We start from the raw sequence: 220,448 nt of genomic DNA, 5'->3' as shown, positions 1-220,448 counted from the left end.
AAAAATCAACCCCCCAGGTTCCCTTCAGCTCCTTTGCATTTTTTTTTTATCTTATACCTAAGGACATGTTTACTGATTTGGAAGGGAGAGAGAAACATTGATGTGATAAAGAAACATTGATCGGTTGCCTCCTATATGTGCCCCAACTGGGGATGGAAACTACAACCTAGGCACGTGTCCTAACTGGGAAGCAAACCTACAGCCTTTTGGTGCATGGGGCAACGCTCCAACCAGCTCAGCAACCTGGCCAGGGCTCCTCTGCATTTTTTTTTTTTTTAATCCTTTCTCAGGACTAAGGACAAATAGGTCCATGGAATCGTCCCAGTATTGGGGACTATAACCTCTGGCTAAAACACTCACAGAAGAAACATTCCTTTGCAGCTGGGGAAGAAGAGGATTCAGTTAAGAACAGTTCTTCTCAAATTCGATGACATAAACTTTCAAGTCAAGTCATGGGCTAAAAATGTAGATTTGGTAGCTCTACTCCAGACCTACTGAATCAGAGTCTTTGGGGTTAGGCCAAAGAAATTGTTTTAAGGACTCATTTCCAGATCTTCCTGATGCCAGTGATCTGTGACCCAAGCAGTATAACTGTAGTTGTCAGTAGTTATGGCCAATGGTGGCTGTTGGCAGACGTTTGGGGGAGGGAGGAGGACTGGTCAGATGAGCCCCTGAATTCATAACCCTTCAGCACAGTCAGCTTGCAAATTTTGCACACTGCTGGATTTTCAATTCAAGTTATTTCTAGGTTAACTTCTTAATTGAGCTGTTTGGCTCAGCGGAGGACTTAAGATACCACAGATAAGAGAGAGGTTTAGGAGTAAGCATTAAGTATCTCTGGCTGTGTCTCTGCTACCCTTTCCAGTTCCACTTATCTGAAGAGACAGGGTTTCTCAAAGGACAAGTAACCTTAGAGGGGAGTATCAGTGGGAAAGCAACACATTCCCTTTCCTTGCCATGCCCCTGTTACAGAACTTTGTTTATTAAGAAAAGAATCTCAGAAAACACATCAAGATATTAGATAAAGATACTTCTACCTTCTGTGTTCCCTAGGTCCCAAGGTTACAGGAGCACAAGTTCAGATGAACAAGTCCCATTTCTCTCTAAGGTGTCTCTTCACTTCTCGATGCACTGGAAATCCATGTGGCTAACTCATTAGTGATAACGAGTGTTAGATGTTCATAAATCTCCCACAATTCATTGGCTGAAGACATCTTAAATGTGGACTTCTTGGTTTTTATTGTCTTTGGTTGCTTCTTTAGCATACTTTAGTTTGAGTGTACAGATTTGGGGTTTTGAAACTTGTTTTTAATTAAGGCATGGTTTATTTTTATTGCTTGAGATAAAAATGCAGTCTGAGAGACTCAAACCTAAGTTACAAAATAAAGTGCATCTAGGCAAACCATAAGGAGAAAAAAAAAAGAACATAAAGGCTAAAGTGTCTGCCAGAATTCTTAAGTTTACTTAGTAACTTCTTAGAAAATAAAAATTCCAGCACCTGCATTATAAAAGATAAAAAGCACACCTTATAAATGTCCTTCTCTTTGAAATATCTAAATGAACTAGACTGAATTATGAACTAATGGCTTGTAAAAATTCACCTTAAGCCAGCTACTGAAGATAATAAATAAAACAAGTAGAGAGACTCTGAGGAAACCCATCCTACTGTTTGTTTGTTTGTTTTATCAGTAATGTAACTCAAAAGTAGCCAGGCCCAGGGCAGGAGGGGGATCTTTCCCCTTGTTTTGCTTCCCTGAACTGAGCCTGTGAATGCCAAGATTTAATCTAAAGAGGTTTGTGTTTTAAAACTAACAACCAGGTAATAAAACACCTATAAAAGGGGTTTATAATGGAACCGGTGACAGTTTTCAGTGTAAAATTACAACTCTTCTGCTCTCCCTCTCCCTTTTTCTATCCTTTCATCCAACTCTGTGCCCTTTGTCTTAGCTCCTTTCTCACCTTGCTGCCAAGAAGCATATAAGTAGTTGTAGCTCACACCCCAAAGGAGCAGACCATCTTTAAAGTGAAGTGTGTATTGTGCTCTGTATTTGAGGACAAGGCAGTGCTGCTTGTTTTGTTTGTCTGAGATAAATTGCTCCAACAAAGTACTTACCTAGTTTGTACAGTGGTTTCTAATGGGGAGCTGAAGACGCTGTGGCTGTAGTGTCAGTGGCATCAGGATGGCCAAAATGTTAACAAGGCAGGAAACCTGGGGGCTCCTCTCCCTGGCACCTTGCGTCATCTTGCCAAGGCCCAAGATCTCCCTGACTCCAGGGACAGACTTCGGTCAACAGGTGGTTTTCCACCCAGGCCACCATGCCTGAAACTTGGTTCATTTACAAAGCCATAGTTCTCTAAGAAATGGCGCCTGGTAAGGGAAACTTCGTACTCAAACTCTGTAGGAGCCATTCCTCGAGTCTACTTTTCTTATTTTCTTAAGTACCTCCTGCCATCATCCCACCCATCTCCGGGGAAGAACTCTTCAGAGTCTGGAGGGCGCTGGGAGGCATGTGGGCAGCGTCAGAGTGGCTTTGCCTGGGCGGCCAGAGGAGCCCCCTGCCTCCCCGATGTGGGCCTCAGGAACTCGGGGGGCCCAGGGGAAGCCTGGAAAACCGACCTTCACCATCAGCCTTCCTTCGAGCGCTGGCTACAGGAGAAGGGGGAAGGGCCCCCCAGCGATCTTTCCACGACTCCCCCCGCACCTCTGCCATCCGGCTGCATCCCCCTAGAAAGCACTTAGAACGCAGCTCAGAGCTCTCCGGCTCCTCGCAGACCGGTTGAGAGCATCTTGAGGGTCAGCTTCCCCCTCCAGCCCGCTTCTGACATCCCCACTCCCACCCAAGGATGCCGCTGCCGTGCCCTGTCCGCAGTCGCTGAATGTCACTGCTCCCTCTTCCTCCAGATCAGGGTAGACACAGCTCCCGAGGCATCCCCCACCCCAAAACTGCCGCGATCGCCCGAGGGTGCAAGGCCCAGGCGGAGGACGAAGTTTGGGGCCCACAGCAGCGGGAGGGGGGGCGCGTTGGCGAGGACCGCACCTCACAGTCCCAGCCCTGGCGAGCATACTCCCCGCCCCAAACGGCCCAGGCGTCCCCATCCTCTCGCGGACACCGGCATCCCCGCCCTCCCCCGAGGGCGGCGAGCGGAGCCCCCCAGGGCGGAGGCAGGTACCCCTGGGGCGGGGACTGGGGCGGGCGGGGTCCAGGCTGCGCCCCCGGCCGGGCCGGGCGGGCTAGCTGGCGGCGCGGGGGGAGCGGGGCTGGGCGGCGCTGCCTCGGGCTCTGTGCGCTGCAGCCCGGAGACGAGGAGGAGGAGGCGGAGGAGGAGAAGGAGGCGGCGGCGGTGGGTCCCGGGCGGGGGGAGCGCGGCGCTGCGGACCCGGGCGGCTGGCAAAGGACGAGGCGGAGGCTGAGGAAGGCAGCGGGGAGACCCAGGCTGCAGCAACAAAGGGCAGCAAACGATTGGCCGGGCTGCAGGCGAGGTTAGCCGGGGACCGGGGCGGCTGGAGGCAGCGGCGAACGGTGCACGTGCTTGCAGACACGGGCGAGTGTGGAGCCGGGGGGTGCACGCCCGGCGGGTAGGTGCTTGCTCCCCCTCGGCATGGGATGGTAAAGAGGCTGTCGCGACATCGCTCTGCTTGCACTCGGCCTGGGGCTTGCAGGTTAGGGGGTGTGTGGGGGGTAAGGATGCGAGCCAGGGGGCGGGCGAGTAGTCGCCCGGGACGGGACGGGGTAGGGTGGAGGAGGGGGCGGGATGGAACGCTCCGGGCGGCGCGCCCGTCCGCGCGCTCCACCGCAGGAGCTGACGACTGAGAACCTCGAATTTTAACTTCGCGTGCCCGCCCGCGCGCGCCCGCCCGCGCCCACCCCTAAATCCTGCGGCCGCCGCCAGCGATCAGCTCTCACACAAACTTTAGCTGCGGGCTAGGGGGTTTGAGGTTGAGTGGGGGAGGGGAGAGGGAAAAGGACCTGTGATTGGCGTTGTCTTGCAGCCAATAAGGCCAAGTGCCTTTCCTGCGAGTAGACCCAATCCATTTCTAGAGGTAGAGGGGGCGGGTAGGTGGAAGTAGAGGTGGCGCGGTGTCTGGGAGAGAGAAAAAGGGCTGGACCAATAGGTGCCCAGAAGAGGCGGGCCCAGAGGTCTGTCGATTGGTACTGGCAGTGAACCCTCCCCGGGGGTGGTGCCGGAGGGGGGCTGCTGGGTCGAGGGGTGTGTCTATGCGGAGGCGAGATGACCGGCAGGAACCTGCCCCAATGGGCTGCAGAGTGGTTAGTGCGTGGGTGACGGACAAACCCATAGGCCAACGAGTGGCCCTAAGTGTCTGTGGGCTTGTCCAATGGAGCAGCGCAGGGGCGGGGCCACAGCCCGGGTTTAATGAGACTCCATTGGGCTGTAATCAGTGTCATGTCGGATTCATGTCAACGACAACAACAGGGGGACACAAAATGGCGGCGGCTTAGCTCCTATCCCTGGCGGCGGCGGCAGCGGTGGCGGAGGCGACGGCACCTCCTCCAGGCGGCAGCCGCGGCTTCTTTCTCAGGCAGCGGCAGCGCCCTGAGCAGGCGCGGTGACGGTGGCGCGCGGCCAGGTCTGTCACCCACTCCGCGCGTTCCCAGGGGGTGGAGACTGAGCGGGAGGGGGCCGGAAGGAGGGGGAAAAGGGGACATCTTATGCCCCTCCCACAGGCCTCTGCGCGAGGGTCACCGCGGGGCCGCTTGGGGTCAGGCTGCCCCTGAGCGTGACGGTAGGGGGCGGGGGAAAGAGGAAGAAGGACAGTCCCCGCCCCTCAGCGGGGCCTCCAGGGCAAGGGGCGGGGCTCTAAGGTGGAGGGGGCGGGGCGATACCAGAGTTGGGGTGGGGCTCGGGTGGTCGGTAGGCGGGGGCTTGGAGGGATTTTCTGAGTGGGAGTGACTTGGTAGGAACAGCGGGGGTTCTACTGGTATCTGGGAAGGACTGGTGAGGGGAGTGGGTGGGAGGGGAAACTGGAGGTGTGCAAGCAGGTGCAGAAGGGAGAGGTGCAATATTGGAGATGAGGAAGGGAGACCGAGGGGTATTCTGTGAAGGCAGGTGAAATGATGCAGAAGGGTGAGATTGCAGTTATCTGAGGCCAGAGTAAAAGTGGGTTTGGGTGTGGTGGTTATGGAGTAGAGTTGAGAAAGCGACGCGGAGTAGATACTGGATTGGGAGAAGTATTGGGGGAATGTGAAGAGCTGGTACAGTCCTGTGGTGGGCAGGAGGTGTTGGAATGAATCGGCATGTTGGAATAGAGAGGTTTGCTAGCTTTGGGGTATATGAAGTATTAAAAAAACATGGCAGGATGATATAGATATGCTTGGGAGAATCTCAGAAAGGTGTTAAGACAGCGGAGCTGACATAAATGTGAAGGGAGGCTACTTAGAACTTGTAAAATATACCTATGGCAGAAAATCTCATGGGGATGGGGGATTCAGGGGGGTGAGAAGAGGCAGAGGTGTGAAGAAAGAGGAGTGGGGTTGGGCAGTAGGTCTGGGTGAATGTAATTTGGTGGACTGCATCAGGAGTGAGGATGGGGCAAGAAAGGTGTTAGTTTGGAAGACAGGGTTGTTTGATACCCTGGATTTCTTCGGTGAAACCTGAGCTGGAGTCTTGAAGGTGGGGCAGAAGAGGAGCAGTCTGACTGTATCAGGAAGACTTTGGTATAGCAGAGTGCAAGGAGTGCTGGGAGACTGCGGGCAAAGGCAGAGGAGGGGCTACAAATCCCCAGTGAAGGAGTTTAAACGCTGCAGTTGGGTTTTGGGATATGCTAAAGAAACCAATGAACCAAGTGTGTTTGGGGTGAGAGGTACCAGGAAATTCAAGGTAAAGAGTATATGAAGACTCATATGGATAGAATGAAAGTAGCATATGGGAATTAGTAATGGTGGGATAGAGTTAGCTCTGTGGTGCTCAAGAAAGGTGTGTGTGTGGTTTGATTGGTTGTTTTCCATATGACTATGAGTAAAGTACATTCTCTCTTACTTGTGTACCCTAAATTTTCTGGGATAGTCCTGAAATAAAACACTCCATTCTTTTGCTACTCATAAATTCTTCACACATGTATCAAAATGATTGGGACAGCCTTTTTATGTTTTTAAGAAGGAAAGGTTAACATTACCTGTTTCAGTAGAGGATATGATTCCTACCTGCAAACTTCTCCTTAGGGTTGAAAGTTGGGTGTGGTGAAGTAATGGTTAAAAAGAAAAGAAAAGATAGAGACAGAAGAAGGTTTTAACATTAAAAGAGGAACTTAGCGGAATGACTGGATGGTGGTGATGACATGGTTAGTAGAAGTTTTGCCTACCAGCCATACCCAGGCCTCAGATTAAAGTGGATATTGTGTCATTGCCGTTATACCAAGTGTTTCACTCGCTACTTGTGAAGATAAGGTGGAAACTGTCAGATGTGAGGCATAATGTGAAGGAAAGCAAAATAGGGTGAGTATTGGAAGATAGTTGAGAAAGTTTGATACTTCAGAAACTTTCATGGACTTTCTTATACCAGTTAGAAGAAGATTTAACTAACTGATCTGGTTTTGTTAAATGCCAGGATTCCTAACAGGTGACTTTTCAGTCTCTTGATAGTTCTCTCCAAAATACCTTCAGTTTTCCTGTATACTGATGCATATATTTGTATAAAGTGAGAGAAAAGGAAATTGTTTTACAAAAGTAGGGCTATGTGGGCTGTAGGGATAATGAATTTGTTTGCAGAATAGTAAATGATATATGATGGGAGAAGTATGATGAAGCAGTATTTCTTCCTTATAATGCTTTAATTTGCATTTCCAAAGCACCTTTAAGCACATTTTTATAGGACTCCCACAGTCCTGTACAATTTTTGTATTACCTATTCTACTGTTGCTAGATATTTGAGTTTTTTTTGGTTTGGGGGAAATTGTGAACAAAGCTGCTATGAGTGTTCCCATACCAGTCATCTGGTGCACATGTGTACATGTTTTTCTAAGTTGTACACCTAGGACTGGAATTGCTGGTTCATAGGTAGGGTGACCATTTATTGTGGCTCATGCCTGTTGTCCTCGTGTAATCATTAATATAACACCATTAATTCCCCAAAATACCTGGATTTGGATGATGAGTTGTATGGTCTCCCTAGTCACGAGGTTATGCTTGTCTCAACTTTACTAGGTATCAAAGTGTCGTACCAGGTTATATTCCCTCCAGTGACATATGAGAGTTCCCATTGCCTCTTGTCCTCTCCATCTCCGTCTTGTTAGCTTTTCAGATTGGCTTATCTGGTAAACTTTGCATTTATCTGAATAATGAGAAGCAGGTTGAACAGCTTCTCATGTATTTGTTGGCTATTTGAATTTTTTCATTTGTAAAGTTCCTGCTCAAGTCTGTCCCCTAATTTTTCTTTTTTAATCAGGCCTTGTGTCTTTTATTACTATTTAGAAATTATTTACTCTGGAATCAAATCCTTTGTCATGTGTGTATGTCGCAAAACACCTTCTTTCATTCTGTGGTTTGCCTTTTCACTCTCTTTATGGTGTCTTTAAATGAACCGAAGTTCTTAATTTTAATGGAGTCAAATTTATTGGTCTTTTCTTTATGGTTAGTGCTTTTTGTGTCTTATTTTAAGACTCTTCCTACCCTCAGGTCAAGTAGATATTCTTTGTAGTATTATCTTTTAAAACCTTTATTGACCTTAAAAGATGTGTGATTATGAGTAAAATACACTCTTCCTGACCCCATCCTTACCTTTATAAATCTATTTTTGTTTTTCCTCACTTTCTTTTGTTTTCTGTCTTGACTTTTTACTTCTCCATAACTATAACTAAGAGCCAGGTGCTGACACCTCTCTCTTGGGAGAAAATGGTCACATAGACAAGTTCAGCCAGATTAGATTTTACAGGTCTCCAGCTGACTGTATTGCCCTTTTTCCTTTTATGAGCTAGCATTTTATTGTGTTCCTGCTATGTGCCTGTCACCATCCTTGACTCTTTCATATTTGTTATCTCAAGTATTCCTCTTTACAGTTCTGCAAAAACAGATGAGAAAACAGACTTTGATTAAGTAACATGTCCAATATCCCGCAGTTTACGAAGATAGCAAAGTGAGGACTTAATCCCTGACCACTCTATCTAGATACATCCCATCAGAGCACACCCCCTTGTGGAATAAAATTTCAGAAGCCCATCTGATAATATCTAAAAAAGATGAAGCCCTGGCTGGGTAACTGAGTTGGTTAGACCATTGCCCCAGTATGTCAAGGTTGTGGGTTTCTTCCCCAGTCAGGGCACAGATAAGAAGCAACCAGTGAGTGCGTAAATATGTAGAATAACAAACTGATGTTTCTTTCTCTCTCTGTTCCTTCCTCTCTCTAAACAAACAAACAAACAAAACCAAAACTAAATGATGAGAATAGTTTTACTTTTAGTGTATCATGTCCTAATGAAAGCACATGGAGATAAATATGTATTGTAACACTGCGTAAAATTATTAACTTCTCTGTGTATAAAAAATTAAATTTAAAATGGGTAAAGTTAGTGTAGACAGTGGACCTCAAGGGATCCCTGGATGGGTAAGAGTTTCTGAAATCTTTTGAAACTGCATGCAATTGTCTGTATGTACATGTGTTCATTTAAAAAAAATAGATCTATAATTTTCTTGAGTGTCTCAAAGGGAAACCCTACTTTGTTTCCAGGCTATACTGGCTATCATGTTTGAAGACATCTGTGATAAAATTAAATGATCTGTGTTTTCAAGATAATCTTTCACAAATTTAGATGTTAGATTTTTCTCTTAATATGTTGTTTTCAGTCCTTGTCATTAAAACCTGGCTGAAGCTAATTTGTAATGAGGAAGAAATCTAGGATTGAATAGAAATTTTTTAAAAGCAAAAAAAAAAAAAAAAGACACTTTAAATGTAGTTGATTATTTCTTAAGTGAAAGTGCTTAGTTATAATATCATCATTACTAATCAGTGTATTCTGGCTCCAAAGACCTGATGACTTTAAATGACATTTTAAATGACTTTTCAAATGATTTTTCATCTTGCTTCTAAAATCCTGTTTTACCAGGGATCCAATTTCCTGTGAGGCTCCTAACAGTGTGATTAAACTTTAGAGACAAACTATTGAGCACTTAAATGCAGGGATGACTATGCAGACCTAATTCATGGGCTTCACCAGGAGATTTGGGACATGTCTGTACTAATTTATGATGATGATGTTGAAACTAATCTTTGCTAGGGATTATGGAAGCCATAATAGTTTATTGATGGTTCAGTTATTGTTTGTTGAAGCAGATTTACACAATTATAGGTTAATGACATAACAAGGATATTGTCAACTAGGAGAGCATGACATGAAAAATTAAACTTCCAATTAATATAATATGTATTAGTTGAAGTGATAATTTTCATGGTGATTTAGCCTTTTGGAAATCCTTGGAAAACATTATTAGCTTATGAATTGAAAACTCTCTATGTTAATGAGTAGTGAGAAAGAATTTAGTACTATTCTTAAAAGATGGAGAATTAAATATTCAATTCAACTAACATTTATTGAGTGCTTACTCTGGGCTTGCCGCAGAGTGAGACTTATGAGTTGAACCAAACTGATGTTTGAAAAAATGAAATACTGCTTACTTTTGTTTGTTCCTTCAGTCATCCTTCCCTCTAACCTATTCTGGATGGGTGCTGTACTCAGGGTGACTCAAACATTCAACAATGTGTGCGCGCGCATGCATGTGCACTCATGTACTCCATTATGTCTTATTGTGTCACTGCTCCTGCAGTGGCTTTTTATCACTTCATCTGTCATGTTCACATGCCTCAGCCTAGCTTTTGTCACAGCCAACTTTATTTCTTATTCACCTATAACACAGACCCTCTCTAAAGCATGCACATGGACTTAGTGTGTCCCTTTGTCTGACAGCTCATTGTCAGCTTCTGTGCTTTCTAGATTCCCTTCATTTATTCACTGATGCATTCATTTAACAAATAGGAAATGAGCCCCTCTTATGTTCAAGTTGTGGTTCTGGGAAATCTTGGGACATACAAAGATGAATCAAACAACCCTTTTTTAAAAGAATTTTATATAGTCTAGTGAGGGGGATGAGGTCAGTACACAAAGAAGCATAATACAAAGTAGAAAACAAATACCAAAATATTAAGAAAGCTAAAAGTTTCCTATTAGGCAAAGGACAGTAGGGCTTCTAAGAGGGTGTTGTCTGCAGTGGGCTATCAAGGATCTGAGTTTGGGTGAAGAGACCAGGCAGTGGTCAAAATTCTGACTTGTCTTTCAAGGTCCAGTTTAAGTCCCATCCATCCTAGGGGTGTTCTCCTCATCCACACTGAGCAGGGTATTATTGTCACAGTTTTTTTCCAAACTTTTTTCCTTCTGTAATCAGAGGAGACCTTTCTTTCAAATAAATTTTATGGAGAAGCCCACTATATACAGAACAGGTATGGTGAAGGTGCGTGGTTTGGTGCAAGGGGTGGTAACCCATGTGGGCACTTTCTCACAAGAGATCCAGGGAGCCCAGTTAGAAAACCAGTAGAGAGAGGGGAAAAGTTTAGGTTTCAGAATCTGAATTAAAATCCTTCATGACTTAGTGGTCTGAGGTCTTGACCAAGTCAGGTCTCAGTTTTTCTTTTGCAAAACAATGCTACCCTACAGGGTTGTTTGAAGGATTACTGATGATCTATGGAAAGTAACTGGCCCATGATACTTGTCAGAAAATGGTTGGTATTATTAAAATTTCAAAATTCATATAACAAAACTAACCATTTTAAAGTGAGTACTTCAGTGACATTGAGTATATTCACAGTATTATATGATCACCTCTATCTAGTTCCAGAACATTTGCATCAATCCAAAATAAACCCCTCCCTGATGGGCCCCACTAATCCATGTTCTGTTTATGAATTTATTTATTCTGGATGTGTCATGAATTATATGGTACATAAGCTTTTGTGTCTGGCTTCTTTCATTAACATGTTTTTGAGGTTTATTTGCATTATAGCATATATTAGTTAATCCTTCATTCCTTTTTATGGCTGAATAATATTCCAGTGCATGGATATATATCACATTTTGTTGATCCATTCTTCTGTTGGTGGACATTTGGGCTGTTTTGAAATTCTTTGGCTGTTGTGAATAGTGCTCTCATGAACATGTGTACATTTACTATTTGACTACCTGTTTTCATTTCTCTGGATTATATACCTGGAAGTGGAATTGTGGGGTCATATGTTAATTTTATGTTTAAGTTTTTTGGGGAGCCACCAGACAGTGCCTAAATGCTTCTTATCCCTGTAGCACCTACCATAGGACTGCACTCCCAGAACATCTCCATAAGTATTTTTTGGTTGTTCTTTGATTGGTATTTATAAACTTACCTTCCAATTCACATATTTTGGGCCTCAAGCAGTAATTTTAGGGAAAATAGATGCATCTAGGACTTGAAAGTTAACAAATATCACCATATGGAGGATGTTTGATGTTGTCAGACAGCAGATATTTGTTAACTGAGGACGCTATTTTGAGCAACTGCCAATAGTCTGTACTGGATGGTTATAGAAGAAAAGAAGTTAATGTCCCTTTCCTTAAGCAGTGCATGTTCTGTTTCAGAAGATACTGTGAGGATTTGTGAATCTTCACTCAGTTACATAATAGGCTCTGAAAAAATCCAGGAGCATATAAAAGCGAGCTAAAAATAACTTTTAGCAAGTAAAACTTAGGATGACAAAAAAATAAACTCTATTATTAATCTTTATTTTTCCTACCACTGTTTTTGGCTCATCCATAATCTCATGACTCGAGTGTTATGACATTGGTTTTGAAACAACACATAGCTTTAGTAAAAGCTTGGAGGAAGCTTCGCATAATATTTATGATCCAGGGTATTTTGACTTCTTATGCTGACATGAATATTTCTGAATAGTGTTGATATTTATATAATACTAATGAAGCCGAAAGCTCAGTGTTGGACTAAGCATTTCTCTAGATCTGTTTAGAATAGTTTGTAATGAGTGATGTAAATAGTGTTTTATTATAAGACTGTATGATACAACCATATAATTTACTGATATTATTTGGTAGTTAAAAATAAAATGATTCAAAACCTCAGAAAATAGAATAATTTAATTTGATGTAGCATGAGTCCCTAGAATTAATTTGGAATGATTCACTCCCTTTTTGATAGCCTTTTAGTACAACTTTGAAGTTTTTATAGAAAATGAAAAGAGAATAATGATTTTTAGGGTTGTTCTGATAGAATATCCTGCCTACATATGAAAGAAATCTTAGTGCTCTAAAAAGAGAAGTGGTGTGGGTGATTCCAAATCAGGAGGAAAAAAAGCATTTCTGTTTGTCTTTTGAGTGAATTATGCATTTTCTTTCCTGTAGATTTGTCTTTGTTAGATATTGGTGTTCAATCTCTTCTCTTAGGGTATTTACAGTGGGGCCAGTGGGGTCAGAAACAAACCAGCCTAAGATAAAAACATTTCCAGTGGATAATATACATGTGTTTAGTTGAGAACTGGCTACAGAAAAGAGACTTCTGAGTTTGCTCCTCTCCTAACTAGCTATGTGTGTATTAAAAAACAGTGATTCTGCTTGTAGCAAAGAGCTGCTGAGTTACATCTGCTTCTGCCTAATTAGCTCTGTTGGTTGGTGTCAGATGAGAGCTAATTTTGAGATTAAATTGAGGAATGGTGTGTGTGTATGTGGCGGGGGGGGGGGGGGGAAGGAAGATCTAAGGATGCTTGGTTTTGTATAAGATCAACATGAAATTATTCATAGTGTTGTTTTAAACTTAATTTTTTGCCTTTGAAGTAAAAGTGATCTCTGTCCTAAAATATGACATGTGTAAACACTTATGTGATGGAAACTTGTACATCCTTCTCTTAGGCGCAGTTGTAGGCCTGATCTTCATATCAGTCAGTATGTAGATGCTGGTGACCTTTGGGACAAATAGTGAAAATTGCTTGGGAAAGTTAATACTGACTTTTAAATAATCCCCACCTTCACCCCTCCCTACTCCAGATAAAATGTTATACCTGCCTGGCTATTTGAATAACAGCAATATTTTTCCCCCTTGGTGAGATTCTTTCTTAGACTCTATCACAAACTGATTTCTAATATTTGGAGAGCAGGTCTGGCCTCAAGAACAGAATTTATGTTTCTGGTCACTTGTTTTGGGGCTTCATTTCTTTCCCAGATTCCCTGTTCTTAGTTACTCTTTTTTAAAAAAATTTTATTTACTTATTTTTAGAGAGAGGGGAAGGGAGGGGGAAAGAGAGGGAGAGAAACATCAATGTGTGGTTGCCTTTCGCACCCCCACACCGGGGACTTGGCCTGCAACTCAGTCATGTGCCCAGACTGGGAATCGAACTGGCTTACCTTTGGCTCGCAGGCCAGCACTCAATCCACCGAGGCACTCCAGCCAGGGCTCTTAATTATCCTTTAGTAATTGAAAGAGTTAATATTGAAAGAGTTAATATATCACCAAAGGTAGTATATTGGGTGGGCCAAAAAGTCCATTTAGTTTTTTCCGTAAAATAAAAGACAGTTTTCATTTTCACCAATAACTTCATTGATTTGGATATTTTGAGTATGTGGGCTGTCTCCTGCTGTTGACTTCTAGGGGGTTGAGGCCAGGGCTGCTGCTAAACATCTTTCAATGCATAAGGCAGCCACACAGCAAAGAATTATTTAAAGGCCACAATGTCAGTAGTACCAAGAAATTTACAAACCACTTTGATACCACGTTTGATCAGTCACAGCACCTTCTCCATACACTGCACAAATCTTTATTTTGCGTTTCAGTTACCTTTTTACCTTTCTTGAAATAATAAAGCATAGTATGCTAAAATGCTGTGTGTTTTCTTCCATCTTCAATATTAAGATGGCTGCAGAAAAATTCACCAGTTTTGATGTTTTTAAAAAATACATGCTATTTTATGCATGCATTCTATGCTAAAAAATGCATAGAATGTATATGACAGCTGTCATGATACATTCTAACAAAATTGTTTTTGAATGACATTAAAGACAACTAAGCACCACTAGAGCCATCGTATGGAAAAAACTAAATGGACTTCTTGGTCAGCCCAATACTAATAAACTCATTGCAGCTATGTTGAATAGTTGTGGAGAACCATACATAGATGGTTGCTGAATTTGAGGGATGTCCTCATGCCCAAATTAACATTAACTTTTTTTTCTTTTGGCAGATTTGCCTGAAGATCTGGACAATCTTCTTTTTTTGTCATGGACTACTAAAACATTTGGAGTTCCAATTCTGGTATTTTCCCTTATTTTATTATATTTTTATATAAAATGTCAGTGTTACTGAAATGTGTTGGTAATGGATAAGAATGATACTTTTGATTGTGGATAAGGATTGTGGTAACAGCTTGTCATGAAAGTGTATTTTGGGTATTTATTAATTATAAAATATGTTTTGTTTTAATGTATGTTCATTTGCTTTTGTAACCAAGATGACTGAAAGCAAATTTTCAGTATTAGATACTTTTCTGTGACTTCTTTGCCTGCTTTTGTATTTTTTTGTATTTTTGTGGAAATTATCTTAGTTGATTTATCCTGAATAAATGATGAAAAATGATATAATTACTTGGACACAGTAAAATGTCTTCTAATGAAATTTTGAGCCAAACAATTTTACTTTGAAAAGATCAGCTTCCTGTTCTAAGCTTTCTAACACAGAATGATTCTTGTGTTCTTTTGTGAAAATGGTTGCACTATGATTTCATTCCTAGACACACCATGTTCCATGTCTAACATTTTTGTCAGTGACTAACATAATGGCACAGAGGGATGTGCTTATTAGATTTGCAGATGACAGAATCAAACAAAATAATTTTATTGGATTGGAAGATAGATTCAAACCAACAGAATGAACTTGGACTGTAATAAAAATTTAAATCCAAGCATTTAAATTTGCACAATGACAGGAATGGAAAGACTCAACCTGACAGCATTTTTGAAAGAAGATTTGGGATTTTTCGTTGGACTGCATGCTTAGCATAACCAGTTGGGGGACAGGCCTGTTAAGAAAGTTCATGTAACCTTTGACTGCATTTATAATTGGATTAGCCACTAGTGAGCAATAAAGAGGGAGGTGTTTGGAAACCATGTGATATGTCAGAGTGGTAAGGAACTGGGATGTGAATGATCTAAAGTGCGACTGGAGGTAGAATGGGTTTAGACTGTAGTGGTTTTCAAAAGATACTTGTTTTCAAATGTTCAAAAACTTGTCATCTTAAAGAATTAATATGAATTCTTGAGATTGTTCCATGGGAACTAGGACTAGTAGATAGAAATTATGGGAAGGCAGATTTTGGCTCCTTTGAACAAGAAATATATTACAATTAGAGCTGTCCAATAGTGGACTGAGCTGCCTGAAAAAGTAACAAATTCTCAATCACTGGAAATATTTTGAGACTTTATGACCCATCTGCTGGAGATTTTAAACAAGGGATCTTTTTAATGGATAACTAAAAGTGGGGCTGGATGACCTCTGCAGTCCCTTCTGCCACAAGTTTCTGAATCTAAGGGGGAAAAATGGAGTGAACCTATAGTTTACTGATTGCAAGGAGGACAGTCCTTTAAACATCGGCTTTCACGCTGACTGAGTAAGTATAGGGCAGTCACCCAGTTGTTTTTCAGCAATAGAATCTTTGCAAGCAAATGTTGTATTTTTTAGGGTATGAGGCTAAAGTTTTGAGGAAAACAGTAATTTTCTTTTTTTAGGTACATTAAATCTTAATAACCAGAGATGACTTTAATTTTGTATTTTATGAGACATTCAGTGTGTAGACATCACATTTGATGGAAGTGATGACTGTATGTTGAATATTAGGTACTGTGTTCACTTAATTCTCTCAGTTCTGTCAGGGATATGTTAGTATTTTCCTACAGATAAAGTGACTGAAACTTAACTCACTTACCCAGGGTTTCTTTGCTAGACGTCGGTAGAGCTGGCATTCATACCGTTGATCTGATTGTCGAGGAAGACCTAGCTAGAACAGGCAATTGTGGCTCAGGTAAAGACAGTGCTGGACTTAAGTCAACTATTGACTCTTACCTTGAGTGAGCTCCGTTTTCCCCTTAGCCTCAGTCTACCCATAGCATTGTCCTGGAGATAAATGATAAGCTATATGTGAGCATAGTCTTAAACTTTGACCTATAAAAAGAGTTAAGATATGGACATTATCAGTGCAGAGGCAAGATTAGAGCCTAGATTTGACCTAACTTCTAGGCCAGGTGCTCTTTGCGGGTATTTGTAATACTAGATTAGAGGTCCAGGATGTTTCTTGTGCACACCAGGAGGCTCTCACAGAGCAGTGCCGCCATCTACCTGGAATCAGATTTGTGTGAACCATCCGTGTATCGAGCAGTTTCATGAGTTAACTGGGTAGTAAGGGACCTCGAATGCTACATTATTTAAAAGGTAAAGGGTTATGTTACTATATTCATTTCAGTTTTCCAACCTGAGGGTTAGAGAGTGTCACAGACTCTTTTTAAAGGGATGGGAGGATATGATTCTATAGAAGTGGCTAGATGGGAAATTTTTTTATGTGCAAGGCTTGAGAGATATCTAGTCAAAATAGGAGAATCAGGATTATTGCTCTTTTTTAGATTCAAGACTTCTTAAAGTAAATTTTAGGTACTTCCATCATATTTTTTGTATCATAGACTTATTCTTTGATATTGATTTTATGTTTATGATAGGCATATATCTTGAACCACTTCCATGTAATTTTATTACTTTCAGTAAAGGTTATCCATTAAGTATATAACTTAGCTGTGATTTCTTAAATGCCCCGTAAGTGACCTCATATAAATAACAAGTGAAAAATCCTAAAAAAATTCTTTCTCAGACTGAGACCCAATTCCTAGTTGGAAAATATAGTCGGTGAGACTTTGTTACATGATACTTTCCTGTCATTACTTCTGGGGTCATTTTGCATTGGAAAAAGTGATACTGAAGAGTCTTTTAATTTATTTTTAGAAGTCCCTTCATTAAGAGCCTTCTCCCCTTTTTGTCCTTCAAGGTCTTGATTTCCTACTTAAAGATGTTCTTCACCCGAATGCAGTCTTTCCTGTTGGTCAAATAAGACAACTCTCAACATTGCCTGTTTGTCCTCTTTTTAATCTCTTAAGGATGGATGTTTGTTTTTAAGATGTTGCTTAATATGTTCTGGAATACTCTGCCCATTTGTTGAATTGTAAATGACTTTTAAATGTTCAAGTTCTGTTAAATACAAGGAGAACCTCTATGGGTAACTTTTGTATTGAAGAAGTCATTTGTCAACCATGGTAAAACTTGCAAACCCACTTTATACAGAGTGGATTCTTGAAGCTATACAGAAAATTAAAAAGCAAAAGCAAAGGCCCTCTGAGGAGAGAATCTGCCATGCAGTCAGTACTTCCCATGGGTTGGATAAGAAGACAGTCTCTGAACAGCTGGAACTCAGTGTTCAGGATGGCTCAGTTCTCAAAGTCACCAACAAAGGCCTTGCCTCCTATAAGGACCCAGACAACCCTGGGCGTTTTTCATCGGTTAAACCAGGCACTTTTCCTAAGTCAACCAAGGGGTCTAGAGGAACATGTAATGATCTCCGCAATGTAGATTGGAATAAACTTTTAAGGAGAGCAATTGAAGGACTTGAGGAGCCAAATGGCTCCTCCCTGAAGAACATAGAGAAGTATCTCAGAAGTCAGAATGATCTCACAAGCACGACCAACAACCCAGCCTTTCAGCAGCGGCTGCGACTGGGGGCCAAACGTGCCGTGAACAATGGGAGGTTACTGAAGGACGGACCGCAGTACAGGGTCAATTATGGAAGCTCAGATGGCAAAGGGGCTCCTAAATATCCCAGTGCTTTCCCATCCTCGCTTCCACCTGTCAGCCTTCTGCCCCATGAGAAAGACCAGGTAAGTGAAGAGAGAATGTTAATGCATTCTAAATATTGCCCTTTTGACTTGTATATTTGCAGTTAAATTTTATATGGACAGAAGTTCTGAGTAAAGTTTGATAAAATCAAATGTTTTTGCCTTAGAGCAGGCTTTTATATTTTAGAATGTATATATTGTCTTACAATATAAAATATTCTATATTATTTTACAGTGTTTTGAGGGCTTCCTCATTCATTGTTTGACTAAGAATTTAATGTGGTAATTATGTAATTTATTTTTTAAACTCCAATTGCTAACCTGCTAACTGGTGAGTGCTTGAAGTGACCAGGATAGATAGCTTTAATCCTCCTTCCTTGAGGCAGGATCATATATGTTTTTAAAAATCTAAGGAAGGACACTGTATATTTTTCTTTTTAATTATTATTTATCTTTATTTTCAGGTTTATTGAGGTATAATGTATATTTTCCTCTTTATTACTATTTTCAGTGAAGAATTTATAGACGAATTATTTTAATGCTGATAGTCTATGCATTCCTGTAATTGTTTTAATATGTGAAATAAGTCCTGCCTATTTCAATTTGAAGTCATTTATTATTGCCTGCTTCTCAGTGGATGAAAGTGAATGTTTATTTTGTCTCATAATGTTTCTTATTCTCTTTGGTTTTTCTGGACCTTATGTTACTTCTGGAGTATTTATACATATATGGCAGATTTCTCCTCCAGTTACTCTTTCAAAGGTATTGAAATTGTGGCCCAAACTAGAACCAAAGTAGAGCAACAACAAATTGTATATAACAATACAGATCCTTCAGTTTTGGGGCTTGTTTTCTGTCTTGTGGGCGAGTGGATACATTTATATTAATTAATGTTACATCCTGTAAACCATTAATAATTATTGCTAGAAAGGGTGGTTATACATGTTAACTACATTTTTAGAAGTGATAGAAACAGAAATGTTACAAAAAGTTGTATTGGTGGCTGTGCTTTTTCTCTTTGGACGCTGTCAGCCTTTAAGATAAACACTGCTTCCTTCAGTGCTTTACACGGTAGGGACCCAGCTCTAGAAACTGGGTAAGACCAGGTAGTTTGCCTTTTCATGGACTAATCTGAACCCTAGCATTTGTATCTTAACTTTATTTTTATTTTATTAGTTTTCCTCAACATTTATTTTGTCCTTTGATGGTATTTGTCTTTGCGTAAGCAACTCCCAATTCTTTGTGAGAGAATGTGGGCATAAAGAAAGAAGTTAACCTATGAAGATTTCTTTTTAATAACATTTGTTTAAAAAAAAAAAATACAGCAAGTGTCAAATCCTAATTCCTGTATGTGACACAGCCACACTGAGCACTTCCGTTTCTCATTAAATATTTTTATAAAAGCTTACAATATGAGGAAATTTCTTCAAGGGAGTATAGAGCCCTTTCTTGAGAATTTGAATATCTTTGTTTTTAAAATATGTACGTTACCCTAAGGTATATTAAGGTTTTATAATGATCAGGTATGTGGACTAATTCAGGCAGCTTTAGGCAATGTAATAGTATGTTTCAATAATTTTGTGACTCAGGGAATATTTTTACTTGTGATAGAGGAGTCAATACAGGTTTTCCATAGTTCCTTTCCTGTCCTTCTCTTTCACCTTGCCCACCATTTCTTGCTAACCTTATCATATTTTTTTTCTTATAGCATCTGTACCAAAGTATTTTTAGTCTGAAGGAAAATTCATGTCTGAAAGTGTCTAGGATTGAGAACAGCGTAATTTATTGCTTAGCACGCAGTTGTTACTGCTCTTTTTGTGATGCCGATCTTTAAATTGTCCAGTTAGCACCATCATATAACAAGGAAAGCTGAGAAAGTGTGTTCTAGAATTTTTGTTTGATGAAATTTGAAGATCAGTTGTATTGAATAATTATAATCTAGTTCTTAAGAATGACAATAAGTGAAAATGAGGTCAAGTCCTTTTGGCCACAATGTATTATACTGCTTGTATGTTACAATAGCATTTTTCCTTAAAAAATGTAATAAAAACTACGTCATCATATACTACCCTTTGAGATTGCAAGTGGTAAATAATTGACAACGATGATGTGAACTTGCTAAGTAAATGTAATAGAAATTCTTAACCTGGTGGTTCCATGAATGAGTGTGGGGAAGGTATACCACACATCCCCTGAAATCAAACAGTTATGTGTATCCACATGTTTTTCTAGGGTCAGGGTCTAAGGTTTTTATCAGATTCCAAAAGGGATCCAGTGTGTTAAATAGCCAGTGTGAACATTTTTTTGTACTGTTGAAAATATTTTGAATTTCTTCCTCTAAAACCATAATATGGTAATGATTATCTTGCTTTTGCGGCTGAACTTGGATCTGTATTGGTTGGTTGTATCGTAGTTTCTTGTATATGGGACTTTTTCTAATATATTTGAAAGACAGATTATCATTGTTTTTGTGCTAGAAGTCTATAGCATTTGCATTGTGGGAGGACATTGATGATATAAATAGCAACTGTTTGTACAGAGAGTGTGTAATCTCAATTACAATTTAGTCAACTGATGTCTTTCAAAGAAGCTATTATTCTAGTTACTTTGCCTGAGCAGTTTCATTTAACTGTAAAAAAAAAATAGTAAAAATAATAACTAACATTTCTTAAAGTTTAAATGCTGGTTTAATGCATTCTAAATATTGCCCATTTGACTTTGTGTAAAGCACTATTCCAAGTGCTTTATATTTATTATCTCCTTATCACAGCAACTATTAGAGCTATAGATTATTGTCCTTACTTTGCAGATGAAAAACTGAGGCTAAAAACCTAAGTAATTTGTCCGAGGTCACTTAAAGAGCTGGTGAGTAGTGAAGCCAAGATTCTAATGAGACAGTCTGCCTCCAGACCTCTTTTATACTGGTCCACATTAGTGACTTTTCATTAACAGTAAAAGTATCTCTTCCAGCTCCACAGATACTTAGAAGCAGTTTTCCCCCAACAAATAGATTTTTGGCATTTTAAATTTGGTAGCTGCAATGAGCCTATTACAGTTTTTAAAGCACATATTATTTATAATATTAGCAATATGGGAAAACAGTAGGGAAAAGAGTAAATCTGTGCCTAATTAGATTTAACATCATCATCATTCCTATGCATGACTGCTAGGAAGAATACAATGCAAGTTAAAAAAGAAGGCTGCTTTCCTTTCTGAAATGTAATTGCACATCTTCTGATAGATGTTACCACACTGGCTTCTTAGCAGGACTTCTTTGTATTTATTTAAGAAAGCTCTCTTTGGAGAGGTGATATAGAAATGAATTAAACAACTGAAGATAACGTTCTATCTTTGACTTGGTGAGGGAACTCCTAAAGGGTAGTATTAGTGTTTCTCATTAAAAGTGGTAAAGCTCAATTAAGTCAGATTATTAGGACTTTGGAAAGTCAAATATTTTAAGAGAGAGTTCAGTTATCACTACAGACTTTGTAGCATTAAGATTCCATTTGAACATTTAGGCTTCAGCATTTTTATAAAATTGGCTTAGTTCAATTTTAAACAGATTCCTTGGTATTTCACTTGATTGGGAATATCTTCCTAAAATTTATTTCATGTCAAGTCTTGGTATGTTTCTAGTACAGTACATAATAAATAGGACCTTTCATTCTAGACTATACAGTTAAAAAGGGAGATACTTCTAATATCAGGTAGGGTATTTGATTTTTTTTTTTTTTTAAGAAATGGAATGACTTAAATTTTATAAAAACATTCAAATATAATTACAAAAACAATGATGCTGTCATTAAGAAAAATGGATGAGTTTGAAAAGGAGCACAGTTGATCAGAGGTAAGGCTAAGAAACAAAATTGTTTCATTTCTTGTGGTCTTGGTTCATTCAGTTGTTTATTCTAGTTGTCTCCACCTTGTTTAGGGAGCTATTTTATTAGGATTTTTGGCAGTGTTACTAGTATGGAATATTTCCATAAGTAGAAGATTAATGTTGTCATACATCAGTTTCTTGTGTTGTAGAAATGTCATAAATCAAAGAACTTTAGATTTTCCTTCCTTCACTTTTCTCCATTCTGTCCTCCAGTCTACCATCCCATTATCCTTGCCCTAGAGAGAACCTCCTCATCTCTCTCTGGTACTTTTCCAATTGCCTGTGCTCTGTGCAGCACCATTCACTTGACCTTTGATGGGGCAGAGACTTCCAGAAGTCTCTCAGCCCTAAGGGGAATTGTTCGTAGTTTCAGACAACTCTGCATCTTTTTGGCAGAAATATGTGTATTTTTTACCTGCTAGTTAGTTATATAGAGTTCAGATGTCCTCCTCTCGTTGTCCTTCTTAGTTTTCCTTTGAATTGGTGTCCTTTATATTGCAGATGTCACATTTCTCAGAGAATGCTTAGCTAAGTGTATTCACCTGAGTAGGATAAAGCCCTAAATATTGCAAAATATACTCTTCCGTATAACCTGAATTTTGGAATTGATATGGATGAAAGTCAGTTTTAGAATGACTAAAGTCAGACAGAAGCCTATTATGATGTGAAAGAATAGGTGAATTGAATATTTGCTGTCCCAGGGTCAGGGGAGGAAAAAGACTGTAGTTCATGTTGTTAATTAATCTTCTGAAGTTTTTGAAAATTAGCAGAGTGTCTGAGGACAGGTTTTGTGAGCAGATAGTACTAGTTGTTGAGGCATTGTTGAGAGAGCCCTTGAATTGTCTCAATCTAGTTAGTTGAGTCAGCGAAAGATAAAATGAAGAGTGAATAAGTCTTTCTATTGCACTCTGGGGCATGACAGCTTGTTCCACTTCGGAGCTTTTTATCAAGATGGGACTTGTCTAGAGTTCTAATGAAATAGGCTTCAGGTAAACTAGAAACATAATGTTAGAAGATTTTGACTCTTAAAATGAGTGTTAAACATTGCTTTTTGCTCTTTGGATCTAGATGTATTTGATACTGTAATTACCTTTTCTACAACATGGATCGTGATGTGAATGATCATACTATTTTCTGATGTCCTAATGGTATTTTTCTTCCAAGCATTAAGGATGCAAAGGGTATGGTTTCTTGACTAATTTGGGATATTTTCAGCAGTTTTCTGGAATTTATCCTTGTATTCCATATACCTTTGGATTACTACAGCTACATTTGTTACACTTTCAGTCAGTGCTAAGAAAATTTGTACTGTGTAGCTTTGAAGTTATGTAACAGTTAAGTGCTATTTGCTAGTTTATTCTGATTGTATTGTGGGTGGCAAAGACATTTATTTATCCTTTCCTTTCTAACTTTATTTAATAAATAGTATATTTCAATGTTTCTTTGGGTGAAAGGGTGTTCTTTTCATGTATTTTATATTTGTACATAATAATGTATGAAGGATACAAGAGAAAATGTGATTGTTTTATCATTGTAATAGCAAAAGTAGATTGTAAAATTCATGACTTTTTGTTTTGTTTATAACTTCATTTTCTTGGTCTCTACATTAAACTACAGTACATTTGATGAAACTATTTAGTCTATTTACACCAATATTTAAAATGTGAATTTGCATCTTCGCACATACTTTGATCTCTTCAATCTATTAATGTCTCTAAGTACATAAACATCAGTTAGCTCACTAAATTAAAGTTAGCAAATGAGTCAGCCATGTAATTTGTGGCATGTTGAGTTAGCAGGGGCATGAGGAAAGTACGTTTTTATTTGTGTGTGGGTGCTCTTATTGTCTTTAGGTGATGGGGAGTTTGTACATGTAAGAAAATGAGGTATGGCAGTGAACAGTGTGAAATGCTAATCACTGTTCTGCTTCTGCTTGGGACTGGACTGCTTTCCCAGAGAAGTCTCCAGGAGTTGCAAAATGTATACTGTTGTTTTTCCTTTTATAAGTGAACCTTTAATTAACAGGATATTAATGTAGACTAGAACTTCTTGGGTTTGTTTTATGAAAGGTAATATTTTGAAAAATCTGCAAAAGGAACTATATAGACAAAGTCCTAGAATGAATGCAATTAGACTTAAACTGTGAGGCTGGGCTCTACAAAGCTATAAAATAAATACTAATCAATGGTCTAAGTAAAACCCAGGAAGGATTTGTGTTAATTTGACAAATGGGTTTAGAATTCTTTAGTCATTATTTTTTAGAAACCAGCTTTGTTCATACATCCTTTCTCTAATTTGCTTTACTTTTGATCTTTGATAAAACCAGCTGCAATTTTGTTTCATTAACAAACTTAACTGGTTAACAGATGTTTGTTTTGGCTTGATTGTGTCCTTTCTATTAGAAACAGCATAAGCATACACAGAAACCATGCTGGGCCTTTTCCTGTCTGTAGTTAGACAGGCATTTCAGAAGAGCAACTTCATTTTATTCACAAGTTCAATTTTTGTTCCTCTGTACTATTATTGTAGGTACATTGTTGCTATATGTACAAATATTTTAGCTCTTGCTCCTCCTGTCAGGGAGGTCTTTTGTTCTTAATCCTCCATCTGTGAGTCCAGTATATTCCTTCCCCCACCCTCTGTGCCCCCCTGCCCCCGCCTTTTCCAGCATTGCTAAAATCTTAGTGTGCAGGGAAAAGGTATTGAAAAAAAGGTAATTGAGATATCAATGACCCTTCCACAGTTCTAGGGAGGGAATGGGACCAGCCTGGTGAATTTAGATAATTTCTTCCATCTTCTTTGATGTCAGTAAGCTACCATATGGAAAGCAATGAGGCCTACAGGAAGGGGGTGAGCCATGGTCTGGGCTGCCTGTGATACTCGGAGTGATGTGGGCTGGGAGCCAGAGACAGCACTTAAATGTTTTTGTAATAGTTTCTGATGCCGCTGGTTGTGCTTTTTGCCCATGGTTTACTGCCGTGCTTGTGACCCTCTTAGATCATGAATGAGTGATGAAGTTCAAAAAAACAAAGATTATATGAGGCGAGAGAAACGGTAGTAAGAGAAGCAAAGAATGCCCAAATTAAACTTCAGCATTAAGAACATCAAATGATGATTCCTATTTGATATTTCATCAACTTGTTCCCCAAACTGGCATTTTAATAACATGTAGAAGCTTCTACCTTATAATCAAAACCCATCCCTAGCTATTGAGCTTTGAGATGGAGTAAAGCAGCCCAAACAGGATCTGCTAGTAGAAGAGTATGGATTGTTTGAAGAACATAAGCTATTTCATGTAGTTAGACTACTGGCAGGATGTGAGGAGAGTGGGAAAGGCAGGCAATGGCAGGAGCCAGGAAGATATTTCCCCTTTAACTTTGTGATTTACAAGATTGTAATATTTCTGAAAAGTTGAAAGAGTAGTATAATAACTGCTGTATTTCTTTTACCTATATTCACCAGTTGTTAACATTTTGCCACATTTATTTTCTTCCCTGTGTGTGTTTTCATATGTGTATGTATTTACATATACACACATACACATACTCATAATTTGTGACTGAACTATTCAAAAATACTAATGATATTAAGCATAATGGTATTAAGATATCATGGTATTAAGTTCTAATACTAACTGTATATGCGGTCTGTCCACAAAGTATACAGCCATGCACTATGAAAAATAGAGACATTTATTGAAGAAGATACAAGAAACACTGTACATGGGACAATGATGTCTCAGTCTCCTTCAAAGTAGGCACCTTGGGACCTCACACAGTTCTCCCAGTTGCCATCAGCTGCCCCATTGTATTTTCTGAGCCTCATCAATGGTCTGAAATCTCTTCCCTTTCAAAGGTGATTTTAGTTTGGGGGAAAGCCAGAAGTCGCAGGGCACCAGATGTGGGCTGTAGAGGGGCTGAGTCACCTGAGTGATTGGATGTTTTGCAAAAAAACTCGGCACAAGACAAGTTGCGTGAGTGGGCGTGTCATCGTGGTGAAGTTACCAATCACCAGTTGCCCATAGCTGTAGCCTTCTGAAGTGTCCGAATAGTTTTCTGTGGAGGAATGCTCAAGCTCAATGCTTGCTCAGACATTTTGAATGCAATGGTGACAGACTACACACGCTCACTCAGTGGGCGTCTACTGCCCCCACTGACTAGTACTGTGAAGTCATTATTATTCACCCATGCGCATTCCAGTCCACTTTCCTTGACTTCCAGGTTACAAAATGTTGCACAAACCATTCTCATTATATTAATAATGGCTGGACTTTTTCTGGACAGATTTCGGAACATTCTTCTGTATAACCACAATACTATTATCTCATGTAAGAGATTCAACAGTGGAATAAGAGTGTTATCTAATAGTCCATATTTCCTTAAATGGCCCCAAAATGTTGCTTCAAATTTTTGTTTTTGATGAAGGATCCAGTTAAGGATCACACATCGCATTTGGTTGTCAAATCTCCTTTAATAGAGAACAGTTTCCCTCTTTATTTTTTTGCTGCTTCTGTCAGTCACTTTTTTGAAGGATTTAGGCCAATTGTCATGTAGGATGTTTTACAACACAATTAGTGTTTGCCTGATTATGTCCTCGTGATTGGATTCCGGGTACACATTTTGGCAAGAATACTGCACAGGTGATATTGTGTATTTCCTCTTTTGTCATAAACGGGAAACATCGTTTTAGGTTATCTTGTTATTAGTGGTGCTTTTTCATCAGTTGGTTAAGGTGGTGGCTGCAAGATCTCTTACTAAAGGCACTTTTTTCCCCTTTTGTTGTTAATAAGTAGCCTGTGTAGTGACACTTTGAGACTGTGTGAATAGCCTTTTATCCAGTGTGTATTAGTTTCCTATTAGTGCTGTAACAAATTACCATAAACGAGTGGCTTAAAACAATGCAAATTTGCTGTCTTTTACAGTTCTGTAGGTCTCAAGTACAACATGAGTCTCATTTGGTTAAAAATCAGTGTCAGGAAGGCAGCATTCTTCTGGAGGCTCTAGGATAGAATCCGTTTCCTCACCTTTTCCAACTTCTACAGGCTGCTTGCATTCCTTAGCTCATGACCCCTTCCCTCTTCCCTCCATCTTCAAAGCCAGCAACATTGCATCTCTCTTTTTTTCAAGTCTTATTTTTCTCTGACCACAGCCTGGATAGCATTTAAAGAATTCATATGATTAGGTGGGGGCTACTGATATAATCCCAGATAATCTCCCCATCTAGAAGTTCTTAATCACAGCTGTAAGGTCATTTTGCCATGCAAGGTGACAGATTTGCAGGTTCTCGGCATTAGGAAGTGGACATTTGTGTGTGTGTGTATGGTGTGGCGGGTGGTCAATATCCTGCCTGCCACACAGCGGTTTCAGTACCCTCACCTAAATCAATTTTTTTTGCATTGGAGGTTTCAAGTCTTTGAAGGTTTTGAGGCTGTAAGTCTGCTTAGAAAGGAATGAATCATGGTTTATGGGAGTAATGCTAATTGAAGCTGGGAATTCAGAGGCCTGAGTTCTAGTTCTGATGATGTATCCTGAATCATTTCCATGGGGGCAGAAGCAGGGACTGCCTTCTGCTTCTATTTTGTGTTTATTTACTCACCAGTCGAATGAAGAACCAAAAAATGGATTTGGCATGATTAGCTTGAGAATTTTTAACAACTGGAGTTTTGATATCCAAAATATTTTCTAAGAAGTGCACTTAAAGTTGTAGAGGAGGGTCTTTCACTTAAATGCACACAGATGCATGAAAATAAATAATTTAATAAGATAGGCTCTTCAGTGACATTTTAATGATTTAAGTAGCATTTGAAGAATTTTATGTCTATTATTTAAATGTGAATAATTTTCAATTAGAGAACCCTAGATAGGCTGAAAAATAGACAGACTTATTTTAAAAAGAACAATATCACACTTACAATGCTATATGTAAGTTATATCCCAACAAACTTGGGCAAAAATGAAAAATATCATGCAGGTGGATGTATATTACTTTGTTTCAGGTCTTAGTAAAAACTTAGAAAAAATAAATATCAAATCAAGATTCATAAAGGCAGTTAACATTAAGAATCTTCCATTTCCCTTTTTTCACAATATTTTAGTAAGGTCTTTTGCAGTAGCTGTAGTTGTTTGGAATGCTTTGGAGATACTGTTGCAGTTGTTTAAGAATAACTATTTAGTTATCAGCCTATAAATGCACTTTCAAGAGCTGATAAAAAAAGATGATCTTCTCATTTGATGAGCCCTGGCCCTCTCTAAACCTTCTATCTTATCTCATTTTCCACCAGCTATGAGATATAACAAGATGCCAACAATTACATCCTCACTAAGCATTTATACCCACGTATAAAATCACCTCTTTATTGGAAAATTGTGTAATATCTTGATTTCAATTTAACATGACATGTTGGTAGCAATAAATCTTGTTTGGGTATGAACACAAGCCTGCAGGCAGTTTGCAGAACATTGATCAGGTGCAAATTGTATGTATTTTTCTAGCATCTAAAGATTTCAGAGCAAAATAAAATAAATTGTTATCATCAAGACCACCTCTTTTTAGGTAGTTTTTAAATCTGACATAGTAGATCACCATGCATCTTGTGGAAAGTGCCTTGACTTTCCTAAATCCATGATTTGTGTTTGTGACCATTTTAGTTCACCATTTCCTCTTTTGTCACATCAGGAGATATGATATACAGCAAAAGCAAAAGAACATGGTTAAAATATATATTTGTGCTTTGTAAAAAGTGCGTAATAGTTCATGTTAGATTTGAAAGCTTTACCGAAACATGAAAAAAGAGATATTAGTATCATGTTAACTTAATGCTTTCTGTATACCAGGTAATGTTCTAAGTATTTAATACATACAGAATAATTTTTTTTAAAAGATTTTATTTATTTATACTTAGAGACATGGGAAGGGCAGGAGAAAGAGAGGGAGAGAAACATCAATGCGTTGTTGCCTCTTGCGTGTCCCCCACTGCGGACCTGGCCTGCAACCCAGGCATGTGAACCGACTGGGAATCGAACCAGTGATCCTTTGGTTTGCAGGCCGGCACTCAGTCCACTGAGCCACACCAACAAAATAAGTTTTTATAAAATTTACAAAATAAGTTTTTATAAACTTATTAAAAAATTAATGAAATAATTTTATATAAAACCTGAGACATAGTACTGTTACTAATGGAATTTTACAGGTGAAAAAGCAGGCCAGATAAGGCACCTTGCCCAAGAGTACACAGGAAGTGTTTGAGGTGATGTTTCAATCCTGGCACACAGGTTGGAGTACAGCCACTTCACCACCTTCTAGGTGTCTCATATATTTGGATGAAATCAACACATATCTATTGAATTCTTGTAACATATAAAACACTGTACTAAACACTCTAGAAGTCACAAAATGCAAACTATATTCAAATTGTAATTAAAATCACCATTTGAAACATACTAAGATATGCAGCTATGTAATTCCTCCTCAGAAAGACCAGGGCAATGATCTTCTTTTTTCAGAGTGATTGAAATGTTCTTTAGGAGTGAATAATAAGGGCCAGCATTTATATAATGCTTACTATGAGTCAGGCACTACTTAAAGTGCTTTGAATATGATAACTTAACTGTGGGATAGTATTTCTTTTCATTTTTAGTTGGCAAAAGAAGGAACTGAGGCACATGAGATAAAAGGACTTGCCCAAAGTCACATAGCTATTGTGTAGTAGAGCCAGAATTCAAACCCAGGCATCTTGGCTTTGTAGTCTGTATACTTAACCATTATACTATATGGCCTCTTATTTTTCTCCTGAAGAAAAAAAAATTTAAAGGAAAGGTATTGAAAAGAATTACACACAGATTCTTATAAACCTGGACCTCTAAGTGACTAAAATGTGTTTATAAGCCCTGGCTTGGTAGCTCAATTTGTTAGAGCACCATCCCATTATGCGAAGGTTGCAGTTTGATCCCTGGTCAGGGCACATACAGGAATCAGCCAATGAATGCAAAATAAGTGGAACAACAAATTGATCCCCCCCCTCTCAAATAATTTTTTAAAAAATGTTTTTAATGGGAGTCACTGAAAAAAACTTGTTAAAAATTCATTTAAGGTGGCTTTTCCTAAATGATGTTCTGAGTTAGAAAGAAGTAAAGTATTCCTTAAGATGTTAATGATGTTGTTCTGGCTGGTATGGTTTAGTGGATTGAGCTTGGGCCTGCAAACCAAAAGGTCAACAGTTCAGTTCCCAGTTGGGGCACAAGCCTGGGTTGTGGGCAAGGTCCCCAGTGGGGTACGCACAAGAGGCAACCACACATTGATGTTTCTTTCCCTTTCTCTCTCCTTCCCCTCTCTAAAAGTAAATAAATAAAATCTTTAAAAAAAAACACATCATCATAGGTCTAGTTGCCTGTCTTTAAAAAAAAAAAAAAAAAAAGATGTTAATAATGTTTTGAGATTTAAAGTCCCCAAGAAGTTCTGAAATTTAGCTTGCTTAGCCCACAGTTTCCCAAGATGATTCAGTAATGTGCCCTCTCCTCTCCCATTCCCACAACAGCCATTCAGGAAATTTTTGCATTTGGTAACATAGTTTGGATAGGGCTGTTATGTAAGATTATATTGCTAATCCCTTTCCTCATTTCTCCCAAATACACATCCCAAAGACAAGCAATACACATCCCAAAGAAAACCATTGGTTAATTGAACTTGGTGTTTGTCCTTCAGAATGGAGGACCAAAAGTCATCAAATTCATACCTTGTCTCTAATAAATTAATTTAGTAAAACTGTTGTATGATGACTTTTCAACTGGAGAATAACATTTTAAAGTTGCAGGTGATTGTTAAGATCACAAGTTCAAAAAGTTTTAAGCTGAGGTCCAAGGACACCTCTCAGGGGGTTTGTGAACCCCTGAAATTGTATGTAGAATGCTGGACTTATATATTTGTGAGTATTTTTCCAGAGCCTCTTGACTCTCCCCTCCTTTAGCAGGTCATTTGACTCAGGGCAATGGTTCCCAGACTTTGCTGCACATTTCAATCATCTGTTAAAAATTTTGATTCCCTGATTAACCCTCACACCCATTAAATCAGAATGTATTAGAAGTTTTTGAAGATCTCAGGCACGGCAAAAGTTTGGGAATCAGTGCCTGAGGCTAACTTTCTTCTTTTATAGATGAACAAACTGGGTCTGCTTATGTGGTCCAGGAAACAGTCTAGATGTGTTAATTGGGCAGGACCCTATTTCTTGCTAGAAGAGATATTAGAGATCATTGTAAAAGAGTCTTATGAGGAACCAGAGAATTCTGGAGTCAGAATTCTTAGGTTCAAATCCTGACTTTTCCACTGGTCAAGTATAGCCTGTGTCTTGGTTTGCTCAGCTGACAGACACATGGAGATAATAATAGCACAGACCTCATAGGGACAGTTTGCTACAACCACATGGCCCTGAGATAGCAAGGTAGTGAACTTTTCCTGAGCCCTGATAGAAAAGAGCAGCTGAGCAGAGTCCAGGGCTCTGGGAAGGGCAGCAGCCCCTGGCGCCTCTTCCTTGGCCATCCTGTTCTTGAAAGAAAAGTGTGAATTGATGTCCTTATCACCTTCTAATGAAGACATCCTCTCCTGTTGGAGACTTGCTCTGATTACAGAGTCCATGAGTGGCTAAAATCCATGTTTCTGTGTTGTTTTTTTCTCCATATATTGTTATTTAAATAGAAAAAGAATCTGTTTTCAGAGTAAAATATACTTTGAAAAATACAGAAGGGTTTTGGGTGATACACTATGACTGATAAGTTCACTCCAAAGATGTCTGCTGTTAAAAGTTTCTGTATTTGTTATATTTAAATAAAAAGAGGAATGTGTTAGCTCTATAATTTTGTATTTTGCTTTCTTAATTTAAAATCTGTTGTGAGCCTTTCCCCATATTCTTGATTATTTCCCCATACTCTTGAAGTGTGATGTTAAATGGCTGGTGGCATTCCTCATGTCTTTGTTTAACATTTAGGATGTTCCTACTTTTTTTTAAAAATTTATTTATTTTTAGAGAGAGAGAAAGAGAGAGAAGGAGAAGGAGAGAAACATCAATGTGTGGTTGCTTCTCACGCACCCCCTACTGGTGACCCGGCCTGCAACCCAGGCATGTGCCCTGACTGGGAATCAAACTGGGGACCCTTTGCTTTGCAGTCCGGCAATCAGTGCACTGAGCCACGCCAGCCAGGCCTGGATATTCCTACTTTTTAGCTATTACAAATAATATTGGTACTAAAAATTTGTGTTTGTATGGGTAATTATTTCTTCCTGGGTAGATTATTAGAGGAGGTGTTCTGGGGCATAAATATGAATCTTTTTCTAAGACTTTTGGAGCATATTGTCAAAAAGTGGTCCAAAAGGTAGCACCATTATATTCTTGGGCAGAATATGAGATCCTTCGGCATCTACTTGCTTCTTAGCCCTTACTTTTTCTTGCTAATGTGGTAGAGAGGAGAGTGGATTCCTGTTACTTTACTTTGCATTTCTTTGATTATGAATAGCTTGAACATTTTTAATGTTTAATTGTTGTCACTCAGTAACTATAGTGTTGTAGTTATCTCCCCATCCTTCATTCCTATGCCTCAGAGGCAACCATATTCAGCTTTTCAAGTATTTTTTTCCCTGGAATTAGAGTTCTGTATTATTATTATTATTATTATTATTATTATTATTATTATTTCACCCTCACTTGAGGACAGTCTTAGAGGGGAAGGGAGGGAGAGAGAAAGGGAGAAAAAAAGTCAATGTGAGAGAGAAACATTGATCAGTTATCTCTCGCATGTGCCCAGACTAGGGACCAAACCCACAACCCAGGCATGTGCCCTGACCATGCATCAAACTCACGTCCTTTCGGTTTGCGGGACCATGCTCCAATCAACTGAGCCATACCAGCCAGGGCAGAGTTCTGTATTTTTAAACAACAGTCTTATAATGCTGTTTCCTGAATTTCATTTTTAGATATTTTCTATTGACTTCTTGCCAGGAAAAATAAGGATAAAGTTTTCTTATACACGTATACCCTTTTCATTTCTCTTCTCATCTCAGTGTAACTAAGTCTTCATTTTGCTTATTATATTCAATGTTGATATTTTGAGGAATATGAAATAGTATTCAATTGAGCCATGAAGTATACTATTATCAATTTTTGTGACTTTTCTTGGTTATTTTTAGAGAGTTCTTCTCCATCTTTAGTTTAGAGAGGCATTTACTACTATTTCCTTTTACTTTTTTGTTTGTCTTTAGCAATATGTTTAAATCCTTAAAATTATCTGTAACTTTTTTAATTTTGGTAAATGATGCAAACATCTTTTTAAAAAATAGCTGACTGTTCCAGGATCATATATTAAAATTCTTACTTTCCTCACCAATTTATGATGCTTTAAAAAAAAAATCATGTAACTCCATATCAAAAATCTGGATCTCTCAATACTTAGCTTTACTTTTGCCTTTGAAATTTTAATTAATTTAACTTTCCAACTTTTATTTTGCTTAACCTCATTTAACCTGTGGAGTTGTCTCCAGTTCTGCTTTGTAATGTAGGGAAAGAGGAAGAAAGGAGGCAAGAGGCAAGTGGCCTCCATGGTACAGTATTCTCATTCTCCAGAATTTCTGGATTGTATGCAGGCCATTTGAAATTATTTGCTCCTAAATTCTGTGGATCTCTAGACAGTTTCATCTAACTCCATATGTCAGCCTATGTTTCCTTAAGTTCTTATGATCATTTTATAAACCTGAGGATTCAGAAAAGGGTTAATTTTAGCTGATTAGCTTTTGGTTTTAATGACATAAAAGTTCATTTGTCACAGATCCTTGCTTTATTAAGTCTGACACAGTTGGAAGAAAGTGGGTTATCTATTGGGCATGGCTTAAGCTGTTACCCATCAGACTGTGGCCAGTATTCTGCTATCTGACCTTTCCAGCCACCTCATTCTCATTCAGTACTGCCCAGAGATTTACACTGGGCTGTGAATTTCCTGAATTTACTTCTGTTACTGATTTCCAGTTTCATTCCATTGTGGTTAGAGAAGAAAGTTCATACGATTTTAATCTTTTTACATTATAGAGGCTTGCTTTATGGCCTAACATATATATGGTCTAGCCTGAAAAATGTTCTGTGTACACTTGGGAAGAATGTGTATTCTGCTGTTGTTGGGTGGAGACATAGAGATGCTTATTAGCTCTAGTTGGTTTCTAGTGCTATTCAAAACTTCTATTTTCTTGCTGATCTGCTTGGTTATTTTATTATTGAAAATGTAATATTAAAGACTACAGCTGTTATTGTTGAATTGTCTGTTTCTTCTTTCAATATAGTGTCCCTTTTTCTTACTGTATTTTGAGGCTCTGTTTTTAGGTGCATATATATTTATAATTATGTTTTCTTGATGTATTGACCCTTCTCTTATTATACAATGTCCTTTTTTGTTTCTAGTAACAATTTCTATGTTAAAGTCCTTTTTCTGATATTAATATATCCACTTTACCTTACTTAGGTTACTGTTGCATGGCGTATCTTTTTTCGTTCTTTTTACTTCCAACCTATTTATGTCTTTGAATTTGAAGTGTCTTGTAGGCAGCATAAACAGTGCTGCTATGAATATGCATGTAAAAGTGTTTGAATATGTGTTTCTAATTCCTTTTTTTAAGATTTTATTTATTTAGGCAGAGGGGAAGGAAGGGGGAAAAAGAGGGAGAGAAACATCAATGTGTGGTTGCCTCTTGTGCACCCCCTACTGGGGACCTGGCCCTCAAGCCCGGCATGTGCCCTGACTGGGAATCAAACCAGAAACCCTTTGGTTTGCAGGCCGGTGCTCAATCCACTGAGCCACACCAGCCACGACTGTGTTTTTAATCCTTTTGGATATAAACCAAGAGTGGAGTTGTTGGGTCACATGAGGATTTTAACTTTAAGGAACTCCCTTTTAACAGCAGCTGAACCATTTTCTATTCCTACCATCAATGTATGAGGGTTTCTGTTCCTCTATATGCTCCCACCCACATTCGTTGTCCCCTCTCCCTTTTTTGGTAGGCTCATGGTCCCTTGTTTTCTTTTCAGGATCTTCTTGACTAATTTTGTTTGCTTGTTTTTCCACTTAGATGTTAGAGTCACTTCATTAGTATTCAAAAGATTTTATAATTTTATTGGAGTTTTCAGTTCATAAAATGGTATTCTTATAATAGCGAGTCTTAAATATTGGAGAACAGGTATATCTTTCCATTTTCTAATCTATTCTTTCACTTAAATTTTTTTTATTGTGGAATATTTTAAGCATATGTAAAAAAATCAAGAGCAATGCTTGCTTTTACCGACTATGACAATAATTACCTCATGACCACTCTTGTTTCAGTTACACACCTACCCGTTCCCCCATCCCCTACCACTACTGAATTATTCTGAAGGAAATCCCAGACATTATCTCATTTTATATATAAATATTTCTGTAATATAACAATTATCATCCATTGAAATCTTTCGTATGTGAGTGTAGGTGTGTACAGAGTGTGGGTAGTGTGTACTGAAGGATTTTAACTTCCTGTTAAATTAATTCCTAGGTATGGTTTTTTGGATTGCTATTATAAATGGAATCTTCCATTATACTTTCTAATTGCCTTTTTTTTAATACAGGGAAGTTATTGATTTATATATTTTGATGTTGTGCCTAGCTACCTTACCAAACTCTTGTTTGGTATATAATACTTTTTAGTTTATTATCTTGGGTTTTCCAGGTATTTATGTAATGTTATGATTTGCAAATAATAATCATTTACATTTTATATCTCCTTTCTTAATTATATACCTTAAATCTTTGTCTTTTCTGAGTTTTATCTGCTCTAGTACCTCCTTAATGATGTTCTAGAATACTGGTGATAATGGATATGTTTTTGGGGGATTCCTCAATATCTTCCCCACTAAATATGATGCTGGCCTATGTATTTATCTTGTTACAGAAGTTTCATCACGTATAGATTTTTAATTTTAACAAATGTCTTTTCAACACTTATGGAGATATGATTTTTCTCCTTTGATCTTTAATATGATTAATTATAATAACTGATTTCTTTAAAAATTTTTATTTATTGATTTTTAGAGAGGGAAAAGAAGGGGGAGAAACATCAATTTGTTGCTCCACTCATTGATGAATTCATTGGTTGATTCTTGTATGTGCCCTGAACAGGGTTCGAACCAACAACCTTGGTAGATTGGGACAACACTCTAAGCAACTCAGTCAACTGGTCAGGGCAATAACTGATTTCTAAATATTTAACTCTCTTTGTCTTCTGACTTTGAATTCCACATGGTCGCGGTGTATTATTTGTTTAATGAGTGACATTCCTTTGAATAGCAAGTTTTCTCAGCATATTTAAAAACTTTAGTCTTAATAAATTCACCTACAGAATTTTAGAAGCATGTCTGTTCAGTAAAGAAGTGTTCATAAGCTCTTTCTTGTTGTCCTTCCTTTTGTTACGCTCACATTAGGGGACCAGAGTGTATGTGTGTGTGGGGTGGGGGCGGGTGGGGGTGGGAGAGAGAGAGAAGGAAAGAAAGGAGAGAGGAAGAAGGAGGGAGAGAGAACACAACCTTGCACAGATGACATAAAACACATTATTGGGTTTTAGGGGCTTTAATATAATACATATAATGCATGATATAGCCAAATTTTTATTGTAACAAGTTAGTATAGAATTATTTTTTTAAAACTAAAACAATAAACAATATTTTTTAACCTTAGACATGTCTAAGTTAAAACCAGACATGTCTAATGGGTGATAGTATGTGAAACATACTGACGGCGGCAGAGTATGATTGAAATAATATGGGCATTTTAAATTTAAAATTTGCATTTTTGATTTATAAGAAGTAATAAGTCATACATGCCTAAGGTCAAAAATTTAAACATATGAAGTGAAAAATAAATTGGCCTTTTCATTGGCCCTGCATGTTCTTCTCCTAAAATGGCTTTTGGAAGACAGTTATAATTAATAATTTGTATGTATTCTTCCAAGCCCCTTTAAAGCACTTGTAAATAAATATCATACAGATATTTGTATGCATATTTTAAGAAAGAGTGGATTTATACTTTTGTTACTTTTGGTCTGTTGAAATTTATTTTTTTAGATATATAACAAAAGTACGAACCCTGGATGGTGTGGCTCAGTTGGGCGGCATCCCACACCCTGGAAGGTTGCTGATTCGATCCTGGTGAGGGCACGTTCCTGGGTGGCATGTTCAGTCCCCAGTTGGGGTGCATATGGAAAGCAACCAATTGATGTTTCTCTGTCATGTTGATATTTCTTTCTCCCTTTCCCTCTCTCTAAAACCAAAAATAAAATTAAAAAAAGAAACATGTGTTTTTCCTGAAGAAGTTCTAATAGAAAGAAAACAAAGGCCTATTAAACTCCGTGAGCCTCAGTCATCTCATCTCTAAAATAGGAATAATAAAATATGCTTCATAGGCCTGTCAATAAGGAATTAATGAGATAATGCACTTAAGCACCTAACACAGTCACCAGTCGCAGTGCTTATTCAGTAAAAGAGATGAGCTAGTTATTTTGAACTCTGAACCACATTTTGGCATATCTCTGTATGGTCTGACAATGATCTTTAGACTTCATCCCTTTTAAGGCCCTGTACAAAAAGAGAAGGTCTTAAATGTTTTCCTTCATAGCTTTGTGTGCTATAAATGAGTTCCATAGCAGAGGGGTTTTTTTTGTTTTTGTTTTTGCTTTTCTTTGTTTAGGTTATTTTCCCCCTACCTCTCTCAGACCTTTAGTTAGTTTGGTGTTTTTTAAACCAAAGTGTGCCTTCCTCACAGTTTTTGTCAGTTTCATATAATAACTGTATTAATTTTCTTTTTCAGATTGGTCTACTAAAACCACGTGTCGTGCATGAACCTTAGTTGGATTCTGTACCAGAAACTGGGGGATAATTAGGCAAATTTGAATTTGGGCCAGATATTAGGGGACATTAATGCATTAATGTTTATTCTTCATATAATGATGGCATTTTGGTTACTTATAATTATGTCTTTGTGAGTTAGGAAGTGCCTTTGGAAGTATTAAATGGTGAAGTGTCATGCTGCTGCAGCTTACTTTTAAATGGTTCAGCAGAAAGCAAAATCAGAAGTGTGTGAGTATAAATATATTTGTATGAATACAGATAGGTACAGGTGTAAAGATGTGAGGCAAAAGTGTTAACAATGGTTGAATCTACTGAAAGGGAACTATATCATTACCATAAGTGGGAAACAGGTATTCCTTGTCATAAACAGAAGGTAACTGTAAATGTTATTTTAAATGTTTTATTAAAATGTGGCTGGATACTCTTATATACGAAGGTTTGGAGCCTGAAGCCTGCTCTCTCAAAAGGAAGATTAACAAACATTAGAGAGGTGTTAAAAACTTATCAGCACCAAACTGAGACTTTCTCCTTGACTTAATGAGAGGGTATAAGAGAAAATTGAAAAGGGAACAGCTTTCTTACTCTTTTATTCAGATCACCTCAGATATCTCCAGTCTCACCTCAAAGCGTCTTGAATCCCACACTTTGGGAATACCACATGTGCTGATTTAAGTGTAATGTGTTAGAAGGAAAATAAATTTCTGTAGTGAATTTTGTTTATAGTGCCCATTGTGTCTTTCTTTAAACTTTCGATGTTGAATTATGATCATTATTATTATTTAGTAGTTTTGATCACTACAGCATGTTTAGCTGAATGGTATCCTGGCCTAAGGCAGATGACAGATTTTGCAATTTAAATCTGTTACTGGTTTCTTGCTCTGAACTTGCTCTTGTATTGGGTTTTTGTTGTTGTTTTTTTCCCCTTTCTCTTTTTTCTTTTCTACTACATTGTTCCTGCTGTTATTTAGAAGCCACTAGGTCGCTTTGCCTTTTGAACACTGAAAGGATCCAGATCGTGTGTGTCTCACATTTTGTTATCCCCGAACGAGACTCAATTGAATAAAACATATAACCCATCTGGCCTGGAAATCTCAGTAGCACTAAAAATAACTTACTAACAAGTTGTTGGATCATGATATCTTGAAATTTTTGAAAGTTCAGCTTCTTTTTAGCCGTTGCTAAGAGAGAAATTTCATTGTCATGAGGGACATTATATTGACGTGAGGGACACAAGGACATGTCTGTATGCTGCCAGTTGTTTTATAGGCATTTGGCTCTGCCGCCTTGCAGATGGTTAGACTCTGGGTGGTGGGTAAATGTGTACTGATTATCTTATTGAATTAAGGTAACCTTTTGTCATTCAGTGAATTCTGCAGACCAGTTGGTCATTGAGCAGCTGCTCCAAGTGGCTTCGTTTGGGTTTTGAAGTACACAAAGACTGTCTTAAAGGGTGGTCAGTCTAATCCAGGTATTCAGCAAAGCAATAGTGAAAGTCTTCTTCCTCTTTTGACACTTTTCTGTTCCTATGGAAGTGAATTAACAAAAACATTTTTACTTTTTGCTCATTTAACTAAATGATATGAAGCAATGGTTTGAGTGTGGATGAATGCGTGAAAAAATTTTTTTTTACCTAATGTTTAAGTTGAAGAAAATAGCATAATATTTCATGTTAGAAGCATTCACATTTTATGACAGTCTGTGTTTAAAGATGTATGATAGACTGATGGAGTTGTTTCTTAGTTTATTTTTTACAAATATTCTCTAAAAGCACGCGTTAGTGATATGATCTTTTGGCAAATTCTAGCTGTATAATTTTTGTTTGTAGGGGTATTTTGTTTTGAATCTGACATTTTTATATGGATTCTGTCTTCATTTCTGAAAATTGTTTCAGGAGGCTTTATTTTAATAAAAGGGTGCTTAATTGCTTTCAATAAATTGCCAAAATTGTGTGGATCATTTCTCCTTTAGCAGAATTTTTCTTGGACTGTTTTTTTTGGTTTTACTCTGGGTATAGTGTAGGTGGCCTCAGAGAAAATGACTGTAGCCCCTAGTTGATTTACTTATTGTCAGAAAGAAAGAATTTAACAGTGATTGATGAGGAGCCCTCTAATTTCTCTGGTTTGGTCATCTGTTTGTCCCAGGAGACTTTTGATTCAAAGACCACTTTTTCATCTGAATTTACATGCTAGTAATGATCATAATGTTTACCTAAATTAATTATGCACGTAGTCTGTGCTGGCTGCTGGATTTGGCCCTTCATATATGCTCTTTCATTTTATCCTCACAACGGCTTCATGAGGCAACAAGTCTTATTAGCTCCATCTCAGAGATGGTAAAACAGCCTTCCAAGTCGGGTAAGTAGCCTGTCCAGTATCACACAGCTAATTAGTGCCTGGGCCATAATGGAGCCTGGGGCTGTCAGCCTCTAAAGCTCATGCTCCATTCTGCCATGCTGTTACTTTAATGAAGCTTAGCCTTGTTACTAAGCCACAGTTCTTCAGTCAAGTTTAAGAGTAAACTGAAAGTTTTGGGCTTCAGGTTCTATGTCTATGCTTGTCTTAATTATTGTAAAAATAATATAATAGGCAGCTGGGTTTCTTATATACCTGAAGTACCTCATTTATTTTAGACCTTACTAATAATCAGTCTGTATTCCACAGGGCTATGTACAATACACAGTCTCTTAACCAAATTCTAGCCTAAGACAGCAGATTCTATGTCTATGCTTGTCTTAATATGGTAAAAATAATTTAACAACATTAAAGGACAATTTTGAAGTGTGAACACTGCCCATAATCTTAACCACTCTAACAGCTGTTTTGTTTTTTTTTTCCTTCCAGATTTGTCTGTGTGCCTGTCCTTTACATTAACTGTAGTCTATAAAGCATATAGGTTAAAGCATAAGATATATAACTACAAAGCATATCTGCAGCTGTGCATTCTGCTTTTTTAAAAGCATACTGTTATTTCATCAATATTTTCCATTTTTAAATGTCATTCTTTTGAAAAGGTTTTTCCTAATCTCCTTGAACCTCTCAATCTAAATGACGTCCCTTTAGCAATTCCAACAAAGTACCCTATACTTCCTATTAGCAGCTATTATAGTCTATAAGTATATATTTGTCTGGTTATTTTTTAATTTTAGTTGTCCCTTCTAGATGGAAAAGCTCCACAAAGACAGAAATCTTATCTCTTTGCTTACCTCTGTTGAATTAGTGCAAGTAGTTATGTTACTAGCTAAAATTAAGTTTCCATTTGTTTCTCCATCGCAGAAATACACAATCTGTCCAGAAACAGTTGGACAGATTTTCACTGAACATGGAGAGTTTTTGGATGATCATATGTTTTCTCATCCTTTGTTGGGGGTAAGTAATGTACAGAGATTTTAAACATGAGACTGAAATTCAAAGTCCTAAAGGCAGGTTATTGAAATTGCAGACCTTGGTTTGCATTTTAGAGTTGAGTAGGTTGGGTTACTCCATATTTTGCTCTAGGATGAGTGGAAACAAGAATCTGTTTACTGATCACTGTTGACTCTTCCATCCAGTTATTAGCTAACTTCAAATAGATCCATTTGATCTTCTTATTTTTGTTTTGCTTGTTTAACTATAAATTATCTATTGAAACATAATTTTAATTACTCTTTTCTATGAAACACTGTTGTGAGTTAATGAAACGAATTAAACAATGTAAATGTTTGTAGTATAAGAGACATGATCTATCCATGTCTTAGGCCAGAATTAGGTTAAGAGACTGTGTTATATATAACCCTGGGACAGATACTATAGGTATATAAGAAAGCCAGTCACCTAGTTTTATAAAAATATTACTAAGATAATCTGTAGACATCTGTTGATGGAAAAATGTAGAAAGAATCAAAAACTAAATTTGTTTTCAATCTCTGACACTTGAAAAACTAGTTTTGCACTTAGGGTTACATAATTTACCTTTGAGACCTTGGAGAGCAAATGGAAACTGGAGTTAATTTTACCAGTCATTTCCCTCTTTAATTCTGCAGTCTTTGCTACATGTACACTCTACTCCTGGAGCCTTATTGTCTCTCCTGTAGACTCAGTCCTCTCTTGCAGCTCTCATAAGGGGTTCTGCCACAGTCCTTCCTGTCTCCTTTGCACTATCTCATGTTATCTTGCTCTTTGTAGCCAAATTTTTGCCAAGTAACCACATGCTTTTGGAGCCTGTGGTGAACAATAAAGCAATAATCAGATGTCCTGCCTGTCCTGGAGATGTCAGTTCATGGTGGTACGTGTCAAGTCAAGGCCATAATCAGCAGCATAAGAAGAAAACCACCACTAATGAAAATTAGCAGAGAATACATTCTTCAAGTATCCTTATGTTACGTAGCCTTCACATCCTAGTGGACTTTTCACCTCTCTTTGACAGTCTCCTAGCCTCTCGTTAATATGTCCTTCTCTGAACCACTATAGCATTGTGATCTTTATTCCCACTTGCCCAATGGTATTATGTGTAACTCTTCAGTTCTTTGGGCCTTGACATTCTAAGGCTGGTTGTAAGTTCCTTGGAGATAGAGGCTGTATCTTAAACTTATTTATATTGTTTACACTGCCTACCACAGGGACATACATAATTCAGTTAAAAGAGTTATAGAATCTCAGCCCTGGCTGGTGTAGCTCAGTGGATTGAGTGCTGACCTGTGAACCAAAAGGTCATTGGTTTGATTCCCAGTCAGGGCATGTGTTGGTTGCAGCCCAGGCCCCCAGTAGGGGGCGTGCAAGAGGCAACTGATTGATGTTTCTCTTTCTCCCTCCTTTCCTCTCTCTCTAAAAATAAATAAATCTAAGAAAAAGAAAGAATTATAGGATCTCAGTTGAAGGAGACCTTAGTGGCTCATGAAGCTGAGCCTGTGCTTGAATTGCTTCTGCAGAATTCTCACAGTGGTTGTGCAGCCTCCCCAACCCCTGCAAGGGTGGGGGCCTGTTGGCCCAGAAGCAGCTTTTGTCTGTAGATTTTGTTAGCATTTACTTGCATATTTTGATCTGCCTTCTCTTCTGGGTCCAAACAGGACTGAACAGCAGTGAGAAGGGAACTATAGAGTACCCATATTTTGCCATGTATAATGTGTACCCATGTATTTGGCTGAAACTTTCAGGGAAAAAAATCTTTTATTTTAATTTTTTAATTCAATTTTTTTATTTGTTTATATTTAGATACTTGCTTTTGGTATTATAACAGTATTATTTTAGATACAGATAGCATTATTATTTTCTGGAGTTACACTTTTAACACATAAGCAGAAATAAAAGAACTAAAAATATTTATATAGATAAGGAATTAGTACTACCCATGTATAATGCACACCCTTACTTTTCCCTCAAAAATTTGGGCAAAAAGTGTGCATTATACACAGCAAAATGCAGTACCTGGTCTGTGTCAGACATGATGCTGGGCATTTCATTTAGGTTATTGTTATAAAAAATAATTTACTGTTGCTTAGTTGTGTGCCATAATTTACTTCCTCCTCAGTTCTGTTAAGAAGCCTGTTTTCCTTTCAGCTTTAAAGGGCCTGCCACGCACTCTTTCTTGCGCAGTCTTTCCTCTTTGATTGGTTAAGAGTAGGCATTATCCTTAAGAAACATGAGAAAATTGGGGCCCAGAGAGAGTTAAAGCCCTACAGTGGGGGGTCAAATATCATCTTCTGACTCCAGAGTGAGTTCTTTACAACACTGTGGACAAGTCCCCTTTTGAGCTGAGGGTGTGTGTCTTTCTAGTACTCTAAATAACCTTGTTTTGGCATGCTAAACTATCTTGTTCTTACTCGTTATTGTAGCCTTCACAGTGCTCACCTAAGGGTGAGTGTGAATGTTGAATGCACCCAGCTGTGGTTACATACTCTACTGTCCCGTGGAAGAAGAGGAGTCTTACCGACTTGTACCTCTTAACTGTGCAGCCTTACACAGGGATGTCATTAACATGGCCACTTTTTGTTTTGTTTTTATCAGTTTGATTACTTATTAATTCTTTCATTTGTTCATTCAAAAATATTTATTGAGTGCCTACTCTGAGGGGGTAACTTCACTTATTACTCGTAGGTCCAGGACTCAAAAATAGAGTCAACTCTACATGAAACTTGTTTTAGTTAAATATGTATATATGTACATTCTAGGCCATGACGTAAAATACATTATTTATTTTGAGTTACCATCAAAAGTTGGAAATACATACATGCACAGGATCATTGTAACCAGTGGCCCTGCAGTCCTCATGAGAATGAGAAAGCAAAAGATAAACTCACTTGGGTGGCTACTGATGGCTGTCCTGTGTTCTTTATTTCTTTAATGATTGATGGGCTACAAGTCAGTGTTTTCTTAATTGACTTCGGTCACCCTCTACGTCCAGTCTTGAAGTCAACAAATATTGAGTCTACTCTGAGGGGGTGAGAGAAGAAGCACTGTTCTCAGAGACACTCCTGCTTTCATGGAATTTATATTCCACTGGGAGAGGTGATGATAAGCAAATAAGCCAACAAGATAATTACAGACTGTGTTAAGTGATGTAAAGGAAATTAAGAGTGAAACAAGAGAGAGAAAAACCAGTGTATGAATTATATGCATTGTGCTCTGGACAGTTCCTGAGGAGAGATGAAAGGATGAGGAGGGGTCAGCTGTGGGGAGCGCTGAAGGGCTCAGTGAGGAAGGGTCCAGTACTTGTGTTTGCGGAAGAGAAGGGAGGTTCATGTGACTAGAGCAGAGAGAACCAGGGGAGAGCAGCAGAGAGTTTAATGCTGGGGAACAACACAATCTGATTTGTGTCTTTAAAATCACTGAGAGACATGGCAGCTAAAGGAAGTGTCTGATCCTATTATTGGGGGAAAAACTGCTATGAAGGACAGTATTGGGATAGATGGTAGAATTTGAATATGGACTGAATGTTCCATAATACTATGGTATCAGTGTTAAATTTGCTGAGTTTGATAACCCATTGTGGTTATGAAAAGAATGTCCTTTCTCTTAAGGGGATAAGGTTCTTGACCTCTGCAGCATCTCAAATGGTTCAGAAAAAAAGAGGAATAGAAGACAGCAAATTGTCAAGGTCATATGGATGTTAATTGCACTATTTCTACAACTTTTTAGTAGGTTTGAAATTTTTTCAAAATAAAACTTTTAAGGTCTCTGAGGCTCCTGTGTGTGGGCGGGGTTATAGGGGGTGAGAGAAGAGGCAGGCAAGCCTTTGAGAGGAGACTTCTGCTTGGTCTGCTGCTTTGGCTTGGGACATTCTTCCCTGAAGCAAAGCTGCATATTCAGTTTCACTCAGGTCTGAATTCTGATGTCACAGTTTTAGACAGGCCTTTCCAGACTAGACCTGTGAAATCTTTAGAGTGCCTATCACTTAATAAACTGAAGGAATCATGGTTTCACTTGGTAACATGTTTAAATATAAACTCTTTGAGGGTTATGTCTGTTCTATTCACCACTAGTGCCTAGAAAAATGCCTGACATACAGCAAGGACTCAATATTTGTTGACTTCAAGACTGGATGTAGAGGGTGACCGAAGTCAATTAAGAAAACACTGACTTGTAGCCCATCAATCATTAAAGAAATAAAGAACACAGGACAGCCATCAGTAGCCACCCAAGTGAGTTTATCTTTTGCTTTCTCATTCTCATGAGGACTGCAGGGCCACTGGTTACAATGATCCTGTGCATGTATGTATTTCCAACTTTTGATGGTAACTCAAAATAAATAATGTATTTTACGTCATGGCCTAGAATGTACATATATACATATTTAACTAAAACAAGTTTCATGTAGAGTTGACTCTATTTTTGAGTCCTGGACCTACGAGTAATAAGTGAAGTTACTTACCTTGAGAATTTACTTCTCTGTATAAGATATATATACTTTTAATTTAAACATTTTTTATTTGATAAATTGGGGATAATAGTACTCATTTCACAGAGGTGTTTCATACATTAAATTAGTTTAATACACATGGGATGCTTTAAACAGTTCCTGACACATAACAACTCAGTAACTGTTAGTTGTTTGTGATGGTGGTGTTTATTATAAGAAATCAATTCAGGCTTATGGTCTAGATTCCATATTAGTGTAGAAGCAAACAGTAGCAGTGGCTGTTCCTCTATTTTGTTCATCTAGTTGTCTGAGTAGCATATTGAAATGAGGAGGGGACCTTGTTACTACATTACTATTGTGATATCAATTGACCCTAAAATCAAAGTGATGAAAAATTGTTTTCCTTTTCCTTAAACATTTAATTTGCTGTTTCTTCATCATACATCATCCTTTTTTACTTTCATGGTCAGGGGGAGATATTAATTTTTACTATACTGCTACATACTCTTGCAAGTTATCATCCGAAGGAGCTTCTTAGATTTGACAAATGAAATCTAATTTTCTTTCCAGGAGGATCTTGTTAAACCAATAAAATTCAAAATTCTAATTCCCATTTCTTTGGAGTATGCACCATTTTATTCATCTCAAATAAATATACAACCTCAAGCATCCTACAAGGCAAATAGAGTCCTTTTTAGTTAATGGCTCTATATACAGAATTTTATCATCACGAAACTTATAAACCAAGAAGGGGACAAATATTTGCATTTACAACATCATGTCAGCATTGCCCGCCATTTTAAGAGCTCTGAAAATGTGTATCACTTTTTTTTTTTTTTTTTAATGACAGCATTGGAAAAATAGGGTTCAACTTCTTAGGAAGATGTCTGCTCTGTTATGTATAGAATGTAAAAGATATATAAATATGTGTTCTTTCTTTGTGACTGACAGGACATTTTTCCATACAAAGACTTGTTTTAGTAAAAGCTAGTCTTCACTTTTTTGTGCTGTTTGAAGTACTAAGGCACCTTTAAGTACTAAGGCAAAGTTTTATTTTGAGGAGTTATTGCATTAGTAGTTATCATACAGAATTATTTCCAATTTAAGTAGATCTTTTATTCCAAGGCAAAATTCGGCCAACCACAAGGGTATCTGGGAGCAGAATACAGTAGAGCTAAGTTTTGTGTGTCTGTGTGGGCAGTTGGTGCTTTACAAAAGAATATTTTTAATGATGCTTAAATATGTGATGGTTTAAAAATCCCAATTGAAATTTAAAGCTTATTAAAATGCATTGAAATAATTAAGAAAAGGAGGATGATTTGGCCAAGATTGGGAGATACATACTCTTTTCCAAGGCTTTACTGCAGTTTTGGTGCATCAAAAAGTGGCTCTGCCTAATTTAAGCTACTATAGGCTCTGCCTAATTTAAGCTACTATAGGTAGTTCTGCTATGTCTGCATCCAAAAATGATTTTGGGTCACTCAGGTTATTAGAATATATTTAATATACTAATCTTTTTTCTTTTTAAGTCATTTTTAAATTTTCAATTCCAGTTGACATACATTGTTATATTAGTTCTAGGTATATACCCAAGTGATTAGACATTATGTAACTTACTAAGTGATCGTCCTGATAGATCTCACACCCATCTGACACCATTTGTACTTACTAGATATTATTGACTATATTCCCTATGCCCTACTTTATATCCCCATGACTATTCTGTAACAACCAATTTGTTACTTCTTAATCTCTTCACCTTTTTCACTCATCCTCGCTAAACCCCCTCTAATGTGGTAAACATCAACAGGTTCTCTGTATCTATGAGTCTGTTTCTGTTCTGCTTGTTCATTTTGTTTTTTAAATTCAGTCTTTGATATGTATTTATTGCCATTTTGTTCATATTTTTGAACTTTTTTCTTAAAGAAGACCATTTAGTATATCATCTAATAATGGTTTGGTGATGATGAACTCCTTTAGCTTTTTCTTGTCTGGGAAGTTCTTCAATTGCCCTTAGATTCTAAACAATGGCTTTGTTGGGCAGAGCAATCTCAGTTGTAGGTCCTTTGCTTTTCAACACTTTGAATATTACTTGCCAGTCCCTACTAGCCTGTGAAGTTTCTTTTGAGAAATCAATTGACAGTCTTATGGGAGCTCACTTCTAGGTAACTGCTTTTTTTTTTTTTTTGTTTTTGTTTTTGTTGTTGTTGTTGCCGATTCTAAGATTCTCTATCTTTAACCTTTGGCATTTTTATTATGATGTGTCTTGTTGTGGGCCTCTTTGGAGTCTTCTTGTTTGGGATTCTCTGTGCTTCCTGGAGTTGTATGTCTATTTTCTTCACCAAGTTAGGGAAGTTTTCTGTCATTTTTTCAAATAGGTTTCCAATTTCTTGCTCTTTCTCTCCTCCTTCCAGCACCCCTACGATGCGAATGTTGGCATGCTTGAAGTTGTCCCAGAGGCTCTTTACACTGTCCTCATTTTTTTTTTTTTTGGATTCCTTTTTCTTTTTGCTGTTCTGATTGGGTGTTTTTTGCTTCCTTATATTAGAGATTCCTGATTTCACATAATGTGTTCCCCATTTAGGTTATAGTATCCTTCATTTCTGACGGGTCCTTTTTTATGCCATTGAAATACTCACTAAGATCCTTGAGCATCCTTATAACCAGTGTTTCGAGCTCTGCTTCTGATAGATTGCTTATCTCTATTTTTTTTAGTTCTTTTTCTGGAGTTTTGATCTGTTTTTTCATTTGGGCCATGTTTCTTTGTCTCCTCATTTTGGCAGCCTCCTGTTTTTGTTTTTATGTTTTAGGTAGAGCTTCTATGACTCCCTGTCTTGGTAGCGTAGCCTAATGTAGTAGGTTTCCTGTACAGTCCAGTGGCAGAACCTCCCCATCACTCAAGTTGGGCACTTGAGGTACGTTCCATGTGTGGCCTGAGTACACCCTCCTTTTGTAGTTGAGCCTTGATTGCTGTTGGCACATCAGTGGGAGTGATTTACCTGCAAGCCAATCAGCACGAGGACTGGCTGTAACACTGACCTCTGACCACTGTGAAGGATCAGCTATGCAGGGGCCAACCCCACAGAGCAGGACTGACTTCAGCAGTGATCTGGTGCCTGCTGAGTCCACCCCTTGAGCATGTTGCCTGTGATTGTGGTGCTTCAACATGTTCTGAAACTCTCCATGGGGTACATTGGCTCTGGTGCCTCTCAAGAGGTGCAGGCCAAGGTTGGCTACCACCTTTGTTCTGCCTGGGGCTACAAAGCAATCTGCAGATGGCTGCTACTTGTGCTGGGCTTGGAGATGCCCAGGGGAGGCCACACTGTGAACCAAGGCTGGCCGCCGCTAGTGCCAGGTTTGGGGTTACTAGTGAGGTACTGGGCATGCTGAGGCCACATGCTGCTTGTTTGAGGGATTTTAGGAAAATCTGAAGCATGAGCCAAGACAGGTGGCCATTTGTATGGAAAGGCCACTGGAAACAGCTTAGGTGGGCCCAAAAGTTGGGCGAGGCAGGGCCTCAGGGAATCACAGAGTAGGGCAAACCATGTGAGCCAGGTTGATGAAGTCTCAGATATGGTGCTTGCCTGCCTTCTCTGTGTGGGGAGGGCTCATGAAAGGAACAATGGTCTGTGCCAGCACCTCTGTCTGGCAGAAGGCTGCCTCCCACAACACCCCCAACCTCTCAGCTTGATGCTGGACAATTCAGTTCCTCCTGCTGTGTCTCTGGTGCCTTTTAAGCTACTACCCCCGTGCTGGAGCTCAGAAGGAGTGAGTCTGAGTACGTTCATGTGTGTGCCCTTTAAGAGGAACTGCCAGGGACTTTAGAAGCCTCCATCTCCCTTGGCATCGGTCTCAATCCCCGTTGGTTTTTACAACCAGAAGTTATGGATACTTATCTTCCTGGCTCCGAAACCCTGGCCTAGGGGGACTTATGTGGGGCTGGGACCGCCCACTCCTTGAGGGAGACCTCCATAGCCAAGATATCCCTCCCACTTTTTATCCAACACATGTGGGTTTTGGACCAGCTCGTTCTCTCTCCCTCTCTTGCCAGTCTCAGTGTGGCTTCTTTACATCCCTAGTTGTAGGACTTCCTTTCAGCTCTATTTCAGATGGTTCTGAATAATGGTTGTTCTGTAGTTTAGTTCTAATTTTGATCACTAATCTTTTTTTCAGAGCAACAAAAATAATTATGATGAAAGCACAGGTAAACCCTATATTTAGAATGAATAATTTATTTCTAAACATCATGTAAGCCAAGGAGAAAAGAGAAAGTTCAGTTTATAAGATTCTCATTGTCAGATATGGAAGCATAGAAATTTAAGGAGCGAGAATTTTTTAAAGAAAAAGCATTTATTGATTCAAAATGGAGTATCTCCAAAAAAGCTGCATGAGATTTTGAGGTCATTTTAATGTTGTAGACTTGACATTCGCACATATTTCCTATTTTGGAAAACAAACTATTAACCTTTCAGCTTTTAAAAGATTACCTAGTCATATACCCAGCAATTCCCTATCAGGTGTCTCACTCCATCCTTGAGCTTTTATTTATTTTTTTTGTAAAATACATATACCTGCTATATAAAAGTACTTTAAAAATGAGAACAATTTACTCTTTTTAAGTTGTTTCCCATGACTACCTTTAAGCCTGGAGTGGCCTTCTGGCTCTTTCTTAAGAAGCTTCACAGATAACATAAGTTAGGGATACGTTCAAGTCAAATAATAGAGAGCTTCAGTGGAGATTGAACAGTTAGTCCTTTGTCTCCGGCAGCAGTCCGGGATAGGCACTCCAGCCAGGGCTGTGGAGCTAGCTGCTCTTGATGCCACAGTGCCATCAGGACTCAGCATCTCTGCATGTTTTTGCTTCACCACCCTTAGCGTAGAGGCCCTCATCATGCTCTTCTCATTCTCACAAAATCACTTCTTCATTTCTAGGCATCACGTCTTTGTACCAGCAGGGAAAAGAGGGAAGCAGCCAAGTGTGGGCCAAAGCTTTCCTCAGGTGACGCCTTTTCTCTCTATTCAGGGAGAGGCAGCGATCTTCTCCCCAGAGACTTCTGCTTATATTTCATTGCCCTGAGCTGAGTCACATGGCCTCAATAGCTGCCTGTAATCTGAGAGGTCAAGAATTTAGCTTTTTAGTCTCTTTGGTTAGAAGGCAGAGGAGAAGGTGGTGGGAATGGGTTTGTATTAGTCAGTCTACATAGTGTCTGCCCTTGTTAGGACATCATCTTGGTATAGTTACCACCTTCGGGATCTTACGTAGGATGACCACCTGTCTTGGTGTGCCTGAACCTGAAAGATTTCCTGGGATGCGGGGTTTTCAGTGTTATAACCTGGACAGTCTACTTTTCTTCCTTCAAAACACAAAAATCTGGCCCTGGCCTGCGTGGCTCAGTTGGTTGGAGTGTCTTCCTGTAGACTGAAACGTTGCAGGTTTGCTTCCCTGTCGGGGCACATGCCCAGGCTACAGGTTTGTTCCCCAATCAGGGTGTGTGCAAAGAAGGCAGCTGGTTGGTGTTTCTTTCTCACATCGATGTTTCTCTCTGTCTCTCAATCTCAATGTCAATTTCTCAAGCTCCCTCTCTCAAAGTAAGTGAGGGTAAAAAAACCCCCACAAGAATCTGGTATCATTCACTGATACTTCTGATTAATTGACTGATTATGCTAAAAACAACTGTATGTTATTTCATACAGAACTTACATATTAAATGCTATGTTGTTAGCATGCACTAGCTAGCACACAGGTGAGGGTGGGGTTTTCCAGAAGCCCTCCTATCACACCAGGCTTCCTGCCGAGAAAGCAGCCTTGACCTTGAAAGCAACTTTGATCTAGACCCTTGATGGGTGACAGGGGATGGGAGAATAGGGTCAAAAGGAACCTTCTCACTCATTCCCCACTCCTTTTCCTGAAGCTGCGACCTGAACTGGATGTGTCTGCTGGGGCTGTGGGAATCGGGATCCTCTTTTTCACTTCACTTAGAGACTGAAGCTCTGCCCTTCCTTTAAGATTTCCTCTTCTGAGCCCCCTTCCTTTTTTGAACAGAGATTCCTCTTATTTCTCCTCTTACTGTTAAATTAACGTGGCTCACCACCTCTTTTCCTTAATCTCATCCTAAAGCTGTCTGATGTATATTTTATATTTTCTTGCATGTTTGACTTTTAGTTAATATTTAACAATAATTTCATTCTGCAGCTATCCTCTTATCTGATATCCTGGAACTCATCCCTGTGCCTTTCAATTCTAGTCTCTGATAATCAATTTTTGTTAAAAAGAAAAGTATGATATTTGAACATATTCTCTTATTAGTAGAGGTATTGCTGAATATGAAACTAATGCTGTGCATCTATAACAAGTTGTTCCACTTTGTGAATACTGATGTAATTTAGAAAGAAACCTTTCTTTGTTAAGGACTTTCTCTACCTGGGCCACATGTTTCCAAACCTATTTCATAGTAATTTGTGGTTTTTAGGTATGTCAATAGAGATGTTGTGGCTAGCATGCCTGGATTCTGTTACATAAACAGTTTGTAAGATTACTTACTTTTAAAAATTGTCTGTGTTTAAAAAGTTAATTTCTTTTCTAATGTCCTGATAAAGTTTTTAGTAAATCTGATAAATTCTATTTAAAACATTTTATTTTTAATGTTTTAAACCTTTTAAGCCTGTTTTCTGAAGGTTGATATGCTAATACTTTTTTGGCTCACATACTTTCTTCTGAGTTTTAAGAAATATGTACCAGCCCTGGCTGGTGTGGCTCAGTGGGTTGGTCACTGGTTTGATTCCTGGTCAGGGTACATGCTTGGGTTTCAGGTCAGGTCTCCTTTTGGGGGTGTGCCAGGGGCGACTGATTGATGTTTCTCTCCCTCTCTTTCTCCTTCCCTTCCCCTCTCTTTAAAAAAAATATGTCTTTAAAAACCCCTCCAAAAAAAATCTTTACTAGAATCTATAACATGCATATGATATACTTTTGATGATCATATGGGCTTGCTTTATTAAAAACAGCTAAATAAAAATTTCAGTGAATTATAGTGTGCATACAGTAATGTATTCCTCATCACTTAAATGCTTTTGAGAGAATGACTCATGCGCTCCTTTATTTTGAGGTCCCGAGAGTTTGTTAAAAAAATCACAAGCAATTGGCAACAGACTTGAAGTAATGGATGTGTAGAATGGAAGGGAAAAATTTTCTTATTTGTTCCTCTCTTTACCTTGATGACAGTTTTACCACTTAAAATTTTCTAATAAAGTCAGGGTCAGTATGTGAGCCCAGCATGGGTCTATCCACCATCGTCTAAGGACTCCTGTCTTATCACAAATCATGTATGTTCCTTAAGGAGAAAATACAGTTTGATTTCATGATGATAAATAGCCCTTCAAGTACAGTGGAGTCAGGCATTAAAGGATGTTCATTGTTTTAGCACTGCGAGACGGTATGGAGAGAAAAGGGTGACATCACCGAGTTCCCACTTGTTGGCTGCTCCTAATAACTCCAGCTGACCTCCTGGCAGTATTTAGAGATGTATTTTCCATTTAGAGATGGACCTTTCCATTAGTAGGAAGTCTTACGCTTTAGGATCCAGCAGAGAACTAAAAGTTGAGTTGTTTGTGACCCACTTGAATGTATACCTGCTGAAGGTAGAGCGTATCTCAGTAAGAACTGGTGAATGACTGTAGGTAGAGCTCAATTTATTAGACAGTTTGGTGCCCATCCCGATCAGAAAAGCACAGCAGAAACACCAAAAATGTGTAAAATTCAGACCTTAATGCACTATTCTATACCTTGACAATCCTGAATAAGCTATCTTTATATTTTACCTCCAGGCTTTCCTTCTGTCCATCATTATCCACCTGGGTTTTTGATTTATTTTTTATTGTGCACTTATCCCTCTCATTGTCTCCCTGTGGGGGGAAGCCTTTTCTGTTGCAGTGCTAGAACTTTGCTACCTGGGACTTTTATCTAGAAGTCTCAGTGTTCCTTGAAGTCTGTAATATAAATAGATCTCTTTTCTTTAACTCCTTATATGTGTGTTTATTATCTGTTAAGGTATGTAGTCATTTAGTGGGGAGCGGGAGGGGTGCCCCACATAGAGGTTTCCTTTGTTCTAATTTACAGTCTTAACATATTCATTGCTCCTCTTCTCCTAGCTTCAAATTCTGAACTCTCAGAAAACTTGGATACTTTTGGGTTTTGTGTGCATACATTTTGAAACACCTATGTTGAAAAGTTTCTAGGTGTTTGCACATTGTATTTAAGGGTTATAAAAAAATTAGTTCCCTAAATGACAATTAACCAGAAATTTTTATTGTCCAGGAAGAGGATTCATGCAGCTCCAAGTATGCATTGCCTCCTGCACAGCATATTAATTTTGGTGACCAGAGATAGATGAGAATTACTCTGCATTTAAATTTTTCAGCGAAATCTGTAAAAGCTGTACTCATCTGTGAGAGTGTTTCCTTATGTTGCTTTAAGTAAAGAATAATGTATTTTTAAATTTAATTATGGCACTTTGATTATCTGATATTTATTGGCTGCAAGCTAAGAACTTTTGGGTTTTCAAGATTTATAATGCATCTTGAGCAGTTCTGACCAACAGAATGATGGAAATGTCCAATTTACACTGTCCAATATGGTAGCTGCATGCAGCTGTTGAGCACTTAAATGTGGCTAGTGAAACCAAGGAATTAAATTTTGAATTTTCTTTAAAATTAAAATTTAAATAGTTGCATGTGGTTGGTGGTTACCATATTCGATAGCACGGATCTACAGAATGTGGAAAAGCTCTGCATAGTATAATAGAACCCTGGGCTCTCAAGGTTTGTTGTTTTTGGTTGGGAAGTTGAGGCTGGTTAAATTTAAAGTAGATAGAGGATAGTATTGCTGTTAGCCATAGGGAGAAACTTCTTTAACAAAGATGTAACTTTATCAGAAGTTCATTAGAAATGAATGTCTTTGAGAAGGCAGGTACTCATTCCAAAAATAATTCCAGTATAACTAATTGAGCAAATGTTTACAAAACGTTTCCTATGTGTAAAGAACTGTACTAAATGTGAAGGTCCGAGGTGAATGGAGCTTGTTAGGTCATCCCTCAAGCAAACTTCCTGTTTGAGTCTTTCTTGGGACATTTTGAGAGCCCAAGAGATGAGCTCTGGCCAAGGGGTACCTTTTAGAGCACAAAATGCCTAGTGGAGATAATAGCATCAGTCTGTTAACATCAGGATGTGACTTCAGTGCTTTGCAGGATGGCTGGGGCTGTTACAGCACAAGGAGGAACTGTTTAAATCTGGGAACATTGAGTTGTGTATTAACTCTGTCATTCAAGATAAACTGGGAGTGAGAGAGGGTTGAGGTGGGATTGGGGTTTCCCAAGCTGTGCACTTTAAGAAGCTTTGTTGAAAGTTCCAGATGTGTTTGAGCACACCCCTCAGGTCCTCACCACTTCTGAGAGATGGACTTACTTTCCTAAGACTCCAGAAAGCTGGGGGTAGAGACCTTGGATGAAGATATCTTCCCCCAAATACTGCCTCTCCCCCAAGTAAGGAGGAATTCTTGCTAATGCTGAGTTTGGCTCAACAATCAGGAATGTCTAATGTATATAAATATTCTGTTAAACAGATTGTTAGGTAAAAAGTCACAGCAAGAATTTAGCTTTTTTCAAGCTGACTCCACCTGAGTTCAGTTGGCTGTGTTCTTAGTTGGAAACCCTAGGACAACAGAAAAGCCACAGAAAATAGGCTACATTTTCTCCTACTCTGTACAGCCACCTTACTTACCTACTGAGTTTTGTGGCTTTTGCTAAGTAAATCATGAACTTGTAGCCCCATGTCTTCCAACCAAGCCACTAGTCAGAGGTCACTTAGCGCTGTTTGGAGTCAGAGAACTCAGAATCTAATTGCCCTGGGCCCTCTTTCTGGAAGCTGGGTGAGTTCACCTGGATGGTGAAGCTTAGGCAGGGAGGGAGCAGTAGTCTATGAAGTTAGAGAGGGGAGCTAGACACAGAGGCATCAATGACCTGATCTCATGGTGCACATGTGGAGGGAGAAGAGCTAGCGTTTTTTCCCTTTGATTCCCTGGGAACAGGGACTGCGTCTTGGCAGCTGGGCCTGTTAGGATCTAGTCACCAGAGTTACCCAATGCTTGAGGTTTGTTTTTGTGTTGCATTTGAGACTGAGGAAGGTGGGGGCATAGGTCGGCATTGCTCACACAACGTGTCCAGACTCTCATGGCTCAGAAGCTCAGCCATGGATGGTGGCGTGCCATGCTTGCTTCTCTCTGTGCCTGGCCGGTGGTCTCTGGCCTTGGGCCACAATGTCAGGCTGACCAGGTGGGTTTGGTACACAGCCTGGAACAGGTCAGGCTTCTGTCTAAGACATTACAGAGGGGAACTGGCTAGTCCTTCCTGAAATAGTGCTCATAGGCTGACAGAGCACTGACTGGCACCTGCCATTTTCAGAGGTGAATTGTGTGGAAACTCTGCAGTGTGTGGCTTGTGGGAGTATATAATCATGTCCCTCCAAGCACTGCCAGAACCCAGTGGAATTTTCAAAGAATGGGTCACCTATTAGAATAAAATATTACCTATATGTGAGAATTTGGGTACAGATGGGAAATAGTGAGTATATTTGACTTTCTAAAGATTTGAAATGTCTGTATTACTAAAGATAAAACCGCAAATTAAAAGACAAACAGGAGACCAGGAGAAAATAGGCCATGTGAATAAACAAAGGATAAATATAGAGAACATAAGGAACCTTCTGCAAAACAATCAGAATATTCTCCCATTAGGTTAGCAGAAATTAAAAAGATTAATAATATTCTGTTTTGTCAATAGTGAGGAAAAATGGGTATACTTTATATATAGTGCATGTATAAATTGTTCACACCTTTCGAGGGGCAGTTTGTCAGTATCTATGAAAAGAAATCTTGTTTATCTTTGATTAAGTAATTTTGTGTCTAGCAAAATACATATTACCTTTTTAGAGAGAAAAATAAATTAAAAAATTATGGCATTTGTGTAAAAAAACCCCTCAAAACTATATCTGTTTCTAAATGTATTGCATTTCATAGATTCTATATGATTGTGTATATGAAATCTATATATAAAATAAATTAATTTCAATTAGATATATTGTATTTCGTGGATTCTAAAATATGTTTTTTGCATTTTAATGTCTTTGAAATCAGTGTATTTAACAATTAGTGACATAGTTTAGTACACTTTCTTAGTGAAGCATAAACATAAATTATAAGATTTTAAACTTAATGAAAAATAATATATAAATATACTGATAAAGGACTCTAAGAAGCAATAGGATGGGATTGAGAAGGTGTCAGTAGAGACTTGATTTCATCTGAATTATCTGTATTAAAATTTTAACAACAAAATTGTTCACTTACTGTGTAATTCAATTATCTATCTATCTGCCTATCTATCTCAGAGGAGGTAGAGTTGCCTGGACATCTGTGTAATCTGAACCATATTTCTACCTCTGCTGTTAATTATACTTGATACTCAGCTTTGTCTGAGAACTTTAAAGGCTGGATGACTGAGAGATTGTTCAGCTCCATGAAGAAGTAAAGTAGCTGTGAAGATTCAGTGGGGAAAGAATTGAGTGCTGAAGTCTAAGAAAAGGGGGACCAGGACTCTAGCCCAGGGCCAATTGCTCCATTTGTTACTGTCAGTGTGAAGAGATTGAAGGTCTCAGTCAACAAGGTCAGCCAGGGGTAATTACTGCAAGATTACCCATCCACCAACTCGGGGTTCCCTGGGGCAAGCCTGGTTGGTGGTGTCCCTTCCACTGTTTGGATAAGGGAATTGTATAGTGAGGCAGAAAATAGGTCCAATCAAGTAACATTAGCCAATACCATTAAAGGGAAAACACATTGTCTGGATAGAGAACTTCCCCTAATGGGGAAGAGCTGAAGGAGTAAATGGGCTTTTAAATCTGAGAGTTGTAACAAGGCAGGTAGGAGATGACCTGCTGTAGGTTGGAGGCTAGGTCTGCCCTGCTCGGGAGGCCTGATCCTTGTATGTAGATAGGGCAATGTGTTGTGTGTAAGAATACCAGGAGTAAGAATACATTATGAAAATAAACAGGGAGAGTTTAATAGTGATGCTGTAAAATATAAACAAAGATAACTATTAAAAAGGTACAGAGTGTATCTTACTGTAAGAGGACTGCCAGGTCTGTGGGTGCTAGAGAAAGGAGAGAATGCTCCCTGGGAAATCCAGGAAGAATTCTTGGCTAAGATGTCATTTTGGGTGGTAGAATTTGGACCTGTGATTTTCAAGAAAGGATGTGGCAGGGAAGAAAGGGAGAATTCACCACTTGGACAAAGGCACAAAGGACTACGTGAGGAACTGTGAACAGTACAGCCGTACTAACAGGTTTATAGAACAGATATGGAAAAGAAAAACAATAGGAAGTATGGTTTAAAAAGGTGGGTTATGGCCAGACCATGAAGAGCTGAGAATGTCAGGTTTAGGAAAATGACTTTGATTCAGTAGGCTTATGCTTTATGTTTAATTGTTTGGTTACCCAGTATTTTTGTACCATCATTAGTATGATTTAAAAAAAAAAAGTCACTTCAAGTTTATTTTCTAAGTGTTTTATGATATATAGTCAAATCTTTTGTTAAGTATATAGAACAAAGGGTTGGGTTTCGTTTTTGGTGGGGGAGGGTGGCGTATAAATGTTTAAATTTCAAAATTACCTTTATGCTACAAACTTTGTTTTTACTATCTGCCTGCCAACATTTGCAAATAACTACTTCTCCTTCAAAGGAGGTCAGTAGGAGGTCCTAGTATTTATCCCCATGCAATGAATGTAAGGAACTGAGCCTCATATGAAGAGGTTAAATTGAACATGAAAGATTTACTGAGTAAGATTAGTGGGAGGTGAAAATGGTTGAATTGTTTAGGGAAAGCTGTGGTCCTTGTTATGTTTGCTACGGTAGACTTGGAACAGCTTTCTTGTCCTGGCAATCGCTGACAGCCTTGCTTTTAAACCTGGCCACCTTTTCCATTGCCAGCTCAACCTCAGTGTTAGCTGGTGCTGCTGCTCAGTGCTGCCTTTGGCTGGAAGCCTCCAGTTAACTTCTGGGCTCTGGTTTTGGCTCCCCAGGTGCCTTGCTGAGCTGAGCTGACCTTAGGAGTTTGTAATGTGGAGGGTCAGTTTGGGATAGAGAACTGTTGTGGCAATTCCTGTCTTTTCTGTCATGGTATAGCTTATCAGGTCCTTGTGTTTTTTTCCCAAATGGTAGAAAGGGTTACTGAAATGGTGATTCATCTGTGTCTGTGGTGCTTTAAGAAATGATAATTTCACTAATGTTACAATATGTATTATTTATTATTTTAGTAAATGGATTTTTAAACAAGTAACAATTTACAGATTTAAACAATTAACATGATTTGACATAAAAAAGTTAAATAATCTCCTGACGTTATTGTAGTCAGCATTGCATTAATGATTTTAGCCCTTCTGGGAGCTTTCATTTTTCTTTTGTTGACTCTGACTGATGATAGCAGATTGTAGTAGTGATAGGCTTTTATAAATTATTTTTTAGTCAGGATGATACCGACATGCAATGTGGACTAGCAGAAATAACACTGTTTATCATTGTCAGTGTTGTTTTGGCCTAAATTCTGAGTTATTTAAGGAAGATGATAGGGAACGTGTACAAATGGGCATTTGCTGTTCACTGTGGTTGTCCGCTGGTGGGCAGTGGTGGAGTCTACTTCCTTCCTGGAAGCTGGTGCAGGTCAAACGGGCATTTCCTGCTCTTTCCTCCTAGTGTTGAGCTCGCCACTTAGCTCAGCTTGCTGATTGCTTTTACCCTGGAATTTGAATCTGGAGAGGATTTTAAATGCAGAGACAGTTAGTAGTGGCAGCAGAGTTACTAAAACTACGAAGATTTCCTTCCTGGATAGTTCTAATTGCACACATCAATATTAATACGGGTGGGCTTAGCCTTTACTTTTGTGCATTTTGCACTGATACCCCTACCCACCTTTTGTGCACATAATCAGAACTTCAGGCATTGAGCAACATAAACTTCAAGCTATTGTATGGTGATGCTGCCTGCCAACCAACAGTTTGGGTTCAGACATCTTTTTCTGTGCAACAGGGCTTATTTGTGCAGTTATTGAAATAGTTAATGGAGTTGAATTTCAGATTGTCCTCTGAGGAATTTTAGACTTCATCGTGGTAGCTTGGGCACCTTTTAACAGAGCACCTCAGATAGATGTAGTTATTATTTTATCTATTACTTCTCTCTCTCTCTCTCTCTCTCTCTCGGTTAAATGAGAGTTCCCTGTTGTCTAAAATGTTGACCAACATCGAATAGCTGTAGCCAATAGGTGGTAAGTACCCACATACTCTAAAGAAATGTTCTAGAGGTACCCATTGTAGGCCTTGTCAAGAGATGGCCAAATGAGTCTAACAACTATCGCACCTTCCTCTCTGTAACCCATCTGTGTCTTGAAAGCTAGAAATGGATTCCATGCAAAGAACTCCTAGGAATAGAGTGCTCTTCCTGCCCTCTGTCCCCACACAGTCATTTAAGAAAGGCTCCCAGAGAATAACATAGAGATAAGACTGCAAGAGAGGAGAATGATACCTTTTTGAACTGCAGGTACCAGTCAGGTGCTGTGTGTGGCATCTGAGGTATGGAGATGTCTGTACACACAGAGACTGGTGTCTTTCTCTCACCTGAAAGCATGAAAGCAGCCATGAGACTGGAACTGAGAGTGGGGGTTGGGAGGAGGGGCATTGTGTGGCTTGACATTTCCCGCTGGCCAACAGGTCTGCCTGAGGACAGCAGGAGTGATCAACTTGAAAGACTTTCCCTGTCTCCCAAGACTGACAGCCAGGTGTAGGAAGGAGGCTGTGGGTGAACCACAGGGGCAGGAGCTGACAGGATGCTGTGAGAGATGAGCCAGAGGGCCCCGCATCAGGCGGCTTGGAGGTCCCAATGAAAGGGACTCAGTAGAGAGAACCAGCTATTGGATTCCTGCAATTAGCTGATATTTTACAGACCAGAGGACTGCAGACAAATGGACAAACTTTTCTGTTTCCTTTTCCTCACATTTGCCTCTTTTTATATGCCAGCCCCTCACCCTTTCCTCATTATTGGGCTCAGGGGACAAAGTTTTATATAGGATGAAATTAGTTTTGATTTCGACTTTTCTTTTTAATTTTTAAGTCATCTTTATTCTATTACAGTTGTCTTAACTTTTTCCCCCTTTGCCCCCGTCCACCCATCCCACCCCCAACTCCTGCTCCCACAGTCAGTTCCCACTGTGTTGTCCATGTCCGTGGGTCATTCATACATGTTCTTTGTCTAGTCCCTTCTCCTTCTTTCCTCTGTTGTCCTCTTTCCCCATCCCCTCTGATCACTTTGAATCTGCTCCATGTTTCCATGCTGGTGGTTTATTTTGTATGTTAGTTTATTTTGTTGAATAGATTCCGCTTAAAGGTGAGATCATATGGTATTTGTCTTTCACCAACTGGCTTATTTTATTTAGCATAATATTCTCCAGTTCCATCCACGTTGTTGCAAAGGTAGGAGTTTTCCTTCCTCCCTCCCTTCCTTCCTTCCTTCCTTCCTTCCTTCCTTCCTTCCTTCCTTCCTTCCTTCCTTCCTTTCCTTTCCTTTCCTTTCCTTTCCTTTCCTTTCCAAATGCAGATTGATTTTAGTCTTTTAATGTCAAAGTCAATTATAAAATATTAAAAAATTTAAAACCATTATAAAGTCTCAGCAATTTAAAGCAGCATGACACCAGCACAGAAATAATCAAGTAGAGCAATGAAATATAATGAGCATTATAGAAAAAAATGTATTTATCCAACAATGTAATATATAATTAACGAATCAGTAAAATAAGGCTTATTTAACTAATAAGGTACATGGACCACTATTACTTGAAATAAAACAAAAATAGAGCCCTAAATCATGCATTATACAAGAAATATTCAGGTGAGTTAAAAATCAATATGTAGAATCTAAGGAGTTTCAGAAGAAAATACAAACTAATATTTTTCTTACTCTGAAGTATAATATTCAAACCCAAAAGCAATAAATAAAATATTGACAATATGACTATACTAAATATTTAAGACTGTATAGTAGTATACATATTAAAAAAAGTTAAAGGACAAGTAGTAGAATAGGAAAGTATTTGTCAAACGTCTGAAAAAGGGTTAACAGTTGTGTGTTTTTTTTTTCAGGGAAAAAAATTCTACAAACTTTTAATCAAAAAATGGATAAAGAACACCAAATAGTCATTTAAAGCTTCTTTTTAAGAATAATAGAAATAGCCAAGAAATATACAAAAACAAGTTTAGTTTCAACAAGTAACAAAGGAACAATTAAAATAATACATCATTGTCACAATCAGATTAATACATATTAAAAATATTGGTAATAGCAAGTTTTGGCAACTGAAAGAAACTGGGTATTCACAGACACTGTTTCTTCATCTTAAAGCAGTCCCTTTAGCATATTTTGTAGTGCTGGTTTGGTAGAGGTGTATTCTTTTAGCCTTCTTTTGTCCGGGAAACTCCTTATTTCGCTTTCCATTTTAATTGAGAGACTTGCTGGGTAGAGCAGTCTCGGTTGCAGGCCTTTGCTTTTCATGACTTGGAATATTTCTTGCCATTCCCTTCTGGCTTGTAGTGTTTCTGTTGAGAAGTCAGCTGCTAGCCGTATCAGGACTCCCTTATATGTTACTACCTGTTTCTCCCTTGCTGGCTTTGGGATTCTCTGTTTGTCTTTGCTATTTGCCATTTTAATGATGATATGTCTTGGAGTGGGCCTCATTGGATTCCTCTTGAATGGGACCCTCTGTGCTTCCTGGACTTGTGTGACTTTTTCTCTCCTCCAATTAGGGAAGTTTTCCATCATGACTTTTTCCAACAGGTTCTCTATCCCTTCCTCATCCTCTTCTCCTTCTGGTATCCCTATTATATGGATATTATTACGTTTTAGGTTGTCCTGCATTTCCCTAAATGCCTCTTCATTCTTTTTGATTCTTTTTTCATTTTCTTGCTCTTCCTGGGAGACTTTTTCTACCTTGTTCTCCAGCTCGATGATTCTATCCTCTGCTTCATCGAGCCTGCTTTTGATTCCTTCTACTGTGTTCTTCAATTCAGAAATTGTATTCTTCATTTCCTCTTGTCTCTTATAGATAGTTTCTATGTCCTTTTTCATGCTGATACAGTTTGCAGTAGATTCGTTGTAGTTTCCTTGTAGTTTTTTGTAATTCTCTCTGAGCTCATTGAGCTTCCATAGAACCGTTGTTTGGAACTCAATATCTGATAGTTTACTTGCCTCTATTTCATTTAGTTCTCTTTCTGGGGATTCCTCCTCTCCCTCCGAGTGGGGCATATTTCTTCGTCTTCCCATTATTTGTGAGACTCTTTCTTTTTTTTTGCTTCTGCTTTTTAGTCTGTCTTGATTCCCTGACTTTGTAGTGTGAACTTCTATGGTAGGAGACCGCTATTTTTACTTTCTGTATCTGCCTCTGATGATGTCAGATGTTGGCCCTGTATGACCTTAGGCCGTCTGTTGGAGGCTTCCAGTAATCTACTGTCTGTGGCTGTCTCTTCAGCTGTTAATCCAGTCACTCTGCACTCAGCAGGTTGGCTTAGGCAGCTCAGGGTGGGGCAGTGTCCCTCCTAGGGGTGAGGTTATTGGGTCCTCTCATGCTGCTGCGCTCAGGGGAGTGGTCTGTCCAAGCAAGATGGCGGCTGCCGCATGAGGGAGGAGTCCACACTGGGATTCCGCTGGCTACTCTCTCTGTTCTCTCCCTAAAGCCTCTGTCTGCAGTCTCTCTTCAAGTGTCTCCAGACCACTCTGTGCTCCCTTTAGCCAGGGATCTACTATCTGTGGCTGCCACTTTGCACTCAGCATGCGGTTTAGACAGTACAGGGCAGGGCAGAATACCACCTGGTGGGAGGGCTGTTGGGTCCTCTCAGGCCGCTGCCGCTCAGGGGGAGTGGTCTTCCTGAGCAAGATGGCTCCTGCTGCATGGTGGATGAGTCAGCACTGGGATCCCACCGGTTACTCTACTAGTTCTCTCCCCAAAGCCTCCTTCCCCAGTCTCTCCTCAGGGTCTCTAGCCCACTATGCCCCACCTTTGCCAGAGCCCAGGGTAAGTGGCTGCAAATAAAAATTTATGCGTTGGCCCTTTAAAGGGCTCTTTGTGTCTCCCACCACTTGTCTCTGGCAGAGAGCAACCCTGCCACTTTTTGCGGCTGGTTGTTTCCTGTGTATTTTTTGGGCTCTGGTGCTGTGGACTAGAGATCCCCGCTTTTGGTTTAGACCCCGCTCTTCTCGGGGATCCAACTGGTCGATTCAATATCCTTCTGGTGCTGCCACCCGTGGATGCCCTGCCCACCTTCTTGAGTCTCTACCGCACTCCTTACCAGTTAGATTGTGCTAAAGCTGATTCCTCTGTCTCCGAGGTTATAAGACTTCCATCTTGCTATTGTTCAGTTGTTTTTTTCCAGGTAATTTCTCCACGATTTTGTTGTAATTCCAGGTTGGTCTTGGGAAAAGATCAGTGGGACTTCCACTCGCTTCTCCGCCATCTTGATTCTCCCTGGACTTTTTTTAATATCTGAAAGAAAGTTTGGCTTTATTTATTTAAGATAATGATTTCTTTTGTAAACTCTAGCTACTTATCAGGAGTTTTAAGGCACTGAGCCATGAAATATCCGAGATGGCACAGTCAACAATATTAGTACCAGTAGAGTATGCTGAGTTTCATAACTAAGGGCAGTTTCATTAATTTTGTACCCTGCAGCTTTCAAGTACAGCTTGCCAGCAATTACTGTGTCTTCTCAGAAGCTGAAATTTTACTATAAGCTGAACACTGTAAATTTGCTACCTCAGTATACAGCTCATACAGGACATTTCTCCATATTGGCATTAGGGACCCCCTATGACTTAGCCTGAAACTTTGCAACCTTTAATTGTAATTTTTTGGTTTTGTTGTTATTGGTTTGTTTGTTCATATTTATTTATTGTGGTTAAAAACAACAGAATTTACCATCTTAACCATTGTTGAAGTGTAAAGTACAGTGCATGTTAAAATGTATAGTATAATAGTGTTAACTGTACATTTTTGTTTCCCCATTCCCCGAACTCCCAGAGACCACCATTTTACTCTCGGTATCTAAGTGTTTTATTACTTTATAGATACCTCATATTAAGTGGAATCATGTAATATATGTGTTTTTGTGACTGGTTTATTTCACTTAGCATAATATCCTCAAAGTTTATCCATATGGTAGCATCTTCTACCTCTTGTAAAGAATGCTGCAGTGAACAAGGGTGTGCAAATATCTTCTTGAGATCCTGCTTTTAGTTATTTTAGATATATTCCCAGAAGTGGAATTGCTGGATCATATGGTAATTCTATTTTTAATTTTTTGAGGTTCCTCCATACTGTTTTCCAGAGTGGCTGCACCATTTTTCATTCCCACCAACAACGTACAAGGATTCTGAGTTCTCCACATCCTCTCCAACACTTGTTATTTTCTGTTCTTTTGATAGTAGCCATCCTGATGGATGTTTCTCATTGCTGTTTTGATTTGCCTTCTTCTTAGGATTAATGATGTTGACCTTCTTTTCATATGCTTTTTGGCCATTCGTTTATTTTCTTTGAGGAAATATCCAAGTTCTTTGCCCATTTTTCAATTGGATTTTTTTGTTGTTCAGTTGTAACAGTTCTTTATATATTCTGGTTGTAACCCCTTATCAGATGTATGGTTTGAAAATATTTTCTCCCATTCATAGGGTGCTTTTTGCACTTTGTTTTTAATCTTATCTTTTTGTAGTCAAAACATGAATTACAATGATCACATATTTGGAATACTGAAAAATCTAGGAAATAATATGGCAGATTTTGATTAGGTCTCCAGAAGCTTCCCAATAAGCTCTATTGTATAAGGCATAAAGCTTGAATTAATTCCCATAGTTTGACTGAAACATTCTATAGTCTTGTTCCCATCATCCTTTCCAGCTTTATGTACCCCATCATCATTCCTGCTTGACCTCCCCCTCACTCTTCCTCTGTATAAAGATTCCCTAAAAATATTTTGTTTCATCCTCTTGAACCCTTTCACAGGTGTATGTGTGTGTGTGTGTGTGTGTGTGTGTGTGTGTGTGTAACCTGGAATATGGAATGCCTTACTTTCCTGTGTTTTTCAGGCTCATTCTCCTTCTCCTTTAAGTCTTAGCTCAGATGTGAAGATTTTTCCAGTCAATTCAGCCAGCAGTTTCTTTCTCCCAGAGCTTCTTACTTCCAGGCCGGGTTAGACCTCTTCTCTGGAGGTATTGTGAGGATTTTCATAACCCTATTCTCCTCCACCCTGGCACTGTGAGCTTCTGGAGCACTCAGCATCGTTTTTTTCTTTTTATTTCTTCATTTCTGTGGATCTACCACAATATCTGGCCCATAGTGTTTTCTATTTTAAATGATTATGGGTACAAAGAGAGAACAAGTGCCTTTTTAGAAATAGCAACTTTTTAAAAACCAGTTGTGCTTGTAATATTCTTTCTATTCTAATTTTATCTGGTAAGATTTTGGCAGCTAATTGTAGATTTTATGAACTTACTTTGGGTTGCCTTTGTCTTCTGTTATAAAAGCAATAATTAGAGGAAATGATCCTTTTGAGAGGTTGCTTAATTAATTCTGCTTCTTTTAAATGTATTGCTTTAAATCTTATTTCAAATAAACTGTACTAATACCCAAATTATTTCACTGTAGATCAGTATTGAACCAAAGTATTATGATGATTAATTTCCTTTTGTTAAATTGCTTACAGTCTTTTTTTTGCTGGTGGTTGGCAGGGGTGGGCGGGGGACTCAACAATCAAAAAAGAATTTATTGACTTTATATTTAGTGTTTTCTTAATTATATTGTTCAAGCGTGAATTTGTATGTAGTATAAGATTGTGCAGTGTTGGAATTCTATTTTCTGTTAAACAAATTGCTTTGTGTTTTATTAACTACTGGTGTTCAAATTTAATGGTTTAGGATTTCAAAAACCTTTTTCACAGGTATTCAAATGCTTTTATTATAATCCTGAAGCCTAACCTTCTGGTTTTACTGCATCCTTCTCCAGTCTTGAAACAAGCCCAGGCACAGACACACTGTGGCACGTACCCCAACAAGTCATTCCTTCGTTTTTCCCTGCTCCACACCCCAACATGACATAAAATGTCTGTCCCCAAAATAATCTGTTGTGTACCTAATGTGGTGCACCTACACTAGCGGCCCAGTCTATTAGCCATGTGTTGCAGCTCCCCTCGGCACTGTGGTGTCCCACAGGCATACCTCTTATCCCTTAGTCTCGCTAGGTTGATTAGTTACATTTACTTGTGTTAATCCTTGTGGGCAGGGAAATCCAGTAAGTCATGACTATCTAGGGACTTTTTTTTCTCTTACCTCAAACAAGGCATATGCTTGCATCCTACAAAAGGTAGAAGATAGGGCTGGCTTCTATTTTGTGTCTTAGTGATCGTCATCCAAGGTGGATTTGATTTTTAAGTGATTTCAGCTTGTATCATGATTTCAGTCACATCAGGAAGTTTTGGCTTTTCTATTAAAAAAAATCCTATTAAAAATTTAAATATATTCATCACAGTTTACATGCAGTAAATGAACACTATGAACCTATAAGCAGGGATCTGTGTTGCTGTTTTGACACTGCAAATTGAAAACTTGGGGGCTATTTTGTTTTTTAGAACTTGAAAACACCATAAGAAAAGCACTATAATTCAGTTGCAAATATTTTTGCCATGTTAAATTAGGATACAATTAGGATTAATTGTATCAAGCATGGCAGACAGATACTTTAAAATTATTTTACTCAACAAAACACAATAACCCCTTATGTATATTTGCTGGATAACAGTATAAAATGCTTATTACAGAATTTTTATCAACAACTTGAAATGCATTTGTAAAAAAGGCAGTCACCTATAGTTTGTGTCCTTATGAATTAAGGTGTGTAGCTTGTCCTTCAATCACTGGAGTCAAGGTTATGATGGGAAGTCTGTGGGCTGTGGACTGACCTGCTTCTTGTACGTGCCCTGTGACTTTCTGTAAATTAGGTTTTACGCATTTCAACTTTGTTTTCTCATTTATAAAACTGGAAGATTAAGAACGTATTTGTACATAGCGCATGATATTCACTAATTTATATTCTCTAGGCAGCAACTTTTAGTTGTGTTTTGCTTTCAGATGATGCCATTTTTTTTTTAAACTTCATCTCATTGGGTCTTTACTATCCACTTACATGGTGGATCAGGAAGACATTACTCTGGTTGTGCAGCTAAGAAAACAGGTTCGAGGGAAGTTTTGTGCCTTGTCTGTTTTATCTTCAATGACCAGTCAGTGACAGAGCAAGAACTCCAGCTAGGGTCTTCTGGCCCCATGTCCCATGATTTTCATACTGAAATGCTATTTAATATTATACTATGGCAGAAAAAAGAAACATAAAACAGTTTTCTGCTTTTGGTCAACTTTATTTTCCAATGTAATTCTATCTTTGAGGAAACGAATCTTTGATTTGTCACATATCAAATCATTCCTTTATTTATAATCAGTTAGTTTCAAGAAAGAAAATATTTTCATATATTCAGGTAAGCAACTACTATTTCTGTGAAAAGTTAGACTATATTACCATTCTAAGTGGGTTTTAATAACTCTAATCCAACAAATAGTTCTTGAATACTTTATCCTTAGTCTAAATATATGTTTGATTGTGAAGGTTTTATCACTTAGGTCTCCACATGCAACCACACTTCTTTGGGTGTGAAATTGACCTGTACTCTTGAGTGAGTGATCTTCTCTTTTCTTGAATGTAGACCTGATTATATGAGTTATGGCAGTATCACAATGAGACTCCACAAGCATTTGTGATCAAATACTGCAATGCTAGAATTTATCATTGTTATCATCATTATTCTAGTGTATATTGAACTAAGTTAAAATATCTTAGATTTAAGCAGCCTTTATAATCTTTTTAATATATAGCAACAAGAGATTTAAAACTTTAACTCAGTTACACATATGAAACATTAAGAAACTGAAGGAAGATAAAATCTCTAAATAATATAGAAGCTGAAGTTCTGTAGAGCTTCAGAAACAGGACATCAATAGAATCCTTAGCGGAAGTAGTTTAGCTGCACCTTCTGTTATCTTATTGCTAATATCTAACCACAGATTAATGTTAATATTATCTAAAGATAGATAATGTTCAAGACAAAGTAGAGATGCATTAGGTGCAATTGGCTCCCCCTGCTCAGAGGATGTGGCCAGGACTGTTTCTCTGTATCTTGAGCTCTGCTCCCTCTGTATATGACATATGAGCTTGTTTGAGATATTGGCTTGCTCCTTGAGTATGAGGATATATGGCTGCCCGTATATCCTGCTAGGTGAGCAATTCCACCGCCCCCCCTGCAAAGAATTTTTTCTCCCAACAGACATAGAGACAGCCAACTTGAGGCATGTGCCTACCCCTTTGACCAGCCACTGTCACCAGAGGCCTGGGAACTATGATTTGGAGGATATGCCCATCATGTGGCTAGGGGACAAGGGCACTGTTATTGATCATTCTCCAGGACCAAAGGTAGAAGTGAGGTTCCCCAGAAGACAGGGGATGACATGCTAGAGGAAGAGATGAAATATGCACAACAGCCACCAATGGTAACTATTACAGCCCACAGAATAGAGAGTATTCAGTTGGCCATAAAGTCCTTTTAGTAAAATAAAAGACACATTTTTCATTTTAACAAATAACCTTATTGTATATTTTGAGTATGCCAGTTAATCTTCTGCATGGTATAATGTTGATTGTTCTCAATTAATGTGTCCATTTGATTGCTATCCACTTCAATTGGTCTACCCACTGTGGAGCATTGTCCAGCAAGAAATCTCCAGCACAAAATTTCGCAAACCACTTCTGACACGTTTGATCAGTCACAGCACCGTCTCCATACACTGCACAATCATTTTTTGTGTTTCAGTTGCATTTTTACCCTTCTTGAAATAATAAAGCTTATTTTCTTCCATCTTCAATATTAAAATGGCTAACCAAAAATTCACTAATTTTGATAAGTTTTTTTTTTTTAATGCATGCTGATACGACAGCTGTCACAATACAATCTAACAAAATTGTTTTGAATGAAGTTAAAAACAACTAGCTTTTACTGGAGTCATCTTAACAGAAAAAACCAAACGAACTTTTTGGCCCACCCAATACTACAAAACAGTTTTAAAATTGTTGTCTGGGTTCAGGTACAGGGGTGTTAAAAGTGGAGAAATACTCTTAAGTAATTCTAGATTGTCCAGGTATTGTTCCCTGTTATAGAAGTTTTTAAAGTACCAAATCTTTAACTACCCTTTTACCTAACATACTATGAAAGTATGTTACTCTGAGTATGCCAAGTGTTTGTGCCTTGAAATATTTATATATACCTTTATTTGTGCTTTTGTAAGTTTAAAAAAATGCAGTCTTTATGGCCATGTATTTGGATGTGACAACCCTCTATTTCATAAAATAATTACTGTTGAATCAAAATTTTTGCTCAACATGTGCTATCAAGTTACCTATCAAAGCCAGCTGAATGGATGATTAAAAGGTTCAGATCAAAAGCAACTGGCTGAACTTCATGGAGGTTTTCATGCTTTAAACTGTGTCTATGTCTAACTGATTATCTCTCACATTTTATAGAGAAATATTGATGACCTGTGAAGTATGCGGTGACCTCACTTCTGGCTGTGTGGGCAGGTTTCACCACATGCCTCTGAAGCATTGATATTCCTGTAACCTTTGTGGCACAATGTGTATATAGTGTATTAATGAGCTGGTTGAAGTGATGTACAGTAATTTCATCCTTGGGTAAAAACAGATGTGAAAGATTCTGTTTTAATATTTAATCAGCCTCTAAGCCTCTGTTGGCTTGTTTAAGTTGACCCTATAGCATTATACCTGGAAACACTTGGAATTAAACTCTGAGGGCTTGACCTTGTTCAGACTGTTGTAATTTAATAAGGCTACTATCTTGGTGGAGATAGCATGGCTAATAGGCAAATCATTCTCTGGCTAGGATTGTTCTGTTTGTGAATGCTGAGGGTGGGAGATTCTGAAATCCCCAGATTCCCACCAGCTTTGGGGAGAAACTAGATTTGAAGGAGTAGAAAAGAAAAAATTAAATTAAGAAATCATATTTGAGAAGATCTTTAAAAACTTGTGTTTTGTTTTAATTTTAAGCCTTATGAAAGTAATTTTTTTGAAAATATTATTTATTTATTTTTAGACAGAGGAGAAGAGAGGGAGAAAGAAAAGGAGAGAAACATCAATGTGTGGTTGCTTCTCACGTATCCGGCCTGCAGCCCAGGCATGTGCGCTGACTGGGAATCAAACTGGCCACCCTTTGGTTCACGGGCCAGTGCTCAGTCCACTGAGCCACACCAGCCAGGGCTGAAAGTAATGTTTTTAATATCATTTTACTTAGGCTTATTTTTTTTATTGAAAGGAATAAAAAAAATCATTGAAAAGGAGGAGCTGGAAAATTCTCAAAAATCAGAGGAGCACTAAGAGATGCTAGCTTTGGCTCTCTTGCCTATCTGTTCATTCCTTTGTCTATCCTTCTGCCCACCAACCAGTTCACCTACCCATCCTCCCATCTACTCATTCACTCTCCTATGAGCCCCTCTGGTCTCTCTGTCTTTGCTTGTTCTGCTCTCTGCACTCACCCGTGGCTTTCTCACTTGCCATTCCATATTTTCTCCTCTCCCCCATAGCTTCTGTATACTGATCATTTCTGTTCTCATGCCATCAGTTTGTTTGGCCGTTATTATTTAATCTTTTTTGTTACTGCTGTTAACAAGTTTGTTTCTTATTTGGATTCCAGACAGCAGGGTTTCCACTAATCTCTTTTTCTTTCTTTCTGTCTTTCTTTTTTTTTGTGCCATGTCAACTTGCCTGCGTTTTCTTGAGCAAGGGACTGTGCACAGAACTGGTTTTGGCTTGAAGGAAAGGTTGATTGAACCCAATACCTTGACTTACCAAATATACACACATGCGCGCACATACATACAGGGTCTGGCAGAAGTTATGTCTGCTTGAGTGTGGTTGGTAGGGTAATAATATGGGGGTAATAATTTATAGTTTTAATTTGAACATTTCACCTGAAATGTCATATGTTGTGCTTAAGTGTGATGTTGTTATGTTACAGAATTACATTCTTATGCTTTTGTAATAAAATAGGGGCATTATTTGTGCCACACCGTGCGTGCGTGCGTGCGTGCGTGTGTGTATGTGTGTGTTTATAAAATTATTTTTCTGTTTATAAAAGTGCTGCATGCTTATTGGAAAAAAGGAGAAATTTAAAAAATAAGGCCATTAAAATCTCCTGTTATACCACTATTCAAATAGCTAACTTGGGTATATTTCATCTTATATATTTTCTTGTTTACACATAAAAATTATATACACAATAAACACCTCTAAAATTTAAAATCATATTGGTAATATTTTAAAGGTCTTCATATCTATTTTTCACCAGTGACATTTATAGGAATACTCTGGCTTGTATTAAAAATTGTGCAGTTTGGTGTAAATATTTTATTAATTCTTGGCCTTCTGACTGATATTAAGTGTAGCATCATTACTCATATTATCTTCTCTTTGACTTGCATTATTTATCAATCCCTTTGAGAGGAGTTAACTTGTATATAGTTCTGTCTTTCACAGTGCTTAACACAGTGCATCATACTAAGTAGATGTCCAGTAAATATTTGGTCTGTGCTTTTTGCTTAATTTTTGTGAAACTTAATTTTTATGCCCTCAAAATGCATTGATGAGGTTCCAGCTCAGAAGAAATAAAAGGTAACAACATGTAGCTATAAGGATAGGGAAAGGAATAGCAATATCATAATTGCTTTAAAATTAATGGGAATTTTGACAGTCCACGTGGTCTATGAGGTTGTCTCCTTTAGGAAGCTGAAGTTGGCTGATTCTTCTCTCTTAAGAGCCCTCCCAAGGTAGCACTCATTATCTTGTTGTATATGTCAGTGTCCACTGTGGTAGGCAGACTTCTAAGAATGACACCTCATATATCTTTGCCCCTTGTGTGACCTCCCTCTCCTTTGAACATGGATGGAACCTGTGAATGTGTTGAGACAGTATTCTTTCCCATCATGGTGTTACCTTGTATAGGAAAGGGGAGAGTGTCCAGGTGGGCTAATCTAATCATATCAGCTTATTTTAAGTGGGGGTTTTTTCTGGCTGGTTGGAAGAAAGAGAGATTCAAAGTGTAAGCAGGATTCAGTTCAATGTATTGTTGCTGGCTTTGAAGATGGAGAGGGATCATGTGCCAAGAAATGTAGGTAGTTTCTAGAAGCTGAATGTAACTCCCAGCTGACAACCAGCAAAGAATTGGGGACCTCAGTTCTACAACCACTAAGTGCTGAATTCTGCCAACAATCCAAATGAGCTTGGAAGTAGGTTCTTTCCAAGAACCTTCAAATAAGAGCCGATCCTGGCCAACACTTTGATTTTGGCTCTGTGAGACTTTAAACAGAGGCCCTAGTTGAGTCTGCTTAGACTGCTGACCTACAGAACTGTGAGCCAATAGATGGGCGTATTTTTAGCCACTGTTTGTGGCAACAGAAAACTAATACAGTCAAGGACTTGGCTGATTCTAAGCTTCATCAAATTTTATCCTGATTTTTCTGGATATCAAGGGCAGAGCTATCTCAAACAGATAGACTCATATTAGCCTAGCTAAAGAAACTGATGTATGAAATCAAGGGACCAGTATATTAACTTGTTTATTTGCCTGAGAAGTACCATATTTTGCCATGTATATTGTACACTTTTTTACTCAAATTTTTGAGGGAAAAATAAGGATGTACATTATACATGGATAGTACCTAAAATACCTTGTATCTCTGCTTGTATTTTATAATTATCTGTTAACATAAAATTTCTTGTACCATAATATGTTCAAAATTAAGTGCTAAAATTTCTTTATAATACAAAAAAGTATCTAAATATAAATAAATGAAAAATTGAATTATGAAATTAAAAGACGATTTTTTTTCCCTCGAAAGTTTGGGCCAAACACATGGGTGCCCACTATACACAGGAGCACATTATACATGGCAAATATGGTCATTGTCCCAGAGACTGAGATGATTAGTTTGAATGGTCAGTGAATTTTCTCCCTAAAGGCAAACAAATCTAGAAAGCCAAGCTCATACTAGTGAACACTGCATCTTAACAAAGAGAATTAGATGTTTACAGTATCTCTGTCTCATAATAGGAATGGCCTTCTCTGTGTCCTGGACAGTGTTTAGATTGGGCATTGCCAGCTTGTCTGGAAACTCACTGTATTAGTTTTCAACAGCTTAAAACAACTCATTTATTATCTCACAGTTATTGTGGGTCAGCAGAGACTGGGACTGCTGGACTAGTGAGGTCCTGGGCTCATGATCTCACCAGGCTATAATCAACATCTCAACTGGGGCTGTGATCATCTGAGGCTTGCGGTCCTTTGCCAAGCTCACTGGCTGTGGACAGAGTTCAGTTCCTTGTGGTAGTAGGACTGAGGACCTCTGCTTCTAGAGACGGATCTTTGACATGGCCCTCTGAATAATATAGCGTTTTGCTTCTTCAAGGTCAGTTTGAGAACCTCTTACATATTTTCCATCTTTCCAATCTCTGATCCTTTCAAAAGTCTCAATCTGATTAAGTCAGGCTCACTCTGGATGATCTCTCTTTTGTTGATGGACTCAAAATCAATGGATTTGGGGACTTATTTGCATCAGTAATACCACCCTACCTTTTTTATGTAACATAACCTAATCATGGAAGTAAAATCCCATGCTCTAGGTCCTGCCCACATTCTAGGGGAGGAGCTAGGGGGCCATCTTAGAATTCTGCCTGCCGTGTTCACCCTAGTCCCCATGCCCATTACTGACCTTGCTCTCTGATACCCTTCTTTAGCTGTGTTAATACTTAGAGTGTGTGAAAGTCCAGGCTTGGAAGCTCTTTTGCATCTCTATAGTGACTAAATAGCCTGCTCACATTTAGTGTGTGTTAATTTTAAAGTTTCAATTTTGAAGACAGTTTTGTTTTTTTCATCTTTCCCCCTTTAGTAGTTGAGGGAATGCGGTCAGGGGGGAATATCTTCACTGCAGTTTCCAAGGTACTGACAGCAGTTGCCTCTGTAGTTTTATGGCCTAAAGATTTTAGATTATTAGAGAAGTTCCACCCTCACTGAACTTTTGAGGATTGTAACTTAACATTCTACTTAATTGATGGAGAAAGAGGAAATGAGTTATTCACACAGTTAAATTATTAACCATTGAAGAAATGCCAGTTGTTTCTTATTTATCTCCTCCATTCTCTCAATATGACTTTCAGTAAAAGGTATAGCCTAAAGTTAAAGCAATTAAGAAAAAAATCTTCTATTATGGGGATTTTGACTGTACATAAACTTGCATGTCCTTGCCTATTAAAATGAATGCTAAGGAGGCCAGAATGTTTTTATAGGGCAGATTTTTTACCATTGCCCATGTGTTGTGAGAGATTATTGCCTCAGGCCACAGTGGCCAGGGATGTGGCAGAGTTAACCTTCTTCACTCTCTAGGGAAACTGTCAAGAAATAGGCAATGAATTAATAGGTAAAAAGTGTTTTCTGAGCTATAGGCAGTCAGTTGTTGATTGACTGATGGAAAAGGTAGGAGGTAGGCTAATGGAAGATGACATTCAAACTCAGCTATTGACTCTCTCAGCTAAGCTGAACTGGGGGTTTCTGCTGCCTTTTGCTCATTTTCCCTGAGTAGCGGTAGCTTTTAGGTTAAACATGCATGCCTGGGAATCGGGCTGCCTGGGGTAAATCTTCATTCTCCCATTTACTTCAGTCTCCTAAGCATCTCTTTTCCTGTCTGTAAAATGAGGGTTGAAAGAGAGTGTCTGTAAAACACTTAATACGATGCTGAGCACTAGTACTAGTGGTGGACCAAGGAGAGGTGGCTGTGATGGGAGCCATCAGCCTCAGCAGGGAGGAGTTAGAATTGTTTAGAATTGCCAGTGCAAAGGGATAATAAAAAGCAGACTGACTTTTAGTTGGTTTATTACTGTTTTTAAGTTCTCTACAAACAAGGTACCCCCTTATTGCCTGTACCCTGGGTAGACCACTCCTTCCATCCACCCCTTGAAATGCCACTGCCTTGCACGTAAGTGCTCAAAAATGTATACTGTTATTGCTCTTCTCACATTTGAGGTGAGGTGTATGTTTTCATTGGAGAGGAAATAATAGGTGAACCTGGTCTAATAACATTTGTGATAAAGTGTGTAGAAAAATTGGTGCAATAAAAATAATGAGACATTTTTAGTATGGTTTATAAACCATTAAAAGTAACATGTAGCAAAATCTGACCTAAAAAATAGAAAAATGAAGCAAAATTAGGTTAAAAATGTTTTGCTTTTTTTGTCTGGATCCTAAACATTGTGATACTTCAAATGAATACATGAACATATGAAACATCCCCTTGACTTATTTTCCAGTCTTTCATTTTGTCTGTAACTACACTTAAAAAACTGTAGTGAACAAATTTACAGTATAAATCTGAGCTGGGTAATCAAGATGATTCCCAGCCTTGGCCTCAGCCCACTTTCCCTGACTCATCACCCAGACTGTGTTCCAGCTAAATTTATTGTCTCCTGCTCCTGCTGGGCTTCTTGAGCTTCAGCCCCTGGAGTGCTCTCCACTCTGCCTGTTCCAAACTAGCCATCCCAAACCTATCTGATCGCAGTTTTGCAGTTTAAATCCCTCTAGCTCAGTGAAGCCTTCCATTCCAGACCCATTTGCTGCTTTTTAGTGGTGTTAAATTTTTCCTTTACATTTATAGCACTTACATTTAGGGCCCATACTTCATCCTGCCTGCAGATGTTGGTTGGATGTCACTGTGATAAACGCAGGATGATATCAAGGTTCTGCAGAGGGTGGGCCGAAAGTGGCAGAAATGTCATTCTCTTGCCTTTGTGAATTTCTCTTGTCCCCTTCTCTTTTCAGGACATATTTCTTTCACATCTACCTGTATTATTTACTCTAATTACAGACAGAATCAAACCCACTAGAATTTGCTTAGATTAAGTGGGTATAGGGATAGAGGAGGAGGAGTCCCAACTTCCAATAGACTTTCTATTAGATAGTCATTCATATATGTAACTCCTATATTGTGAATCTGTCTATGCAAAAAGCTCAGCCATATGTCTTATATTTAGCTCTCTGCCTATATTGTAGAAAGCTTATTTATTATGTGAGCATTTTGCTTTCTCCTGTTTCTCTTAAACAGCAGTTATAACAACAGTCAATGCAGTTTATATTATGGGCAGTCATGTCCAATTTTTAGGCTTTCTAGATTCCAAGAACAAAGGAGGCTATGCTATATTCTCCTGTTTTTATACACATATTGGGGACCCCACTTTTCTTCATTTCTTATTCTCTGGTATTGCCTAATTACAGTTGAATTCATTAATGAACCATGTGATTTAGTGTTCTACCTCATATCTGTGTCTCTGTGATGGAGCAGAGTGATATTGTCACTTTGTGCCAGCCTGGCAGGGCTCTCTAACATGCTTCCCCAACATCAGCCCCAGGGGAGCTGGCAGCTGGAGCAGCTGTCTGCTTTTGACAGCAGAGTGTACTTGTTACTATTGATTGGGTTGTTCAGTCAAGTGGGGGGAAAAAGGGTATAACCATAAATGGTAGTTATATGATAATTGTGGAGATAAATAAGTGTCATGTGAAGTATTACTTGAATTTGGGTGTGAAGAGAGGGAAAGGGATAGGTGAGTAATTGGAGGGAGAAATTTGGTGTAACGAGCTATTCAATGGAGTTTTTATGTTAGGGAACTCTGCAGATTTCTTTTGTTAGGGAAATCTGAAGTTCAGCATGCCCTGGTAAACCTTGAAATAGATTTTTAAATGTTCTCATAAATGTTCAATGCTTCTAGAATTCACAAAGATTGAATTAGACTTGGATCTTGCTAAAGAAGCACATTAGCTGACATTAGTCAAGCACCAACTTGTATTTTAGAAATTTGCCCTTTGGAGAGAGAATGCACAAGGGTGAAAGAAAACTTCTATGGCCAAGGCCTGCTAATAGATCTGCTTCTGCAGACATGAAGCAGCGTGACCTGCAGGAATGACTTAGGATTTCCCCTGCAGAGAGCCGTACCCAGTACTTGCATCTCCTGCTTATCCACTTTTCTTGGGAGAGTAGAGTAGATCTGTTCTTAAGCCAACCAAAAGCTTTAAGTGTTCTTTATTTAGCAAGTCTATAGCATTTTCTTTATATAGTGTATCACTGTGCTTTCTTAAAGTATAATTAGTTAATCCAGAAATTAAAAGTCTTGTGACAGAAAACAGATGCTCTTCTCACAAAAAATGAGAAATAAAATACAATCATATTTATAATTTGAATAAATTCTTTTTAAATTGAGGAATTACTTTGTGGGTAGCTTTCAACATAATTTTCTCAGCGTTAGATGCTTAGAACTAATTTGGATTTAGTCAATTTCCTATTTATCATTTAATTCTTATTTACTGCAAAGGTTAAAGTAATTTATTTCTTCTGGAAATTTTTGGATCTTATGAGTAAGGGACTTGAGCCAGCTGCTTGAGAAATTTGCCAGTTTTGGCTGAAGAAATTAGAAATTTCTTTAATAATGAACCATCTTTTTAAATTCAACAATTTAAGAGGCCTGCATAGTTAGTTAGGTTATGATTCCACTTAGTACACTCAGTGCAAATTGAATTTTTCTGTTGACACATTCTACTTTGTTTTCAAAGTCTAGTTTATTACAGTTTCCCTAAAAGCAAGGGAAACATCTTTAAAAATACAGCTTTTCGTTTTAAGGGCAAAGTAGTAATAATCATAATGATAAACTATTATCATATGTGATCTAAGGGAATTGTTTAAAGCATGTAAGTCTACGTGTTTTTAAGGATCATACTACAGGCTGACAAAGCGTATTTTATCCATCCCAGTATACAGTCCAGCACTTTGAATTTTCCTCATTTCCTAGAATGTACCATGCTCCATGTACTTTCAGATCTTCCTTCACACATGGTGCCTCACCAGCCAGGGATCCCACTTCATACCTCTACTCCCTTTGTCTAACTTACTCTCTTCCTCATCCTTTAGATTTCAGTTTAATGGAAGTAGACTCTGAGAGGCCTTCCCTGACTATTACGTTCTGAGCTTCCTTCCGTTGCCTCCTGTTTTTCACTAACATAACATCATCACATTTATTAGTATTATCTCAATGGAAAACCCACTATGGCAGGAACTGTATCTTTCTGTATCCCCTGCATTACCTCAGTACCCAACACATATTAAGTTGCAATGAATATCTGTAAAGAATGAGTGTTACCTCTTATTAGTCTTTCAGGTAAAGAATTGTCTAGTTACCTTTGTCTTAAACTGAGACAATTTCAAAAGGTTACATGTGCTGATGGATCAGTTCAGATCCACAGCTCCAGTATGGCTGTGCATTACTATAATTATCAGTGTTCCAAAGATTATTTAAAATTGACTTATATTGCTTATAATGGTGGTGTTTAAAATCTGTCTTATTTTTTATTTTTTATTTTTTACATGTATTGCCATTGTTAGTGACTGTGAGACATCATAATGCCCTAGTGGTAATTTGTTTTGCAGATCACTTTTTTGCTTTTCACTTATGTCTGTAGTTCTAAATGTTTTATTGAATGGTGCTTTCTTTTAAAATTCATATTTTTTTAAGTTAAACTGACCTCTCACATTTGTATTTTTACAATCTCAACACTTTTATCATGGACATATTTTTTAATTCTATTCTGCAATATGTCACAGTGCTTTATGTAGAGCTTGATTTCAAGTGCAGCAATGTGTCAGAATGAAATACCTGCCCAGTAGTACTGGATTTCATGTATTATGATTTACATGTTCTTGTGTATATCACCAAATATTATATTATCCAGAGAGTGCTTATAGTGGTGGCTCAGAACCATGTATCTTTATTGAATAGACTGGTTATAGATATATTTGCAGATTAAATTTTCTTTGTACTCTTCACATAATTTATTTTCTTGGCTTCGTTTTTCTTTTAAATTTATTTATTGATTTTAGAACAAGAGAGGGAAGGGAAAAGAGAGAATACTTGTTGTTTCACTTATTTTATGCATTCATTGGTTGATTCTTATATGTACTCTGACCAGGGATCAAACCCACAACGTTGGCATATTGGGAAGACCTGCTAAGCAACTGAGCTTCCTAGCCAGGGCTTGGCTGGTTTTTTAATTGCACTTGATGCATGTTGTACATGAATTCATTCTTGGTAAAATTCAGATTTCTTTGACTGTCCCATTCTTTATTTCATTGTGTATCTAAGCACTTTATATAAAACAGAACATTTCTTTGTGATATTTTTACAATTTGATAAAATAATTCAAGTATTTTTTAAAAATTTATTTTGAAAATGATACAGAAAAGTTATAAAAATAGTAACATTTATATACAAGGTCTGTCTGGAAAAAGTCCAACCATTTTTAATGAGAATCGTTTGCACCACATCAGTGTAACCTGGCAGCCAAGGAGAGTGGACTGGAATGAGCATGCATGAACAATGATGACTTCACTGTACTAGTCAATGGGGGTAATAGATGCTGTTGAGTGAACACATGTACTGTGTGGATGTTCCATCCAAAATGAGCAAGTAGAGCAATGAATCTGCCTCAAATTTTGCATTAAGCTTGAACATTCCTCTGTGGGAACTATTTGGATGATTCAGGAGGCTGCAGCTATGGACAACTGGTGATTGACAGCTTCATCACAGTGCTCATGCATCACATCTTGTGCAGTTTATTGGCGAAACATCAAATCACCCAAATCACTCAGCCCCTCTGCAGCCCAGATTTGGTGCCCTGTGACTTCTCGTTTTTCCCCAAACTAAAATCACCTTTGAAAGGGAAGAGATTTCAGACCTTCAATGAGATTCAGGAAAATACGAGGGGGTAGCTGATGGCAATTGGGAGAACTGCGTATGGTCCCAGGGCACCTACTTTGAAGGGGACTGAGGGGTCATTGTCCTATGTACAATGTTTCTTGTCTCTTGTATCTTCTTCAATACATGTCTCTTTCATATTACAAGGCTGGATACCTTCTGGGTAGACCTCGTATACTTTTTACCCAGCTTCTACTAACATTAACCACTTACTATAACCATAGTACAGTAATTAGAAACCAGAAATTCATTGGTACAATACTATTTACTAAACTATTTACAGTCTTTATTTGAATTTTTTCAGTTTTTCACCTACTGTATTTTTTTCCCCCCCCAGGATACAATCCAAGACCTCACACTGCCTTAGTTGTTTCTTTTTCTTTGTGCAATCTGTTATACTTCCTCATTCTTTCTTTGTCTCGCACCACCTTAGCAAATGGGTTTGGATATTGGCTGTGTTCTAGTTACTAAGATTGGTGCTTAAGAGATAAAAGAGTGGAAGACATGGCTCTTACCTTCTAGCTCTAATGAGGTAGACAACATATATACAGGGTATATACATACAATGTGATACATTCTGTAAGTCTTTTGTAATAACTGAGCAGAGAGGAGAGAGTTACTAAGTCACTGGGTGACAGTGTTGAGGCACCCTTTACAGAAGAAATGCCATTTGATCTGGGTCTTAAAGAATGAGATATTTTTTTGGGTGGGGAGAAAACTGGGTTGGAAGAGGGGGACATTCGACAGAAGCAACAGTATCTGGCATGAACACATTAAAAAACTGGTGACGTTGTAGAGTGGCAAATCGCTTAGTAGGAATGGAGCATAGTGGTGGAGAGCATAGTGAGAGCTGAAACTAGAAATGCTATTAGAAACCACCTTTTTTCATTGCTTTTTTAATAAACTCCACCATCATATTTATAAGGTAAGTTTTGGCTTTTTCTTTTTTTTCAATTTCAAGTTAACCATACTTGTGAGTGTTTCTAATTTTAGAATGTACAACATTAAGATTTTACTGTCTTTTTGGAGAAACAAAGGGAACAGATAATTCTGCTCAACTGTTATATTGGGTTGGCCAAAAAGTTCATTTGGATTTTTTCGGTAAGATGACTCTAATGGTGCTTAGTTTTCTTTAGCTTCATTTGAAACAATTTTGTTAGATTGTATTATGATAGCTGTCATATGAGTGTGCATTAAAAAAAAAAAAACAACCTTACCAAAATTGGTGAATTTTTGTGTAGCCATCTTAATATTGAAGATGGAAGACAATAAGCAACATTTTTGGCATGTTATGCTTTATTATTTCAAGAAAGGTAAAAATGCAGCTGAAACACAAAAAAGAGTTGTGCAGTATATGGAGAAGGTGCTGTGACTGATCAAATGTGTTAAATGTGGTTTGTGAAGTTTCATGCTCGATACTTCTTGCTGGATGATGCTCCGCAGTGGGTAGACCAGTTAAAGAAGCTGATAGCTATCAAATCGAGACATTAATTGAGAAGAATTTACGTTATGCTATGCAGGAGACAGCCAACATACTCAAAATATCCAAATCAATAAAGTTATTGGTGAAAATGAAAGATGTCTTTTATGGAAAAAACCGTATGGATGTTTTCTTTTTTTTTTTGCCAGTCCAACAGTAGCATCTAATAGCTTTTTAATTCTGTTAAGAAGATTTGAATTTACCTTATAATATCTCTTGAGCACCTATTATGTGACAGATAGCTCTTCGGGTGGGGTGGAAAGCAGCAAAGAAAACAGAAAATTCCTGCTCTTGTTCCAATACATTGTAGTGGTTCTAGGGGTAATATATTTGCACTGATATGGCAATGCAGTTCAGCAAGCATTGTATCTAGGTGCTTACACCTAGAATACAAAAATAAATACATATAAGACTGGGTTGTGAAGGAGGAAAGGGTTTCATTGTGTACAAGTTTGTCAGCACTAATAAGTTTATCTTTATTTCATAGTTTATACTTGAGGATTATTTTTGCTAGGTATAGAATTCTGGATGGTTATTTTCTTTGAACACATTGAAGATATTTCGTTGTCTTCTGACTTTGTCAGTCTAACACAGCTGCTTCTGGTTGCCTTTTGAATTATTTTCTTTAGTTTTTATTTTTGAAATTTTGCTATGATGTGTCTAAATATGTATCTTTTTATTTATTCAGCCAGGGACCTGAGGATTGTTATCTGTAAGTAGTTCAGGAAAATCCTGAGCCTTTATTTCTTCACCTATTGTTTCTGCTTATCCCCTTTCGTCTGTCTTTTCGAGTTTCCAATTAAACATATGTTAGAATTTATCACTGTATTGCTTATTCCTCTTACTCCCTCTTCTGTATTTTTTATCTTTTTTTTCTTTCTGAGCTAGACTTAAAATAATTTCTTCTCAGTTGCAGTTAACTAATTCTCTCTTCAGCTATATGTAATCTCCCATTAAACTCATTCATTGAAATTCTAATTTCAGTTATTGAATTTTTATATAGGTATTTTTAAAATTTGTCACATTTTATAGTTGACAGTTTCCTGCCAGATTTATAAGCTTGTTTAAAAAACATCTCTGAATATAGTAAACATAATTTTTAAAAACCTTTGCCTATATTTTCAATATCTGAAATTTCTACGGGTCTGATTGTATTGCTTGTTGTTTCTGCTACTTCTGACTCCGTGTCTTGTCTCTTCATGTGACTGATTATATGTTGGATATTGTTTTTGAAAAAAAAATTAGAAATAATTTGAGGTCTAGAAATTTCATATGCTTCTTTCTTCTGCTTAGTTGAGCAGTTTAAAGCTTCTATAAGCTGATTCATGATTCAGGTGTTGTGAGCTGGTCTGCAAATCAATGGTACTGGGTTGACCAAAAAGTTCGTTCGGTATTAAAGTAAAAATAAAAGACACATTTTTCATTTTCACCAATAAATTTATTGAAAAAACATATTCACCATTTTGTTCCACTACCTTCTGCCATCCTTCAGGCAGCTTCATAATTCCATCTTCTCAAAAGTTTTTATATTTCTGAGCCAAGAACTATTCCAAGGTGCCTTTTGCAGCCTTCAAGGGAATTGAAAATTTTTCCATTATGAGAATTTTGTAAAGACCGAAATAAATGGAAATCCAAAGGTGCAATGTTTGATGAATCAGAACTTCCCAGCCAAGCTCTAACAATTTTTGCCTGGTCATCAAAGAAACATGCGGTCTTACTTTAATTATCCTGATTGAAGATTATGCATTTTCTGTTGACTAATGCAGGATTTTCATCAAGTGCTACTTTCATTTGATCTAATTGGGAGCAGTACTTGTTGGAATTAATCGTTTGGTTTTCCAGAAGGAGCTCATAATAGAGGACTCCCTTCCAATCCCACCATATACACAATATCACCATCTTTGGATGAAGACTGGCCTTTGGTGCGGTTGGTGATGGTTTATTTCGCTTGCCCCGCAATCTCTTCTGTTCCACGGTATTTTAAAGTATCCTCTTTTCATTGTCTGTCACAATTTGTTTTAAAAGTGGAACATTTTCATTACTTTTAAGTAGAGAATCCCATGCAGAAATACAGTCAAGAAGGGTTTTTGTTCTCACTTAACTTATTTGAACCCAGACATCAAAGTGATTAATATAACCAAGCTGGTGCAGATTATTTTCAACACTTGATTTGGATATTTTGAGTATGTCAGCTGTCTGCTACATGGTATAACGTTAATTGTTCTCAATTAATGTCTTGATTTGATCGTTATCAGCTTCAACTAGTCCACCCCACCACAGAGCAACATCCAGCAAGAAATCTCCATCATGAAGCTTCACAAACCACTTTTGACATGTTCAATCAGTTGCAGAACCTTTCCATACACTGTACAAATCTTTTTTTTTTTTTTTGCTTTTCAGTTGCATTTTTACTTCTCTTGAAATAATAAAGCATATAATATGCTGAAATGTTGCTTATGTTCTTCCATCTTCAATGCTAAGATGGCTACACAAAAATTCAACAATTTTGGTAAGATTTTTTAAATGCATGCCAGCAGCTGTCACAATACAGTCTAACAAAATTGTTTCTAATGAAGTTAAAGACAACTAAGCACTACTAGAGCCGGCTAATGGAAAAAACCTAATGAACTTTTTGGCCAACTTCATCTTACACCCAGCTTACACTAGGGGTTGGCTTATTAGAGACCTCAATTTATTAAGCTCCAGAGGCCACCAAAATTTCATCTCAGCTTCCTGGGTTGGTAAATAACCTTAGGACAAATGTGGCTATTGAGTGTTGGACTTACTTCTCTGGCCTCCTGTCCTCACCAGTCTAAGACAGATAATTCAGCCCTATCTCCTCAGCTCTTCGGTGCTTATATGAAGATATATTTATATTGTCTCCATTGCTGTTCCACCCCAAAGTGGAATAACCGGAATTGAACTAAACACTAAAACCCTAGCATAAAATGACACCCAGAGATCTTTCCTTAATTTTAATGTGTGTGACTATTCTAAAAGGAAAGACAATTGTTTTGGAAATCTTAGTTTTGGTAATGAAAATATTCATATTATGGTTTATTTTGAATTTGATTTACTTTGTATTTATTTTTCTTGCAGTATATCTTAAGATTATATGGTTTTCTAATGTAAATGGATTACTGCAGTCTAAGTATTTTTAGAGTATAGTTTTTAAAGCTTTTGAAATGCAGTTTTTAAAAAGAATTCCTAAGCACAAAGTGCCCCTTCCTCTTTATTGTGAATCTACCAAGTATGTTCTAGTCATTCATTGAGAAGAATATCACTTAGGAAGTTGTAAGTGTGCTTTTCTTCTTTTATCTTTTGTAGTGCACTGACTACCTGATATATTAATAGTGGACTTTCTTATTAGAATCTCACTCCCCTTCCAAATGCATGTTTGCTTTGCAGGGCATGGGGGAGTTCCTCTAAACAAGGACTTCAAGACCCTTAATAATTCCTCCTCGCTGTTGATTCTTCTGTATTTTTGGCAATTCTCTAGTGGCTGCTTGAACTATTGGTTGTCAGACTGACCTGATTTGTTTCACTTGTAAACAAAATGGCCTAAGCCACTGTTGATTTTTGTGGCAGCTCAGTTGCTTGGAGCAAGGTGCTAATGAGACATGGGTCATAGGTCCAGGCTCTGAGTGGGTTGGTAAGCTTTGCTCTGGCCCATGGCCACAGACCCTGACTCCCCCTTGCCAGCTGTCATGCACATTTATGCCATAGCTCATTATGGGGACAGAGCAGGGGGTGTAGATAAGACAAGACAAATCTATCATCTCTGCCAGAAAAGACAAGTCCTACTGATAGGTCAGTAACCTTTTCATTGGAAGAACAGCACATTAGTATTAGCTCTCAAAGATGTGTCCATCGAGTCTTTGAAAAAAAATTCTTACGATTGTGTGGGTTGTCTGCAGTTAGTTTAGAATAGTGCTCACATTTTAAAACATATTTGAATATAAGGATGGTCTTTTAGTTTGTAAAAGATCATTGTTCTCAGAGATTCTTAATATCATTCTCTAAAATAGAAAAGTAAGCTTTAGAAGTCAAATTTGATAAAACACTGGAAATAAACTTCAAAGTTGTTATTATGAAGAAATCTATCAAGTTTAGGAAATTCCCGCCTCCCTTTACCCCGACCAACCCCCTCTTAAAAGAAAAGAAGGAGGAAAGAAAGAAAGAAGATAGATGGATGGATAGACAGATAGATAGACGGAATGGTGCTCAAAAAAAGAGCTTTTCTTGAAAAGCATACAAAGTTCTTTACGATAGCATTTTAGCTGATATAATCTTGCAAAAGGACCTAAAGCAAATTGAACAGATTTTTCCCTTAAGAGCTTAGTTTTGGTGGTCTAACTTAATCTGACCAGGAATTTAGACATTTCTTATCATATAGCTTGAGTCCATAGAGGATCTGATTCTACTGTGACTTGAATTCTTAACTTACATGGTGTAAATCAAGGTCACATATGTGTGTATTACTTCCTGAAGGTATTGCAGGCCCCATGGTGAACTTTTTGGCTTCTATCAGTGAATCCTAGAGTATGGTATTTACCACTGGTAGTGGATTATGGACAAATGCTTCATTTCTATAATCATACTTTTGTTTTAATACTTAGTAGGGGAAAATAACTGCCTCAAACCTTTAATTTCATGGATGTTGTTTAAGATGAGTTTCTTTCTACACATTTTTAAAAAAGAACAAAAGTGAGCCAAATTAAAAATTATTTTAAAAATAATAGCACAGATTAGGTAAAACTGCTGAGGGTCTGGGAATGGTTGTGGATTGGGAGACACTGTCTTAAGTGTGCATTGCGGCAGGAAAAACTGCAGGCCTTCGGAAGCAGGCAGAAGATTATTGGAAAAATTCAAGTCCTTAATATTTAGCTAGACATTAATTTGGTTTCGTAAGTTCCTGTTTATATATGGGTGTGGGCTCAGGTAGGATAATGAGTTATGTTTAAAACACATTTTTGAGAAATACACTCAGGAAAACTTTACTGAGTCAAGAGCAAATAATTCTGTTGTTAGAAATTTTATGGAGAAGAGAAGGAAATGTGAAAGGGAGAAGTCAGGCATTCATTCACTTATTTACTAATTAATTCAACCAATATTTCCTAACCACCTGCTGTATGTCAGGCACTGTTGTAGGCATTGGAGATACAGCAAGGAACAAAACAGGTTCCTGCTCTCCTGAAGTTAATTTACATTTTAATAAGAAGAGACAATAATAAACAAGTGAGTATATAGCATGCTAGCTGGTGATAAATGCTACAGAAGTAAAACAGAATTAGGGAGTGACAGGCTTGGAGAAGCAAGATTGCTATTTTAAATATTGTGATTAGGAAATGCCTCCTTGAGAAAGTGACATTTGATTCTGACGGAAGTAAGGGAGCGTGATGTTGCACAGGAAGGAGTATTCTAGGTGGAGCAAAAAGCGCGAAGATCCTGATGTATGAGAGTGTGCTCTGATATTTTTGAGAAGCAGAAAAAGGAGGCCAGAGTGGCTGGAGTGCAGTGAGAGGAAAGTGATAAGAGGTGAGGGCAGAGAGGGGAAGGCCCTGGCTCATGCAGGGCCTCAGGAGCCAGTGTAAGGCCTCTGGCTTTGCTGGGAATAAGAGAAGCCTCTGCAAGATTTTGAGCAGATGAAGGATATAAGCTGACTAATTTATCAGGTAGTTTTGGCTGCCCTGTTGAATATAAACTGTAGGGCGGCACTAGGGAGGCCAGCAAGGAGGGTGTTGCTGTAAATCAAGCAAGAGATAATGATGACTTACACTAAAGTTGATGGTGGAAAAAGTTATAGCAAGTAGACAGATTCTGGATGTATTTTGAAGTATAACCAACAAAATTTATAGACTTTCATGTACAGTGTTATAAAAAGAGAAGACTTTCAAGGTTATTGGCCTCAGTAACTGGAAGGATGAAGTTATTCTTTACTGAGATGAACAGAGATAGTAATAGGAGAGTAAGGGACAAGACAGCACATGATAGAAGGTGGACTGTTCCTTTAAATTTTTAAAACTTACTATTATTTAAAATAGCCCAATTCCCTGCTCCAGTGCACACAAGACCGGTACTTGCTTTTATTCTGAATTTGTTACTGTAGATTTCCTGAAACACTTTTTAAAAAACTATAAATAAAGTAGTCATAATATAGCCCATTTTGCTCAAGTTTTGCTTTTTTAAAACTTCCTTCTTAAGCTGTTGGCTTCTAAATAGCAATGTATTCTGCCAGTTTGGTGACTAATTGGGTTATAGGTTAATAATAAGACATTCTTACAAACACCAATAGGAGTGATGAAAGCTTATATTAGGCAAAGATTCAAAGAATGGAATGACTAAAAAACATATTCTAAGCCAAGTAGATTTAAGTGTTTTAACTTTGAAAGGAAAGGACATTATCCTCGGAAATAACTATCTTAGTTGGATGTTTCCTACTTAATTCTCATTTTTTTTAATGAAAAGGTATTTATTACCATCAAAGTATCATTTCTTAACCATGAAATTGACTTTTCAAAATAAGAAATTCTATAACTTTCTTCCTACTATGCTGATTGGACATTCCTCTTTTTTCCCCCAAAAATAGAAAGTTGGATTCTTTGCCTTCCAGCCTAGAGAACCACTTTTGTCCTCTACATGGGCCAGTTCAGTGCTTCCTACTGCTCTGAGATGAAATCAGATGATGGGATCTGCCAGTGTGTTCTGTTGAATTATTTTTTTCAACTTTGTTTTAATCAAGCCTTTGGTGGGGCATAAACCATTTCTAAACATCTGAAAGTTAAAGGTCTAATTTTGGACTTTGTGGGATGCTAGAAGAGATCTTTCAGCCTCTGTATCCAACCCAAAATGTAAAATCTCTCTTTAAAAAAAAAAAAAATCCTTACTCGCAGATGTTTTTATTGATCAGAGACAGACAGAGACAGAGAGAGAGAGACAGACAGGCAGGCAGGCAGGCAGGCAGGCAGGCAGGCAGGCAGGCAGGCAGACAGACACACAGAGACATCGACATACGGGAATCATCCGTCAGTCACTTCCTATACATGCCCTGACCAAGGATCAAACCTGCAACCTAGGCCTGTGTTTTGATAGGGATTTGAACCCAAAACCCTTTGACCCACGGATGGTGTTCCAACCAACTGAGCTACCCAGCGAGGGCTAAAATCTCTTTTTTTATTGTGGAAGAATTGTTCCTCACTTCCCCTTTTTCTTAGCCTCCATCCTCTCCCTATCCACAAAAATTTCAATAAAGAGGATTTCGTAAGGAGGTCTCGGGTAGTCTTGTTCCAGTCTTTCTTTATAATAGCATTTCTTTGTTGTAATCCTCACAAAGGCACTGGTAATCACAGTGGTTGGCAAAGAATAGAGCATTTTGTGAAACCTATACCTGGAAATTGAGTCAGTTTAAATTTCTTTCACAGAATAACATAGGTTCGGTTGGATGAGTATTTGTTATAAAAGAAAATTAGTAAGGGGCAGTATATCTAAACTGGATTAGTTGCTCCTTCTTTGAAAGCTTTTTAACAATAACTGTTGTAACTCGTTATGTACTATTATTATTAATTTTTAGGTGTCATTTTATTCTGTAGAGTGGGAATATTTTTTGTAACACAGTGCCTGATAGAGTACATTTATTCATTCATTGAAAGAATATTTTGAGTGTTCATTATTTGCTGGACATGGACACAGCATGTGCTCAGGAGACAGAGCAGTAAGCAGAACAGATGCAGTTCTTACCCTACGGAGCTTGTAGCCCAAGGCAGCAGGGAGAGCAGGGAAGCTAGTAAACAAATAATGACATAGGTAATCATGCAGTTACAATGATGATAGGTGGAGGACATAGTGAGTAACTAGGTACCTAATAGGTATATTAATATGTATTTTGTGAACACTCAGGGAGCTGTGGATTCTCTGAGTAGCCCGTCTCCCTAGTTTCTCACCTCTCGCCCTTCTTTATCTTTCTTTCTCAAGACTTGGAATGGATGTTGTTTTCCCCACCCACTTGCCTTTGTCAAAGTCCTTTGCAATTTACAAGTATCCAGCACCACTGCAGTGCTGTCAGGGGACTGTCAGCTTCCACAGTGATCTTTGTCCTTCCTGTCCATCCCAGGAAGCATGCAGACAATGTGCTGCTTTTCATGCTGGTAGAGAAAGGAGTCCCTTTTAGTTGTCCTAACCTTGAGAGGACTCCACAAGCTTACACAAGCTAACCCAGATCATGAGTCAGACATCTGTACTTATCAACAAAGAGTGTTCTAGGAAAAAAGAATGGTCTACCTGGCATTTTATCATTTGGAAATTTCTTTTAATTCAATTCTCTTTCATCAAGGGTAAGGGTATACAATGCGATATTTAAGGCAAAGTAAGTTGTGCTTTTTATTACTGTAATATCAGTTTTTTTACTCTGCTCACAATTAGTGATATTGTTTATCCTGCTCTATGAACAAAGGTATTTGAATAGAGCAAGTATTGGTTGTTTGTGCCAAATGCAAGCGTTTACTTTCTTCCCTGGTTAAATAATCACTACTTGATAGATCAGTCATTTTTTTGAAAGTCTATCATACCCTGATGGTACATTAGGCCCTGAAGAGGATATAAAAAAGTTTAAGACCCTTTCTCAAGAAACTAGTGGTATGATTGGATGGTTAAGATATATGCACGTGAAACAGACTGCTAGATATTTTGAGTGGTAGGGAAGTGAAATAGTGTGAGTTGAGTTTAAGTGCTATGCATGCAGAAAGAGAGATGAAAAAGAAAAGTTATTTAGCAAAATCCGCTATTACAGAAGAATAGATATTTGTAATATTTTCTATTCTGTCAGAAAAATAACTTGAACCACTGATTTAATCGCCGGTGGAAAGCCTGGTAGCCTGGTTCTTATTCTGTATTTTAAAAATCTTAGCTTATTTATGTCATTTGACAAATGAACTTACCTTTTTGGAAAAAGAAAACATAGTTGTTAAAATTTTAAAGGTTTCATAGCCCTTTTCTTGAAAAATTAAGACATCAGCTCAGCAAATATTTATTGAGCACACTGACCTTGGGCCAATGTATGTACATTTTTTCGTTTTTAGACAATAATAAAGTAACCCTGGAATAATGCCTTCTAAGATGACTTTGATAAGTACAAGATGGTGAGCTAAGCTTTTAGCCAAGAACCTTTTTTTTCCCTTGCTGAATATTTTTCTCTCTTGTGTAGAGTTTAGAGTTAGAAATGTTCAGACTGTCCAAGCTGTGTTTTCATCACTGTCGGGATTTGTTTAGTGATTTATAATTAATTAGGTAAAAATTTGCAAAGCTTTTGGGGCTCTATAATGGGAAATGCTACATAGTGGTAGTGATTTGGGCCTCATCTCTTATGTCTGATTTGTCTTTCATGATTTTATGCCAATCCTCTACCATGTAGAGATTTTTTTCCCCCATAATGGAATTTGAAAGTAATCATTTATTTTGAATGAAATTGGTTTCTTCTACCTATTGCTGGGGAATTTAGTTTTCTAACCAGAATGTCTGATCTATTTTATGTGCCTGCCAAAAAAAAATCCCCAAATACTGGCCGCCTGAGTCTGGCTAATGTTTCCAGGCGCTCTGTTTTGAAAACATTCCGTTTCTACCCTGTGTTGCAGATGCTCTTGCATACAATGAAATCCTGTGATAAATATTTTTCACTGAACATAAACTATTTGAAAAATAAACGAATGGCAGTGTTATCATTAGTCATACATTGACTGAGTGCCACCAGCGTATTCATCATATACAGGACATAGTCCAAGACACAATCCCTATTTAGTGGTTTTATAGTCTAACTACTTGTGAAATGATCATGTCAAAAAAAACCAAGGAGCCATCAGTTGGGCAAGTTGTTTGCAATTATGATTAATAACCTGCTCTGGGTAATTAATGGGAAAACACACGTGACTTCTACTGGGCTGCTAGTTCCGGATATTTAAGCAGTAATTGTGTATTCAAAATAATTCACAGTAAATAAAATAATTCTTATTAATGCATTCTAGGTTTACTTCTAACCTGTGTTTTTTAAGCACTCAAGAAAAAAAATGAGCACATCTACATTCCTTATATTTAGGTCTTAAAATTGGTCAGTAGTAAATTATATTATGTAGGAAATGATTGCTTTTCACAGACTGATTATTCCTGCAGATTTATCCTTTCTTGATTATTTTAAGATACTTTGAAAATATTCGCTATCTACTTAGACTTTTGTGCGTGATAGAAAATATTTATTTTGCATTAGCTAAAGTGAAAATAGTTAAGTTTGGGTCTACACAATGCAAATGTCTGTTTATACTCAGGAGTCAGATTGGAGTATTGTGGACAAAATATTAGCAAAGTTTATATTCAATTTAATTATTTCAACTCATAGACTTAGCTGAAATGAAATATAGTATATATAGATATTAAATTTTATATATTTGAATAAAATTTTTTCTACCTGTATGCAGGTGCAGTTTTTTTGGTAACTTTGTTTCAAGGATGATTGTAAAGTTTACATAATTTCATTATAGTAGATGCTTTTTTTTATGTGACTGTTTAATAAAAAAAGTTGGTTAAAAGTAAGGGATAAAAACTATATAAACTTTTAAAAATATTTTAATCTATAAGGTATATGTCATATATATATTTGCCAGTTGTTTGTTGGAATCTCTAGGCTTCTTTTCTTTTTTTCTTTCTTTTTTTTATCATGGATTGTAGTTTTTCATCATTTTTCTCAACAGTTTTCAGTCTCAGTTTCTTTAAAGGCACCAGTAAAGCAGTTGGAATGCAGAATTCTTCTAGGTTATAATTTCCTCTAAATCCTGTACAGTTTTTTTGTTTTGTTTTGTTTTTTACTATTAGTCAAGTCTGCCTAAAACATCCAACTAAGTGTCCATAGAGACTACAACTCTTCTTGTACACATATTTTATTGGATGTTGGATAACAGTACAGTGTTTAATTAAGGTACTTAATTATGGTAACAGGCATAACTGACATAAACAGATTTGAAAATAAACATAATTAAGCACAGAACTCAACAGGTGGAAGCAGAAGTGCACGGGTGTCCTACACAATAGCTTATTGGCTGCTAGTGGTGAGCATTTTGTAGGGAAATAAAGAGCTCTGGACTAGTGAGGGTGTTACATGGTGGTCACTTTGGAGAGCTTTGTTTGCTTGTTTTTTTAGATTTGAGGCTCTTGCCAAGCTGGCTCCCCATCTAAAGGACTTCCTTTCTTTTTCTCTTGCATGAATTCTTGCTGGAGTCCATGTATTTTAATCCTCACAGTCATTACCCCTCCCCTTTTCACCCATGTGTACTGCCCTTAACCTCTGCTGTTTGTTTCTAATTGAAATCTCTCCCGTCTTTCATTTTGAAATTTGCATCAAAATTTACCTTTTTATGGAAGCCCTATGGATTGACTATCCAACTTTTATACTTCTCTTCTTTATGTTCTATCTATATATCTTTAAAAAATAAAACTTCAAGTATCTGGAATTTAGTATGAAGTATAGTATCCTGTATGTAAGTGTTCAAATATTTCTTTAGCCATATGAAGTCATAAAAGAAAAAAGGTCAATTCTTGTTTTTCCAGTTTTATTGAGATATAGTTGACATGTGACAGTTCTTGAGATGCTTAATTTTCAAAACTGTTCACCATACCCTTCTTTTAAAAAGGGTAGAGAAACTGGCTTTTTAGAATGTGAGGTGTGAACTTTTCACAGAATATACTATTAAAGAAAGCAAGAAACACAACTGATTATGGGATTATGTTGTCTGAAAGCATGTTCTTGAAATGTATATATGCACTCTCTCCCCATGAAATTTCTAAACTCTTCAAGGGATGGGTCTTATATTCTCATTCTTTGAATCTTTTGTGGCATAGTAGTAGTGAATCTGCTCTTTACAGTTAAAGGAAGTAGTAGGTGCTCAAAAGGTGTTGATTGGCCAAAATATCCACATCAAATATAACAATAACTCACAGCTGCTAACCTCTTTTGAGCAGTTATCACATGCTATATATATACATTGTCTTAAGTGCTTTATATATGTGATCTCATGTAATTTGCACAACTATTGTTATTCCCATTTTACAGATGTAGAAACTAAAGAAGGAGTCAAATATGTAACTAAGGTTACACAACTAGAAAATGGTAGAGCTAAGAATCAAACCCAGGAAGTTGGATTCCAGATTCTGCCCCTTAATTCCTTTATTACTACAATGTGGGTCAACAACCTTTTGGAAACTTTCTGTAGCAAGTTCTGAAAACTTATGTGAAATATGAATTTTCTCTTAACCAAACTAAGTGGAAAACTAAGAAATAATCCTTAGATGAAATGGATTTATGCTAAATAGGAAGCCTTGGGAAGGCTTCATTAGAAAATGAGAGTATAGGAGACCAAGCATGGTCTCTTCTGCTACCCAATGAGGAGTATCTACTTATGCTGTGAACCCTTTTATTTTATACATGTAACACCTGCATGAGAATGTATATTTATCAAGCTCTCACATCTCATTGCTGGGCGACATGAGGGAGCTCTTTCTTTTAGGATAGCTGTCCATCTGTTCTCCTCCAGGAACTCTTGGATCTGTGCCACTGCCACTTGGCTGCTAGCTTCAAGAGAGCCTAAATCAGTGAGTTACTTGCACCAGGGAGAACAAACAAGCTCTTCTCCTTAAAGTGTCTGTAATTATATGACCATAATTAGAAATAAAACATTCTTTATATAATTTGTAGCTCATGAGAAAAGACTTTCTGCTTACACACCATTTTCCCCTCTATTGTTTCACATGTTGATAGGGAAACTGCTTACTTGGAGTAACAATAGACCATTGAATCCAGTGGACAGATCCAGAGTCCCACACCCCCTAATTTTGCTGTGGGGCCTTGGGCTTATCCCCTCTCCATTGCCAGCTTTTGGGTCAGATATGCATTACTAATACAATAATGTAGAAAGTGTTGCATATGACAGTCTTAATTCCTGCCATTATTTCCTTTGAAAAAAGAGATAACCTAGAAAGAAAGAGCTTGTGAGCAGAGACACTGGTTTTGGTGCATGTGGTTAGTGTTTAAGTCTGTTGTCATTATTATCATAAATGATAATATTGTTTGGGTGGTGCTACAGTGTTCAAAGAGATGTAGATCACTGTTGATTTTTGTCTGATGATTTGAGTAGATGTTGACTATCATGAGCCTCAGCTCCAAGGTAGATGCTCAGTGTTGATTAGACACATTCCTCTGGTTGTTTGCTGTTAAAAAGGACTTGGTTTTGAAAGCTAAATCAATAAATAAGCTACTAAAGTTGTCCCCCCCCCCCCAATATAGGTTTGTATTTTATTTCTTTAACTAAATGAGGACTGTTAATATTTCTGTAACCTGTACTAAGAAAACTAGCTGTATCTTTGGAACAGTATGGTCATATATTAACCATTCCAGGTGAGTATAAATTATTCATATGTCCATTTTAGCTGAGGATAACCCTGGTTTAATGGAGGAGACAATTTTTCTTTGGAAAAGTATTATTTTTATTTTGGTGATATGGTTAGAGAAGTTTGCTTAGAGCATGCCCAAATACTAATAAAAATTGCAAAGGGTTTGAGATATAGTTCCTCACAGTATAAGAGTTTAAAAATGTCTACAGTATGTTATGATCATGGCAAGTAAATGCTAAGCAATTAGCTGTACACTAGGAAGTTGTCTGCCTTGGCAATTTTTTTCTGAAGACTTTATTGAATTTAAAGCTGTTCCTAGCCGACTTTTTTCCCCTTAACATACAGATTTGTCCACTATAACATTAGCCTTCATGGCTGACTTTTTTCCCCTCAACATACAGATTTGTCCACTATAACATTAGCCTTCATGAAATCCACTGAACTTAGTAGTTTCTGGGCCTGTTGTTTTCCTCTCCTTGCCTTTTCTTCCAAGGTCTTAGAATGGGCTGTTACCTCCTGCTGTGTGGACTTCCTGACCATACCAACCCCTTTCCTAAATCTCTACAGTGGTTTCTCATTTCCTTTTGCATCTACTCTAGCTGTTCGCCCCATACATCAAAGCCAGCCACCAGCAGGCTCTGGACTATCTCATTTCCCTCATCTGCTGCTTAGGTGCCCAACACACAAGTGCTGGCACTCTCTCTCCCCATTCATTTTAAGTTTCTCTAAGTAACACCTTCCTTGTGAACTCATTAGTCTTTTGAGCTGTCTCCCAAGCACTATCATTTTCCTTGATTGTCTTCTTAACAAACTGTCCTTTTTTCTTCTGTTCTAAACAATTTCTGTAATATCATCTTCTGTAAAAGCCATATTGAATTAAACAGAGAATTGCTGATGGTCTTCTCTTCATGTACTCTGACATAATAGACCTCCCATGACTTTTTCCTCTAATATCCACCCCTTTTATAAACAAACCACTTCCCACTTCCAAAATGACCCTTGCCCTTGACTTATGTGTAATACGAGTATATCCCATCCCTGTTCTGGTTACTGTTCCTAATTTAGAGACTCACACAGGGGTAAAGAAAGCAGGTACTGAGGTCAGCCTGCTGACTTGGAATCTGAGCTCTGCCACTCGCAGCTATGTTCCTCTGGGCCCATTATTTAACCTGTGTCACAGTTTCCTCACTAATAAGACTGAGATTGTTGGAATAATTCAAACACTTTATACATTACCTGGCACATGGTAAGCATGCAGTAAATATTAGCTGTTATGTGGAGAGGGAATGAAGAGCACGCTCACATATTTTATATGCACACATACATGCAGATACATATGTTCACATGTGTGCACATCTGCATACGTAGTTACATAGCTTGGAAAAACATTCAGAATTGTGATAGAATTTCTTTTTTAGAAAATGAAAAAAATGCATGTTTTTAAATGCAAAACAGAATATAGTTGAACAAAATCCTGGCTCGTGAGGCAACGATTTAAACAAAGGCGGGAAGCACTGTACCAGTTGTTTCTACACACCTACTAAAGATCCGGCTTTAGTGGTTTGTTTTGGTCTTTGTTTAAAAGCACCAGAGCCCCATATGTATGTATGGGTACCAGCATGCTTTGTGCAACCGATTTTCCTGAGGAACGTTTCAAAAGCAGGCAGTAGTCCACCCAATTTTAAGGGAAATTTTTTTTTTTAAAAAGGGTAGTGTGAAGAACACCCTTTAAAACAATGATGGCAGAAGGGAGACTACTCAGATAAATCTGTCATGAGTTTGTGCGTACTCCTTTCAAGTCCATTTTCTTCAGTAGAGCATGAGGGTAATTTTTAATTGCTTTTGTTTTCTTCATTTTGTTACTTGTAAATATTCTGGTATGGAATTTTATAAACATGCTGAAGGTAATTCTGGGCAAGTAGATTTATTTTCTAAATAGAATACTTACCAGGCTTATGTTGAAATCATTTATATTTGAAATGTTGACTGTAGATATCAGTGGATTGCTTCAAATTAATCACTTATTCCTGATTTCCCAAGGATGTATCAGTGAAACATTTACTTACAAAATAGAAGTAATTTTAGATAGGAAAATGGGATCTTTTATAAATAATAATAAATGATTTAATATAGCAATGGTTTTTGTATGTAATAGTGGAGGACCTAGAAGTGTGCAATTTGCATAAGACTTCATTACATATATTTTTGGTGCCATTAATCATATCTTAGAGGTTGTTACTCTTGTAAATGTGAAATTACTTGGATTTTTCCTCTTTTAATTTATTTATGTAATTTAACAGCTTATATCTTTTTAGGTTGTTTTACTAATGCCAGTTTTGTAAAATAAAATTATTAGAAAATAGAAGGGTGAGTGGCATGAAAGAGGTGACCAGAGTTTTATACTATTTTATGCTTGTAACTTTCATTTCTTTTCAAATGTAGATTTATTCCTAGTGATACAAATTGCTGTTTTCTTTGGCAGGCATTAGAAGCAAGTCTATGTGAAATTATGTAATGTCTGAAAAGTTATATTCATGATTAATTGGCCTATCCTAGAATGGTATTTGAATGTGTGGAATAAGGCGATCATGCTTTTTTATTTGGCAGTGAGTTAAAGTGCCCCTGCTCAGATCAGGTTACACTACAGGGCTTTTTGACTGAGAACTGTATATTTAGCTTGATCTCTAAAAAGCATAAAATGTTGCCTCGAAGCCAGAAATGCTGGAATTAATATTGTAAGCAAACTTAGTCTTCAGATAACTTCAAAAGCAAGCTATTTCACTCCAACACACCTTAGTTAACAAATAAAGCCAAGAGATTTATAACAACATTATCATCTCTATTGCTCTGAACACACAGCAGGTCCTGATTATCCAAGAGTAGATTGTAGTGTCAAATAATAGTTTTAAATTCTCCCTGACCTTGACCCAGACTGATCAGTTACAGTGGTCTGTCTAGTTATTTATCTAAGGTGGACTTTACAGGAGCTAGAATATATGGCCATTAAACAATTGCCCCTCCTATGTGTACTTGAAAAATGATGACATTAATTATAAACAATACAGTGGCAGTGAACTTGATAACCAGAGAAAGGGTACAGCAGTGATCCTGGAGCCTAATGTTTTGGGAAAGGTAACTTCAGTTTTCTCTTCTGTAATGTGGAGATAATAGTAACTACCTTCTGGCATTTTAATGATTAATTAAGTGCTTACCTGAATATCATAAGTGCTCTTCCAGTGTTTGCCTCCGCTGGTGCTACTATTACAACTGTTACCACACTAACTACTACTCTTACTATTAGAACAAGTCCTCCAGCAGGACGTTGATACCAGGGTTTTTCCTCTTTGGTCAATCATTGAAATTGTGAATGTGGATAATTTTGGAATTACTTTCTAAAAGTATTTGTATTCTTACTGCTCAAAGGTGTGGACCAGCCATCAACCAGCAGCATTAATATCACCTGGGAGCTTGTTTAAAAATGCAGAATCTCAGGATCCCATCCCAGAACTGTTGAATTAGAGTTGCATTTTAACATCTCCAGGTGTTTCGTTTGTATATTAAAGTTTGAGAAGCACCAGTTCATCTACATCATTTCTTAATCACTCCACCCCACATCCTCAAAATCATCTGAATAATTTGGAGGTGACTACCAGCTTTATTTGTATTATCACATACTAGGAGATAAGGAAAATTACTCCTGTTTGACTCAAAACATGACCTTTGAATCCATTTTTTAAAAGTTGATTGAAAAAATAAATTTAAGTTAAAATACGGTATAGTTTTCAACTATTAAATTGGCAAAGAAAAATTTTGATAGAATATGTTAGGACTATACAGTGGAACAACCCCGTGCAGATAAAAATGCCCATGTCCTGAAACCCAGCAATCTCATAGCTAGGAATTTATCCCAAAGGTATTGTCACCAAATAAAAGTAGGGTTTGGTTGCCCATTGCCGAATACCGGCCTAAGATAAAGGTTGGTGGGGAAAGAAAAAGGTTTGTATTAAAATGTACCATTTGGGGCGACAGGGGACTCCCTGACTCCAGGCCACTCTCACACAGACAAAACCCAGCTGCCCCCAGAACCAGAAACAGTGTGCAGAAATCCCCGTCCATCCTTATCTATAGTCTGAGGCTGCTAAGCGGACAGCTCCAGCTTCAGTCTCCAGCTCTGGAGTCCACGCAGGTGGGGCTGGCGCTGCCATTACTAGGCTGCAGCTTCCCTCTCCGGGAGCCCTGGGCCACTGTCAACCGTGCAGAGGCTCTGTCTGCGGCCGAGGCTGCCCTAACCCCCAGGGCGGTGAGCATTCTGGCCCACACATCCGTGTGCGGATCTCAGAGGAAGAGTAGGGACAAGTGAGGGTAGGAAGTAGGTGTGTGTTTCTCCCGTCCCTCTCTTTAAATCTCCTCGCCCGAAATTCCGTGTGCTGAGGACCGTCTAGCTCCGCAGCCAATCCCATCCTTTTTCAGGCTAGACTGGCATGTCTGCCCCTCCCTCTGCTACCAGGTTCCGGAAGGGAGTTGGGGGCGCTTTTCCCTACCTCCATCACGCTTGTGAGCTCACGAAGACTCTGTGCAGGGAGGGGCCCCTCTCGCCACTTCCCTGCTTGGGGCAGGGAAATCTGTCACACTAGCAGCTGGCTTCACCTCCATCGCCTTAAGCATTTTCTGTGACCCTCCTCAGAAAGTGAATCTTATGTGTCCAATGAAAATGTTTCAGTGAACCTTTGGGAAGGGGATTTTGAGTGTACAGGGATCAGACGTAGGAAGGAGACTTATTTTCCATTCTGTTTGTCTTTGTACTACTTGAGGTTTTATTCAAATGTATATATTATTACTTTAAAATCAACAAAATAGCCCTTGCATTGAAGAGATTTAAGCATATCTTTTACACTAATGCTGCTTCTCCCCTACCCCCAACACTTAGGGAGTATGTTTTTGTTTGTAAACTCATTTATGTCTCTGCAGCACTCTGACCCATGGTTACTAAAAGTAAACAAATTCTCTTTAGCTTCACTACTCCGTATTTACTCTCCCATTCCTTAGACTCTCCTGAGCATAAACTCCCTGACGTCCTAATTATTCGGAGCTGTGGTTTTCAACATGGGGTACCACCACCATCTCCTTGAAGCTTTTTAAAAATTAAGATGCCTAAGCCAATTCCAGACCATTGAATCAAAATCTGTGGGTGTGGCTTAGGCATATGCATTTTTGAATAGGTGATTCTGATGTTCGAACATGGTTAACAACTGTCTAGCAGTTCTTGGTAAGGGTCTTCTGCTAAAATACTGTTACCAGCTCCCTGCCCCAGGTTCCCAAGAGTGATGTAGGTGTGGCACCAGAGTAGAATGAGTGGATCCTCCGCTCCACATCAAAGGAACAGGGAGTGTCACTCTGAATAGCCACATGACTGTTGTATTAGAATAATAATGATAATGATAGTGATGATAACAAATCAGGTTTCTGCATTAGAATTACCATTTTATGCAAATAAAGAACACTGAAAGTAAATAGGGGCGATTAAGAGCTAGTTCTTTGAAAACAGTAATAAAATTTAGAAATCTCAAGATAGACTGATTTACAAAGAAGGGAAACCAAAGTTAAAAGTACCAGGAATTGGAGAAGAAATATAGAATGTGTAAAAAGAATATAAGACCCTGACTGGTGTGGTTCTGGTGGGCATTGGCCTGGAAAGTGAAAATTTGCTGGTTCGATTCTGATCACATACCTGGGTTGCAGGCTCAGTCCCGGTTGGGGCACTTACAAAAGGCAACTGATTCATGTTTCTTTATCACACTGACGTTTTTCTCCCTCCCTTCTCCTCTTTTAAGAATAAATAAACAATTGTTTAAAAAGTGGTTAAAATGGTTCATTTTATGTTATGTATATTTTACAGTTTAAAAAATATAAGTGGGTAAATGTGAAGGTTCTAAATGGGCAAACATTTAAAGTGTTTACTTCCCCCTAACCATGTGCTATTCAATTATTATTTCTTTATTTACCATTTGTATACTAAGGTAGAATGTAATTTAGAAAATGATGAGAAAGTACAAAGTATGAGAATTGATACTGCTTTTATTGGGTTGGCCAAAAAGTCCATTAAGTTTTTTCCATAAGATAATAGACTCGTTTTTCATTTTCACCAATAACGTTACTGGTTTGGATATTTTGAACATGTCGGCTATATCCCACTATTGGCTTCTAGGGGGTAGAGGCCAGAGGTGCTGCTAAACATCTTCCAATGCAAAAGACAGCCTCACAGCAAAGAATTATTTGGCCAAAATGTCAATAGTACCAAGAAAAATCACAAACCACTTTTGACACATTCGATCAGTCACAGCACCGTCTGTACATTGCACAAATCTTCTTTTGTGGTTCAGTTACATTTTTACCTTTCTTGAAATAATAAAGCATAATATGCCAAAAGTATCACATAGAATAGTCCATCTTCAATATTAAGATGACTGCACAAAAATTCACAAATTTTGATTTTTTTAAAATACATGCTGATATGACAGCTGTCATAATCTAACAAAATTGTTTCAAATAAATTTAAAGACAACTTGTCTCTACTAGAGCCATCTTATGGGAAAAACCAAACAAACTTTTTGGCCAATCCAATATATATTCAACAAAAATTAATCAAACATTTAAGGTTGTGTATAGTTCTTTATTATATCTGTGGTGAAGATGAACCAATCACATATCTCCTTCAAAGAGCTCACAGTGTACTAACCTTTGACTTAAAATATGCCAAAAATAAATGACTTAAGAAATAAAGAGCTTTCTTTTACTTTCTGTGTACCCTTTAGTACCCTTCTGTAACGCTCTTAAAGCTCTGGGAAATTGAGCTTCAAAATCCTTGCCCTGCGGGCAGAGCCTCTCACCGCTCGTGTTTCTCTTCCTGGCCTTGCTCTTGCATTGCTTTAGTAGAAGAGGGGCTTCTGCGTTACACAGCTCCCACACTGCCTGCACCGCAGAGGAGAGTGTCATCACCAGTAATGTTCACTTAAGGGCTGGGATGGTGCCTGTCCTAAAGCCTTCATAGATCTAGAATCTCCACCCACCACAAGGAGGTTTAGGGTAGAGTCCAAAATAAAGGTCAGAGCTCTTGGCATTCAGGTAGTAATTATCCAAGCAGTCCTGTTTTCCTCCTGCTTATGACCATTGTGGTTGAAAGGGTCAAAGGTAGTCTGAAAGTTAGGAAAACAAAAACAGAAAAGGTCAGGTGCTTGGAGATTCTGTATAGCAGAGGTCCATGTGGCCATAGGGCAATTGAGAATTAAGGGTGGTAATGGAATTTTACTACTTTCATTGGTTCTGTGAGGGCAAGCACTTGAAGTACCAATTATATTCTACTTGGCATATGTGGGTGCTGAGTAACTATTAGTAACTTACTGAATAGTGCGTAGAGTTTTCAAATGCTACATACATCTCTGTGAATGCAGGCTATTGTCGGGTGGTGTGGTATTATTGAGAAAGTTAGTAAGATAAGACTTGTCTAGCTTATTAATGTCCACCTATCTATCTCTTTATTCTATTGTACTTCTCTGTTTGGATCTAATTACAATTGAGTTGCCTGGGTGTCCTCTGAGCAGTTAATGGAGCTTCCTCTTGGTGGAATTCGTAATGAGAACATCTGCATTCACATCATGCCTAGGTGGGCTTATAGGCACCACATCTAGAGTAAAACAAATGCCTTGGGGCAACCATGGAACGCATATGTATAATTCTAACTATATGACATTCTGGAAAAGGCAAAACCTATGGATACTATAAAGAAATATCAGTGGTTGCCAGGGTTAGAGAGGGAGAGCACTGGGGTTTTTGAGGGCAGTGAAATACTCTGTATGATAAGGATACCATAATGGTAGATATAGCATCATAAATTTGTTCAAACCCATAGAATGTACAATGCCAAGAGAGAACCCTAATGTAAACTGTGGACTTTGGCTGATAATGGCGTGTCAGTGTAGGTTCATCAGCCCTTACAGATGTGACACTGGTGGGGGGTGTTGACAGTGAGGGAGGCTATGCATATGTGGGGGAAAGGGACAGATGGAAAATTTCTGTAGCTTTCTCTCTATTTTGCTGTGAACCTAAAACTGCTCTTTAAAAAAAAAAAAGGAAAAACAAGCCATTACAGATTTGTGACACTTGAATATGAATTGATTTTAAAATTTTATTTTTCAAAATCTAGAGTAAGGTTTATATTATTTCCTAATATTGTGACATGCTTGCCAAAGAGAATAGTTTGTAAATCCTAAACAGACTTAGTGTGACCATGTGTTGAATTTCCAGCTGTGTTGAATCAGGCTTTGATCCCTCTTAAGAAGATAAATGCAGTATCTGCAGTTTCTAATGGTAGGGGTGGAGGAGAGACTTACAGATGAAGTCTGCAAAAGCCAAGTCCCTGTCCAGATAAGAAATTAAAGACCCTGGGGAAGGCAGTTTTGTTTCATTATCTTCCCCCCACCCTAACCCCCCAAAAAGAACAAATGAGATGTTATTGTTAAATGCAGTATGCAGGCTTAGATTTGTTTCCTTCCAATAGAAGAATCACTTTCTTTAATCAGCACTCTTACAAATGGCACACCTGCCTAATTAGAACAAGTTCTAGACTATAGGATACAATGTGAGCATTTTAATTAGCTCCACACAATTGGTAACTGCTGTGGCTGATGTTCTCAGAAAGTCTTCCTTCTCTTCTTACTCCATTGTGGCTAAGCTTTTTCTATTTTATACTTCTGAACCAGCCTTAGATTGTGGGAATTTCCTAGTGTGCAGTCATTGACATTGTTTTTGTTTCTAAGTGATTTTTTAAGCGAAAAAAGAGCGATGTATTTATAGATATGGATAGGGATGCTTTTAAATATTTTTATTTTATTAGGTTTAATTTACTTGTTGTCACTCTTAAAATACAGAGATCCCTCTTCACTGTGACAGGAGGTAAAATACAGCAGTCACACTCAAGATCTCCATACATTAGCAATAGCAAATCCTTTTGCCCAGAGTAATACAGAAACTCAATTCAGAGCCAGTGGGAATGATGTAGTGCTCCCTCACAGAACCAATTACCCACAGAGAAGTATAATGAGTAGGGGAGGTGATACAATAAAAATCTATATGGCAAGAGTAAAATTATTGTAAAATTTTTGCCTGTGAAAAGCCTTATAATAAGTATATCTCCAATTATCTCCTGGAAAAAATTGTTCAGGCATCTATTTAGGTCAAAATTCATGACAGAATTGTAAAAATAGCCTTAGAATAAAACAAAAGCATACATGAGCATAGAGAAAATAGCGATGGACATGTTGTTAACAGAGTTCTGTTGTGCCCCGAAGGATCTGAAGTAGCCCTGGGTGCTGCTGTGAGGGCTGCTGTGGAGGAATGACCGCACTGACCACGCTCACAGCACGTGCGGATGGCAACGAGAGAGCACTCTTAAAAATACAAGATGATTTAGATCATCGCAGGAAGTCTCTACTTAGTGCATTTCCAAAGACCACATCCAAGCAGATTGCAATGAAGGAAAATCCTGTGTGTGTATGATCTCTATCCTAATTAGGAGTGTGCTTGATCTGTTCAGACAGACATCAGTTGAATAAGTGGGTTAAGTGGCAAGAAATGAAGTCTAGTTCTTTATTAGATAAGTGTCAAGTAGAGTGCTGAAGTGGCAGACACACACACGGAGTATGTTACCTTAAAAACAACGTGAACAGTTTCAACCTCTGTTGTGCTGGTACTATGAGTTGTGCAGTTTGTGGAAAGTAATTCATTACTAATAATAAAGCACCAAAGTTTGTAAGATAATTTTAAAAAATAGATTTAACAGATTCATGCTCTTGTTATAATTTTGTTACTCTCATAGTGTATTTATCTTCTTTGACTTCTTTTATTTTTTACTTTTTACTTGCATTCTTTCTTGAGAGGGAAAGAAGGGGGTCATAATTAGGTACTGGCAGCTGGCCTTGGCCCCAAATCTTATCTTACATGCAGCCTCAAGTGACTATTACTGAGCAAACCCTAATAGTTAATACTTGTGGTAGTAGTGGAGAGATAATTTTCCTCCCAGCTGATTTAAAATGTTTAATTCTATCTTGTTAGAGTATACCCAGGGAAGTGCAATTATGTCCAAACATAAGTGTTATTCATTATGGTCAGAGTATAGTAAAGTTCTTCAGATAAATAGTAGCGGAACCCACCAAGCCATCAGCGGTTGCTTCACGTGTCATCTTGTTGTCATTAAGGATACTTAAAGTAAAGAACGTAGTTACTATTTTGGGACCTGTTGAACCAGAGGAACCAGTTCCTAAGCCAAAAGCAGTTTGTTCATTTGTTCATTCATTTATTCAACAAATGTCCTTTGAGGCTGCAGTAATGAGCATAATCCCTGGCCTTCTGACGGAGCTTTTATAGTTTAGTTGAGTGAAATAAAATAGACAAATAAATGATAACGTAATATGTCAGATAGTAGTGACTGCTGTGCAGAAAAAATAAAGCAAGGCCTGGAGGATCCAGAGCAGTGCTGGTGGAATGCAATTACGGAGGGAATGGTGAGGGATAGCCCCGCTGACGAGGTGCTGTCTGAGTCAAGATCCAAATGAAATGAGGGACAACAATGGGGAAAGTGAAAGGGCAAAGGACTTGGAGACAGCAGGCTGGGGTCCCTCTGTCTTAATAGCTATGTGACCTTATGTAGGATTTTACTTACCTGTAAAATGGAGACAGAACCACCAGCCCTGTCTCACACAAGGTTTGTGTTCGGCACAGATGAGACACTTGAGAAAAGCATTTCAGTAAATGGAACAGCATCACTTCAAATTTCAGTACATAATGATAGAGGGATGCAAATTAAAGAGAGACATACAGAAGAGTCTTAAACAGCCCTTTTGAACAGCCTTTTTTAGAATCATTGAATTGAGTTGTCTGAGGTCAAGTGTAGAGAACACTCTACACTTGATACTTGGGTGAAAAGAATTTATATTCTTTGTTTATTTTGTTGTGTTATTATTCATTTACGATTTTATATTGTGCTTTTCTTTCTTGGACACCTTTTTCTTTTACATTGAGCTTTTCTTTTATTAAATCAGTTACAGGCCTCTTGATTCTCATTGAGGCATTTTCTACCCTGTTCCTGTACTCCCTGAATAATTTATTAAAAAGAAAAAAGTCTTGTAAGATTAATATTTATTATGGGAGCTAACAGAATCAAAGTCTTTTATGGAGTAACTCTAAACTCCAGAACAATTCATTTGTACTGATCTTTATTTATTAAGGGCTTGAAGTGGTTTATTTGCTCTTTTTGTTTTTATAGCTAAAGTGAATATTGCAATAATCGTAACAATATTTGAATAGAACTTTATAGTTTACAAAGTACTTCACACACACATTTGAACTTTAGCAGCCCTGGAGCTAAACAACATGGACATTATTGTGCCCTTTTACAAATGAGGAAATCTGCAGCTTTCCACGATACAAGTAGGAGCAGATGAATGAAAAACACTGAAAAATTTTTAACACTTGCAATTGCTAAAATGGCATTTTTTGGTAAGTAGATTCAAGAAACTTACGATGACTTGAGATGAATCCATAGGGCGTCATCCCTAATCGTTGTGAGTGGAGGCCATGGAGACAAAACCCCTTTTTTGTGTCATTGTCAGAAAGAAAATGTGAGCCTGGATTCCCCTGGCTCTGATTGAGTGCATGGGCTTTCGTGTATTTTTGTCCAGTTACTTAGACTAACAAGACTAACAAACATGTTGTTTCCTTTATGGCACAAACAAAGTAACCATAAGCACAAATACGTAACTTCTTAAAAATGCATTGTCTTGAATTTAAAGACTGCTTCTTCAGAAAAGGCTATTTTATTTTGAGGTTGAGGGTCCTGAAGACTCTTTAAAATGTCTTTTTAAGTATAATAGAATCAATAAAAAATTACAGCTGAGCTGGGAAAGGCCTTAGAGATTATCCAGCCATGAAGCCATTAAAATATTTAATCTGGAAAGGACCTTTGAAGGGTCCCATGTCCCCAATTTGTGTAAGGCTCCTTTGCTGTGGCATCCTCCCCCTCCTGGAGGGGCCATTCAGCCTCTCCATGGTCTTCTGATTACTGGAGACTCCAGCTGCCTCAGGAATAATTTATTCCAGAAAGCTATATGATTCCACTTATATGAGGTACCTACAGGAGTCAGACTCAGAGAAAGAAAGTAGAATGGTGGTTCCCTGGGACTTGGGGAAGGGGGAAGGGAGAGTTAGTGTTTAACGGGGACAGAATGTCAGTTTGGGAAGATTAAGAAGTACTGGAGATGGATGGTGGTGATAGTTGTACAATAATGTGAATATGTTTAATGCCACTCAAGTGTCTCCTTAAAACTGCTTAAGGTGGTAAGTTTTATGTTATCTATATTTGGCTGAAATTTTAAAAATGAAATAAATACATTAATAAAGGAAACAGGAAAACAAATCCATTCTGTTGCTGGACAGCTCCATTGAAAAGTTTAACTCTCTGCAATAACCCCAGTTGGTCTACGTTTTATGCTCTGGAACCACGGAGAACAAATTTGACCCTTTCGCCTGGATGAAGACGTCCAGCTTGTCCCCTCCCAGCAGTCTCTCCAAGGCTTCCTAACTAGCCCCAGTTCCCTCAGTAGGTCATGCAATTTTGTTTACTTTTACAATTTATTTGTAAATTATCATGATCAAGATAAGGGCCCAACATTGTGATTGGCTGATAAAGCTTGCTTACTCATTGTGTCTTGTCTCCCTTTTAATTTATTTGTTGATGAAACTGGGTTCTTCACCCTGGAGAGTTTTGGTACTTGCATTCACCTGCTATAAACAAGATTGACACCTTCCTCTGTCCTCTCTATTACCTGTGAATTGCTCATTGGCTTGATCATTTTGTAAATGCTTGTAACCAACTACAAAAAATGTTATATCTAGTTTATATATTGTTTACTGCTTAGTGCATATTTCCACAATTATCTAAATAATATTCTTTATAGCTGTGGGTGTTTTTAAAAATTCAGAATCCAAGCAAGGGCCATGAATTGTATTTGGTTTTCATGCCACTTTAATCACCTAAATTTATTCCGCGCTTTTTTGGGTCTTATCTGAGATTGACATTTTTTGAAGAGTCCTGGCCTGTTGTTTTACGGAATGTCCCTAAATTTGGAATTGCCTGGCTGTTTCCTTATGATTAGATTCAAGGTAGATGTTTCCAGGAAGAATACTGCATAGGCAGTGCTGAGTCATTCACTGTAATGCTCTGGACGCACACGATGTGTTTGTCCCATATTGGTGATAGGTTTGATCACTGGGTTAAGGCTACGTCTACCAGATTTCTTCACTATAAAGGTACCTTTTCCCGGTTGTAATTAATAATCAATTGCATATTAATGGATGCTTTTAAAATAGTTTTAAAAACATATGCCATTGGTAATGGGAGATATTAAATGGAAAAAATTATGAGCATATTAATTATGAGTTATTGCCACTGATGTAAAGATAATTTTTAAATATTTTCCTGAGAGGAGAGATGGGAGTGGTGGATAGTACAGGTGAGGAATGACCTTTAAAAATGACAGACTTGTGCTTAAATCCCAGCTCTGCAGGTGAACCTGTGCAGCTTTAGAAAAGTTACCTAATTTCTCAGATCCTAAAATTTCTGCCTAATAAGAGTGTAGTAACATACATTCATGGCAGGATTGTTAAGATAATTAAATGAGTTAGTGTATGGGTGGCCTCTAACCTTGCAGCTACCCCAGGACCATGTCATGGGAGATAAGGAGGACATGCTTCCTAAGCAGTCTCCAGAGTTTGAATCTATTCATGGGTGTTCATTCTCAAAATGAGTTTGAAATATTCAGGCATGTTGATAGGAAAATGTGATCAACAGGTTAGGTGGCTCTGTTACATTTCAAATTAAGGAATTAAGAAATGGGAGATATTTACAGGCTTCTTAAATATGATTTGTCTGTAGTGGACCTGCATAGAATCAAGTTGCCATGTGTTCAGACTTCTTTCTGACTGCAATCCATTTTAATCTATTGCCAAGATTATTTTTGAAAGAGTTTATATGTAGTCTGATTGAGAATAGTGAATCAATAATTCTGTGACCCATTTACATGCATTAGTGTAAAAGTTTCATTTGGTACAAGTGACAATTTTTTTAAAGTTAATTGACTTGGCTGTACTGAGGTTAGCAAAAAAGTGCTTTGAATTATCAATAATTCAGCAGGGCAGACATTTCTGTATAATGCAGTGGTTTTATAGAATATTGTGAGATAGTTATCCCTAAAATAAATGGTGGTGAGCATTCATCAGCATTGTGGGGTTTACTTGAATGTAGCGTGAAGTGATAGCATCTATGCTTTCTATTATTGGGCAGAGTATGGGGCATCAGTCTTTCTGGTCATGAACTACTAGCAACCTTTGTCCTTTATGTTACCTTTAGTTAAAAACGAAAAATGAGCATGAATGCTGGCTGATGGCCATGTCTTTCTTACAGCTAAAAATTCATCTGGGAAAGAAAAATGGGATTGCAGGTTTGGATTTGTTTCATTGCATGAATGATATGTGACATTTTGTAAATTATTTATCACTGCAAGGATGGCAGCAATGGCTTGAACATTGTTACATCAAATGAAAGCAGGAATCCCATTAGTACAACGACTGGGTTTTAGCTAGAATCTATCAGGGGAATGTTGTCATTTTAAAACCAGATTGTTCTTTTAATTGCTATTTAAAGGAACAAAAGTGTTCCCAAGGTACTGCAGTTGAGCAGTTGCAAGTAATAACTATAGATCCATAATTATGCAGTGCTGATTATCTGGCATTTAAAAAATTGTGGCTGGAGTCAGTAACCAATTTGTTGTAGCTTGTCTTTTTGGTTTTTTGGTACAAAGTGCTTTATACTCTGTTTTCTAACTGGGACCTCAAAAAAACACTTGCATAGATAGCTACCTCAGAAAGTAAAGCTTGCATAGCTACCTCAGAAGGTAAAGCCTATGCATATTAAAAGAGCACATTCCACTGAGAATAAGGGCAAGATAATGAACACATACTGTATGTTGAAATTAAAAGTCATATTCAACAATTTTGCAAATGCTTGGTCATAAGATGGATTCTGGTTTTTGATGATATGTTGTCGCAGTAAACCAAGACATTTGTTGGAATCATAACCATTTGAAATACTATCTTTGAGATGAGGGTTTTCTTTTTAAACTAGCATATGTTTCTTTCATTTATTCAGTTAGCAAATATATTTTCAGTGCCTACTGTGCATCAGACAACGTATTAGGCATTTGGGATAGAGTAGCTGAACAAATGATGTTTATTCTGTACTGATGTATATTTAGAAAGACCTAGCAAAATCTTGTTTTAAATTTACATTTTAAAAAATTGTGATTATACTAAGTTTTCTTGCCTTGAATTTTTGATTCATGAGATTCAAATATAAATACATTATAGTTGCATTCAGATGGCTGGCAGACAACATGTGTGAACGCTTGGAATATGCAAAAAATTTTAGTTTTCATACAGTTTTAGTTGTTCAAAATAAATGTGACCAGATCTGTAGGCACAGTCAGCTATTCATATGGATGGGAGTACTAGCATCTCCGGTATTCATAAATAACAATGGAGACACAAAATGTATGCAGATTTAGACATTGTTCAGAGCAATTTCCTTAGTGAGAGTTAAAAGATCCTAGGGGGTTAGGGAAATGTTTTGTTATTTCTTTTATTAAAGTGGGAATGTCAAAGACTGAGAGTTTATGTCCTTTGTGTGGCATGCTGTGATTTACTTTTGAAAATCTTGGTGCCAGGAAGGCCTCGTTAATGATCTTTTGATCTTCTCAAGTGATCCTACAGAATTTTAAAGTTCTTGCTTAATTCTAATTCTGTTATTACGTCACCTAAAGAATACCAATGTTTTATGTCAGATGTTCGATAGGTGAATAATTGTTTTTTGATAATTTTGATAAAGTTCAGCTAAACAATCTGACTTAAGTAGATGATATTCACAATCTAGAATACTGAATACATAGATGAATCAATTATTATAAGCAACATAGATTATGGGAACGGTATGAAATTTCAAGTGAATCCTTAATGTTCATTAATGGAAAGTTATATATAGATTTCATTGATTTAACAAAAATTACTTCTGAATCTCATTATTACACTTATAAACATTCAGGTAGTAAATACTTTAATATTAAATAATTTAAGATTTTTATTAGCAGCAAATGTTGGTTTGAATACCTTATTCAGCATTTTTTTCTTTGTTAAAGAAATATGTAAGGAGTTTTTTGACTTTAATGTTTTGTTTTTAATTTTGAAATGGAAAACTAACAATATTTTTTTCATTTTAATTGTCATAGCCCCGTGCTGATCCCATTCCAATATGTAGCTTCTGTTTGGGGACTAAAGAATCAAATCGTGAAAAGAAACCAGAAGAACTCCTTTCTTGTGCAGATTGTGGCAGTAGTGGTAAGCTGGTATTTTTTTGTATGTGTGTACAATGACTCCCCTTTATAGCTACACGCTATTTCTCTATCAAAACTGTATTTGTTATTTAAAGCAATTATTTGATAATAGCATACATTTTAAATTTTTAAAAGTTGGTGCAGAAAGAGAAAAAAGTATGAGGAGCTTAGCACTGACATAAAGGTATTATATACATTTACATAATACTTTATATTAATTTTATAATTAAGCTCTGATTTCATACCAGTGTTGGTAATTCAATGTGGAGTATTCTACTTCTCAGGCAGATTCAATGAGGAGAGGTCTAAGTTTTCAAGCTGGGTACAACTAGAATCACGTGTTTTCTATAATGTGAAGTCTCAATTAAGAGATATTTGAGTTGGAAAATATAGTGTTTCAGGTCATGACACCTACTGGTGAAACATAATATTACATCACAGCTCTGTGTGACTGAATGAAAGGGACAGTATTCTGGAAACTGCAATGATAGAATCAAGAAATCATCAGGCATGAAAGAAATCCACATTGCCTAGAATTAGATAGGAAGAGTGGTTTATGTAAGGGTTGATGTTGAAATCAAGGAATGCTGGGCATGGACACTGGAGCTGTGGCAAATTGTAGTGCCCCCAGATGCCTTCGAGGTAGTTGTCACTTCTGCCTGTTTCTCACCATGGCATTTTAAACCCCACTCCAGTTTTGTGCTGGAAATTGAAAGTCAAATTGCTTACATTAAAAGAATTTGTCTTACCAAGCCAGTCTTCCTTCTTCTTAAGCAGGTGATAGTTGCCTACCTGAGATGTGTATATGATTATATGTTATGTATGCATGTATACACATATACACATATTAAATACACATATATCAACAGACTGAGTATTTATTGGACTTTTAAAATTAATCTGTGTGTTAATCTTTAAATTTCCCTCCTCCCAGCTTACTGAAGCGTTTCCCCGCAAAGTATTATTTTAGAATTCATAACCAACTACTATTTCTATAGTGGTAGTTATCTTTAAAAACACCAGCAAACCTGCAAAACATCATTGCGTATTCTCTTTGAGGAAATCAGTGTTGTAAAGTAATTTAGGGCAAACTGGAAAGCCAGCAACAGTCCAGCTCCTCTACCTTGAGTTAATTCATTAACCATTCTGAGCCTCAGTTTCTTCGTTAGAAAATTAGATAATATTAGCACATATCTCTTGGATTTTGTGGGACTGAAATCTGAGGACACAGGGTCTACAACAACTTGGATAAGTGTACTATAAATGCCAGCCAATTATTTGGCATGTTTGATATTTTGTCCTTAATTGCTGCAGGTAGTTTAAAATCTTATCACCACTTTTGACAACTGCTTGCTGCTCAGGTGGAGGAAATGTCTCATTGCTGAGGCATGGCAGTGCTGTGTAATGATTCTTCTTCCTCTTAGGAAGGTTTGACTTGATGGTCTGTATGTGATTCTGGACCTGACTCAGAGGGGAGAGCCTTGGAAATAAGACATTTTTAACTCTGCTTGAGAAATGCATTCTGACAGTCTTTTTGATGGGCTTTACAGATTCATTAAAATTCTTTTACCTGCCCCTGTTATCATGGATAGTGACAAAAGGGCAGGGAAACATTATCTGTATGTTCAGTTTAATAAATTTCAACCCTACAATCTCCCTCTTTTATCCTGGTGAGGTAGTGTCTCACTCATCAGTTCTGACTCTGTAGTTATCTTTTGGGTTTTCTCACGAGGCTCATTCTGAATGAATTATTCTTTTGTTTAACTGCTTGATCAATTCAGTGGTGTTCACTTGTCTAAGGTCTACCCTTTCTGATTTTTAAGGTGGTACTTTAAAAACACCCTTCACTGTTTTATTTCATGAGTATGTATTTGTCTGGGTGCCTAGGCAGGTTAAAGACGCTCTTAAGTGCGGGAAGAAAAGTTCCCTTTATATATTTCCTTACCTCTGGTGATACACTTACTGAGTTGATAAGGAATTCAAGATCATATCTTCTAGATCATAACTTCAAGGCCTCCTTCACAGGGTATAAAGGTGTAATTCTAAACAGGTAGATCTTAGATTTTCTGATGTAATCAATCTCCCTTCGTCTTTCCCAGGTTGAAGACCTGCCAAAGGAGAGGCTTGATCTCCCTTATACTTGGAGGTCACTGAAATTTTTTTCCCTTAAAGCTACTTACTTTTCCAGGGCTATAGGTGTAGTGTTATATTTTCTCTTTTCAAAAATACTCTCTTGTTCTCTTTTTTAACAAATGGAGAAGAATGGACTGAGGATACTGTCTAGAAGGCTTACATAGCCAGAGTCATTTTGTAAGTCAGCCTTTCCCCTCCCATCAGGTAGAAAGAGCCAGAGGCTTAGGAGCTGAGGTATAGGTCACTGCAGAAATTCAAGCCCTGGGGTCATCATCTTCCTTTGTTTAGGATAAAGGATGGCTCAGAGTGCTTGTCTGGACTCTGCAATGGGATCCGGCCCTCCTGTTGAGGGTCACTTAATCTTCCCTGGAGTGCTGTGCCAGTCTGGATTTAGCTACGTTAATCAAAAAAACCATTGTTCCTAATTCAGGGAGATGCATTGTAGACACTTACTTCTCTGGTAGATCAGATGAGTGGACTTTGTTATTTGCTAGTTTTTAAATAGAAAGATCAAAATAAAATATGGTTCTTTTTAGAGAGCTTGGTGGGCAATCTTGTAGTTATGTTCTTTTGTGACCCCTTGATTATTACAAGAAAAGAGGAATCAAGCTGGCTTGCATGGCTCAACAGTACCCTTTAATAATGGTGGGAGCCCTGTTGTCACAGTGCAGTCCAGTTTCTCAAGTGGGAGTTACAGATTGGTTAGTGCCCCTAGTTGGTCTTACAGGAACGGCCGCTGTCTCACACTCAGAGGAGTCCATTGGTTCTAGGCTTGAACTGAGACCCTTTGTAATGATCAAAGAAATCCCTAGTATAAGATGTTTATATGAAAAAAAATACCCATAGCACTATAAAACCAGGAAGAGGAAATAAAGATGGCAGCCCATAAGGAGGATTGTTCTTAAATATGTTTCCCATATGTGCCTGTTGGATTTTAGCTGCCTCTATCGAAGTACCATTTGTATGATGTCACATTTAGACTCTGCTTAGATTTCATAGACATGAGTAATAAGTGGTTCCTTCTGCTTACATCATAAAGACAATTAGACATTTTTTTATTTTTAAGATGGCTCAGTGCCACACATGGGCAGTGTTTTCTTTAACTTTGTGTGTGTGTGTTTGCTAAAAGTCCTTTTGAAAAAATGATTCACGTTTACAGGTAGTAAAAATGTAAGGTGAGGTGCATAGTGCAAGGAGCCCCAAATGTGGTCCTGCAGTTATTTTCTGTGTGCCAGCTGTGTGACTGCGGTTTTCCATATCTGTAAAATGCAGAGGATGACATCTGTGCCCTGTATCCACAAGGCTGTTGTGAGGATCCAGCGAGATAATGATATGAAGATTACCAGTAACTATAAAACATTCCACAAATGTGAAGGATTATTCTAACCACTGATATGGATGTGGGAATCATCACATAGTCTTCAGGTCTATGGAAATGTTGGGACTAGAAAGTGATTTTACTTGACTTTCATGGATCAGCCTGCTTTGAAATTAACACTGTTATATTCTCTTTGCCTCATTAAGACCAAATTATCTTTAATTAGTTTCACATAAGTATTAGATATTATACCAAATGAAATTTTGTGTCTGCTGCTCAGATTGCTGGGTGGTTAAATCTTACTTACAGATGAGTTGTGTGCATGTGTGTTTTCAAATTAGCAAATCTAAGATAAGTGTACAGTTCAAAATTACAGCATCATTCTAAGTGGAAGCTCATTGAAACTAGAGACAAAGAAAGGCTGCTGTGATTTAGCTGGGAGAGTAAAAAAAAAAAAAAATCACCTTTATACATTAAAGGGGTCAAGTATCAGTTCACCCTCAGTAAACCTGAAATCTCTCCTGGCTTTGTTGCCTCCATGTAGCAAAATCTAAAGGTTACTTTTTAGTCTTTGTCAAAATCTAATGGGCATCTTTCAGTTCACACCAAATGCTCCTCTCAGCCATGTCTGAACTGTTGAGAGTCTTTCTTTGAAGTGTTTTCTTTCTTCGGCTTCTGTGATATCATATTCTCTGTGTTCTCTCTCTGCCAATTCCTTCCACATTTACGTTAGCTCCTTGGCCTTTCCCTGTCCCCTAAATGTTTCTTTAGACTTCTGACGTGGGCCCTGTGTTTTTGACTTTGCTTCACAGCTTCTCCTCATTTCTAGACCCTTAGGTGTAAATGCTTCCAGAACTTCTCCATTTGGACACCCCATAGGCTCCTCAAAGCTTATCAACCTTGCACTGCTCCCGAAAACAACAACTGCAATAAGGACAACAGAAATCTCAGCAAACATACAACATCTTGCTTCTCCTCAGGGATTTACCATTTTAGCCAATGGCATACCACCAGCTACTCCTTCAGTTCCACAGCCAGAAATTTGGGGCCATGCTTTCTTTTATTCTCTCACACCAAGGAATCACCAAAAACCCACTGATTTTTGTGTTCTGATATGTATGATACATCCTTACTGTATCTACACACTCCCACCAAAACAACTCAGATCTGCTATTATAAAAACCAAAATCTGCAGCCTAAGTTACTTTTTAAAATTGTAAATCTAACCACAGAATTTTCCAGTGACTACCAGTTATCCTTAGGGAAAAAAAAAATCCAAATTTTTAAATATAGCCAAAATAACCCGCTTCTGGATTGGGTTTTTTAATGTATTCCTCATCAGTGTCACCTGCAAATTATGTACTGTCACCTTCATATTATGTACACTGGTTATATTTAACCTCTTTCCTCTCTTTGAATGTAACATATTCTCCTCTCCTGCAAATGCTAGCTTCTCCCCACCCTGCCCCACCTCTGATCCCATCTAATCTCACTCAGCCTTTGGGTCTCTTCTTTCACAATGCCTTTGTCTTCCTGCTAGATTCTTCCATACATTTGAGCCATCCTGTTATCATATGTTAATCCTAGTTTTTGTTTAATTCTTGCCTGTCTTTTCTGCAAGATTATTTAATTTGAACCAGGTGTTATTTTTTTCCACTGTGTCTCAAACAGACAGGCGGTTCATTGGTCAGATAGCTAGTTCAAGAGACCCAGTGTTTGAGTTTTTGTTAGTTTTCTATTGCTGCTATAGCAAATTCCCACAGACTTGGTGACACAATTCAGTTCCTTGTGTTTGTAGGACTGAGGTTCACCCCCCCCCCTTTTTTTTTTTTGCCGGCTGGCAGGTAAACATCCCTCCCTGCTTCTAGAGGCCCCCCGTATTCCTTGCCCTCTCCCCCACACCTCTTCTTCCATCGTCAAAGCTACCGAAGCTGGTGGAGTCCCGCTCCCACTTTGAGTCCCCCTCTTCCTTCTTTCATCTCATTTTATTAATCCACCTGGAAAACATTCTCTTCTTTTAAGTACTCATGATTAGATTGTGCCTAACTAGATAATCCAGGATAATCTCCCTATCTCAAGGCCTGTACCCTTAGTCCCATCTGCAAAATCCCTTGTGCCACATCAAGTGATGTATTTACAAGTTACTGGGATTATGGCATAGACATCATTGGGGGCCATTATTCTATCTACTACAGAGCCCATGTTTTTTCCTCCTACAGTATTTCCTCCAAAAGTCATTTCTATGGGTTTGTGGTGTCATTATCAGGAAATTATTTAATTTTAGGCAGTATTCCTTTGGTTTTGCTAGATAGAACTATTAAAAGCTCTGAGTGCTTAATATGTGTGTGTAATAAGAAAGAATGACTGAATAAATATTTATATTATGACCTCATACCTGAAAAAATTGCAAATCACAACAGTAAACCAAACTCCAGAAAGATAAATCACGATGAATTGTGTCAACAGAAAATACCTAAATTTTAAAGGAAATTGTTAGGCGGAATGACTAAATAGGAAATAGGGAATTACACTATCAATTACATTGTTGTGCTGTATCTAATTACTACAGATTGTGTATTAGTATATCAAGACTCCGTTATTTTAAAGTTGGCCGTGAGAAAATAAAATGGAAATATTTCTTCATCCCTCAGCATCCCTTACAGAATCATACAAATTTAGAGCTGGCAGGGATCTATGGGCCATTCTCTTGAACTAAATAAAGGTAAGATTACTGCCTAAGGAGAGAGATAGGCTGAAGATTTTAGAATTTGATAGTATAGCTTAAAGAGTAGTGGTTGAGATATAATATTGCTTGAAATGATGAAATAAGAGGAAGAATATTCTATACTCTTGATTGAAAGTAGCTGAAATCCATTAATTTTTAACATATATAATTATCAAAAAGTATTTTTCATAGGATATATGTGAGAATAGTAAGCTATAAAATGATGTGAATTACTTTAGTTGCTGAATATTAAGCTACAAAGTACAAAAGCAGATTTTAATGCAGAGAAAAATTTAGTGCATAAAATTGAGGTCATATGTGCTAGTGATGTATGACTTACAGGAAGTAATAAAAGGGGGAAAAGAGAAGTAAATGGTATACTTTTAAACTGATGGGACCCATTTTAAGGGTGGAATTTAAATTGCTGTTCTTTAAAACTTGAGTTTTTACCCCCCCCCCCCATATAATGGGGGAGAAAACCTTGATCAAAGTAGACCTCTTCCGTCCTCCTTCAGAGTATACTTCTTAAAGTCGACAAGCAAGTTGTCTTTGTTTGCTGTTCCTGAGCAGAAAGAGGTGATTGATACCATTTTTATATATTTAAACTTTTCCCCCACATTTATTTGAATGAGAGAAGCCCTTGTAAAAGAATGGTGTCATAGGTTAAATGCATCTGCCTGGGTGTCTCTCCTGCCTGAAGTTGTACTCCTAGGACAACATTTTATTTGCTCAACATCTTAAATACAGATGTTTAGATTTAAAAAAAAAACACCTCAGGAATAGTGTGCTTTTATTAACGGTATTGATGATTGATTTTGAATGTCTTTACTTCAAAAAGCCAAATCTCCTGGTGGGTGGAATTTTATGAAGCACCTGTTAAGCTTTAGGGAGGAGGACCTTTTTGGCAGCAGCCCAAAATATATATTTAAACAATGAGCCTGCCAAAGTCAGGAAATTATAAAACAGTTTTGAAATTGCAGAATCTGCTTTTTTTTCCTTTTTTTTTTTTTTTATTACCCCTCAGGTTTCTTTTGCAGCTTGGTTATAAGCTCTTTCACATGGGATTTACTAATGTTCTTACTATTTTAAGACCAGATTTAGAAAAATAAAATCAAGTTTGGAGATGTCAGGTTTATATGATAAAAGACTATCAGATTTTAAACTGAATTGCCTTCTCAAGAATGTAGGCTCGCACTCCCCAAACCTTTTGGATGAATTTATTATTTATTACCCAGTGTGGCCTGGCTGGCTTCCTTGAATGGTGTGCTGCCCCTCGGGGTCTCGGGTTTTCCTCTGTGAAGGGGGGGCTGCTGGATGAAAAGTGTGCCCAGAACAGTGTGGAAAAGCTGAACACTCATAAAAATGGGGGGAACCTTCTGAGGGGATGCTTCTTGGCGTATTCAATTTGACCTGGATCTTTCAACATCTTAACTTTCAAATTCAAATTCAGTGTTTCTGCTCTTACTCCTAGAATTTAAATTAAGAGACTCAGGTCAAGATAGCAACAGTATCTTCTTTGTATATTCCAGCAATGAGATATTCTTTGTATACTGTCTTTTTGGGGGGCATTTGTAGTTGTATTATGTTAAGCAGCCCAATGTTTTATTTAGCTAACCCTTGTTTTTATGTTTCATGATTTCATCACACACACAGAGTAGGAGTTGTTTAGACTTCAGAACTCCCCTCACAGTCTGGCAAACCAGGCTCTGAGGGCAGGAGATTAAGCAGAAGATACAGGAGTGAGAACATAATCCAAGCGTATGTTATCTTCAAGTTCTCCAAGACTTGGGATTGGAATTGGTAAAAATTTTTCCCAATTTCTCTTAGGTAAAACATTTGTACAGCCACTCTTACATATGGAAATAGGCAGAAAGGAAAGTATAATGTGGATTCTCTTATCTTTTTTGTATTTTCAAGTTCTTAAGGTTCTTGGCCGGTATTACCACTATCTATTAAATATTAGGGATTGAAAGTTTAAAAATATGTAAGGCACAATACCCATAAAGCAATTTGCTTTTCATGCTTACAGGACACCCATCCTGTTTGAAATTTTGTCCTGAACTAACAACAAATGTAAAGGCCTTAAGGTGGCAGTGCATCGAATGCAAGACATGCAGTGCATGTAGAATCCAAGGCAAAAATGCAGTAAGTATGGCTCTCCATATTCCTCCACCTCCAGGTAAATTGGTAGTTTTCAGTGTTCAAGTTTTTTTATTTCCTGTAGATTGTTGCTATATTCTTTTGAACTTTTAAATATACAGATGTCAAATTTCAACATTGATCCTAGTGCTCCTTTGTTACATTTTGTTACTCTTTATTGGATAACATAAGAATTTGTAGCCCTTTACAGTTGATTTCCATCTCAATTAGTCTCTAATATGTTACATTACAGGATAACATGCTTTTTTGTGACTCCTGTGATAGAGGATTCCATATGGAGTGCTGTGACCCTCCACTTTCCAGAATGCCAAAAGGTGAATTTTTAAACCATACTTAAAATGTGCTTTATTGCATACTTATTAGTCTTGTCCTGATGTCTGACAGCTCAGAGGTATACTGGCTCCTTGAGCATTTTTGCATCTCACCCACCTTTTTTGTACTTACGGATTTGGCACAGCTTATGACCAGAGGAGTGTAAAACCATTCAGTTTGAGGGTAACATATATAATAAAGGTTCTAATTCAGATACAAGTACAAAAAGACTATTCCTCTCTTGAAACTATTTCTTTACTAGAATAAGTTTAGATTAGCAAGGTTAAAAGTTTCAAAAACTCTCCATGTTATTGGCACTGTGTTCAATGGGTAAGAAATTATCTATTTTTGGTGATGGAGCACCATTTTCTGTGCCATTAATAAATATTTTGAACATGAGCATCTGAATATCCATATAAGATGTATGGATATATCCATATGGGATAAATTGTTTTTGGTGGGGTTTTTTTGGGGGGGGGTCTCTATTTATTGTATAAGTGAGCCTAGCTCAGTCTCCTTTCCCTCATTTTTAAAAATATATAAAAATATATATTTTATATATATATTTTAAAGATTTTATTTATTTATTTTTCGAGAGAGGAGAAGGGAGGGGGAAAGAGAGGGAGAGAAACATGGATTAGTTGCCTCTCACCTGCGCCTCCACCAGAAACCAGGCCCACATCCCAGGCATGTTCACTGACTGGGAATTGAACCAGTGACCTTTCCACCCTGTGGAACAAGACCCAACTGACTGCCACATCAGTCAGGGCTCATTTTGTAGTATGTTAAACATTAAAAATAACTTTGCCTTCTTATTACAAAATTTGTACATTTTCTTTGTGAGAGATTTAGAAAACACAGATTGACAAAAAGGAATAAAAAGAACACTTGATTAGAAATTCCTTCTCTGCCCCCACATACCCTTTTAGAAAGAAATAGAACATTCTATATATGTTTTTGTAACCTTCTAGCATTTCCACATCATTAAATGTTCTCCTAAACATAGTTTTTTAATGAGTGTGTAGAACTCCATATATAAAGCAGGGATTACAAACCTGGTGACTGTGGGCCACAGATATGCTTTGTTGGCTGTATATAAATATAGGTGAACATTTAAGACTTCTCTAAATGCATTACAGAAGAGCTGGTATGATATTTTTTCAATTTCGAATTTGAGTTCTTTAGATAAGTATGCATGCTCCAATTTGCCCGATCTCACTATTCTTTGTTGTGTTACATTCCAGCTTGCTTTAGTCACATGTATTAATACCTGGGTGGTTCCTGAACATATTTGATTTTGCAACCCCATGTATAAAAAAACCCATAACTTATTTAACCAGTCCCCTGTGGTGGGCATTACAAATGTTTTCAATTTTTCCATCCCCAATTATTGCCTTAAGATAAACTCCTAGGGGAGGAATTGCTGGATCAAAGGCTATGTACATGAAAGGTTGTATCAGTTTTCAGACCGACCACCAATGTATGAGAATACCTGTTTGCCTGTGTTATGGCCAACACTCACCGTTACTTTATTATATCAAGTCTAAGGCACACTTTTTAAAAAAACATTTTAAAATCTTTGAAATCAGATACATCTTTTAGTCAGTAGTGTCTTACAGTCAGTGAAATAGCATTCTTATTGAATATTTTAAATTTTACCAATTTGATAGTAGAAAAAAGGTGTCTGATAATTTTTTTTTCTTTAAGTAGTGAGAGTGAACATTTTTTGTGTTTGATTATTGGCTGTTTGTATACCATCTTTGTAAAGTGCCTGTTTTATCCATTAATCATTTTTCTATTGGAGTTACCTCCTTTTTTTGATTTGCAGACGCTCTCATATTTTTATGCAGTTAAATCCATGATCTTTTTCTTTATGGCATCAGTCTTAAATGTCAGTAATGCTTAGATTATAGAACTATCCATGTATTTTTTTTTCTGTATTAGTAATATTTAATTTTATCAAGTTATAATATTTACTTGCCTAGAATTTTCTTTTTGTAAAAGATAGGAAATAATTCTTTTCCTACCAGATAGATAGCTGTTTGTTTCATCGCCACTCTTACTGAATCATTTTATCCATTCGCCACTGATTTGAAATAAAACCTTTTTGAAATGCTAACTTTTCCTATAGGCTTCAGTGTTCTGGTCTTTCAGGGATCTGTTGACTTATTTCCCTATGCCTGATGTATAGTTTTGATTATTATAACTCCATACCACTTAAAATTTTTAAGTTTTAATTTAAAGATTTTATTTTATACCGATAGTTTTTTTTTAGTGTGGAAAATTTCCACAAAGAGACGATAAGATAAATATTTTTTATCAGACATTCCAAAAACTGATTAACTTGAAAATGTCTTCTTCAAATCGAAAGATATATAGTATCTGACAGGATCAGGTTTTGGAGGGAGGCTTTGTGACATGTCGGGAAAGCCTGAAGGAAAGGTTCTGAGACAGGGGCTGCCCTCTGTTCTCACCACCTTGACGGGGAAATTGACCTTTAATGATGGCTTCCTGAAGAGACTGACAGAAGGGAAAGATCCACCTTTTGGAGTTACATTCTATATATAGGCATCCTTGGGCAGCTTTTACAACTACAGTTTATATTTAATATCTCTCCTAAAATGAAACATTAAAATATTTTTTCATATATGTATTAATTCAGGGATGTGGATTTGCCAAGTCTGCAGACCAAAGAAAAAGGGAAGAAAACTACTTCATGAGAAAGCTGCACAAATAAAACGACGATATGCAAAACCCATTGGACGACCGAAAAATAAATTAAAGCAACGATTGTTGTAGGTTGAGATCTTATCAAAAAGAATACTTTATGTTGTGCTTTAAAATATAGGTGATTGTAACCCCCTTAGATTCCATTAATTTTTTACCATGATTTTACAAACTCAAGGGATGGGGAATATTTCTCTTTTTATGCATATAAGCTGTTGAAATTTTTGAATATAACGTTTTGAATTACAATTGGCATTTTGGGGTCTTCTGCTGGCAGTATCTGTGATGTGAAGTGACATTTTCAAGCAGCAGGATGGAAGCAGAATGTAAGAACCTAAAACAGTCATTCAGCCTACTTCGTTACTGGCTGAGCATTAGAAGAGCTTAAATATATAATTATTTGTATGGGAATTTTAAAACGAGAGAGGGATTTGTCTATAGTGAATCTCTTTTGTTGCTCCAGATAACATTTTAGAAAAATACTTCTTTTTTTTGGTGCTAATTTAGTATTATAACTTTTAAAGATCCCTTTTATGAAGTATGACCTTCTGAGACACCTGCAAATGACTGTCTTCATGTTTGCCTCCAAAGAGTTAGAGAGGACCATTCGGTATGTGCATATACATGCAGACATACAGTACATACAAATAACAGTTTGCTGGGGCCTGCAGGTCTACTGTGATAACCGCATTTCTACTAGCCTTTACCGTATTGTTGTGCATGAAAGCCGAGTAGAATATTAGCAGGAGATACTTGAAAAGGTAGAAAAAAGATAAGAAGTGGATTCATGTTTTTTTAAAATCTGTGTAGAGTAGGGGTATATTTTCTTTTAATTTTTTTTTTATTTTTCCGTTACAGTTGAAATACATTATTATATTAGTTTCAGGTGTGCACCCCAATGATTAGGGATTACATAACAGTATAAGTGATCATCCTGCTAGATCTCACACCCATCTGACACCATATATAGTTATTTGAAATATTACTGACTATATTCCCTATGCTGTTCTTTACATCCCCCATAACTGTTCTGTAACAATCAGTTTTTACTTTTTTTTAATTCCTTGCCCAAGGATATATTTACTATTTTTTGTGGGGGAGAGGTGGGGGAGAGAGAAAGAAACATTGATGTGAAAGAAGCATTGATCAGTTGCCACCTGTACGTGCCCTTACCAGGGATCACACGCACAACCTAAGTATGTGCCCTCACTGGGGATCGAACTGAAACCTTTTGGTGTACAGGATGAAGCTCTAACCAACTGGGCCACCCAGCCAGGGCCCAATTTGCACTTCATAATCCATTTACCTTTTTCACCCAACCCCCTCCCTCCCAGGGTTTTGACTATCATCGTTAAGTAAGGTGTGCAGAAATGAAATCAGTAGACATGCGTATCTGAAGCAGGTCTATCAAGAAGACCATTGCCCAGCTCTTGAAAGGGTCACTGTGACATGAAAATGAATAGGTGTTCTACATGTGCCCTGCACAAACACCAGATACCTCACTTGCTCGCTCTCCCTTAATTTTATCTGAAGCAATTCACTATATAATCTGCTTTCAGGAAAACAGTATCTTCCTGCCTCTGTCTCCCTCAGAGGACAAATAGGAAATGTGTGATCTTTTGTAGAGTTTTCTGTGAATCTTTATGAAAACCCTTCAACTCGTAGACATTTTAAATGGAATTTTTGTTAAGTTCTGGAGGCAAACATGAAATGTATTTATGAATAAAATCTTTCATATTAGCATCATTTGAAGTAGAAGTTATATGTTTTTGCATTCATCCTGTGTAAGCATTGTTCTTGAAATGGGACTGTATCCTCAGGGCCCAATTAAAAAAACCAAATTAGGATATAAACTTTCTAAACAAAGGACACAGCTGAAAATTGCATCTGGCACCAATCCTAACTTTTTGTTTGTCCAAAATTGTCCTTTGAGCTTAGGAATTTTTAAGACAGTCTAGGGAGTTTTCCTTTGTACATGTTTTATAAGTATATTATCCTTTCTGGGCAATCGATTTTAGATACAGTCCAAATGCCATATTGTAATGTGAAACATTTTAGCCTGGATGAGTTGTTTATTGGTGGCCCTCACCTTGACACTGGAGATCTTCAGCATTAACGTGATTTGGCTGAGTAGGCGGAGTCAGGCAAAGGCTCCTGGTGGTTGAGCCGCCCTAGATAAGTCTGGTAGCTGGCCCAGTTGGTCTGCACCAGCCTCCCCTTCTGCTGCCTGCTGAAATCGTTCATTAAATCTTTATGTACAGGATGACCCCAAAAATGTACTCTTCTATTTGTAATTAATTAAGATATTTTTGTAATTCTATATCATATCATTTTGGGGCTTCCATTTCTTCAATATTAGCCTTCAGCTAAATTGATAATTTTTGAAGTACATTTTTGGGCCCCCGGCACAGCCATTATTCACATGCAAATGTTTCTATTGTGTAAAATTCTGCTGCAAAATGGGTAGCTTTCCATGCTCTAGTCTGAGGTGAAGGCAGGCAGCTGCGTTGACTATAAGCAGCTGTGTTAGTGGAGTGACCTCCAGTCTCTGTTGACCACACAGCTGTATAGGCAGAGACATCATCAAATGAACCGAAATAGCAGTCAGAACCAGTGTAAAAAGATTCTGACGCCAAGTGTCTGATAATGACCATGGTAAATGTGCTGCTTCTTCACCAGACTTTCCATGTCATGTCTGACCTGCTGTAGCTTTTCTTTAATCATTTCTTCAGTTATTTGCTATTGTTGTCCTTTTTTCGGCAATATTTTATACTGTAATTAATTGTCTTCTTTACTTAGAGAGTATTATTGGTTATCTTATTATCCTAAGCATAAACTGCTGAGAGGAAGATGGTATCTTCTCGTGTTTTCTTTAAAAAACAAACAAACAAAAAAAAAACCCTGCTAATTTATAGACATACCCAAATTCTATTTATATAAATTTTCCAGTTGAGTTAAAATTGCTTCTAACTAGAGATTCAATAAGCTTATTTTTTTGCTTCTAGATAATATGACTTATTTTCTTTAATATTTAAAAAAAACATATCAGGCTATCAGAATTACTTGCGACAACACCAGGGGTAACATTTTTATTTAATTATAATGAAAGCATTGGGTACTCTTTCAGTTTCTTCAGAAATTTTCTTACTTGTATTGATTGCCCGTGGGTACACATGGATTCTTCCAGTACCTGTTGGATGGGCCCTAGGAGAATCATGACATGCAAATGTAGATGCTAACTCTTTCGACAGAGAAACATCTAGGTGGAGGCACACACATAAAAACAGTTCTTAGGGTTGCAATTCAGCTTCTTAAGTTTAAGCACATTGAATGCATCTAGTTGCTATAAATTTGTTTTAGATACCTTTATAATTCTATTCTTAAATGCTGATACTATTCTCTAAATTTTTGCCTAGGTCTGTAACCAGTGATGAAGGATCCATGAATGCATTCACAGGAAGGGGGTCACCTGGTAGGGGTCAAAAGACTAAAGTCTGTACCACACCTTCATCTGGTCATGCTGCATCTGGGAAGGACTCAAGCAGCAGATTGGCTGTTACAGACCCCACTCGGCCTGGTGCCACCACCAAAATCACCACCACCTCCACCTACATTTCTGCCTCTACACTTAAAGTTAACAAGAAAACCAAAGGGCTCATTGATGGCCTTACTAAGTTTTTTACACCATCACCTGATGGTCGCAGATCACGAGGTGAAATAATAGACTTTTCAAAGCACTATCGTCCAAGGAAAAAGGTCTCTCAGAAACAGTCATGCACTTCTCATGTGTTGGCTACAGGTACCACACAAAAGCTAAAACCTCCACCTTCTTCACTTCCACCCCTAGCCCCCATCTCTGGTCAGAGTCCCAGTTCACAAAAGTCCAGCACTTCCACCTCTTCTACCTCCCCCCAGAGCTCTTCCAGCCAGTCCAGTGTGCCCTCTTTTAGCAGCCTTACCAGTAACAGCCAGTTGAAGGCACTCTTTGACGGACTTTCTCATATCTATACCACTCAGGGACAGTCTCGAAAAAAGGGACACCCAAGTTATGCACCGCCCAAACGTATGCGTCGTAAAACTGAATTATCTTCCACAGCAAAATCTAAAGCTCATTTCTTTGGAAAAAGAGATATTAGAAGTAGGTTTATTTCTCACTCCTCCTCCTCTAGCTGGGGGATGGCTAGAGGACGTATTTTTAAAGCAATTGCTCACTTCAAGCGAACAACTTTTCTTAAAAAGCACAGGATGCTAGGCAGATTAAAATATAAAGTGACCCCTCAGATGGGGACCCCCTCACCAGGGAAGGGGAGCTTGACAGACGGAAGGATTAAACCTGATCAGGATGATGGTAAGCAAAAGGTCAAAGCTCCAACCAAACCTGCGTCCCATCCCTTTCTCCCCAACCCCGGAAAAAATAAATAAATCAATACTATTTTTCACATAGGTCTTAGCTATTTCTCTTGTTCTCACTTCACTCTCATACAGAAACAGTGAAACTTTGACCTTTTTCTAATGCTGACTAAACCTCCAAAATGTTGTTTTTCCCAACTAATACTCTCCCACCTTTTATTATTTATCTCCATTTGTAGTGACACTAGGACCCCCAGATGCCTTCATAGCGTTGCTTATGGCTTTGTAGTCCCGCATGAGTAGCCACTGTCACGCTTCTGCCATGTCCTTTCCCGTGCCGCCTCTTCAGCCACAGTGCTGTTTGGTCGTGCGCTGTCAGTGCCTCCAGCAGGGGGGACTTCAGCTCCTGCGTCCCCTCTGCTCCATTGCTTTCTCATGGCAAAGTTCATCCTGCTTCCTTCTCAACAAAGCGTGATCTGTGATTCTGTGAGGTGTGCTTTTGGATGTGAGTGTGTCTGCGTGTGTATTCACTTTAGGGAGAAAACTGATTTCATAATTTCATTTAACAAATTGGCCCGTTACATTTGCTACCCTTTCTAAAACAAAAAACCAAAAATGTGTCATTTGGAAAAATGGTAGATTTTATTATCCCAAAAGTGGTAATGGGAATTCTTTAACTAGACTTCTGATCTTGGTTGAAAAATCTGATTTTGCTTTCATTGCTCTTACTTTCCCTCATTTATTTATTGAAGCTATAAGAAGATGACAGTGATTATTCAAATAAAAATTTGGGTACAGCAGGGAAAGGCTACTGCTGGATCTTTGAGCAGTACTTAGCTGTAAAAGCTTGTAAAGCTTTAAAAAAAAATCCCTATTTGTCCACTATGCTAATTTGGTGCCGTTTTGGTAATATATGGTGGTTATTCATGATTCAAGTCAGTGAATACACTTTCTGCTGGTTTTAAATGACAGATACCGAAATCAAAATAAGCATCAAACAAGAGAGTACAGATATAAATGTGATTGGAAACAAGGATACCGTTACTGAAGAGGATTTGGATGTTTTTAAACAAGCCCAGGAACTTTCTTGGGAGGTAAGGCCATGATACTGCACTGTCATACCAAGGATAATATGTGACTTTTCAAGTTACGATTATTATGAAATTACTGCTTTGATTTTATACAGACTCCCCCTCAAAGTCCTTTGTGGTTCTTTAACTGTGACCATGATCATTTTTGCTGACTGTACATTCAGAGTTGTCTCTATTCTTAAAAGTTGGTAATGCCCCACTGGTCTCACAGAATAGACCAGAGTAGCAGTAGTTGAGGCAGATTTTGAAAAACGCTTTCTAGTTGTGAAGGAATAGAATTCTGATTATTTTTGCTCATATTTAGAAAATAGCAATTTAAAATCATTAACAAAAAGAAGAACATCACTTATAAATTTACCAATGCTTCTGCCAACACAGATGGCCAGCCATATGAAAAATGTCTCATAATTTTAACTCTTTGGCAATTGATAAAGGCAATATTGTGTTGTATGATCAACTATAGTTACTTTTATTTTTATTGTCCAGTAATTTCTTTAAATTATTCCACTTAAAATATTAGCTCTACTTAGCTATTGTCACCAAAACATTGAAAGATAAGGCTATTGGATTTCTCAAAGACAAATTTATTATGGATCATGAATTTTTTATGTTGGTAGGCCACATTCAGTTGGCATAGTCCTCAGGGATAAACTCCATACCCTACCTCGCTTCCCTTTTTTGGAGGAGGGTTATCTATAGGCTCTTAAACTTTATCTTTAGTAGCAGCCCTTTGGGCTGAATATTTTGATGCTTTCTACTTTAGGGGCTATTGGATATTTCCATTCCTAGTTCTGTCCCAGCAGTATGCTTTGGATTGTTTTTTCTTTGGCTATGATAAATGTCAAAATTTCTCCCAATCTTTTAGATTTGAAGTCCTTAAATATAACCATTTTTTAGGCCTACTTCTGGTGTTCATAGATAAGCAGAATGAACAGCAGGCCATTATCTGAAAGATACTGTTAGGTCTAAAGCCCTCTCTTTCCAGCATGCTAACACTGGCTTTTTCATTTCAAGAATATTTCTTGCCTGTGTCAGGCACTGTGCTAGACTCAGGGAATACCACAGTGAATCAGACAAAGTTCTTAACCTTGTATAGCTCACTGCACAGGAGTAAGGGGAGGCGAAGGGGACAGGTATGAAACCGCAGACTTCAGAATTGATTATTTAATTAAAATTGGGATATATATTACTTCATGGAGGAGCTGGGGACTGTAAGAGTCTAGATAATAGACTCCTCATCTTTTAATTTCCTCAGTTTCAATATACTGCAACAGATCATTGAATTCAGCTCAACAGACATTTACATTTATATCATACTCATCCTATCTTGCTGATACTCTTTTTTCGGGTATTAGTTTATATATAAATCTTATATAAAGTTGATTATTATTTCACAAGGTCTATAATGTTTTTTAAAAAACATGAAAATTCACAATTGAGATTAGGGTTCTGGTTTTGATAGGTTTTTATATCTGCTGGTGAAAGAACAAAAATGGAAGTGAAGAAATCCATTTCTAATACTTATATTTTGCTTATTTTCTTTTCTTTCTCTCTGACAGAAAATAGAGTGTGAAAGTGGAGTGGAAGACTGTGGCCGGTACCCTTCTGTAATAGAATTTGGGAAATATGAAATCCAAACCTGGTACTCCTCGCCTTACCCACAGGAATATGCAAGGTAATAGAATAAGCCTGCAGGTATATAGCTTTAATGTCATATATGTGAGGAAGGAAAAAGCTTGGTTCTAAAGCAGTTATTTATTCTTTTCAGGACATAAATTTTGATAGTAGGTTTTGAGTGCTTCCAAAACTGTTACTTTTGCCAGCGTCTTTTTTATAATAGCCACTCTTTTATGTAAGCTCCTAACACTCCTTAGTCACACAGGCATTGTGCATGTTGCCTTTTAACTTCTAGACCATGCTTTCTCTCTTTGATTAATTGGGTGCTATTTGTATATGAAACAAAATCAGGAAAAAAATAGCCATTGTAAAGTATTTGGTAGTTTCTTCTCAGTTGCCGTTTTCCTAGTAAGTTTAGAAAAGTAATTAGTCTCATTTCTGATTTTTGGCATTTTATTTTGAAATTTTTTACTAAAATGTAGCAAAGGAAGGAAAAATGGGAGAATGTAGGTCAGAGTGGATAGCTTTAAGAGATCATTCTCCAAATCTTTAAAGCCATCTGTGACTAACTTGTTAAAAGCAAAGAGAAAATAATGGTACTAGAGTTTTCATTGGTCTTGAATTAAGATTCATTGTGATACTGTCCTGAAGTAATATATATAAAAATAAGATATCTTGAGAGCAGATTTCTTCTTCAGGTATATCAGGGTACACTTTATTAGTATCTTTTCAAATTTTTTAGCCTGCATAGTTTCTGGGAATCACACACTTGCTTTTTGTTGACACTAAATAATGTCTTTTTCTCTACTTTGTGAGCCCGTCATCTAACTGGAGGGAATGGGGAGGGTGTTCTGGAAGTGAAGGGGCAAACTGTCAGGAGTCTTGGTTTCTCTTTCCAGGTTATGTCACTTGACTCTGTGTTCTTGAACATTTTTTTTTAAAAAACACTAATGAACTTTAATTTGCATGGGCAATCATGTCATTGTGTTCTGTGAGCTTTGAATAAAATTTGAATACATGCCCAAGCTTTGAAATTACTATTATCTAAGTTTATATCTACCTCTCCTCAAAAAATATTTCTCCCTCCTTGTAAACCTCAAAGACCTTGAAAGTGCTTCTAAACATCCACTTAAGTGTGATAGGATACAAGTAAAATATGTTACTTTTTTAAGTTTTTTACTCATTTTTAGAAAGAGGGAAGGGAGGGAGAAAGAAAAGGAGAGAAACATCATTCTGTTGCCTTTCCCACGTGCCTTTATTGAGCACCCAACCCACAACCCAGCCCTGTGCCCTGACCCGGAATCAAACCAACCACCTTTGGCTTTGCAGGACCATGCTCAACCAACTGAGCCAGGCAGGTTAGGACAAAATATGTTACAATTTTTGAGGACGGGAAAAAGTCAGCAGGGGAGAGAAAGCTCTTTGTCTGATGTTACTCAAAAGAGTCAGTGGAATTGGTAGAAACAAACAAGACCTTTTGTCTTCCCTAGGGTGACTACTTTAGACCATATAAAACAATGATAATAACTTTAAAGTTATCACACCCTAAGTACAAGCGGAAACAGCTATATTCTAGGACTCTTCAGCCTTATAAGTATGCAGATTATTTTTTTAAATAATGACTTCACTTCTTTCTGTGTAAAAGATTATTAAAGTTACACCACTGACCACATATACTATTGAAATGAGACATTAAATCTGAAATCTGTTAAGTGTGCACGGTTACCTGGCAGGATGCTATCCGTATTGTTGACTTTTTAGAGTAGTGGTTTCAGTTGTGAAAACCTGTCTTTCTTTAGGACATTTCTAATGAAATAAATGATTTATTCACAAACTTAAGGCAACAAATATTATGTTAAAAATAATGTAAGGTTTGTACGTTCTCTTTACCTTTTTTTAAACTACATATTTCAAATGCTACTGTACAGCCTTTTTATGATTTAGAGAAAATTAAACAAATTTATTATTTCCCCCCTGAACAGAATAATTAAACTGAACAACTCTTTGATTTTAAAATTTTAACAGATTACCAAAGCTTTACCTGTGTGAATTCTGTCTTAAATATATGAAAAGTAAAAACATTTTGTTAAGACACTCAAAGAAATGTGGATGGTTTCATCCTCCAGCAAATGAAATTTACCGAAGGAAAGACCTTTCAGTATTTGAGGTAAGCATGTGTAAATAACAAACTCAGCTTTCGAAATTTAGTATTTCAAATTGTTGACTGTGTACTGAATTGTTTGTAGAAGGTGCAAAGTATATTCAATTGTGACATTGAAATTCAGACTGCTCTTTAAAATATCTCTATGTTTTGGAATGTTTAACCATATTAAGCAACCATTTAGATAGATAATAAATTCTTACTTCATCATATTAACTTTTTTTGTCTTCCCCCAAATCTCTGTATGTGCCAGATATATTCACCAGTGTGTTTATTTATGCTCTCCTCATCTCTTTGTAAATTCTTCCTTCTTTGGCAGGAGACATTAGCTATGTTGAGCAGCTCCAACCAATGTCTGGCAGGTGCTCATTGTTCTAGGGAATTGAGCGGCTGTGCGTATCTCGTCAATACACAACCACCTGTGTTTCCGTTCATTTCTTGGCAGAGTTGATAATCCTTTTGGTGAGACCCCAGCAGATGTTGGACACCTCTGCCCCTCTCGCCCCTCATCCGGGTGGATGGCCACCCCTGGAAGACTCTGCTGTTCACAGGAACCCCTTGTGGCTATGGTTCTATCATTGTGGGTTCTTGACAACATTTTGTGTTTTCAGAATTGATTTAGTAGTAAACAGGTTTTTGCCTCTGTCATTTTGTTGTTTAATCATCTTCTGCTGTCAGTTTAAGGGATCCAGTTTAACTGAGAGTTGTACATTGAGGAGACCATGCCTTTCTTTCACGTTATTGCCTATTCACAGGGCTTCTTTCTTTCCTTTATTCTCTTCACTCCAATCAAGCATTTCCATAACCTGGCTTTATTTACTCTTGTTACCCATCTTGGTGCATTATTTTTTTGTTTCTGGGTGCTCAGAACAAGCCTTCCTTGTGCAGTAAACATTATTTCTTAATCTGAAATACAATTTTACTTTAGGATTCTCTTTTTCTGAATTGTTCAGACTGAAATTTGTTATTCTTCCCCATGTTTCTCTTTAGTTCTGGTCTATAATGTCTTGCATTATATTTAATATAGGGAGGTTTTCTGTCATGGATTAGCCTTCCCCTCTCAAACAAGCTTGGGCCCACTTTTTCCCAAGATTGGCCAGAGAACACAGCTAACTCCAGCTGTGTTTTAGGGATTTTCAAAGCCTTTATTCCTGGTTAGATCGGGCTCTTTTGGCAAGGCTAAAGAAAGGATATTGTTGCTGAGAGGATTGGGTGTTAGTGCTTACTAAAGGATATGCACAGGGTTTCTCAACCTGGGCACTGTTCACATTTCAAGGTGGACATTCTTTGTTGCTAGGGACTATCCTGTGCATTGTAGGGTGTTTAACAGCATCCTTGGCCTCTGCAACTAAATGCCAGTAATACCAGCAGCCCCTCCAGTTGTTAACAACCAAATATGTCTCTATATATAGCCCATGTGCTTTGGGGAGCAAAATCACAGCCAGTGAGGATAGCTGGGCTAGAGGGAAAGCCTAATACAAGTTGCTTGTCCTTCCTGTTATTAGTCTTGAGGTGCTACCCAGCCAGCCCCAACCAGTTGAGACTGCAGAGCTGTTCTCAGTTGAGGTTTAATTCATGTTACACATTCAACTTTCCTCTTGGATCCTTTCTTTTAACCAAAATAAAATGAAATTACTGTCTCATTGTTTCCCTGAAAGACAGAACACATTGTTGGCTTTTAAGTCATTGTTAAATAAATTGCCATGAATCTGCTTGTGGGGCTGAAATTTTCCTAAATCCAGGAGAGGTTTCCTAAGGGTAAGAGAATCAGTCTTGTTAGGCTGGTAAGAATGGTCTGCTATTTCAGGGCAGGTGCTTTTGGACTATACGGGATGAGAGGCGGAAAATCAGAAACAGATCTGTAAAATTTATTTATAAAAATAATTGAAGAAAGACTTCCGGTCAAGATAGCAGTGTAGGCAGACATGGCTTGCCTCTTTGCATAACCACATCAAAATTACAACTAAAATGTAGAACTACCATCACTCAGAACTGTCAGAAATCAAGTTGACTGGAACTCTGACAACTACATAATAAAAGAAACCACATCCATGCAGACTGGTAGGAGGGGTGCAGTTGCTGAACAGGCTGGTCCCATACCTGTGTGTGGTGGATTGAAATTTGGGAGGAAAATCTCAGGAGTGAGGAGTCCCAGCCTCACACCAGGCCCCTTAGCCCAGGATTCTAGTCCCAGGAAGATGAATCCCCACAGCTCCTGGCTGCAAAAACCAGTGGGGATTGTGTTGGTTGGAGAAACTTCTAGAGCCCCAGGCAGTTCCTCTTAAAGAACCCACACACAGAGTCACCTACTCAGACTCACTTCTTCTGAGCTCCAGTGCCAGGGTAGCCCCTTAGAGAGCACTGGTGGCATACTGGGAGGGGCTGAAGTGTCTGGCACCAGGGCAAGCGGAGGCCATCGTCCTTTTTCTGAGCCCTCCCCCTGCAGTGCCACAGAGCTGGAGGGCTGGTGCCATACCTGAGACTCCCATCAACCTGGCTAACACTGTCTGACCTGCCAGAGACTCCACCTCACCCAACTTACAGGCCCACCCAAGCTGCTTTTCCAATGGCTGGTCAGTTAATTCATACTGCACAATTTCCTATAACCTGTCGAACAAGCAAGAGCTGGCCTCAGTGAGCCCCAGGCCTGGCACTAGCAGCAGCCAACCTAGATTCAAAGCTTGGTTTCTCCTGGGAATCTCCAATCCCAGCACAAGCAGCAGCTGTCTCAGATTGCTTTATTGCTCAGGAAAGGTGGCCCCAGGCAAAACATAGCTGGGGCCTGTAGTTGGCCTGTACCACCCAGGAAACCTCAGGGCCAGCACAGGCAGTGGACAGTTATAGACCACATTGGAGCACCACCACCCTGCCCCTACACAGCTGGTCCTCCACAGAGAGTGGTAGTTGGTGATAAGTAGTCACAGCCAATCCTTGCAGCTGACTGATCTGGGTTAAACCCTCCCATTGATCTGCCAACAGCAACCACGGCTCAACTACAAAAGAAGGGTATTTTCTGCCCATACAAAGGGCGCACCTTGAGTACCCACCTTGTGTGATAGGGGAGACAGTGCCACTGGACCCTACAGGACACCTACTACACTAGGCCACACTACCAAGACAGGGAGTCACAACAGCTCTACCTAATACATAGAGAGAAAAAAAAAAAAACACAGGGAGGCTACCAAAACGAGGAGGCAAAGAACCATGGCCCAAATGAAAGAACAGATTAAAACTCTAGAAGAAGAGCTAAAAGAAATGGAGATAAGCAATCTGTCAGATGCAAAGTTCAAAACATTGATTATAAGGATGCACAAGGAACTTAGTGAGGACCTCAACAGCATAGAAAAGATCCAGTCAGAAATGAAGGATTCAGTAATTGAAATAAAGAAAAATTACAGAGAAACAACCTTAAAGTGGATGAAACAGAGAATCAGGTCAATAATTTGGAACATAAAGAAGCAAAATCAACCAATCAAAACAACAAGAAGAAAAAAGAACCCCCCAAAATGAGGATAGGATAAGCAGCCTCTGGGACAACTTCTAGAGGTCCAACATTTGCATTATAGGGATGCCAGAAGGAGAAGAGAGAGAGCAAGACATTGGAAATCTATTTGAAAAAAAAATGAAAGAAAAACTTCCCTAACTTGGTAAAGGATATAGACATGCAAGTCCAGGAAGCACAGAGAGTCCCAAACAAGATGGATACAAAGAGACCCACTCCAAGATATATCATAAGTAAAATGCCAAAGGTTAAAGATAAAGAGAATCTTAAAAGCAGCAAGAGAAAAGCAGTTATTTACCTACAGGGGAGTTCCCATAAGACTGTCAGCTAATTTCTCAAAAGAAACTGCAGGCTAGGAGGGATTGGCAAGGAATAGTCAAAGTCATGAACCTACATCCAAGATTGCTCTACCCAGCAAAGAGAGCATTTAGAATCAAAGGACACACAAAGAGTTTACCAGACAAGAAAAAACTAAAGGAGTTCATCATCACCAAACCATTACTATATGAAATATTAAAGGGATTTATTTAAGAAAAAGAAGATCAAAACTATGAACAATAAAATGGCAAAAATAATACATTTGTCAACAATTGAATCTAAAAACTATTCAGCAAGCAAGAAGAATAGAGACAGAACCACAGATACAAAGAGCATTTTGATGGTTGTCAGATGCGAGGGGGGTGTAGGGGAATGGGTGAAGAGGTGAGGGGGTTGAGAAGTACAAATAGTTACAGAATAACCATACTGATGTTAAGGACAGTATAGGAAATGGAGCAGCCAAAGAACTTCTGTGCATGACCCACGGACATGAACAACGGTGTGGGGATTGCCTGAGGGAGTGGGTGGTGCTGGGTGGAGGGGGGCAAAGGGGAAAAAATCAGAACAACTATAATAACATAATCAATAAAACATTTTAGAAAAGTAACAAAAATATAATCCAATAAATTGGATAAGGGCCAAGGACCCTATTCTAGAATCTTAAGTTAATACTTATAATAAAGCACAGAGGAAACTTACCTTAGTAGTTTCCTAAGTATCTTATAAAATAAAGAAAGAATAAACACAGATTACTGCTTTCCTGTCTTTATCACTCTTGAAAGCATGCTATATTAGACCTTTCACAACTGGTAAGAATTTGCTTCGGCATTGTCATCTCTATTTTTCTGGTTCACAGATACATCTTTGTCCTTTTTGTAATGTACTACCATTTCCAGAAGGACCATACTCCCAAATACATAAAACCTTTCTTTAATTAAAGAGAGAATTGTATCCTCTGTGCCCGTTGCCCATATTTGATTATGTTGCTATGTGTGGGACCTAGGTTTTATCCAAGGGAAATAGTTATATGAAGTCTAAAAATAATTTGTGCAATATGAGAACCTTTATGGTCCACAGGAGACTCAAGAACAGTCAAGTTCATTGTTAAAGAGCTCTGGTTAGCAAATACCCGTTTCCCCTAAGAAAAGTGCTGGGGAAATTCTTCTTGAATCTGCTGTGATTTCTGTTTTCAACAAGTAACTACATTTGATCAAAGAAATTGGCATCTGTGCTTAGCCTCCTGTCTATAGCCATCAGTATCACAGCTTGATTCTTTTATTTTGAAGAGAAGTAGACTGTAATCATGGTACTTATTGTAGGTTGAAATTCATCTCACTTTCTCTGTAAGTATTCCCAACATAGAAATTTTATCTTTTCCAATTATATTTGAAATGATGCTTGGGATAAAACCAAAATGGAAGAAACCTCTTTTGCTAATCCTCACTTGTGAAGAATCAGAGGAATACAGTTCATTTATTTTATTTTTATGTGAGGCCCTTTTGAAAACAACATGAAGTTTAACTTACTTGAACAGTATTTTGATTTGTTTCCATTTCTTTAATTCAGGTTTACTTGGTTCAAGCAGAGAGGTCATGCCTGATCATTTTTTACTCGTAATAAATTGCAAATAAAAATTACTCCTTTGTTAGTGGCTTGGCCTTTCTTCAGGTAGCTTAAAGAGATGTAAAGCTATCTTAAATTTACCATAATTTAAGAGAAAAGGTGGAATTGTGATTTGCCAGGTAACACTAATTTTCTGTTTAACTTTATACTTGTTTAATGGAGTGTTTTAATCTCTCAGTTTGGGATGTGGAAATAAAACTGTACTTTCCAAACACCATATAAAAGAAACAATTTTATATTGAATGGTATTTCTATGTTAAATAATGTTGTCTGTTTCTTTTTGCTAGGTTGATGGAAATATGAGCAAAATTTATTGCCAAAACCTTTGCTTGTTAGCCAAGCTCTTCCTGGACCACAAAACGTTGTATTATGATGTCGAGCCATTCCTTTTTTATGTCCTAACAAAAAATGATGAAAAGGGCTGTCATCTGGTTGGATACTTCTCTAAGGTAAAACAAGAGCCAGTATGACCTTCGTTTTCTTTTTCTGAATGTTTTTAGTAGAGCCCAATTCTTTGAATAGGGCGGGCTTTTTTATCACTATAATTTGAATAAGTGACACATGTTCCTAAAGAGCTCAGGTTCTTCAGAACTCATTTCAAAACAAAACAAAAAACGATAAACACTGTGCCTAGGAAGTGTGCAAGAGACCTCAGCACTGTTTGCTTTCCTGACTGTCAGCATCTGTATAGCGTTATAATTGCTGCCTACAAACCATCTAGTGTCTTTGATTTTCTAAATGTTAAGCTTATTTCCTTTTTCTCACTAAGTGGTGTCAACATGAAGGTTTGGATGTAATGTAGCGTTTGAGAGGTAATTCTCATTTCTCCTCAGTGCATTCCCTCTGTGGTTATCAGTATCTAGTGAATTGAAACATTGGCATTTGGATAGTGAAGCTGATATAATGACTGGTTTTACTCTTTCATCTGTTATTCTCTGTGCTCTTGTTTTAAGATCTAAAGCAACCTCACCTTTAGAAGGCCTAAGTATCTCCAACTGTTAACGTAGGGAAGGCCTTGCTATATGGAGTGTATATAGTTTTTTTCCCACTGGTTCAGAGCAATTCTCTCACATTCTTCTGTCCAAAGGCTTTTGAGAAACAACTCATATGCAGTGAAGGAAAACTGAGTTTGGAGTATTTACTACCAGGTAATGACCTTAACTATTATTAGACACCTAGGAAATGGTTTAATGTGCCAGGGTGATAATTAAGACTTCAGGCAGAAGGTAAAATGATCTAAACCCTGTGTTTTCTTTCTTTTATGATATATTTTTTGTATAAGGTGATAAATGAATTTTAATGACTCTACTCTTGCATAATATAAATGGAATGCTTTTTAAAATTGTCATTTTCATGGAAGAGCTAAAGGTAGAATATATATGCAGGTCTATTACAGACTCAAAAGATGACAGAATCAACACAAAACTTTCAGAAATTTATTTATATAATTTATAAAACATCTTACATATTCTATAGGTATATGAAGATCTTTTTCTCTGAAAAGTTAAAAGACTAGTGGTAATGATTGTCCTTTCTATTATAACATGTTTCTCTTTAAAGATATATGAGTTTAAACACAGATGCTTAAAGGCGCCTGCTGTCCCTGTCCTGCTTGGACTGGCCTCTGCTTGTGTGGTTGACGGTGACTCTTGTGGTTTGAGTCTCCCGCATTTACTCAGAACAAGCTAAACTACTTTCATTTTGTCCAGTTTCTTTTAGAGTATAGCAGTAACTACTGTAATTTCTTACCATACTCAGAGTTCTAGTGTTCTTTTACAGTGTAGTGGAACAAAAATTCATCTAAAAAATAACCATGTTAAAAGACCAGATACAAATCAAACCATATTCTAAATGTCAATTGAAATGTGAAGGACTATGGCTCTTTGGAATTATACTTAAACCAAATTCTAAAGGTTATAGCCAGAGAATGGCCTAGATGACCTAGAAAAATTCATTGTAAATTATTACATGCATATGACTTTCCAAGCAAATAATAGATTTCTCTAAAGAGGAGAGAGAAACGGAGAGTTATTTTATACAAAGATTAGGATTTAGCTGTAATAACTTGTTAGAGAAGGGGGTCAGTGGGGAGAGGAACACTGTTGAGTTGCATTTCAAAAAATCTCGCAGGAATAGGTAGGGATACTTTGGCATAAAAGAATGGCATCAAGGATGAATCCTTTTAACCCAGTGTACATCTCTTTTTAGATAGAATGACCCGTTTGTCTAACTTTGCAAGATAGCCTAATTATTTCAAACCTTTGCCACTGATGTTCACAGTCAGTGATGGACAATCCTGTTTATTAGGAAAACTGACACATACTAGTTCTTCCTCCTCATTTCGTAGAGACTCTACAGACAGCCACAAATGTGCAAAAGTTGGAAACGCATCTTTTTCACAATGAAATCTTTAATTCTGCCCTGTAGGATTTTTTCCACAAATGTTTCCTGTGATCTTTCAAATAGGTTCATTAAAGATCTGGGTGTTCTGAAGTCATTATTTGATGTGGTTAGTACCATTTGTGGTCAGTCTTATTTGTGGTTTGTATTTGGCCAGAGCATTCACGGCCTCAGAAGCCTTTACCAGATCTTCTCTGTGTAGGTTTTGGCGGCTTCTGTGTACTCTGAATAAAATATTGCTGCTCTGATGCCACATCCCATGAAAACTGCAAATCTTCCTTAGCTGTAAGAACATATTCTTCCCAATCTTCCTTTTGGTTTCAGGCTGCTTTTGGCCTCACTTTTTTTGGAGGCTTTGGGGTTTCTTGTTGCTGTTGTCTCTTTTGTTTTGTTTTATATTCCTAGTTTGAAATGCAGATTAATTATTTCTCTAGCTTTTTACTTAGACTTTTTTCATACGAGAAGTGTATTTGTGCAAATCTACCCCCATACATACTATTTTATTTTCACTGGGGCATTTGCTCAATGGCAGAAGACATACTGCTATTGTAGAGTTGTAAGTTATTTAGCAAGGTAGCCAGCTAAGTCCTAACTTACCTCTCTGGGTAATTCTCTATTTTGTTTTGTTTTTAACCCATCCCCCAAGTTGTTTGAGCATTTCTCCCATACCGTTTGTGTTGTTTCATTTGGCTCATATTTCCTTGGATTCTTTGTTCATATTTTATGGTGCTGACTTCCAAGAATAAAGACATAATTGAGAGGCATGCCTGGAGTTGATGATTTGTCGTTAGCTGATGATTTGGTTGATTAACAGTAGGATTATTCTGCTTGATCCTCACCTAACACTTCGGCTCACCTAAGTGGACTATTTTACAAGGACGATGGCAGGTGCAGGGAATTGCCCACTTCAGCAGAGTTCTGACATACTTGATCTGTTTCTCCTTCCCGCAGGAAAAGCTTTGCCAGCAGAAGTATAATGTCTCCTGCATAATGATCATGCCCCAGCACCAAAGGCAAGGATTTGGACGGTTTCTCATTGATTTCAGTAAGTGAAGTGCTTTATTTACTTTCCTGATCCAGCGAGCTGATGGCTGTGAAAGGAAAGAGTAACATAAAACTTTATTTAACCTTTGTTGTTTTTATCAATAGATAATGGGTTTTCTATTTATATTTACATAGCTTAGAAAATCTTCCTCAAGTGAAAAATTTACTGCTGCTCACTTCTGTACTCCAGGAAATTGAGACTAGATCTCTCAGCAGAGTCACTAGCTTACAAAGCCATTACCCTGAATGAACCGGCAGAATTGCATTCCATTCCATGGTGTTCATGCTCATTAGCACCAAAAGAGGCAATTATTTGCGATTAAAGCTGAAAAAAGTGTTATTTAAAAGGATTTTCAGCTTTCTAAATTTTTGCCTATAATCTTGTACAGTACAGAGCAGGAAAGGAATATTTCTCTTTAGAAAAACAGTTCTTTAGGTAGCCTATACTTTGAGCCTCTCTAGAAGAAGTAACTGTCTTGTTTCATTCGTTTCCCTTTTCAATTATGGAAATTATTACGATGTTCATATCTAGAGATTGCCCAAGGAACATTTTTTAATACGTATTGGCATCTTTTGAGTCTCCTCAATTAAAACTGCAATAATATATAAAAGTATGCACAGGATAATATAAGAAGAATGGTAGTGTTTTTCTCCTTCTTTATGCTATATTGCATGTGTAAGTGTAGCGGTATGGCAACGCTTAGATAACACAAAGGCCAGGTATCCCATGATAATGCTTATTTCTGACAGTGTAAAAATCTGTCGCTAGGAACTGTGTGCTTCTTCTTCATCAGATTGTAGTTTGTCTTCTTTTAAACTGAAAGAAGAAAAATTCAGGAAATTGTAAAATTCATTCAGTACATCAGATGCAAAAACCACAATGTAAATATGCTCAAGGAACACTGTAAAGAAATATGTTGAATCCAATCTATATTATTAGGTTTTGAAATATTAAAGTCTGGGTATAAAATAACTGTATGGCAGTTTTAGACTGATTTGTAAGATTTGTTGACATTGAAGGATTTTTTCTGAAGTATTTTTTTATTGATTATCTTTTGTATTCTTGGGTAACATTTCTAGTTACTAATTCATTGTCCTAGTCTTGTCTATTCTTTCCTAATCCAGCTTTCCCTTGGCGGATGATCTTACCAGGAGTCCACCATTTTTATTTACAGAGTCCTAGCTATAATCGCTTCAAAGGGCAAATCTGATTTGTCCTAGAGTTTTTTGCAGCCAGCGTTCATAAGTTGTTCATAAATATTATAATCTCTGGTATGCAGAGCAGCCATTCAAGACTTCAACTATTGATACTCAGTGTACGTAGAGAGTAAGGCAAACTTTTCAGTTCAGTGTTCAAGGTCTTCCAACATCTGGTTCCAGCCTATCTTACAGGCTTTTTCAACTGCTAAACTCTGTTTCCTCAAATATTCTGAAAATGTTCTCATATTTCCATTCTTTGTCTGTGCAGTTCCTTCGCTGAAATGACCACTGCCTCTTTCCCAGCCTCTGGTTTTTCAAAATCTTAAACATTGTTGAGAGCCAGGTCAAGATCCTCTTCTTTTTGACCACGCTTCCTAGAGTTTCATCTCATTCCCTTCTTGGCTCCACATCTCTGTAGTATGGCACTTAGACATAATTCACTCTTTTGTAATTATTGATGTGTCATACTTCCAATTTACTGTAAACTTCTCAAATACCTTCTTCTTTGTATTCAGTGGGACAGTGTTTTTATGGATAATAAATAATTTTGCATTATTTTTGTTGATTTGAATTGAATCTTCAGAGTGATAGGGTCGCTGCCCACAAGAATTTTCTACCTAAAATTAAAAAGGGACTAGGACTTATCAGGAAAAAATGGAATTCTCCAGATACACTAGCATCTTATTTGTACAGCATGATCTGGTATTGAGGCCTTCTACATAAGGGAACAACCCAGAAACAAAGACATTATCTTCCAATGCTAAATATGTCAGCCATTTTTGTGAAAACTGTATTAGAGCCTACCCTATATTTTTAAACATGAACAATGAAACATAATAGAATCTTTCTGGATGGGTCAGGGCCATCATGATAAATGCCATCCATTAGGGTGTGTGCAAGCAGTGCAGGGCTGAGGGTGTAACTTTGGATTTTCTCTTTCCTGTACCCTTGGCATTGCCCCTATACTGGAGTGGGTTAAGGGGTGTGGTGAATGATTTGAATAACTTTGAAGGGGATTGGTGTTATTCCTTCAGAAGAGGAGATCAGGGGAAGAATTTTACAACATTCAAAGAAAATTAGAAGTGTAAAGCCAATATAAATTTAAAACCAAAAATAAACTCCTTTGCTACTAAGCTTTTAAAGAAGACAGACTACTGAAAAAATTGGTAGCATCTTCTTTGGAGTTACTTAAAATAATAATAGATAAACATCTTTCTAGAACGATTTAGATGCAATCTTCTGCAAAATAAGGAGTTAAACTGCCTCTCATAATCCTTATCACCCTCATAATTCAGAACTCAGAGTGAAACAGATTAACCAGGATCGTGGGTTTTCCAAAATCTGTTGTGAAGGGACCTTTGAAGAGTTATATTTATTTTATTTATATTTTGTATATGATCCTGAGGTTCTTTGGTCAAGGGATGTATTTTCAATAATGTAATGAAAGTTGTAAGGCAGGAAAAATCTTTATTTTGTTTGTAACAACTGCTAGTTTAAGAAGTTGAAACTGCTTGTCACTTACCCCTGGATCATAGGCATCGGTGAAATATAATGCGTTGTGTGTATATAAAGAACTGTGAATCCATGGCTTTGAATTGAACACTGTTCTCCAGGCCAGTCAAGAGAGGTGGAATGGTCATCTACCACCAAATGGTCAGTTTTTGGAATAAATTTTCTCTCTCTTCCTAGGACAGCAGAGTGTGTCAGGATTTGTCAGAGCAGGGGTCATTTGCAGAGCTTGGCCAGAGGACACCAACACCCAGCCTGCTCAAACCACCTTCTGGGTGGAGGAGGGCATGACTGTCATGGGTTGAAGCTGATTATCTCTCCTCTGGATTCTGAGATTCCCTTTGTCAGCCAGAAAATTTTGAAGTCCTTCCCATCTGTCTCCACACACACACACATGCACACACACCCACTCTTCATGCCCACTAGACATCTCAAAACTTCAGGACAAGCCTCTTTCCCACAAAACTTGTGGTTCTTGCTTCAAAGCCTCCCAAAGCAAGTAGCTGCTCTTCTTCCCAGGTACTTGCTGGGATATTGACCTGCCGCTGGAGTGCCGTCCCCTGCCAGGCTGTGGCCTGCCCCTGCTTCCAGACCTGCCCAGCAATGCCTTATCCAGCTCACACTTTTTCCTTTAATTTTGAAATAATTTCAGACTTGGAGAAAAGTCACAAAAATAGTAACAAGAATTCCCATATGCTCTCCACCCAGATTTCTCAGATGTGAACTTATCACATCTGCTTTCTGCTTTCTGCTTTCTTGCTGCTACTCTCCCTCCCTCTCCTTTCCCATCCCCATATCATTTAAAATACATGTATGAAATTCTTTTTCTGAATCATTTGCAGACCTGTTACCCCTTTATCCCTAAATATTTTAGTGTTTTTCTGAAAGCAAAGATGCTGTCTTGCATGACCATAGATTATCAGAAGCAAGAAATTAATGTTGATTCAACACTATTATCTAATCCTGTTCAAATTTCAAATTTGCCCGTTTTCATGAATGCCCTTCCTATGAAAAAAAAAGTTTCCCCATCTAGGATCACACGTTGAATTTAGTTATTAATTATTAAGTCTCTTCAGTAATCTGGAATAGCAAATGAGTCATTTGAGGGGGGTTTTCTTTTTCTTTCTTTTTTTTTTTTTTTTACCTTAACATTGTTACCTTGACTGATTTTGTACAACGTTCCTCAGTTTGGGCTTTTCTGATGTTTCCATGATTAGATTCAAATTAATATATTTTTTTGTCAGGAATGCCACAAAAATGGTGCTGTGTCATCAATCCATCTTAGCAAGATCACATGATAGTTTAGTTGTCCCATTACTGGCTTAAGGTGGTGCCTGCTAGGTTTCCTCATTGCAAAATAACCTGTTTTTCCTTCGTAATCAGTAAATATCTGATAAGAAGACACTTTGGGGTTATCTAAACATCCTGTTTCTTATCTAATCTTACCTACTATTTTTAGCATTCATTCATGATTCTTCTCTAAAATAGTTATTACATATTATTATTATATAATAACCATTTGGTAAAATAGTTATTACCAAATGGTGATTTTCTAATTCCAGTGTATCTTCTACTTGCTAGTTGACATTTAGTGTAGGGAAGAGCTTTCTTTATTAATTTTTTTAATTCAGTAATTGCTTTATTCATTTATTTATATAATTATAGACTTGTGGGTTATTTTTTTAACTTACTTTGTGGTTTGTAACTTGTTGCTGCCATTATTTATTTTGATATTCAGATTATCCCAGATTTATTCGGCAGGAACTGCTTCAAGCTGCATCCTATGTCCTTCAGACATGCCCCACCCTTTGACTGCCTCCTTACTTTCCGATACAAGATGATGGTCCAGATGCACACACACACATACGCATACACTCACATCTGTCATCAGTTTGTGCTGTGACCTTGCATTCCAGGTTATCACCACCACAAGGTTTGGTTCTATCCTTCCATGTTCTTATATTTGTAACTCTCTTTTCTAATAGTAAGAAACCCAACATCCATTATTCACAGTATATTTATTTACATGTTAAACCCTGAAATACACATTAATAGCTTCAGAATTGCTAACTAATACTGCTGTGAAAATAAACCTTTTAATTAAGCACAGGTCAGTGTTTGTATACAGATGGTGCCAGACTTAATGATGGGTATGATTTTTTGATTTTACAGTAGTATGAAAGCAATACTCATTTCAGTAGAAACTGTACTTCAAATTTTGAATTTTGATCTTTTCCAGGGTTAGCGTTACACTTGCTGTACGATATTCTGTTGTTTTGCTGGGCAGTGGCAGCAAGCCGCAGCTTCCAGTCAGCCATGTGGTCATGAGGACAAGCAACTGGCAACTGATATTCCAGTGCCTGTGTTGTCAAGCTTTTTTTATTTTTTTTTTCCCCAATTTATGATGGGTTTATTGGGATGTAACCCCGTGGTAAATGCAGGACCATCTATATAGTTCTTTATTTCCTTTACCGTGATTATATTTAGTCAGAATACTGTGTTCAAATGTTACTTGGATTAGTACTTTTTGAAAAAATTTTATTTACTGGTTTTTAGAGAGGGGAAGGGAGGGGGGAGAAAGAGAGGGAGAGAAACATCAGTGTATGGTTACCTCTTAAGCGCCCCTTACTGGGGACCTGGCCCACAACCCAGGTATGCGCCCTGACTGGGAGTTGAACCAGTGATCCTTTGGTTCACAGACTTTCACAGACTGGTGCTCAATCCACTGAGCCACGCCAGCCAGGGCTGGATTAGTTCTTTTTAATTTTAATATAACCACTTTTCAGTGTGGTTATAGTCTTTATATGAAATACAGTTAGGCTTAATTTTTTCTGTTTGTTATCCACTTCAGTTTTTTCCCCGATCCTCATTGCCTTCCTTTTTAGAGTATAAAACATTGACATGATTGTTCAAAGTTGAAACTATATTAAAGGGTATAGTCAGAGAATCATCATCTCCTCCCCTGTACCCTCCACCCGGTCTCACTCCCCAGTCGTTTCCTGCAGGTCGCCAATCTAATTAGTTTCGCCGATCCTTCCTGTGTTTCTTTTGTACAAGTGAGAAAATGTATATTTTCTCATTTCTCTTTCTTTCCCACACAAAAGGATAGCACACTATAGATAGTCTTTTATATTTTGCTTTTTTCCACTTAACAGTTTGTCCTGGAAATCACTCCACACTACTGCTTATTTTCTTCTACAGCTGCGTAGTACTCCATTGTGATGTTCATAATTTATTCACTTACTCTCCTAAGTATGGGCATATGGGTTATTTTCAATATTTCACACTTTTAGAAGCGCTGTAGTGAAAAGCCTTGGGTATATATTGATTGGTATATACTTATACAACAGTTACTGTGGTCTGTTAATATATATTTTCAATTGTTTAGGACTCTGCTGGCTGGGCCTTGGGTGAGCAGATAATGAATTGTTTTTGATTGAAGCCTGCAGAGCCAGAAACCTGCCTAGGGAGGAGGATACAAAACCTGTCCTCCACGGCTTGCCCTGGGGAGATGCAGGGAACGGCAGCTGACTCAGCAGTAGGTTATAGAACATTGTGCCAGGCAGTGGAGAAAGAGGTCGGCATCATTACTTACTTGAGCGTTTTTGTAAATGCATTTATCTGATTCTAAACTAGATAATGAAGGAAGGTGGAAAAAGTTATTGTATTCTTTTTTTTTTTCACCCTTTCATTCAACCTTTGTTTATTGGAGCACCCTAGTCTATATATTCTGCTAAACACCAGCGACAGAAATGAAGACAGTGTATCTCTTGCTGGGTGGTCAAGTTCACAGACAGACAAGTCAACAGTTGCTGGACAAGATGTTTGTACACTATACATATAGAGCTCACAAGAAGTTGGAGTGAAGACATTCTAGGGTGAGGGAACCAGTGTTTTCAAAGGCATGACCATGTGAGGAAAAATGTTCGGTGTTTGGGAAACTACAAAAGTAACTCCAGGTAATTTAAGCACTTAGATGGTTAACAAAAAAAAACAAACACAGACATTTAAAAAGTAAAAGAAAAGATATATAATTATTTATCTGATGGTTAAACAACATCCTAAGCATTAAAGCAGTAAAAGAAATCACAAAAGAATATACAGATGGACTTAACTATATAGAAATATAAAACTTCTATATAGTAAAAAGTATTAGCATTTAAAAGCAAACATAATAGGAAAGATGTTTGCAACAAATGTACCAGGCAAAGATTGATATCTGTAGTATTTTAAAACACATAAAAAGAAAGATGTGCAGTGTTAAAACACAAACCTAATAGAAAAAAAAGAGTAGAGAGCGTGAATGCAGAATATGCAGAGAAGAAAATTATTGATGACAGGAACATTGCTGTCATTTCCTGAGTGCCTACAATGTGCCAGCCACTTTTGCAAAGAATGCTGACTCCCTCCATCCTTACAATAATGGTTGAGAGTGTGCTTTTATCCTCATTCATTCCATGGGGTGAAGAAACTGAATCACAGTTACCTAAATAATAAATTATAGCTTAGCTGCAACTCATATCCCAAGCACTTTGACCCTTAGACACAACACTAAATTCTTTCAAATACTAATGGATAGTTAAAATATAAAAAAATTATTGGTGATCTGAAAATGCAAACTCAAATAACTGCAAGATTATCATTATTTTGCCTATCAAATTAGCAAAGGCTTTAAGATTTACCCAAGTCTAATCAAATTGACGTAGGTGGGTCCTGTTGTATTTATACTGGAGAAGGTATAAATTGGTGGGCGTTTTTCTGAACTTCAACAGTATGTATCAAAAACACTTTTAACACTTATTTTTTAAAGGAATTTATTCTAAGGAAATCAAGATACTTTAATCAATAAGCATTTTCATGCTTAATAACAACACTGGTTTTGTATTTTTATTTTTTTAAATAGTGGACTTTCCTTTTGCTTTCATCCCAATTATAGCACTATAAACTCACAGTAGAAAAGCTAGGTAAACATAGATACAATACCAAGAGAAAATGAAATCCCCCAAATCCTCCTGTCACTCAAAGAGTTAATGTTTTGTCCTTCAGTGTCTTCATTTACAAGTTAAAAAAAAAAACTGAGACAGCCCCAGTTTGTAAAGGTAAGAGAAAACCAGTCCCCCAAGAAATTTATGGTCTCTCCATGTAATGGAATATTATTAGCCATTAAGAATTATGCTCTGATGAATTTTTAATAAAATAGGAAAATATTTATGATAAATGGCTTTCAAAATTATATATATAGCATGTTCTCAATTATGTAAAAAGTATATGCAAAGAAAGGAAGAACAGATATTTCCAGATTATCTCTAGAATTAGAATTACAGGCAATTTTTACTTTCTTCTTATTCATACTTTTTGGTGCAAATAAAAAGAAATTGAATTTAAGAAGCAAGCGTCTGAGAAGGTCTGACCTAGGGCAGTGGTAGTAACTGCATGGAAATGAGGAAAGTGTTTTCCTGTTGTTCTGCTGTGGGGAGAACTCTGCCTGGTGCTCAGTAAATACTGGTTATGAATAAATAAACTGAGCTTGGAAAGGTAGTAAGTGCAGCTTTGGCCACGTTGTCGTCACTGTGAGTTTGGACACTTTCATGCAAATTTCAGTGTAGTTCAGAGCTCATCAGGGGTCTGAATTGGAGCAACTGGGAGTCATGGGCATGTCATAGTGGTTGAAACCACAGATAGATGAGGACCCAGGGAGGGTGTAGGGAAACAGTGCTGAGTGTGGAGTGCTTGGAATTCCAACATTTAAGGGAGTAATAGAGAATGAGGAAGTCACTGAGGAAGCTGGGATGGGTCCAGAAGTAGGAAAAGAATCAGGAGAGAACTGTGTCAGGGAAGCAAAAAGAGGTCAGCATTTCAACAATAGTCATAATCATAGCTGACATTTCTAGTGCACTTGCTGTGTGTCAGGCTGAATTATATACATTATATACATTGTAATTCAGCCTGACACATAGTGATCACCTGAAGTATATACATTAACTCACTTAATTCTAACAAAGACCCTAGGAGATGGGTTATTGTTAATCATCTTGAGTGGGGAGCCACAGAGACATTGAGAAACTTGTGTAAGATTACTCCCCCCCCCCTGCCCCGCCCACCAGTGCTCAGGGCCTCGGGGAAGGTTAAGATAAGCTGTAAGCAGCGTACTTTGGAGGAACTATGGTTTAAGTGGAATTTAAAGAATTGGATTCGGAAAGCTCCATCAGCCTTGTGGTTGCTTTTGTTTTTAAGCCAGACTGGAACATTGGTAGAAAGAACAGAGGGGAATATTGATGGGGAAAGATTGAGGAGAAAACAAAAAGATATCCACATAGGTTAAACACTGCATATTGCAGAAGTCACTAGCTTCTCTCAGCGGGCAAGCTGAATATAATATCAGGGTAAGCAGATTCTCTCCAGGAGCTGGGTCCCAGCCTCACAGGCCCTGGTGAGGCATCCCATTTCTCCAGCAAGGGACTCTGGGTGTCTTTGCACTATTGTGGTTGACTTAGTTAGGGCTTGGCTTTCAGCAGACGACTCAAGGACGAGTACAGGTAGGCCTATATTATGCCACCTTCAGCCCCAGGGGGGCCAGAACTCTGGTGATTTTCATGCTGAGCAGCCTCATCCTTTTACCCCAGCAAGACATGTGAATTCTGTCTTATCCATGATGGAATAGGGTTCATGAAGTGCTCATATGGGGTGCAAACTCTCTCTCAGGTGGGTGGCAGAATAAATATTTCCCCCACTTGCGAGCCCCATAAGCCAAGCATCAAAGATGGGATTTGAGGGACTGTGACAGGGTCTCTTAGGGACATGCTGTGTAACTGAAAAATGAGCAAATTGAATGATGCTATAAATTTTACACATAGAATTTACCTTATACAATTTTTATTTAATAGTTTTCTTTTTTCAGTGGCACTGACCATTAAAAAAGGCCCTGAGCTGAGCAAGTGCAAAGTCATTTAGAAAGTGGCATATGTCCTGTATTATTAATTGTTTCTTGTCCATATCTTTCACCAAAAGTGAGCTTCATGGGGTAGAGACTTTGCTCTCTGCTTCAGTCTCACTTTCCAGAAGAGCTTGACACTTAGTAGGATCTTATTATTTGTTGAACAAATATTAAATGAATTACCATGGGAAGAGCCTTCTTAATGTACTTTCTCTTCTCACATATGGTTCTTAGGAAAAAGCATTTTATTTTATTAGGACGTAATCAATCAGCTGTGCCTTCCTTACTTGCCAATAATGTCGGGTGTGCTTGCTTTCTGTTGAGGTCTGGCATTTTTGCTCATGCGCAGCCTCTCTCCTAGGATCATTTCAGTGCACTCAGGAAGAAGATTGTCATCATCTACTACAAACCTTGGGCAGAGAAAGGAGAGCTGTGACAAAATTCACATTTACACACAGTTGGTTGAAGAGACACTTATATTTTCCTTAGTTTTATCAGATAATTCATTTCCTTGTGCATTTATTTTGGAAGGAAGATGCTAACTTCAGTCTTAAGAAACTGTCCAGAAAGCTGCTCTTTTCGCATAGCTTTCCCAGCCGCCAGACTCCCTGGGTGAGTGCAGTCAAGGCAACCATTAAAGAATAAGGTCCATTTTTGAAATAGTGCTCAGGTCCTTCATAGCCCTTTCTAAGGTAGGCTCACTCCCTACCCTCCTCTCCCGCACAGCTCCAGTAGGACACTTGTTGGAAGACACGACCAGCAGCTGTATCCTCAGACTTCTGTTTGGTTTTGGAAGACATGTTTTGACCTGTGTAATCAAGTATAATGATGGCATATATTTTAATAGAATTCTAGTTTAATATAATCCGGAAAATGGCTATTTTTCCTTATTTTCTCATTATAATATGTTGTACTAAAGGCCTTGTCATGACTGTTTTATTACATTGGGCTTGAAGTACAATATATTTTAATATGATAAAGATAGCATGAGGTTGAAAATTGAGCTCTCAGTGATTTATTCAGAGGTTGACTGTTACTGAATGCATTGAAATGAGTTGCATGAGGCAGTGCAGCTAACGATTTATTTATGTATCTTCTTTAACTAAGCTTGTCATAAATAAGAGCAAATGAATAGCTCTTATAGAATAGTTTGTATTCATTGCTTCAATGAAAGCATTGTAAATATGAAACATACAGTCTGCAGCTACTGTTCTGCCTTATATAGCTCAGAATTTTTTTAAGTTTTGGAATGCAGGTGGACTTTTTCCCTCCACAAATCTTTTGTCTGCTAGGATTTCTAACGTTGACCAGAATTTGCAGTGAGTAATTTTGAAACCAGCTACTGGGAAAATTTCATGCATATAATTAGTATGAGAAAACCTAATCTCTTTAGCATTAAATGGAACCTTAACAATGCCATCATGAGGGCGAGGACATGTTCACTATGGAACTCCAAGCCCTGAGCACAGTTCCAAGCACATAGTAGGTGTGCCCAAGAAAGGTTTGGTCAGGAAGTAAAGGAATAGATGAATGGCTAAATCTAGTCAGTCGTCTTTGCATCACTGACAGCAGCGACGAGATTCATCCCAACCAGCTCATGGCAGAATTGGTGCTGGATCTCAAATCTCCTCTCAGTCTTTGTTTTTTGTTTTTTGTTTTTTCACTTATTTATTCCTTTGTCCTTTGCTTCAGTAAACATGCTTTATTCAGACTGTGCCAGGGTTATCCTTATGGGATGAGACCATAAGGATAAATGATCCAGTCCTTACCCACTGAACAGTCAAACACATAGAGGATTCATCCCAGCCAGGTGAGGCTGTGTGAGAGGTATCTACCAGGCTCTGCCAGTGCACAAGAGGAAATGCTTGCAACTCTTTGGTCCATTTTCCTAGTTAGGTATGTGCAAGGGAAGCATTTTTTCATTATTAAAACAAGATCAAGAAAGGTTTTGTTCTGATTGGTTGAAACTGGTGCTCTACCTGGTTTTGGAACTATTCCCCTTAAACATATTTTCCAGCTTATTGTAGAGACATCATGTTTGAAGTAGAATATTCTAAGATAAAAACCTCCTCATGATGGTATTTCTAAACAACACATTTATAATTTCATCTCATAAGGTAGTTTTGGTTTTTTAAAAATATTTGTCTGGGTCAAGCAAAAGATTTTGTTTGTTTAGAATTATGTTAGGAAAATATTAGGAATTATGTTAGGAACTCGGCTTTTTTTCTCCCCCATAGGTTTATGGTTAACATATTTTTACCCTAATAGTAATGCTACATTTTCATGTTTACCAATATAGAAACCTCTGTTTTATAATTATTTATATTGAGTCCCGCTCTGGATTAACATCATAGAGGAGCTCCTTGTTTCAATAAAATTATTTTAAATTAATGTTTATAAAGTACTTAAAGTGGTTGAGCGGGTTAAAAGAAATTCAATTATGCATGTAACCCAATTGTCTTTATTGAAAAAAAAATGCAATATGATTATACAGTAGAAAATATTTTTTGAAAGAGAATAATAGCAGGTCAATATTTATTGTGTGCTTACTAAGTGCCATGTACTATTCTAAAGTGATTTATAAAATTCACTTAGTCCTTGTAATAAACATTTAAGGTATGGAAACTGAGACACAGAGAGATTAGACAATTTGCCCATCTGAGGGTAAGAAGTGGGATCAGGATTTGTATCCCAGCAGGGTGGGGAATCTGGGTCCCAGGATCTTCATGTTTATGGGAACATTTACGTAGAAGGGGTGTAAGACTAGAGCTAGGGAACCAGTTCAAATGCTCTTGCAATATTCAGATAAGATGTGATGGTGGTTTGGACCCTGGGGGAGCGTCATGGGACAGAGAGGCTGGGTAGTGATCACTTTGTTCTGCTCTTAATTAATACTGTACTCGTATATAGTGGAAAGTATTGAAAAAGTATTGCCAAAATCTTGAGAAAATGTAATACAGGTAGATTTTACTTTACACAATATATTTGCATATGTCCTTTTTGGAGGGCAAATGGAACCATCATTTAAAATGAAGTAGAGAATTTTTTCTGTAAAAAGATGTGTTTTGGACATCAGAAGTCTAAAATGGATCGGCAGGGCTGGTTCCTTCTGGAAACTCTAGGGGAGAATCTATTTCCTTGCCTTTTTTTAGCTCCTGGAGGCTGCAAGCATTTCTTGGCTCATGGCCCCTTCTTCTATCACTCCATCTCCTTGCTTCCATGGTCACATCAGCTACTACTTACTCTCACCTTCTTGCCTCCTCTTGGGAGGACCCTTGTGATTATCTTGGGCCCACCTGACTCATCCAGGACAACCTCCCCATCTCAGAGACCTTAACCATGTTTGCAAAGTCTCTTTGCCCATACAAGGTAACATATTTATGGGTTCTGGGAATTAGGGACCTTTCTGTGAAGACACACAAGTAAGGAAAGGGCTGTTGATGCTCTTCATGCCCTCTCATGGGGACCTTCACCTCCAGAAATGGGGAGAAATGGGCAGGGACCTTCCAATATCTACATGTAGACCTTACATCTGGGCCAGGAAGATCCCACCTCAATGACCTCAGGGCAGGGATGGGAGGGAGAGGAGCTACAATGCCTATTTGGCTTTTTGGGGGGACTAACAGAGCAACCATGGTGGGCTTCGTGATGACCCCCAGTTCCACCTGAGTGCTTTGGCCTCCACACCCCTCCCAGAGCTCTTTAAAGAGCTCTTGTCTTCGCGATTTACAAACACACCCAAACATCCTCAGATACCTTTATTTCTTTGAGATCGAAATGTGAGTACATAGGTACTTGGTATACTGGCATCAACTCCATGTCAGACTTTGCAGAACCAATTTTATGTGAAGAAAATGTACTGAAATATACTAGAATCCTACCTTCTCAGGTGTTGAGTCTAGTCCATTAGAGAATAGAATGCCTGTAAATTATGTGTCCACTCGTAAACCTAGAGAGACATAATTTAAGGATTGTATGTTAACAGAATGGCAATAAAATAGAGGATTCAGATAGGGAATATTTGTGCCGAATAGAGGTGTACTGAAGAGAAAATACGGAGCAGAGAGGCCAAAGAGATAAAGAAAAGACACTGCAATATTGGCACTTTTCTTGTTTGTTTCTTAATTCTCGTTTGCCTTCCTTCCTTCCCTCCATCCATCTGGCAGACACTGCTAGTGTAGGAAATTGCCCTTCCTTCTTTCTAGAATGGTGAATATTCAGCAGTTCTAATCTTTAGGGTAGATCTTCAGGCACTAAAAACAGTGCTTACAGAAAAGATGTTAAAAGTTAGATTTCAAGAAAGGGAAAGAAAAAGGCTACAGTGTCTCGGAATGTGTTGAAATGAGGTTATGCTGATTATTTACTGCAGAATGGGATTCCTTCTTCTTAAGAAGATGATTCTCTATTCATATGAATCCTGCCCTGTGATTTGCCCAGTATTGGAGCTTTTGCCTATAAATAAGGAACTTAATGAGATTTTTTACTCCTACCAAAGCAGATGTATCTGACGACTCTGACAGTCTTCTACCTCTGCAGCTTTTCAGTTGTATCCAGTTAAAGACTTGCAAACCCTAATGAATGTTTCCATAGAGGAAATAAAATGAATGACGCCTGTGAATGTTTTAAATGTTGTTTATTTTACCAAATAATTTAGATAGATCTTTCTTGAAGAGGAAGAGAACTCATCAGGTTTCATTAATAATCTGGAGCTTTTCAGAGGATTACTTTGAAATAACTCCGTGCCAACTTTTCATAAATTAAGCATACACTTTCTTTGACCTCATCACACATAATTAAATAGCTGTTGAAGAGTTAGAACCAACTAAAAAGCAATTCTGTATCTCAATCTCCATTCTCCTGTAAAATTATACAGGAAGTTTCTTTTGGTTCTCAAGCAGGGTAATTACAAGAGACAGTTACATAATTTACAGTTTCAATCTGCTCATCCATAATCACACACTTCCACCAAGTTGTATGTGCCCCCATGAGTATCTGCGTTGTACTTAGATTTGAAAATGATGATTACAGTGTGATTGATAACGTGCACGTAGCATATTGAATTGATTCTTTAAAAATGAACTTTAGCTCTTACATGTCTATTTGAGTTCCTGTTATTTATGTAGTTTGTGGTTCTTGTGTTTAGCACTTGCATACTAGTTAACAAATTAAACTCCCAGAGCTTTTTCCCTTATTAAATTTGGAAAATGGAGTATTTATATACAACCTAACTAGAAAAGTGACTACAGCAGGGTGGGCACTCAGCTGTTGAACACGCTGCTAAACCACTGCAGCCCTTTAAAAGTTGAATGCAGATTCTTTGTTTGGCAGTGACCATGTGGTATAAAGATTCACAGGGTAATGTTAGTAGAGTATATTGTGACAAAAGCTGTACTAATATTAATGTATTGTTACTGAAGTCTCAGCTCTACTGCCAGTATTAGGGAGCCTACCTAAATAGTGGACTTTGAGAAAGGTATCACCTACTAACTGGAGGGGTAGTAATTGATATCTTTTAATACTGTCAGCAATGATATATTATATGATTTTTGTTTTTCTAACTGCTAACATCTAACTAGAGTCCATTTGGACTTTAAGATTCCTATAGGATTAAAGGCTAGATACTTACATGACATGAATTCCACGGGCAAACCAGCTAGTCACTTAATTGAACACCTCATTTCACCCCAGCCTGCGTGTGTGCTGCACATCGGTCAAAATAGGCGCATCACTAACCTGGTGGGTCCACCACCATTTATTGTCAGGGCCTTTTTACCTCAATGCATATGAAAGGCAAATAAAAAATAAATGAAAAGAGAAGTTTCCATTTCTCCAGATGAGCAGAAGAGGATGGCTTGTCCAGATGACCTGAGGACAACTAGAGATTATCCGTCTACTTTACATTTTCAGCATGAATTGATCAATCAGCTTGGGTGATGGGGCTGTTCTTTGATTTTAGAAAGGTATCTCAAAGACTGACAGATTTCCTTTTGAAATGTACCTTGAAAACAAAGAAAAATCTTAGATTTGTATTTCCCCCCTTTTTCAGTCTTGCTCTGTGAAAACCCATCATCCAGAATTGGAATTATAGCATATTTTGTCCTATTTTTTAAAATTATAGCCAGTGCGCGCGCGCACACACACACACACACACACACACACTCCCCCCCCCCCCGCCCCCACCCCCCCTTACAGAGTATTTTAAGGAGGTTGTGGGAGAGCGAATGGAAAGGCACATTGCTCTTCTGGTCGTCCCGTCTTCCACAGCAGCAGGGTCCGTGCAGATGTAAAGGCCGCCGCCCAGGCTGCTGACCAGGAGTCGACCAAAGGATGCGGTGCTAGAATGTCTCAGCTGCCCCCTCAGAACTCCAGTCCTCTAAAAGTGGGCAACAGAAACTACAGTTTTTGCTTTTAGTAGTTTATTTAAGGAAAAAGTTAGTTGTAATGTTTTAGCAATAGGAGAATGGTCTTAAGGGTGAAACATTGTAAGAACTCATAGGTAATTGCTTGGAGCAGATGCTTTTATTTGAAGTGTGTATGTGTTTAATGCAGTGTTTAAAATCTTATAACTTTTTAATGGTAAATTCTTATTACCAGGATTTTGCAACTGAAATGTGAAAATTTATCCAGTTTTCAACTTGGAAGAATTAAAGTAGTTTCTGAAATAGTTTTCCAGATTGAATCTCCAATATTTATAAGAGAGGAAATAATTGTAAAATGCCAGATTACTTCATCTTAATTTTTTTTTTGTAAATATGTTTTTCCTAAAACTTTCCAGAATTTAAAAGTGGTTTGGCCTGTGGAAAATCAAAAAAGGTAAAAGAAGAGGGCTTTATTCTGACATGTTTTTCTAATTTCTATCACTTTGAAGGCCGTGGCACTGGTATTTTACCATTCATTACCTAACTAGAAGTGCTTCTGAGTGATGAATCAGAGCTTTACTTAGATTTGTAATAGGCAGTGAACATCATAAAAAATCTTGGTTACTTCTAAAATATACATAAGGAAAGATATTTTTAAAAATTCTTGCCTTCCCCAAATGATTTTAGTTTCAGAGTAAGTGCTGTTGACACTGCATAACAACTCTTATTCTGTGATCATTTTATCCTTGCCAGAGGTGCCTCATTTTTCTAACAAGAAAATTGAAAGACCAAATCTATGTCATACATGGTTATCTTCTTAGACAGAAAAATTAAGTTCCTCTAATACACCAGACCAGGACCTTGCTGGTGTAGTGACACACATAAACAAACATTCCTTCATTAAGTACTTAAATAAATGAAACTTCGGTGAAGTCTCAGAACTCTGTTTACTGAGTGACCGTCTTCTTCCTAGCCTCAACTCTTAGGTATCTTTATTTCCCCCAAGGTTCCCCTTCTACTTGGATTTCTCCTTACGCACTACTGCTAACACCACAGCCCTTTGGGGTGGCAGAAATGGATAAATGGGATTGGAATTGCACCCCTATTTAACATTCTGGCCAAGGCATAGTCCCCAAGACTCTTTTCTTAATGTAACCTGTAACACATCTGAACCCAGACTGGCCTGAGATAGGCAAGAGTTGAGATTGGGTGGGATACAGACACCCTAGTTTTTAAAAGCCTCTCAGTGATTCTAATGTGCAGCCAGAGTTGAGAATCACTGGACTAGATCAGAGGATTAAAAAAGGAGAAATAAAGAGACATCCTCATTAATTACATTGTCAATTATGAAAAAATCATAGTCTCATCTTTGGCCTGTCGCTGTCTCACAGGGGTCTCCCTCTGGCCCTGGCCACCGCCAGCTCAGGAGGCTGCTGCAGAGAGAGGAGAATCCCCTTTCCTGTCTCTTGATGACCTATTTGTGAATTCATTTTTGTGAGTTCATATAAGTACCTACCTTTTCTCTGGGTGACTGACACAGAGTGACACTCGCTTCAAGGAAGTCCACACCCGCACACAGAATCATGGAACTCATCTGGTAAAATCCTGCATGGTCTGTAGGTCTGTAAACACATACATACATACATACATACATACATCCCATAGCAGCAGGGTAGTCATGCCCCTGCCATATACCTTCCTCTTGGAGGGGAGCCGAAGGAACACCATTCCTCTCCCAAGTGGACTTGGGAGTAAGGGTGAGGGGTGGAAGGGTGGAAATCAAATAAGAAAGACAAGTGTCCTCAACGCTGGAACCAGGAGCTCATGGGACCTTTGCCAAGAGAGATCTTAAAAAGGAGACTTAGAGAAACACTGGGATGTGACCCAGGACAGCCAGCCTTCCTTCCCCAAAGACCCACTGTCTCCATTCTCTGGGTTTGGCTGGCTCAGGCCAGTTTTCCAGGGACACATCTGGGTCTTCTAGAATATTTGGGTCTTTGTTTCATCTGTCCTGGGACTGTCTCTGGGTTCTGCTGAAGCCCTCAAGCAGTCATTGTTATTGTGGTTTGACGGACTTGCTGTTTACTGAGGATAGTCCTTGTAGTTAAGGACTTAAAGACCAAAGGGAATTTGTGGGGCACAGAGCTGTGCTTGCTGGGAGCTTTCAGTTGCCAGTCTCTTGAGACCATTCCCGAGTCACTGTACATACGTATATAATTTTTTTTCATGGTTTCTTCCTTTACTTAAATTTGTACTTGGGTAGTTAGCTTCAGGGGCGTGAGGGGGAGGGGGTGGAGAGGCTTCTGTCTGAGGCTTTGGAATGAATAGATGGTTTTCAGGTGCCTGGGGCAAAAGTAGGAATAATAAATAAGGTAGCCCTTAATTTAGTTCTATAGAGCAGTCTGCCTCTTTTCTTCTGTCCGAATTTTATTCCCCCTACATAAAAGATACCTAGTTGCCCAAATGATCACCTTGAGATTTCATTTATTCAATATGTTGACTAGTAATACTACCTAACACTTATATAGCGTTTCTGTAATATGCAAAGCACTGTTTATGCTTTGTATTAATTCATTTAATACAAGAGCCTGAAGATAAAGGTGTAATTATTCTCCACATTTTTTGGATGAGGGATCTGAGACATGAAGAGGTTAAATAGCTTGCTCAAGGTCACAGAGCTGGTACGCAGTGGGCCTTGATCCCGTTCTGAGCAGTGTTGCTCTAGAACCCTTGCTCTTAACCAGTCTATATAGTGCCTCTGATTTGCCGTACTGTATTCAATAAATGCCATATTGTTTCACAATACCTGTGGCCTTGTTCCCCAGCTTTTAAAAAATTATTTTCATTTTTTATTTAATGCAGATGGTCTCAAAGTATGGCCCAGGGACCCCTGGAGATCCCTACGGCCCTCTCAGGGAGTTTGCAAGGTCACAAGTATTTTCAAAATAATACTAAAATACTCTTTGTCATTTTTACTCTCATTCTCTCATGAGTGTGTGGTAGAATTTTCAAGAAATTTTATGACCTGTGATAGCACAACAAACTGAATACCAAAGCAGATGTGAGAATGCAGCTGTTTTCTGTTAAGCCAGATAGTAAAGAGATTTGCAAAAATATTAAACAGTGCCATCCTTCTCACTATTTTTTTTGTATTTTAGAAAATGTAATTATTTTCATAAATATTATGTTGACACATAGTGGGTTTATTGGATTTTTTAATGAATTCATAAGTATTTGTCAAGTTTCTCTGTAAAATTAATAGACATAGCCATTATAAATGGAAGCTCTTAAGTAAAAAAAGTTTTTTAAGGTAAAGATGTCCTGAGACCAAAATTTTTGGGGACCACTGATTTAATGTGAAAACGCTTGCTATTCAAGAGTTGTTCCTGGTAAAAGAACTTGTTAGAAATGCAGAAACTCAGGCCCCACCCCAAATCTTCAATTGTAACAAGAGGTGATTATTTGCACAATGAAGGTTGAGAAGCACAGGCACGACATCTATGGACAGAGCCACTAGCAATTCAGTGATCTCCAGCTAAACTTCAGCCTGGAGGGAGGGGCTTCAGAGATTCTTGGTCCCAGTTCTCTGCCACCAAAGGCCTGGTTGAGGTCGTCTCACCTATGTGAGATTCTTCAGTTCCACGATATACAGGGCTTGGCAAAAGTAGGTTTACAGTTGTGAGTACACAGAACAGAGTTTATTGTATTATTATTTATTAATTGTATTATTATCCATACAAACAACTGTAAACCTATTTTTGCCTACCCCTGCATTTAATGGCTCTCTTACAACACAAGGCAGTTTTCATGTCCTCCTCATCCAAACTAGCGACTTCATAGCAGAGTTTATAGCAGTGGACCTCAAACTCATATGCATCAGTCACCTGCAGGGCTTGTGAAAGCCCAAGGGCTGGGTTGTCTCCACCAAATTTCTGATTCATAAGTCTGAGAACTTGCAGTTGTACCAAGTTCCCAGGGGATGCTGATACTGTTGGTCTGCCCACCCCCCTCTGGAAACCACTGGTCTGTAGCAGGTGAACTGAGAAGTCAAGACCATAGAATTATGGGAGAAATGTCTTAAACTTCCACATTTTCAAAACCAATCTCTTAAAATAGATAAAATCTAAAAAACTCAAAATACGCATTTTTGCTAGGAGGCATCTAATAAACAGCAAGCAGCAAGCATTCAGGCAGGTCACAAGTCATTTAGAACACACTTTTCCTCTTGAAACAATGGAAAGGCTAAGGTTCAGCTTCTGTTTTAAAATAATTGCAAAATCACCACAAAATTTCAGCAAGGAGACATATCGCCTGTCAAGCTTATTTATCACTATTTAAACTAATAACATGCCATTCATGCACTTGGTCACAGAGCCGCTTAACCCCAGATACCAGTAACAGGTGAGTGTAGACCAGTGAATTTCCATCCCCAATCATGAGATACATGGTTAGAGCCATCGGATTTCCTCTGCCCAAGAGCTGCCATAAATCCCTGGCCTGGTGTCAGTTCCCAGGCTCGCAAACCCAGTGCTGTCTTATGATATGATCCTTTCAGCAGGGTTTGCTGAGCTAATAAACAGGTGTCTGATGAATGGTGTGTAATCCTTGAAGATTATCTTCCTCCTAAAAGCAGCTAGCCACAGCAAACACATAATCCAGACAGATGGGAGCTGGGAGCAGCTTGCCAAAGTTGACACTATGGTATTTGAGGAAGTTTGTATGGTTTGGCTCCAGGTGGTAGAAGATGAAGGTGTGCAAGGCTGAGGGAGGGGCTGCCTCTGAGGGGGTAAGTCCTTATCCATGTCCACACCTTGCCCAAGAGCATTATTTCACTGTGGTCCAGTCTGCAGGCTTGAAATGTAACTAGTTTAAAAGGAAGGAATGTTTGATATTTTTAAAAGGGTTAACTTTTCAGTTAACATGCTGGGAGTTGAATTAATTTGGGAACTTAGTTCTGCAAAAACAAATCTTGACCTTGTCTCTGTCTCGTTCCTTCCTTATCCTGATGATCTGTCTACAGGAAGGCAAGGCATTTCTCCCCCTAGGAAGGGAGTTAACCATTTCAAACACGAGGCATCAGGACTAGTTAACATGACAATTGATTTTCTTACTGCAAGTAGGTCAGCCTTAACAGAGGTGAGTGAGGTGAATTTGGGCCTCCTGTGGTAAAGCTTAGAAATGCTTACCTTTTTCAGACATCTCATTGTTCTTATCCAACCTTTATGCAAACACATTTGATAATCTTTTGAATTAAGTGTGTGGTCGTGCACTAAAACTCAGACCTCACCCTCCACTGGAACAAAAGAGGAAGCCAGCTTTCACTAGTATCAAGACAGTCAAAGTTGGCGAGGTGTTTCCGGGGGCAGTCGGCTTTCAATTACAAGTCTCCGATTGCAGAGTAAGTGCCGTTCACCACATCTCTGGCTCACAGACAATTTAAAGGGAATAATTTCACCAGCAATTAATTATACTGCAGCTACTGGGGTTTATCCTTCAAACATCACTTTGTTTTCAGTCTGAAGAGCCAGGCCTCCCCAGGGATAGTTCAGGTTCTCTGATTGAAACTATCCTGAGTTAAGGAAAGGTGTTAGAGCACCGTGGGAATCTATTCACTGCGGGTGTATTGTACTTGTTTCAGATGCTTCAGGATAATACCCCGGCTTCCAAGATAAGTGCTTTTTATTTTCCTGCATCTTAGGTCTTTTTTTTGTTTTTTTGGAATCTTTTTGGTAAGTTAAATTTAAGAGCTATAACTTAAACCACCACATCTCTATAATTTCTTAATAAGTAAACATTCTTACCCCAAATTATTCTGTCAATGGGCTCTGTAGTAATTATGATTTGAGAAGCCTAGAAATGGTAGAAAGAAGCAAAAGATGGCAAGAAATTCGTTCTTTAAAATATTCCATGAAGGTCAAAATAGTGAAGTGTCAGCACCAACTACAGCTTTTTTTGAGGGAAAGTACCTGTTGCAGGTAAAATTTTAATTATTTACTACATCAACCTCGTGCACACACAAATGGAATGGAGTGCAGCTTTTTCTTCCTAGCTGTTTGTTTTAATGTATTACAAGTGATTCCACTTAACTAGTGAGGAATCAGAAATTTATCCTTGGTCCCTCTGATTACGAAACTTTATTCCACTTAAACCCAAAATTTCTCCTTCAGAAGGAGACTTGGTGGACTTACAAATGGTTCTTAGTATGTGGAAGTTCTCTTCATTGTTACGAGCTCCTTGAGAGTTTCATGAGGTCAGAGAGAAGGAGCAGCTAACTGTAGGCAGGGCGGTGACGTTCAGACAGTGGCACTGTGCAGTCAGTAGCCTTGGTCTGTATCGTCCCTGAAAACCTGCTTGGTGTTTTGAAGGTGGTGTTTGCTGTGAAAGTCCAGTGGGCCCTGTGTGCATGTGTTCGGCAGGCTGCTGCCTCCCCTGGCCCCATAGGGCTCCAGCACCCTTCATGGCAGTGTCACTCACAGACTGCAGACTGGGTCCAAGGGAGCGTCCCCAGAGACAGCCACTTAAAATGGTGGGAGTAGCAAGTGCCGAAAGGTTTATGCCTGAGAGGTCTCCACAGACCCCAGGTTGCCTGATAGCTCCACTGGTCTACCCCGAGTCAGCGCAGGCTCTGATATGGTATATCTGTTCTACCTCAGGGTGTAAAATCATGAAAAGCTGTGTGAAATACATTTTGGGCACATTCTGGCTACTTCCTCTTAGCCCAGAGTGGGGATTATGGGAAGAAAAGACAGAACAAAGAGGTACATGCGCTTCCTGAGTAAGGTTGCTCATTGTTGTGGGGAATATAAGGTAGGCAGGGCACATACCACCTTCTGACCATTTGGATTATACAGACATGTTCCTGCTAGGCTGAGGGGTGGGGGGTTTTTGTCCCCAACTGTGGGGCTCGGATAAGAACCAGCAAGGGGCTAGGGAATTTGACAGTCACTGCAGGGGACTTTTAATTGTGGGATCTCATGGACAAAAGGGGGATAGTTTCATACCCATGGCACTATGGTTCTCTAGCCCCAGGAGTACAGAGCTGGGACCTCCAGCTGACTGAGTAAATTTCTCAGCATGTTCCAAGCACTTAGGAGGCAGGTGACACATATGCCAATTATCTGTGTTCTGAGATTTGGGCACCCTTTGTATTCTGGCAACAGAGAGCTTTTCTCCATATTGACAGGGCACGAACGATATGGGTTGGAACCGGCACAGTAGCCATTGCTGTTAGCATTCCTGACACACTGCTCTTGAAAGCCTCTGTGTGAAGCCGAATGATGTGTGATCAATGATTTGACTGTAAAATTTTGTGGTGCTTGTTTGCATTCAATCAGATTCTTTCCACTTAAACATGAGTTAAAGACACAAGTAAGTCAAAAGACTGAAGCAAAACCTGAAGTTAAATATATGCCTATTCTTCCTAACGACATTCAGATTAAAACCATCAAAATGCAAAATACTGTTTTATACCCCTCTAGGGTCAGGTTGGATTTCTTGTTCTGTATTTCTGCATTATTTAGAGCAATTTGAGAGGCAGGAAAATGCATCCGAAGCATTTCTCCTTTTAACAAAAAATCCAAAATTGAGAAAATTCTTGAGAATGCAGCCATTTTGGAAATGTAGATAAAGAAGGAAAATGCTGGAGATTTTGGGTGGTTTACAGAGCAGCATGATTTTGTAATTGCTGCCACCTACTGTATGTGGCCGACGTTTGTTTAAATTGAGGAAGTTCATGAAGGTGAGGCTGTTGAAATAGATAATTAGAGCAAGGTAGACACCATTAGTTTATAGCATTTCTTTTCTACTCCATAAGTGGCTCTTAATTACCGAGACAGCCGCTGGCTTTCATTCATTACCTTCAAGTGGATTTAAAGTTTTTCTCATTTCAAAGTTCCTTTGCCAAGGAACCTTCACGGTAATGCTGTAAAATTCACGTTCAAAAGCTTACCATGCTCAGGGATTTTCTGAGTATACATGAAACAATTTGCTTAAGGAAGTTGTTTTGTTTTAATTTGTAGGTACAATGTTCTGGATTTGGATTATAAATTAATTTCCATGAAAGAGGTAAAATTAGAGCTAGTTTAGCTAGTGATATGAGTTGTAGCAGTTGACTTAAAAGACATTCTTTCATTAGCCTTAAAACAAAGCTTCAGAGCCCTCCAGTTAAATGTAACAAGCAATATAGAACCTGAGTCAACAGAGGCCCTTCTTTTTTATTAAGACCCAGCTGTCAAAGGGTCATTAGGTCCTTCCTGCGGAAAACAACTTGCCCATTAATGTTTGGGGTGGTCCCTGGACAGGATTGTGAATAAGTGCCTGACATTTACTTTTTGAAAGAATCTAAAGCTGGTGTGAGACTTGAATTTTGAGACTTACCAGAAGTAATGTCTTCAGCGTTGGTTTTGTTAAATATGCAACAGCGTATGTGTGGAATGCTACTGCTAGCTATATGCGTTGCCTTACAGTGCCACTGTTAAAGACTCACAAGGGTAAACTTGATGGAGATCAAATCACTATAACTGAGAAGAGACTACAGACATGAAATCCATGCACTTCTCTAATGTGATGTTTTTACCTTGCTGCTACTTACACCATTTCAAGTGGCCCCTGTTCCAATGTCTGAAAATACCACAGTGAGGGTGACTTTGCTTTTTCTGCCCTAGGCTATTTGCTTTCTAGAAGAGAAGGGCAAGCAGGGTCTCCCGAAAAGCCACTCTCTGATCTAGGCCGTCTGTCCTACCTGGCCTATTGGAAGAGTGTCATCTTAGAGTATCTGTACCACCACCATGAGAGGCACATCAGCATCAAGGCGATCAGCAGAGCTACGGGCATGTGCCCACATGACATCGCCACAACTCTGCAGCACCTCCACATGATTGACAGGAGGGATGGCAGGTGAGTGCTGGTGCCTTGGGCAATCCCAGCTACCTTTCAAGCATCTTACACCAGAAAGGATCCCTGGAGCCAGGCAGATTCATTCCAGTTAAAGAAGTTTCCCAACAGTATTAATAAAACTGCTCTTCTAAAAAGAAAACAGGAAATGACACTTTTTTACTGGTCAAATTTCAATTTGCTGTACATTTTCATTGATGAGCTTTCTGATTTTTCCTCACCCAGGTAATGTTAGTGCTAACATATGTCATTATGTGAAGGTGAAATGAAATTTTAGCTTTTGGTTGCACTTTGTTCTGCTTCATCACATTACAGATTCGTTATCATTAGAAGGGAAAAGTTGATATTGAGCCACATGGAAAAGCTGAAAACCTGTTCCCGGTCCAATGAACTTGATCCCGAGAGTCTGAGGTGGACCCCAATTTTAATTTCTAATGCTGCAGTTTCTGAAGAAGAGCGAGAAGCTGAAAAAGAGGTAATGATTGGCTTCATCAGCCTAAGTTGTGTACCTTCAATCTTGTAGCATTCTCAATCTAAGAAAGTCATTAACACCATCGTCAAAAGCTTGTTGTATAGAGCGAGCTTGTGAAATGATATGGCACTAATTTGTCTAACAGAGGTTGCATGGTAAGACATGATAATTTTATTGAATTGAGTATGAAAAATGAAACATTTATCATTGATCACAAAGCAGCATTTTTCAATACTGACAGCATGTAATCAGATCAAATTTGGTGCTGAGCTCCAAGGCTGCAGTGTCAATCGATTCTTTGTGTTTATGAACTTGCTTAAAGTGCTCCGTGCCAGTGAGCATGTAATGCACTGATAAAGGACTCAAATCAATTCGCTGCATCATTAATACTGCTAAATATCCCATGAAACCCAATCTTCTTTGATTTGTTATCCTAACTGATGTCAAAGAGTCCTGAGATGATGCAGCTGGAATGCTGCTTGGCTGGCTGACTGTCCTGATGAGAAAGGACTTAGAGATCCTTTGCCTTTGATCCTTAGAGGCCCTGGCTGCCTGACTGCCCTCTCACTGGACTGCCGTTTTTACCCTCCCCCCATAGGCTGAGCGGCTGATGGAACAAGCTAGCTGCTGGGAAAAGGAGGAGCAAGAAATCCTGTCATCTAGAGCTAACAGTAGGCAATCACCTGCAAAAGTACAATCGAAAAATAAATATTTGCATTCCCCGGAGAGACGGCCAGTGGCAGGGGAACGAGGGCAGCTGATGGAGCTGTCTAAAGAGAGCAGCGAAGAAGAGGATGAGGAAGAGGAGGAAGAAGAGGAGGAGGAGGAGGAGGAAGAGGAGGAGGAGGAAGAGGACGAAGAAGAGGAAGAAGAAAATATTCAAAGCTCTCCTCCAAGATTAACTAAACCACAGTCCGTTGCCATAAAGAGAAAGGTATGTGCCTGTTTAGATTTTCAGTCTCAGTCAGTTTCAATCAAATCTTGTCATTGCAAACATTCTATTAGTATTTGTTTCATTCTCTGTTCTTTAGATGTAGTTTATTTGTAGCCAGTCCCACTGATCATATATCATCATCGTTTATCTTACAGTCCTGATTGTGTTTACTTTTTGAGGTTTGTTAGTGCTGTGACAGGAAACCAGGGACAGGCGGGCTTTCTAGTCTAGTAGTTACTGCCACCTGCTGGTTTGTGGGACTAGAGTAAGTCAGGCTATGGGAACAAGCAAGGGTCCTAACAAACACTTAACTGAACTTCAACAAATTTTGATGAAACTACCAAGGCTTAAAGAGGCTAGAGACTTGTGCAGGGTCACGCCACTCTTAAGAGATGAAGCTAGAACCAGGTTAGTGCTCAGACTCCAAGCCCAGCGCTCCTCTTGCCATTTCTTTTTCTTGTTCTTGGCATGGAATTTTTAGAAGTTATTTTAAGCCATTCATTTGGATGCCACTATTTTGTGACTGTGACCAAGTACCCATTACTTAAATTCCTCATATCTTAGTGGCCTGGTGGTTTCTGTACATCTACCCTGTGCAAAAGGTAAAAAAAAAAAAAAAAAAAAAAAAAAAAAAAAGATTTTTGTTCTCTAAATAATTGCTCAGCACAGATCTGATATCTTTGTCTTCAGTCTCTATCTAAGCTATTGAGAGCCAGATAATGTCAGTATAGCCAAGGCTAATAGTGATAACCCAGTACAAGTTAAGACTAAAGAACCTGCTGCTCTAACTCCCAGCTCAGTGCACTTTCTTCAAAGCCTAGAATCTTCTAGCGGAAGGGCAGCTGTGGGGAGATGGTAGAAAGGAGTATCCCATAAAGTGGACTTCAAGCTTATGGAATTGTTTTGATTTCTTACACGGAAAATGTAATTCATGTGTTAATGTATATAACCAAAGAAATTTGTTTTAAAAACATGAAAAACCAGAATTATCCAAGGCCTGATATGGATACCATCAAATAAATGACTCAACCTAAAGAAAACCAGCTCTTTATATTGGCTATACTCATGTTTGGGAAAAATTCTAGTAAATTAGGAAGGGCAAGCCAATTGGAAGATTAATAACCATAAATGTTAAATTATAAGAAATGATTATCAGGCTTATATGTGCACTTCAGTGAATACTCAGAGAGTTAAAAATGTGAAACAATAATTCATGGATACAGTTTACCTAGAGTTGGAGTTTTAACAATGCTTATTGAACCCTTCTTGGCAATATATTTTCAGTAATTTTTTAGTTATATTATTGACAGATAACACAGTTTAGCAGCAAATCCTTTTGTTATGCCAGCCCTGGCTGGTGAGGCTCAGTTGATTGGAGTGTCTTCTCATGGACCAAAAGGTCATGGGTTCGATTCTTAGTCAGGGAACATGCTGAGGTTGTGGGTTTGGTGCCCAGTTGGAGCCCATGCGAGAAGGCGACCAGTTAGTGTTTTTCTTTTACTCCATCTCCCTCCCTCTCTCTCTAAAAAGCAATTGAAAAAAATATCTTCAGGTGAGGATTAAAAAAAATCTTTTTGGTATTCCTATTTTTGAATTTTGTGTCATTAAATACTTTTTGCTTGAGAAAATAGGTTTTATGATGGCAGTTATGGGGAGTCATTCGTGTCAACCTTTAATGCAGTTAGAAAAAAATTATATCTTAAATAAATAAGACAGATTTCACATCTTTTATTTTTTTTAGGTGCCTTCTATATTAAAATTTTGTATATTTTGTAAAATTATGAGTTGCTGACATCCCTACAGCCACCAATAAATGATTCTGTTAACATTTTAATCCTTTGTTTAAGTACCCTTTTCTTTGTTCCTGATATCTTAAGAAATGGGAACAAGGAAGCTGGTCCTGTACGCCATCATATTGCCTAGAATGCTGTGAATGTAGTAGGTGCTCCTTGAGCAGTTATCAAGTATTAAATGAGTGACCTAGTTCATTATTGCAACATTTATAGAAACATTGCTGTTCGTGATGACTTAATAGCTGTGATGTACAGGATATTGAAGCCAGCAAGAACTATTGGAAAATATATTCTAGAAAAGCAAACCTTAGCTTTTAAAATCTACAGTTTAAGCTTCTAGGCTATTTCCTCTCAAAGCATCTGCTTGAGTAAACAAGTGTTTTATTTGGGAAACACTTGCCTGTGTAGTTGGAGCCTGAGAGGGATGTTAAACAGCAAGTCGAAGGTTAAGTACAAAGGCAGTACAAAAGTCTTTATGTATAAGATTCTTAGACTTGCGTTCAGTACATGTTTGCCGCATATTGACTCCACCATTTAATTTCTCATGAGCTCTATGTATTATGTTTGGAATTAATTTCAGAGGCCTTTTGTACTAAAGAAGAAAAGGGGTCGTAAACGCAGGAGGATCAACAGCAGTGTAACAACTGAGACCATTTCCGAGACGACAGAAGTACTGAATGAGCCCTTTGACAACTCAGATGAAGAGAGGCCAATGCCGCAGCTGGAGCCTACCTGTGAGATTGATGTGGAGGAAGACAGCGGGAAGCCAGTCCTGAGAAAAGCATTCCAACATCAGCCTGGGAAGAAAAGACAAATAGAGGAAGAGGAGGGAAAAGACAATCATTGCTTTAAGAATGCTGACCCTTGTAGAAGTAAGTGGAGGAATTATAAAAATCTTACCCTTGTAAATATCTGTACATTACTGCCAAAAAGCAGGCACCTAGAGTCATGCCCAAAGGCGTCTCTGAGGATGTATGGACCCACCAGAAATAAGTGCTCATCTGTCCTTTCTCATTCATGAAAGGTTCTGTCCCTTCTTCCTAGAATTGGATTTTATGTTAAACAACTTTCCTCTCGGTGAGTTCATCTTACATTCCAGAAATTGGCTTGTCCTCAAAAACTTTGGAGTCTGTCGATAAGAAACACACTGCATTTCCTGATTCTAATATTACTTTTCCCCCACCTTTAATAATTCTGAAATCAGGCTATATACTATTATCAATGTGAACATTGATTGCAATATCTTTCTTTTTTCTTGAAAAATAAATATTAGTAAATTGATGGTACATCTTATAATCAGTGGTGCCTCAGGATATACTGTTATCAAGACTCATCTAAACTTACACCATCACTGTTAGCTTTGATAATACAGCGTAATGTGGAAATCAGGAAACTGTCCTTCCTCTTAAATTACTGCTTTATAGTTGCTGCTTGCAAGGACAATCCACACTATCTTCTTAAAAAAAGAAAAAGAAAAAGAAACTGAAGCACCAGTGAATCATCTTTGATGCCCTGTTTAAAAGCAACCGTCCCTTGCCTTTTGGTTTGGGAACGCTGCTTCCACCTGAGTCACGAGGATCTGTGGGACAGGCTCCCTACTCAACTGCTGAAATGGCTGTAGTCGGAGACTTGTTTTACTCCCATCTAGGGAACAGGCCATCTCACATTCCCTGGGCACCACAGGTTATCACTCTCACTTTTGAAAAACCACAACTTTAAGAGCATGAGCAAGCATCTTCTTCACTTGCTTAATTAACAGGAATACTATTGCTGCATGCAATATTTTGCTTGAGGGAACGGCATCTTACCCTGGATATAGAGAAACCAAGCCGTGTTTTTTAGTGTTGTTTTTTTAAACAAATAAACAACAGCAGCATGCTGCAGCAAGGGGGGGATGTGTGTGTGTGTGTGTGAGAGAGAGAGAGAGAGAGAGAGAGAGAGAGAGAGAGAGAGAGAGAGAGAATTGAGCCTTATTGCTACTTTGCTGTCTTCTCAGGAGCTTGTAAATGAATCATCACTGCTTTTTTTCCTCCACTTGGTACCATTTGCCTTTAAAAATTCTAAGTGGTGGTGGGTGCCCTAACCAGTGTGACTCAGTTGGTTGGCTGTCGTCCCACAAACAGAAAGGTTGCTGGTTCGATTCAGTCAGAGCACATGCCTGAATTGTGGGTTGGGTCCCCAGTCAGGGCATGTACAAGAGGCAGCCGATCAATGTTTTTCTCTCGCATCGATGTTTCTCTCCCTCTCTTTCTCCCTCTCTTCCTCACTCTCTAAAAATAAATAAATAAAATATTTTTTAAAAATTTAAAATCATTCTAAGTGGTTATGTTACACCTGATTGCTTTCAGGATCTTCTTCTTTCTTAAAAAATAATTATGAGAAAATTCATCTTCTGATTTAGAGAGTCTTCCTATAAAAGCTAGTAGACCCAGTAGCATGTGGAATAAGTATGTAGAATCCAAGGGCACTGGCATGGCTTTCCCCTGCCTGTGTGGGTAGAAATGAAATCATTTGAACATCTTGAGATGTCTGTTAACTAGGTATTGTACTTTGCACTTCTGAAGGAATCCGTCCACATCGCATGTGTTCTCTTCAGCTAGCCAATTTGAATGTAGTACTTGCAGGTAAGTTTATGTGTAATCTTTTTATTACGTGAATGAGCTAAAAGCTCACCCTGCTCTGCACTGTTTGGATTACAAATCACTCCATTCAGGCAGAAGGGATCTCTTTCTGTTTCACATTAATTATCAGATCTTGTTTTTGTTCCCCAAAATCAGTTCTCCAAAGTTTGTTCTCCTAATGTTATTTCTCTTTGTAAAGCTGTGTCTTTCTGTTGACCCTCCAGGAGATCAGTATGATCTTTAATTTTCTAAAGATCTTAAGATTTGGGTGTTTTATATCTATATTTATTCACATATTTTCTTGTTTGCTTGCTTATATCTATGTAAATATATTTAGATACTTATATCCATATGTGCATACAGGTACAGTAAAAATAAAATTAGCTGAACTAAAATGAACTTGACAATTATGGTTTGTTTCTTATTTACTTTAGTATTCAAACCATACATTTGAGCAGTAATTGATCCAAAGTACAGTCTGGACAGAATTAATGATAAAAAGAATACCTGTGTTTTGAATGTTCAATAATTTCATGGTAAATACATTATAGTTTATGTCATGCAAAAATGATGATACTATAGTAGATTACAGATGTGTTTAGTTATTTATTCATTTGTTTCAGAGGTACACAGTTTATTTTTATGCCAGAGAGAACATTCAATCAAAGTAAATAATGTCATCTGAGATCATTTAAATTCAGTAATTGTCCACACACTGAAGTTCACTTTCTCAGGATAGATATGTGAGTCAGGTTTCTATTCATTTCTTTAGTACAGTCGTGATTTGGATATGAGTTAGCGTTAACCCTTTTCCCCATATTTCCTAGTTTGTAAATGTTCAAGTAGATTTTTTTACAATGTGGAATTCTGGGCATTAGAGACTATCTTGTTTGTTAAGTTCAAATAAGTGTATTATAATTGCCTGTATCCATCCACATGCTTCCTATAAAAAACACAACTCTATTGAGAGAGTGTGTACGTGTGCGCACGCGCGTGTGTGCATGCATGCATGCATGCCTGTCTGTGTGTGGCATATATTATTTTCCCGGGACTGGGTGATTTACTTAGTTTATACCACAGTAGTATTCTACATTAGCCTTGATTGTGTCTTTACCATGAACTCTTAAAAGCTAAATTGAAAGCAGTGCCTGCTAATTAATTTAGAGGAATGAATGAATTCAAGTTGTTCGTGGTTATGCTTTCTAAGACTTTGTTTTTCTTCCTCCCCTTTCTCTGTCTCCTTGATAAGACAATATGGATGATGATGCAAATAACTTGAAAGAAGGCAGTAGAGACAATCCTGAACCTCTAAAGTGCAAACAAGTGTGGCCAAAAGGATCAAAGCGTGGTCTCTCTAAGTGGAGGCCAAGCAAAGAAAGGAAGACTGGATTTAAACTGAACTTGTACACCCCTCCAGAAACACCCATGGAACCTGATGAGCAGGTAACGATGGAAGAACAGAAGGAGACTCTGGGAGACAAAAGTAGCCCCACCCTCACCAGGACTGAGGAGGAGGTTAAGGAAGCTGTGGAACCCCTGCTGCCTCAGGATGAAAACAGGAAGGAGGAAACGTGTGCGCCTGTAAGTCCAAATAAATCACCGGGTGATACACTGGAAGACGATCCAATCAAACCTGAGGAGGAGGAGGAGGAGGAGGAAGAGGAAGAGGAAGAAGAGGAGGAGGAGGAGGAGGAGGAGGAGGAGGAAGAAGAAGAAGAAGAAGGAAATGTAGAAAAATGCCCAAGTGGTACTGAAAGTCAGGAAAAAGAGGAACCAGAAGTCTGTATGGACAAAGAAGACCCTGTGCGTTTAGATGATCATGAAGAGGAGGAGGAAGAGGATGAAGAACCATCTCACAATGAGGGTCATGATGCAGATGATGAAGACGACAGTCACATGGAGTCTGCAGAAGCTGAGAAGGAGGAACACCCCAGAGAAGTCTTCAAAGAAGTACTGGAAAACCAGGAGGCTTTTTTAGACCTTAGTGTCCAGCCTAGTCATTCAAACCCAGAGGTCTTAATGGACTGTGGCATTGACCTTGCAGCTTCATGTAACAATGAACGTAAGGAGCTTTCTGGAGACACCGAAACTGCCCCTGAATCTGATGAGGAACCCCCTGATGAACAGGCACAGAAACAGGACCAAAAGAACAGTGACGAAGCAGATTCTGAGTTCAAAGAGGGCAGTACAACAGCCATGGAAATCGACTCTGAGACCGTCCAGGCAGTTCAGTCTTTGACCCAGGAGAACAGTGAACAGGACGACACCTTTCAGGATTGTGCCGAGACTCAAGAGGCTTGTAGAAGCCTACAGAACTACACCCATGCAGACCAAAGTCCACAAATTGCTGCCACTCTGGATGACTGCCAACAGTCAGACCACAGTAGCCCAGTTTCATCCGTCCATTCCCATCCTGGCCAGTCAGTACGTTCTGTCAGCAGTCCAAGTGTCCCTGCCCTAGAAAACAGCTATGCCCAAATCAGCCCCGATCAAAATGCCATCTCTGTGCCATCCTTGCAGAACATGGAAACCAGTCCAATGATGGATGTCCCGTCAGTTTCAGATCATTCACAACAAGTCGTTGACAGTGGATTTAGTGACCTGGGCAGTATCGAGAGCACAACTGAGAACTATGAAAACCCAAGCAGCTATGATTCTACTATGGGCGGCAGCATTTGTGGAAACGGCTCTTCACAGAACAGCTGCTCCTATAGCAACCTCACCTCTAGCAATCTGACACAGAGCAGCTGTGCTGTCACCCAGCAGATGTCCAATATCAGCGGGAGCTGCAGCATGCTGCAGCAGACCAGCATCAGTTCTCCCCCAACCTGCAGCGTCAAGTCTCCTCAAGGCTGTGTGGTGGAGAGGCCTCCGAGCGGCAGCCAGCAGCTGGCCCAGTGTAGCCTGGCTGCCAACTTCACCCCGCCCATGCAGCTGGCTGAGATCCCCGAGACCGGCAACACCAACATTGGCTTATATGAACGAATGGGTCAGAGTGATTTTGGGGCTGGGCACTACCCACAGCCGTCAGCCACCTTCAGCCTTGCCAAACTACAGCAGTTAACTAATACACTTATTGATCATTCATTGCCTTACAGCCATTCCGCTGCTGTAACTTCCTATGCAAACAGTGCCTCTTTGTCCACTCCATTAAGTAACACAGGGCTTGTTCAGCTTTCTCAGTCTCCACACTCTGTCCCTGGGGGACCCCAAGCACAAGCTACCATGACCCCGCCCCCCAACCTGACTCCTCCTCCGATGAATCTGCCACCGCCTCTTTTGCAACGGAACATGGCTGCATCAAATATTGGCATCTCCCACAGCCAAAGACTGCAAACCCAGATTGCCAGCAAGGGCCACGTCTCCATGAGAACCAAATCGGCATCTCTGTCACCAGCCGCTGCCACTCATCAGTCGCAAATCTATGGGCGCTCTCAGACTGTTGCCATGCAGGGTCCTACACGGACTTTAGCAATGCAAAGAGGCATGAACATGAGTGTGAACCTGATGCCTGCCCCAGCCTACAATGTCAACTCTGTGAACATGAACATGAACACTCTCAATGCCATGAATGGGTACAGCATGTCCCAGCCGATGATGAACAGTGGCTACCACAGCAATCATGGCTATATGAATCAAACACCCCAATACCCTATGCAGATGCAGATGGGCATGATGGGGACCCAGCCATACGCCCAGCAGCCAATGCAGACCCCACCCCATGGTAATATGATGTACACGGCCCCTGGCCATCATGGCTACATGAACACAGGCATGTCCAAACAATCTCTCAATGGGTCCTACATGAGAAGGTAGGCAACATGGGCAGTCACAAAACCCCTGGGCATCACTATTGGATTGATCTGCACAAATACCTTCGAAGAGTACGATTTCAAAACCAGCAATTGGTGTGAATGCAAAAACATTTGTTGGCACCATTTATTTAAAAAAAAAAAAAAAAAAAGCGCTGTATGCAGCAGAAAGCCTTATACAAGTTGTTTTTCTTTTTTTCCTTTTTTCTTTTTTGGTACCTTTGTTTCTGTTACTTTTATATGAAGTTCTCTGCAAAGGAAGGCCTCTCTTTGGACTATAATTGGAGGCAGCCACTATTGTGCCTGCTTCCATTAAACAATGTGGATATCAAGCCCCGCACCCCCAAATCATCTGTTTTAATACTGAACCTAGAGCTTTTTTTCTTCCCTGTCCACTCCATGTAAATGCCTTTAGCATTTCAGTTATTGTATATTTTGTTTAAGGTGACACTTCAGCATGCCGCTAATGTCTTTGTTAGTGACAGTGCATTTTGTAGTACTGTACAAGTGTTGTGCTAACAGTAAGCCATTTCTTAAGTTTTTTGCCTTGATTAGGGTGCCCTAATTTGAGGGTTTAAAAAAAACTATATTTTTGTTAATTATAAAACTGTAAAGAGCTATAAAAGCTATTCCCATTTGGTTAGTCAAAAGGGTTTTATTGCTAAATGTTTGGTGTAAAGTTGAGACCCTTTTCCATTTTGGTGACAGATTTCTTTGGGGAAAAAAAGGCAGCTTTCTGTTTTATAAATGCAGACTTCTGTTTATTGAATGAAGCATATCTCAGTGTTTATCTGTCAGGTTTTGAAACATTTCATATATGTCCAAATACTTGGCAGGATTTAAAAAAATAGTGAATTTGGTGTAAAGTTGCTATTTTATGGAAATGCCTCTAACTTTACATTTTCATTCCATCTGTAGATTTTTCTATCTTTATAAAATATTGGAGTTATTTTTAAAGGAAAAATAGAGAAGTAGCTTGTGAATAGCTCAAACTAAGCTTACAAATCGCATGTAAAAAAGCAAAAAAAGTTATTTGTGTCTGTTTATATTGCTTCCTTTTTTGTAGCCTTTGTACCTGTACAGGGTGACTGTAAGGGCCAAGCAGGGGAGGCATAATCCTTGTATAAAATAGGAGCCAGCGACACTCTTGTATTTATCTGTTCTCTTTTTAGTCAGTCACTTCAAAAAAAAAAACAAAAACAAAAAAAAGCTGTACATTTTAACATAAAATAAATTATGATGAGCCATTTTTAGCCTCTTGTGTCCTGTCATATTATGATCGATAGAGAATGACCAACTGAACTGTATCATGTGTCACGTCTCAGAACACATACACATTTGGGGAAAATAAATTATTTAGTGTAAATTGGAGTTAAGAGGTTTTCTGATTTGTTTTGACTTTGGGGGAGGGGGGTTGGCAATAAATAAGAGTAATATCTTAATAAAACCATCACATATACCAAATACCTATTTAATAAATTAATTTATAATGGATTTTAATGCTTTTCATGAAAGTTTATTTTATGCTGGTGCATACCTTCTGTATGCCAATCATTGTCTTTAAAATAAAGTGAATTTGTTTTTTTCTTTTTGACTTTGATCTTCATTTGCAAAGGGATCCTGCACAAATACCCATCTGTCTCAGTTTTACAGTCTGTATAAACTCCCCTCAGGGCCTAGCACAGTGGTAGCAAACTTCATTTCTCTAAAGACTAATACCAGAAAAAAAGAGCATCCAGATTGGAATATTATGTTCGAAAAACTATTTCCTTTTAAAAAGTGTGAAAGTTTTGCTCTGTTGTGAATGAATGATTGGATGTTTTCTTTGGTGTCTAAAGTTTAGACCCCCTCCATGCCCCCTTTGAAAAAAGTCAGTGTTTTCAAATATTTTATGGAATTCAGAGAAAGTTCTGTCTGTTAAAAACAGCTGATTATTCAAGCAACAAGGCTAGAAGTGTATGCTTGACTTGGCACCCGTGTGAAACTGCCTCATTAAGCTCCAGAGTGTCTAAACACGGGTGCTCACAGCTGCCCTGTGAAGCCAGCCACAACTTTTATACCTCTTGGAAAAAGAATGTTGCTTTTCCACCAGTGATTCAGCATGTGCGTGTGCATGCACACACACATCAGGTGTTGTACAGATCATAGATACAAACTTTAAAAGGAGACAATAAGACTCCAAAAAAGCAGGATGGTACATATACCCCAGAATCATAGGCCCTACAGAGGGAGGCTGCCCATCAAGGGTTTTGCCTTGTACTCTCATCTTTATTTATTTATTTATTTATTTACTCTCATAGTTACAAAGCATTCTGGGCTTAGTGTCAAAGAGTTTATCTTTTGAGCCCTTCCACACTACACAGTCAATGGAAAATCTGTAGTGGCTGAGGGAGGGTTTCCAAAAAACACTTCTGCAGGAGCTGTCATCACAAAGGGGAGACGAGAACCTTTCAGAAGCTGTGCTGCTAGGAAAGGAAACCTAATCCACCTCCAGAGTGGGAGGTGACTGTGTGCTGCTTGTTTGAATCAGCTGCTGTGTCACTTTGGGAGCAGCCAAGGACCTTGGCAGCTCAGTGAGTCCACACATCAGGCAGGAGGCTGCCTGAGCCTGCAAGATGGGGTAGAGGGCCTGCTAACAATCTGATCGGAAGCCATGCAGAACTTCCCAAAGGCCTCACCTTGAAACCTTCACGTATTTGGTCTCTTTCCTCTTGTGTTAAGATTCTTTGGGGAATGAGATTTCCCCTCTGTGTTACCTTTGGCAGTGGCTTGCCAATCACACCCTCTGCTCTGTGTGATACCCGGGCTCCACCGCCCCCACATCCTGCCTGCCTCACAGCCCTCCAGGGAGCTTATGGACAAGGCCCAGACCTGCCAGACTAGAATCGAGGAACAGGACTGGGACTCCTTGTGTTTCCCAAGCCCCCTAGGGACTGCAGCAGAGCCAGGTATGGGAGCCCTTTAGCTGGCCCCAGGTCCCAGCGTTCATTGACAGAACGGAAAGGCCTGGCATAAGAGATGAGCTGCTGATCTGAGGTTGCCTCAGAACACCCTGCACCCTCCTCATTGACCCACTCTCACTAGAGAAGTCAATTCAGCCCTAAATGATCCTGGAAAACAGGAACTTGGATTTATCAGGACTGAAATGTCACCATTAGGTTTAGATTCATTAACAGGCCCCATCTTTTAAACCCAGTAATGTGTTCTTTCCTTCGCAAGGGTCAACAAGAAGAGGTTGTCAGTTGCTAACCTTTACTTTTTAATAGGTCGAGTGGTGCCTACCAGGGTGGGAAGGCATGGGCCTTCCTTGCCAACATTTTGTTTTAGAAATAGTAACAATATTGTCACAAAGTTTTCACAAACAGTCTTCCCATGTGTTCCACACACATACACCTTGTACAGGAGATGGGGCTTTTGTCTTCAATTTACAGATGAGATTACAGCTCCAAAAACCTGGTTCTCTCCAAATCTCAGCTTTTTCCTGTGGCACTTTACTCTGAAAAGACCATGACTTGTCATCTCTCTGATTTAAAGGCTTAGATAATAAATATATGGTGCTTTAAAACTGCCAAAGTGTGGTACAAATACAAGTTACTTTGTTGTTCCCAGCAAGTGTTGGTCTATAGTCAGTACTCAGAGTACAAGCACAGTTATGTTACAAAGCAGTACCTTCCATTTCTTTGTACCCAGGCTTCCATAATTCCACACTCGTGCTTTTTCTTCTCCTGTCTCTGTCCCCTTTCCTGGGGCGCCCTGCCTCTTTCCTCTCAACTCAGTGCAATGATTTCAAATTCCACCTCTCTACAGATAACATCCACGAGTATGTCTCTAGCCTGAGCTCTCTCTAGACTTAAGGTCAAATGCTATGGGACACCTTTTGTATGTCTTAGCAGACATGATATAACTGGTGATCTGCAGCCCCCTGCTCCCATTTCTGCCCATTGGACCCCATCTCAGTATTAAGGCACCGCCAAGAAGCCGAAGTGATTGTTTTCATTTCTCCCTCCCTATCAAGGTTCTGCTGGTTCTCCAGGATAATTCCAAAATAATCTTGAGTACTTTTCCGCTGGCCCTGCTTTAGTCCAAGTCACTTTCCTCTTTCCTATTAACAGTTCCAACAGCCTCCTAACTGGTTTTCTTGCTTCCCTTCTTAACTTCCTACAATCCATTTTCCATACTTAAGCAACGGTGATTTTTTTCTTTCCAGAGCGATTTCCTTAAAACATGGACAGTACCTTTTTCCTGCTTAAAACCTCTCAATGGGTTTTCTTTGCACTTAGAATAAAATCTAGCATCTCTACCCCTCTCCTTCCACTCCTTGCCTCATCCGTGCGCTTTAGTTTCACTGATGGGCAGTTCCGCAAACACACCTTGGAGTGTTTGCCCCAAAACACATTCCTTTGCCACCTGAGAGCCTTCCCCTGTGCTGTTGCTCAGCCTAGAATGTTCCCTTCCCATTTGAAAGGTGTGCTCCTTCAAGGCTCGGCTCACCCCAATCTCAGAGCCGCCGTCTTCGGCCACCCGTCTAGAGTGTGTTTCTCCCCAGCCCTGTCCCCAGTTCACTCTACTATCTGTTTTCCTCATGGCCCTCGATCGCAACATGTATTTTTGTTTCTACTTTTGGCCTCCTAACCCCACTTTTTGGTGTGCGATAGGTACTCAATAAATACTTGTTGACTGAATATTTTACTTCTGAAGACTTGAAACACTTTTGCCAACACTCCTGTTTCTCCTACCCCCGAGCTCCCAGGAACCACAGTGAAAAGGCTGGACTTGCAACTTTAAAGTTCTCTGATTCTGCTGTGCTCAGAGGTTGGAGCACATAGGAAAGGGTAGGACTCGAGAGAACACCAGCGTGGAAACTCTAGGTGTTCTGTACTTTCCACATATTTTATTATAATGGAAATACTGATTTTTCTCTGGACAAGCAATAGATCAGACCTAGGAGATAACTGAGTTTCGAGGCAATTATTAGGATCCTGTGATAGAAAAGTCTAGGTAGGGGCCACTATGACCCTAGAGTTCACGTGTGTGGTGGGGGGGTGGGGGAAAGGTGTTTGTTTTGGCGACTCTTTTCCAAGAGCTTGTGTGCAGCTTTCATCACACTCAAATCTGAGTCATGATGAGGACCCGATTCCTCTCAGGCCAAGATGACTCACGTAGAGCAGACCCCGGGCAGTTCCTGGAAGCCAGCCCAGACAGGCCCAGGCCGCAAGTCCTCCCCTCTGGCACAAAAGTCGGGCAGCCCCCCAAAGTTCACAGGGTTACCCTTGGGTGGCTTTGCACAGCTGCTGAGCCGCTGGACACCATGCTTCATGACAAACCGCCTCTTTAATTCTGCTGAAAACCACAGCCAAATTGGAGGATTGAGCTAGCCTCTTTGCACATTTTCCGCATAGGCCTTTATGACACTCTGTTTTCTGTAGGCAGTTTTGGTGTCTGGTCCTTGACTGCCAGCATCTACATCAGTATCTCTTTGGGTTCTGTCTGGCCGATTGTTCCTAGTTCCAGAAGCCATCTCTACCTGCTCGGTGCCTGCTGCTGTCCTCAAGAATGAAAATCGGAGAGTCAGGGTGACTGGCTGAACTCTCAAGGAAGGGGGACTCCCCACCTGAGCTCACCCGGGTGCCTTGTTCTCCCAGGGCGGACACATTGGCAAAGACTTTCTGGTGGGACTGAAAACAAGAATCAAAATGAAAGGAGTTCCCCTGTGTTCTTATTCCCTAAAGAGTGTCTCCTCCCTCTTTCCCAAAGTTATAAAGTCAAACTCTTGTGCAAATGTACCACAATTTACTGAGTATCTCTGGGTACTGGTAACTCTGGCTAAATGTTTGAAGAGTCCTGGCTCCCTGAGGAGGGTGGGGGATCCCAAAGCAGGGATCCTGTGCAGGGGCCCAGGACCCCGCTCCCCGTCCCACCAAATGAGTTGCTCTGTGCAGCTTTCAGAGAGCAGCACTGATGGGGGCCTGACCCTGGGGGTCCCATCAAAAACAGGATGTGTGAGGCGGTAGGGAAAAGCAGGTGCCTCAGAAAGGGGCCTCCCTAATGAGCTGTGCAAACTCTCCTGAAGAATGGCACTCCCAGGCACTTTTCTGTGGTTAGAAAATATGTTTATATTTCAAAATTATTTTTTAAGAGTGTGACTTTCAGACAGCCAAACATTGAATCACAGCACAATGCCTATACATTTTAAAATCCTTGTCTGCTCCCATCTTATAAAAACAATAAAAAATACAGGCGCCTGTACGCAGACCTGCATTCATCTGCAACCAGTTCTGCTGGGAAGCCCATCTGCCCTATTTTGCTGTGAAGCCAAGCACTGGACTCGTCCAGGAGGCAGCCTTCAATCCTCTCTGTCGTCAGCACACACCCCGGAAGTTTAAGATGATTTGGAAGAAGTCAAGCTTTGGTCTCACTGTCCCTTCTCCGTGACAGAGAAGTCACAGGCCAGAGCTGTTTCAGCCGTCCCTCTTCATTCCCAAGTGTCTCCGCTGCCCCACGTGGGGCCCTACAGCTCCTCCTCGCTGGCCTTCTCGCCCTCGTCGCTGTGCTGGGCCTGTCGCCTCTGCTGCACCAGCTGCTTGTCCAGTTCCCGGAGCTGCTTCAGAAAACCCCGGTTGGGTAGGACACAGCGGTTCTTCGCCACTTGTTGAATGGCCTCCACCAGCGTCATGTTCCTGTGGATCATCAGGTAGGCCAGGACCAGGGTGGCCGACCGGCTGCGGCCCATGGCACAGTGAACCAGGATCTTATCTGAAATGGAGTGGGGAGAAGAGGCAGCAAACTAACTATTCTAGTAATCATCGCATTCCTCACGGCCATGCACTCCCGGCGGTGCGGGGGAAGCCAGTTTCCCTTGGAATATCCTTGATGAAGCAGTAAATCTTAAGTTTATCAAGTTTCAGCCCTTGGTAGCAGTTCTTAATATTCTGTGTGATGACATAGGAGGCGCACATAAAGCACTTGGGCTGCATACCAGAGTGCAACGGCTACCTCACGGAAAAGCACGTGAGAGATTGGGTTGCACACTGAATTAGCCACTGTTTCATGAAACACCGTTTTCACTTAAAAGAATGAATGACAGAAAAACCATGGTAATTCAAGCTTGGGTAGTTGGCAGACTTTTTCTCAAAAGTGAACAAAGTCGGCCTGTCGTGTCAAAGAAAACTGATGGTATTTATTGCCAGTGATAAAATGTAAGCTTTTGAGCAAAAATTAGAATTTTGGAAAATATATCTATCACCGTGAAGTCCCAATACTTCGAAGATTTTTCTGTTAAGATCAGCGCTATACTTAACAAATGTGGTTTTTCATAATGTACATTGAAAAGTGTCAACATTTGGAGGATCTACATAACTTAGTAAACCACCATTTTCCAAATGACAATACAGGATGTTACAGAAGCATGCAGGGGTAAAAACTTCATTCACAGTGTAAAACAGACCAATGGATTTTCATGTAACTAAGTATGAAGTTTAATGATATGGTTTCAGATCTCAGATCACATCTAGCCTTTAAGAAGCTGTCATTTGTCAAGTTTGGGTGTAGTATCGAAGAAGAATATCCACAATTATCTGAAAAGGCTCTTGAAGTATCTCTCCCTTCTCCAACTACATATCCGAGTGGGGCTGGGTTTTTTTTCATCTACATCAACCAAAACAATATGTCACAACAGATTGAATGCAGAAGCTAATGAGATTCCAACTGGATTCTAATAAGCCTAATATTAAAGAGATTTGTAAAAATGTAAATTAATGCCACTCTTCTCCCTAACTGTATTTGGAAAATACAACTTTTCATTAAAATGTTATTATGTTACTATGCAATGGTGTGTTTCATTATTTTTAAATGAATATTAAATTTTTCAGTTTTTCTTTCTACTAGGGTAAATATTGATAGACATAACCTACATAAGCAAAAACTCTTTCAGGTCTTCAGTAATATTTACGAGTGTAAGTGCGTTCTGAAACCAAAGAGTTTGAGAACCAGAGACCTAAAAGAATTTTCACACACATACAAAAACGCTTCTTTTGGCTGCTACCATGGCAACAGAAGGGCCCAGCTTAGACACCTCGCTGTAAAACTGTTTCCTCATCCTCCATTTGGTGGCGCTCTAGAGCTCACATAGTGAGCATCGACTCGTGTTACACGTCATTTCATCCGTGATACAACCTTCAAGGTTTCATTATCATCATCCCTGCTTTACAGAGAAGGAAAACATACTCATGAAATGACTTGCCATGGGTCACTCAGAAAGCTGGTGCCAGCACTAGAAATAGTTCAAAGCAACATGTTATTGAGGCCCTACTGTGTGCGGGACACTGGCCATTACGTTCTTGGGACGGAGAAAATAATGAGATTAGGCCCTCAGGTTGTACCCACCACTGCCACTACTGCCGCCCCAGAGGCCGCCCTCCCCCGGCTGTGGAGCGCTCTGCTGGGATGGAGCTGGCCGAGCAGCTGGAGCTGTGCGGCCCCAGTGCTGTCCCTGTTCCTGAGCCTCAGGCCCGACTCCTGGAAGGATGACCAAGAAGACGCTCATGGACATCCCCAGGTTTTTGGAGCATCTGCAGGGTATGAGAACAGCTTGGAAAGAGTACTTCCGAGTGGGCGTGGTTCTCTCTTGTCACTCTCACCTTTCCTCGGGGGACCATGTCCAGGACAGTGGTAATAGCAGCCACAGCCACATGAGAAACGCAAGAGGCCTTGAAACACCAGTCCCCAGGCTCGCTCTCCCTACGCGCCCCGGCCGGAGAGGACTGCACACCCTGCCCAACAGTAAGGACTCTACTAATGGCCTCTCCACACATAGTGCTGGCACAGAGAGGTATTCCTTGGAGAGCTATTCATTTGATCATAATTTACTTCCACGGATCGCCATAGGCTAACCAAGGGCCCTGCACTCCCACCCTGCATGTGGCTGAGCTACAAGAGTGTGGCCAGAAAAGAGGGCAAGAGGCAGGGCCGGCTTCTTCGCCGCTGGGTTGGGTTTGGGGGAGGCTGGCCCCCACGTGACTGCGCGCCTGGAGTGGAATGTCTGCCTCTGGCATTCTCATTGCCACAGACTGTTCCAGAGGCCGCCTGGGCCCTTGCCAGCTTTGCTGATAACTAAAGCGTTTCTTCCTCTCCTGGCAAAAAGGGTAATTCTTTCTGTCATGAGTAAATGCCTGAAACAGACGAAAGCTGTAGTTCATTAAGTCTTTTGGGAGCCTGAAGTCTGTTAAGTGGGAGGAGGGGGAAGGGAGAGGGAGAGAGTGGGAAAGAGGGGGGCAGGAGAGGGGGTGGGGTGGGGGTGGTGCTCAGCTCCAGCAGAGACTCCTGGAACTAAATTTTGTTTTTGTGACAGCTGGCATTAATGCCATTCGCCACATGAGTTTGGTAGGTCTTCCCAGAGTAAAGGGCCTTTCCTTGGTCTCTCAAGGTACTTAATGCTACCTCTTTGCTCTGTGGCTCTGCTAAGCACCACCCTTTGGGGCCCAGCATCCTGTGGTGAGAAACTGCTCTCAGGAGAGTTCGGAAGAGAAGGCAAGGAAGGCTGCGTTTTGGCCTGTTCCCAACATGGCCCACACCAGAGAAACTAGGAGGCTCTTTGTGAGTTAGGCACCAACCAAGGTTAGGGCCCTGGGAGGGGGCAGCATTGTCGGGGTTGGCATTTTCTAGTTCATGGTTTGCGGACTTTTTTGTGTGACTCAGAAGCACTGTATAAAATTCACAGTGAACACATACATAGCCTCACTTTGCACCATATTTTGCAAGAATGTTATGTGTTTTTATTGTAGTCAGTCCTCATAACAACCTGGTGAGGTAGATAAAATGGTTGTCACGATTTTTCAGAGGATGTAGCTGATGTGCAAAAAAGCGACTTGTTCAAGTCGCACAGCTAGGAAGTGGCCCAGCCGTGGCTCAAGCCAGGCCACCCGGCGCCAGAGCCATAGCTCTTAAATGCTGTGTGGCATCACCAGCGTGTGTGTATCAGACAAGAGTTTTACAAAATAATACGTACTTTTATCACGTGCAATGCCTGCTGATATTTTTTATTATTCTTTCCTAATCAGTCAGTTTTTTCAAAGCAATGCTGACTGCACCCACTAAATTGTTTTTATGACTCACTATAGGTCACAATCTACCTCTTAAAAATGGTGATTCCAGTGAAATATTTTCCCTTAGGCCTTTACCAGAAGTTGAATTCCCACAATCGTATGAAGAAAACCCAAATCGATAATCTCTATGGCTTCCCAATTGCATATTTTCACTTCTGACCAGAATTAGGTCTCAGACACACAGGCCAAGCCCCCTAACCCACACCTCCTCACCCTCACCACACCTACCCCGCCACCAGAGGTGCACTGTCTCAACAACCTCCTTCCTTGGTGTGGGGGATGCCCTTGGCCTAGCTCTCATTCACTAGCTTGGAGCGTGCCCTCCTCAGCACAACGGCCTGCGCTTGTGGAAGTCCTCGGAAGAGGGGACAGGGCGTGTTTGGAGCTGCTGAGGGGCAGGCCTGTGAGCGCCGCCGTGGGGCAGGAGACCCTTAGACCCCTGAAAGTCTGATCTGGTTAATGATCAGAAACACCAGAGAATCAACCCCCTGCCCGAAAGCAGGCTTCACTTATTTATTCATAGCTACCTTGTCCATAACAGATTTTAAGACAGCTTCAAAAGCAGGCTGTGGACTGTTTAAGAAAAAGAACGAACGAAAGAAGAGTGGTGGCATAAGATCTGACCTTCAGAGCCTTGTGTTGTCTGCCCCGGGATTTCTTAGAAGATCTCATTAAATTAAGACCATGCTAATTCAGCTCCGAGGATGCTGCAGGAGGAGTGGTTAAGGCAGTCCAAATGGGGTTCCTGTGGCAGTATTTTGTCAGCACTTGTTTTTCTGATGAAGTATGACAAGTTCAGTTGTTTCAAATTCTATAAGCAGCTGGAATGCCTCACCTTCCATAATATTTGGTGACCTCTTGCACACAGCAAAGTCACCAGAAGCTGAAAATAAGGGCAAAGAATTGAGTGACAGAAGGAATTCCCACTGGCCTCTGATGAGCTCTGTGACCCTGGGCACATCACTTGGCCTCTCTGGGCTGCTGTTTCCCCAGCTCTAAGGGCAGCGCCCTGGGCTAGATTATCTCTAAGATTTCTCAAGACGGACTGAGGTGGCCTGGGAGTTCTTTCAGAAGGGGCAAATCAGGGTAGGATAGGGATGGGAGTGGGACCCATGGGGCTGATTTCAGACCACGGGCGCAGCCCCATGAGCAATGCTTTTCAAAAAGAGTGAACGAGATGAGCTGCGAGGGGCAGCCGTGGGAAACACTGTACCACTCGGCTGAAACGAGCCAAGGAAGAAGAGGAAAGACGAGAGGGAGGAGAGGGAGACAGCCTTGTCTTTCGGCCAGACTGTCCATCAACACCTCTTATATCAAAAGTATAATAAGAAACACACGAGTGGGCCTGGCTTTAAAATGCTATCTATGGTCAGGCCCCTTGGTTTTCCAGTGCATGATTAGACACAACCAGGCCGCCCACTGCACGTGGCAGGCAGGCCAAGCACATGTCATCTCCACTATCTGGAATCTATGACAATGCCATTGCTAAGCTAACCAACACTTTATTTTGTTCTTTTGACTACTCAGGTTACAAACTGACAGCCATCAGGCTTCTTTTGTTTGGCCTTCAGAGCGTTTTAAGAAATTTTCTATTTGTTACCAACACTTAAAAATTGAGTGATATTATATTAAAATCCAGATTGGAGATGTTTCCTGAAAAGTCAGATCTACCACATCTGCGCTGATTCTCACAAGACAAATGTCGGCTGGGACTGAGCAGCAGCTGCCCTCCTCGGGAGGCATGCGAGCTCTCCGCTTAGCCACAAGCACCCCTAACTGCACCCATTGCCTTACATGCCGCCAGCTTCATTCATTCATTCTCTGCCTGGTGGGGAAGGGTTGGTCTTTGATCCCTCAGTTCAGGGAAGTCTTCAGATGTCCAAGTGCAAAGGGCACTGAGAAGGGAGCCCAGCCTCCCACCTGGCATGCGGTCATGTCCTGATCCCTGTCCCCAGCCAACTGGTCTAGTCCCCCACCCCTGCATACTCTCTGACCTGGGTATATACTTTTCCCTCTTGGCCCTTCCTTTGCTAGGTGCTTCCCACTGCCTGGCCTTCCAGTCACTATCCGTACCAGCCTGACATCTCCACATCGAAGCTCTGTGGTCTGCCCAGGCCTAAACAGGACTTGAGAGCCCCATTCTTTCCTGATCTGGCAGTGGGGGCAGATTCTAAAATCACATGCTGGGAACAAAAACAAGCTGTCATGTGAGTGTATGATGCTAGTTCAAAGTTGGAATGTCTTTTTTTCTTTGGGGATTGGAAACTTTATTATGATGATGTGCATGTGCTGGTGTGGTTATGTGTTTCATGGTGCATGACCTCTCTTTATCAAACACATCTGAGAGCCTGCTGTGCACCAGGTTCTTTGCTAAGTGCTTTATGTCGGTTACTGCTGATCCTCATTATAACCTTTCAAGATAAATATTTTTATCACCAGATGGAGAAACCAAGGCCCAGAGAAATCACATTGTTAGTAAGTTGTGAATTTGAACCCAGCCCTGTCCTCTCCAAAGCCTGCCAGACCCCTTTCATTAGGGGGAAGGCCAAAGATGTAATAATGGCAAGTGAAACTGAAGGATTGGGTAGTTGTACTGTACCTTTTTGTTTTTTCATGTCAAATATGTTTTCAGTTAACTTCAAATACTCTCAGGCGAATTTTACCTCGTGGTGATGAGTCAGAGTCGCGTCGCTTTTTGATCCTGCTTGGAAACCCAGAATGCGCCTAACCCAAAAGATGGCCCATAAATAGACTCATAAAAGAACAACTTTGAAATGAGGCATCCCCAAATACAAGCACTTCAGCTCCATAGCTTTCTTTTTTCAACACGACATTGCTTTGTGACCCAAAAGAAAGACTGTTGGCGCCTATGGCTGGCCGTGGAGCCAGGTGTACCTTGGGACGGCATCCGTTGTGGCCTCGGTCCAGCCACAGGTTGCAAGTTCCTGAAGCAGGCCAGTCGGTCAGTCATGAGCTTTGTAATCCCGACCTCTTGTGATAAGAAAGGCTTTCAGTACAGTAGTCCCCCGCTTATCTGGGAAGATATGTCTCAAGACCACCAGTGGGATGCCTGAAACCACAGACAGTACTGAACCCAATCAACTTCTTCAGCTCTGCTGGAAATGTGGCCACAGCTGCTTTATTGGCAAACACAGCCTCTCCAGTAATTTTTATATTTTTCTGTCCAGCCTATTCCTGGATCTGTGTGGCCATCCCGTACTTGCAGTAAATGTCGTGGTGTCGCTCGTTTCAGGGGATCCCCTGCTGAAATCTTCAGGCACTAAGCTTTCTGGTGCAACACGTTGCCATCAATCAGAACACATTTTCTGTTCTGTCTCCCACCCATAAATTTAATGCTTTTCCCATCTTAACTAAGCACTTATCACACACTGTGGCTGTAACTTTTGCAGTTTAAGGTGTGACAGCAAAACTAGCACAAATTTCTTCTTCTGTCTTCACAATTTTACAGATAAAAGATTCCTTTACAGTAAGCTCAGCATACAATTTTTTTTCTTATCCCAGAACTTTCACCTTTTCACTTACAGGCTTTTTTTTTTTTTTTTTTTTTTGGTGTATCTGAATTGCCAGTGTCACTACTCTTGCACTTTGGGGCCATTAAGTAAAACAAGGGTTACTTGAACTCAAGCACTGTGATACTGAGACAGTTGATCTGATAGCTGAGATGGCTACTAAGTGACTAATGGGCAGGGAGCATATACAGCGTGGATACACTGAACAAAGGGGTGATTCATGTCCCTGACCAGATGGATCAGGACACTGCAGGATTTCATCACGCCACTCAGAAAGGCATGCCATTTAAAACTTATGAATTGTTTATTTCTGGAATTTTCCATTTAATATTTTCAGACCACAGTTGACCGCAGGTAACTGGAACTAGGGAAAGTGAAACTGCAAATAAGGAGGTAGTACTGTAACTGGATATCCTGAATTATGTGATGGTCCCATAAAGGGTTATGACACATGCGGCTGAAGTCAGAGCACAGATTAGGGAGGGAGCTGAAGTCCCTCTGGCCTCCATGGAATGCCACTGAAACACACCCTGCAACAATAACTGCGTATTGTCTTACCTGACACATTCCTAAATTGTGCCCTTCTCTCCAAAATAGCCTTGTAGCCTTTCTCTGTAGGGCAGCTAAACCTGCATTTTGAGCGCAAGGTCTAGGACTGTGATTTAAAAGATGGATAATTAACCTTGGGAAACTTGGACATGACAGGTGCAGAGCTCAGTCTCAAATGCAGTTAGCCACGTACGGAGGCTCGGCCGTCAGCTTTCTACAGGCGGCTTCACTAGGCTTGGTTGAGGGGAGGTTAAGGAGGTAGGGGGGCTGTGGACTTGGTTAGTTGGCAGGAGAATTGGGAGTCTTTCCGCAGATTTCTACTCAAGTCAGCTGCCTGAGGGTTTTCTGGCATCGAAACCCTTGACTATTAGCCGGGTTTGGGCACAGGCATAATTAGTGTCTCTGGGTCATTCCACCTTCAAGGGTTGCCAGACCATCCAGTCTTTGCAAGGATGGCTGACGTGCCTTAGGGGGCAGAATAGCGGGCCAAAGGCCTCGCCTCTGAACCTCCCGATGCCAATTCAATCGAAGCCAAAACTCCACCAGCAGCACTCTCAGGGGGGCTTACGGCCTCCAGGGGCTCAGACATGTCCCACAGCTCACCCACACGTAACTCTGGCCGGCTCTGAGAGGGGAGCAGACTCGGAGTGCAAAGATCCTCCTTCCCCTTGGGTAAGGGGCGGGGCCACGGGCTGGGGGCGGGGCCGCTAGTGGGCTGCATGCCTCTTACTGTGATCCGAGCGGAGCGCCGCGTCGATGAAAGCGGCCGCCGAATGGAAGAAGACGCTGAGGTCGAAGGTGGGCAGGTCATCGGCCTCTACTCCGTGATATTCAATGGCCATGCCGCGATAGTAGTCGGGTCCTGTGTCCACATTCCAGCGGCCGTGGGCAGCATTCAGCACGTGCGTGAAGCCCGCCTTCTGCAGCCCATAGCGGTCCAGCGCCGTTGTCCTGGGCACAAAGTAGAGAGAGGCCGGTCGGCCTTGAGGCTCCTTAGACTGCAACTAGGGGGAAACTAAGGGGCCACCCCGCTGGTTTCAGCAGTCGATTTCAGCTTCCAAAGTAGGGCCTAGTCATTGAAATGGAGAACTTCTTTAGGCCAAAGCCCTGCTCTTATTACTGACTGGCCCCTTGAGCACCTGTGCTGTTTCTTGTTTCTGGCTGGGATGCTTCAAGAAGGGAAAGAAGGTGTCGGAAGGTAGGGTAGAGAACTATTCCTTTGTGCATTTACTCTTTCATCACTCACAAAATACAGAAGAGCTTGGTGCTGAACACTGTGGTGGTCGCAGGAGTGGGCTGTCACCAGCCAAATCCCCCCCCCCCAATACAATCCCCAAAGGCCTGCACCATAACGTGTTCATCAGGTAAAACCGAATGTGGAGCAGAGAGCCACCTTCACAGAGCCTCAGGAGACCCTTTAAAGCGGCCTCTCCTGTGAGAGGGCTGGGTTTGGAAGTAGGGGCTTGAATGAGTGGTTTAAGACAGGTCTTTTAATTCAGGATTTGACTGGGAGTTGGCAAAATTCTTGATATTAATGTTCATGGAATTGGTGAACACAATGCACAGCCCTTGCTGTGGTAAGTGAATCATTGTCTAATTGGGCAAAACAATAATCGTAGACTTCCGGCCAAGATGGAGGCATAGGTAAATACACTTTCCCTCCTCGTACAACCAAAAGAAGTTCAACAACAAATTTAAAAACAAGAAATAACCAGAACTGACAGAAAATGGAACTGTATGGACGTTCAACCACCAAGGAGCTAAAGAAGAAACATTCATCCAGACTGGTATGAGGGACAGAGATGGACAGCTGGGGTGGAGAGGATAAAGGACGAGGCGGCAGCTGGCAGACTGGGCGGTCCCACATTAGTGTGCGGATAAACTGGGAGGAACGGCTGGGGAGAGAGAGAGACTACGCAACCCAGGGTTCCCGTGTGGGAAAAGAAAGCCTCAAAACCTCTGGCTGTAAAACCTGTGGGGAATGCAGCAGTAGGAGAAACTCCCAGCCTCACAGGAGAGTCCATTGGAGAGACCCACAGGATCCTAGAAGGTACACAAGCCCACCCACCCAGGAATCAGCACTAGAAGGGCCTAATTTGCTTGTGGGGGCGGGGGGGAAGTGACTGAAAGCCAAGAGCCAAACAAGGGCATTGATTCCTCACAGATCCCTCCCCCACATACAGCATCACAACACAGAGACCTGGGTTGCCCCGCCCTGATGAATACCTAAGGCTCTGCCCTGCCAACAAATTTCAAGGTGCACCCAAACAAAGAAATACGGCCCAACTGAAAGAACAGATCAAAGCTCCAAAACCAGAATTAAGCAATGAAGAGATAGCCAGCCTATCAGATGCACAGTTCAAAACAATGGTAATCAAGATGCTCACTGAATTGGTTGAGTATGGTTGCAAAATGGAGGAAAAAGTGAAGGCTGTGCAAAGTGAAATGAAGAAAAACATACAGGGAACCAACAGGAAAAAGAAGGAAACCGGGACTCAAATCAATGATTGGGAGCAGAAGGAAGAGATAAACACTCAACCAGAACAGAATGAAGAAACAAGAATTCAAAAAACTGAGGAGAGGCTTAGGAACCTCTGGGACAACTTTAAACATTCCAACATCTGAATCATAGGGGTGCCAGAAGGAGAAGAGGAAGAGCAAGAAATTGAAAACATTGGGAAAAATAACAAAGGAAAACTACCCCAATCTGGCAAAAGTAACACACTTCCAGGAGATCCAGGAAGCTCAGAGAGTCCCAAAGAAGTTGAACCCAAGGAAGCACATACCAAGGCACATCATAATTAAGTTACCCAAGATTAAAGATAAGGAGAGAATCTTAAAAGCAGCAAGAGGAAAGGAGATAGTTACCTACAAAGCAGTTCCCATAAGACTATCAGCTGATTTTTCAAAAGAAATCTTGCAGGCAAGAAGGAGCTGGCAAGAAGTTTTCAAAGTCTTGAAAGACAAGAACCTACATCCAAGATTACCCTGTCAAAGCTATCATTAAGAATGGAAGGGCTGATAAAGTGCTTCCCAGATAAGATCAAGTTAAAGGAGTTCATCACCAAGCCCTTATCATATGAAATGTTAGAGGGACTTATCTAAGAAAAAGAAGATCAAAAACTATGAACAGTAAAATAGAGGGGAGGGAGGCGGGGAGATTAAGGGTAAACGTACAGGGACTATGCAGCATAAATAGTAGGTACAAAATAGGCAGGGGGAGGTTAAGAATAGTATAGGAAATGGAGAAGCCAAAGAACTTATGTGTAAAACACATGGACATGAACTAAGGGGAAAGGGAATGGTGAGGGTGGGGTGGTGTCAGGCGGAGGGGAATAAAGGGGAGAAAAAAATGGGACACCTGTAATAGCATAATCAATAAAATATATTAATAAATACATACATAAATAAAATTATACCCCCCCCCAAAAAGAAAAGAAAGAACAATATAGGAAATGGAGAAGCCAAAGAACTTATATGTATGACCCGTGGACATGAACTAAGGGGGTGGGGTGTCCAGGGTGGAGGTGAATGAAGAGGATTAAAAAAATGGGGCAACTGTAATAGTACAATCAATTATATATACATATATATTTAAAAAAATAATCTGAGAAGGAGAGCTATTTGAGCAGTTTGTTGTTTGCATTGATTTGGAGAAGTTCCTGAAGCCAACAGTGAAGTTATATTCTGGTTCATAGCTTTATTTTTCTAGGCAAGAATGTCCAGGAACAGGGTCAAGTCATGTTGAAGTAGGTGGCCTTGGAACATGGGGCAGAAGAAGCTGGGGTTATTTCTGCCTAGAGGGGACAGAGCAGACTTTAGGGGAGAGAGGCTGTAGAGCCTGTCTTACTTCCTACAAATGTCAATCCTTGGAGATGGAAGAGGAAAGGGGGAGGCAAGGGCATGTCAAGCCAAGGAGGTAGCACAACATAAGAAATGGAGGCTGGAGGTAATGAAGGTCTTTCAGGATATGTTTATTATTTCCTGTATTTAATCATTTATCCCCAAATAATAATTTAGATTCTATTGTGTACCAAGCATTGTCCTGGGTGCTGATGGTGCAGCAATGAACAGATGAGTCAAGGTCCCTTAGGAAGCTTAGATTCCAATAGAGATAGCAAATTACCAACAAAGGAATAAACAAGATCACTTCAGACAGTAGCTGAGAGCTGTGTAGAACAACTGTGGTCCTGCTCTAGATAAGGTGGTCAGGGGTGGTCACTACAGGGAAGTGGCATTTAAGCTAATTTGAGGAATGAGAAGCAGCTAGGCAGGGGAAGAGTGGAGAAAAAGTATTTCATCTAGGTAGGGGGAATGTGGCGGTGCGGTAGAATGCCACATGCCACAGGATTTTAAGGAAGAGGTGAGCATTGTTTACTTTTTTAAAGATCAGTCTGGCTGATGTGTGGAGATAGAGTTGGAGAGGGGCAAAAAATATAACTGAGGAGCTCTGGGGGAGCCTGTCACAGTTGTACAGCTGAGAGAGGAGAGTAGTCTGGACTAGAAGGCTGTCACAGCTGACTCGCTGATAGATTGAGAATGGAGGCAGGGAGGAGGGGACTGATTAGGCCAGAGCACAGGATGTGATCGGACTCTTGGAGGGGGAGAGTGGGATTCGAACATGGAAGTGCTTGGGTGCCAGGATCTGTATTTGGAAGTCAAGGAGCGGTGGATTTGAGGAGAGTGATCCCATCCGGCCTTCGAGAGGACACCTCTTTCAATATCACAAAGATCAATTCTACAGCTCAGGGAAGAGGTACAAGGGTCCAAAACCATAACAGTAAGAGGCCAGAAGTGGCATTGTGCTCCAGCTGAGGGCTCATCTCAAGGCCACTGGTGAAAAGACGTGGACAGAAGTGGCCATAACGGATGCAAGCATGGATCAGCACCTTGGCCAAGAGGAGCCATGCAGCTGAAACACATGCCATGGCCCCTCGCTGAGGCTCTCATCGATCGCTGCTTCCCTGGAGCTCTTTGTTTGCTATGAGAGAAACTACAATGGAGTCCAGTGTTTGGGAAAGAGGGAGATGAACGCAGGCATCGCGCTTCTAGGAACATTTGCCAACAGCCCATTAGAACGGAGGCGTAGAGAGGCGAGGACTTCAACCAAGCCCCCCAGCTGGCCTTTCGTGCTGCCATCCTGATTATGGAACACATTCTGCTTTCAATTTTTCCTTAGAAATCTCTGCTTTTCATTTTTCTTCTTGTCCCAAAGTATGTATACAACAAACATTATGCTTTTGGGACATAGATCTGCGCTCAATTAAAGACTCCACTAATGCAGTCCATCTTGCTGAGTAGCAATCAACCTCACTTTGAGGTTGAGCTCAGTGGAAAAATTAAAATTAACTGTCCTTGACAGGAAGTTTCTACCCACCATAAAGACAGTTTTCTCTGGGTTCAGCAGCTGGGCTTCAATATAATCAAATGACAGATTGAGTAAATAACTGTTTGCACTTAGCTGCTTTTGGGGTCAAGGATCGGGGTAGGTAGACAACCAGACTCACTGCATAACACCTCTACATTCACCCCACAGAACTGGTTTTGCCTGGTGTCCGAGGGAGAGAAAAGGACTTATGGGGAGGATTGGACCTGGTGGATCTATCTGAGGCCCACTGCAGGTTTTCAGGGCGCTGGGGCTCCCTGGGCTGGGAAGGGGAGATGGTGTCCTCACACACCACTCTAGGGATTCCCCCCAGCTTGGTGTACTCAGAGTGCAGCTGAGGGCTCAGAAGAGCCTTCATGGCAGAATGGAGACCTGCGCGTCAACAGAGCGACTCAGTGGACAGGGACTGTGATGGAGGCAGATCCCCACTTGGCCAGGGTGCCTATCTCAGCAATTATTGGGAGTGAGGCAGACAGGGGGTGATGGAGAGTGCTGTCTGGCATTGTATTGTTTTTTGGTGTTTGTTTTGTTTTATTTTAAAGCCACCTGCTCAGATGTGTTATGTGGGAAACAGACTAAGAAACGTGCCTCTGCTGAAGGAAAAAAGCTCAGAAGAAAAACAGATCTAGTAATTTACTTCTAGACTCTAGATGATGCAAGAACCTTAGTTTCTGGTTGTTTAGGAAAAATCCTAGGTGTAAGCAATCCATTCATTTAAAAAAAATAATATGTTATCTAATTCCAAAAAGAATACGATCAATGCAGAATGTGTAAAACATAGCCCCTTGTACACACACACAAAATCGCCTGTATTTCTCACCCTTAGAGATAAAGATTATTTGCTTTTTGCTGTAATATCTTCCAGTTGTTTTTATATGCATATATTTGTGTATTTTACATAGAGATTTGTTTAGGGGTACAATACTATATACAGTTTCAAAAACTTTGACATGGTGGTAATATATTTTGAACATCTTCCTAAATCAACCTATAGCCTTTGATAGCTGCATGCTGTTTCAGCCTATAGATAAATCTCAGTTGCACCTCACCACGCCCCTGTTTGGGACATTTGTCTCTATCTCTATCTCTGTCTCTATCATCTCGTTCTATTCTTATCTCTATCTCATTCCTAGAATGGGATTAGCAGGTATTATAAGAAAGACTATAAACAAAAGTTTGCTTTCTTTCTTTGGGCACATCTCTGATTATGTCCTTAAGAGAATTTCTTTTTTTTTTTTTTTAAGTGGGATTGCTGGGTCAATGGGTATGAACATTTTTAACACATTTGACACTCATTACTAAATTATTCTCCAGAAATATTTCTCAAATCATTTTGATTTTTTTTCTTTGCTATTGCTAATTTCATTGGCCAAAAAAAAAAAAAGAAAACAAAAACAAAAAAAACCTACAAATGAACAAAGAAAAAAACCACCAAAAAAATGGTGTAATTTTCATTAATTTGTTTTAGCAATGAGATTGGCCATTTTCTCACCATTTGTTGGGCTCATGCAAGCACTTTAAAAAATCTTCTGTCTCCTCAGGAAAACATAGCACTGTTGAGTGTCTGTTACATACTGTGGAGAGCTTCGGTCTTAGGTCACAGTGTTAAGAGCTCCTTAACTCTGAGCTCCTTAACTGCAGTGCACTTTTGAAGATGTTGTGATATCCCTGTGTTTGACCCAGTGCTCTCAGCATCTCGCCCTCCCTCTCTGTGAACCTCACCTAGCCCTGGATTCTGACACTAGTATGGAGAACCAAAGAAGTGACTTCCTTCTTTCATTGCCCAGTTTCCTGCAGAGAATTTCCATTCCTTGCTCCACCTGGAGCCTGGCCACGTTCCTTCCAGCCCCTCTGGAGTTCTTCTGGGAAGACGGCTTCAGCCTCCACCCTTGAGAACGGTGCATAAGAGCGCTCCGCGTGAGGCAGTCTCCGTGGGCAGCACTCTTGTCATTCCGTGTTTCAAACCCCTTGCTGCTCTTCTGATTCTCAGCCTACATACCTCAGCGTCCACCTGAAAGCCCATTTTCCCCAGGTATAAGCTCTCACGTAGATGGGAGGAAGGGCATCCATGTACAGATATCTCTGTACGAGCCCTCCACCAGCTTCCTGGCAGTCAGAAAACAGCTGAACCCATGTTACCAGGATTCTGCCGTGGGCATTGAAGAAAGCCCACTAAAGATCAGGTGGCACCTTGCTTATCCTGATGCATGTGACATTGTCGTGGTCTCATTTCATGGACGTGAACCTAGCGGTGGCATTCTCCGCCTTGACCACACCTGTTCCTGGCAGGTGGATTTTAAAACACTAGGTATATTTCTAGCTTTTCATCTTGGTTATTTCACCTGATATGAAGTGGAATTCACTGGTTTTCTAGTTTCTTGGGGGTTCTTATTTGCCAATGATGAAGTTGTTTGGTTTTGAGTGCCCTCAGGAAACACAGGCCTGACAGGTGCTGTTTATAATCTTAAAGTGCCGCAGGAACTAACGCAACTGGAGCTCTGGGGCCCTCAGTTTTCTTTTTTTAAAAAGTAGAATGAATTACACTGGCAGTACTTTCCTTAAAAGATTTTATAAAGTCTAAAGATGTTATATTCAAGGTTGTTTGTTTGTTTTTTTTTGAAAGATTAAAAGATAAATTCAAGAGGAAAAAAGCAGTAGAAGTGTATACCGAAATGTGGTCAGTGGTTATCTCTGGGTAATGAGATTATGGATAATAGGAATTTTAATTCCCTTCTTTTTCTCCATCTGTGTTTTATAAATTTTCAGTGAGGAAGATGTCATATATTCACTTGATAATGTAAATGCACGCCATGATTTTTATTGATTTTTTCCCCTTAATTCTCAGGAGAGACTGACTATTGCAAAGACTTAAGCTGGCCTTGGCATTTTTTAACTCTTGCTAGAAATCTCTTCATCATCTGCCCACTCCCCCTGATTCTAGCCCTCCAAGGAGGCTAAGAGGGAGAATACATGGGACGTCTGGTTTTGAGAAATGATGTTGTATTCCTGGTGGGAATAGACATTTGGCTCACTGTGAAAGGGAATGGTTGGCATTGCTCGAGGCCTTCACTGAAAGGCTGTCACCGAGCATGAGAAGCCCAGCCAGGCCCAGGCCTCCAGCATCTCCCCATTCACCTTGCCCGTGGCTGGTGCCATCATACCTAAGTCTCCTTCGGTATTTGGAGGTTCAAGGTCCAGGTTTCCTAGTTCTTTCAGGTAACATTTAGCATATTAGATTGTCAGCCCTGGCTGTGTTTAATGAAAGCTGGACCCTAAACTAGCCATGGCCCACCCTGAAAGCAGGTCATGTTCTAGCTCTCCTTGGTGTCTTGAGGCTGAATTAGTTCCCTTTTTTTGGTGGGGGGAGGGTGGGGTACAGCTGCCCTGGTGTCCCAGTGACACCACTGGCCTTCTCTCAGGCTGAGGACTGTCTCAGTCGATGGCCTGGCCTTACCTCACTTCCCCACCTCCTGGAGGACAGGCCAGTGCTGGAGATGCCTGTGTCTTTTGAGGCTGTCGGTCTGGTTGGGAGCAGAAAGGGCAAGAGAGACACGTGGACAACAGCACAGGCTGGGTGGGGCTGGCCACAGGCCTGTGAGGAGTCGGGCTTTATGGGGAGGGGCGGCTGGCCCTTGATGGCCCCCAAAGCCAGACCTTGGCAGCAATTGTAGTTTTAATAAAAATGGGGAACTGCTTAGGGCCCCCACCATTCACGCAGCAGTGCAGCCTACCGGCACCCTGGTGCTGGTGAGAGGGAGGAGAGATTTCTCAATTACTCTGTTTCAGCTGAGCTTTGCTGTTGGAGTCTGTCCTGCCTGAGAATTTGCAATCACTTTCACAGTAGCCAAGATATTTCCCCTCCTGCTGACTATAGGAGGAAAAAAAAAGAAAAAAGAAAAAAGATTTTGCTAAGCAAATGAAAGATGTCAATGAGATTAAAGTGAGAATATTTAAATTACAGAAACTTAGTGCTTTCAAGCACACTCCAGCACCCATTTAGGGACTGCTGATTGATAAGAGGTGATGAATTATTCTTATCTCATCATTGACGCCAGTCCCTGGATCTCTGGAGGGCAACACTTGGTTAACCTAATTTGAATCTAATTTAAATGACTTAAAAGTAATAAAACAAGTATGTGCTTGAATCTAATAAAGCCTAATTTATTTAATAGGACATTTCTTGAAGAATTTTATCTTAGAGCTGGAAGGGACCTTTTATTCAAATCATCCCTTTATTTTACAAATGAAGAAACTGAGTCCCGGAACAGTAAGATGTTTGAACTCTGGGCCCCGGATCCTGCCTGATGGCTTTTGCTGTACTCCATGCTGACCCCACAGTTCTCGCTTGTGGCAGAGTCAGGCTCCCTATCAAGTTACAGGAAATGGGTGGGGAGAGGGTAGCTGTGGCTTGAGCGAGACAGACATCCCCACGAGGACGTCCGAAAGGTGCCTGCCTGGCTGGCCTGGCCCGTCCCTCTGCTGATCCAGCACACCGAACACCAACCACTTCCCCCTCTTGTCTGTGACCTCCTTTCACCTGATGGTGGTGGTGGACCCACCTCTGCCCTAGACTGCTGGTCTTGGTGGGCAATGGGGACTTAGAGTCACCAGGCACCCCACTTGGTGAGTCCTGTTGGAATAAGCTGGGATTGAGAAAATGCTTGAGAAACTCGGAAACCCACAGACCCACATGGCTTTCATGTGGCAATGCCTCCTTAGGCCTTAGGTCACCTGGGTCCCTGGAAGGCCAGGACAGTGTCTGTGGGGACAGTGCATGAGCTGGAGAGGCCCATTAGGAAGGACCTTACTTCCAACCTGGCCTTGGATTCATGGCAGCATCTCCTGGGAAAAATTTAACCAGGGGTGTTTTCTTAACCCAGAGGGACCCTTGGTAGCAAAGCATAGTAACCATTCTTTATCTTCTTCTCACACTGTGAATCAAATCACCAGAGCTTGCCTGATCTATAGTAGTTATTGGGTGTGCCAAGCATTGCACGAAATGTCATATGTATTAACTCATTGAATCCACATCTTATAGGTGAAGAAACTAAAGCTCAGCAAGCTTGAGTGACTTGCTCAAGACCATGTGACAACCAGTATTTGACCCAGACATTGTGGCTCCAGAGCAGATGCTCAGCCATTTTGCCTCCCTCCATAAGGAATACCTTGAGGAGAGAGGACCAGAAACCGTGAGCAGCTTTGTTGGGGAAGCCTGGTCCCCAGGGCGTTTCAGGCATCACTAGTCTAGGTTCTAGGAACAGCCGGTGGCTCTGTCCTCACTCTTGGGTTCTGACCGCCCTCACTTCCAGGACCTTGATACTCAAATTTCAAAAATCTTGCGTGCTTTTAAGGAAAGGAAGAACTCAACCTAATTGCAAATACCAAATTAAAACAGAGGCTTTATGCATAAGGAGCCAGCTCTGAGCTCTTTGCTGCTTTGAGCAATACCTATAAAGAGACTAAGGCACCCAGGCCTCCAAGCCTGCTCTCCGCTGGGTTACAACCTCTGCGTGGTTGCATTGGCAGTGGGATTGATTGCTCTCTCCCTAAGCATCTATGAGTCTCATTAACCTTGTTACGTGGGTACCTTGGAGGGGCTCTGAACAGAGATGGGGACAAGCACCATGTCATGATGACTTCAACCTCCTCCCCACACTGTGCACGCAGGTCACACACACTAACTGGGGAGCTTGCCACACCTGTGCACGTGTGTGTCTGTTGGGGGCTCGATTAGGCAGAGCTGCCCTGAAATGAAAGGGCAGTGACATTTTCTTGGCAAAAGGAAGTAAGGTCATGGTCAGATGTCAAGGAGGCAAGCATACCTTAGCGCATCAAACTGTCTGGCACTCTATTAACTAGGACATGTCTGTCTTCCTCAGATACTCTCAATTTAACTTCCTGAATAAAGTACCTCAGCTGGCATTCAGCCTTCCACAAGCTGGCCCTGACCTACCTTCCCAGGTTTCTTTCTCACTAAGTAACAGTAATATTTTCATCTGTCTCTTATTTTATACTTTATAAAATGCTTCACATTCCGTATTTCTTCCACTTTTCTCAGTAACCATTTTTAGAGATGAGAACATAGAAAGCACCTGCCCAAAGCCACTACGCCTGCAGTCGATTGGGCCGTGGTAGATGGTGTGATACCATTGAGGATATTTGCTGCCCCTCCCCAGGGATAGGTTACACTTTTCTGCCCTGTTGGTGCGAGGCTGTGGCATGGACTTGCTTTGGCCAATGAAATGTAGGTATCAGCCTGGATCCTGAGTCCCAGAGTAAAGTGGACACACAGCACAGTTAGCACTGGCCCGCCATGAGCATGTCACGTGCATGAGAAACAACCCACTGTTGAGGGAGGCCACTGAGATGTTGGGGTCACCTGTTACTGCAGCGTGGCTGTCTAAGCTGACCTCACAGTGGTAGAATTTGGCTGAATCCCAGATCTTCTGAAAGTGCCCTTTCTATCACATCCATCCCCTACATTCCAGGTAAATGACCCCATTTGTTCATACCTATGTGTCTTTTATCATCCTGCTTTCTCTGTCTAGAATTCTGTTGATATCCTACCCATCTTCCAAAGTCAAACCTGGAATTTTCCTCTTCTGTGATGCTTACCCAGATCCAAAATACAGGCACTTAGTTAGTGAGCATTTACTATGTGCCAGCTACTACTCTAGCACTTTATTTGTTTCAATAAATAAATCAATCCTCACCTCACCCTTTGAGGTAAGCCCTATTACTGTTGCCATATAAGGAGAAGCAAGGTAAAATAACTTGTTCAAGATCACATAATCGATAATTGGCAGAGCCAAGACTCAAACCTCATACTCCTTCCACCCCACTACCTACTTCTCTTTCTGTTTCCTGTTACATTTCTGCACATCCTCTCTCCTCAACTGTAAATCACTTTTTTTATCTGACTGATCACAATTTCTTGATATGGGTTTGAGTATAAATCCTATCAATTATTGGCGGTATGACCTTGGGCTGGTCCCTCAATTTCTCTGAGCCTCATTTCCTCTTTGCGTCCCCCCTCACACACAGCTCCTAGTAAGGTGCCAGTAAATACCGACTGACTGACCAATGAAATGGATGGACTCTGAGCCTTGGTTTGCACATTTGTAAAATGGGAGTAATAAATGGTACCTCCTTCCTAGGGTTGTTGTAGAGTTTAAATGATGCCTCTCATAAGGCACAGCACATGGTGAGAGTCCAATACAACTTAAATATTGCTACTATTATAAGCTGTAGGAAAGGTAGATATACTGTATAATATACAGAGAGAAGAAACTTACTTCTCACTACAGGGATTGGGGAAAGCTATCTTCATGGCAGAAGAATGCATAAGATCTAGACACAGAGATGAGGTGAAGGGAAGGACATTCTAAGTAAAGGGAACAGCATAGGTAAAGACACAGAGACAGTTTAAGTTAAAATCTTAAACTTCTTCCTCTAAATTATACCATCATCAGGGTCATACCTGAGGAAATAACCCTAAACATAAAAAAAAAAGTTATGCATAAAAATGTCCACTGCAGCATTATTTATAAAAGTGAGACCATGGAAATAACAGATATGTCCAGCAACAGGGAACTAGTTACCCCTGGCTGGTGTGTCTCAGCGGATTGAGTCCAGCCTGTGAATCAAAGGGTCACCAGTTGGATTCCCAGTCAGGGTTGCAGGCCAGGTCCCCAGTAGGGGGTATGCGAGTGGCAACCACACGTTGATGTTTCTCTCCCTCTCTTTCTCTCTCCCTTCTGCTCTCTCTAAAAAATAAATAAATAAATAAAATATTGTTTAAAAATAAGTAAGTAGTTAAGTAAATGATCTTATATTCATCTGACACACTATTATATTTTATATTTAATATATAATAATATGATACCATCAAGTATTATAATTAAATACATGAGAAGTATGTAATAAGGGGGAAATTTATGAATTATGCTATGTGAAAAAAGACAAAATAAATATTCAGTATGGTTACAACTCTGGAAAAGTGAATTTTGAAACCAAAAATAATATACAGAAACCTAAGAAATATACTAAAATAGCAATAAGAATAGCTTTGGAGTAATAGGCCTTGGTGATTACTTGGGGAAATTTAAAAGTTTTCTTCCTTATATGAGTGTTTGGAAATGCCCCATCTGGTTTCATGGACTGTATGTATCCTTGTCGACAAATGAGAGGGCCCCAAGGCTGGAAAGAATCAGGAGGCCTTGGGAAAACTGGCCACAGAGGAGAAGACACCTGTCCCCCTGGCAGGAGCGCAGCCCCTGCCTCCCTCACATCATCCTGCTTGGCCCTGTGATGGTCGGTTGTTGATGACGGGTAAGTTCTCTTGTGCGGAGAGACGACCTAAGACAGGCACAGCCGGTATGGGCAGCAGGCAAGGACTTGGGGGACACAGAGAAAGGGCAAAAAAGCCCGCACCCCTCGGCTCGACTTGGACGTGACCAGAGTCCTCATTCTATCTGAAAGAAGTCTCCTTATCTCTTGGTGGCTCTGCCCCACCCACCGGGAAACAATACTAAAGGCAGGTACAGCCTTAAACTGGATCTGGTGGTTCCCGGGGACAATCAGGCCTAGAAGTAAGTTCTTCTAAGCATGCTTTGTTCTTCCCTCAAAAGCTATGATAACCGGCTCATACTGGGAAGGAGATTTACATTATTCATAGACCCTGACCTGAGGCAGATCTCCTGTGTTCCTTCAATTGTTATCTATGATCCGTTTTCTGTAAACATAGGCTTTTGACATTGATTGATGAGCTTTACTGTATACCCCTGAGCATGTGGTTCTCAATAAAAGCCTTTGGACACGGGGGCTCAGTGTCTTCTCTGCTAGAGGGAAGAGCCATGTCCCCTCTCCTGGCAAACAGAGGAGTGTTTGCAGCGACTCGTGTTTACTCCCCGCATCCGTGACAACCCCGGGGACCGGCTCTGCGGGATTGAGAGCCCCGCTCCCTCCTCAGCTGGCTCCAGACAGTGACCCTCAGATCCAGGAGCACCCCACATGGTGCTCCCTGCGACACATGAATAACTATTTTATTATTAGAGTTAAACATGTATTGCGTACTTACTATATATTAGGCACTACACTGATATTTTACATGTATTATCTCACTTAATCCACACAACACTATGAGGAAAGTCCTTTCATTAACCTATTACAAATAGGGAAACTAAGACATATACAATGAACATATATTACTTCTAAAATAAGGAAACCATATATTTATTACATTTATTTACTATTTTATTATAAAAAGTTAATACATATGTCTTTGTGTACTGTAAATTATATTTCTTTTTTGTAAATTATATTTCTTAAAGTATTTGGGGTCAAAGTGTATGTGTACTTGTTTTATTCTGAACTAATTTTAGACTTATAGAAAGATGCAAAAATAGAATGAAATACTGATACGTGCTACAACTTGCATGAACCTCCAAAACATCAGGGTAAATGAAAAAAAGCCAGTCACAAAAGACCAAATATTATGATTCCATTTATATGAAATGTCCAGCATAGATAAATCCTTAGAGACAGAAAGCAGACTGGTGGTTGCCTAAGGCTAGGGGAAGGTGGGGGATGGAGAGAGATTACTTAATGGCTTCAGGGTTTCCTTTTGAGGTGGTAAAAATGCTTTGATATTACATAGTGGTGATGGTTACACAACTCTGTGAATATAATAAAACCACGAAATTGTATATTTTAAGTGGGTTAATTTTACGGAGTGTGAATTATATCTCAATAAAGATGTTATTTAAAAAATAAAACAGTATAGAGAAAACAAAATAAAACACTATATACCTTTCACTTAGGTTCCCCTAATATTCACAACTAGGAAATGATTGGATAAATTGTGGTACAACTATACTATGGAATATTAAAAATGCAGAGTAGTGTATATATAATATGATTGTTTTTTTCTAAAAATTGTTTAAGAGAAACAAAAACCTTTTATATGTGTGTATATGTTTCCTTATGTTTACATTAGTGTGCATAAAGTAGTAGAAGTATGCAAATAAACATAATACTGGTTACTTCGTGGCAGAATTAAGAGGACAAAGGGAGATCATGCAATTTGTTTTTATAACCTATTTAACTTACCTCAAAAGGGCATGCAGTTTTGTAACTTTCTCAACTTAAAAATAGTAAGAGAAAATAGTAATCGACAAGAAGCCTGTCCCTGGATTTCCCATGACTAGACAGTTATCCCTAAATTTGAAGCAGCATGACATGTATGTTAAAATCACGGTTGCAGAGGCCCTGCATCGCCTTCTCCTCGGAGACATGGGACATGGGCTGGAATCCTGAGGAACAGGGGGCAAATTTAAGATGAAAACTTCTGGGTTGGGCAAAACTGCATTTGAATCCCAGTTCTCTGCCACCTACTGGGCTGTGGACCTTGGAACAGTTAATTTACTTCTCTGTGCCTCAATTTCCTTATCTTTAAAATGGGAATAAGTAGATAACATCTTTCACTGGGCTTTAGTAAAAATAAAATAAGATTGCGTATGCAAGATGCTTAGCACAGTGCCTGGCATAAAGTGTTCAATAAATCATAGGCATCATTATTAATATTATTTACAGTAGGAGCTTCCCAGTTGTTTGAGGAGCTAGGAATGGCGGCTATAAAAATCTAGAGAAGGGGGCAGGGACCTGAACTTTGCTAGGCCTACATTCTGCTTCTCCACACATAAGTTGATGTGCTCCTGTGCCACCAACCTGAGAAGTGACTTTATTCTTGCTGGTATTGTAGCCAGATAAAATAAAAGACTACACTCCCCAGCCTCCCTTGCAGCTAGGGGCAGGGGTTTTCTTGGGTGGGACTTCTGTTTGGAAAGATGCTCTTTTGCTCTCACTTCCCGTCTACCTTCCTGCAGTCTGGATCCTACAGATGATGGTTGGAACCCTATCATCCATCTCAGCCTATGCAGAAACCTTGATGAAGAAAGGCACATGCTCAGGATGAGGGAGCAGAGGCACAGGAGCCTGAGTTCTGGTTGATCCTGGAGACCCTTGCCACTCCCCCTTGCGTCCCTCTGTACTTCTTTCATGTGAGAGCAAAACAACCTCTATCTGGCTTAAACTCCTTTTCTGAGCTTTCTGCAACATGAAGATAAATCCAGCTCTAACTAATAGAGTTCTCACAGAACAACTAACCTGAAAAGCAAAATCTCATGGTCAGGAGGTGGCAGGAGGTGTGACCTGAGGAGGGGCTGGCTGCCTTCTGCTGGGTTTGGCCTGGACACTTACTCATCCCCGATGTAGAGCTTGGGCCAGACCTCGTTGACGTGGGTGTACTGGGGACTGCCCTTCCAAAAGAGACGCTCCAGCTCGAAGGCTCCGGGGGTACAGTAGTCCTCCGCCTCCTCCTCCTCCGCCTTTGGCAGCAGTCTCTTGGCAGATGAGTAGGCGTTCTTGAGGCTTGTCTTTGGTTCTCCGGATGTCATTTTGGAGCCAATGGATTTTCTCCTTTCTGCAGCTGGTCATGAGAGAAGGTCAGGATTGGGGTTAGCGGGGGACAGAGGTAGGAAATGGGCTTTATGAGAAGAGGTGGGAATAAGCTGACCTCAAAGTTTGGCAGGCATTTCCCAGGCCTGCAGTGGTTCTGCTCCCTCTTCCCAGGCCACAGAGGGAAACAAGGCAGGCTCTGGTGCAGTTAAACTGCGCGTCCCCAGCACCCCAGTCTCTCCGGAGCAAGAGTGCTGGGGCCCTCTGACCCACCCAGGCAGAGGTGAATTTGCAGCAGACCCCTGACAGAAACCCCTCAGGCAGCCAGCCCCTTGCCTCCTTTTTTTTACTTGCAGACTTTACTGCAGGGGTGGCCAGCCTGCTGCCTGCGGGCTGCGTGCAGCCCGGGATGGCTATGAATGCGGCTCCACGCAAAACTGAAAATTTGCTTAAAACATTACTTAGTTTTATTACTTAGATATGTACTTTTTTCTGTCTTGGTGATCACAAACTTGGGACCTGGTTGACAATTTTAAAAGACTATCAAAAGGGCTGCTGCGTAATTAGTGTTTTTATATGAGGACTTTTTTGCTCATCTGTGGAGGCAGATATCATAAAAATTATTCACAGACCTTTTTTCTGTTAATGTTTGTGTATTTAATATGTGGCCCAAGACAACTCTCCTTTCAGTGTGGCCCACGACACCAAATGATGGGACACCCCTGCTTAACCCTTTCTTTGGTGCTAACTTTTCCCTTTATCTTGCTGGAATCTGCCGACTTAGGACATTTTGAACTCAAATAGGAAGGCCCAGAAGGTCCCTGACCTTCCAGGCTGTGATACTCAACATCAGCAGGGAGCTGGTGCCCATGGAAAGGGCACACCTGTCGATCCAGGGCCTGTCTAGTCTGGGCAACCATGCACATGCTTGGGGCGTCAGGAGCCTTGGGGTGGAAGGACACTTGGCTTGTGTGAGTGTTCATTGATTTGTTGGGACAGCTGAAGTCAATGTTTGCAGCTCTCATGCTAGGACACTGGCAGGCGTGTGAACTTACCAGAGCGTCGGAAGAAATGTTCCTAACTGGAAAGCTGTGCGTGCAGATTCCAGCGTGTATTTAGAGAGCTTGTGCGGCTCTGAAAGTGGAATGGAGGAGGAGAGGTCCCAAGGAACCCAAGGAACCCAAGGAACCCAAGGAACCCAAGGAAATGCATTCGCTGTGGAACTGGGCTGCATTTGTTCCCTGAGCTGAGTGACTGGTGCATCTACATTCAGATGGCCTGGGAGGGGAAGTTATACTCAGGCTCTGAGCAAAGGCTGGAGAGACTGAGAGACATGGAGGCGTGTGACAGGGAAGGATGCCATTTATTTACTTTTATTATTGTTATTTTTAATCCTCATTCGAGGATATATTTTTATTGATTTTTAGAAAGAGAAAGGAAGGGGGAAAGAGAGAAACATCGATCGGTTGCCTCCTGTACACATCCTGACCAGGGATTGAACCTGCAGCCTAGGTATGTGCCCGACCAGGCATCGAACCCACAACCGTTTGGTGTATGGGATGATGCTCCAACTACTGAACCCCCCCGCCGGGGCAGGGTGTTATTTGTTAACGAATACTTATCTAGCACTTATTTTTTGCCAGGCACTGTTCCAAGTGCTTTACAATTCTTACATTTAATCTTCTTAACAACCCTGTGCGGTAGGTGCTATTATTAGCTCCATTTTATAGATGAGAAAAACTAAATTGAGAATGGTTGTAACACTTGGGTCTCAGTCTTCAGAGGAAAAAGTAATTGCTGAGCGGGCTGGGTCGGGGGTAAGGAGTTTCAGCTTGAGGAGGGGCAGGCAGGAAGGTTTAAAGAACATGAAAAGGGTTGGTAGCCTCAAAGACCAGTAGGTCTGCCAAAAGGACTCAGAACACAATTAGAAAAGGCTCCTAGTTTTCAAAAATGGGGCGATTGAACATGAAAAATAAAAATAACTGTAGTGGATTGAAACACACTAAACATTTAAATTGGAATGCTACACAAAACAATTATTCACTGTTAGAAGATACTAGGGAACCAGCTCATCATTCTGAAGAGAGATAAGTAAAGGGAAAGAACCCAGCATTATTTATTGCTCCTTTCTGAAATAAACTGTACTACCGGGCCTCTTTTATAAAGTATCCCAGGAAATAAAAAAGGAGGGAGCACCATTTTACACCACCTGATTGAGCCAATGGACGTTGACATGGAACGGTGACTGCCAGCAACCGGAGACGAGGCAAGCAGGCGCCGTGGGCCTTCCGGTGGGAGCGCACACAGCACGACGGCAGCCCCGCCAATGGAAAGCAAGACCTTGGATCAGAGTCCTCAGGGTCTAGATCTAACACCCAATTTGTAGGAGATTCAGAGGACAGTCAAATTAAACCACCGGGCCCGGTCTGAGAAACCCACATGTAATATTCACAGATAAAATAATATAATGTCTGAGATTTGCTTCAAAAATAATATAGTTGGATAACTATAACCATATACTGTGTGGGGCGCAGGGTGCAGGAAGGGGTGCGAGGAGGCAGGATCGGCCATGGATGTGGGTGGTTGGGGCCGGATGACGGTTGCAAGGTAGTGACTGTTTTCCTTTGTGCTTGTAATTTTCCATTTAAAAAGCTCTTAAAAGAAAAGGAAAGAGCTGAAACCACTGCTCTGGGAAATTCAATTCACCTAAGCTTATAGAAAATAAATTTAAAAGATCACTAGCTAGCGGTGTGTGTCTTTAGGGATCATGGGAAGAAGCCAGGACCTGACTTTCTTCTGCAAAATCCTGAGTTGGGGGATGATGGGCCGCAGAGGTGACCCTTCTCGGGAGCCTGTCAAAGTGTGATCTGCAGACCACCTCCCTCAGAATCATCTGACACTTGCTAAAAATGCAGATTCCTGGGCTGCACCCTGGGCTGGCGGTAAGGGCCTAGGAGTCTATATTTTAACAAGCTACCAAGTAAGTATGATGCTCAGCAAAGTGTGATAATTTCCCAAGAATGTGGCTAAGGAGTCAAGGAACTTTCACATCAAGAGAAGAGTAGTAAGAATGTTCTGTATGTTTTCCAACCTCTCGTTGGATTGGAGGCCAGGTCTTTAAACCAGAACAAGGGTGAGTCCTGGAGAGAGGGAGGGGCTGGGCTCCTTGAAGATGGCTCCTTAGTGGCGTTATCTTTGTTGCTTCAGTGTCTGGCTGGGAGGAGACGCTCAGAAAGGATTTGCTGAATGAGGGAATGGCTTAGTGAATAAATGGAATGAGTGAATGGATGACTGAGGGGGCGAATTAATAAACGACTGTGAGTCCTGTGCTGGGGACTCAGCCAGAGCTCAGGAAGCAGGACTGAGCCTCGGGGCTAATTTAGAGGAGGAGTGAAGGTGAGGGAATTGTGGACAAAGCCCCGTAGTGGGTGGTGTCTCAGGCCTGAACTCACTCTGGGGCCTGCCTGCTGGTATTTCCCATCACCAAGGAAGGCGTTGTTTCAAGGGATGGCCAGGAACTTCGGTGGAAGGAACCAGCACAGACACTTGTGTCCTCAGAGTGTACTAAAAGCTCCCTTTGCTTCAGGCCCACAGGCGCCTTAATTTGGAGAGGTCTGGAGCCCAGCCCATGCACGGCACCAACTCTTCTCATTTCACAGTGAGTGGAAGCTGGGCACTGTATACCTAAATTTGGAGGTGCAGGCTGTTTTGAACCTTGCTTGCCACTAAAGGAGGCTTCAGAAGAGGTGATTTCAGGGAGATGCTGGAGTAAATGGCATTCTGAAACCTCTGCCTGCCTCCTTTGATCTTGGAAGCTGACCTCACGATGGCTGAGGCGGTTGCTCCAGTATTCTGTGGAAGGAGCCATCCCCATCCCCATCTCCGTGCTGAAAGCCTCGGCTGGATTTCCAGACAGAAGAGGAAGTGGCGCGGTCTACCCCGAGCAGCTTGGCACGCAGAGGAGCTCTGGGATCTATTATCCTCCAGCGTGCAGATTGGATGGGGGAAGAGAACAAAGCGCAGAGCTGGCCAGAAACCACAGAACTGTAATCTTTCCAAATCCTGAAGGCGGCTTGTGTGCATCCCTCTCTGCGTGGCTCCCAAATCTCCGAATCTCAGAGAGGCCAGGAGCGTCTGTTTCCCAGATCACAGCCAAAATGGAAGGGGAAGACAAATCTGTTCTGTTTGGTTTCCATAGATTCGACCCAGAGATTAACTGCCAAGGCCTCAATGACACACACAATATCAATCACGGGCTAAATGTCATAATGAGAGCTGGGCAGGTTGTCAAGAGAGGCCTCCAGATTCCTGTTACAGCTTCATATTTAAAGGTTTGGTCCCAGGAAACCAAATGCCAACTTGACGGCTACTTGGCCTCTGTGCAGCATCAGCCTGCTTCTTCCTCAAAGGATACCGGACTCGGCTCCTTCCTGGAGGGGCCAGCCAGGTTACACAGAGGAGGGAAATGGCTCGGGTGCCAAAGAATGAATCAAATGCGCAAAAGTCTAACAGTGGACCTCAGGCAGGAGACATCAGGGAGTAGTGGGAACTGTGGCACACGGGAGAGCATATGCGCCCCATCCCGTGTGGGAATGCAAGCCCAGATTGTCTGATATTATGAGAATTCAGAAAGGCAGCATTCTGTGAGAAATCTGCCGGTTTTCAAATGTAGGCAGCTGTAGCAGATGCTCTCCTTGTCCTGTCTCAGTCCTTGCCTCAGTATAAATGGACAGCGCCCTTATATACAAAAGGTTTCCTCTCTCAAGGCATGGTATTTCCCTACTTCAGGGTGGCCTTCATTTTCTGGCGTTTGCACTGATCGGGCCTAACATACGGAGGTTATTCCCAGAAGTCATTGGAATGAGGGGCAGAAGTTGGTGGATAACTACCCAGCTTCTTCTTCCCCGGGTAGGACCATTTTGAAATCTGTTCTCCAGTCTCCTGGAGGCTCACTGTGTTCTCCAGCCCCTCCTGCCCAGGGTGGCCACCTGCTCCCTCACACGTCCTTTGCTGGCTCCCAGTCTCGCCTATCCATTCCATACTGCAATTCCCGGAGCACCTAGCAAATAAACAACTGGCACCCAAACCTTGGTTTTAGTGTCTGCCTTTGAGGGAAACTAACCTAAGATACTGCTAATTTTAAAACACTTAAAGATACTGTGACCACAGAGAATGCACAGGCCAAGTGGCACTTGACCACTAAGGCCTGGAGTGCCATTTCCTCTGTGAAACAGTGGCCTTGCCTTTGAGGAGCTATTTCCAGGAATAATATAGGGACACCATGTTAATTCCAACTCCATTTCAGAATTTTTGATAGTACAGCTTGCACTTGGTTAAAGGTTCCCTTGCCCAAGGAGAAGTTTTGATCTGAATTCAAAACTAATTTTGACACCATGATTTGACTCCATGTTAAAAAAAAAAAAAAAAAATCAAAATGTCAGTACTATGGGCAAATGTCAGAGAGATTCCGTCCCCCTCCCTGCCCCCGTTTTCTATTTTGGGATTCCTTTAATAAATAATTATATTTTATAATGAATAACTTCATTTTATTTCTGTCTTTATTTTTTTCAACTGTGTTAGCCAAACACAACAGTCTGGGCCGGAAGCTGCTTGTGACTTCTGATCTGTGATTTCTACTCTATCTTTCTTGCTCTCAGGACCTGGCGCTTCCTTGGGGCTCTTCTCCCGCTTTGTCCCTCTCTCCCTACATTCCTGGTCTGGTGGCCCTTCTCTGCCCTCACAGCTCTGGCCATCACTGAGGACTCAGATCTGCACAAATCATCCCCCCTGAGCTTCACTTCACTTTTGATAAAATGGAGCTACAACAAGAGAGATAAAGATGCTTTTTAACACAGACAAACAAAGAACCCAGCCCGAGCCTTTTGCTTTCTAAGGTGGAAGATGGGAGAAGCCAGGTGGATGAATTATTCATTTCAGTGGGACAATTAAATCTCTAAGAGGACCCCTTGAGCCTACAGAGACTGGCCAGGCAACCATGCCCAGGAATGTGAGCCACAGAAGGGTCTTCCTGCTTAGTAAAAAATATCATTTGAGTATGCTTTAAAAAAATTTTTTTTATCCTTACCCAAGAACATGCTTATTGATTTTAGAGAGATGGAAAGGGAGGGAGAGAGAGGGAAACATCCATCAGTTGCCTCTTATGCACGCACGAACCCACAGCCTAGGCTTGTGCCCTGACCGGAATCAAACCTGTGACATTTCAATTTACAGGACAATGCTTCCACCAACTAAGCCATGCCAGCCAGGGCTCATTTGAGTATATTTTTGGTGAGAAAAAGGTAAGTCCTGAAGCATGGCTCAGAAAATGGTGGCGTGAAACACAGAAAGCTAAGCTATTCTGTACAAGAAAGCAAGGGGAGTTCTGCATCTCCTGGAACATTCCCAGAGGGGGTGTTGGGGGCCCTGCCGCAGGGTGGAGGAGGGAGGGCTTGGGGCCAGAGACAGCTGGATGAGATGTGTCTGGGGGACACAGCTGCTGGGCTAAGAACAGGGATTCCCATCAACTTTGCAGTGCCCCATAGTTATGTCAGTTCTTTGTGTTGCCCTAAACCTTGAGTGAAACTGTTAAACATGACAAAGAGCCACGTTTGTGGTGGTTTTGAGAAATCAAAGGGGAAAAGGCCTACACCAGTGGAGAGAAGAAGAAACCAGAAATTTATGAAGCAGCAAGTACAATATGATTCTGTTCTTATACAAAAATCCATTTCACCAAAATAGTAACACTGGCTATGCACTTATTTTAGAGTGATGAAATTATATGTGATTTTTCTTCTTTTTAAGGAAACATCTTTTCTAAAATTTCTGTGATGAACAGGTATTATTTGAGTATATGGAAGTGGGAAACCTGTGGATGTTCTATTTTAGAATTGTTCTGGGCACAGCAGTTGCTCACCCTAATCCTGTTGGCTGAGGCACAGGAAGGTGGCCTTCAGGACAAGGCCCGACCAGGTGGCCCTTGCATCTTGAGTGGCACTGAGTACTCTCCCAATGAGTGTGAGCTCCCTGAAGACAGAGCTGTGTCCTCCTTGAGGTCCCTGGGGCAGCAATCAGGCCTGGGTCCTATTAGAAGGTCATTCTAGTCCCTCAATGCTTCTCAGGAAACCAGAGGAGAATCAAGTTTTGTGGGTCCTGAAGCTTATACAATCTCTTTAAGAGAAAGAACACCAAATAGCTACAGGGCCTTCAAAGAGGCCAGTGCAAGGATGGGGTTCTGAAGCTTCAGGGTAAATCCACATCTGACGGCAAATTTCTTTCCCTTTGATTGGAAACAGAAGTCAGATGAAGAGGGCAGTGCTCCCCCTGTCCCCTGCGGTGTCAGAGCCAGCATCCTTGACCTGCCTTAGCCTGGTCTGGGTTTAGTCTAAGTCACCCAGCATTGGCGTGTTCTGGTGGGTCACGAGCGGGGATGGGAAAGTGGCCTTGGTTTCTCTTTGACTTCACCTCAGATGTTAGACCTGCCCCCAAATGTAACTCACACATCCCTCTGTTAAGAGCTAGAGATGGACCAACCCAGAGAGGTCTCTCCTTTCCAGAAGTTTTTGGTCTAGTAGAGTGCTTTATAATCTAATTTAAAAACAAAAAAACAAACAAACAAACAAACCTCCTGTATCTGAGCCTATATGTGCATAGGATGTTTACGTTCCTAATGCATTGGGATCATAGGGGAAAGTCAGTCTGTTTAAATGCACGCACGCCACATTCCTTCTATGACACCACCCAAGGTGGGCTTGGAACGAAGAGGGGGCTAGAAATGTTATTGTGGTTGAGTAAATCACTCTATTAGGAGAGTAATACCGACTGCTGGGGTATGTGGAGGGATGGAATTTGGCAGCAGGGTACATATAAAAATATACATATTTTTAATTTTCTACAAGTCGGTGCTTGTCTTTTGCATCTTAAATCTACAAAAATGATCCCAACCAGGAAATAAAAGTTGTGGATTTTTTAAAAATTAAAACTTGGACATGAAAACCCAGGAATTTTTTTTGTTGCCTATAATTTAATTCTTAATGTATCAGACATAATCCAAGTTCAACAGATTTCTTTTTTTATTCTGGCAAGTATGTTAACAGAAGGCAATTATGTGAATTAATATAAACTTCTTTTATTAAAAAAACAAAAGCCTTCATTTAAAGAGGTAATTTAATATTCCTTCTATGATGGTGTTGGTGTCATTAACTTGTTTGATTAACTCTTCAAATGGTTTCAAAGTGCTTCGGGGTGGTAATTTATGAACTCCTAATTGATTTCCCCCATCTTGGTTTGGCAGGGCTGGGCCTCGGGGAAGCTGTTGGAGGCCCACACTCGGCTCTTTTCTCAAACAAGGGGGCCGACCAGCCGAGATGGACTTCACCTCCGTGGCCCGGCCCTGAGGGGGAGAGGAGGCTCTGGCACAGGAGCTGAGAGGCTCTGACGTCTGATCAGGCCAGTTGCGGTTCCCGACTCCTGAGCAGCTGAGCCTTTGCTTCCTCTGAAGATGTGTGGGAACACTGCCGGCAGCCTCACAGCTCATGAATTCAGGAATAGATGGCCTTTCAGTGCAAGCTTTCAAGAACCGTTTCCCACTGTGCATCCCCTCAGAACATGAAGTTTTTTTGTGTGCAGGGAAAGATGAAGGAGGGCAGAGTATGGCAGTGTGGCACTCACTGTGCCCTCCCCCTCCCGTCCATTTCCAATCCAGGCCTCTACCCCTCACTATGCCTGTCTCTTGATGCTGTGCAGCAGAGGCTCCGGGCCTTGAGAAGGCTGGGGGCCAAGTGCCCACCTCTTAAAGCTGTCACAAAAGTTCACTGAAAAATCAAGGACCTGGCAGGACTCTGAGAAATGACCATGTGGTTGGTTACTATTACCATATGCCCAGCAGTTATATGCTCTCAAAACCTGCTAGGCAGGGAATAGCTGCCCCCACTTTACAGATGAGAAAAATGAGGGTCAGAGAGGCTGTTAGTTACACAACAACAAGCTAGTAAGTGGTGAGTCTGGGGTTCAACCCAAGCGGCCAAGTATCCCAGCCCATGTTAATAGACAGGTCACTTCATTCTTGGCCGCCAAGCATGTGCTCCTGAGAGCAGGCCTGGGCCTCTCAAGTTTGTGTCCCTCCCCGATGTGAAGCAGAGTAGAGCAAAGTCTTGGAAAAGATTCTCATTGGCCTGAGTCTCATGTACATGGTCTTTATGGTAGCGTCCTCATCTACAAATGGGGATAAAGGCCACCTCCCTGGTTGTTGGATTAAATGAGACAACATAAGTTCTTGGCACATCAGCATGGGCTCAGAGAATGTTTCATGAAGGGGGAACAAGGAGGGGTGGGGGAGGGTGGGTGGAGAATTCCCAACTGTGTTGGGAGCTAAGTTCTGAGCCCAGAGTAGGGAAGACTGAGTAGAGCAGTTTGACTGGGGCTGAGGGTCCCTGTGGGTAGTTGGGGCAAACAGGATGGGGCATAAATGAGGCTGAACATTCTGTAGGCGATGGGGCTCAACTGCCCCTTTATGCAGTACAGCAAGGCTTTGGGAGGGGGAGAAAGTACTCTCTCCAGCTGTTAATATCTGCTGGTGGTGCCAGGCAGATATTAATGACTGTGGAATTGGTGAGCCTGGGACCATTAACGGTCACCAGAAGTGACAATTCAATCACCATCTGCTCTGGGGTCGGGCTAAAGAGAACAAACAGAGCTATGACCTCTGGCACCAGGCCCTGGAGCAGCTGTTTCCAGGCCCAGACCCTCCAAGGGGCTTTAGGTCCCACTGACTCCCCTTAACTCCCCAGCCCACATCCCACCTCTCACCCCTTTGCCCAGGGCTTTTTCTTTGGATAGGACTTTGCAGCCCTTCCAGTGTTGTTTATAAATGTCATTTGGTGGGAAATGATTTTTCATGAAGAGAACAAAGAGGGGGCTCCTTATTCTTTCATGGCAACAGAATAAGGTCTGAGTACCAGGGTCCCTTGGGTGCTGGGGCCTTAAGGGAGGAGGCCGCTCTCCATACACTCCTCATGCCCCCTCCCTTCTTACTCTGAGTTTTCCCCTTGGATGTTTCCAGCTTTCCTGAACGTAAGAGCCTCCCACTCCCAACAGCTCTTGGGTTCCAGGCCCATGAGGCGCCCCTGTGGCCTTAGGACAAGGGCACCAGGGTCTAAAGGAAGACCCCTGGTCTGAGAGGCAGGACACCTTCCCACCTTCCTACCCATACTCGCTGCAACCTTGGTCCAGTGGCCCTGTCCCTCTGTGACTCAGTCTTCCCATATTTACCAAGACATCATTCTCAGCCCCACCCTTCCAAACAGGAAGGGGAAAAGCTTCAAAACTAGTCTCTCTGGCCCTGGCTGGGTGGTTCAGTTGGTTGGAGCATTGTCACATGCACCAAAAGGTTGTCAGTTTGATCCTCGGTCATGGTACATACCTAGGTTGTGGGTTGGACGGCTGGCCAGGGCACGCACTGAAGGCAACAGATCGATGTTCTCACATCATTGTTTCTCTCCCCCCACCCCCCGCTTACCTCCCCACCCCCATTTCCCTTCCTCTCAATAAAACATCTCCAGATGAGGATTTCAAATATATATATATATAGAGAGAGAGAGTCCTCCGGTCCAAATGAAGCTTAGGAAGAATTCTCATCCATGGAGTTTGGGTACTTATTTGTGATTTGTGTTGCTCTACACATGATGTGAGTCACTCTGGTGCCTCTATCCACCCCTCCTGCTGAGAATTTTTTTCCCCTCAACTGGCTAAATGGACAAATGCAGGCTTTGCTGGAATGTGATACAATACATCCAATGCCTCCGCTGAGCCTTAACCCTCCCTGTTATCCTTTAGAAACAGCCATTGAACTGGAAGCTCAGATTTGGAGGGAGGCAAGTAGAGAAAATTCCATGGAGTCTCTAGAGAAAAATGGATAACAAGAAGCCTTTCACACTAAAAGGATGTCAGCTGTTCTCTGTCTCTCCAGAAATAGGGTAGAAAGGGGGCTTCTAATCCTTACACCCAGGCCCCCAAAGGACATTTGGCCGGACCCACGAGATGCCAGCCTAACCACCCCAGGGCCTTACCTGTGCGCGCTGGGGCCACGCTGGGTCAGGAGGTGCTGGTCTGTAGGGCGTGTGGTGCCGCGCACCCAGCCACCCAGACTGGCATCTGAGAGCCTATTTTTAGGGTCAGATCTGCTGACGCTGACCGACCTTGTGTGCTGCCCAGTCTGAGAAGAAACCCGAGGCGTCTGCTTCACCAGTGTGACCTGAAACCCTTGACTTTGGGAATTCTGTACCTAAAGCCCTCACACTTGTCCCTGGCTCTGCCACAGAGGCAGAACATGTGGCTGTGGGGGCTGGGGGGTGGGAGGTGGGGCGGCACAGGCAGGGGATTTTCCAGCTTTGTTTACTTGGGATGGACGAGGCCAGGTGTCTGAGAGGCCCTGCTGGTGTCTCTGTCCTGAAGCAGTTGGAACAGAGAAGGTTTATGTGCTGCCCAGAGCCTGTGGGAGGCTCGGGGTGCTTAGCCTGGAGAAGAACTCTCCATTCCACTCTTTTCCGGGAATTTGTGGAGCGATCTCTGGAGGGGTGGGGGGAGGGGGTGGATGCAATGGATGCTGCATCATGTGAGGCAATTCATGAAATGCCCCCAAGAAAGACTATAAACTTGGTCCATTTGCAGTGTTGCTTCCTGTGAGACCTCTGGCAAGCGCCCAACCCTTCTGGCCTGCAGAGGAGAAAATAATCATAAAGTTATCCTCCTGTGCTTTTATGTTGTTAGGGTTAAATGACATAGAGTATGGAAAGTACTTAGTGCCTGGCACGTGCTAAACATTTTAAAATGCTAGGTGGTATTAGGATGCCAAGAATATTTCCAAGTCAACAGTCATTCCCAGGCCTCTCTGTTCTTGGCAGCTCCTTCTCCCTATCTCCCGCCTCTCTGGCTCCAGCCTTCTTTGCTCCATGATCCCCCCACGAAGCCCTGCTACCGTGGCCCTCCTTTTTAGTGTTGAGTGCTATAGACCTGTACAGGCTTCTCTAATTTTCTAGTAAAATCTTTCCAGGGATTCTTACATTTCCTTATAATGAATGATGTGTTTTCTACCCTTCCTCATCCTCATCGCACCCTTGGGGGCATAGGCTAATATATGAAGGACTGGGGAGAGTTGGGGAGGGGGTCACCAGTCTCGGTCACCAGTCTCCCCACATCCTTCACTTAACAGGGTCTTCTTCAGTCCGGTCATTCTATTGTCCTCTGCAACTTTGTATTCAGGAAACCAAAGATCTTCCTCACAATTTGCTTGTTTAGCTCCTGCCAGTTTTATTCAGAGTGGTTATTTCTGGTATTTTTCATTGTGAAACTGCTCAGAGACTTAGCTTTTATGGATTTCTTGGCGCAAAAAAATATTCACAGGGCGAAGACTCCAAATCTGATTGTACAAGGAGGTCAAAATGTTAGGGCCTACATGTCCCTGCTATCAATGCCGGAGTCAGAGCAGCAGGTCAGAGATCCTTCTGCAGTTACCCCGAGAACTAAAGGAGTCAGAGCTGCTGGAACCGACAAAGCCCAAAGACAGATTTCCATCTCACTGGGAGCCCAACCCCAGTCCAACTCAAGGGCTAAAGAAGCAAGAGGGGCCTCTGAAGATGTAGGCTCAGCATGGGGCAAAAATCAAACATCTAAAGACATCTGAGACAGATAGATGATTGATAAGAAAGGGAGTTAGTATTTCATCTCACTGTCTAGGAGGATATTTAAGTAAAGCCAACAAAAGAATTAGGTGGGTTGCTGGATCATCACCTCCATTAGAGTAGACCCTAAATGTGGTTGACCAGAAGACTGGTAATCATCTCTCCACACACTACATCCTTTAATCCTTCACACAATAAAAGTACGCCCCCAAGGGGATGACAAAGATGGGGAAGGGTGGAAAGCCATATCATTTATTATGAGGGGCTGTAGGAAGCCCTGGAAGACTTTATTAGAATAGAGCGGTGGTGGTGGCATGAGACACCTGATCCGTTTTCTAGCAGCTGAAGGGTTAACCTGTGACTGAAACAAAAGTTGTTCCCCGCATAGCGCTAAGGGCAGAACTCAGACCAGGTGTAGATGTCCAAGGGCTTTTGTGTGTAGACACAGTATGCACACCATTCTGCCAGGATGGAAGTGAACCACGCAATCGCAGGCTGCGCTCAGGGACATCTCCAACTATTTCAGACTCCAAGGATAGTCCGCCAGGACTGCATGCAACAGCAAGCTGCACTAGTGCACGTAAAGGGTGATCTGCAGACACAGCTGTTATTTTCTTCGTAGCTGGTTAAGAACTTACCTGTAGTGCCATTTGACTTAGTTTTCTCCCTCCCACCACGGCTTCCCTGACCCACGTTGTTTTCGTTAGCAAACTCCTTTCTCCCAGCACCTCCCTCTGCTTTTTCCATTTTCAGATATAG

The 220,448-nt window shown here is 39.8% G+C and overlaps 2 protein-coding genes across 6 annotated transcripts; one reads left to right on the top strand and one right to left on the bottom strand.

Moving 5' to 3' along the window:
• The first annotated feature begins 3,390 nt into the window (after positions 1-3,390).
• On the top strand, positions 3,391-176,449 carry KAT6B (lysine acetyltransferase 6B). Of its 5 annotated transcripts, none has more exons than XM_054572529.1 (18): positions 3,391-3,481; positions 14,218-14,288; positions 17,062-17,944; positions 111,882-111,990; positions 120,192-120,307; positions 120,555-120,636; positions 123,297-123,429; positions 126,778-127,709; positions 128,684-128,805; positions 130,362-130,477; positions 132,445-132,586; positions 138,311-138,472; positions 141,375-141,468; positions 166,133-166,364; positions 166,677-166,836; positions 167,432-167,767; positions 170,141-170,432; positions 173,431-176,449. In XM_054572529.1, the coding sequence occupies exons 3-18, from the start codon at positions 17,324-17,326 to the stop codon at positions 175,995-175,997; spliced, it is 6,216 nt and encodes a 2,071-aa protein (XP_054428504.1). In that variant the 5' UTR covers positions 3,391-3,481; positions 14,218-14,288; positions 17,062-17,323; the 3' UTR covers positions 175,998-176,449. The 5 variants fall into 5 exon arrangements, with proteins under 5 accessions (XP_054428504.1, XP_054428506.1, XP_054428505.1 ...); XM_054572531.1 differs by lacking the exon at positions 3,391-3,481 and adding an exon at positions 4,401-4,588 and having other exon boundaries at positions 126,778-126,833; XM_054572530.1 differs by lacking the exon at positions 3,391-3,481 and adding an exon at positions 4,401-4,588 and having other exon boundaries at positions 126,778-127,160.
• Positions 176,450-182,081: 5,632 nt separating this feature from the next.
• DUSP29 (dual specificity phosphatase 29) lies at positions 182,082-218,241 on the bottom strand. The gene is made up of 4 exons (XM_054572533.1): positions 218,079-218,241; positions 206,818-207,046; positions 190,903-191,123; positions 182,082-182,746 (listed from the first exon to the last, which is right to left on the bottom strand). The coding sequence occupies exons 2-4, from the start codon at positions 207,012-207,014 to the stop codon at positions 182,502-182,504; spliced, it is 663 nt and encodes a 220-aa protein (XP_054428508.1). The 5' UTR covers positions 207,015-207,046; positions 218,079-218,241; the 3' UTR covers positions 182,082-182,501.
• Positions 218,242-220,448: the final 2,207 nt, after the last annotated feature.

This window comes from Pteronotus mesoamericanus, unplaced genomic scaffold (assembly GCF_021234165.1).
Source record: "Pteronotus mesoamericanus isolate MK-2021 breed Mesoamerican mustached bat unplaced genomic scaffold, CSHL_Meso_final contig_24, whole genome shotgun sequence".
NCBI classification, from domain to species: domain Eukaryota; kingdom Metazoa; phylum Chordata; class Mammalia; order Chiroptera; family Mormoopidae; genus Pteronotus; species Pteronotus mesoamericanus.
Note: the sequence above shows the minus strand (reverse complement) of the source record. Positions and strands in the feature narration are given on the sequence as shown.

Bases quoted from the DNA above. Each gene is read 5' to 3' on its own strand.
- DUSP29 (XM_054572533.1), bottom strand. From the start codon at position 207,014: ATGACATCCGGAGAACCAAAGACAAGCCTCAAGAACGCCTACTCATCT. The intron at 191,124-206,817 runs GTAAGTGTCCAG...CTTTGTGCCCAG, and splicing joins AAGCTCTACATCGGGGATGA to GACAACGGCGCTGGACCGCT. The intron at 182,747-190,902 runs GTAAGAGGCATG...ACTCCATTTCAG, and splicing joins GGCGCTCCGCTCGGATCACA to ATAAGATCCTGGTTCACTGT.
- KAT6B (XM_054572529.1), top strand. From the start codon at position 17,324: ATGGTAAAACTTGCAAACCCACTTTATACAGAGTGGATTCTTGAAGCT. The intron at 17,945-111,881 runs GTAAGTGAAGAG...TAATTGTCATAG, and splicing joins TGCCCCATGAGAAAGACCAG to CCCCGTGCTGATCCCATTCC. The intron at 123,430-126,777 runs GTAGGTTGAGAT...ATTTTTGCCTAG, and splicing joins AAATTAAAGCAACGATTGTT to GTCTGTAACCAGTGATGAAG.